The sequence below is a fragment of the Schistocerca gregaria genome, chromosome 11 (assembly GCF_023897955.1).
Source record: "Schistocerca gregaria isolate iqSchGreg1 chromosome 11, iqSchGreg1.2, whole genome shotgun sequence".
Lineage (NCBI taxonomy): Eukaryota > Metazoa > Arthropoda > Insecta > Orthoptera > Acrididae > Schistocerca > Schistocerca gregaria.
The window spans coordinates 61548350-61836707 of NC_064930.1; the positions used below are offsets into that span (position 1 = coordinate 61548350).

The following is a 288358-nucleotide window of genomic DNA, read 5'->3' on the forward strand; positions in this document are numbered from 1 at the left end:
AAGTTCGTCGCCCACCGAACCCGGACACTGAAGTTGAGTGATCAGTTAGCTTGTTACGAAACTTCAACTGCTGTGACATCTCTTCGTTCATTCCCGGTCGTTGCTTCCTGGGCCCTTCCCACAAGCAGCAATGTACGGTGTGTTGGAGTCAGTAAAATTTTGCTGCCGTCTTCCTGTACGGTGTTTAACTATTGAATTGGTTGTTACTTATTAGTGGAGTGCACCAGCAGTATTTTCTGCCTTGTGGCTGTTGATGTTCCAGTTGCCTGCCCTGGTCGTTAGTGTAGTCAACAGCCTCGGTGTTGTTTGTATTTTTGAGTGGTTATTGTGCCTCGACCGTATTTAGACGCCAATTTTCAAGATGTAGTGTTCGTGGTATCTTTGGCCTTGCTGATATTTTCCGTTGTTGTGCCGTCAGTCGGGCTTAAGGGAATTGATTAGCTTGTCGGTCGGTCCTTCAGCCGTCTCTGGGTGGGGTTGCTGTACAGTTACTTAGTCTTACTCTTGGCTCCCTGTCTCACCTAAACTTATGTTAGAGCTACCTCCTCAGGCCATCCCTTGTAACACTTCTGAGCACCATTGTTCTGTTGTCTTTATATTGTGATTTTATTTTAGTCTTAAGTACTGTGCAAGACCTTTTTAATTTAGTTTGTTTCAGTTTTAAAATAAGGCCTTCAGCCAACTTAAATTTAGGTTTCAACATTGATTTGTTTAAGACTTATTTTAAAGAAAGGAGATTTTGCTCTATTGGTAATCTTTGTTATTCAGGCCTTAAGCCTCCAGTTCTTCAATGTTCAATATGTGGCCTTCAGCTGAGTTTTTTTTGTGAGATATTTTTTAGATAAAGCCTTCAGCCATCTTCAATTAAAACCTTGAAGGTTCTTTCTTAAATTATTATTTATTTTTTTTTTAAAGGGGGGGAGGTGATTTTGCTCTTTGGAAATCCTTATCATCCAGGCCTTAAGCCATGAGTTGTTCTAAGTTCAGTATGTTGTCTTCAGCCGAGCTTTTATGTGAGATATTTTAAGATAAAGCCTTCAGCCGCTTCAAATTAAAATCTAAAAATTCACTTGTTTACAATCTTTTAAAAATTTTTCTCTATCTGAAATTGTTATTATCCAGGCCTTAAGCCGTGAGTTGTCCTATGTTAAGTGTGTGGCCTTCAGCTGAGTATTTATGTTTTTGTTAAGTGTGTGGCCTTCAGCTGAGGTTTTTTTTTTTTTTTTTTTTTTTTTTTTTTTTTTTTTTTTTTTTTTTTTTTTTTTTTAAAGTAAGGCCTTCAGCTGCATGTATTCCTTAAAGCAATTGTAATAACTTGTGTTCGGGCTTTCAGCAGTATTGTATTGAATCCTTTTAAGGGCATATGTGATTAAGTGTTTTTTTTAGGAAAATAAAGTTTATGTATTTTGTCCAACTGACTAACTCATTTTGGCCCCTTTCCACAACCATAACCTGATCTGCTCTGTCCTGCGAAACTAGATTTCATCTATTTTATCAAGCCAAAACATGGTTTTATTATTCTACTAGAAACACAACCATAGCCAGCAAAATTATTATGTTTAATAACCTGATGAATTTTCTGAGGGGCTGTAATTTTTAACTCAGTGTCTGATGGTGGTGTGTACTGTGTCTGCATCAGTAAGTGTAATGCATCTATATTTGGTTGTTTATTAGTGGGCGCAATGTTTGTTTCCAACCTGAAGGGCACAAGGAGGTAAGTTAACCCCAGATAGTATCCACCTCTGACGGATTAATGACAGTGGCTGGGGAAATGGCAAACCTTGATGTGGTTTTAAGCAGTTTACCATGTTTCAGCATGTAAATACGAGGATGGTCCACTGAGTCTGGTGAGTTTTTGTAAAAGTAGACCATTTTTGTTGTTCCTTCATGGTTGGTGCAATGAAACAGGCTGTATTGGGTCATGTGGAGTACCCCATACAGCAGGTTCCATAGTATGCAATACATGCTAAAACAGCTGTGGGTAGTGTCTAAGGACACTTAGTGAATAAGGTCACTTAGTGCAACTGTGTGAAATAGTTGTAACAAAATATTAATAGTTCAAAATGGTTTCATAAAATTACATAATTAATTAAATTACATAAAGATATTCAAGTATGTTCTGGACTGAATAATAAGGACTTAATTGTTAACTGTATGTATGTTTCAAAATTGCACTTGTGAAAGATTATTTATTTCGGAAATACGCATTATCATTGTACTCATTTTAATTTCTACTAAAACTCTATGATGTTTGTTTTTGCTGGATTAACTTATTGCAATTGTAACGTCACACATGAAATAACATAATAATGTCAAAGAACATAATTGCTAAAAATGTATAAATACACCTTGTCCAAAGCATTGGAGGGAGGGCAGTTGGCGTGTTCTGGTTCCTGTGAAGTTGGGACATTCGGCTGTTGCATACATATGTGAAAATAAAGAAGTGTTGTCAACAGATGATTGGTGTACATCTGGTAGTGACCCAAAACTTCCTACAGCAAAGTATTCACCTCCGAAAATGTAAAACATGGTATGATTAGCTGTACTGTGTTAAACCTGAATTGATGGGATTGCTATGTTAGATTTAGAGACTGGAGCTGGTATGATAAGTTATGTCGGATTTGACATTGGAGCTGGACTTTAGGACCTGGTTAAGTTTTATTGGTAAGCCTGATTATTCCAAGGATTGTATAAAGAATTCCAAGAATGTACAGCATAGAGTTCATCGTTGACAGCTGTCTGAATTGGTCAGTGTGTTGACTGTGATTGAAAATGGAGAAAACAAAGTTTTGTGCTGTTGTAAACATTTTTATATGAAAGGTTGAACTGCTGCACAATTCAAAAACAAAACTGGATGAAGTTTGTGTGGACTCTGCACCATCATTGTAGACCATATACTTTTGGATTAATGAATTTAAATGTGCTTGGTCTAGCAGCAAATGTGAAGCGCACTCCAGCCATCCAATTGAGGTCACTACAAAGGAAACCACTGACAAGATACATGATGTGGTAATGCAAGACCACCAAATAAAAATTTGTGAGATTGCTGACATTGTAGGCAACTCAACTGAGGGGGCGGGGAGGGGGGGCATGATTGCTCACAGTGGACCAAAAGTGCATCTGATCTGGCGGAACACTTCAGCTCAGTGACTTGCAATGTTTAATTGAAATCCGCAAGATTTTTCACACCATTTTGTGACTGTTGATGAAACCTTGATCCATCGTTACACACCAGAATCAAAATGGCAGAGGCGGGTGAAAATCCACTACAGAAAGGAAAGACCATTTGTCAGCTGGTAAGGTGATGGGCACCCTTTCTTTTGGAATTCTGAAGCAATAATTCTCATATATTACTTGTAAAAAGACAGAAACTTAACTGGACTCTATTATGCTTCATTTATTAATGGGTTGAAACTTCTGTTGGCTGAGAAAAGACTAAGGTTGGCCACATAAAAAAGTGCTCTTTCACCAGGATAATGCACCATCCCACACATCAATGATAACAATGGTCGAAAGTGCATGAACTGATCTTTGAATCATTCCTCATCCACCGTATTCACCATACTTAGCCCAAAGTGACTTCTTCCTGTTCCCTAACTTGAATCTTTGGCTTGCTGGAAAGAAATTTTCATCAAATGAGGAAGTGACAGTACTGCCAATGCATATTTTGCAGAGTTGGACAGAACCTTTCTTTCCGACGGCATGAAAAAGCTGGAGGATCCCTGGTCCAAGTGTATATCCCTCAAAGAAGACTGTGTCGAGAAGTAAGGTGAGTTGTTTATGAAATGAACATTTTTGTCTTGCTTCTTTCACACACTTATCATATGACCCTCACACCAGGCTGGATTCCTTGTACACCTCAGATATATGCTATGCAAACACTTAGAAAACATTCTCAAACTTCCACAAGAATAACACTAAGTGTAAACAGCTGTGGTACACAGATTCTTTCCCAGCAGAAGTCTTGGCATCAGGACGGGATCCAGTCACCAAAAACTCCATTAACACCACCCAAACCAATATACAAATGGCAGTCAAATGAAACACAAACACTTGCCACAACGGGACTGTGGAATGGTTCTGTTCAAATGTAATCACTACACATTTGACATTTATCCCACGGGGAGACAAGACCATAAATTTCTGTTTCATAGAACACAGTCGGCAGCTGACAGATCCACAACTGCATCCACTCCCTGTCCTACTGAAACCAACATGCACATCTTTCTTCAGTTCGTCAAAGATGTGAAAATGACCTGGTGGAAGATCCACGTTATACGGAGGATACTGCAGTATTTCCCATCCAAATTGCTGAAGTGTAAGGTTTGTCTGCTTGGCAGCGTGGGGGCAGGCATTACTGTTTGACAGAATGACTCCATATGACAGCCCTCATGGGCATTTTGACTTTATGGTCCGTCACAGTTTCTGCAAAATGTTTTCATAGCACTGCGTGTCGATTGTGCTTCCATGCTTGAGGAACTCAATGTGCAGAGGCCCCCTGCATTTTAAGAAGGAGGTCATCATTATATTACTCTAACTTGCACGAGCAGCTTTGGATTTTTTTTCCAGGAAAGATGTAGGCTGTTTCCACTGTCGGCTCTGCCATTTATCTCAGGCTCGAAAAAGTGTCACCACATTTCGTTCGTTATGACAATACAGAACAGAAACACACGCCCTTCCTCATGATACCACACCATATGACTTGGACTTGACCTTTTGTTCCTCTATCAGGTGATGCAGCACCCACTGCATGCAAATTTTGCAGTAATATGAGTGATCGTTGATGATGGCCTGCACAGAGCTGTGGCTTATGTCGACCTGAACACCGATTTCATCCTCCATGATATATCAATCTGCCCTGATAAGGCTGTCGATCCTGCCCATCACATCAGAGACAATGGATTGACGAGTGTATCGTGGGCCTATCATCTTGCAGTGACATGTGCTCTTCCCAGAATCTCCTCTGCTTCTTGTGCACACATATCAGAGAAATTCAGTGTTCACGGCGGTCATGCTATGGTGAATTTCTCATACTACAGCAACCTCAGCCGCCAAAAAGTCAACCGCAGTTCTCTGATCTTCTTTGCTTGCCTCCATGTCAACAGCTGGACAAGCACACTATGTGAGGAGAGGGTAAAATTTAGTATTACTTTAGTTGTTGTTAGTTAGTGTTTGTAGTTCACAGTCTTACTCACACAATACTGGCAACTATTTTTGTGGTCAGCCAGGAAGCGATGGAGAACATACTGACCATAGTTTCCAGTCTGCACATCCACGTTCTTGTCTAGCTCGCTGAAAGAAGTGTTTCTATACTCTTTCTGCTTAGCTTGACCAGGACTATGATTATAAATGAAGGTACAGAGTTCCAGTTCATACATATATTTAGTAAAGTATCTTGCGTACAACAATTTGAAAGTCATTATGTTCAATTGACAGTAAATCTTTCTATCCTAAACAGCACTATTTTCAGTTCAGAGGTGACCCTACTGTATGTTCCTACCAAATTGTCTTTCACCCTGACTACTAATACTCAAATAAATGTATGTCATAAATGGTCACCACAAAAAGTGGAAATAATAGTCAGCACTTGCCATGTAGATTTGAAGAATTCATGGACAGCACACTCACTAACAGATACTTAAGCAAAATCTAAGCAATGCAGGATGGTGTACAATCCTCATGAGTTCACTATTCGTTATTATAGAAAATACGCATTTTGTCACAGTCCGTCTCTGACATCATCCGAGGCAGAGCGCAATCCAGTGTTTGACAGACGCAGATCTCACAGTGGCTGAGTGTGAAGTGAACCTTCTTCCTGCATCTCAGGCTGTATTTACACTCCTGGAAATGGAAAAAAGAACACACTGACACCGGTGTGTCAGACCCACTATACTTGCTATGGACACTGCGAGAGGGCTGTACAAGCAATGATCACACGCACGGCACAGCGGACACACCAGGAACCGCGGTGTTGGCCATCGAATGGCGCTAGCTGCGCAGCATTTGTGCACCGCCGCCGTCAGTGTCAGCCAGTTTGCCGTGGCAAACGGAGCTCCATCGAAGTCTTTAACACTGGTAGCATGCCGCGACAGCGTGGACGTGAACCGTATGTGCAGTTGACGGACTTTGAGCGAGGGCGTATAGTGGGTATGCGGGAGGCCGGGTGGACGTACCGCCGAATTGCTCAACACGTGGGGCGTGAGGTCTCCACAGTACATCGATGTTGTCGCCAGTGGTCGGCGGAAGGTGCACGTGCCCGTCGACCTGGGACTGGACCGCAGCAACGCACGGATGCACGCCAAGACCGTAGGATCCTACACAGTGCCGTAGGGGACCGCACCGCCACTTCCCAGCAAATTAGGGACACTGTTGCTCCTGGGGTATTGGCGAGGACCATTCGCAATCGTCTCCATGAAGCTGGGCTACGGTCCCGCACACCGTTAGGCCGTCTTCTGCTCACACCCCAACATCGTGCAGCCCGCTTCCAGTGGTGTCACGACAGGTGTGAATGGAGAGATGAATGGAGACGTGTCATCTTCAGCGATGAGAGTCGCTTCTGCCTCGGTGCCAATGATGGTCATATGCGTGTTTGGTGCCGTGCAGGTGAACGCCACAATCAGGACTGCATACGACCGAGGCACACAGGCCCTACACCCGGCATCATGGTGTGGGGAGCGATCTTCTACACTGGCTGTACACCTCTGGTGATCGTCGAGGGGACACTGAATAGTCCACGGTACATCCAAACCGTCATCGAACCCATCGTTCTACCATTCCTAGACCGCCAAGGGAGCTTGCTGTTCCAACAGGACAATGCACGTCCGCACGTATCCCGTGCCACACAACGTGCTCTAGAAGGTGTAAGTCAACTACCCTGGCCAGCAAGATCTCCGGATCTGTCCCCCATTGAGCATGTTTGGGACTGGATGAAGCGTCGTCTCACGCGGTCTGCATGTCCAGCACGAACGCTGGTCCAACTGAGGCGCCAGGTGGAAATGGCATGGCAAACCGTTCCACAGGACTACATCCAGCATCTCTACGATCATCTCCATGGGAGAATAGCAGCCTGCATTGCTGCGAAAGGTGGGTATACACTGTACTAGTGCCGACATTGTGCATGCTCTGTTGCCTGTGTCTATGTGCCTGTGGTTCTGTCAGTGTGATCATGTGATGTATCTGACCCCAGGAATGTGTCAATAAAGTTTCCCCTTCCTGGGACAATGAATTCACGGTGTTCTTATTTCAATTTCCAGGAGTGTATATACGTGCTGCAGTGGACAACTAAGGGAACATTATCTCTCCTCTGTGTTATGTACACGGCAGCAGTCTCTGAACGACCACTTTCTCGGACACATAATCCTTAATAACAAAGTTATGAATTAATTTAGAATCTTCTTAATTTTTACCTGCATTCAGGTAAATTGGTTGAAATCACAGAACAAGTTTCAGCTCGCTTGAATAAAAACTTTGCCATCTAGAATTTGTAGAGTAGAACTGACGGTAGACTGTTACGTCTGAACTATAACTTTAAAAGACCTTGTATTGGTTGTTTTTAATGTTTCAATCCTAAAATTTGTTATAGCTCTACTACTTAATAAGTTTTCTCATGTGTGTAACCAAAATTTTCTAGCGTTAAAATTACAGGTACTTAATCTACTACAAATGGGTATGTTTCAGTTCAAATTTGGTTTCCTTAAATTACTCAAAAACTATTAGAGGTAGCTTAATGTGGCCTATTAGCTATTATTTTTAGGTTGCCCTGAAGCATCATAGAAATTTTTACATTCCTAAGTCCGATATTTAGTGCCTTTGATTTTCTTCAAAACGTGGATTCTGGATATAATTTTTATTCTATCCCTTTTGAAACTTGCAACATTTATTTCTGACATGCATCGGCACATTATGACCAAATTCTGGCTTTCTATCTTTATATTTAGCGCCACTTATTTTTTTCTTAAAACTGTATTTTCATGAAAACTAATGGTTTGATGACATTAAGACTTGACATTTAAAATGTTATTACGTTAAAGTATATGTTGACAAAGTTTGAATAAGAAAATTTGACTTTTAATTTTATACTAAAGTGTGGTGTAATACTTGTGCGCTACATGCAGACGCATTAAGGTGACGTGGCGCTACTAGCAGTGAACTGGGGTAAGTCCCGTCACACTCGCTTGCCTCTGTATCTCAAAAACGATACAGCACTTGTTTCACTTCAACTATACCAAGGTCATAAACCAACAGCTGCATGCACTTGTGATGTGGCCCTATGCTGTTCTCCTGCCCTAGCAGTGACAGCATCAAAACATATTACCAGTGGAGCCACCTGTTGCACAGACTGTGTATTAAGGCAACTGTTCAGTTTTCATTTGACTGCCCCTTGTTCGAAAATGCTGATGCTGTAGAGAAATAGGAAAGGGATAAATGAAAAAAAAAGAAAGCAATGTTTGTTGGCAGGGTGCAGTCTTGCAATTGGTGCTTGTACTTATGTATGTAATACGTGCAAGTGTGTACACCCTCATGCCTGATATTCTGAATACTCACAATTTCCTTAAATAATTTGATCACCATTTGCAGTAGTGGACTGGACCTACTACTCAGTTCAGTCTGCCATGCTAATCTTTCTTCTTCACCTGGCAGTTATGTATGGAGCTGTAAGAGTGGCCACTTTACAGCTAATGCCACCAAATCGACAAATATTTGGACAAAAGTTTAATTTATATATTTTTCAACATCGTAAACAACATTTCACATTAACATCTTGCAGAATATCAGATTAATATTACAATTTCCACAGTACACAATGTTCTCTGTGTGGTACGAGGGTTGAATGAAAAGTAATGACTCCACCTTTGTTAATTGGGTTTGGATGGGAATATTTTAATAAATCAAATGCAGAAATAATCCTTAGAATGTGATCTTTAATTACCAATATTTACTCTTCCACATAATCACCAGCAAATTGGATGCATTTCTGCCAATGATGAACAAGTTCTCTGAAGCCATCACGGAAGAATTTCTTTTTCCGGGGCGAGTCTTTGTGTCAATATTCCATAGACTGATGTTTCATCTCCAGGTCATAATGGTGTACCCACATTTTGTCTCATGTCACAGTTGAATGGAGAAACGCATCACCTTCATTCTTGTAATGCGAGAGGAGTTCCTGGCAAATTTCAAGTCTGTGCGCTTTCATTTCAGGAGTCAGCATCCAGCTTCATTTATATCAAAACGTTAGAAACAGTCAAAATCTAAATGCAGCAGCCCATTACAAACCGTATTGTAAGGTGCTTAAAAAGTTATTAGCAAGGCAAAAAGTATGTGGTATGCAGATAGAATAGCTAAGTCTCAGGATAAAATTAAAACCATATGGTCAGTCGTAAAGGAAGTCGCTGGTCTGCAGAGACAGGTCGAGGATGTAGAATCAGTGTGTAGTGGGAATGTCGGTGTTACTGATAAGTCGTATATATGTACAGTATTTAATCCCTTTCTGAATATCGCAGGTGATCTAAATAGAAACCTAGTCCCAAGAGGGAATCATATAGTGCTTGTAGAAAAAAGTGTTCCGAGACTGTTATCTGAAATGCTCCTTCATGATACTGACAAGAGGGAGATTGAGTTAATAATTAAATCACTAAAGACCAAGAACTCTCATGGATATGACGGGGTATCTAGCAGAATACTGAAGTATTGTTCTATGTATGTTAGCCCAGTACTTGGCCATATCTGTAACTTTTCCTTTAGGAGTGGTCGATTTCCTGACTGATTAAAGTACTCGGTAGTGAAGCCACTTTATAACAAGGGAGACAGGGATAATGTTGACAGCTGTAGACCTATTTCTATGCCATTGGTGTTTGCTAAAGTCATCGAGAGGGTTGTATATACAAGATTACAGGAGCATATAAATTAACATAATTTGCTGTCAAATGTACAGTTTGGTTTTAGAAATGGTTTAACAACTGAAAATGCTATATTCTCTTTTCTCTGTGAAGTTTTGGATGGATTAAATAAAAGGTTGTGAACGCTAGGTGTTTTCTTTGATTTAATAAAGGCTTTTGATTATGTTGACCACAAAATATTACTGCAGAAGTTGGACCATTATGGAGTAAGGGGAGTAGCTTACAATTGGTTCGCCTCTTACTTTAAGAACAGAAAGCAGAAGGTAATTCTCCGCAATATTGAGAGTGGTAGTGATGTTCAGTCCCAATGGGGCACTGTTACGTGGGGCGTTCCCCAAGGGTCGATGCTGGGGCCACTGCTGTTTCTTATTTATATAAATGATATGCCTTCTTGTAAAAAAGGTGATTAAAAAATATTACTGTTTGCTGATGACACCAGCTTGGTGGTGAAGGATCTTGTGTGTAATATTGAAGCAGTATCAAATAATGTAGTTCATGAAATAAGTTCATGGCTTATGGAAAATAATTTGATGCTAAATCACAGTAAGACTCAGTTTTTATAGTTTATAACTCACACTTCAACAAGAACCGATATTTTAATAAGACAGAATGGGCGTATTATAAGCAAGACAGAACAGTTCAAGTTCCTAGGTGTTCGAATAGATAGGAAGCTGTTGTGGAAAGCCCATGTTCAGGATCTTGTTCAGAAACTAAATGCTGCTTTATTTACCATTAGAACAGTATCTGAAATAAGTGACAGTTCAACTCGAAAAGTAGTCACTTCACATATTTTCATATGTCGTATGGTATTATTTTTTGGGGTAATTCGTCTGATTCAAAAAGGGTATTTTTGGCCCAAAAACGGGCTGTTCGAGCTATGTGTGGAGTAAGTTCGAGAACCTCTTGTCGACGCCTATTCAATAGTCTGGGAATTCTGACATTGCCCTCACAGTATATATTTTCTTTAATGTCATTTGTTGTTAGCAATATTAGCTTATTTCCAAGAGTTAGCAGCTTTCGCTCAGTTAATACTGGGCAGAAACCAAATCTGCATGTGGAATGCACTTCCTTGACCCTTGTGCAGAAAGGAGTGCAGTATTCTGCTGCTTCCATTTTCAATAAGCTACCATTAGAACTCAAAAATCTTAGTAGTAGCCCAAACACTTTTAAGTCTAAACTGAAGAGTTTCCTCATGGCTCACTCCTTCTATTCTGTTGAGGAGCTCCTGGAAGAGCTGAAAAATTATGCAAATTCCAGTGTTACATTGTTGATTTTCTTTATTTAAACTTACGAATTGTTGCCTAAATATGTTACTTATATTTCATTTTACCTGTTTCTACTATCGTGTTATAATTTCATGTATTGACTCATTCCATGACCATGGAGACTTCTCCTTAATTTGGTCCCACGGAACAATATATAAATAAATAAAAATAAAATAAAAACCCATCGTGCACAGATCTTCTGATAGCCAAGCAAAGCAATAATGTGACCCACACGTTCTTGTGAAATGCCGATTGTGCTTGCAGTTTCTCTCTGAGTGATATGACAATCATCCTGAATCAAAATGTCAACATTTTACTTGTGAAACTTGGTGGTTGCTGTCACAGGATGCCCAACTCTTTGTTTGTCATGCATGTCAGATGTTCCTGCCTCAACATCTTTAAATGTACTCTCCCAGTGATGCACAGTACTCGCATCAACACTATCTCCATAAACTGCTTTCATTCTCTGATGAATTTCCTTTGGGGTGACACATTCTGTTGTCAAGAATTCAACGACTGCACGTTGCTTAAATCGCATTGACTGACCATCTACACATGGTTCCATACTTTACACTGTAACAACACAACTGTTCAGTGCTAATGCTTCTTGCCAACTGGAGCGGTAGAAAAGAGGCTACAGAACAAGCCAGTACCTGTTACATACCAATGCTGCCAACTGTTGAAGAGCTATGAAGGTGGAAGCATTACTTTTCAGTCAACCCTCGTGGATCATCACCTAAGGTCCAAAATCTACGAATTTGACATCCCTCCACAGAGCTAAAGCCTGTTGTGCACTGTTTCAGGGCTCATCTCTGGCACAACACAAGCACCGAGTAAGGGGCTTCACATCACACCAGGCATCGATGTTTTAACACCACTCCCCAGACATATGGCTTCCATGGATTACTCTGCCTCTCCACAGAATGTCCTACACAGTGGGCTGTCTGGTCTTTTTGCCTAACTTATACATTAATAAACATTTTGATGTACTCCCTTTGTCAGAAAAGTTCCACCAAGCAGATTAAAAAAAAAAATGCAGTTACCAGTAGTGATCCTAGCTCCTATTGAAGTAGTCCCCTTGGCTATCTATACATAGATGCGAATGTTTCTGGAGGTCTTGAAAGTAACCAGGAGTATTTTCAACTGTGATGGTGGTAAGCTCTTTTGTCACAGCCTGTTGCATGTCAGATATACCTTGATGAAGCTTTGCTTTCAGCCACTTTTCACTCGTGGAAACAAAAAAAAATTGCAAGGCGAGAGGTCGGGCAAATATCGTGGACATGGGATGGCAATAACAGAATGTCTGGTCAGATACTTGGTAAGAGATAAAGCAGTACAAGGCATTGTAAAGATTTACACATTCCCTATGTAGCAAAAACTAGAAGTCAGAAACATGTTAGTCATTTAGGAATAAAGCTTTTAAATGCACTTCCATTTCAAATTAAAGAATTGAAAGGCAAAAATAATTTCAAGCGTGTAGTAAAAAATTACTTGATGGAAAAATGCTACTACAGTGTAAAAGAATACCTGTCTCAGAGTGTGGATTGAAACCTGTACTTACTTTTTAAAAAAAATCAAACTAATTTAATTATGTTTTCAATTTCCTAATTATGGTACTCAAGAAAAATCTGTTAAATATCTGTAATATGTTTTGAGTATGAGACGTAGTGAATGATCTATAATTGTTTATCATGAGCACGTACTTTGTTTTTGGGTAATAAGTTCTTGTACACTACTTACGTACTATGTGTATGTAATTTGTTTGCTGTTTGTATATTTTTGTCAATTTAGTATGTGTATGTGTTTTTATGTGTTACGTGTAATCAAATGACAAATCCTATATCACATGTGTGATCTATTGGATGCTAAATAAATAAATAAATAAAATAAATAAATAAAGTATGGGGTAAGAACCAATCCTGAGAATGCCACAAATTGGGGCAGCAATGTCAAATTGCTTGTCGCAACATACTCATAGTGAACTAATCCTTCACTATAAAAAAAAAAAAATGCAATCAACAATGTCTTTGTTCTCAAAGGTTGTTGTCTGACTTTTTTCAAGGCTGGTGATCCAGGACTCTGCAATTCAACACTTTGACACTTTGTGTGAGGGTCATACTGGTAGCACCAACTTCCTATCCTGGCAGTAATCTTTGAAAGAAATGTGGGGCCACATCTGGCTCTATACAGTAGTCCAGCAGAAATTCTGTTTGTCTGTTAGTGTGTGAGGGATGAATTTTGAATTAAGTTTCTGTTACCCTAAATCTTCAGGTTAAATCTTACGACACATCACGTCAGCCGCAGTGGCCGAGCAGTTCTAGGCACTTCAATCTACATCTACATCTACGTACATACTCTGCAATCCAACATACGGTGCATGGCAGAGGGTACCTCGTACCACAACTAGCAGCTTCTCTTCCTGTTCCACTCCCAAACAGAATGAGGGAAAAATGACTGACTATATGCCTCTGTACGAGCCCTAATCTCTCTTATCTTGTCTTTGTGGTCTTTTCCGCGAAATGTAAGTTGGTGGCAGTAAAATTGTACTGCAGTCAGCCTCAAATGCTGGTTCTCTAAATTTCCTCAGTATCGATTCATGAAAAGAATGCCTCCTTTCCTTTAGAGACTCCCACCCGAGTTCCTGAAGCATTTCCGTAACACTCGCATGATGATCAAACCTACCAGTAACAAATCTAGCAGACTGCCTCTGAATTGCTTCTATGCCCTCCCTCAATCCAACCTGATAGGGATCCCAAACTCTCGAGCAGTACTCAAGAATAGGTCATATTAGAGTTTTATAAGCAGTCTCTTTTACAGATGAACCACATCTTCCCAAAATTCTACCAATGAACTGAAGACGACTATCCGCCTTCCCCACAACTGCCATTACATGCTTGTCCCACTTCATATTGCTCTGCAATGCTACGCCCAAATATTTAATCAATGTAACTGTGTCAAGCGCTACACTACTAATGGAATATTCAAACATTATGGGATTATTTTTCCTATTCATCTGCATTCATTTACATTTATCTATATTTAGAGTTAGCTTCCATTCTTTACACCAATCACAAATCCTGTCTAAGTCATTCGTATCCTTCTACAGGCACTCAACGATGACACCTTCCCGTACACCACAGCATCATCAACAGTCACACATTGCTATCCACACTATCCAAAAGGTCATTTATGTAGATAGAAATCAACAGCGGACCTACCAAACTTCCCTGGGGCACTCCAGATGATACCCTCACGTATTTGGGAACCAACCCCATATGCTTGTACCTTAGTTAGGAGTCTGCAGTGGGGCACCAAGTCAAACGCTTTCCAGAAGTCAAGGAATACGGCATCCATCTTATACCCTTCATCCGCTGTTCGCAAGATATCATGTGAAAAAAGGGCGAGTTGCATTTCGCAGGAGTGATGCTTTCCAAAGCCGTGCTGATGCATGGACAGCAACTTCTCTGTCTCAAGGAAATTCATTATATTCGAACTGAGAATATCCTGAAATGCATGACTTCTATGGTCGCAGGTTTGAATCCTGCCTTGAGCACGGATGTGTGTGATGTCCTCAGGTTTAAGTAGTTCTAAGTCTAGGGGACTGATGACCTCAGATGTTAAGTCCCATAGTGTTCAGAGCCATTTGACACACATCACAACTCAAGTTAAGTTCCTCTGATATCACATGCGCAGTTACATGACAGCCTTACACTCTCCACATTTGCATCAGTATGTGCTGTAGAAGAGCATCCAGCTCTGGCATTGTCTTTCACTGAATCTGTGCCTTCACGAAACATTTTGTGCCACTTGAAAACATGTCTGCTCTTAAGTGTTTCACCTGCATATGCTTGCTTACTAACTGTCCATGTTTCACTACAGTTTTCCTGAATGTAAAGCAGAACTTAATGTTCACTCTTTGCCCACAATCAGCATTCATTATGTCACTGTAACTAATGTGCAAAGAACCCAAACAGTGTGTTGCTAAGCACAGCCCTGCCATCTAGTGAGTTTGTGCAGAAACAAGGTCGAGGACATTTCAAAGATGCACACACGCTAGGTCACATAAAAAAAAAAAAACATTTTTTCTTTTTCAGTATTGCAAACTCAGAAATAAATAAAAAAAACGGTCCATGAATTTTCCTGCCATAGGGAGTATTTTGGCAGCTAAGTTAAGTGTTGGGTTCGACTTGCTAATTCCTACAAAATAGCCTGTACATTACAAATGTGAGGAAGTAATCACTGAATTTTGTGGCAGAGGATAGGAAAGACACAGTTTTTGTGCCAGAGCTATTTTCTGGAGTCTCAGTTTGATGTGGGTCACCATTTTTATTTGTTTCTTGTTCAATAATACTCCAAAATGTTGCTTTATTCTTGGAGTTACTTTCTTAATGATGAAGAGGAGGATTTGACCACACTGATGGTAGTGGAGTTTCAAATCTTGACCACAGCCTGCTTTCTCAATTATGGAGAGCTCTTGCTTCCTAGAAGAATATACTTCAATTCCAGGAGTTATCCAACCCTTATCTTTGCTTCCGTTCAATTTTGCACTTATTTGTAGTAGGGAGAAGTAAAATTCAGAGAGTTGTGGGAATATGTACAACAAAGAGTTGATTTCCCTAAAACACTGTGTCTTTATAAATTGCCAGTGTTTTTCCTGTAACTTCTCTCTAAACATTAAGATAAAGTCATTGTTTGTGAGTCTGCAACACATTACTATCCTTCTACGATCTGTACCTAACTGATCAGTATATTTTATTGTCAACATAATGACTATTGTGGTCAGATAAGCCATTGGTTACTATTTTTACACGTAAATCACTGTAGGTTGTTGGGTCTAAAAACAAATTTTCACTATGGCAGCTGTTGCATGATTTCCTTCAATTCAAGTAGGAAATTTTACTGTGGAAAATAATCCAAAGCTAGGTACCCTCTGTCAGTATTTTTTAAAAGAATCAACATTACCTACATCTATACTCTGCAAACCACCATGAGGCATGGTAAATAGTACATCCCATAGTACCAGTTATTAGGGTTTCTTCCCATTCCATTCACAAATGGAGCACACAAAGAATGATTGTTTGAATGCCTCTGTGTGTGAGCTGTAATTATTCTAATCTTATCCTCACAGACTGTATGCGAGCAATATGTAGGGGTCTGTAGTTTATTTCTAGAGTCGTGATTCTTGAAATTTTGTCAATAGACTTTCTCAGGACAGTTTACATCTATCTTCAAGAGTTCCTTCAGTATCTCTGTGACAATCTCCCTTGGATCAAAGAAACCTGTGACCATTTGTGCTGGCCTTCTCTGTATACATTCAGTATTCCCTGTTAATCCTATTCCTTATGGGTCCCACACACTTGAACAATATTCTGGAATTGGTCACAAGAGCAATTTGTCAGCAATCTGGTTTATAGACTGATTGCACTTCCCCAATATTCTACCAATGAACCAAAGTCTACCTTTTGTTTTACCTACAACTCAGCCTAAGTGATCATTCCATTTCATATCCTTACAAAGTGTCACACCCAGGTATTTGTATGAGTTTGCTGATTCCAACTGTGACTCATTGCTTGATTCTCATAGGATACTATGTTTCTTCATTTTCTGATGTGTACGATTTTACATTTTTGAGCTTAAAGCAAGTTACCAATCTTTGAGCCACTTTGAAATCTTGTCAAGATCTGACTGAATATGGATGCAGCTTCTTTCAGATTCATTGTAGATCACAGCATCATCTGCAATAAGTCTGATATACCTATTGATATTGTCTGCAGGGTCATTACTATACAACACGAACAGCAAAGGTTACAACACACCTGGACTTACTCCTACATCCGACAATGACCTCCATCCAAGATAACATACTGTGTTCTCCCTACCAAAATGTTTTCAGTTCAGTCACAAATTTCACTTGATACCCTATATGGTCATACTTTTGACAATAAGTGTAGGTGTGGTACTGAGCCAAATGCTTTTTGGAAATCAAAAAATACTGCATCTACCTGACTGTCTTGATCCAAAGCTTTCAGTGTGTCACTTGAGAAAAGTGTGAGTTGGCCTTCACATGTTTGATGTTTCTGGAATCCCCTAATAAACCGAGCGAGGTGATGCAGTGGTTAGCATACTGGACTCACATTCAGGAGGACGACGGTTCAATCCTGCGTCCAGCCATCCGGATTTTGGTTTTCCGTGATTTCCCTAAATTGCTCTAGGCAAATGCTGGGATGGTTCCTTTGAAAGGGCATGGCTGACTTCCTTCCTCAGCCTTCCGTAATCCGATGAGACTCTCTTCCCCCAAACAAGCAACCAACTATCTCCTAATAACAATAATTCTGCTGTCAAGTGTACATAACCTTATTAAAGTTGTTTCTAGCTGCTTTAGGAAGCTGAAAATATTTCCTGACAGTGGTCCATAAACTGTCAGTACTACAAGCTTGAGTATTTCCTGACCCATTATTGTGGCACAGTATTCAAAAAGCCTTTCAACAAAACGATTGTTAACCTGAAGGGCCTGAGATTAACACTGTTTTTCTTGCATTTGTAGGCACACCCCTCACCATGAACCACATACTTTGCCAAGGTAGGGTGGCTTGGGAGTCTCAATGATACAGATAGCTATATGGCAACTTCAACAGAGCAGTATCAGTTGAGAGGCCAGCAAAGTATGTGGACCCTGGAGAGAGGCAGCAGGCTTTTCAGTAGTTGCAGGGGCAACAGTCCGGATGATAGACTGATCTGGCCTTGTAACATCAACCAAAGTGGTCTTGCTGTGTATATACTGCAAACAGTTGTAAAGCAAGGGGAAACTAAAGCCATAATTTTTTTTCCAAGGGCATGCAACTCTACCGTATTGTTAAAATAGTCCCTAATTTGATTGCCTGGGCAGGGACTACTTGGGGAGATGTCATCAGTACAAACAAAACCGATGCTCTACAGGTTTGTTTATGGGATGTTAGATCCCTTGATCAGACAGACAGGTTAGAGAATCTACATAGGCAAATGGATAGGTCAAGGTTACACAGCGGGAATTAGCGAAGTTTGGTGGCAGCAAGAACAGGACTTCTTGTAAGTCAAATACTGCATTATAAATACAAAACCACATAGGGATAATGCACAAGTAGGTCTAATAATGAATAAGAAAATAGGAATGCATGTAAAGTACAATGAATGGCATAGTGGACATATTAACATAGTCAAGATAGATATGAAGCCAACACCGGCCACAGTAGCACAATTTTATATTCCAACGAGCTACACAGATGATGAAGAGACTGAAAGAATGTATGATGAGATAAAAGAAATTATTCAGACAGTGAAGGGAGAGGAAAATTTAATTGTGGTGTGGAATTTGGTAGTAAGAAGAGCAAAATTAGAAGGTGAAAATAGACTGGGAGAAAGGAATAAAAGAGGAAGCCACTTGGTGGAATTTTGCAAAGAGCATAATTTAATCACCGCTAACACTTAGTTTAAGAATTATGGAAGGAGGTTGTCTATGTGGACGAGCCCTGAAGACACTGAAACGACTCAGATTGATTATTTAAGGGCAATAGAGAGATTTCTGAACCAGATAGTAAACTGTAAGACATTTCCAGAGCATATGTGGACTCTGACTGTAATATATTGGTTATGAACTGCACTTTGCAGGTGTAGATGATATACCTGATTTCATTATAAAGAAGTGTGTGGACTCTATTACTGAGCCCTTAACCCACCTATGTAACCTATCTTTTGCTACAGGAACTTTTCCTTCATGTTTGAAAATAGCAAAAGTAAAGCCATTATACAAAGATGATATTTACAACTAACAACCACTGGCACTTCTGTCTGTCTTCTCAAAAATATTAGAAAGGCTTTTCAATAAGAGGCTAACAGACTTCTAAGAGGATAATGGCATTCTCCCAGAATCTGAACATGGATTTAAAGCAAACTGTTCAACTGAACCAGCACCTCACTCCTTTCTATGAGAGGCACTGATAGCACTAGATAACAAAAAGCTTACCATGGGCATATTCTTAGATTTGTCAAATGCATTTGACACCATAAATCATGACAAATTGTTACACAAGCTAGAAAATCTTGGCATTAGGGGAACAGCTAACAACTGGTTCAGCTCTTATCTTAAGAACAGGGAAAAATATGTGGAAATAGATCAAGAAAGGGACAATGTCATTAGGAAACATAATTACAAGTTACTGACTGTTAAATATGGAGTGCTACAAGGCTCAGTAATGGGTGCTGTTCTGTTCTTACTCTATGTAAATGACCTAAACATAAGCAATGACAGCAGTAAAATATTTCAATTTGCTGATGATACGAGTGTTCTAATTACAGAAAATTCAGAAGACACTCTTGTAAAAAACATAAAAGAAGTCACTGACAGGCTAACATGTTAGTTTGATGACAATGACTTAATAATAAGCACTGAAAAAACTTTAGCTATCGATATACACACAGCACAAACAAAAAATCTGATATCACCCAATCTAGAGCTATATGGACAGACAATTGCCAAAACAGCCTGTACCAAATTTCTTGGACTTCATCTACAAGACAACTTGAAATGGAAAGCACATGTTGAGCAAATGAACAAAACATTAAGTACTTCTTGTTTTGTGTTACATAAATTAAAAAATTCCTTCAATGTTTATATTATGCAGTTGTACACTCTCACCTCTGGTATGGGATTACGTTCTGGGGAAATTCTGGAGATGCCATCAGAACATTCAAAATAAAAATAATAATAAGAATAATGGAAGGGGTAGATAATCACAAATCATGTAGACCATTGTTTCAAAAACGGATGATCCTGCCACTTCCTTGCATATATATACTTGAAAATATAATGTATTTAAAGCGAAACTTACATACAAAAAGACCACTCATCACTCAAAATCACACAATACACAGCTGTGATACAAGATGTATGTGTTCAAAGCACCAACACAAAGTTATTTCAAAATGGCCTTATCCTCCTAGTATTAAACTATACAATGCCTTACCAGATACCATTAAACACTTACAAAACATTGGTCACTTCAAATCTAAATTGAAGTCGTACTAGGATGGTCACTGCTTTTGCACAGTAAATGAATAACTACAAAACAAAATTTTTCTATGTTAACCCAATGTAGTCTCATTCAGAAGAACATTTGTATTTTATCTCTCTGTATATAGTGTAATAACATTTATTTAAGTATTCAGCATTAATTTATATGTTAATGTGTGTTATTATGTACAAAGGTATATTATATGTAGAACTATTAATATTAACATAAAAATCCAAATGTCTCTTGCACATTGTGCAGCTGCAAATGAAAATGGGTCAATAAATCAAATCAAAAAATTAAAACTGTAGAAACTACAAAAATAAAGGAAATTAAGGAGGTGGGAACTGAATAATTTGAAAGAACCAGAGGTTGTTGAGAGTTTCAGAGGGTGCATTAAGCAACAATTGACTGAAACCAGGGGAAAGAATACAGCAGAACATGAAAGGGTAGCTTTGAGAGATGAATAGTGAAGATAGCAGGGGATCAAATAGGTAAAAAGAAATAAGCTAGCAGAAATCCTTTGAGATCACAGGAGATACTGAATTTAAGAGAGGAAAGGAGAAAATATAAAAAGGAAAGGAAGCAGTGTCTGAGAAGTGAGTGAGACAGGTTGCAGTCTATTCCACATGTTACTCAGACTACACTTTGAGCAAGCAGTAAAGGAAATCAAAGAAAAAATTTGAAAAGGACTTAAAGTTCGAAGAGAAGAAATAAAAACTTTGAGGTTTGGTGCCAACATTGTTATTCCATCACAGACAGCAAAAGGGTTAGAAAAGCAGTTGAACAGGGTGGATGGTGCCTTGAAAGATAGATGTAAGAAGCTTCTGAAATGTGATGCTGCAGAAGAATGCTGAATATTTGATGGATAGATCAAGGGATAGATCGAGGAAGTACTGAATAGAAAAGGTGAGAAAACAAATTTATGGATAACTTTACTAAAGGAAGGGATTGGTTGATACGACATATTCGGAAACATGAAGGAATCATTGGTTTAGTATTGAAAGGAAGTGGGTGGAGGATGGGGGATAATTGTAGAGGGGAGATCAAGAAGTTAATGCAGTAAGCAGTTTCAAATACTTATTTGGAGATAAAGGGGCTTGCTCAGGATATAGCAGCATAAAACAGCTGCATCAAACTGGTCTTTGGATTGAAGACCACAACAGTGCAACCACCCCTCTTTCCCATGAGAACAAGGGTCCCATAAAGTGGTTTGTAGGGGTTGGGGTAAGACCTGGAGATATTCGGTATTTTTAATATTTTAAAAGATGATTGTTGTTGTTGTTATTGCTGTGGTCTTCAGTCCTGAAACTGGTTTGATACAGCTCTCCATGCTACTCTATCTTGTGCAAGCTTCTTCATCTCCCAGTACCTACTGCAACCTACATCCTTCTGAATCCGCTTAGTGTAGTCATCTCTTGGTCTCCCTCTACGATTTTTACCCTCCACGCTGCCCTCCAATACTAAATTGGTGAGCCCTTGATGCCTGAGAACATGTCCTACCAACCGATCCCTTCTTCTGGTCAAGTTGTGCCACAAACTTCTCTTCTCCCCAATCCGATTCAATACTTCCTCATTAGTTATGTGATCTACCCATCTAATCTTCAGCATTCTTCTGTAGCACCACATTTCGAAAGCTTCTATTCTCTTCTTGTCCAAACTATTTATCGTCCATGATTCACTTCCATACATGGCTACACTCCATACAAATACTTTCAGAAATTACTTCCTGACATTTAAATCTATACTTGATGTTAACAAACTTCTCTTCTTCAGAAACGTTTCCTTGCCATTGTCAGTCTACATTTTATATCCTCTCTACTTCGACCATCATCAGATATTTTGCTCCCCAAATGGCAAAACTCCTTCACTACTTTAAGTGTCTCACTTCCTAATCTAATTCCCTCAGCATCACCCGACTTAATTCAACTACATTCCATTATCCTCGTTTTGCTTTTGTTGATGGTCATCTTATATACTCCTTTCAAGACACTATCCATTCCTTTCAACTGTTCTTCCAAGTCCGTTGCTGTCTCTGACAGAATTACGATGTCATCGGCGAACCTCAAAGTTTTTATTTCTTCTCCATGGACTTTAATACCTACTTTGAATTTTTCTTTTGTTTCCTTCACTGCTTGCTCAATATACAGATTGAATAACATCGGGGATAGACTACAGCCCTGTGTCACTCCTTTCCCAGCCACTGCTTCCCTTTCATGTCCCTCGACTCTTATAACTGCCATCTGGTTTCTGTACAAATTGTAAATAGCCTTTCGCTCCCTGTATTTTACCCCTGCCACCTCCAGAATTTGAAAGAGGGTATTCCAGTCAACATTGTCAAAAGCTTTCTCTAAGTCTACAAATGCTAGAAACGTAGGTTTGCCCTTCCTTAATCTAGCTTCTAAGATAAGTCGTAGGGTCAGTATTGCCTCACGTGTTCCAGTGTTTCTACAGAATCCAAACTGATCTTCCCCGAGGTCGGCTTCTACTAGTTTTTCCATTCGTCTGTAAAGAACTTGCGTTAGTATTTTGCAGCTGTGACTTATTAAACTGATAGTTCGGTAATTTTCACATCTGTCAACACCTGATTTCTTTGGGATTGGAATTATTATATTCTTCTTGAAGTCTGAATGTATTTCACCTGTCTCATACATCTTGCTCACCAGATGGTAGAGTTTTGTAGGGACTGGCTCTCCCAAGGCCGTCAGTAGTTCCAATGGAATATTGTCTACTCCAGGGGCCTTGTTTCGACTCAGGTCTTTCAGTGCTCTGTCAAACTCTTCACGCAGTATCGTATCTCCCATTTCATCTTCATCTACATCCTCTTCCATTTCCATAACATTGTCCTCAAGTACATCGCCCTTGTATAGACCCTCTATATACTCCATCCACCTTTCTGCTTTCCCTTCTTTGGTTAGAACTGGGTTTCCATTTGAGCTCTTAATATTCATACAAGTGGTCCTCTTTTCTCCAAAGGTCTCTTTAATTTTCCTGTAGGCAGTATCTATCTTACCCCTAGTGAGATAAGCTTCTACATCCTTACATTTGTCCTCTAGCCATCCCTGGTTAGCCATTTTGCACTTCCTGTCGATGTCATTTTTGAGACATTTGTATTCCTTTTTGCCTGCTTCATTTACTGCATTTTTATATTTTCTCCTTTCATCAATTAAATTTAATATTTCTTCTGTTACCCAAGGATTTCTACTAGCCCTCATCTTTTTACCTACTTGATCCTCTGCTGCCTTCACTACTTCATCCCTCAAAGCTACTCATTCTTCTTCTATTGTATTTCTTTCCCCCATTCCTGTCTATTGCTCCCTTATGCTCTCCTTGAAACTCCGTACACCCTCTAGTTCTTTTAGTTTATCCAGGTCCCATCTTCTTAAATTCCCACCTTTTTGCAGTTTCTTCAGTTTTAGTCTACAGGTCATAACCAATAGATTGTGGTCAGAGTCCACATCTGCCCCTGGAAATGTCTTACAATTTAAAACCTGGTTCCTAAATCTCTGTCATACCATTATATAATCTATCTGAAACCTGTCAGTATCTCCAGGGTTCTTCCATGTATACAGCCTTCTTTTACGATTCTTGAACCAAGTGTTACCTATCATTAAGTTGTGCTCTGTGCAAAATTCTACCAGGCGGCTTCCTCTTTCATTCCTTTGCCCCAGTCCATATTCATCTACTACGTTTCCTTCTCTCCCTTTTCCTACTACCAAATTCCAGTCACCCATGACTATTAAATTTTCGTCACCCTTCACTATCTGAATAATTTCTTTTATTTGATCATACATTTCTTCAATTTCTTCATCATCTGCAGAACTAGTTGGCATATAAACTGGTACTACTGTAGTAGGTGTTGGCTTCGTATCTAGCTTGGCCACAATAATGCGTTCACTATGTTGTTTGTAGTAGCTTACCCGCATTCCTATTTTCCTATTGATTATTAAACCTACTCCTGCATTACCCCTATTTGATTTTGTGTTTATAACCCTGTAGTCACCTGACCAGAAGTCTTGTTCCTCCTGCCACCGAACTTCACTAATTCCCACTATATCTAACTTTAACCTATCCATTTCCCTTTTTAAATTTTCTAACCTTCCTGCCCGATTAAGGGATCTGACATTCCACGCTCCGATCCGAAGAACGCCAGTTTTCTTTCTCCTGATAACGACATCCTCTTGAGTAGTCCCCACCTGGAGTTCCGAATGGGGGACTATTTTACCTCCGGAATATTTTACCCAAGAGGATGCCATCATCATTTAATCATACAGTAAAGCTGCATGCCCTCGTGAAAAATTACGGCTGTCGTTTCCCCTTGCTTTTAGCCGTTCGCAGTACCAGCACAGCAAGGCTGTTTTGGTTATTGTTACAAGGCCAGATCAGTCAATCATCCAGATTGTTGCCCCTGCAACTACTGAAAAGGCTCCTGCCCCTTTTCGTCAATGAAAAACACCTGTCTACACTATATTTTTTCCTTTCTTTGAGAGGGAGGGGCGAGTGCTTGCTGTGCACTCCTCCCCCCCCCCCCCCCCCCTTTGCCACCTTGTGTAAGTAGCCTTGCATAAGAAATTTATGACTTGTGGTAACTTAGAACATGATCTCTATGTGTGACTCAATATTATTTTTAGTGTCAAAATGCAGATCCAGCAGCTTCTTTTTCATACTTTGTCCAGTGTCATAATTGCAGAAACTAAATTCTACATTTACATTTTTATCATGATTGACAGCTAATTTATTATCTTTAAAAATTATTTTATATCTAAAATGCTCTTTCTTCTATTCGTTTCTAGGGTGTATAAACAAATAAAAGAATCACCTGAGGTAGGCTATAGTAAATTCCTAACTATTACTATAATTTCCCAGAGCAGAATTTCAGTGACATTCACAATACATAGAAATCTTATTGCACCCCAGTTGACTTGAGTGGAGTGTCAGTGGTTACCCAGTTACTGAGAATTGAGTTACAGGCCAAAAACAAAATGCAGGTCCATAAACTGTACAGGAATTTGAGAGTGAACTCTATTTAGATCTTATTTCGATAACGCACACTGTGTGGGTTACATTTACTTCTGATGTACAATCAGGCAATGCCATCAGTTACTTTCCGCGCATGCGCGCGTTGAATTACGCGAACAGACGAGATAATAATCGCTGATATGTCAAATATATCAACCGGAACTTTCGTATACGATTCCACTGCCTATTTGGCGCCTTTCTTGTATATGCTTAGAAACCTCACGAAAATGTTCGTTATAGGTGTGTGTATGAAATTGTTAATTTCGTGTGCAGACATGGATGAGCTATCGATCATTAAGGCGTACTGCATTAATGCCGGTTAATGGTCGATCAAGCATTCATCATGTTACTACTGTTTCAAGTACAACTATGGCGCGGTATATTAAATCATGCTCAAAAATGACGCTCGTGTTTCCATTGACATCGCGCGATTTTCGAAATTAAAAGAATCGTATTAGCTGGGCTATTTCGTTACGAGTTATACTCGGAAGTTTAAATATGGCGGATAGCGGCTGAATTGTTTGCAGTGTGCAAATTACAATTTCGGCAAAATTGGTTGTGTTACTATCATGTACGAATATCCGACAGACAGTACAATTACGAGTTCATCGCAGGTAATAACGTATTTTCTGTGCATGCTTTATTTGAAATTACTGAGTAGGTCTTCGCATTTTATGCAGTGAATCATTAACAGTAATCCGCCCCTATAATAGCATAGCCCCTTCTTTGCTCCGCGTTACCGGTGAAATACTGGATCGAGAAGTTCGGCGAACAATGATAATAATGACTGAACAGTTTTGAAATTTCCGTTCTACATTTCTAATACGTGAAAACAGATCCTGGCAGTTTATGACACGTAAATTCTCCAGAAAATGAGGGTGTAGATTATAAATTGTAGGCATTCTTATTACTCTAAATAGTTTTGGGAAAAATGACTTAATACGTGTTATAATACTTGCTTCATTGGAATTTAAAGACGATTGTATTTGAATTATTTAAGTTGTTGCAGAAACTCGTGTCCTTACCCTATTTGAATATTGAAGTTCATGTTGATAACGGTTGATGTTTAAACTTAATTTAATTTTGCAGATGTACGATTAAATTTCGAAAAGCAGACCTCTAGATATTTTCGTCAAGAAACGCGACATTGTAGGGTCTGATTGGTGACTCCTGTGCTTGTCCTGGCAGATTTTGCGTGTCGTTGAATATATGTGCCCCGTGCCGGTTAATGCAATAATACCAGTAGTCGAAGGGAACATAAAGTAAAAATAATAGGTAATTCTATCAGATATTTGTGTTTTCTTTTCGATTGCACGGAGTTAAAATGGGGGACTCACCGCACAAAATATTTAACATACATGTGGTTTATTCATTTTTTGCATGACTATAAGGCACTTGTAACAATAGAAAATTTTGGTATTGGTAGCAAATAGGATCTTTTAGTTTTAACAGCAAATAAATGAAGATAAACATCAAAACTTCTGAACAAATTTTGTGCTAAAATTATTGGTGGCCATGAAATATAAAAATTACCAAAGCCCACAATAGCTGTCTTGACATACAAAGATGTAAACAACACATGATAGTACATTCACAGATTATAAGGCATATAAATGATTTAAATGTATGATATAAACTTACATAGTTGAAACATGGAATAAGGAAATAAATGTGTGACATGCCATTTATAGGCAAATGTCCATGTATTCACTCACTGAATAAAAACAACACTGTAGATAAAACTGTAAAGATGTTTAAGGGCTACATGGGGCAATAGCTTTTATTTTTCCAGGGAGTGTATGAAAAAGTTTGAACTGATGTGGAGTAGAAGTGCAGTTACAGTGTACCTTGCTCATCCGCTACTTCCAGCTATTGGCAGTTTGTTTCTGTCAGTTGCAACCAATTGGATGCTAACTAATGTGAATAGAAAAATCTGAAGGTGCTGGCAGACTGACCTGTAGCAAAGCCTGAGGCCCATTTTTCACTGGAATGTGACTATGCCATTGGAAGCCGGCAAAACGTGATGAATGATGGGAAGCAAACATGAAGGATCTTGTGTTGGCTATTGGCAGAAAATCAGGATAAAAGGTACATATTGGCCCCCTTGCATTTTTCAATATGTAGTCGACATAAACATTAGGCGGTGCTACCAGTCAGTTATTTACCACAGCCTTTATTTGGCTTTCACATTCTTTGGCTTGCCAACTCACAACCAAATTGTCACTTCTCAAGCTAAACTAGAACTCGGGCTGCACTACAGGATAGTCTGTCACAACAACCAAGATATCAAGGTGGGGGGGAGGGGGGCTAGAGGGTCCACCACCAATGTTCATTTTTAGTTTTCTATGGTTCATAAATAAAATTAGCTGATTTTTGTTCCATTAGGTTAGACTTTTATCACAGGTTGAATTTTTGGCGAAATCAGAAATCAGACGTACAAGTAGGTTGTTGCAATAATGTCTGTATATCTCGGGCTGTACTACACATCAATCAATTACAGCAATCATATTTTGTGTTAAGATGTATTAGCTTCAACAACTCACAGCAAAATTATCGCATTCCAACCTAATGTGGGCCTTGGGCTTCACTACAGATTAGTCTGTCAGTACAAGTAGTTTTCTTCTAAGCCACAACGAAATTTTTACAGTCCAGCCTAACATAATCCTCAGTCTGACAGGTCATCTAGATTTCTTCCTGCTCTCCACAACAAAAACAAATCAATTTGCATATTCTGCCGGAAGAAAACATTAGATCTAGTGCTTCTTCTTAGCTACTGTGTGCTCTCTCCCAGTTACTGATAACCAACGGAAACAAATTGCCAACATCAGCATGCAACATAAGAGCCTGATGCACCATAAGTGTACTGTAGCCCTATGTGGAATGGAACTTTCTGACACATTATGATATTGGTATGAAAGTTTTTTGTTGAATCTTGCGTTGTTGTTCCTCTGCAGATTTCTGTGGCTGTCTGCTGCATTTTTTTTTTTAACACAAAATAGTTTCATTTAAATGCATGGTAGTGGAAGTATTTAACTGCTGACACAGCATGTAATGAATCCATTATTTTTTCCAATTATTGTAAGGGCCTTTTTTATACTTTAAATATACTGAAGGCTGCTGTAGAGTTTCCCCAGACTTTTAGTGTAAGTGTGATTGAATATAAACATAGTAAACACTCTTGACCAGAAAGTGAATTAAATTTCAGGGAGGAGAAATAAAAACTTGGAGGTTTGCCGATTTCACTGCAATTGTGTAAGAGACAGCCGGGAGTGGTTGAGTGGAATGGGTTGAGTCTTGAAAAAAGGTTATAATATGAACACCAACAAAAGTAAAACTAGGGTAAGGTCAAATTACTGATAGAGCAATTTTCATATTCCATCTATTTTGGGTACTACCTCGCGAAACATTTCTGAAAGAGACGAATTTGTTGACATCAGATGTAAATATAAGTGTTAGGAAATCTTTCCTGAAGGTATTTGTATGGACCTTAGCCTTGTAATGGGGAAATACGGAAGCGTGCGATCCCGCCCGTCTGCTTTGACCCATGACATCACAAATATGGCGGAAACGACCATAAACCACAATTCCAATATGGCGCATATAAAGTCGTTACGTACACATTATGAGGACGAAAATACATCGAAAAACACACACACACATTCCACAAAGGGCCTAACGATACTAATGGGACAAGCGCAGGAAATAGGGGTTTTTTGGGTGGGGACAAACGAAATATAAACAAATTTAGACACCCACCCCCATACAAAACCACGCAAAACGACGAAAAACTCCCCAAATACCAGTAAACACAATATCATCTGGAATCGGACACCTCCCTTGACCTATATAGCTCAATAGCAGCTCCCGATCCCATAAATTAGGACCTAACAGTTCCCTTGGCATATATAGCTGAAAAACATCTCCTGATACCAATACCAACAGTCACAGCCACACACTGGGATCAAACACTTCCATTGACCTGTTATCCTTACGACATCTCCACGGCTCGAGACGCCGGAGCTTTAGGTAAGCCTCATTTCTTCACGACATACTGAACACTTCATGACTTCAGCCAAAACTCCGAATAGTTGAAGAAATTTTACTAGAGACAACGCACTGTCCCTCATCATATCAGACAACCGAAAACTGTTGACCCTGTCAGTCATATCCATAGCTACCAAAGACAAAAAAAGCAATTTACCAAAATTCACACATGATGCCACACTCACAAACTAAACCGAAAACATCACCTAACACACCACTAGAGAGCACCACCAATTGTTTCAAAACGACGCCTACAAACACCCACTCTCACAAACTAAATTCCGCCCCGAGGTGACGTCACACAGCACAACAGCCCTACGTCACGGGTCAAAGCCAACGGCTGGAACCGGACACTTCAGTCGACCCTGTACTGGAGTGAAACATGGACAGTTTTCAAACATGGTATTATAGAAGACCTCATCATCAGATGGGTTGATTAAATAATTAATGAGGTGATACTGAATGAAATTGGAGAAAAAAAAAGAAGTTGTTGCACAACATGGCAAAAATGATGATCAGCTGATAGAGGTCAGATCCTGAGGCATCAATCAAGGAATCAATTTGGCACACGGGGGGGAGTCAGAAACTGTTGAAGGAGACAGGATTGACTACAGTAAGCACTTTTCAAATGGATGTAGGCTGCAGTAGTTATGCAGAGGTGGAGATGCTGGTACAAGCTACAGTAGTACAGAGAGCTCTGTCAGACAAGTTTTCAGCAAAAAGACCAATATAACAAGCACTGTTAACAGTGTCCTTGTTGGTACATTACTTCAGGACATGAACCACATCATGCTCTGGACTTAATTTACCTTTAACGTGCTCAGTGTGCCATACACCTGGGAATTTTGTTTTTGGGCTACTGTGCATGACCATACATAAGGGTCTCCATACGAGTCGAAATTTTGGAATTTTCAATTATTTATTTATTTATTATTTTTGCACTGATCTTAATCTACAGAATTTCCCCTTTCCAATCTTGTATAATACATGTATATTATTGTCTTATTTTGGTTTATTGATTCGTTTAAACAAAACAAGGTGGGCATGACCACGTTCCAAGAATGTGGGCAGTTGAAGAAGGAAAGATACGTCAATTACTTTCGTGTTGGGGATTGAAAAGGTTTCAAAGCAGCTGAGGAAGAGAAGCCGTGTTAGAAAAATGTAACTAAAACTAAACTAGAGTGCTTGACCATACTGTTCACTCAGGCTGTGGCTTATCAAATGCCAGTGTGGTTGTCATACAGTCATACAAACATTGTGCAGCACTAGACTTGCACCTGGTGGCCAAAATTGGAAGTATTTTTTTTTCCCAGCATAAATTGGTTCCACATTTACATCTAAATGTATACTCTGAACCACCCATGAAGTGCATGGCAGAGGATATGTCCCATTGTACCTATTATTGGGGTATCTCCCTGTTCCATTCACATATGAAGTGCAGGAAGAATAATTGAATGCCTTTGTGTGTGCTGTAATTATTCTAATCTTGTCCTCACTATCCATATGTCAGTGCATGCATGGAGGGTTGTAGTATATTTCTAGAGTCATAGTTATAGCTTGTTCTTGAAACATTGTTAATAGACTTTCTTGCGATAGTTTACATCTAGCTTGTAGAGTCTTCTAGTTAAGTTCCTTCAGTATCTTAGTGACATTCTCCCTACGTTCCTTCAGTATCTTAGTTACATTCTCCCTGGGATCAAACAAACCTGTGACCATTTGTGCTGCCCATCTCAGTATACATTCAGTATCCCATCTTAGTCATATTTGGTACAGGTCCCACACACATGAGCAATACTCTAGAACTAGTTACAAGAGTGATTTGTAAACAATCTCCTTTGTAGAGTGGTTGCAATTCCTCAGTATCCTACCTGTAAACCGAAGTCTGCCACCAACTGCTTTACTTACGACTGTGTGTATGTGATCATTTCATATCATTACAAAGTGTTACTCCCTGGTTTTTGTATAAGTTAGCTGATTTCAGCAGTGGTTCATTGATCTTCTGCTATGCAGCATACCTACCAAGTTTCTCTGCCACACAATAATTACAGTCCACACTGGTCCATTGAGTAGGTGAGCTTCATTTATAACCAGCTGGTACAATTTTGTGCCCAGAGAGAAAATGCTGTTTTTAATTTTTTGTTTTTTGTTTTTCCGTGACAAATTTAAGTCCAAACTGGCTCTTGTCCTATGATTAGGTATAGTTTGTCCGTTGCAGCAAGAATACCCAGATTATTAAATAGTTCTTTATATTGTGCCTGCCTACTCCTTTGGTTATTTTCTTGAGATGTATGGTAGATGAACTCACTTGATGCAGTAAGGATACCCAGATTCTTAATAGTTCTTTACATTGAGCCTGCGTACTACTTTTTGTTATTTTCTTGCGGCCCTTTTCTGTGAATACAGTGACCTTGGTTTTGTGCCCTTGTTTGCCGGAAAAGAAATCTTAATATTTTGTTATCCTTTAGATTTAATATGCTGTTAAAACATCTCTATGGGCTATGTCCGCTGATTTTGTCTGTATGAATCCATGCTGAGGTCCAGATAAGTTATTATTCTTCTCTGTAAATAATATCAGTTTTTTACATAATTTCTTATAAAACCTGTGAAACTCTTGATGAAATGATGATCGCACTAGCTTTGTTCATGTTGTCTTCCCTCCCTCCCTTTTTCCCCCCAACCCCATCTAGTACATGTAAATGACTTTGGATGTTTTCAATGACCTAGGAAAAGTATTCGATTGGAGTGAGAGGAGTCACAAGTATGTCAGTGGTATTATTGCAATATACATACATTTCTTCAGAATTGTCACTTATATCATGAATTTCACCTAGATAATGGTTTTTCAGTTCTTTCATAGCTTTCATGGCCTTGTCCCTAGAGACAAGATTAATAAACATCATCCTATAAAATGTTACTGTTTATAATTTAGTAGCTGCAGCTTTACCTTAAAATGGTGATTTACCAAATCTTCCACAATACCTGTAGAGAATTTATTAAATAGGTTTATCACTGCTATATGTACATACATACTCCACAAGCCACCATATGATGGATGGTAGAGGGTACCTAACACCATTGCTCATCATCCTCTTTCCTGTTCTACTCACAAATGGAGATAGGAAAAACGACTGTCTCTATGCCTCCATATCAATCCTAATTTCTTGTACCGCATATTCGCAGTCCTTAAGCAAAATGTATGTTGGTGAGAGTAGAATGATTGTGCAGTCAGCTGCAGATGACGGTTCTCTAAATTTTCCCAATACTGTTTCACAAAAAGAACGTCTTCTTCACTCCAAGTGTTACCATTTGGGTTCTTGCAGATGTCTGTAATACTCGCGTGTTAATTGAACCTCCCAGCAACAAGTCTGGCAGCACATCTCTGAATTTCTGTCCCCATACCGATTAGGTTCCTTTCAGATTACGTTGATACAATAGCTCCCTACTTAGCAATCATATACAACCGCTCGCTCACAGTGATAAACCTATTTAATAAATTCTCTACAGGTATTGTGGAAGATTATGTTGATACAATAGCTCCCTACTTAGCAATCATATACAACCGCTCGCTCACCGATAGATCTGTACCTGCGGATTGGAAAATTGCACAGGTCATACCAGTGTTTAAGAAGGGTAGTAGCAGAAATCCATCGAACTATAGACTTACATAATTGACGTCGGTTTGCAGTAGGGTTTTGAAGCATATACTGTATTCAAACATTATGAATCACCACGAAGGGAACAATCTATTGATACGTACTCAGTATGATTTCAGAAAACATCATTCTTGTGCAACGCAGGCTAGCTCTTTATTCTCACGAAGTAATGGCCGCTATCGACAGGGGATCTCACGTTGTTTCCGTATTTATAGATTTCTGGAAAGCTTTTGACCCCGTTCTTCACAGGCGACTTCTAATCAAGCTGCGGGCCTATGGGGTATCGTCTCAGTTGTGCGACTGGATTCGTGACTGCCTGTCAGGAAGGTCACAGTTCATAGTAATAGATGGCAAATCATTTAGTAAAACTGAAGTGATATCAGGTGTTCCCTAGGGAAGTGTCCTGGGACCTCTGCTGTTCCTGATCTATATAAATGACCTGAGTGACAATCTGAGCAGTTTTCTCAGGTTGTTCGCAGATGATGCTGTAATTTACCGTCTAGTAAGGTCATCCGAAGACCAGTATCAGTTGCAAAGCGATTTAGAAAAGATTGCTGTATGGTGTGGCAGGTGGCAGTTGACGCTAAATAACGAAAAGTGTGAGGTGATCCACACAAGTTCCAAAAGAAATCCGTCGGAATTCGATTACTCGATAAATAGTACAATTCCCAAGGCTGTCAATTCAACTAAGTACCTGGGTGTTAAAATTACGAACAACTTCAGTTGGAAGGATCACATAGATAATATTGTGGGGAAGGCGAGCCAAAGGTTGCGTTTCATTGGCAGGAAACTTAGAAGATGCAACAAGTCCACTAAAGAGACAGCTTACACTACACTCGTTCATCCTCTGTTAGAATAATGCTGCGTGGTGTGGGATCCTTACGAGGTGGGATTGACGGAGGACATCGAAAGGGTGCAAAAAAGGGCAGCTCGTTTTGTATGATCACGTAATAGGGGAGAGAGTGTGGCAGATATGATACGCGAGTTGGGATGGAAGTAATTACAGCAAAGACGTTTTTTATCGTGGAGAGACCTTTTTACGAAATTTCAGTCACCAACTTTCTCTTCCGAATGTGAAAATATTTTGTTGAGCCCAACCTACATAGGTAGGAATGATCATCAAAATAAAATAAGAGAAATCAGAGCTCGAACAGAAAGGTTTAGGTGTTCGTTTTTCTCCGCGCGCTGTTTGGGAGTGGAAGGGTAGGGAGATAGTATGATTGTGGTTCGATGAACCCTCTGCCAAGCACTTAAATGTGAATTGCAGAGTAATCATGTAGATGTAGATCTTTCTTTATTCCCACTTGGTGGGGATTGCAAACACTCCAGCAGTAATCAAGAATGGGTCGCACAACTGGTCTGTCTTTATAAATGAGCAGCACTTTTCTAGAATCCTTCGATAAGCCAAAGTCAACCATCTGTCTTCCCTACAACTAACCTTATGTACTCATTTGCAACATTATGTTTAGATTTTTATCGACATTGCTGTGTCCAGTAATACACCGCTAATAGTGTATTCAAGTGAAGTAGGATTGTTTTTCCTACTTATCTGCATTAACTTATATGTTTCCACATTTGGAGCAAGCTGTCATTATAAGTCTAATAGAAGTTCTGTCCAAGATGCCCTGTATCCTCTTACAGTCACTCAGTGACAAGATATCCACATCTGTGAAGTGCGTGCCAGAGGGTATATCCCATTGTACCAGTTATTGGGGCTTATTCCCATTCCATGCATGTGTGGGGTATGGGAAAAATTATTGTTTACATCCCTCAGTGTGTTCTGTAATTAATTTAAGTTTGTCCTAACAATCCCTATGAGAGCGGTATGCAGAGGATTGAAGTATATTGCTAGAGTCATCATTTAAAGTTGGCTTGTGAAACTTTGTCAGTAGACTTTCTCAGGATAGTTTTCCTATCTTCAGGAGTCTCCCAGTTCAATTCCTTCAGTATCCCTAAAACACTTTCCTGCAGACCAAACAAACCTGTGAGCATTTGCACTACCCTGCTCTGTATATGTTCAATATCCCCTGTTAGTACTATTTGGCTTGGGTCCCGCATACTTGAGCAATATCCTAGAATGAGTCATACAAATGTTTTGTAAGCAATTTCCTTTGGAGACTGACTGCACTTCTCCAGTATTCTACCCATAAACTGGTCCGCCACCTGCTTTACCCACAACTGAGCCCAGGTATTACTATGAGTTGGCCGATTCCCACTGTGACTTATTGATGTTATAGTCATAGGATTATATGTTTCTTCATTTTGTGAAATGTACAGTTTTATATTTTTGAATGCCTAAAGCAAACTGGCAAACAGTGCATTGCTTTGAAATCTTGTCGAGGTCTGACTGAACATTTGTACAGCTTCATTGAGACTGTTCTTTGCTGTGGGTAACTGTATCATCTGTAAAAAGTCTGAGGTTACTATTAATGTTGTAGTTAAGATCATTAATGTACAGCATGAACAGTAAGTGGCCCAACACACTTCCCTGGGGCACACCTGATGAAGGATCTGTGATATATTACCGGTAGAAGAGGGGCTAACTCAGCCGCAAATTCAGTATAGAATCTAATGGAGATTACATCAGGCCGTGGAGCTTTGTTCGGTTTTAAAGATTTCAGCTGTTTCTCAACACCACTGCCACTATCTTATTGTACACTACAGTGTTGTCTGCAAACAGTGGCAGACCACTGCTCACCCTATCTATGAGATCCTTCATGTACACAGGGGGCCCCCTTTGTCTTCACAAGTTCAAATGAATTTTTGCCTGAAAACAAAATTTAAAAAAAATGAATAAGTGGCAATCAGTAAGTTATGCAACACAGCTCTTTTCTGGAAGCAGGTTGGTTTTATTTAGGATTCCAATACACCATATTATTCCCCACTCTTTTGGCTACAAAATCTTGTTTTTAAACATAATCTCCATTGGATGTGATGGCTTTGTGCCAACTTACTGGGAGGGCCTCTATGCCTCCACTCTACCACTCTACTGGTTTATGTCTGAGCCAATGTTTTCCTGCATCCATAACCTCTCCATCATCTATGTACTGCTTCTCATGAAGTGCATCCTTCATTGGACCAAACAGATGTAAGCCAGAAGATGAGAGATCTGGACTGTAGAGTGGTGATGAAGAATAGTGAACTTTTGTATGCTCCTCTCGGATGTGCAGTCCTTTGTGAGGCCTTGTGTTGTCATGGAGAGGAAGTAGTTCATGTGCATTTTTGTGATATATGTATTCTCGAATCAGAAACATACAAATTTACAGTAGCCAAACACACCAATAAATATGTACATATATATATACACAAATTTTATTTATATTACATGTGCCCAGTACTTTGCAACCTCCAAGGCATTTGGAGTGGCTTGCAGGAGATCAGTCTTCTTGCAGGATGTAGGACACAAAAGGCACTGGAGCATGTGGCTTGTGGTTTGTTCTTGTCCACAATCACAGGATGTATCTTCTGCTATGAAGCCCCATCTCTTCAGGTTGTCTCTGGATTGTCCAACTCCTGATCGTAATCTGTTTAATGATTTCCACACCGGCCAGCTCTTGTTGTGTCCAGGTGGTAGTTCTTCAGCTTCTGGCGTCTGCAGGTGAGGCATCGACTTCTTCCATAACTCCAGCCATGCCTTCTCTGGTGAAATGGTGAGCTCCTCGGATGTTCTTAGGAAGCTCTTTCACGATCTCAGCTGTTGCTGTGGTGGATTATGTCCGTGCAGTGGATGGACACTGTCCTGTTCCACTTTCAGTCCCTCCTTTTTGGCACCCACTGTTCTGCGTATCCATGATGACGAACACACATAAGTTGTTTCTTCAATTTCTGAGGGTAGCACAATATGCTTTAGAGTTGATAGTTGCACCGCAAGGGAGGACGTCAAGCAGAATAAACCCTTCACATCGCCATAAATTTACTGTCCGAGATTGTGGCTTTGAACTTCTTCTAATGGGTAGAGGTGGTGTGGCACCACTTTTTGAATTCCTGTTTTGTTTGCTGTTTGAAGTGATGAACCCATGTTTCATTGCCTGTGATGACATTCAACAAAAAATTGTCACGATCGGCCTCATAACACACAAGCAAATCTGCACAGATGGTGTTTCAATGCTCTTTGTGGTCTTCTGTTAATCGGTGAGGAACTGAGCGGCCCTCACCTGTGTATCCCAACTGGTGGTCAAGTGCGTTAGCACTACCAACAGAGATGTCCAGGTGTGTAGTGACGTGTTTGTGATCTGTCCACAAGTTCCAACATTGCAGGAGTCAGAGCTGTGTGCAACTGGCTGGTACGCGAGATGTATGACAAGTTTGTGCGACCTTGTTGCAATCACAACCTGCGCCTCACCTGAAAACTCATCTTGCTTTTGTTTACTGCCAGCTCTCCGGAGACATTCTTCAATATCTACAGTGCTCTGGTTTTCCACCAAAAAAGCCTCTATGACAGATCTCTGCTTTGAGCACACCTCTTTTACAGATGGCATTTTTAAGGCTGTGTATAGTGCCACCACCTATTGGAACAATAGGAGCTGAAGCAGGAATATTCCACTGATAACGAATTCTGCATTTTTTTGTAACTGATATTGGCTGAAAAAAAAATTGTTGCATTATTTATTGAACACCTCTTGTATCTTGAGCAAATGTTGTTTAATTACCTGGGGGACTTAAACAAGCATCATTACGTTTTTTAAAACTTCGTTCCTTATCATGATATGAATGGTGTCTTTTTTTTAAATAGCGTATTGTATTTTTTATTCAGTAATTCACTTGCTTTCCTCAAGACCTATTCAAAACCATATCACAGTTTACCATTCACGTAAACAGGACTTTTTAAAAACATAAGTTATAATTTACTTTGATTCTCCCACTCATCACAAAGAGCAGATACCCAGGATAATGTAAGTCACCCACTTGCTAGTGTTGCCAGTAAAGAGATGGAAACACAAGGAACATGCACAGTGGTTGTTCAGCCAACCATCTTCTGTTGTATTATTGTTTGAGTACAATGTACACCAACAAACAGAAGATAGAAACACTACATTGTGTTTAATAGTACTGCAGATACCTGTGTTGTAAATAAGAAAACATTATTGCAGTTACTGGTCTGCTAACTTATACTCCCTACGGATAAGTACCATTACTACCTTTCCTTGGTTGGTGTACATTGTACTCACACAAATCTTGAACTGAGTATGGTTGACTGGATGACCTCTGTGCATTTTCTGTACATTTGTATTTGCTTACTGTCTTTTACATCAAGTAAATGAGTTAAGTAACCTTTGGCATCTGCACTGTGTGCTAATAAACGAGAGCCAGTCAACTTTGTGTTATTTTTCTGGCGTCATGTTTACGTGAATGATACACTTCAGTATTGCCCGATTCAATTTGACTAAGGCAGCAGAGGATCAAACAGGTAACAGACAAGACCTAGCAGAAATCCTTGGATAAAACGGGAGAGATTGAATGTAACTGATGAAGGGGAGAAATAGAAAAATCACTGCAAATAAAGCAGGCAAAAGGGAAAAGAAATGTATAAAAAATGAAACTTTTTTTGTGTCACCAGTCTTCTGACTGGTTGGATGCAGCCCACCACGAATTCTTCTCCTGTGCCAGAGCAACACTTGCAACCTACATCCTCAATTATTTTCTGGATGTATTCCAATCTCTGTCTTCCTCTACAGTTTTTGCCCTCTGTAGCTGTCTGTAGGACCATGGAAGTCATTTCTTGCTGTCTTAACATATGTCCATTCGTCCTGTCCCTTCTCCTTGTAATTGTTTTCCACATATCCCTTTCCTCTCCGATTCTGTGCAGAACCTCCTTAATCAGACTTACCTGTCCACCTAATTTTCAGCATTTGTCTGTAGCACCACATCGCAAATGCTTCATTTCTATTTCGTTCCAGTTTTCACACAGTCCATGAAAGTCAAAGTAGGTATGTTATCCACTGGTATATAAATGATTTAACCACTGATGCTTCTAACAATGAAAGCTCCAAAACAAATGAATTGGAAATCATTCTGTCAGAATGTGCAAATACTAAAGTTGTTTGTTTAAATGAGCTCTGGTTTACTGAGGACACAGTTAAAATTCTAAACAGAATAGGGAACTTCAGATTAGCAAGTAGCTTTTGCGGAAGAAACAAGTCATGTGAAGGCTCATGTACTTCTACGTAGTGATATAAATTATGAGACCAGAAACTGTTTTAATTATTTGAATGAAGAATGTGTGTTCGAGAGTTGTTGTGTAGAAATAGTGGACTCACTAGCAAATGTTATAATAATCTCAGTATAAAGAATTTCAGGGATGTCAACAACAGAACTATTCTTATCCAAGCTTCAAATTATGCTTGAAGACCTTTGTAGAGAAAAAAAAAGAAGTTGTTATAGCTGCTGATTTTAATATTGATATCACATGTGATAGTAGCCATGCTTCAAGATTCACTGACTTAGTAAAGAAATATGGTTTCAAATTGAATTTCTTTTAAACTATTAGAGACAATGGGCAATCAGCAACATGCATTGACAATGTTTTAACTAATTATGTACATGAAGATATGTATAAATTTTGTCTGGATCTAGGTATTTCAGATCATCGTGTATTGTTCATTGAGCTGCCACAGACAGATGAACATTTAATGTCTGAGAACCCATATGAGCAGGAATTTTAGCAAAGAAAACTTGCTAAAATTTAATGAGAAGCTAAGAGAGAAAAAATGCCCTTTTGATTTTTGTAACTCAAGTGATGAAAACTTTGTGAAATTTCTAAATAGTTTTCTTGGAGACTTTAATGAAACATTTCCAACTAGACTCTGCAGCAAAAAAATAACAAATACACTAAAGTGGATTACCATGGAATAAAAATTTCAAGTGTAAGGAAAAGCCAACTGCACAGAGAACTGAAATATAATAAAAATATTGATTTCATTAAATATGTTAGACTGTATGAAAACACATTTAAAAGAGTTATCCAGGCAGCAAAACAACTGGCAAATAACAGGATAATATTAAATCATAAAAATAAGACAAAGCCTGTGTGGTCAGTCATTAAATCTGCGTTAGGTGTTAAAACCTGTAACCAATAAATTCCAAAAATTGACATTGAAGGAAACACTATTGTAAATCCAACTCAAATACCAGAGTACTTTAATGAATTCTTTATAAATGTAGCAAAGTCTGATGTAGACGTAACAGATTATCACAACAAAGTAAATCCCTTTGGCCTTGGCGAAAACTCTAAAAGCTTTACAAAAATCTCGAAAGTTTCTGTGGAGGATGTAGAAAATGCTATTCTAACATTAAGAAACAAAAATCTGCAGGTTGGGATGGAATACCCACCAAAGTTATCAAAGTGGTACACAATAGAATTGCAAACCCACTACCTCAGACAATACATCAATGTTTTGAAGAGGGCTGTTTCCCAGAGGTACTGAAATATGCTGAAGTCAAACCACTCTTCAAAAAGGGATCAAGGGAGATCATGGGGAATTATCATCCTATCTCGATTCTCCCAGTCCTATCAAAAATATTTGAAAAACTTGCTGTTGCACAAATCTAAAACTTCATTGCAAAATATTCTGTTATTTTAAACAATCAATTTGATTTTCAGGAGGGGAAATACCATTGATGTAGTTAACAATTTCATTGAGAAATATAGTACATCATTAGACAAGAAAATAAGGTGGCAGGAGTTTTCTGCGACCTCACAAAGGCGTTTGGTTCCGTAAACCATGTATTGCTTTTTTTTACAAACTTGAAAAGCATGGCATTAGCGGCAGTGCCCTACAATGGCTTAAATCCTACTTATCCAACAGAAAACAGAGAGTTAGCATTTCTTCAAATGGCACGTATTATTTTCTGACTGGAAAAAATTATCTCAGGGTGTTCCACAAGGCTCCATATTAGGTCCGGTCCTATTTCTCTTTTATGTTAATGACTTACCATTAAATATCAGCTCCCATCAGTTCTGTTTGCAGATGATAGTTTTGTCTTAGATGAAGATCAGGACTCGGAAAAAATTCCCAAATCTGTGATCAGTACTCTCAGTACCTTAGAAACTTGGTTTCAGCTAAATGGGTTGAATCTAAACATATCTAAGACTCACATGATGCAGTTCAAAACCAAACAGTCAAAATGTGAGCAGATTAAGATTGTACACAACAACCAAGGTATAGAAGAAGTTGACTCAGTCAAATTCTTAGGTTTAAAGTAAATAAAAATTTGAGCTGGCAGGCACTCATTGAAAACCTGGCAAACAAACTGAGGAGCTTTGCATTTGCAATGCAAATATTATCCACTGCAACTGACGTGGGCACATGAAAAGTAGCATATAAAAGCTACTTTGAATCCATTATTAGGTATGGTATAGTTTTTTGGGGTAACTCAACAAACATACTGCCGATACTAAAAATACAGAAAAAAATCATACGAAATATGTGCACTACAAATCGTAAAGAACCGTGTCGACTATTATTTAGAAAATTTAAAATATTAACTCTGCCATCCTTATACATGTATGAGATTATTATATTTTTGTACATCAGACTTGAATAATTTGAGGAAAAACATTTTGTCCATTCACATGATACCAGGAACAAAGAAAATTTTATGCTCCTCAGGCTGTATGCCCAGGGACCCCAATACATGGGAATTAAAATTTGTAATATATTAAAAAGGAACAAGTTGATGCAGATGAATTTAGGTTCACTTAAAAGAAAGCTATATGAGGTACTTACACTGAAGTGTTATTACTCAGTGGATGAACTCATGTGGGACAAACTGGAAATTTACACGTTCCAAGAAATATCCTTATAGTGTTGTTATTTATTATAGTGCTATTATTTATTAATGTAAAAATCATCTACATCTACATGACTACTCTGCAATTCACATTTAAGTGCTTGGCAGAGGGTTCATCGAACCACAATCATACTATTTCTCTACCCTTCCACTCCCAAACAGCGCGCAGGAAAAACGAACAGCTAAACCTTTCTGTTTGAGCTCTGATTTCTTTTATTTTATTTTGATGATCATTCCTACCTATGTAGGTTGGGCTCAACAAAATATTTTCGCATTCGGAAGAGAAAGTTGGTGACTGAAATTTCATAAAAAGGTCTTGCCGCGACGAAAAACGTCTTTGCTGTAATGACTTCCATCCCAACTCGCATACCATATCTGCCACACTCTCTCCCCTATTACATGATAATACAAAACGAGCTGCCCTTTTTTGCACCCTTTCGATGTCCTCCGTCAATCCCACCTGGTAAGGATCCCACACCATGCAGCAATATTCTTACAGAGGATGAACGAGTGTAGTGTAAGCTGTCTCTTTAGTGGACTTGTTGCACCTTCTAAGTGTCCTGCCAATGAAATGCAACCTTTGGCTCGCCTTCCCCACAATATTATCTATGTGGTCCTTCCAAATGAAGTTGTTCGTAATTGTAACACCCAGGTACTTAGTTGAATCGACAGCCTTGGGAATTGTACTATTTATCGAGTAATCGAATTCCAACGGATTTCTTTTGGAACTCGTGTGGATCACCTCACACTTTTCGTTATTTAGTGTCAACTGACACCTGCCACACCATACAGCAATCTTTTCTAAATCGCTTTGCAACTGATACTGGTCTTCAGATGACCTTACTAGACGGTAAATTACAGCATCATCTGCGAACAACCTAAGAGAACTGCTCAGATTGTCACCCAGGTCATTTATATAGATCAGGAACAGCAGAGGTCCCAGGACGCATCCCTGGGGAACACCTGATATCACTTCAGTTTTACTCGATGATTTGCCATCTGCGAATTTCCTGACAGGAAATCACGAATCCAGTCGCACAACTGAGATGATACCCCATAGGTCCGCAGCTTGATTAGAAGTCGCTTGTGAGGAACGGTGTCAAAAGCTTTCCGGAAATCTATAAATACGGAATCAACTTGAGATCCCCTGTCGATAGCGGCCATTACTTCTTGCGAATAAAGAGCTAATTGTTTTATAAATTTTTGACATGTCTCCTGTATGCAAACCAAATGGATTGCAAATGTACGCCATGCGATGAATAAAACACAATTCAACATAATTCAGTTCAACTACCATAGAATGCTGTGCTCCAAATGTACATTCTCAGAAATTCCTTCGTCAAATTAAGCCCTATATTTGATTCTTGTAGGCTTCTCTTGGCCAGGAATGCCCTTTTTCCAGTGCTAGTCTGCTTTTGATGTCCTCCTTGCTCTGTGTGTCATTGGTTATTTTGATGCCTATTCCTTAACTTCATCTCCTTCATGACCATCAGTCCTGATTTTAATTTTCTTGCTATTCTCATTTCTGCTACTTCTCATTACTTTCATCTTTCTTAAATTTACTCTTAGTCCATATTCTTTACTGTTCATTCCATTCAGCAGTTCATGTAATCCTCCTTCACTTTCACTCAGGACAGCAATGTCATCAGTGAATCTATCATTGATATCCTTTCACATTAGGTTTTAATTCCACTCTTGAACCTTTCGTCTCTTTCCATCGTTGCTTGTTCAATGTACAGAATGAACAGTGGAGATGAAATTTTATATCCCCATCTTACACTCTTTTTAATCAGAGTACTTCGTTCTTAGTTGTCTACTCTCATTATTCTCTCTTGGCTCTTATACATATTGTATATTACACGTCTCTCCCTACAGCTAAACCCTATTTTTCTGAGACTGTTAAATGTCTTGCACAATTTTACATTGTCAAACACTTTTTCCAGGTTGACAAATCCTACAAACTTGTCTTGATTTTTCTTTAGTCTTGCTTCAATTATCAATCGCAATGTCAGGATTGCCTCTCTGGTGCCTTTACCTTTCCTAAAGCTGAACTAATCATCATCTAACACATTCTCAGTTGTCTTTCCCATTCTTCTGTATAGAATTCCTGTCAGAAACTTGGATGCATGAGCTGGTCAGTTGGTTGTGCGATAATTCCTGTGCTTGTCATCTCTTGCAGGTTTCGGAATTGTGTGGATGATATTATTCTGAAAGTCAGATGGTATGTCACAGACTCATACGTTCTTCTCATCAACATGAATAGTCTTATTGTTACTATGTACCCCAAGGTTTTTAGAAATTCTGATGGAGTGTTATCTGTCCCTTCTGCCTTATTTGATCTTAAGTCTTCCTAAGCTCTTTTAAATTCCTATTATGGTACTGGATCCCCTATCTCATCTAAATTGGCTCTCATTTCTTATGCTATCACATCAGACAAATCTTCCTCCTCATAGAGGCCTTCAATGTACTCTTTCCACCTATCCACTCCCTTCTCTGCATTTAACAGCTTGGTTGTGTTGACTTTCCTATGTGCAGAGTCAGTCCTTCCGACAATCATTTCTTTTTTGATTTCTTCACATTTCCCATGCAGCCATTTCGTCTTACAAGGGAGGCCATGACATTGAGACACATATTTATTTCAAACTTTGTAGACCTTTAGTAGGCCATTAAAACAACATAACGTGCAAGTAATGAGGTGGGCTACTCCGGCAATTCCGAGAAAATTGCAAGAGAAGTCTTACATGTCTGTTATGTGGCTTATGTATCCGTGAGAAGATACTGGACGTAAGAGGTCATTGTGGTCAAGTGGTTAGCGTTCGTGCTGTGCAAGAAACATGGGGACAAAGCAACGGTTCAAATCCAGCAAACACTTTTTAATCTATATTGTTTTCATCACTGGTCCCTTTATTTAATGTATATGACATCTGGGAGGTAATGTAATTTAAAAAAACCACGTGCATTTTTATAAAGTTGTAGTGAATTTCATATGTCATTTGACTATTTAATATTTGTAATTAAATTTTCAAGAACAAGGGACAGTCTTGGAATACCCAAGTCAAACCGTGATAAATTATGATGCAAATGACATTATTTACAATCAGTATTATAGTATGTCACACAAGAGTAAAGTACAATTACTCCTCAGATGTGCTCTCGACATCACACGTTGAGGATGGTTTCTGTGGTACAGACTTGGAAAATGGAAACTGAAAGTTCGTGTATATAAACATGGCTTTTTGAATTGTGTTACCTCTTAAACGCCATGTAAATTAAATAATACAACCAATGGTGGAAAATAATTAAGTTTGAGCAGGCATCGAATCGTCGCCTGATAGACGTTCATTGTACGCAGCTCGAACACAAATGGCTTGACCACCATGAACTCTTAACTCCTGTCTCCTATGCACAGACACATAAACCGTGTAATAGATGTGTAAAACTTCTCTTGCGATTTTCTCGGAATTGCCAGAGTGCATCTTACTGCAACAGTACGTTGTTTTGGCCTACTAAAGGTGTACAAAGTTTGAAGTAAATCTGTGATCCCAATGCTGTGGCCTCACCTTGTTAGCTTCCCTGCACTTTCTATTTATTTCATTCCTCAGCGACTTTTATTTCTGTATTACTGAATTTCCCTGAACATTTTTGTGTATTGTTGTTTCATCAATCAAATGAAGTATTTCTTCTGTCACCCATGATTTCCTTGCAGTTACTTTCTTTGTACCTACGTCCATCTTCCCAACTTCTGTGATCGTTCTTTTTAGAGATGTCCATTGCGCTTCAACTGTACCCCATACTGAGCTATTCCTTATTGCTGTATCTATAGTTTAGAGAACTTCAAACGTATATCTTAGTTCCATTTGCTTCCGTATCCCACTTCTTTGCATATTGGTTCTTCCTGACTAATCTTTCAAACTTCAGCTTACTCTTCATCACTATTACATTGTGATATGAGTCTATATCTGCTCCTAGATATGCCTTACAATCCAGTATCTGATTTCAGACTCTCTGTCTGACCATACTTTCCTCCTCTCGTGATTCTTGAACAGAGTATTTGCTATTACTAACTGAAATTTATTACAGAACTCAATTAGTCTTTCTTCTCTCTCATTCCTTGCCCCAAGCCCATATTCTCCCGGCAATTCTTCTTCTACTCCTTCCCCTACAACTGCATTCCAGTCCCCCATGACTATAAGATTTTCATCTCCTTTTGCATACTGCATTACCTGTTCTTTGTCCTCCTATACTTTCTGCATCTCTTTATCTTCAGCTTGTGACATTGGCACATATACCTGAACTGTCATAGTCGGTGTCCTAGCACTGAATTGTTCACAGTAACACTCTCTCTTTCCTACCTTCCTATTTATTCATAATAAATCACACTCCCGTTGTACCATTTTCTGCTGCTGGTGATATTGCCTCATCCTCATCTGACCAGAAATCCTTGTCTTCATTCCATTTCTTTTCTCTGACCCCTACTACACCCAGATTGAGCCTTTGCATTTCCCTTTTCAGATTTTGTAGCTTCCCTACCACATTCAAGCTTCTGGCATTTCACGCCCTGACTCGTAGAACATTATTCTTTCATTGGTTATTCACCTTTTTCTCATGATCACCTCCACCTTGGCAGTCTCCTCCTGGAGGTCCAGATGGGGGACTATTCTGAAATCTTTTGCCAATGGAGAGATTGTCATGACACCTTTTCAATTACAGGCCACATGTCCTGTTAATACACGTTAGGTGTCTTTAATGCAGTGGTTTCCATTTCCTTCTGCATCCTCATTCCGTTGATCATTGCTGATTCTTATGCCTTAGGGCAAAATGGATAAGCAGGAGTGGCCAGAGAACAAATGTAAGGCTTTAGAAATGTATATCACTAGGGCAAAGATAGATAAAGCATACAAGATAATTAAAGAGGCTATGGAGAAAAGAGGAGTAGCTGAATGAATATCAAGAGCTAAGATGGAAAACTAGTCCTGAACAAAGAGGGGAAATCTGAAAGGTGGAAAGAATGTATAGAGCGACTATACAAGGGAAATGAAATTGGAGGCTATTTTGGAAATGGAAGATGTGAATATGATCACAGCAATTCAGTCAGTAACTCCTTCAGCGAACTTTATAATTCTGGTGCTCCAAAACATTCACTAAAGTGCAGCATAATTTTACTCTCAGATAGCCAGGGAAGAAACTAGATGAAATCCTAAATAACTTAAACGATCATCTTCAAGTGAGCAGTGTTGTGAAACCCGGTGTGAAAACAAAAAAACATCGTACGAGACACCAGCATGAAAGGTAAAATCCTGCATAGCAGTGATTTCATAGTTTGTGTAACTGCGAATGATGTGGGAAGCAAGAAAGCTGATGCTTACATTGAGGTTCTGAAGAATTTCCTTGTAGAAAATAAGCAGAAATACATGATTGTCACTGCTGCTCTGCATCTGTACGATCTGACCTACAACTCGTGCGTAAACAAGGAAAAACGGTTCTTTCATAAGTCAAAGTAATCCTACAGAAACTTTTTTAGAGTAAAATAGGCTTCACTGTGCATTTGTGAAGGCAAAGTACGTGACAACAACATCATAAATGACAATAAACTCAAAATAATATTACAAAACATCCAATATATCGGATGATCAAAAAGTCAGTATAAATTTGAAAACTTAATAAACCACGGAATAATGTACATAGAGAGGTAAAAATTGACACGCGTGCTTGGAATGACATGGGGTTTTATTAGAACCACCCCATATTGCTACACGCGTGATAGATCTCTTGCGCGCATCGTTTGGTGATGATCATGTGCTCAGCCGCCACTTTCATCATGCTTGGCCTCCCAGGTCCCCAGACCTCAGTCCGTGCGATTATTGGCTTTGGGGTTACCTGGAGTCGCAAGTGTATCGTGTACGACCGACATCTCTAGGGATGCTGAAAGACAACAACCGACACCAATGCCTCACCATAACTCCGGACATGCTTTACAGTGCTGTTCACATTATTCCTTGACTACAGCTATTGTTGCGGAATGATGGTGGACATATTGAGCATTTCCTGTCAAGAACATCATCTTTGCTTTGTCTTACTTTGTTGTGCTAATTATTGGTATTCTGATCAGATGAAGCACCACCTGTCGGACATTTTTTGAACTTTTGTATTTTTTTGGTTCTAATAAAACCCCATGTCATTCCAAGCATGTGTGTTGATTTGTACCTCTCTATCTACATTATTCCATGATTTATTCAGTTTTCAAATTTATACAGACTTTTTGGTCACCCGTTATTACCAACAAAATTGAACAAATTGGTGAATATCGAAGTGTTAGTAGTATATTTATTTTGTGAATGAACAAGGGTGCAAAACTGAAGAAATATGTAGCATTAATTTAAGTTATTATAAAACTGTTAGTGTCTATTGTAGGAAACAACATAAATATGGTGGTGTTGGTGTTTATTTAAAAAATAATGTCCTGAGTAAAAAAATTGATTGGGTTGATAAATCTGCATGTGAGATTGTTTTTGAAATAGCTGCAATAAGAACAAAGCTCAGAAATAAGCAGTTTAATGCTAGTTAGCTTGTACAGATCTCCTAACACTAACATGGAGGAATTATTTTGTCATTTAGATGAACTTGTTGATAAACTTTCACCTCATAAGAAACAGACTAGATTAGCGAGGTATGTGAACATTGACTCCTTAACTAATAGTATAAATTATCTTGAAATGTCACAGTCGTATAATTACACCCATGTGAATTCATCACCAACAAAAATGACTTGTGACTCTCAGACATTTATTGATTTTGTTACTACAAACTTAAGCAATGAAGACCTTGTAGTTAGAACTGTGGAGAACCACATTTCAGATCATATGCATTAGTCCTAGAGCTCCATACAGATGGAGAAATATTGTCTCATGGGGACCTATAAAAGAAAGATAAACTATCATACATTAAAGGAAGCCCTGGCACACATAAACTGGCATCAGGTAGGCCTGTATCAAACAGAAGATATTAATGGAAAAGGGACAAATTTCATACAGCATTGGTAAAGCATGCCCAGTGGTCAAAATACTAAGGTAAACTGACAGTTCTTAAAATCTTAAACTTCTGCCTAACATGATAAAATTAAAGGAAGATACGAAGGAGTTATATAATATTTCTTTTTAGAGACACCAAACTGCAGTATGTCCAATTTAAATCCAAAGCCTGTAGAAAAACCTGCAGGGAAGCAATTAAGACATTAAAAACACAGATGTATGCAGAACAGATGAGGCAATGTAGTACTGCTAGCAAAAACAGCATGGAGTATAGTAAATAAGGAAAGCTGGGGGAGTGACAATGCAGTGTGCAATAACATGATAATAAGAGGCAATGAAAAATAGCTGAGCGACCCAAAGGAAGTATTTGAGAGATTCATAGACCAGTTTAGTAAGATGAGTAGGGAGGATGTGATTGATCCACCACAAGTGTTAAATCCCATAATGTCAGTAATTAATTCGTCCTTGGGTGTGCTACACAATTGAAAATGCTGAAGATCATTTCCAATTTAAATACATCCAGTGGCTGGGATAACAACTCAGCCAAATTTCTGAAGGAATGCAATCATGAATTAATAAAGCCACTACAACATTTAGTAAAGAGGTGCTTCAGCTGGGGGTCATTTCCTGACTTGTTAAAAGTCACTGAAATCAAACTGGTTCAAAAAAGGGAATGACTATTGATATACAGAGTTATAGGCCTATTTGATGGACATCAATACTTAGTAAGTTGTTGGAAAGGCTACTTCTTGAACAACTTGAATTATTTCTCTGTAAGTACAATCTATTAAAAATCTCTCAATGTGGTTTCAGGGAAGTCTAAACATGATTGAGACAAAGTTATTGGCACCTTTTTAGACTTATCTGAGGTGTTTGACTCTGTAAATCATGCTATTCCTCTGCATAAATTAGAAACTTACGGAGTCAGAGGAATGCCATTAGATTTGTCTCACTGATAGGAGACATTGTGTTAAGCTGTATCATACAACTGGAGGACATATACAAAAAGTAAAATCATGGTATAGAAGTCTTAACTGTGGATTTCCCCAGGGAAGCATTATTGTGTCTTTTTTGTTCCTTGTGTACATCACTGATATAATAATTCCATGAAATTCAAACCTAGTAAAGTATGCTGACGGTACCTCCTTTGTAAGTTGGAGCCCTACAAACAGTTAGGAGTGCAAAGCAATACAGAGAATATTAGCTTCGTCACAGAGTATCTCATCAGAAACAAACTGACGCTGAGGACAAGACAATTCTGATGGGGTTTCTGCTAAATTATAAATTAAGACAAGTGGATATTGAGCTAGAGTTATCAGTTGAAACAATTGATAAACTTAAATTTCTGGGTATTATAGTAGATGAACATCTTACATGGAAGGAGCACAACAGCTACATGTGTAAAAAAAAATCTCGTACGATACCTACTGCTAAAACCCCTTTCTAGCGTAATAACACCACCTGTCTTAAGACAAATCTAGTTTGGAATTGTACACTCCCACCTACAATATCGTATCAAGATTTTGGGTGGGGCACCAATAGTATACATGGATACGGCTTTCAGAGCCCAGAAAAGAGCAATTAGAATAATAGCTAATATTAGCAAAGTCAGTCCTGTAGAAAATACTTCAGTTGATTGAATATAACATGCTAATAGTAATGGTGTGGGCCAGGTATATTCCCTGTGGGAGGGAATATTGTCGGAAATATTTCTTTGGCTCGGGAAGATTCTCAAAAATTGGGAATTTATGAAAATTTTTAAATTTTGAATGTTTTAACACTTATTAACATTTAAAGAACCTTAAAGCTAGGTTAACTAAGTAAATTCATAAGTTTTAATCCAAGATTTATCATTCCAAGCATTAATTTCTTTGCAAATTCCATGCAAAACATCATTTACTGCAAGTCTGGCGGAAAAGATAATTTAAAATACTCGCTAGGCCTATTATTTGTAGGCAAGTCGAAACCCCATATTTCTTTGAATGAAATCTAAACTTACAAAATATTTTTCTGGAGGTGTAATTCTCAACCGGCCGTCATCTGTAGCATTTTTTAATTTTTCTAAACGAATGACTAGAGGGGTTTCACTTTCAGAATTCAAAGACTCCTCATTTCCTGCAATAAATAATGATTTACAAATTTATCTTCCGAACTATCCCTATTACTTTCACTTTTAGAATTGTTAATTAATATGTCAATAAAATCACTTGTATTTTCGCATAAATCATGGTTTATTCACATAATTTTTCCCCAAAACGCTGTTTTCAATGACTAATGTTTACAAAATTTGCACAAGTTTAAAATAAACTTTATAGCCTAAAATATCTCTAACATTGACAGAAAACTTAACAGATTAAATAGACAAACTTCCCTGTGTATTTTAGTAACTTTAGTTATTCATTAGATGGCATGTCAGTAAAAAAAACTCAGATTTTGTAAATGTAATTAATTCGTCATTGGCAGTTCCAGGAAACGTAAGAGTCGTAAATTTCAATGTTTGGTTGTTTTAGGGCTAATTCTTTTGTATTTAAAACATTGAAAACCAAAAAATGTTATTTCTAACAACAACAGTAACATTTTACATTCTGCTTATTTTTCTGGTGTTTTTATTCAACTGCAATATTTTTTAAACACATAAGAGCATTTGTGTCTTTTTTGTTCAGTTACCACATTGACCTATTAATTTGAGCTATTTCATTTTTAAAATTATAAATTCCCAGGAATTTTATTTAATTATAATTTTATCTGAAATACATTGCAGTTTTTGAGTTTGATTTAACCATATAATTGCCACTTTTATCTATTAATCAACAATTTTTTGAGCTATATTGCTCCTTAATCATAAATTTCCACTGATTTATGAATTTTGGGAATATTGCCAGCACTGTTTCCTGAGGATATTTCTTTGATTTTAAATTCCCGGGACTTTTACAACTCTAACTGTGTATCCATTGTTTGTTTTCAGAACTATACTGTTTGTAAAAGAAAGTGTGGAGTGTATTATAATCAATAGTTAAATCCTCAATTGTAATACAACAAAATAGGGGATTACCACAAAAAATTTAGTAATAAAAGAGCAACAATCATAGTCCATTTTCTGCGGCAAGACATTTTTGTAACAGACTGCCAAATAACATAAAACTGTTAAGTGGAAACATATGTAAATCAAAATTAAAATTTCTAATGTTGTAATGTATAATGCATCTTTATTTCCAAACTCTTATTAATTTCATATGTTTATAAACAGACTATGTCCATGACTGTACAAATTATTATTATTATTATTGGGTGGGAAATACGATAATGCTTGAAGAATTTGACAGGACACCGAAAGACCCAAGTTGCAGCAAGGCCCCAGGAATAGACGACATTCCTTCAGAACTACTAATAACCTTGGGAGAGTCAGCCATGACAAAAACGTTCCACTAGTATGCAAGATGTATGAAACAGGCGAAATGCCCTCGGACTTCAAGAAGAATGTAGTAATTCCAGTACCAAAGAAATCAGTTGCTGACAGGTGTGAAGATTGCCAGTCAGTCAGTTTAATAAATCATGTTTGCAAAATACTAACAAGAATTCTTTACAGAAGAATGGAAAAACTGGTAGAAACAGACCACAGGGAAGATCAGTTTGGATTCTGGAGAAATGTGGGAACTCATGAGGCAATACTGACCCTACGGCTTATTGTAGAAGAGAGATTAAGGAAAGGCAAACCTACATTTATAGCATTTGAGGACTTAAAGAAAGCTTTTCACAATGTTGACTGGATAGTCTTTGAAATTTGGAAGGTAGCAGGGGTAAAATGGAAGGAGTGAAATGCTATTTACTACTTGCACAGATGGCAGTTACAAGAGTCAAAGGGCATGAAAGGGAAGCAGTGGTACAGAAGAGAATGACACAGGGTTGTAGCCTATCTCCAATGTTATACAATATGTACAAGGTGTGTTCAAAAAGTACAGTGACATATTTTTATGAAAAATATTTATTTATTCATCAATATTGATGTTGTGCCCTTCAGAGTATTCCACCTCAGATAAAATACACTTCTGCCAACGCTTCTTCCAATCCTCGAAGCACTTTTTGGTACAGCCTTGAGTACTTCCAGTGATGCAGTTTTTATTTCCTCAGTCGTTGAAAACCTTCATCCTTTCATTGGTCTCTTCAGTATTGGGAACAGGGCAATGTCACAGCGGGCCAAATCTGGTGAATAAGGTGGCTGAAGCATGATTGTAGTGTTGTCTTTGGCCAAAAAGTGTCTCACAAGCAATGATGAATGAGCAGGAGCATTGTCGTGATGGGAAAGCCATGAATTGTTTTTCCACAATTCCAGATGTTTTTTGTGTATGCTTTTCGCAAATGGCGCACAATGTCAAAGTAATACTCCTTATTGACCGTACGACTTTGAGGCAAAAATTCATGATACACTACGTCACGGCATTGGGGAGGGGGGGGGGGGGGGGGGTTAAGTGAACAAAACTTTGAAATATTTTTTTTCCCTTGGCTCTCTGGGATGCTTCCATTGGGACGATTGGGCTTTGGTTTTAACATCATAACCATAAACCCATGTTTTGAACGGATTAGGATCATCATTGGTATCATTCAAGAGCTCCTGGGCAATGCTCATGCGATGGTTCTTGTGATTAAAATTGAGAAGTTTTGGAACAAACTTCGCTGACACATATCTAATGCCCAAAAGTCTGAAAAAATTGCATTACATGAACCGACTGATATGCCAACATCCTCGGCAACTTCTCTTATGGTAATTCGATGATTTTCCAAAACAGTTTTCTTCACAGCTTCGACGTTGTTGATGTGCTGTGGCATCCAGAGTGAGGTTCGTCATTGGCGTCTTCTCAGCCATATTGGAAGAGCTTTTACCACTTGTAAACATTGGTTTTGCTTAGAGCAGACCATATGCCACTGTCAACATTTCAAGTGTCTTAGAGTGCTTGATTCCATTTTTCACACAATATTTTATGCAAATGCTTTGCTCCATTTTTTATAACAGTTGAAAATTGTTGAGCACACTGAAACACGTCTAACCTTTCTACCTGTCAAAAACAAAGTATGCTATACACTTGAAACTGTGAACATATGTTCGGGACATGTGTACCAACATAGCAGAAAAAAAAAAGATCGATAATATAATGTACGTTGCCTGCGCAATTTAAAAAGTCACCTTACTTTTTGAACAGCCCCCGTACATTGAAAAGGCAGTAAAGGAAACCAAACAAAAATTTGGAGTAGGAATTAACATTCAGGGAGAAGAAATTAAAAGTTTGAGGTCTGCAGATGACATTGTAATTTTGTCAGCGACTGCAAAGGACTTGGAAGACCAGTTGAATGGAATGGACAATGTCTTGAAAGATGGATATAACATGAACATCAACAAAAGCAAAACAAGGGTAATTGAATGTAGTTGAGTTAAATCAGTTGTTGCTGGGGGAATTAGATTGGAAAACGCAACACTGAAAGTCTTTTCTGAAAGTATTTGTATGAAATGTAGTCAGGTATTAACAATAACAGTTTAGGCTAGAAGAGAATAGAAACTCTTGAAATGTGATCTTACAGAAGAATGCTGAAGATTAGATGGGTAGATCACATAACTTTTGAGGAAGTACTGAACAGAACTAATGAGAAAAGAAATTTTGGTACAATCTGACTAGAAGAAGGGATGGATTGGTGGGAGATATTATGAGACACGTATTTAATACTGGTGGGAAGTGGGGGGGGGGGGGGGGGTAAAAATCATAGAGGGTGACCAAAAGATGAATGCAGTAAGCAGATTCAGAAGGATGTAGGTTGCTGTAGTTACTCGGAGGGGAAGAGACTTGCACAAGATAGAGTAGCATGGGGAGCTGCACCAAACCATTCTTTTTTACTGAGTACCACAACAATATTCCATTACTTTTGTTGATGTTCAATGTATAATCTTTTTTTCCCAGGACTGTGTCCACCTTGTAACTGCTCTTCCAGATTGTTTGCTATAGATTGAATATCAACCCTGCCTCGCTCCCTTCTCAATCACTGCTTCCCTTTCATGTCTAACAGATGGCAGTGTCTGGTTTCTGTACAAGTTGTAAATAGCCTTTTGCTCCCTGTATTTTAGCCGTGCTACATTTACAATTTCAAATGCATATTCCAGTCAGCATTATAAAAAGCTTTCGCGAAGTTTACAATAGCAGTAAACATAGGCTGGCCTTTCTGCAACCTATGTCCTAAGGCAAGTCATAGGTCAGTATTGCCTCATATGTTCCTGCATCCCTCAGGAACTGAAACTTGTCTTCCCTGAAGAACTCACACACACATGACCACAGTCTCTGGATGCTGAGGTCAGAGTTGCATTGTGTGTGTGTGTGTGTGTGTGTGTGTGTGTGTGTGTGTGTGTGTGTGTGTGTGTGTGGTCTCTTTCTGATGAAGGACTTTTTGGTCATAAGGTTACTTGCTGACAGCCTTTTTGTTGTGCCTATCTGTAACTCAGCATCTCCACTATAGGGTGAATAGCACTATTCTTTTCATAATATTGTTATAATATTATCCTCGCATTTGTTCCTCTTATAAGGACCTTCCAAATTTCAGCTTTGCACCGGCTTGCTATCTGAATTCTTGATATTTATACAGCAGCTTCTCTTTTCTCCAAAGGACTTTTTAATTTTCCTGTAGTCAACATCTTTCATTCCTCTAGTCATGCATGCTTCTGCAGCCTTGCATTTGCCCTCTAGCCATTCCTCTTCAATTTCATTGATGGAAATCCACAAAAGTGACCACCAGCCCATCCACATGTGGGCGATAACGTCTCATTCTTGCAGTGTTTGTCCAGCTTATTGGCTGGAAATATACAAGGGTCACTACAAAAGAAATGCACACTATTTTTGTAAAAATACAGTTGTCATTCCCCATGTGAAAGTTTTACAGTGTGTAGATACATCCTTCCCACTTGTTTTCAAACTTAGTTAGTTCAACCTGTTCCCGTGAGTGACGCCATCACAGCATGTCTTCAAGATGGCTGCTACACTTGACGTTCTTCAGAAGCAACATGCTGTCGTAGAATTCCTGTGCTGTGAAAACTAGACTGTGGGAAACATTCACAAGAGGTTGAAAAAGGTGTACGGAGATGCTGCTGTCGATCGCAGTACAGTTAGTCAGTGGGCAAGCAGGTTACGTGGCGAAAGCGGGCGCGGCAGTATTGAGGATTGTCCTCGCAGTGGCAGGCCTCGTACTGCACACACTCCAGAGAATGTGCAAAGAGTTAATGAATTATTGACTGCTGACAGACGCATCACAGTGAACGAATTGTCACACTACATTGGGATAGGGGAAGGAAGTATTTGCAGAATACTGAAAGTGTTGGTGTTAAAATAGGTTTGTGCCAGGTGGGTTCCCAGGATGTTGACAGTGGCTCACAAAGAAACAATAACAACAGTATGCAGCGAAATTTTGGAACAGTACGAGAATGGTGGAAATGAATTTCTTGGAAGAATTGTGACAGGTGATGAAACATGGCTCCACCATTTTTCACCAGTGTCGAAGAGGCAATCCATGTCAGTCAAAAAACTGTGGAAGCGATCACAAAACTCGGATGGACAACACTGAAACACCCGCCTTGCAGTCCTGACTTGGCTCCATGTGACAATAATCTCTTTGGGAAACTGGAAGACTCTTCGTGGAACAAGGTTTGAAGATGATGACTCCGTAGTGCACGCTGCCAAACAGTGGCTCCAACAGGCTGGTCCAGAATTTTACTGTGCAGGTATACAGGTGCTGGTTTCAAGATGGCGTAAGGCAGTTGAGAGGGATGTAAATTATGTGGAGAAATGAAAATATTGTTCCTAAAGGATGTATCTATACACTGTAAAACTTTCAAACATGTAGAATAAAAGATGGACTAAAAAACAAAAATAGTGTGCATTTCTTTTGGAGTGATTCTCGTAGATACAAATGCAGCTCAAATGTCAGGCTGGGACCGAATAGGGCCGATTGTTTGCCCGTTCCAAGCTATGAAGTCTAGGAAACAGAAAAACTTGTTCTTCAGTTCATTCTGGTAATTGAGAAGATGGTTTGGTGCTATATGTGTACTGATAAAGATCACAATTTCTTCAAGGAGGTCGAGTCTTATGCTGCTTGAAGAGGGTAAGGTGTATGGCAAAGCTGGATTTGTTCAGGTTGTTAAGACGGATGTATTAATGTGCTCTTTCAATGTGGTTGTGAAGCTTCTACCAATTTGTCCATTATAGAAGCTTGGACATGAGCTGCAAATGAATTTGTATGCACCTGACATTTGGTATTGTTGCATATTAGTTTGGGTATTGTTGTAGTTTTATTTTGTTTTTGTTCTTGTAGAAACTTGTTATTATGTCACGTGTTTATAGCATGATTGTATCCATTACTGGACATAACTGATTATATAAATTTCGTTTCTTTATACATTTCATTTGTATTAATTGAATTTTTATTTTTATTTTTTTTATAGGTGTTCAGTCAAGCAAATGGATCTCATTGCCAAATACCAAGTGACATCTTCATTAAGCAGGAGTATATTGTGAGTTGTGATGGAAAATAGTTTCTTGTTTTTCTTGCTTTCAATATTGTGTCTTGGTCTGTTTGTGAATTTGAGGTGCACACTTCAAATTCCGCTTTGTAAGCTTAAGATCTTTTTACATTTCAGTTAAATTTCAGAGAATGGACAACAACAGCATTGTAAAATTAATGTTCTTATGTTCAGAGAAAACAGAACACCTTGAACGACTAGCGATAGGATATTCATATTGACAGGACATGTGCATTAGTATGTTCTGCAGACATGATTAGCATTTGAATCGTGTCGGCCGCAAGATCGAGGTCAACATTGATATCGTGGCTCAACACCACCTACTGGTAAAATGTGCCTGCGGCTCTCGTTGTCGCTATAAACCGAGGGTAATGGATCAGTTTGACTCGACCAGATGTGCAGGATAACTCGCAGACATATGCGCGAACCGTACTGTCAAATGAATAAGTTTGATAGAGGGCACATTATTGACATGAGAGAATGCGATGCATTCATCCAGAAAATTGTTTGATATGTGGAACAAAGTGTTTTAGCATGCGATGGGTGTGTGCAGAATGGTTCTCGGAAGGCTATAGAACGCAACGAAATGGGTCAGGTTGCTGCACCCAGACCATCCCCTAGAGATGATCAACACCTCATCTGGATGGAATTTCAGGACAGATCTGTGTCCTCCTTGGCACTGGCCCAACAGTGGAACAATGTGACACATCATACATGGTCACAGGTGACAGTCGTTCACTATTTATTATGGCACGAGTTATGTGTGTGTCGTTCACTTCTCCCCCTACCTTTGACGAATATGCAGAAACGTGCTAGGCGGCAATGGTGTATGGAAGGATCGCAGTGGGGACAGGAATGGCACCAGATGCTGTTTTCGGACGATCCAGGTTCTGTTTGTTTGAAAGTGATGGCTACATTTTGATTTGTCACAGACAGGGGAAGTGGCATCACAGTGACTTGCATTCACACAAGACACAGTGCCAGCTCGAGGCCATATGCTGTGGGGTGCTGTTGGGTGCAACCACAAATCACAGTTGGTGCATGTCCACGACATTTTGACCAGTCTGACCTATGTGAATGACATCCTGTGACCCGTAGCCGTACTCTTTCTGCACAACAGCCCAGACACCATTTCTCAGCAAGACAATGCATGACCACATGCTACTGCACAAACAAGTGCCTTCTTGGTGTCTCAAGGTGTCAGCTTTTGTCCTGGCCCACCAGGTCGCTAGACTTCTCGCCAATCGCCAATCGAAAATGTTTGGGATATGGTGGAACGATGGGTGCAACGCTGTGACCCAATGCCGACCACCACAGATGAACTTTAGAACCGGGTGAATGCAGCACGGATGCCACAGAATGCCATTCCTGCCTTATACACGTCGATAGCATCTAGTTTATTTAGGTGCTCTGTTTTTTTCTGATCATGAGTGTACTTTTCATTTTGAATAAGTATGCAGGTGCATACAGAAAAATAATCGTTAACCATAGGTTGCTTGCTCATATTATTAATTTATTCTAACAAGGGAACCTCCCCATTGCGCCCCCCCCCCCCCCCCCCTCAGATTTAGTTATTAGTTGGCACAGTGAATAGGCATTGCAAAACTGAACACAGATCAATCGAGAAAACAGTAAGAAGTTGTGTGGAACTATGAAAAAAATAAGCAAAATATATAAACTGAGTAGTCCATGGGCAAGATAGGCAACATCAAGGGTGATGGGAGCTCAGGAGCGCCGTCATCCCTTGGTTAGTGTTAATAGCTGCGGAACGAGAGGTCGTTGGTTCAAGTCTTCCCTCGAGTGCCTTCTTTTGCTTTTGCAAAGTTATGATCTGTCCGTTCGTTCATTGACGTCTCTGTTCACTATAAGTTTAGTGTCTGTGTTTTGCAACTGCACCGCAAAACCGTGTGATTAGTAGACGAAAGGACGTGCCTCTCCAATGGGAACCGAAAATATTTGATTCCTTAGTCATAGGTCAACCAATTCCTCCACAGGAAAACACGTCTGATATATTCTATACGCCACTGGTGACGGCATGTGCGTCACATGACAGGAATATGTTGTCCACCCACCTAACTTGTACACTTGGTGATTGGGTAAAAAGATTCTTCTACCTTGCCCAATTTAGGTTTTCTTGTGGATGTGATAATCACTCCCAAAAAAGTGATGAAAACATAAGAGTTTGTCACATAAACTGCAACAAATGAATGCAACAGTTTCACAGTCGGACAGTTTTCCCTGTGCTCTGTCAAAACATACGTTTTTAACGTTTTCAAATTGTTCCTTGTGTAGACTGTCAAATCCTGCATATGTCCAAGCAAATCTGAACATGTCCTGGAATTTTGGAGAGCGAGGTTGTTTATGTGTGAGTGCCTGAACTTTGATAATTGTCTGAAAATAAAAATTTAAACTTTTCACTCGAGGGAAGACTTGAACCAGGGGCCTCTCATTCCGCAGCTGCTCACGCTAACCACAGGACCACGACACTCCTGAGCTCATATTATCCTTGATGTTGCCTATCTTGCACATAAACTACTCAGTTTGTATATTTTGCTTATTTTTTCATAGTTCCACACAACTTCTTCCTGTTTTCTCGATTGATCTGTGTTCAGTTTTTCAAGGCCAATCCACTGTGCCAACTTATAACTACATCTGAGGGGGGTGCGATGGGGAGGTTCCGTTGTTAGCAACATCCTCCACTGAGAAATAAAACTGCTTCAGCTGTAAAATCCTTTTATTCTTCGGCACTACTGGTTCCACAGCACTCACAGCTGCATTTTCAATCTGTATACAAGTGGAGAAATCAGTCACGTACAAAAATACATAATCCCAAACCTAAGATGGGGACGTAATGAGAAATGTACTCACTGGATTCAAGTCATGACCTACGTAACATATTGCAGGAAGACCCACCATTCGAAGTCAGTCCTGTGCAGTAGAATATCTGTAAAAGATGAATGTTTTAATGGTGATAAGATACAGTGGAGAATTCTCTCATAATACGTATAGATAAGGATAAAAACCAAAGAACAGGATTTTTGCTTACTATCTCAGTGGATAAGGGGAAATGTAAGAGGCAATCACTGCATATCAATGTGTAGAGGTGAAAAATCACCATCACATAATATCTAGGTGTCAGCCCACTGCCATAATAATAGTATGTCAAGGAAAATGGACTGCAGTGCAAGCGTTCCCATTAAAACCTAGATCTTTATCTCAGGCTTACTGTATTTAGCCGAGTCTAAGAGGACTCCAATTATAAGATAACCCTCTTCTTTACAAGAGGTTTCTTAAGAAAAAGTTATTTTTTTCATGTTCTGATTTATTAAAATTAAAAACTATTTTACTGACTTAAAGTATCTGCCTAAAATGTTAGCATTATGCCTGTACCAAATTTATGATGTTTATTGGTTGTCTGCATTTTGATAAAACCAGGAGAAATAAAATAAACAGAAAGAAATGGTTTACATTAATTTGTAGACCATTTCCTTTTCTACATTTTTCGTTTACCAACCCTGTTGTCTTTTGTGTCACCATTTTTAATTGTCGTCATCATATACATCTTCATTGTCACAAATATTTGGCTGTTTATTCCAAACGTATCAGCTGCCCACTGCTCTCTCATTGGCTGTGTAGAACTAGCAGTTGACACACCCTCTGTCATTCTTGTCGTAGGTCACAGTGAGTGTCAACAGCATTGCAACACAAAGCACCTAAGTGCGCCCCAGGCTCCCAACTAGACTTTTGTCTCCAGCAGAAATGACCGCTATTGTTGAGTATTTGTCAAATTTTAAAGTCACTTCAATTCCGACTATGGATGGGTTCAGGCAAACAGCAGTTTAAATGTGGTAGATGTTCCTAACAGCCAAAGTACACGGTGTAGATTCCCACAGTTGGTAATATGACGTAATTTGCTGCGCGGTCACTATTTCCCTCCCCACACTCATCTAGTTCTCAGCCAAGCTGATATCACTGTTGCCCCTACAACCCTTTCATGTTACTGTGCTTCAGCAGCTGTGAAACATGGACCACAATATCTTCCCCAGTGCAAGTCGTACGTAACAAGTCATATGTAACAACAGCAACGAATGCATAAATAAAAAATCACTGTCACAAGCACAGTTCTGTCCGATTCTTGAACTTTTACTCACCTTCAATCTACTGACCTCTGTTGGTACCATCTCCATGACAATTCTCGCTGCTGTAATTTATTCTCATAACAATAACAGTCAGTTTAATTTGAGTGATTTTGTTTGTTACACATTTCATTCTCGATTAACTTGTTTCATCTGAATGCCACCGTGTTGTAAAGCCGATTAAAAGCTGGCAACATATTTACCTGGTATTCTAATATGTGAACAGCTACAGTGTTTCTTATTTGCAACCAACTTAGTAAATCTTTACAGTCTCTTATAATCAAGTAAAATATTAATCGGGGTTTATAACCAAGTAATGTTTTTTGAAAAACAACAATTCCCCTTTTGAATGTTACTTTGACTTATAAAGCAAGTTGGTGTTTGTACAAGGTATCAATACAGGTGTGAGAACTTTTATTCCTAACCTTTCAAATACTACAAGAGTTTGTAAGACGATAGAATTTTATGCTGTTTCGCCCTGTGTTTCAGAACATTGTCAAATTTTAAGCAGAACGGTAGATCATTATTATGAGTAGTTCATAGTTTCTCGCATAGTCATTGCACTAGTGCCGCACGTGTCAAATGTCACATGATTGTTTGAGCAATGTCGATACTCTATCGAACGCTTCAGCGTATTGGGAAATCGTGAGCCTCTTCGAAGGTGCGTATCGTTTGCCCTTCCAAATTCTTCAATACATATATCTACCTGTGACCTCAATATCCAAGTCTGCATCTATCAATATACTCTATTAAACAATGTAAAAATGTTAACCTCAGCAGCAATAGTTTAATCTGCAAATATAAGATGACCCTGTATTTTTCAATGACAAATTTGGGAAAAATCTCGTCTTATAATCGGATAAATACGGTATGTATTTTTCTACATGATTTGTTTTTTCACTTGTATACAGATTTGTACCTGAAGATGCAGCTATAAGTGCTGCAAAACCAGTACTGCCTAAGAATAAAAGGATTTTACAGCTGAAGTGGTATTATTTCTCAGCACATATCATGGCTGTAGTGGTCAAGACTATAAAGTTTTTTTGCTTCTTCCACTGAGTTCTACATCATTTGCTGCAGAGTACCATGGACTATAAATGTAATGTTTGTTTTGTTTACCTATTTATTGGATTGGTGCGTAATTTCATAGGATTTTTCCATAAGTTTAATAAACACAACAGATACAGAAAACAGAGACTTTAGTCATGAGTTATATATTCTCCTTCACTGTTTACAACAGTCAGTCATTGGGCAGTGCTTGGGTAACTGTTCGATTCTGCGACTATAGAAATCATGTGATCTTAAGATGAAGAACTCGTCAAGCCATATTCAGAGCACATTTTCATCTGGAAAGGATGTTCGTTGAAGTTTGTTAGATAAAGAGCACAAAAGGTGAAAATCTGAGGGTGCGAGATCAGGTGAGTAAGGTGTGTGTAGAATGACTTCCCAACCTGACTCCTGCATAGCGTCTATTGTCAGTCCAGCAGAATGCGAGCAGTTGTTATCGTGGAGTAGCAGCACTTCAGGCGGTCTTCCTGGTCGTTGTCCTTGGACTGCATCTGCAAGAGGTCTCATTTGTTGACAGTTAATGTAAGCAGTGGTGGTTACACTGTGGGGAAGCATTTCATAGTACACCTCACCGTCGGTGTTCCACCTGACACTTAACATTATCTTTTGTGGTTGGATGCATGTCTCTTTAAGGGGAGTTGCTGCTTTGTTTGGGCTCATCCATTCTTTTCTTTTCCTCGTTTAAGAATAAAGACACCATTTGTAACCACCAGTAATGATACAGTATAGGAATGGTTGTTGTTGTTCATATTGTTCATGAGCCAGTTGATGACGATCAAGCAGAAATGCACATATGGCCATCCATGTGGTTTTGGCTTTGAACATGAAGTACCTATACACCCGATTTTTTGAACCATCCCCATTGCATGCAGATGCCACACAATGATGGAATGATCACAGTTCATCACATTTGCCGGCTCTTGAGTACACGGACCAAATTGTTCAGTTAACACATACTTAAAACAGATAAAATGGTGTGCATCTTCATATTTTTGCAGCACAATGGTTGTTCCATAAAATTTTGGGCATGCAGCCGTATAAGTTTCTCTTCTTCTTCTAATATTTTGGCTGTACTTCATCAAGTCATCTTCAGAGTGAGCCGGGATAGCAGACTGAAGTCTCAGCTCACTCTGAAGATGGCTCAACGGTATGCAGCCGAAATATTAGAAGAAGAAAAAGTGAAATGTATGCAGATCCATACCTGAAATTTTATGGAACAAATAAAATGGTGTTTGTAATAAGGTAATAGGAAAATGGAGTCTCTTATTAGCTTCTAAAAATATAGTCATGAGGCTCTTTTACCTGTTATAGTTAAAAGTCTTTTTTATGTTAAAATTTTCCACAAATATTAAGCTCTAGGGCAAAATTAGTACGCAGTGTCAGAAGATATACACACACAAATACTAGAATAAAAGGTTATGCATACTACCTGTACGTAAGCAATAATAAAGACATGTGATGTGCCCTTTAGATTTCATTACTAATAATGTTGCACCTCAACAGTACCCCATGTCAACACCGAAGTCTTTTGGTGATGCTATCTTTATGTAAATTGTTTGTGGTGTTTAGACTGTGTCAAATCAGAGTTAAAACCTGAGTTTTTGTAGATTAGCACCGTCTTTTTTGTCTCCTGATGGAGAAGATGGTGTTAATCTTCACAAAGAAATTTGTGTCTAATGCAATCTGCCACAATTAGGAATTTAAAGTTTGCCTAGCTTTGACTGTTCAGCTGAAGCAATTATCTCCAGCTAATTTAAATAGTGACAGTGCCATTTAGCATAACAGATATTAGCTGGGGCAAATCAGTTTTGCAGTGGTCGTCCACAATAAGACCTTTACAGAGGGATGGGAAGAAGTTTGTCAGGATGGCGTAGTTGCTCTCCCTCCCAGGCTTTGTGGGTTTGATAGGCTGTTGGAGGTACAGGAATCCCATGGAGACGGAAGTGGTTCCAGCAAGATAGACGGATTTCAGGAAAATACAGGGTGTGCATAAAGTCCGGAAACACTTCCAATTATTTATTGTACAAGAACAAAACATTGTACAGATGTCATACATAATGCATTTTAAAGACAAACTCTGAAAGTTTTATTGTTTACGAACATTAGATTTGTGAACCATGAGCGAGCTGGCAGACGTCAATACAGTAATCGAATTCTTGCCATATCCATCCCAGCATGGCATCGTCGATTGTGGTAGTTGCTTCCGGTATTCTCTCCACGAGCTCTGCTATATCACGTGGCAGAGACAGTACGTACACCAGTCCTTTAATGTGTCTCTACAGAAAAAAAGTCACACGGAGTGAGATCTGGTGATCGGGGAGGCCATTTCATGAAACAGCTGTCCCCTTCTGTTGCACGGCTCACTCCGCACCTGAGCTGGCCATGTTTGCAACTAGCGCTGACTATCTGCAAATTACCAAACTACGCTGTGGCAATATACATGAAAAAACTTTCAGGGTTTCTCTTGAAAATGACATATGTATGATATCTGTACAATGTTTGGTTCTTGTGCAATAACGGGGTGTCTACGACCCGGGACAACCGGGAGACCCGGGAAAAACCTGGGAATTTTTTCATCCGGGAGAAAACTGGGAAAAACCCAGGATTCTTTTTGAGTTCCAGGAATTTTTCATTGTTTTAGTTTTCAGTTAAATTTTTGTGATTTTGAGTGGTAAGAACCACTACTCTAACAAAAAAATTTACTGTATTCCACTTCTGCAGAATAATACTGCAGCCATAAAACATGAACGAGAGAAAAAAATGAAAATCAAACTTAAGTCGCAAAGAAAATGCGCCATATAGAACAACAAAACACAGTGCTCATACAAGCGTCTGCCAACACCAAAGTGTGTCAAAGGCTTTAGGAAGACTGTGCAGTGCTTCTTAACAACAAATTGCCTCCAATGAGCGTGACGTGACAGTTTTTTTACATTAGATTTGTTTTAATGGAAGATCTTTTTATGTTTCACACGTACGAACATGTGGGCTTCCTACATCATCGTAGCTGCGCAAGTGCAGTGATGCCTGTTATCTGGCGCTCTCTGGCAACTGCTGAAACGTACCTTTCTAATAGGTCACGGAAAAATATTGCGAATATTGCTTTGAAAAGTGTTACTTTCAAAGTAAATTTCCTTTTATCTATGATAAACTGTGAGAGAGTGTACAACGAATTTCTTAAATCACAGAGCGTTGGACTCTCATTTAAAAATCGACTCTTTGGAGACGACCATATGAAGAATTTCGAGACCAGAAGATCAGACATTTACATTGTTATTACAAAATTTTACTGGCACATTTATGTGATGTATGACGCGCAAAAAAGATCAACAATATATGTGGAAGCGTAGCTCCTCTTGCAGTTTATTAATCTTAGAGACCAATATTATATGTGATAGCTTTTCTTTTCTTGTAGCAAACAATTGTACATTAATTTAAGCCATTAATTTTTATTATTTGTGTGTTCGCACTACTTAAGAGTGATCTTGCTATTGGCTGACTACATCACGTGTCAAATGCTGTCGTCAGCTGACAAGATCAGGTGACATGAGCTGTGACTGGCTTACAAAAGCATGTCACAACCTCGATTTTACTGCTTCCGAAAGTAACATGTGGTGTTTGGTGGAATTCGAATTTATACCTTCGTAACACGGAAATATGCAGTGTGTATGTTGCTGCACATCGAAGATCTTTCCAGAACGTGTTTTTTTCCCCGAGTTTCATTTTCTAAAGTGCCGAGAAATTCTACATTGGTGTATAAAACCATAAACCATAAAAGGATTGAGAAGCGCCGAGATAAAGTATACTGTCACTTAATACGGAAAAGGTGTATTTTCACCCGGAAGAAAGTGTATTTTCAACCAAGAAATCTGGGAATTATTTTTTCTTGTCCATGTAGGCACCCTGAATAAGTAATCGAATGTGTTCCCAGACTTACATACACCCTGCACCTTGTTATTCATCGGGATAGAACAGATATAGGTGTACGACGTCACGTGGTGGCCGTAGTCTGCCAACGATCCGAGGCGTCTGTATTGGTGCAACAGATGTGGAACTGTGTGAAGGTCACACATACAGGGAGGGAATGTGTGCACACAACAATGAGTAGTGTCGAAGACGGCAGGCTGCAGCTGGCACAATGTTCTTGTGGGCCAGAGCAGCTGCACTTAGCAGAGCTGGCAGTGACTAGGTGGAGGCTTTACCAGATTCTGAGGGCAGGTGGATGGTGTCAAATCCTGGACCCTGAGGAGTGTGTCTGGCATCTGGCAAGAGGAGCCCTTCTAACCCGACACGTTGGTCCGCTGCACCCTTGCTCCGATGTACTTTGCTGTCAGGTACCGGTGGCACGTATGACCGATCGATGTAACGCTGCATTGATGCCTCGCTACCACAGTCTTGCAACACAGTGACATAACGTGTGTTGTGGTTTGCTTCTTGACTGTGTCTTCAGCTGTGTTGTTCTTTGAGGAACTGAAATCCTACATATAAAGCAGCTTAAAATGTTTAATTGCCTTATGAATTAGTGTGTTCAATATTTGATGTGAAACATGTAATCAAGAAAAAGTTTAGAAAGGTGTGAATTTAAGTCTGCTAATGCTCTCATTATCAAACACTGGATGAGTACTGTCTGGGTAATTTGTACTCCATTTTAAGCAAATGTTAGTTTTTCATGCATCCAAAAGTTTATGATGTCATATCTCCTGACCTGCCTGTTGTACAATGATATAATGTTGCAGGTACATTTAATGATATACAGGGTGTTCGGAAATTCCCAATACAAACTCCTATGAGCTATAGAGTGGAATTAGAGTGGAGTGTGTACATAATAAATTGAATAGAGATCCATGTTCAGAAACATCATCCACCAACGCTGTAGAATGTCAAAGTTATGTGTGTCGGCACCTGTAAATGTGTGTGTGTGTGTGTGTGTGTGTGTGTGTGTGTGTGTGTGTGTGTGTGTGTGTGTGTGTGTACATATCATCAGCCAGTTCTATCACTTAATGATCTCTTTGAGTCGCCGTGTAACAAAGCATTCCATTAAGATCTTCCATTTCTTCCGATCCTGAGCTTCCCATTGCCAGTTGAATCCCACTATCTTTCTTATATCTCTGTCCCATCTGTCTGCTGGTTTTCCTCTAGGTCTTTGCTGATAAATTGGGCTCCAGTGTAGGACTTGTTTAGACCATCTACCACCTTTTGTTTGAGCAACATGACCAGACCACAGCCATTTCCATGTATTAACTCTTTCCATTATTACAATGAAATAAAAACCCTTAGCTGCTTACAGGCATTGACATACGTCAATGGGGACAGATGAAAATGTGTGCCCCGATCGGGACTCGAACCCGGGATCTCCTGCTTTCATCGCAGACGCTCTATCCATCTGAACCACCGAGGTCACAGAGGATAGCGCGACTGCAGGAATTTATCTCTACCAGGCCCCCCGCGAAACCCACATTCTCAACATGTCCCGCATTACTAAGCAGGAGATCCCGGGTTCGAGTCCCGGTCGGGGCACACATTTTCATCTGTCCCCGTTGACGTATGTCAACGTCTGTAAGCAGCTAAGGGTGTTTATTTCATTGTAATTTCATTCTAACAAGCTGCATGGTCACCGATGGTATCTGTTCTTTCGGACATGTCCAAAAGGACAGATACCATCTTAGTATATCTTTCCATTATGTCGGTGACCTTCGTTGTTTGCCTTATTTCGGTTGATCTCTTTCTGTTCTTTTTTTGTGTAACCCAACATTGATCTTTCCATTCCTCTGTGGACTACTGTTAGCTTCCTAACAATGAACTCATTTAATGTCCATGTTTCGCAGCCATAAGTTATGGCTGGAAATATACATTACCCGAAAGTAGATTTCTTCAGCTCAGCCGACATCTTAGATATAATACAACACTGTACAATAATTAAATTTGGGTCTTAGCAGTCAGCAATTTCTTCGTTTCCCAAAACTTCTTCATTCGCTGTGATCTGCCTGCCCGTTTTTCTGCACATATGACATACTTCTTCCATTCTGATGGTTTCTATGTCAGGCGTGTGTATTTGTTCTTCAGAAGTAGTTTCTCTTCTCTGTATTGAATTTAGTGTGTGGTGATGTTCAGTTCATCCAGATCACTTTGTACTTCTTTAAACCAGATGTTTTTGGTTTTACTGTTCCAGTAGTAGTCAAAAAGTTAATTCAAGATTTTGGTATTTGGCAGGTGAGATATGTGGCCAAAAAATGCAATCCTTCTTTCCGCATTGTATCAATAATGGATTCACTTTCTTTATACACTACTGAATTGGGCAAAAGTCTCCACTGCCCATTAATTTGGTGTTTGTTGCTGATAGTTGTTCGGAGTATTCTTCTATCAACTTTCTGTAATTTGTCAATTGTTGCTTGAGTATTTAGTCTGAATAGTATTTCACTTGCATATGTTGGTTCCAGTTTAACGACGGAGGAGTAATGTTGAAATTAAGCATTTATTGAGAGAGATCATTTTTTGTGGGTTGGCCATGTGGTTCTCTGCGCTCGCTTAAGTTTTAATGTTCTACTATCTATTGATGCTCTTTCATTAACATTTCAAGTAATAATCTCACCAAGATATTTCAACTTTTTTGCTACTTTAATTTTTTGATCAATATGGTGTAGGATATGGGATGTGTCAACTCGGAAGCTGGGTATCATTACCGTTTTCTCAAACGAAATTTGGAATCTGACGTTTGTCGCTAATCATTCTAGTTGTTCTATCTGAACCTTTGCTTCATCAATATTGTTTGCTAACAGTGCCAAATCATCTGGAAATGCAAGGCAGTTGGGTTGAATCTTTCTTCCAATCTTGACAGATGGTGGGCGTATCTTGTTCCATTCACACATCTATTTCTCCAGCACACAATTGAACAATAATGGAGACAATACATCTCATTGTTGAAGCCCAGTATGAATCTCAAAAGGTTCAGAGAATTCATTTCTGAACCTTACTCTAGCTTTAGTGGTTGTGGGATTGAAGGGACCAGACTGCTACGGTCATCGGTCTAGCTTTAGTATTTCGAAGGGTGACTGCAGCGAGGTTGACAAGTTTCTGGTGTAAACCAAATTCTTTAATAATTAGCAGTAGAGATTCACGATGGATACTATCGTAGGCTTTTTTTTAAATCGACAAATGTGATTACTAGTTTCTTGTCCCTAAGCCTTTGATGTTTCAGTATCCATTTGAGACTAATAATTTGATCAGGACAGCTTCATCCTAAACAAAACCCTTCTCGATATTTGCCTAGTTCACCATTAAGCTGTTAATGAATCCTGAAATACAGAACCTTGGAAAATTTTTTATAAGTAATTTCCACAGGGATATACCCCTATAATTATTTGGATCCAATCTATCTCCTTTTTTGTGTAGTGAATGGATTATTGCAACATTCCATTCCTCTGGTAACTTCTCAATATTCCAAATGTCAGTAAGATGTTTGTGTAAGTTCAGAATAATTTGTACATTTGCTTATTTCCAAAGTTCTGCTTCTAGTTGGTTCTTCCCTGCTGCTTTATAATTCTGAAGTGAGTTAATTGCTGCTTGTACTTCATTTGGCTGTAGTGGTATTACTTTTTCTAAGTGCTTTTTGTTTCTTGGATAGGGGTCAAATTCCGAATGATGTTCAGGTAACTGTTTGGAATATTTAGGCAATATCATTGAATCATCATAATTGTTATGTGCTACTTTTCTGTTTGTATCCTACATCATAAGAGTACGTGGAGTGTATTTTGACTGGTACCGTTTGAATGTCTGATAGTAATCTCTTGTCTTGTGGCAATTGAAAGCATCCTCGATAGATTTTAGTGAGACCTCATGAAACTGCCTTTTGACCCTTCTAATTTCTTTGGTCGGTGATCATCTAGCATTTATTAATTCCTCCCTGGAGCTTTCAGCTCTCCTTTGTTGGTCATTTAACCAGGCCTTATGTCTACGTTGAATCGCTACATCGGATTCCTCATTCTACCAAGCATGTTTTTTTGTGTTTCCATATATGTGGAGCTGTTGAGATGCCCTACAGAAGATACCGTCGGCGTTCTAAATACACTGTCTACAAAACAATTCAAAACATCGAATTTGCTACAACAGCTGGAGACAAGAAGAATCGTATACCAGTGAAATCTGTCGCTGCTCAAGCGTTGGTAGACGGACCATCTGTTTTCTGTGGTTGTCGTCTTAATTTCAGTTTAGATATTAATGACACATTTGGACATGGAAACGGATGGTTTACTGTAGCTATTGTACGTGGGGGTACAGGAGTTCCAAATTTTCCTGGACTTGAAAGTTTTGTTGACAGAGACATTATTGCATTTCGTACTTACCATATGGCTGAACTAGCTAATAAGGATTTTGGTAAATCAGCATATTTGTCTACTGCTTTGTTTTGTATACACGTAATAGGAGGAAAATATCTGTAAATGAGTCTGTATTCATTTGGGTTAAAGGTAAAGGTGTATGTGAATATGTAAAGTTTGTTGGTGACTGTACTGTATATTTTCATAAATAAATTCTTTATATGCAAACGAATCTGTAGCGTAGCTGATAACCAGACAAGTGTACATCGAGAACCGGAGGCTCGAGGATGCAACAAATTTCCGTATTACATAAGCTGCCTCACGCGCTGAGTCAGTTGGCCGCCAGCCAAGTCGCTTATCGCTTATATATAGAAAGAAACTTCCACATGGGAAAAATATATTAAAAATGAAGATTCCAAGACTTACCAAGTGGGAAAGTGCCGGTAGACAGGCACAATAAAATAAAATAACACACAAAATTTCTAGCTTTCGCAACCAACGGTTGCTTCTTCAGGAAAGAGGGAAGGAGAGGGAAAGACGAAAGGATGTGGGTTTTAAGGGAGAGGGTAAGGAGTCATTCCAATCCCGGGAGCGGAAAGACTTACCTTAGGGGGAAAAAAAGGATAGGTATATACTCGCGTGCGCGCGCGCACACACACACACACACACACACACACACACACACACATCCATCCATACATATACAGACACAAGCAGACATATTTAAAGGCAAAGAGTTTGGGCAGAGATGTCAGTCGAGGCGGAAGTGCAGAGGCAAAGATGATGTTGAATGACAGGTGAGGTATGAATGGCGGCAACTTGAAATTAGCGGAGATTGAGGCCTGGTGGATAACGAGAAGAGAGGATATATTGAAGAGCAAGTTCCCATCTCCGGAGTTCGGATATCTTGGTGTTGGTGGGAAGTATCCAGATAACCCAGATGGTGTAACACTGTGCCAAGATGTGCTGGCCGTGCACCAAGGCATGTTTAGCCACAGGGTGATCCTTATTACCAACAAACACTGTCTGCCTGTGTCCATTCATGCGAATGGACAGTTTGTTGCTGTTCATTCCCACATAGAAACAGTCACAGTGTAGGCAGGTCAGTTGGTAAATCACGTGGGTGCTTTCACACGTGGCTCTGCCTTTGATCGTGTACACCTTCCGGGTTACAGGACTGGAGTAGGTGGTGGTGAGAGGGTGCGTAGGACAGGTTTTGCACCGGGGGCGGTTACAAGGGTAGGAGCCAGAGGGTAAGGAAGGTGGTTTGGGGATTTCATAGGGATGAACCAAGAGGTTACGAAGGTTAGGTGGATGGCGGAAAGACACTCTTGGTGGAGTGGGGAGGATTTCATGAAGAATGGATCTCATTTCGGGGCAGGATTTTAGGAAGTCGTATCCCTGCTGGAGAGCCACATTCAGAGTCTGATCCAGTCCCGGAAAGTATCCTGTCACAAGTGGGGCACTTTTGGGTTTCTTCTGTGAGAGGTTCTGGGTTTGAGGGGATGAGGAAGTGGCTCTGGTTATTCCAATCCCGGGAGCGGAAAGACTTACCTTAAGGGGAAAAAAAAGGACAGGTGTACACTCGTGCGCCCACACACACACACACACACACACACACTCACACACATCCGCACGTACACAGACTCAGACACAGTATAAAATGTCTGCTTGTGTCTGTGTATGTGCGGATGGATATGTGTGTGTGTGCGAGTGTATACCTCTCCTTTTTTCCCCTTGAGGTAAGTCTTTCCGCTTCCAGGATTGGAACGACTGCTTACCCTCTCCCTTACAACCCACATCCTTTCGTCTTTCCCTCTCCTTCCCTCCTTCCTGAAGAAGCAACCGTTGGTTGCGAAAACTTGAATTTTGTGTGTATGTTTGTGTTTGTTTGTGTGTCTATCAACCTGCCAGCGCTTATTTTTGGTAAGTCACATCACCTTTGTACATATATGGTGATTCTATGCTGTGCTAAAATTGTAGGGTAGGTAACTTCCAGAGGTGGTAGTACAGATAAAAAAAAAGAAAAAATCTCCAGTAAACATGGGCTCTAAAACGCATACCTGAGAAGCTATAAGCACTTGTTCATCATCGGTGGTGTGAAACATATCACTGTTATTGGACAAGTGCTCATGGATCTTAAGGCATGCATTTTAGAGTCCACGTTTACTGCACATTTTTCCTTTTTTTGGTACATACTACCAACTCTGAAAGTTGCCTGCCCTACAGTCTCAGCAGCAACAATTGCGGTACATGTATGCCACTGTCAGAGGTATCAGAATGGTGTTTGCATATAACTTTAGACTCGTTTGTTTCCAGTACAGGGATCCTTACCTCAAATTGACACATTTATCCTTCTCCATCATCCTTGAAAGTTTGTAACATCATCAGTTAATCACCTTATATATACATGCATTTACAGGCGCCAGCATCTTTTACTTTGATGCCCTGCATCGTCATTGGATGACTTTTTGGACATGGGTTCTTGTTCAAAATATTATGTACTCATTCCCCTCTGCAAATCCTAGAAATATGTAAAGGGAATTTCCAAACACCCTGTATGTAGGTACTGTCAGCAAACTGTGTTGTGAATAGAGTTAGTCGTAAAGAACTAACAGATTAATACTGATGCATTAATACTATACTGCATGATGCTACAGTTTTACTGCACAGATGTAATAAGTGATGAACTTTCTTCCTTCCATTGTTTTTTGAGGGGCATGTCAGCAAGCAAAAAGATTCCAAAATGTTTGAAATTATACGTAAATTTTGTTTAAGTTGCTAAGGACTCTCATTTTCAAATACTGGGTGAATATAGTCTGAGTAATTTGTGCACCATGAGTTACACTGCCGTAAGACATAAGGCTGTTTCTAACTGTAATACTTCACTTTTGTGTTAAACCTTTAATGTAAGATTATACATGTTTATGAGTGAATTATGACAGCATTTTAAATTTTTAAATTCAGTCAGTGATAGTATGAAATGCTGAAAACAAAATTTTTGTTGCCCCTGGGAGGAGTTAGATAGGTGGCCTGCAACTGGGATCGTACACTAGGAGCTGTGTTAGCCGTTATATAGGCAGAGCATTTGAAAAATTGATTGATTTGATGTACCTACACTGCTGTGAACTTATAATGTTCAACCTTGGACAAATTCAATCAGTTTAAGTGAAGCACAAAATTATGCTTGTTCATTGTATTGCATGGATTATCAAAGTACTTTTTCTAATTATAGAAATATGTTTGATTTTATGTAGTAAGCTACAAGCTGCTGAAAGTTCTCAATTTAAAGATTTAATTGTTTATTCAGAAAAAAACATGATAATGAAGCCTTCTTTAATCCTGCTGTAGAAAAATACAGTTTAATTAATTAATCTTTAAACAGACACTTGAGAATGCTGATTATGTCATTAAGAAAGACAATATTATTGTAAACTGTGTAAAATAAGCCTATTTAAATAATTTTCAAATTACTTGTATAAGTATAGTATTTTATGCCTCCTCAACAATTGTTGTTCTATGTAATGAAATCATAAGTAATCAATCATATAAAAGAATTTAATAATGTGATAGGTGTAACATTCTGAAGAAGGGCACTAAGTGCCCAAAACTGGTAAAGAAGTTAAATTTATTTTATGCATCTGGTTGCTTATTATTTCATTAAATTGTATAAGTATGTTCAGACTTGTAATTGATACTAAAACTGACATGTTGCATCTGCAAAAAAGCTATAATAATTCAAAAGTGTGGTTATGAGATGCCATAGACTTCAATATAAACTATTGATCTATAGACCATGTAAAATTACGTGATAGTTGACACTTTGTGTTGTAGGTGGTTTCCTCCAATCAGATTGCTAAATATCATGCCTGTACCAGTCGTCTTAGCCAAACTGGTACAAGTTCCCTTCCAATTCCTTGTCTGGTTTTCTTTCTTGATGTGTTTGGATACTGAATCCTGGGTCTCGACCTTTTATTTCTAATCTTATTTCGTCACACGTGATGATTGCACACACACACACACACACACACACACACACACACACACACACACACTCTGTGCGATGTACCACAGTGATCAGCACACTGAACACGGGACTCGAATTTGGGAGGATAACTGTTCAAACCCACGTCCAGCAGCCGAGATTTAGTTTTTTCGTGAGTTCCAAAAATTGCTCCAGGCAAATGCCCAGAGATTTGCTTTGAAAGGGGAAGGCCGATTTCCTTCTCTTTCCTTCCCTCGTAGGAGATTGTAGTCCGTCTCTAATGACCTCATTGTCGATGGGACATTCAAACACTAATCTCATCCTCTTGCTCCTCGCCCCCCCCCCCCTTCCTGCTCCCCTGCCCAGCCCCCCTCCACACACCGATGCTAATGAAATATGCATGCTTCATACACAGTACTAACCAAACAGTACTGGATGATTCCACGCAAGATTCAATTCAGCATTACTTATAGAGTTATTATAATCACAGAGATCGGCTTTCATTAAATATGCATCACACGACATAGCGTGAAACTGAATTTTTGAAGCCTGTCAGTTAATCATTATGACAGGGACACCATTGTCATAAATAACAACAGCCTTTTGGAGTGTAATGGCATTGTGTAGTGGCTAGCATGTAAAACTGACATCTGGAAGGTTGCAACTTCGATTCTCATCAAATGGAGCAAAATTATTTATTTTTCCAAAACTAATCAAAAGACATTGATTATCATTTTTATTCAGTAAATTGAGTGTTTTTTTTCCCTTCGCCACGCCATTTTTGTCATTGTAGTTACCTTTTTATTTGCTCATATTTTTCTTCTTATCATTCTTTTTTTCACTTGGAATCTGCCTGTGTCTCCTATAATCTGTAACCGAGTGCCTGGGCTGCTCATTGGTTGATAATGCGGCTCCCATGTAGCCAGTGTGAGATCATAGGTACAGGTGACCTGTGGCAGCAAGAAATTACAGTTTGTTTTGCTGTGGAAGATGCCTATGCAAACAAACATATTATGAAATTTTTCTGTCTCGAGTTTGCTCCATTAGGTAGACTTAAACATCGTGAACAAAGTGATTGTGATCTTATTACTGTTTTCTCGGATACAGTGCACATCATGCAGTTGTGGTTAGTTTAGGACACGAGTTAAAGTCAGAGCAACAACACCCGTTGTCAGCCAAAGTTTAGTCATTGGTCACTCAAAATCAGCTGTCCACAGAGCATCACACATTTCCTTCGTACTTTGCGGCAGCCACTTCCAACCTTGCTCTGCACACATTAACAGCATTCGTCAAGTGATCAACCGTGTTTGTATGGCGCCTATAACACAGCGGTAGTCAACAGGTGATGTGACAACACCGCAGTGACAACTGACAGACATCAACTATAAAGTAATTTTTATCAGACTATAGTTAGTAAATTTGAAATGTAAATTCTTCGATCAAGCCCCCAACTAATTGGTCACAAATTTCACCTGTGGCCTGCCTTGACAAGAAATACAGTATTGCTTCAGCCCATTACATGCTACAGTTTACTGTAAACTGGTAACTGTTAAGGGAGATGTTTCACATGTCATCGTAACATTCAAAGATACGAATTATCTACGATACTGTATGATTGTCTCTTAAATCTTGACAAGACCGTGCAGTTCGCTGCTCTAGTTCTTAGACAGTATCAGCTGTACATCTGACTGCTGAGACAGAAAAATCTAGAGTAGTGGTTCTCAAACTCTCCAATAATCTGAACCCCTGTTTAGTCGGAAAGCGATCTGTGGAGCCCCTTGCAGTGTTGTTTTAAATATACTAATTAGAGTTATCACTGATAAGAAAAAGATCAATAAAAATAATCCAATAAGTAACAACAATGTAAGAGAAGATAGATTGCTAGCTACCGCAGAGAATTGTGTGAGGTGTGCTTGCTTGCATTTATGAGTGGTGTGTGTTTCTCTTTTGCTGATGAAGGCTGTGGCTGAAAGCTTTGTGTAAGTGTCTTTCGATTATGCCTGTCTGCAACTTAACCTGTCATCATTATGGCAAAACACGCGATCTAGTGTCCTCTGTTGTTGATATTCGTATATGGAGTTTCCAGTGGATATTTTTGATAATTCCATTGAAATCTGGAATAAGTTGTGTCGCCATCAATCTTAGGTCCACCTCCACATGAAGACGATTTCGCTTTGAGGTTTAATACTGCAAAGAGCAGAAAAGGTCTGCTTACATAAGTAAGTAGTAGGGACATGCAAAAATGTTGCAATGCTCTTTTAGATAGCTCTTCATACACATAGCACACATGCAACCAAAAGCTACAAAGTTCATTTTTTAAGTTTTGCTGTGAAGTATGGCAGGATGTTTCCAATAGCTGTTCTTGTCCTGTGTCAGAGATATTCGTACTCTGTATGTCATCAATTTCTACATTATTGAAAGGATTTTTAGTCCAACAATTACCAGGTTGTGGGACAGGGAAATATCCTCGAAAACTTGTGAATAATGCTCTTAAGTGTCCTACAAGTGTTTCATAACAAATGTTGCTTGTCTAAAAATAGCAAACACACTTCATTATGCAGCTCAAAGAAGGGTGTCAGTATGTAAGAAAAGTTGAGTGTGTTCACTGCTAATTTCTTCACATTAAACTGTGAAAAGATAAGAAATAAGAGAATGTGATTCTATGAAATTAACGTGTTTTGTAACTTCATCCAGAAGACATTTCAAATCCTCAGGCATTTTTCTCACTGCCAAAGTTTCTCTGTTTATGATGCAATGAGTACACTTTACTCCTGGTGCTAACGGTTTCTCTCGAACCATTAGGCCTGTCAAAATACTGGAAAACTAGGAGATGAAATCCATGAAATTTTGAGACATTGTGCAGCTAATGTACAATGGTTTTTGAAAAAGTGCCCCAACAGAGAAGGTATTTCACTCACTTGAAGTAGTCCTAAGTAGCCCTGTACAGTGGAACGTCACTTAGCGATCACCTCCCATAACTCACAATTTGTGTAGCGAGCAAAACAAGTTGTAAAAAAAGACTTGCTTAATGAGAGGTGTTTTCTCATAACGAGTGACAACGATTTAGTGTGATATAGGGTTGTCCAAATTTGTTGCTAGCAAACCGGGAGGTTTCTCTAAAATTAACTAAAAATGACCATAATTTGTGTATCATAAACCGGGACATTTGTGGACACTTTTCTTAACGTTAAAAAAAGTGAAAAATTTGTGCAAATTACTGCTGTATTCAATTGATTTGTTAAAATAAATAAATAAATGAACACTTTATACTGTAATTAATTTAATAGTACTCAAGGGAGGGCATTCAAATGGTAATTACATTTTACAGTATTAATACTGGTAACACAAGAATTTTTATTTTGAAATATTAATATGAGATACTTAATTGTCTGCTGAAACACTGTATGTTGAAGTGCGAAGATCACAGAATTTGTTATCCTACACCTCATATTTATCTGAATTCTGAGCTTTGGAGAGATCTTTCTGCTGTATGATGTATTCATAAAACTTAGAGCAACTCATTTAATAATTAAAAACATTTAATTGTTGCTTCGACCATTGATACTTGTAATCTGTTTGTTCCTCAGCATATTGAACATTCATGAGAGAAAATACTCGTTCCACATTTGCATTAAGCCCTGGCATACTGAAGACGAATTCACATAGATTCAGCAACTCAGAATGCTGTTTTTCCAATCTGTCGCAAGAAAGAGATCCATTTATCCTGACATGATTTACTACCCCAATTATCGCTATTTTCGTTGATTTCTGATTCAGTGAGCTGCTTGAGTAAAGAAAACTGCTCAAACAATAAACTATCATCTACTGACAGTCCTGTACCTTGTACGAATGTTATTGTCCTTTCCACATTGCTCCACTCAGGTGCTGCGTCCAGCAATATCCATTTAAAAATGGAGAACTCCCTGAGATTTGTTGACCATTTTTCTAAATAAGCTGTACACATCTCATAAAACTATTCTACGTCAACATGAAATTTTTGAATTTCGCTAGTTCATGTAACCTCACTGTTTGCAAGAGAGATGTCACTTTACAATATTTTATGATTCTACTAGTATTTTCCAAAATCACAGCTAGTTCTGTAACACTGTTGTCTGTTTTTTCAAGAGTAAGTATTTGTCTCTGAATTGTGCTCAAATGACTAGCAGGAACATCAGACATGCCTCCATTAACAGGTTCTGAAATAGGGTTGTCAGAAATTTAAGTGCCTTTTCTCCTAAGAGGAAGAATGATTTAAGAGCATTATATAACTCCAGGACTCTCTCTACAGCAACAAACAAAGATAACCACCTTGTTTTTGTATGTAACAACAATGCGTGATACTCTATGTCCACAGACTCACAAAACTCCTTTAGCTGCTCCGTTTGTACTGTGTATATGCGGAAGTAATTGCAAAGTTTAATTATAAAGGTTTCGACATCAACACTCATCACATCAGCGGGTGTCTTAGCAGTGTCGTGTAGTATGTGAGTAGGGCAGACAACTCCAAAAAGATTTTCATTTACTTCACTTTGCAGCGTAGCAAATACATTGTTTGTACCTACTCGTTGCACTCCAAAATTGTTAGCATTGTCACCGCAAAATTTTGCTCTTATCAATTTTATTTTCTTCTACTGCAGTAATGCAGTACTTACTTATTGTGGAGGCGGTTTCACTTGGCAGCGAAACTAATGTAAGCAATTTCAGAATGCCATTCTGAGGTGTAAAATATTGAACAATTAATGGAAATATTTTTTCAGCCTTATGATTACTCGCATCTGTAGCTGTTGAATAATAGCTGGCCAGTGAAAGGTTGTCGCATATTTGTTTGATAGTGTCGGGTGCCAAAACTGCTTTCAAAAGTGCAGTTGTTTTGGTTCTGCCCAATGTCACACTCTTTGCTGCGACAGAATCGTGAAAAAGACTGGGCCTTAGCCTAGAAGCACAGTCTACAGATTTCAAAGACATGATGTTTAACGGTATGATAACTCATTGCTAATTCAGCTGCTGCTCTCTCTCTTTTAAGTGCTAGCAGAGTACAGAACATGTTTGATTTATGCCTTTGGCTGCCTACCTAAGTAATCTGTAATATCTACCCATCTACCCTTCCTCCATGTGAAATGGGAACATATGACTTACATATACCACATTCCACTTCATAGTCATGTCTTCCTCATTTGATGAAAGACTATTTGTCTTGAAAGGAAAACTTTCACTCTGCCATTTGGAGCTTACTTAACACACAAGCAAATGTGAACTAAGAATAATAAGCCTCGGACAGAGAACTGTGTAGCTGCAATGTCTTAATTGAACTGAATCCAAGGCAAGAGTTAATAATAGAAAGAAGCCATTGATAGATGCTGGCAGGTGCAACAGTGAAACACAAATCATCATTTTGCATAACAGTGACAACATACAAATCCATGCCAGAATTTGGGAAGAAATAGACAGTATGAGAGTATTTATTTGGCATCACAAAACCGGGGCTAAACTGGCATCCCGAAAGCAATTTATGGGATGCTCATTTTCTTAATTCAAAACTGGGACCCTAGTGGCATCACTAGTGTGTTGTCCCCAGCCATTTGCATGCAGGGGAAAACATTCAGCAATATGAATGCTTTTCATTGTTGGCAATGACATGAACAGTGTCTTTAGTATATGCTGCAGTCTGGGTTTAGCTCTGTTTCCGCTACCATCTTAGTGCATCTTATGATCACATATTTTTCCAAACTTCTGTTCACATAGTGTTTTTTTTTTTTTTTTTTTTTTTTTTTTTTTTTTTTTTTTTTTGCACAGATTTTAAAACCTTTGTGGAATTGTTCCTGAAGACAAAGCCAAAAGAAGACAACCATAAGAGAAAGATAATGACCTCTGAAATAAAACGTAAATTCATAGATAAATGCGAACGTGCTGTAAGCATTGCTGATTTAGCTTGCACATACAATCGGTTTACATCATCTATTTATGCTAGCCTAAAGAACGAGGACAAGATTAAGGAGATAGATGCTTCAAAGGAAGTGACAAGAGTATCTAAATAACAGTTTTGTATTCTGGATGATGCCAAAAGGTTGGTCCTTATAGGGATAAATGAAGGCAGTTGCAAGGTGACCCTGGTGACCCTATTAATGAGAACATTCTCCAGTCCTACCAGACCACTTCCTTGAAGAATTGCAATTCATCAACATCCTCTATTACTCCAGCCTATGGACCAGCAGATTATTTCTAACTTTAAGAAATTCTACACTAAAGCACTCTTAGGAATATTCCTTTGTGTTGACTGAAGCTACGAATCTCACTCTCAGAGTTTTGAAAATGTCACTTCAACATCATCGCCTGCGTCAAGATGATCGAAAAGGCTTGGGAGGGGTTTACCAAGAGAACTCTCACTTCTGCTTGGAAGAAGCTTCAGCCGGAGTTTGTTGTCGGATGTAACTCTGAGGCATTTGAGTCAGTACCTGCAGAGCCTGTAGTCAATGAGATTGTGTCTCTGATCGAGAGCATGGGTCTAGAAGTGGATAACAATGGTATTGAAGAACTTGTGGAAGACCAGAGACAAGAAATGACCACCAAAGAGCTTATGAAATTGCAGTGTGTTTTACAGCAGGAAGTTGTGGAGAGGAGCTCTTCAGAGGAGGAGGAGGAGGAGGTGACAACAAAGCAGCAATCTTCTGGCGCAATAAAAGAAGTGCTGAAAGCATGGAAATTGGTCGCATCGTACACTGAAAATCATCACCCCAATAAAGCAATGGCTATGCACACTACAAATGTATTTGAGACTAGTGTTGTGTTGCATTTTCTCCCTGTTGTAGGAAGCATTGGCAAAAAGAAATGACTATAGACAGCTTGCTAGTAAAAAAGAATTAGTTATGTATTGTGAGTAATAAAGTGTGTAATATAATTTTCTTTAAATAAATGGCATGAACAAGATAAAACTTAACTACTTTTTTTGCATGGAATGTATTACCGTGTTTTACATTAATTTATATGGGATAAACTGTTTCACGTAACGAGTGTTTTGCATTAAGAATAAGATTCTAAAATGAATTATGCTTGCAACGTGATGTTCCATTCCATAATGGTTAACTGGCTTCAGGGCAGAAATTTAGTAGACTCCCAGGAGGTTCACAGACCACACTTTGAGAAACACTGATCTAGGGGATTGAGGTCAGGTGATAGGTGATCTTTGAGGTGAAGATATGTGTCCTGCTGGATGTATCCATCTAGGCCTATCTTGGCCCATATTGGCACTGGCTTGTATTGTGGTGTTATGTGTCATCTCACAGCAGCAGAAAAATTTTACAGTTCCCCATCATGCATGGGCCATATTCCCCAGCTGCCGGTATGACTGAAATATTAGCCAAATTAATTTGTGGGGGGTGGAGGACTCAGTAGGCCTGTATAAGGAGAAATGTTTCAGAAAACATTTTACTTCAGATACATTTGTACTAAATAATTACAGTACACCCTGATGTGACTTTTCAGGCTTTCCTGACTATCTGTTGCAAATACACTTCTTGGGTTTGCCGCTGTATAATATTGTGCAAATCATTCACTATTTCATCGACAAGACTATTTGACATCTTCCCCCTCTGCTGGGGGCTGCAGGTCACGAGCTGCACAACACAGCAGTGTCTTACACTCTGGCGCATAGAATATATGTGGTCTCAGATGTCAGCAGTCTGCCTGGCAAACTATGCCACCAAAGAACTGTGTTCCAACAGAATGGCTACGAAGGTGGTTTGATAACACACTTAAATTTCCGTGAAAGAATGAAACATCTTTGTTGCACCTTCATGATTCTTAAGTCTGATTATTCCAAGGACTGTTTAGATTAGATTAGTACTTGCTCCATAGATCATGAATACGACACTTCGCAATGATGTAGAACATGTCAGGTTAATAGAAGGTGTCCATACAAGATATTACATTACACAAAATATTACATGACACTTAATATTTTTAATTTTTTTTCAGGGGGGGGGGGGATTGGGGAAATTACCCACTTATTATATACAAAAATTCATCTAATGAGTAGAAGGAATTGCCATTAAGAAATTCTTTTAATTTCCTTTTAAATGCTGTATGGCTACCTGTCAGACTATTGATGCTATTAGGTAAGTGACCAAAGACTTTCATTGCAGCATAATTTACCCCCCTTCTGAGCCAAAGTTAGATTTAACCTTTGAGTAGTGAAGATCATCCTTTCTCCTAGTGTTGTAGCCATGTACACTGCTATTACTTTTGAATTTGTTCGGATTGTTAATAACAAATTTCATAAGTGAATATATATATTGTGAGGCTACAGTGAAGATATCTAGTTCTTTAAATAAGTGTCTGCAGGATGATCTTGGATGAGCTCCAGCAATTATTCTGATTACACGCTTTTGTGCAGTGAACACTCTTTTACTCAATGAGGAGTTACCCCAGAATATGATGCCATAGGAAAGCAGAGAATGAAAATAGGCACGGTAAGCTAATTTACTCAGATGTATATCGCCAAAGTTTGCGATGACCCTAATAGCATAAGTAGCCGAACTCAAACGTTTCAGCAGATCCTCAGTGTGTTTTTTCCAGTTCAACCCTTCATCAATGCATACACCTAGAAATTTTGAATATTCTGATCAATGTCTATATTTATCAATGGTGTCATTTCATTTACTGCGTGAAACTGTACATACTGTGTTTTGACAAAGTTTAATGAGAGCCCATTTACACAGAACCATTTAATGATTTTCTGAAAACATTGTTTACAATTTCACCAGTTAATTCTTGTCTGTTGGGTGTGATAGCTATACTAGTATCATCGGCAGAAAGTACCAGCTTGGCACCTATCACCTGACCTCAATCCCCTAGATCAGTGTTTCTCAAAGTGTGGTCTGTGGACCCCATGGGAGTCTACTAATACAGAATGGCAAGTCATTAATTGTTGTTGTTGTTGTCTTCAGTCCTGGGACTGGTTTGATGCAGCTCTCCATGCTACTCTATCCTGTGCAAGCTGCTTCATCTCGCAGTACCTACTGCAACCTACATCCTTCTGAATCTGCTTAGTGTACTCATCTCTCGGTCTCCCTCTACGATTTTTACCCTCCACGCTGCCCACCAATGCTAAATTTGTGATCCCTTGATGCCTCAAAACATGTCCTACCAACCGATCCCTTCTTCTAGTCAAGTTGTGCCACAAACTTCTCTTCTCCCCAATCCTATTCAATACCTCCTCATTAGTTACGTGATCTATCCACCTTATCTTCAGTATTCTTCTGTAGCACCACATTTCGAAAGCTTCTATTCTCTTCTTGTCCAAACTAGTTATCGTCCATGTTTCACTTCCATACATGGCTACACTCCAAACAAATACTTTCAGAAACGACTTCCTGATACATAAATCTATATTCGATGTTAACAAATTTCTCTTCTTCAGAAACGCTTTCCTTGCCATTGCCAGTCTACATTTTATGTCCTCTCTACTTCGACCACCATCAGTTATTTTACTTCCTAAATAGCAAAACTCCTTTACTACTTTAAGTGTCTCATTTCCTAATCTAATTCCCTCAGCATCACCCGATTTAATTTGACTACATTCCATTATCCTCGTTTTGCTTTTGTTAATGTTCATCTTATATCCTCCTTTCAAGACACTGTCCATTCCGTTCAACTGCTCTTCCAAGTCCTTTGCCGTCTCTGACAGAATTACAATGTCATTGGCGAACCTCAAACTTTTTACTTCGTCTCCATGAATTTTAATACCTACTCCGAATTTTTCTTTTGTTTCCTTTACTGCTTGCTCAATATACAGATTGAATAACATCAGGGAGAGGCTACAACCCTGTCTCACTCCTTTCCCAACCACTGCTTCCCTTTCATGCCCCTCGACTCTTATTACTGCCATCTGGTTTCTGTACAAATTATAAATAGCCTTTCGCTCCCTGTATTTTACCCCTGCCACCTTTAGAATTTGAAAAAGAGTATTCCAGTCAACATTGTCAAAAGCTTTCTCTAAGTCTACAAATGCTAGAAACGTAGGTTTGCCTTTTCTTAATCTTTCTTCTAAGATAAGTCGTAAGGTCAGTATTGCCTCACGTGTTCCAACATTTCGACGGAATCCAAACTGATCCTCCCCGAGGTCTGCATCTACCAGTTTTTCCATTCGTCTGTAAAGAATTCGCGTTAGTATTTTGCAGCCGTGGCTTATTAAACTGATAGTTCGGTAATTTTCACATCTGTCAGCACCTGCTTTCTTTGGGATTGGAATTATTATATTCTTCTTGAAGTCTGAGGGTATTTCGCGTGTCTCATACATCTTGCTCACCAGCTGGTAGAGTTTTGTCATGACTGGCTCTCCCAAGGCTGTCAGTAGTTCTAATGGAATGTTGTCTACTCCGGGGGCCTTGTTTCGACTCAGGTCTTTCAGTGCTCTGTCAAACTCTTCACGCAGTATCGTATCTCCCACTTCGTCTTCATCTACATCCTCTTCTATTTCCATAATATTGTCCTCAAGTACATCGCCCTTGTATAAACCTTCTATATACTCCTTCCACCTTTCTGCCTTCCCTTCTTTGCTTAGAACTGGGCTGCCATCTGAGCTCTTGATATTCATACACGTGGTTCTCTTCTCTCCAAAGGTCTCTTTAATTTTCCTGTAGGCAGTATCTATCTTACCCCTAGTGAGATAAGCTTCTACATCCTTACATTTGTCCTCTAGCCATCCCTGTTTAGCCATTTTGCACTTCCTGTCGATCTTATTTTTGAGACGTTTGTATTCCTTTTTGCCTGCTTCATTTACTGCATTTTTATATTTTCTCCTTTCATCAATTAAATTCAATATTTCTTCTGTTACCCAAGGATTTCTAGCAGCCCTCGTCTTTGTACCTACTTTATCCTCTGCTGCCTTCACTACTACATCCCTCAGAGCTACCCATTCTTCTTCTACTGTATTTCTTTCCCCTATTCCTGTCAATTGTTCCCTTGTGCTCTCTCTGAAACTCTGTACAACCTCTGGTTCTTTCAGTTTATCCAGGTCCCATCTCCTTAATTTCCCACATTTTTGCAGTTTCTTCGGTTTTAATCTACAGGTCATAACCAATAGATTGTGGTCAGAGTCCACATCTGCCCCTGGAAATGTCTTACAACTTAATACCTGGTTCCTAAATCTCTGTCTTACCATTATATAATCTATCTGATACCTTTTAGTATCTCCAGGGTTCTTCCACGTATACAACCTTCTTTCATGATTCTTAAACCAAGTGTTAGCTATGATTAAGTTGTGCTCTGTGCAAAATTCTACTAGACGGCTTCCTCTTTCATTTCTTAGCCTCAATCCATATTCACCTACTATGTTTCCTTCTCTCCCTTTTCCTACACCCGAATTCCAGTCACCCATTACTATTAAATTTTCGTCTCCCTTCACTATCTGAATAATTTCTTTTATTTCATCGTACATTTCTTCAATTTCTTCATCATCTGCAGAGCTAGTTGGCATATAAACTTGTACTGCTGTAGTAGGTGTGGGCTTCGTATCTATCTTGGCCACAATAATGCGTTCACTATGCTGTTTGTAGTAGCTTACCCGCATTCCTATTTTCCTATTCATTATTAAACCTACTCCTGCATTACCCCTATTTGATTTTGTGTTTATAACCCTGTAGTCACCTGACCAGAAGTCTTGTTCCTCCTGCCACCGAACTTCACTAATTCCCACTATATCTAACTTTAACCTATCCATTTCCCTTTTTAAATTTTCTAACCTACCTGCCCGATTAAGTGATCTGACATTCCACGCCCCGATCCGTAGAGCGCCAGTTTTCTTTCTCCTGATAACGACATCCTCTTGAGTAGTCCCCGCCCACAGATCCGAATGGGGGACTATTTTACCTCCGGAATATATTACCCAAGAGGACGCCATCATCATTTAATCATACAGTAAAGCTGCATGCCATCTTAAAGGGTAACATGCTAAAAAAGAGCAAGCTTCAGGGTCAGTTTTTCGTACTTATTTTAGTTGTATCATAGATTACAAATTATGCCATAATGATGGCAGAAAGTATAATTGAATAGCTTATTTTAGAAGGGCCGTAAGTCAACTTTTATGACGCCAGTTTTCTTTCTCCTGATTAATATATATTAAGAATAGCAGAGGAACCAAGACCGAACCTTGCAGCACCCCAGTCTTGATTGTTCCCCAGTTTGAGAAATCACCAGTTTTTTGCATATTATGTGAACTGCTTATTTCAACTTTCTGCACTCTTCCAGTTAGGTATGATTTAAACCATTGGAGCACTGTCCCATTCATACCACAGTACTTGAGCTTATTTAGAAGTATTCCATGATTTACACAATCAAAAGCCTTTGATAGATAACAAAAAATCCCAACAGGTGACTTCCGGTTACTAGAGCATTTAATATTTCATTAGTGAAAGTATATATAGCATTTTCCGTTAAAAAACCCTTTTGGAAACCAAACTGACATTTTGTCAAAACTTTATTTTTACAAAGGTGTGAAGCTACTCTACAATACATTACTTTTTCAAAATTTTTGGATAAGGCAGTCAGGAGAGAGATTGGGCAGTATGTAGTTGTTGACATCAGACGTATCCCCTTTTTTATGCAGTGGTTTAACAATGGCATACTTCAGTCTGTCTGGGAACATACCCTGCTTCAGAGAGCTATTACATATGTGGCTAAGAATCCCACTTATTTCTTGGGAAAGAATTTCAACAATGTACAGTGCACAGTTCGTTGTTGACAACCATCTGAATTGATTGATGTGTTCACTGCGATTGAAAATGGAGAAAACCAAGTTGTATGTTGTCATTAAACATTTTCATTTTTGAAGAATTGGACTGCAGCATAAATCAAAACAGAATTGGATGAAGTTCACACAGATGCTGCATCATCATGGAAGACCATTTGCATTTGGATTAATGAATTTGAACATATTCAGACAAGCATCGAAGATGAAGCACACTCCGGGCTTCCACTTGAGGTCACCACGAAGGAAACCATTGACAAAATCTGTGATATGTCATGCAAGACCACTGAATAAAAATTTGTGAGCTCGCTAAGGCTGTAGGCGTCTGAGCTGACCAAGTGCGCAGTATCCTGCAAGGATAATTGGCTGTGAACAAGCTGTGTGCAAGGTAGGTGCTGATGTTGCTCACAGTTGACCAAAAGTGCATCTTGTACTACATTTCATCAGAATGTCCGGCATCATTTGATCACAATCTGAAGGATTTGTGGCTGTTGGTGGAACCTGGATCCATCATTACACACCAGATTCAAAACAGCAGGCAAAGCAATGGACAAAGGCTGGCAATGAAAGTACACAGACAGTTATCGGAAAACATGTATCCCCTGTAACGAATCCGAAGATGTCCCAATCGGTACTCTGTAGGTTAAGTTCACTGCTAAGTAGTGTTGCATGGTCTGGGTATTTTTGCGTTACTGAGCATAGACTTCCTTTGAATGACTCCAAAACTATCATGGCAGAATTGGGTGACTGGTAAAAAAATCCAGCAATTTACATGATTTCACCTATACCTCTTATATATGTCCAGATAACTTTACAGTCATACTCAAAATCGGGCCCCATAGAGACAGCCTTTTTGTTGTCCTCTACTCTTTCCTATGGTATCTGAACAATATTTTCAATATACATTTCATAGCCAGCACTGCTTCCAAGTGTAATATGAGCATGACAGATTTCCTTAAGGTAAGTAAATTTGGGATCTTTGATATGAATACTTAGACTTCAGCCCTCTTCCATAGCACCACTTTTCAAAAGCTTCTATTCTCTTCTTGTCTGAACCACTTATCGTCCGCATTTTGATTCTGTATAAGGCTATGCTCCAGACAGATACCTTCAGAAAAGATTGTCTATTACTCAGCAAGCAGAATTGGTTCGTTTTGCAGACAACAGTTGTAACATAATCAATCCAGGCATACACAATACATACAGCAACAGAAGAAATGGTAGGTAATTTCGTAAAAAATGTTATTACATGGTTTTCTGGAAATGGCGTCTCTCTCAATTTTGAAAAGATAACATATTTAGTTCTGCACATAGTGGGGTATTATACCAATGATAAATATAATGAGTGGTAAGCAAATGGTAATAATGTTTTGGGGTGAGTCATCTTTAACAAAGTAAGTTATTTTTGCTCAAATGTGCTGTAAGAATAACATGTGGTGTTCATGCAAGATCATCTTTAAGGAGTCGAGCATTCTGACTACTACTTTGCAGTATATTTATTCCCACATGAAATTTGTTGTAAGTAACACACTGTGTTCAAAAGGAAGAATACTGTATATAATTACAGTACAAGAAGAACAAATGCCATTCATTAATGCACATTAAGATTGTCTTTGGCACGAAAAGGGCTGCACAATGTTGCAACAAAAATGTTTGGTAACATTGCAGTGATATAAAATGTCTGACAGCAAAGTAAAATTTGAAAAGAAATTGAAAAAGTTTCTCCTCAACAACTCCTTGTATTCTGTGTAATAAAAGTGAAAATGACTCATTCCACATCAAAATGATAAAACATACATATAATCTGTGGAACATAAAACTAACTCACTCCTAATTCTCAAGACCTATGATCACCATTGCTACAATTTCATTTGTTACAGGACTATTCGTTCTGCGATGAATTCCTGCCGTATTGTGAGCCATCCAGTTTTGGAGAACGGCTGGTAAGTTCTCTCTGATTCAATTGATTCCTATTTTTTTTTTTTTCTGAGGGCAAGTTGTATATAGTTTGGTATACGATGTATCAATACAGATGTTACAGTTGCATAAATGGTTGGAAAAATAATGGTTTCAGCAGCTCCCACAATGAATAGATATAGAGGCTTATTTTTGTTGTTGTTATTGTTTGTTGTTTTGGTGTTCAGTCTGAAAACTGGTTTGCTACATCTCTCCATGCTAGTCTATTCTGTGCAATCCTCACCACCTCAGGATAACTGCTGCATGCTACCTCTACTTGAATCTTTCTGAGCCGCGTGCTGTGTGACAATGTAGTTGTGTATATTTTGTGCAGTTACTTATGTAAATAAAGAGTTGTATTATGTTTCTTATCTCTATAATTACAGGTTCCTGTAGAGAATACTTGTTAGTAACATCGAGATACTACTATAACTTGCTCAGCAGCATAGGTTGTTGTTGTTGTTGTTGCTGTTGCTGTTGTTACTGCTGTTGTGGTCTTCAGTCCTGAGACTGGTTTGATGCAGCCCTCCATACTACTCTATCCTGCGCAAGCTTCTTCATCTCCCCGTACCTACAGCAACCTACATCCTTTGGAATCTGCTTAGTGTATTCATCTCTTGATCTCCCTCTATGATTTTTACCCTCCACGCTCCGCACTCCATACATGGCTACACTCCATACAAATACTTTCAGAAACGACTTCCTGACACTTAAATCTATACTCAATGTTAACAAATTTCTCTTCTTCAGAAACGCTTTCCTTGCCATTGCCAGTCTAAATTTCATATCCTCTCTACTTCGACCATCATCAGTTATTTTGCTCCCCAAATAGCAAAAGTCCTTTACTACTTTAAGTGTCTCATTTCCTAATCTAATTCCCTCAGCATCACCCAATTTAATTTGACTACATTCCATTAGCCTCGTTTTGCTTTTGTTGATGTTCATCTTACATCCTCCTTTCAAGACACTGTCCGTTCCGTTCAACTGCTCTTCCAAGTCCTTTGCTGTCTCTGACAGAATTACTGTCATCGGTGAACCTCAAAGATTATATTTCTTCTCCATGGATTTTAATAACTACTCTAAATTTTTCTTTTGTTTCCTTTAGTGCTTGCTCAATATACAGAATTTTAACCCTGCCACCTTCAGAATTTGAAAGAGAGTATTCCAGTCAACACTGTCAGAAGCTTTCTCTAAGTCTACAAGTGCTAGAAACGTATGTTTGCCTTTCCTTAATCTTTCTTCTAAGATAAGTCATAAGGTCAGTATTGCCTCACGTGTTCCCACATTTCTATGAACTGATCTTCCCCGAGGTCGGCTTCTACCAGTTTTTCCATTCATCTGTAAAGAATTCGCGTTATTATTTAGGCAGCTGTGACTTATTAAACTGATTGGTCGGTAATTTTCACATCTGTCAACACCTGCTTTCTTTGGGATTGGAATTATTATATTCTTCTTGAAGTCTGAGGTTATTTCACCTGTCACATACATCTTGCTCACCAGATGGTAGAGTTTTGTCAGGACTGGCTCTCCCAAGGCTGTCAGTAGTTCTAATGGAATGTTTTCTACTCTGGGGGCCTTGTTTCAACTCATGTCTTTCATGTGATGAAAGGAGAAAATATAAAAATGCAATAAAAGAAGCAGCAAAAAGGAAGACAAATGTCTCAAAAATAAGAACGACAGGAAGTGCAAAATGACTAAGCAGGGTTGGCTAGAGGACAAAGGTAAGGATGTAGAGGCACATCTCTCTAGGGGTAAGATAGATACTGCCTACAGGAAAATAAAAGATACCTTTGGAGATAAGAGAACCACTTGTATGAACATCAAGAGCTCAGATGGAAACCCAGTTTTAAGCAAAGAAGGGAAAGCAGAAAGGTGGAAGGAGTATATAGAGGGTCTATACAAGGGCGATGTACTTGAGGACAATATTATGGAAATGGAAGAGGATGTAGATGAAGATGAAATGGGAGATACGATACTGCGTGAAGAGTTTGACAGAGCACTGAAAGACCTGAGTTGAAACAAGGCCCCGGGAGTAGACAACATTCCATTGGAACTACTGACGGCCTTGGGAGAGCCAGTCCTGACAAAACTCTACCATCTGGTGAACAAGATGTATGAAACGGGCGAAATACCCTCAGACTTCAAGAAGAATATAATAATTCCAATCCCAAAGAAAGCATTTGCAAAAACAGACATAATGTCTTATGGGATAACAGCAATCAGTAATTTTATAATGTTACTTAAAAACTGTGTTGATTGCAATTTTTTTATTCATATGAATAAAAAAAATTAAAAAAAGAACCATTGCAATCAAGACGGTTTTTAAGGAACATCACCAAAGAAAGCAGGTGTTGACAGATGTGAAAATTACCAAACTATCAGTTTAATAAGCCATAGCTGCAAAATACTAACACGAATTCTCTACAGACGAATGGAAAAACTAGTAGTAGCCGACTTCGGGGAAGATCAGTTTGGATTCCGTAGAAATACTGGAACACGTGAGGCAATACTGATCTTACGACTTATCTTAGAGGAAAGATTAAGGAAAGGCAAACCTACATTTCTAGCATTTGCAGACTTAGAGAAAGCTTTTGACAATGTTGACTGGAATACTCTCTTTCAAATTCTAAAGGTGGCAGGGGTAAAATACAGGGAGCGAAAGGCTATTTACAATTTGTACAGAAACCAGATGGCAGTTATAAGAGTCGAGGGACATGAAAGGGAAGCAGTGATTGGGAAGGGAGTAAGACAGGGTTGTAACCTCTCCCCGATGTTATTCAATCTGTATATTGAGCAAGCAGTAAAGGAAACAAAAGAAAAATTTGGAGTAGGTCTTAAAATCCATGGAGAAGAAATAAAAACTTTGAGGTTCGCCGATGACATTGTAATTCTGTCAGAGACAGCAAGGGACTTGGAAGAGCAGTTGAATGGAATACACAGTGTCTTGACAGGAGTATATAAGATGAACATCAACAAAAGCAAAACGAGGATAATGGAATGTAGTTGAATTAAGTCGGGTGATGCTGAGGGAATTAGATTATAAAATGAGACACTTAAAGTAGTAAAGGACTTTTGCTATTTGGGGAGCAAAATAACTGACGATGGTCGAAGTAGAGATTATATAAAATGTAGATTGGCAATGGCAAGGAAAGCGTTTCGGAAGAAGAGAAATTTGTTAACATTGAGTATAGTGTCAGGAAGTCATTTTTGAAAGTATTTGTATGGAGTGTAGCCATGTATGGAAGTGAAACATGGACGATAAATAGTTTGGACAAGAAGAGAATAGAAGCTTTCGAAATGTGGTGCTACAGAAGAATGCTGAAGATTAGATGGGTAGATCACATAACTAATGAGGAAGTATTGAATAGGATTGGAGAGAAGAGAAGTTTGTGGCACAACTTGACCAGAAGAAGGGATCGGTTGGTAAGACATGTTCTTAGGCATCAAGGGATCACCAATTTAATATTGGAGGGCAGCGTGGAGGGTAAAAATCGTAGAGGGAGATGAAGAGATGAATACACTAAGCAGATTCAGAAGGATGTAGGTTGCAGTAGGTACTGGGAGATGAAGAAGCTTGCACAGGATAGAGTAGCATGGAGAGCTTCATCAAACCAGTCTCGGGACTGAAGACCACAACAACAACAACCACCATATTCATCCAACTATAAGACAACCCCCAATTTTTCTTACATATTCTGACTAATCAGAAGTGCATACTGTTTTCTTGAAGTAATTTATCTACCTAAAAATCTTAACATTATACCCATTTTAAATCTATGCCATTTATTGATTGTTTACATTTTGATAACTCAAGGTGATATAAAATAAACAAAAAAAGGTTTGCATTAATTTTTATCTTCACTTCCTATTTGCCTAGTTATCTAAGTGAATACTTTCAAACAATGGAAAATCCAGGATGGAATGTAACAATGTAATGATATTGTGAGTATGGCCTCAGTTGCTTCAGGCTGCAGTCATGTGTGTGAGCTGCATTTGCGCGCGCACATGTGTGTGTGTGTGTGTGTGTGTGTGTGTGTGTGTGTGTGTTTGTGTGTGTGTGTGTGTGTGTGTGTGTGTGTGTGTGTGTGTGTGTGTGTGTGTCATCTAATTTTGATGAAGGCCTTTCTGGCCAAAAGCTATGTTTGTGACAGTCTTTTTGTTGTGCATATCTGCGACTCTGTTTCTCCGCTATATGGTGAGTAGCAAATTTCATTGTTAAGTGAGTACTTTGTGGTACTAGTATTTTTAATCATCGTCACCACCACTACCATGTGTATCATCATTTTCATTTGTAGGCTTATTGCCATTTCTTTCTTCCTGGCACTTCTCCCATATTAAACCTCATAGCATTTAGATACACACCACTTTTTGAATCCTTTCATTGTAGTATTAGTTAAGATTCTGCCCCTGTCAGTAAGGATCCACTGGCCCAGCTCAGGCACTGAGGGTTTGTTTAGCTCCACTCTTGGATTGAGGACATGGTCTCCTTAAAGGCCACTCACTGTAAAGCAGACACAGGTGAGTCTTAAACGGACTGTTCACTTTAAAAGTCATTTCAGTGTCAATAACAGTCACAGTAAAGCCTAATTTAAAAATGTTCACATTTAAAGGTCTGTTCACAACAAAATCCATTACTTGGAGTTGCGAGGGCATGTCACCAGACACAATTACCAGATCTGTATTGTTCTTTGATGGGATGGAATAGGAAGAAACCCTAATAACTGGTACAGTGAGATATACCCTCTGCCTTGCGCTTACTTGTGGTTTGCAGAGTGTAGCTGTAGATACAGATGTACCTGTTGACAGTCTAGCCAGTGGCCTTGCCGCAGTGGTAACACCGGTTCCCATCTGATCACCGAAGTTAAGCACTATCGGGCTGAGCTAGCACTCGGATGGATGACCATCCGGTCTGCCTAGTGCAGTTGGCAAGTGGGGTGCACTCAACCCTTGTGAGGCAAACTGAGGAGCTACTCGATTGAGAAGTAACGGCTCTGGTCTCGGAAACTGACCACATGCCCCTCCATATCCGCATCCAGTGACGCTTGTGGTCTGAGGATGGCATGGCGGCTGGTCAGTACTGTTGGGCCTTCGTGGCCTGTTCAGGAGGAATTTAGTTTTAGTTGACAGTCTAGTCCCTGCACCCTCTGCCAGACAGGGCTCCTCTCTCACCCTAACCCGTACCATGATATCCCTCCTTCTTCCCCACCCAACTCCAGTTTGCTGCTTCCATTCCACATCAAAGTGGCATTCTGGCCTGAGCTGTCCTGTGTGTGTGAGGTGTGCTTACTTGTGTATGTTTCCCTTTCTTTTTCTGATGAAGGCTCTGGTCGTAAGCTTTTAATTGTGCCCGTCTGCAACTTAATGTGTCATCTTTATGGCAAGCAGCAGTTTATCATTTCCTAAACTGTTGATACTCCAACCTAGAGATTCCATTGTTTATTTGTGTTTTGAGGTTGTCCTGGATTGTAATTACCAAGAATTTTGGCCAGTTTTTTGTTTTTACAATGCCATTATGTATGGATAACTTCACACAAAACTGTGTAAGTTTCTTGATGTTAAATTTCATTATTCCAGTCTTTATAGTAGATACATTTAGATTCTATTATATATTTAATGTATGTAGCTGGAGTACATGAAATTTTCAAATTCTGTACGTCACTGAATTTTATAACTCACTGCATGCTTTTCGGATGGCTTATTGTAACAATATAGTTACTTTTTAGGAAACATTTTCTTTGATAAATGTTCTAAATTTATGCTTCATTAATACAGTGTGCTCTTCAAAATTCAACCCCATTAAAAACTACTTGTTTTAGGATCGACATGCATTAATTGAAAAGCCCTCATTCTCCATGTTGAACCAAACATCTTACTTTTCCAAAAAGTTGTACTTGTTCAAAAATTATCGTGTTTCAGAACATTCAAACTTTAAAATGAGCTCCTGTCAATATTCTGTTCTCGTAGTTTTGCAACCCCGATTTTTCTGATTACAAAAATGCATGCTTTTAATGTAATGTAATTGGATAGGTGAAAGTCCATGGTCTCAACTTGAGCCACAACTGCTACCTCAAAATAATAATCCTTTACAAGCCTTCCAAGAATGCCTAACATTCATCATTGCTTCACAACCCTTCCACAGATATCTACAAAAGTCCAAGGTCCCAGCTTAATCCATGACCACTACCTCAAGAATGAGTAACATCCATCATTGCTTCACAAACCTTCCACAGGTCTCTACAACATGACCATAACCTGTCCTCTTCATTCCCTAGAAACTGGTATCATTATCCTTCCAGCAGACAAGGGGTGTAACACTCTGGTACTTGACTGACAGGGGTACGTAAGTGAGGGCCTACACCAGTTGTCTGACACCTCTATGTAGCATCTGCCTTTGAGATCCAATCCTTGTGATAAAAACTAACCTACAGTCCCTCCTTAAAACCTCAGGGCCCCTCACAAGGACTAACACACCAATCCATAGAAGTTTTTACCTCACCCCAAACCACCCTCCCCCACCTTTTACCTTCTTCCTGCGATCAACAAATCCAACCACCCCGTTCATCCAATAGTTGTTGGCTTCAGAGCACCCAACAAACTTATATCTGCCTTAGGTGATCAACACCTGCAACTTGTAGTACAAAGACTTCCCTCCTGTATTGAAGACACTAACCATTTCCTAGATCATCTGAAATCTGTGCCCACCCCCCTCCCTCCACACACCATACTTGTCACCATTGATGCCATCTCCCTCTATACCAACATCCCCCACATACACGGTCTGTCTGCTGCTGAACATTTCCTCAGTCAGTGTCCACCTGATCCTGAATGTATGATGTTCTTCCTGTTCATCTTTAACAACTTCATACTTCCTGACAAGTAGTTTACCTTTGAGGTCCAGACATACAAATAGATGAGGGGCATGGCCATGCCAACCAGGATCGCTCCTTCCTATGCCAACCTTTTTGTGGGATGCTTGGAGAGGGCTTTCCTGGGATGTATGGACTCATGACTAGGTGGGATGTATGAACTCATGACGAGGCTGACCTGTTAAAATTTTTGGAATCTCCAAAGACATTCTAACAATCAAATTTCACATACCGAATCCCAGCTACTTTCCTTGACATTGATCTCATCCTCACTGAAGGTCAGCTACACATTTTTGTTCACACTAAATCTACTAACAAACAACTGTACTTACATTTTGACAGTTGGCGTCCTTTCTATGTCAGATGTACCCCCCCATACAGCCTCGGCATTTCATTAATTAAACCTTCCGTGCCAGTGTTTTAATAACACCCAAGTCTCATCAGCTTATTTAATTACTGAAACAACCAAAGAAATTTTGTAAATGCCACAATAATTTAACAGAAAAGAAGAAGGCTTAAAGTTAGATAAGATGTGGTGGTCGACTTTGTAGCAACATTGTGACAGTCGATTACCTGTGATCGAGAGTAATGACGTCAGTCGGAGATAGTTTCACTGTCGACAGCATTTGATGAGTGGTGGCGCTCTCTATGCGGTCTATACAAATGGGACGCCACGGCCCAGCAGCCAGTCATTGACTCACCTCGAAAGTTGTTACCTGCAATTGGAAACAAAATGTCAGGAGGAAGAATGTCTTCTGTTTGACTGGCTGTGAAAGCCCACAGGCAAATATATTTGTTCAGATGCAGACTTTTTACAGCATTACATTGTCTACCTGCTTATCTGGGTGGTAACGTGCTTGCGTCCAATGCACTGCGCCTGGGTTCGATTCCCGGTCAGGTTGGAGACTTTCTCCACTCGGCAACTGAATTTTGTGTTGTCCTCCTCATCACTTCATCTTCATCATTGGCTGCAAGTTGCCCGATGTGGCGCTGACTGAAATAAGACTTGCACTTGGTGGCTGAACCCGACAGGGACAACCCGGCCAACAATGCCATATGATCATTTCATTTTTTCTCAGCATTACACTACCATTCTCACCTCAGCCTTCACTGGACGTAATTACCCCACCAGCATAGCTCGAAAGCAGATTCCCTGGGCCATCACATCCAATCCTGATACTACTGATCCCTCCAAAAAACAACATAGGGCTACCCTTCTTGTGCTGTCCAGGTCTTGGCTGTATTCATCAGCTACTTCAACAGTGCTGTGAATTTCTAAAAAATTTCCCTGAAATGAGATCCATTCTGCCCACCATACGTAGAATAGCTTTTCGTGGTCCACCCATACCATCCCTGCTGCAATACTTGCCCTATGCATCCTCCTACCCCACTTACATCAGGTCTATAACTGGAAAAATATATACTACCAAAGGGTCAGCCACCTGTGAAATGACATGTCATATACTAGCTGTTACGCAAACACTGTTTGGCCTTTTACATCGGCATTAGTACCACCATCTTACCAGTTAAGATGAATGAGCATAGGCAGAGAGTGTATACCGGCAACACACAATATCCTGTTGCAGAGCATGCTCTACAACACGACAGTCGTGACTCGGTGCTTGTTTCACCACAGTTGCCATCTGGATTCATCCCCCAGACACCAGTTTATCAGAACTACGCAGGTTGGAACTGGCATTACAGTATGTCCTCAATTCTCACCCTGCATGAACCAAGGACCTTGCCATTGGTGGGGTGGCTTGTGTGCCTCAGCGATACAGGCAACAGTACTTTATGTATAACCACAACCACAACAGAGGTATATCTGTTGTGAGGCCAGACAAACGTGTGATACCTGAAGAGGGGCATTTTCAGTAGTTGTAGGGGCAACGGTCTGGATGATTGATTGATCTGGCCTTGTAACATCAACCAAAACGGCCTTGCTGTGCTGGTACTGTAAACATCTGAAAGCAATGGGAAACTACAGCCGCAGTTTTTCGTGAGGACATGCAGCTCTACTTTGTGGTTAAATGAAGATGGCGTCGTCTTGAGTAAAATATTCAGGAGGTAAAATAAACCCCCATTCAGATCTTCAGGTGCCGACTACTCAGGATGTCATCGTCAAGAGAAGCAAAACTGATATTCTGTGGATCGGAGCATGGAATGTTAGATCTCTTAATTGAGCACGTAGGTTAGAAAATTTAAAAAGGGAGATGGGTAGGCTGAAGTTAGATATAGTGGGAATTAGTGAAGTTTGATAGCAGGAGCAACAGAACTTCTGGACAGGTGAACAAAGGGCTATAAATACCAAATCAAATAAAGGCAGTGCTGGAGTAGGTTTAATAATGAATAAGAAAATAGGAATGCAGGCAAGCTATTAATAGACATAAAGCCCACACCTACCACAGTACTACAAGTTTACTTGGCACCTAGCTCTGCAGATGATGAAGATTTTGAAGAAAGGTACGATGATATAAACGAAGTTATTCAGATAGTTAAAGGAGACTGGAATTCGATAGCAAGAAAAGAAGAGAAGGAAAGATAGTAGGTGCATATGGACTCGGGGAAAGGAATGAAAGAGCAAGCCACCTGTTAGAATTTTGCACAGAGCGTAATTTTAATCATGACTGACACTTTTTTTAAGAATGATAAAAGAAGTTTGTGTATGTGGAAGAGACCTGGAGACACTGGACAGATTTAGATTGAATATATAATGGTCAGGCAGAGATTTGGGAACAAGATTTTAAATTGTAGGACATTTCCAGCAGCAGATGTGGACTCTGACCACATTTTATTGGTTATGAACTGTAGATTAAAATTGAAAGAATTGGGAAAAGGTAGGAAATTAAGGAGATGGGACCTGGATAAGTTGAAAGAACCAGAGATTGTTGAGAGCTCCAGAGGGAGCATTATACAACAGTTGAGTGGAAGGGGGAAAGGAATACAGAAGATGACGAATGGATAGCCTTAAGAGATGAAATAGTGAAGGCAGCAGAGGATCAAGTAGGTAAAAAGACGAGGGCTAGTAGAAATTCTTGGATAACACTAGAGATATTGAACTTAATTGTCGAAAGGAGAAAATATAAAAATATAGCAAATAAACAGGTGAAAGGGAATACAAATGTTTAAAAAAATGAGATTGACAGGAAGAGCAAAATTGCTAAGTGGGGGAATGGATAGAGGACAAATGTAAGGATATTTCACTAGGGGAAAGATAGATACTGCGTACAGGAAAATTTAAGATGCCTTTGGGGAAAAGAGAAGCAGCTGATTGAATATCAATAGCTCAACTGGTAAACAAGTCCTAAGCAAAGAAGGGAAAGCTGAAACTTGGAAGGAGTATGTAGAGGGTCTATACAAGGGAGATGAACTTGAAAGCAATACCATAGAAAGAGAAGTGTAGATTGATGAAGATGAGATGGGAGATATGATACTGTGAGAAGAATTTGACACAGCTCTGAGAGACCTAAGTCGAAACAAGGTTTCGGGAGTAGATGATATTCTGTTAGAACAACTGACAGCCTTTGGAGAGCCATCCATGACAAAACTCTTCCATGTGGTGTGCAATATGTATGAGACAGGCGAAATACCCTCAGACTTCAAGAAGAATGTAGTAATTCCAGTTCCAAAGAAAGCAGTTGCTGAGAAGTGTGAAAATTACTGAAGTCACTTTAATAAATAATGGTTGCAAAATATTAACACGAATTCTCTACAGAAGAATGGAAAAACTGATAGAAACAGACCTTGGGGAAGATCAGTTCGAGTTCCAGAGAAACGTAGGAATACTATGCAATACTGCCCCTATGACTTGTCTTAGAAGATAGATTAAGGAAAGTCAAACCTACATTTACAGAATTTGTGGACTTACACAAAGCTTTTGACAATGTTGACTGGAATAGTCTCTTTGAAATTCAGAAGGTAACAGGGGTAAAACACAGGGAGCGAAACACTATTAGCAACTTGTATAGAAATGAGACAACAATTATAAGAGTTGAGCGGCATGAAAGAGCAGTGGTTCAGAAGGGAGTGACACAGGGAGTAGCGTATCCCATATGTATGTTGAAAAAGCAGTAAAGGAAACGAAAGAAAAATTTGGAGTAGGAATTAAGGTTCAGGGAGAAGAAGTAAAAACTTTGAGGTTTGCCAATGACATAGTCATTGTGTCAGCAACAGTGAAGGTCTTGGAAGAACAGTTGAATGGAATGGACAGTGTCTTGAAAGGAGATTATAAGATAACATCAAACAAAAGCAAAACAAAGATAATGGTATGTAGTCAATTAAATCAGGTGATGCTAAGGGAATTAGATTAGGAAACAAGACACTTTTTTAAAGTAGTAGATAAGTTTTGCTGTTTGGGCAGCAAAATAACTGATGATGGCTGAAGTAGAGAAGATATAAAATGTAGACTGGCGATAACAAGAAATTTGTTAACATCAAACATAGATTAAGAGTTAGGAAGTCTTTTCTGAAGATATTTGCTGGAGTGTAGCCATGGATGATAAACAGTTTAGATAAAAAGAGAATATAAGCTTTTGAAATGTGATGCTACAGGAGAATGCTGAAGATTAGACGACTTGGTCATGTTACTAATGAATGGGTCAATCATGGTACTAAAGTACTGAATAGAGTTGGGGAGACAAGGAATTTGTGGCTGAGCTTGACCAAAAGAAGGGATAGGTTGGTAGGACACATTCTGAGATGTCAAGGTATCACCAATTTAGTATTGGTGGGAAGTGTGGGGGGTAAAAATCGCAGAGGGGGACCAAGAGATGAATACAGTAAGCAGATTCAGAAGGATGTAGGTAGCTGTAGTTAATCGGAGATTAAGAGGCTTGCACAAGAGAGAGTAGCATGGAGAGGTGCATCAAACCGGTCTTCGGACATAAGATTGTAACAACAACAACAACAACTACTACTACTACTACTACTACTACTATATTCATTTCTTCACTGCCTTTCTTTTATTTTTTGATGTGTCTGTTTTTCCCTGGCCTCCCACCTCTACCACATAGAATATAGAATGCTTATAGCTTTCCACTCTTACTAACTTGTGCACAATGTTCAGTTGGTAATCTCTGTATTGAGTATTACCCATCTTCCTTTTTGAAGCTCTTAGGTTTTCAAATCTCATCCAGTGCAGTGCCCAACAATCAATCTTACCTACTCATCCTGTCTGGTAAGTCTCCCCTAACCTGGGATTCTTGGCAACTTTTCCAAATTCTTCCTAAACATAACCAGTCCTTTTCCTTCACCTCTTCCTTTCCCTTCAACACTTCTGTCAGAAGAAAGATGCACTGGCATGAAAAGCTTGCAAATTTCAATATCGTTATATGTGTGTTCCCCTGCTACCGCTCTGTGATTTTTGTATCTAGCTAGTTACATTATATTTTCAAAAATTGATTGTTTACTTTAAATAACATAATATTCAAGTTACGAAATTTAACATTCCAGAAAATACTAAGTAGGATTTGGAAATCACAGTGCACAGTAAGACTCCCAGTTCATAAAATAGTATTATCGTTTTGCCATTTTGGATTATTGGTTCACTGCCTATTGTGTTTTTGTATTTTCTTTACTTTTGCTAAAACATAATAGACTTGTACCTTTGTCAGTTTTTGTGACTGGAGCTGCTACTTCTCAATCAAGTAGATCCTCAGTTGGCCTCACAAGAGGTGAGTGCACTCCGTTTGCCAACAGCACTTAGCTGACCTATATGATCAGCCAATGAAGTGCTAACCAAACGCAACAGCACTTAACTTTGGTGATCTGACAGGAGCTGGTGTTACCACTGTGGCAAGGTCTTTGGCAAACTGTCACAAGGTGGCTGTGAAATGCTTGGTTACAAAGTTTCTGATTTCTGAGTTTTTTCTGCTGCCCAGTGGCAGAAATTTTGTTTATTTATTGTATCCGTTAAGTGGAAGTGGACCTCAAAAGAAGAAATCAATATAGTGTCAGGCACAATGTTCTGAAGAATTTCCTCACACACAGTTCTGAAAATTGCAAAAATCTCTCTCGCTTAATTCTTTGGTAGCCATCATTTTTTATGAGTGATGTGAAGGTGTCTATGGGAGATTCTTCTTACACTTCTATCAGACAGTCCTAGGGTGGCTGCACATTTAAGTGCGGAGCACTTTGGAGATTACTGGATGGGCACGCTCACACACACCACGTTTTCTGGCATTGTTACAGTTCAGGGTCGGCCAGCAGATCTTCTTCTCAGTGCAGAACCTGATACTCCAAAGCTCGATACCCAAACTCCAATAGTTTTTCTATCAGGAAGGGACTCATCTCAGCAAAGTTCAAACCGAACACAATAATCAAAGAACCATCAGTACGAATATACTCCTCCACGACAAATGTAGAACGCTCATCTACCTGAGCCATATGTCTACTGAAAATGGCACATATGCTGCTATCGATCGATACATCTCCCACATCAGCATCACCACCACAACTCACACAGTGGACTCTCCAAAAACAGGAAGTCTTTTTGCCAGACACTGTGCTTAACCTAAATGACATTGTAGTGTTGACAATGTGACAACAGTGTGCATTTACAGTCACAGGACAAGGATAAGGGAGAAGATACAAAGATAAGAACCCGAGATGGATGGGTGAACTCATGTTTAATTGTTAAACTATGTATCCATCTTGGATTTTTTCAATTATTCTTGTTTCTTGCATCTTTGGGGGGGGGGGGGGGGGCTATTCCGCTTTGCCCCCAGTATGGGTGTGCTTCTGTGTTTGTTCTAATTTGTTGCCACTTGTTAACTTGTGTGACACGACTTTTCTTCTGTGTAGCTTACCAGCCTGTGTTGTGAAATCTGTTGGGTGGTGCACAAGTTCATAGCATTTTCCATAAGTTTAACAAACGCAACAGATGCACATAACAGAGACTTGTCATCAAAAATATATTCTCCTTTGCTGTTTACACGGTCTGCCAACACTGGGATATCTTTTCAATCCTGCTATTGTAGAAATCATATGTTTTTGAGATGAAGAACTCGCCAAGCAATGTTTGGAGCGCATTTTTGTCCAGAAAGGATGTTCCTTAAAAGTTATTTGATAGAGAGCAGAAAAGGTAAAAATCTGAGGGCACAGGATCAAGTGAATAAGGTGGGTGCAAAACGACTTCCCAACTAACTCGTGTATAGTGTTTTTAGTCAGTATAGCAAAATGCGGTCGGGAGTTGTTATAAAGTAGCGTCACTTCACGCAGTCTTCCCGGTCGTTGGTCTCGGATTTTGTGTACAGGACGTCTCAGTTGTTGTCAATAAAGGTCAGCCATGGTGGTTACACCACGGAGAAGCAATTCATAGTATACCACACCATCAGTGTTCCACTAGACGCGTAACATTACCTTTTGTGTATGCATGCAGGTCTCTTTATGGGAAATTGCTGCTTTGTTTGTGTTCAGACATTCCTTTCTTTTCTTTATGTTAGCATAAAGAACCATTTCTTGTCAGCAGTAATGTTACAGGATAGGAATGTTCTGTGTTCACGAGCTAGTTGGTGACGAGCGAGAAGAGGTGCACATATGGCCACCCACTGATTTTTGTGGTTTTGGCTTAGAGCATATGGTGCCCAAACACCCAATTACTGAACCTTCTCCATTCCATGCAAATGTCGTGTGATGGTGGAATGATCACAGTTCATCACATTTGTCAGTTCTCGAGTACACAGATGAGGGTCATTGTGGATTAATGGATTTAGATTAACTTCATCAAACCCTGAAGGTCTTCCTGAATGTAGAGTGTCACTAATGTCAAAATGAACCTCCTTATAACAAGGAAATTGGGTAATTTGCACCCTAGTTTATCCAAAAGCTAGTTTTTCACACATCTCAATGTTTATGATGTTGCAGGTAGTTTTGGTGATATATCTAGATACTATATACAAAGTGTATTGCTAATACAGTTAGTAATTAAGAAGTAATAAATTAAAATGTCATGCCTGATGATGAAGTTTGATGTGGGGGGGGGGGGGGGGGGGGATTCTCAGTGGCAAAAAGTTTCAGAAAGGTGAAATTATCTACAAAGTTTGTTCAAACTATGGACTTTGTATGCTGACCTCGAAGGAAGACTGAAATGGATTATTCACAAAGATGTGCCTGAGTATCAAGAATTGAGAATAAAAAACTGTCAAAGTGAGAGCCAGAATGACGATAAATGAAACAGTGATAGAGGGGATATTAATCTTGTGTGCACATTTGTTGAGAATGCCTGATCATGGATGACCAGGGAAAATTGCTAAATGGAAACTGCCTGACAGATGGAGACGCAGCAGACCGTGACCTTCTTGGAAAGACTGTACTTCGAAATAATGGAGCGACATGATGTATGCAAGGAGCGGGCCCTGAATAGGGAGGTTTGTCATAAGATAATGGAAATGGAACAAAATGTTATCAGTTCATCTTTGTACTAATTAATCCTGCATATAAGAATAACAATAACAAAATAATTAACATAAGCGATGTGCTCAGTATTGTCAGGTATTACATAACTATGCTTCACTGATATCAGTTAATAAGCACACACAGAAAGTAGGTGTGGTGCATCAATGCTCCCTTCCACTTGCTCAGAAGTTATTTTAACCATGCTATAGAGATGTACAAAATTATATATATATGACAAAAATTATTTTCCACCTTACGTATTTGTGCGTCAGTTGAATTTATATGTTGTACTTGAAAGAGACAGAGATAAAGAATTGTGGGTGGAAGATAAATTTTTAGAATTGTGCTTTGTGTACATCATTACTTTAAAGGTTTTGATGGTATTTATAATAATAATATATAGTAGGATATGTACAAACGAATTTATATGTTTCGCATTATAAATGATTGTATTAACCTCAGTATTCCTTACATGTCCACATATGGTGAAATGGGTGTCCCCGTTGTATGTTGATACAGACAGATTGCAATATCATTTTGTCCTCTTGAGACATATTAATGCCTCACATTTAATTGCCCAGTGAATGTCCATGTTTTCTTTGTTCCAGAGTTCCGTAAATTCTAAGATGGGGTCCAATTTTAAACTGGAGAATGGAGACATAACGACCATCACAATACCAGAAGATGAACTTGTAAGTTTTCTAAATGGTAGTATAAAATTAAGGAAAATATTGTTTTTATATAAAAATGTCTGGTAGGTAGTACTTGTTTAGTGAGCAAAAAAATTTTGACCAAAAGGGAGGCAAAAGAATCTGAACTCTGTATATGTTAGCCATTTCGTTTCACACAGTTTTATTTATTTTAGTTTTTTTGTCAGAAAAGGAATCCTTTGTTTCAGAGATCCAAAGATTTGTTGCTTATTTCTTTTCTTACATGTGTGAAATATCAGAATAAAAATTCGAATTCAGTCATAATTCTTCAGTGTTTCGAACATACTTTCATTTTTATCACAAAAATTACCAATCAAAGAGACTGGAAGCACTAGAGACAGTAATGCTGACAAAACACTTGCAAGGAACAATCGTAACTCTCCTCAATGTAGCATTGAGGACATCCACTAGAATACAGCCCAACATAAATAAATAAAAATGTCCAACTGCAGTGAGTGGTTGTATAACTCCCCTTATTGTCTGTATTGTTAAAGGCTGAAGGAGTGAGTGTAGGCTTCCCAGGGCAAGCTAAATTTTTACATACTTGCGTGCTGGCCAGCATGGTGCATGGTATGGATTTTCAGTCATTTCTTTCAGTGCAACAAGTGGCATACAATATGACCTTCAGGCAGAATATTTAATAGAGACTAAATACTTACCAGCGTCTGAGGTTCTGTTGATTGGAATGAAAAACCTAATAAAAGTAACTCTTTTACGCAAGAATACTACTCAGATGAAAGTAAATTAAGATTTGCTAAAGGCATATGAAATGCCATATTGTTAAAGAATTATATACGTCAGTTATCTTATTAAAGCTCTAGAAATAAAAAAATTATTTTATTTTCTGTTTAATTTTTTTTCCATTTTTGTGCGCCCAATAATTGAAAATAAAATGTTATTTTCATTAAGAACTATGCTACAGTATTTTTAATTAATATTTCCATTTGGCAATAAATATAGAGTTTATAAATAAAAGCAAAAAATTGCTACTACAAGAAATGAACCAATAATCTCATAAATACACATTATGCATTCAGTTTCCACCGATTTTTTATAAACTGCAAATGTTTTGTACTTCATAGAGCTTGGAAATCTTCTGATTGTCAGAGTGAGGTTTTTGAGTTCTTTTTCTTGTTCCTCTTTTTTTTCAGAATTGTGTTGTACTGCTTTAGGAAATTGATATCTGGGAACTGACCTTCAAATTCTGTAAGTATGAAGGAAACTGAAGAGGGCCCATAGCAAAGTCCCAGTGTCAGTCACAATTATTCTGTCATCAAATGAAACTGTGTGAAACACATTGTAATAATAGTCCATCAGAGACGCTTTTTCATATACTTATCATTTTTTGCTACATGTTTTGAGCATGACTCATTTCCAAACGATACGCAATGAACTAGTAAATGCCAGTTTTTAAATGTGATGTTGTTATACAGGGTGATGTGATGTTGTTATACAGGGTGGTCCATTGATAGTGACTGGGCCAAGTATCTAATGAAATAAGCATTAAACAAAAAAACTACAAAGAACGAAACTCGTCTAGCTTGAAGGTGGAAACCAGATGGTGCTATGGTTGGCCCGCTAGATGGCACTGCCATAGGTTAAATGGGTATCAACTGCATTTTTAAAAATAGGAACCCCCATTTTTTATTACATATTTGTGTAGTGCATAAAGAAATATGAATGTTTTAATTGGACCACTTTTTTCGCTTTGTGATAGATGGCATTGTAATAGTCACAAACGTATAAGTACGTGGTATCACGTAACATTCTGCCAGTGCGGATGGTATTCGCTTTGTGATACATTACCCGTGTTAAAATGGACCGTTTACCAATTGCGGAAAAGGTAAGTATCGTGTTGATGTATGGCTATTGTGATCAAAATGACCAACGGGCGTGTGCTATGTATGCTGCTCCGTATCCTGGATGACATCATCCAAGTGTCCGGACCGTTCGCCCGATAGTTTCGTTATTTAAGGAAACAGGAAGCGTTCAGCCACATGTGAAATGTCAACCACGACCTGCAACAAATGATGATGCCCAAATAGGTGTTTTAGCTGCTGTCGCGGCTAATCCACACATCAGTAGCAGACAAATTGTGCAAAAATCGGGAATCTCAAAAATGTTGGTGTTGAAAATGCTAAATCAACACCGGTTGCACCCATACCATCTTTCTGTGCACCAGGAATTACATGGCGATGACTTTGGACATTGTGTACAGTTCTGCCACTGGGCGCAAGAGAAATGACGGGACGATGACAGATTTTTCCACACGTTATATTTAGGAACGAAGTGTCATTCACCAACAGCAGTAATGTAAACTGGCATAATATGCACTATTGGGCAATGGAAAATCCACAGTGGCTGCGACAAGTGGAACCTCAGTAACCTTGGCGGGTTAATGTATGGTGTGGCATTATGGCCGGAAGGGTAATTGGCCCCCATTTTATTGATGGCAATCTAAATGGTGGAATGTATGCTGATTTCCTACATAATGGTCTACTGATGCATGACAGAATGGCAATGTACTTGCAACATGATGGATGTCTGGCACATAGCTCGCCTGCGGTTGAAGCGGTATTGAATAGCATATTTCATTACAGGTGGATTGGTTGTCGAAGCACCATACCATGGCCCGCATGTTCACCGGATCTGATGTCCCCGATTCGTTGACGGATATTTGCTATTGTGAGGCACTGACAACACCTGACAACATGCATCAGCGCATTGTCAATGCATGTGCGAACATTACAAAAGGCAAGCTACTCGCTGTTTAGAGGAATGTCGTTACGTTGTTGTTGTTGCTGTTGTTGTTGTGGTCTTCAGTCCTGAGACTGGTTTGATGCAGCTCTCCAAGCTACTCTATCATGTGCAAGCTTGTTGATCTCCCAGTACCTACTACAGCCTACAACCTTCTGAATCTGCTTAGTGTATTCATCTCTTGGTCTCCCTCTACGATTTTTACCCTCCACGCTGCCCTCCAATACCAAATTGGTGATCCCTTGATGCCTCAGAATATGCCCTACCAACCGATCCCTTCTTCTAGTCAAGTTGTGCCACAAATTTCTCTTCTCTCCAATTCTATTCAATTCCTCCTCATTAGTTGTGTGATCTATCATCTAATCTTCAGCATTCTTCTGTAGCACCACATTTCGAAAGCTACTACTCTCTTCTTGTCTAAACTATTTATCGTCCACGTTTCACTTCCAACACAGTCGTTACGCGTATTGCCAAATGCATTGAGGTTGACTGAGATCAATTTGAACATTTATTGCATTAATGTGGTATTTACAGGTAATCACGCTGTAACAGCATGTGTTCTCAGAAATGATAAGTTCACAAAGGTGCATGTATCACATTGGAACAACTGAAATAAAGTGTTCAATCATACCTATATTCTGTATTTTAATTTAAAAAACGCACCTGTTACCAACTCTTCATCTAAAATTGTGAGCCATATGTTTACAGTGCCATCTATCATAAAGCGAAAAAGTGGTCCAACTAGTACATTCATATTTCTTTATGTACTACACGAATATGTAATAAAAAATGGTGGTTCCTTTTAAAAAAAACGCAGTTGATATCCGTTTGACCTATGGCAATGCCATCTAGCGGGCCAACCATAGCGCCATTTGGTTTCCCTCTTCAAGCTAGACGAGTTTCTTTCTTTGTATTTTTTTCGTTTGATGCTTATTTCGTGAGATATTTGGCCCGGTCGCGATCAATGGACCACCCTGTATAACAAATATTTGTCAGGGAGCAAGTAGCACTCACTCACTGAGGGTTCTGTACAAACTTAACTATGTATATAAACAGTTCATCCAATTTCAGGAATTGAGACTACTGGCAATTTTTACCTGTTATTGACATTGATGCTGGTGAGATATTGGTCCCAGGGATTCAAAGATTTTTGAGAATGTTTTAATTTCAAGTTTGACAACAGGTAACAAACGATAAAAGAATTTTTTTTCATGTGATATAATTACAAATCACCAATTTTTGATATTTTCATCTTTACTTGTACTTTGAAACCTTCTTGCCAAATTTCATGATTCCACGTCATTTGGAGGTATCCCATCAGTTTTAATGACAAGAGTTTTTGAGAATCAGAATTTATTACATAAATGGCTGATCTTATGATTGGATTCACCTTTTATATCACCAAAGGACCATAGACTTCAGTATGTGACACAAATTGCAACTTGATATGTCTGCCCTTTCCTGAGAGAACGGGGGCTTAACAGATGGATGAACGGACAGACATACAGATAACAAATGGCCTTTTTTCTTTCTTTTTTCCTTTGTTTTTCTTTTATGTGTGTTAAAATTACAAATCCACAATTTTCAGATTGTTTTTCCTTTCCCTGTATAGTGAAACCTTGTGTCCCACAAAAGTTAATGATTCTAAGCCAACAGGATATACAAGGGTGGTTTGAGAAGTTCTTGGAATTACCACGAGAGGTCAGCGCTAGTATAACGAGTTGTTCACGTGGTTTTCTTTGGACTGTTGTCTGTAAACACATGCCACTTCAGTGCCCTCGGAAGAGAGCTGTGGTGGTGACGTGGCTCTGTTGTTGTTCCACAGTAGCGATTTGCGAAGATGGAGAAAAATTGAGATTCAGGCAGTGATTAAGCACTTTGTAAAGAAAGATATGAAAGCAAAGGACATTCATGCCGATTTCCAGAATACACTGGGGAACTCTGCTCCTTCATATTCAACTGTAGCCAAGTGGACAAATGAATTTAAATTTGGTCGGGAGAGCTTAGATGATGATCCGTGCAGTGGTTGGCAAGATGTGTCACTACTCGAGAAATCATTGCAAAAGTGCACAAAATGGTCACGGAGAATTGCCAATTGAAAGTGCATGAAATTGCTCAACCTAGCCAGATATCATCTGAAAGAGTATACAACATTTTAACTAATCAGAAATTAAAACATTATCAGCAAGATGGGTACTGCGACTCTTGACACTGGATCAAAAACGCATGAGAATGGACATATCGGAACAGTGTTTGCCTATTTTAGGAGAAACAATCAAGATTTTTTGTGCTTGTTTGTGACCACAGGTGAAACTTGGGTGTACTCCTATACCCCAGAGACCAAACAACAGTAAAGCAGTAGAAACGTGCTGATTCTCTGCCACCAAAGAAAGCAAAGACAGTTCCTTCGGTGTGAAAGGTCATGGCATCTGTGTTCTGGGATATGAAGGGGATTCTGTTTGTAGATTATCTCCCTACTGGGTAAATAATTACTGGAGAATACCATGCTAACCTCCTGGACAAATAGCAACAAAAGATACGCGAAAAAGGCCAGGTTTAGGAAGGAAGAAAGTCATCTTCCATCAAGTGTGCGGCTGCATAAATGTGCCATCGCCATGGCAAAATTACACGAACTGCAGTATGAATTGTTGCCACACCCACCTTATTCACCTGATATGGCTCCGTCAGACTTCCATCTGTTCGCAAAACTGAAAATTTTTCTTGGTGGATGAAGATTCACTTAAAACGATGAATTGATAGCCGGAGTTGACAACAATTTTGCAGGCCTGGAGGAAACTCATTTTCGAGATGAGATCAAGGCACTGGAACATCGTTGGACCAAGTGCATTAATCTACAAGTAGGCTACATCGGAAAATAAAAAAGGATTCAGTGATGTAAGTACCTTTTTTCTGTAACACGCGATCTAGTGTTCAAACCACCCTCGTACCATGTAGATGTTTATGAGTGTGTTTGTAAGTATCAAAATATGTGACATAAATCACTGTATCTTTTGATTGCATTGGCTTATAAGCTTCACGTTTTTACATTGGCAAGGGACCATATACCTTAATAGATGAAATAAATTTCAATTTGATGCAGTACTTGTTCCTGAGAAAAAAGGTTTTTAACAGTTGGAGAGACAGTCAGACAGCCAGATGGACGACAAAGTGATACTTTAAGGGTTTCATTTTTACTGATAAGAGTTATGGAGGCCTAAAAACAGCTGAAAGTGATCCATGCTCGGAACTGGTAGCAGTAAATAAAAAAGATATATAAAAAAGCTGATCTAATTGATAATCATCACAACGCGTTACACACAGTTACTGCCTACAAAACAGCATACAAAAGAAATATTCAAAAACTGAAACTGTATTTTTGAAATAATACCAGTAGGAACTACCGTGTAACAGTAATGATATTAAACATATAAAGATGGGACTTCAGGGCTTAAACACAGTGTGCTTTTCAGAAAAACCCACAGTTTGTGACTAAAGGTAGATTTTCCCCTTTTGCATATTTTTCAAAATTTGGATGTTGAAATGTGCAAATTTTTGGGTTGTGGGGCACCTGTGTATTTTTTATTTGTAACCTGCAAATGCCCAGGGAAGTGTGTTGGCATCCTTGTTGTTCATGTTGTGTATTAATGACTTAGCAGACAATCTTTATGCAGATGATGCAGTTATCTATAATGAAAACAGGAGCTGCATAAATATTAAATCGGATCGTGATAAAATTTCAAAGTGTTGCAGAGGTTGGCAACTTGCTTAAAATCTTCAGAAATGTACAACTGTGCACTTCACAAAATGAAAAAAAAATGTAGTATCCTGTGACTATAATAACAGTGAATCACAGTGGAATTGGCCAACTGGGTGTAACACTTTGTAGGGATATGAAATGGAATGATCATGTAGGTTCAGTCTTGCATAAGGCAGGTGGTAGACTTCGGTTTATTGTTAAAATACTGGGGAAGTGCAACCAGTCTACAAAGGAGGTTGCTTAGAAATCGCTTCTGTGGCCCATTTTAGGATGTTGCTCAAGTGCGTGGGACCCATACGAGATATCAGTAATAGAATACTGAATGTGTACAACAAGGGGCAGCATGAATTGTCACAGGCTTGTTTTACCTGTGGGAGAGAGTTATTGTTGTACTGAAGAAACTAAACTGGCAGACTCTTGAAGATAGACATAAACTGTCCCGAGGAATTATACTAACAAAGTTTCGAGAACTGGGTTTAAATGATGACCTTAGGGGTATACTACAACCCCTGCTTACTGCTCACATAGGGATCGTGAGGAGAAGATTAGAATAATCACTGCATGCACAGAGGCATTCAAAGAATCATTCTTCCCATGCTCCATACATGAGTGGAATGGGAAGGAAACCCTAATATCTGCTACAATTGTACATACCCATTGCCATGTACTTCAGAGTGGTTTGCAGAGTATGGATGTAGATGTAAATGCTATCAAGATATATCTCCTTTGTAGCTTCCTGGCAAATTAAAACTGTGCGTCAAACCGAGACTCAAACTTGGGACCTTTACCTTTTGCAGGCAAGTGTTCTACCGACTGAGCTACCAGAGGACAACTCACGACCCATCCTCACAGCTTTACTTCTGCCAGTACCTCACCTCCTACCTTCGCAGGGTAGCTTCGGTGAAGTTTGGAAGGTAGGAGATGAGGTACTGGCAGAAGTAAAGCTGTGAGGACAGGTCGTGAGGTGTGCTCAGGTAGCTCAGTCGGTAGAGCACTTGCTCCAAGAGGTAAAGTTTCCGAGTTCGAGTCTCATTCCACCACACAGTTTTTATCTGCCAGGAAGTTTCATATCAGTGCACACTCCACTGCAAAGTGAAGTATTGATTCTGGAGCTATTTTTGTAGTTCGCATACCAAATGAGGTGCCATAAACTAACTGTCTGTTTCTGTTATCAGAATTCCGTGAACGCACAGCTAGATGCCATACTGGAAGCGGAGAGAGTGTGCTGTCCAGCACCCCTGCTGGTGCCTAAGAAGGAGCTGGTGAGTGAACAGGGGATCGGTCGACTTCCGCACTCCTCCATAGTTTATTTATGTATTTACTCTCTGTCCCAACTGCAGAGCACATTTGAACATATGTAGCACTTATTTTCCTCTCATTTCCATAATCAGGGTGTATATTGGCAAAGCTCTGGGAATTTTTTCATCTGGGAGAAATGTAGGAATTTAGTAGAATTCCAGGAATTTTTTATTCATTTAGTTTTCAGTTACATTTTTGTAAGGCCTGGTACTGTAACATAGAATTTTACTTAAGCGCGCTACTGCTGAATAGTACTGCAATAATAAAACATAAACGAGAAAATAACACGAAAATAAAACTTAAGTTGCAAAGAAAATGTACCATTTACAGCAACAAAGCACAGTGCACTCACAGGCATCTGTTGACAGCAAAATGTGTAAAAGGCATCAGGATGAGGACTTCATAACAACAAAATTGCCTTATAGGAATGTGACATCACACCATTGACATTTCTAACAGGTTGCAGCAAAATATAGTGAATGGTGGTTTGACAAGCGTTACTTTTAAAGTAAATTTTCTTTTACGCAAGATGAATTATGTTACATGAGATAATGTGCAATGAATCAAGGAACATTTGACTTCCATTCAAAACTTAACACATTAAGAACCAGCCACTTATAAAAATTTGGGGCCAAGAAGACCAGCCATTTATGGCATTATTTACAATTTCACAGGCACATTTGTGTTTGATATGTCTTAAAGTGTAAAACACGCTAAAAAGACCAAGCTTCAGGGTAGTATTCAATATTTATTTTAGTTCTTTTGTAGATTACAAATTATGCAAAACATTGGTAAAAGTTATGATTATCCTTTATTGAACCTTTTTCTTTTATGAACCTTTATTGATTATTAGAAAGTACAAGGTGAGTTCTTGAGCTATTTCACACTTAACTGGGTTTCTATGGAAAAGTCAAAGTGCTCAATAGAATATGTATTCAGCCAGGTAACACATGAAATATTCGGTGCACAGCAGTGAAATTTATAACTGTGCTTGTCAGAAATATTCAACTGCTGCAATTTAAGCTATGCTCTTAGGATCCTGTCTAACGGCACCCTCAGGGGAAAATAAATAAATAAATAAAAAGAAGAAAGTTTTAATGACCAATATTATATATGAAAGATTAGCTTTTCTTGTAGCTATACCATATGTATATTAATTTAAACCTTTAACTTTTCCTATTTGTGTGTTCAGTCTACTTAACAGTGGTGTTGCTATTGACTGACTATATCACATGTCCTATGCTCTGAGTAACTGCTGTCATTGGCTGGCACAACCACATGGCACGAGCTACGACTGGCTGACAAAATCTCGATTTTAGTTCTTTGGAAGCTACTGTGTTGGAATTCATGTTTATACGTTCGTAATATGAAAATATACATTGTAAATGTTGCCGTGCCTCTAAGGTCTTCCCAAAATTGATTGTTTTTTGCTGGGTTTCATTTCCTAAAGTGGCGGCAATTTCTATTCTGGTGTATAAAACCTTCAACATTCAAAGGATTGATAAGGTTTACTGCTCCAACATGGGAAAAAATGTGCCTTCACTGGGGTATAGTGCATTTTCACCCAGGAGAAAGTGTATTTTTAACCAGGAAATCCATGAGAATTTTTTTTCTTGTCTGCACACACATCCTGGTACTGCAAATAAGTTGAAGACCTAACTGGTCTCATTGCTACGTCTAAGATATGTATCCTGAAGAGTAGTTCCAGCTTTTCTTTTTTATGTGTGTATTTTTGTTTGTATGTGTGGTGGTGGGGCACATGGCTTCTGTAGTCACCAGTTGTCCTCCTGTGTACCCAGCTTGGGACTAGCGACAGCAGCTACTGTAGTATAACATATCACTTTTGTTAAAGCAAAGTATTACCCTACATCTACCTGGTGAAGAATGATGATCACCACAGTGACAGTATTTGTTATAATTAGTTTGTTTGGAATTGTGATCTGTTCGGAAGTTGTATCATTACTGCACGTACACTGGCCTTGTAAGATGACATGCGTCTCTGAGGTGGGATGAGGATGGAAGTTTTGCTACGCATTGTGTTACCTGCTAGTTGGGCAGTTATTCTGTGCTTTGACACCCCAACTCGAGAAGTGAGTTGTGCCGTCGACAAATGGACGTGCCGTGACAATCGTGGTTACGAGGGGTGGTCAGTTTGTTGCTCGAGATAGTTACCGTAATGTCTCGCACAACCACCACCACCTACTTTTATGGTGACCCTTTGTGGGTATGCGAGTCAAATTTCATGTCTCCAGCTTCGTTAGTTTTGCCACTAGAGTGTGTTGTATACCGTAATGTAAGCAAAACGGTGAATATCGAAAGAATCAAGAATCATGCTATGATTGAATATCTTCATTTGAAGGGAATGATGCCCAAGGAAGTTGGGGAAGACATGCAGGATACACTTGGGAGACAGTGGTTCGTCTTATGTGACAGTGAAAACTGGGTGTCTGACTTCAAACGTGGAAGAACGAGTGTGGAAGATGTGTCAAGGAGCAGAAGGCCTGTCACCTTTGCTACTGGTGAAACAGTGACAACAATTCACGATACGATTTTGTAGGATCATCAAACAGTATTGCAGCACATTGAAACTGCATTTTGAATCTCTCATGGGCATGCTCATGACATTGTTGTGGATATTTTGGGAACGCGCAAAGTTTCGTCTGTGGGTCCCAAAAGACTTGAATGCAAATCAGGGACAGGAGAGTGGAGAGTGTACAGTGTTATGAAGAAATTGTCTGTCAATTTGAATCAGATGAAGACTGCTTTCTTGCAAGGTATGTGACAATGGATGAAATGTTGGTTCACTACTTTAATCCTGAGACAAAACAACAGTCACAACAATGGAAACATCCTTCATCCCCTATCTCTAAAAAATTCTGGGTGCAAAAATCAGCTAGTAAGGTGATTGCATCGGTCTTCTGGGATGCAGAAGGAGTATTTATGGTGGATTACTTGCAAAAGGGCGTAACTATTAGTGCATCAGACTACTGCACCCTCCTGCTTCATTTGAGAGAAGAGGTAAAGAAAAAAAATGTGCAGATAATTGACGTGTGGAGTTCAGTTGTATCAGGACAACACATCTGCGGAGAAAGCCCTCACTACACTGAAAACTCTGCACGACTGTGAGCTTGAACTGTTACATCATCTACCATATTCTCCAGATTTGGCTTCATCAGACTTTTATCTTTTCCCAAACCTATTAGATGATGTCAAAGGATGACAATTTGACAACGATAATGCAGTGATTGATGCTGTGAACGCTTGGTTGGACTCGAAATCAAAGGTCTTTTATTTGAATGGTTTGCACAAGTTATCTGAGCATGCCCACAGGTGTGTTAATGTACACGGGTATTATATTGAAAAATAAATTGGTATTATGAAATTTCTGTCATTCTTTATTTGTTAGGCTAAAAGCTTTTCTACCCCCTTTGTATCTCAAGAAAGAAAAAAAGAAGTTTCATTCCATCATTGAGATTGGTGCAGAACTGTCATTAAGTACTGTCAACTTTGCATTCTGTCACCTTATAGTCACTTGTATCCCTCTGTAACATGCCATAAAAGCTGCAACTACCAATCCACCAAAAAAATTAAATATGTAGTGATTGAAGCTACTATTTTTATGAGGGACATTCAATAAGGAATGGAACACCTTTTTTATGTGAAAGCAGTTATATTACAGAATGAGATTTTCACTCTGCAGCGGAGTGTGCGCTGATATGAAACTTCCTGGCAGATTAAAACTGTGTGCCCGACCGAGACTCGAACTCGGGACCTTTGCCTTTCGCGGGCAAGTGCTCGACCATCTGAGCTACCGAAGCACGACTCACGGCCAGTACTCACAGCTTTACATCTGCCAGTATCCGTCTCCTGCCTTCCAAACTTCACAGAAGCTCTCCTGCGAACCTTGCAGAACTAGCACTCCTGAAAGAAAGGATATTGCGGAGACATGGCTTAGCCACAGCCTGGGGGATGTTTCCAGAATGAGATTTTCACTCTGCAGCGGAGTGTGCGCTGATATGAAACTTCCTAGAGCACTTGCCCGCGAAAGGCAAAGGTCCCGAGTTCGAGTCTCGGTCGGGCACACAGTTTTAATCTGCCAGGAAGTTTCATATCAGCGCACACTCCGCTGCAGAGTGAAAATCTCATTCTGGAAACATCCCCCAGGCTGTGGCTAAGCCATGTCTCCGCAATATCCTTTCTTTCAGGAGTGCTAGTTCTGCAAGGTTCGCAGGAGAGCTTCTGTAAAGTTTGGAAGGTAGGAGACGAGGTATTGGCTGAAGTAAAGCTGTGAGGACGGGACGTGAGAGCACTTGCCCACGAAAGGCAAAGGTCCCGTGTTCGAGTCTCAGTCCGGCACACAGTTTTAATCTGCCAGGAAGTTTCAGCGAGGTGTTTGATTTTGATCTGCAGATCACTTCGAATGAGGGTGTCTGCAAATTTCAACATTGCAGGAGTCACCGCTGTATGTGGCCAGCCAGCACGGGGAATATCGGACAGATTTGTGCGACCTCGTTGTGATGATGACAGACATCTATCTGAATGACTCACCGTGCTTTTTTTTGCTCACTCCCAGGTCTCCATAGAGATTCTGGAAGTACCTATGAATGTTGTGATGCTCTGGTTTTCTGCCAAAAGGAACCAGATGGCAGCTCTCTGCTTGGAATGCACATCCATTACAGACGTCATTTTGAAGTCTTCATATAGTGCTGCCAACTACTGGAACTTTGTGAAACTATACAAGCTGAAGAGGGAAAATTCCCTGATGTCGTTGTTGTTGTTGTGGTCTTCAATCCCGAGACTGGTTTGATGCAGCTCTCCATGCTACTCTATCCTGTGCAAGCTCCTTCATCTCCCAGTACCTACTGCAAACTACATCCTTCTGAATCTGCTCAGTGTATTCATCTCTTGGTCTCCCTCTACGATTTTTACCCTCCACGCTGCCCTCCAGTACTAAATTGGTGATCCCTTGATGCCAGAACGTGTCCTACCAACCGATCCCTTCTTCTAGTCAAGTTGTGCCACAAACTCCTCTTCTCCCCAATTCTATTCAGTACCTCCTCATTAGTTATGTGATCTACCCATCTAATCTTCAGCATTCTTCTGTAGCACCACATTTCGAAAGCTTCTATTCTCTTCTTGTCCAAAATGTATATCGTCCATGTTTCACTTCCATACATGGCTACACTCCATACAAATACTTTCAGAAATGACTTCCTGGCACTTAAATCTATACTCGATGTTAACAAATTTCTCTTCTTCAGAAACGCTTTCCTTGCCATTGCCTATCTACATTTTATATCCTCTCTACTTCGACCATCATCAGTTATTTTGCTCCCCAAATAGCAAAACTCCGTTACTACTTTAAGTGTCTCATTTCCTAATCTAATTCCCGCAGCATCACCCGACTTAATTCGAATACATTCCATTATCCTCATTTTGCTTTTGTTGATGTTCATCTTATATCCTTTCAAGACACTGTCCATTCCTTTCAACTGCTCTTCCAAGTCCTTTGCTGTCCCTGACAGAATTACAATGGCATCGGTGAACCTCCAAGTTTTTATTTCTTCTCCATGGATTTTAATTCCTACTCCAAATTTTTCTTTTGTTTCCTTTACTGCTTGCTCAATATACAGGTTGAATAACATCGGGGAGAGGCTACAACCCTGTCTCACTCCCTTCCCAACCATTGCTTCCCTTTCATGTCCCTCGACTCTTGTAACTGCCATCTGGTTTCTGTACAAATTGTAAATAGCCTGTATTTTACCCCTGCCACCTTTAGAATTTGAAAGAGAGTACTCCAGTCAACATTGTCAAAAGCTTTCTTTAAGTTTACAAATGCTAGAAATCTACAATTGCTAGAAACATAGGTTTGCCTTTCCTTAACCCCGATACCCTACAACAAATCGTGCATTTTTTCAACCAAAATTGGTCGAGAAAAAAAAAGTGTTTCATTACGTATACGTAGCAGCCTTCTTTCTAAAATGAGCACCATCTGGCTGCAGCTGTCAGTTGCTCGGTCACTCGTGCAGCAACATGATTGTAAATTATGTACTGCTGAGTCGAAACATTATGATCACTGCCACCCGAGATTGAATGTTGGCTGATTATGTAGTGGACATGTGACACACTGAGAAGAGTATATTACCAGAGCAGGGAAGAATGAGAATCATTTTGGATATTATACAGGCAAAAAGAGGGGAATTCTCTGATGTAAGCAACTTTGATCCTGGGCACATTGTTATGCCCAGTGCCTGGGAATGAGCATTCATAAACAATGAAGCTGGTTGGCTGTTCATGTGCTACTGTCCTGAGAATGTATAGGATGTGGTCAAAGGGTGGTGAAGCCACAGGTAGGTGACAGTGTCAAACATCAACACATCGTCACAGAATGCAGAGTTTGGAGGCTCGCCTTCCATATTTACTCGAATCTAAGCCACACTTTTTTTCCGGTTTTTGTAATCAAAAAAACTGCCTGCGGCTTAGAATCGAGTGCAAAGTTTATATTCGTATTATTCTTAAGTGTAATATTGATTCAGTCAGAAATGAAGCACGGCAATTGACTAGATTTTTCAATCTAAGATGACTAATTTCTGTGCAGAATGTAATGTACTAAAGAGGCATCTGCAAAGATTTTCAAACTGAGAAAAATTTTTGCTAAACTCTTGTTTTAATTGTAAGCGATGGTAGCATGCAGAAAGCAAGCCATGCCGCGAGCGGCGACAGCCCGTAAACACTCATCATCAGAATGCGACAAACGATGCCTGACACGGTACAGTAATGCATCTCAGCTTAGAGTGAAGTAAACACCTATAAGAAAGAGAACGGCACTTATCAGATCAAAGAAAATTAAGCAATCAATTCAAACCAGACGAAGCACATGGAAAAGGAAGGGTACCCCCATAAATACGGACAGAGCGCCTGACGCATAGCAATGGCTACCTGGTAAAGCTTAACCGCTAAGCTTTGACTCAAACCAAACTACTGTAGCTGTATCGTCATCCATTTGACCTAAATTGTGTCTCATATTAAAATGGACCAACTTTGTTTCGATTTGGAGGTCCGGCCTAAAACTTTTCTCTCCCCTTGAATTTCCAGTCTCAAATTTCAGGTGCAGCTTAGATTTGGGAAAATTTGTTTTCCTTGATTTCGAGCCTCATTTTTCAGATGCGACTTGGAATCGAGTGCAGCTTAGATTCAAGTAAATACGGTACTCTATAAAGCGGGATAGGCAGTGATGTGAGGCAGGTCTGGTGGCAGAGAACAAAAAAGGTGGTCCAGGCACAAGTGTTTGGAGCACACTGTCCAGCGCACATTAATGAATGTAGGACTCCACAGCAGACAATCCCTCTGTGTTCCAGTGTTATCCCAACATCATCAATTATGAGCACTTTAACTTTCAAAATAATGAAAGATAAATGATTTTTAGTTTATGTAGACATTTTATTAAACCACGAACTAATGAGTCCGTGACACAATTGATGCTTCTGCGTTAAAAGAGCAATCTAAATTGCAATTATATTTTATTAATGACCAGTTTCAACTTCACGTAGCAGTCTTCTTTCTAAAATGAGCTCCATCTGACTGCTGCTGTCAGCTGCTCGGTCACTCATGCAGCGACATGATCGTAAATTATGTATGAAGATGGACTCTGTTCTTTCGGACATGTGCGAAAGAACAGATTCCCTTGGTGATCTTGCAGCTCTAGAAGAATGAAATTGTAATGAAATCCAGACCTTTAGTTGCTTACAGGCGTTAACAAATATCAATGGGGACAGTTGAAAATGTGTGCCCCGACACGAATCCGGGATCTCCTGCTTACATGGCAGATGCTCTATCCAACTGGCACGCTCCCCGTGAGACCCACATTTCCAACGTATTGTCCACACACTAGATTTGTAATGCCCCTGCCCACTATACTCATTATTTGTGGCAGTCAATCTACCGATTCCCGTAACAGTTCGGGCATTGTGAGTGCATTCGTATTGAAGAAGATCATTGGCTGGTAAGCCTTATCTACAGGAAGATGGTATCTTTTCCTTCAAACATGTCATATAGAGGTAAGTCCCTGAAGTCACACTATCCTCTGTGCCCTCGATAGCTCAGTCAGATAGACAGGGTGTATACAACCCGGGAAATCCGGGAAAAACACGGGAATTTTTTCATCCCGGAGAAAACCGGAAAAAACCCAGGAATTTTTCGGAATTCCGGGAATTTTTCATTGTTTTAGCTTTCAGCTAAATTTTTGTAATTTTGACACCAGGATTGATTCTATAGCAAAAAAATGTTATTGTATCCTGCTACTGGAGAATGATACTGCAGCAATAAAATATAAAAGAGACGGAAAAAAATAAAATTTTAGTGGCAAAGAATATGTGCAATTTACAACAACAAAAAACAAGCGTCTGCAAGTAGCAAAAATATGTCAAAGGCCGTAGGGCACAGACAGTAATTCTTCGTAACAAAAAACTGCTTGCTATGAGCATGACGTCACAACTGTTCGTATTAGGTTCGTTTGACCAGTTGCCAGCGGTCTGTTGCACATGCGCATTTGACTCGCGTATAAGCAGTACCTTCTCCCGCTACTTGAAGACTGAAGTTTGGCTGTTAGCTGTATCGGTAGTAGCTGCAAGCAGCCAGATGCAAACGAGAAATTTTTTCTCGCGCACCCTAGCTGCCAGATTCACGCTTGCGCAGAGTTGTCTGAGTTGTATTGGGCAGGGGGCTAACCTCCCTATGACCCGTGACGTTAAGTGATTTCGCTGCTTCTCTTCATGTACAGCTCCCACGTCAAATGAAAACAAAGCGGATTTCTGTGGCAAAAATATATTATTTATTTCAGTTTTCTGATTTTATTTTATTTCCAAGTTAGTAGCAGTCAAGCATTAATCACCTTGCAGAACAATGAAGTTATTTTTGCAAGTTTGCTAAAGAAATTTGGCTTGATTAATCTTTCCGCTGAGGCGATTATTTTATTTGAAACGAAGTGTTTCATTCTACAGTATTTGCTAGTTCCAACTGTTCGCTGAATTTCAATTGCACGGTATCATCTTCTGCCATATATGGCGTTATGCCATAATAAAGAACCAAAAATGAGATCGTATAGAGTACTGGTTCTCCAAGAAAATTTACATCCCAAAAACCACACTGAAAAGCTTAAGATCAGATGGGACCTGCTTCATTGTGAATCTGGAAAAAGACAATTCGCACTTTAAGCCGAATTATGCATTTTAGTAGGGTTTACGAAATTCCGGTGCTCTTTGGAGTATCCTCTGATGCCCTGTTTCTTTTATGGTGGAATGTAAACTCTCTTAGTGCTTTATACACACGAACATGCGGGCTTTCTACACCACTGCAGTTGCACACGCACAATGCCTGTTTTCTGGCACTCTCTGGCAACTGGTAAATCGAACCTATTTCTAACAGTCTCCGGATAGTATTGCGAACGGTGGTTAGAAAAGCGTTACTTTCAAAATAAATTTCCTTATATGCAAGATGAATTATGTTACGTGTGAGAAAGTGGGATGGATATCTAAATAATAGGGCGTTCGAAACTGAACAGTTTGAGGACCAGCCACTTACAAAAATTTCGAACCGAGACATTTATGTCATAATTTTAAACTTACTGGCACATTTGTGTGATGTGTTTTAAAGTATAACACACGCGTAAAAAGATCAATATTGCTTGTGAAAGCTTAGCTTCTGTTGTAGCGTGTTAATCTTAGAGACTAATATTATATGTGAAAGCTTAACTTTTCTTGTAGATATACGATACTGTGTACATTAATGTAAACCGTTAACTTTTCCTCTTGCATGTTCGCGCTATGTAATCAGTGATCTTGCTATTGGCTGACTATAACACGTATCCTATGCTCTGAATAGCTGCTGTCATCGGCTGACGAGATCCCGTGGCTTGAGATATGACTCGCTTACAAAAGGACATCACAACCTTGGGTTCAATGCTACAGAAACTAACGCACTGTGTTTGGTGCAATGCGAATTCATACTTTCGTAATACGAAAATATGCAGCGTACATGTTGCTGCAAATCAAAGTTCTTTCCAAATCTTCTCTCCCCATTTTTTTTTTTTTTTTTTTTTTTTTTTTTTTTTTTTTTTTTTTTTTTTAGTTAAAAGCCTTTCCAAAACTTCTTTGCCCTGTCTTTTCTTTTTTTACCGGGAAGTTCTACGCGATTGTATAAAACGTTAACCATTCAAAGGATTGATAAGTTTTACAGTTCCGAGGGAAAATCTACAGAAAACCTACTGTCACTTAGCACAGAAAAAGTGTATTTTCGTCCGGGAAAAAGCATATTTTTTAAACGGGATATCCGGGAATAATCCGGGAAATTTTTTTCATTGTCCCCATATACACCATGGATTGAGCGTCTGCCGTGTCAGCGGCAGATCCAGAGTTTGAGCCACGGTCGGGGCACACATTTTCAACTGTCCCCGTCAATATTTATCAATGCCTGTAAGCAGCTAAAGGTCTGCATTTCATTGTAATTTCATTCGTGATCATAAATTGGTGCAGGCAGTGAGCAGTTTACGATCGTGTTGCTGCGCAAGTATCCGATGAGCCACCAGAAACAGCCATATGATACTTATTTTTGGAAGAAGACTTCTGCGTGAAGTCTAAACTGGTCATCAATGAAATATTACAGGGTGTAAACACCGAGACACAACTGGTAAAAGCCCAGGAGTTTTTTCATCTGGAAAAAACTGGGACTTTTTAGACTTCCAGAAATTTTTATCGTTTTAGTTTTCAGCCAAATTTTTGTTATTTGATTGGTAAGAACTGATACTCTAACAAAGAATTGTACTGTAGACCACTATTGCAGTACAATACTATAGCAGTAAAACATAAACAAGGGAGCAACACCAAAATAAAACTTTAGTTGCAACGAAAATGTGCCATTTATGGCAACAAAACACAGTGGACACAGAGGCACCTGCTGACAGCAAAGAGTGTCAAAGGCTTTAGGACTAAGTCTATGCAGTACTTTTTCACAACAAACTGCTTTCAATTATTGTGCCACCTTAACTGTTTAGATTTCTAATAGGTCACGGGAGTAAATTTCCTTTTACAAAAGTGGAATCGTGTTACGTGTGTGAATGTGCGATGAATTTCTTAACTTGCAGTGTGTCTGAGTCTCATTCAAAACTTAACACTTTGAGGTCCAGCCACTTAGAAAAATTTCGGGCCAAGAAGACCAGCCATTTTAGCCATTATTTACAATTTTAGTGGCATATTAGTGTTTGATATATCTTAAAGAGTAACACACATTACAAGGACCATGCTTCAAGCTTAGTTTTTGATATTTGTTTTAGTTCTGTCATAGCTTACGTATAATGCAGTAATGATGTTAAAAAATATAATTATCCTTCAGAAATCATGTGAGGTGAATTCTTCAGCTATTGCAAACACAACTGGCTTTCCTCTGGAAAAGTCAAAGTGCTTGATTGAGGATTTATTCAGCCAAGTAAAGCACAAAATGTTCCGTGAGCAGCAGTGGAATTTATAATTGTGCTTGTCAGTAATATTCAGCTGCTGCAATCTAAGCTGTGCTCTTAGGATCCTGCCTAACTGCGCCCACGGAAAAAACAGCAAAAAATTTATGATGACCAATATTGTATATGAAAGTTCATCTTTTATTGTAAGTACACTTTATGTATATTAATTAAAACAGTTAATTTTTTATTTGTGTGTTTGTGCTAATTAATAGTGATGTTGCCACCTGCTGACTACATCACATGTCCTACGATCTGAATATCTGCTGTCATTGGCTGACAAGGTCATGTGGCATGGGCTGTGATTGGCTGACAAAAGTGTATCACAATCTCTATTTCAGTGCATCAGAAGCTACCGTGCTGCATTTGGTGGAATTCGCATTTATACTTTCATGATACGAAAATATGCTGTGTACATGTTGCTGTGTATCAAATATATTTTCAAAACATGTTGTTTTTGCTGGGTGTCATTTTGTATAGTGCTGGGAAGTTCTACGCCAGTATCTAAAAACATTACCGTTCGAAGGGTTGATAAGTTTTACAGCTCCCATGGAAGCATATTGTCACTTAACATGGAAAGAATGTTCTTTCACCCAGGAAAAAGTGTATTTTCACCTGGGGAAAAAGTAAATTTTTAACTGTGAAATTGGGAAAATGTGGGAATTTTTTTTCCTTGCTCACATATACATTGTGCCTTATTTTGGTCTATACTGTTGTTTTAACCCTGATCGCTGTTACTACTCTGGTCCATATTGCCCAGATTTATGAACAAATGGTACAGCTTATTTCTAACAACCATTTTTTATGAAGCAGTTCTCAGTGCACTGTGATATGTACAATCCGTTTTCTAAAAAGAAAGCTAACTGTTCACTTTGCAGGCAGCCACTTGTTACAAAACATGACCCTTCTACGCCACTCTTCTCTCAAGTGACACTTGCTTCACCCAAATTTAAAATAAATCCACTTAAAGTACTTGTTCTGTGCTTAGTGTTTGTAACTCACTTGATTGCTGGACTCATTGCTTCCAAACTGGTAGAAACTAAAAGACTTTGTGGTCAGTTTTGTGTGTCTGACCACTGCCACTAACAATAATAGTAATTGCAATAACAATGATGATGGTGATGATGATGATGATATGAGGAACGTTTGTAAAATAAAGTCTCCGAGGTGCTGGATCCATGAGGAACACTTTTACACATCTTGACTTGGCAGCTGTTTGTGATGGAGCCCCCTTCACTTGCTGCGTGCCAGGTGCAAGTTGCGTGCAGTTACCCATTTTTGAGTGCCAAGGCGGTGTTAGACAAAGTCTATGGGTCGCTGTGTGTGGACATCAAGAACCTGTGAAAGTGGGTCAGAGAGTTCAAGAAGGGCATACAGATGTCTGTGATGAACAGTGTTCTGGCCATTCATCGGTTTCAGCTGAAAACATTGCAAAAGTGGAGAAAGAAATATGCAAAGATCGGTATGTGACGCTTTGCGAGCCTTGTAAATGGATTCCTGAAGTCAGTAGGAGTGCAGTTGTTAAGATTTTGACTGAACATTCGGACTATCACAAGGTGTGTGTGTGAGGTGGGTCCCCAAAATTTTCACCGAAGACCGTAATTGGCAGCGTGTCGAAGCAGTGCTGATATGGTTATCCCAAAACATCCTCTTCACCCTTGCTCTCTGATTCAGACGAATCAGAATCGTGAAGATTAGTTAGGAAAGGATCCATCATTGAGTCTCCTGTCAATTTCCTTTTCATAATCTTCTTCTTGCAGTGTTTCTGAATGCCCAGCACAATTTGCCCGTGCAGAGATAATTATGTTGTCCACTGTTTGACATGTGTTTTTCAACACCAGCAATCTGCAAGATGCTATTTCTCTTTGTGATATGGACTTTAATTTGCGCCCATACCAGGTCAGTAGAATTGTAGTGGCAGTGATATTGTGGTTACAAGATTACTCGGTGACCACGCTGTCATGCTGGTTCGTCTATGTCATACGTGCAGTATTTCTGCTTGTATGCATTTATTAGCATGGGTAACTCTGCCCTGGTCTGTGACGCAGTGTGGGGAATTCCTTTAAATGACACAATGAAATAATTTCATTGTTTCTCGTGTTTGAAGTAGGATCCTTATTCATTTGCATAGAGTGAACACTCGCATTGTCCATGACAATAGCAGAATTCTGCACCAGGTACGGACGTAGCTGTTGTACAGACCACTGTTTGTAGACAGCAAGACATTTAAGAGTGGTAGTCACTCAAATGCTTTGAGTTTGATTCTTTACATATTAATTTACTTACTAGTATGAACCCTGTCCCTGGAGAACGTGCATGAAGCACAGTAAAGGTGGATTCACACTTGACGGAATGTTGCCGTCACATCCATCACCTCAAAAGATTCTCCACTGTAGTTCAAATTGTGGCATTCACACATGCCGTTAACAGAGTGTTATCGACACGTCAAGTCATGTCGCGTCAAGGTTTCTGGGGAACACTGTTTCAGCAGGCCATTGACGGAGTCATGTGATATTTCCCTATTGCTGCCAGCAAGTAGCACCTCCATATTTGTTTTGTTTTGTTCAGCAAAATGGCCTTAGGCAAAAGTCAGCTTCTGCCATAGTGATACTGGATACCTGCCTCTTTAATTCTTATTCGTAATTTCTATTTGCATGTTGCATAACAGGTTAAAAAAAACCCTTTTCTGTAGACATTCTGAGGTATTCATAGTGACGACTCCTCTTCCAGCTCCTTGTAAAGAATGTGGAACTCTCCTTCACAGTCTCGAGTTTTTAACATTTTTCTAACATACTCTTTTTCCTCGCTGTTCCTTATCATCAAGTGCAACAGCAATCATTTCAAGCTGCTTTAAACTAAACTTCAGAATTTCAGTATGATCTACCGTGAACAACGAAATAGTGCCTCTGGTGGGTATTTCATGAACCAGCTGTAATGTCACAATGGTCTTTCAGTGTCGACATGCCATATAGTGTGATCTGTTCTCTTCAGCAGATGCGTTGGCTTCACTCGCAACCTGTCAAACAGTTCTCAACCTGATGCTGCATGCCTCAGCTGTTCGTTCTTGGCACTTGGCAACACCAGGAAACGCTTTGTGATCAGATGTGGATGTCGCTTCTGAATCCTGTCTAAAGAACTGATATATGTGCAACACTGTTTCTCTCACCTGCTTTTGTAATACTGGGTGAGATTTGCTTTTGCCACTCACATCGATCGGACTACCTCAAAATAACTTTCGAAAGAACGCTGTGAAAATGCTAAAACCAGTCAAACTCACTCCACACTATACAAAATGAACTCAAGCGCACACATTGGCTGACTGACTGCCATCGGTTGCCACATCACATGACACATCCGTGCTTCTGCGTATCTAGACATCACCTGTCACGTTATGTGGCATGCACTTTAGTAGCTGTGCGACCCCATACTTTACAACACTAGAGGTAGAACTGACAAGGCACTTAGCACAGAAGTAGAACCAAAAGTATCGTAACTGTGTTTGAATGTTAGGAGAAGAACTTAGGCACAGTGAAAAAATTGTGACAGATTTTGTTTTCCAATCACTATGGTGCAGAGTGCAGGCAGTGTATAGAGGAGAAAAGCATTGTGGGGAAACAGGCCCTGTTTCTCTCGGGTAGGTCAGCAGGCTACACCTGTGTTCTGCAAGAGCAGAAAACAACGTTGACACCTTGTCACAGGGATCACTGATCTCTTCTGGTGTTGTAAGGGCCATAATCAAAATCCATGATGGACCAGATTTAATCTCTTCACTCATTTCAGAATAATAAAAAGAAAACAACACCAAGCATTTGGGAACCATCACCACATAACTGCTTCTTGAGGCTGGCAGGGTATTGTTAATGAGGTAGTTCAGGCCCAACCGCTATTCGATGCAATCACCGTTAAAATCATCTGCCATCTAATTTGCCACATTAAGTGTGTGTATTATATCAACTTTTGAACTTTAGCTAATAAACAAATATAAGTGTAGACCAGATGTGACTTAAATTCAAAGAAATAGTATCAGCAGCAGTTGAGAGGTTTATACCAAATAAACTAACAAACGACGGAGCTGATCCTCCTTGGTACACAAAACGGGTTAGAAAACTGTTGCAGAAACAACTAAACAAACATGCCAAATTTAAACAGACGCAAAATCCCTAAGATTGGCGATCTTTTTCAAAAGCTCGAAATTTACTGTGGACGTCAATGTTAGATGCCTATAACACTTTCCACAACAAAACTTTGTCTCGAAACCTGGGAGAAAATCCAAAGAGATTCTGGCCATATGTGAAGTATGTTAGCGGCAAGAAACAATCAATGCCTTCTCTGCGCAATAGCAATGGAGATACTATCGAAGACAGTGCTGCCAAAGCAGCGTTACTAAACACAGCCTTCCGAAATGCCTTCACAAAAGAAGGCAAAGTAAATATTCCAGACTTCAAATCGAGAACAGCTGCTGACATGAGTAACGTAGACGTAAATATCCTCGGAGTAGTGAAGCAACTTAAATCACTTAATAAAAGCAAGTCTTCTGGTCCAGACTGTATACCAATTAGGTTCCTTCCGGAGTATGCTGATGCATTAGCTCCGTACTTAACAATCATATACAAGTGTTTGCTCGGTGAATGATCTGTACCCAAAGACTGGAAAGTTGCGCAGGTCACACCAATATTCGAGAAAGGTAGTAGAAGTAATCCACTAAATTACAGGCTCACATCGTTAACGTCGATATGCAGCAGGATTTTGGAACAAATATTGTGTTCAAACATTATGAATTACCTCGAAGAAAACTGTCTATTGACACACAGTCAACATGGGTTTAGAAAACATCGTTCCTGTGAAACACAAGTAGCTCTTTATTCACATGAAGTGTTGAGTGCTATTGACAAGGGATTCCAGATCGATTCTGTACTTATGGGTTTCTGGAAGGCTTTTGGCACTGTACCACACAAGTGGCTCGTAGCGAAATTGTGTGCTTATGGAATATCGTGTCAGTTATGTGACGTAGATTTGTGATTTCCTGTCAGAGAGGTCACAATTCGTAGTAACTGACAGAAAGTCATCAAGCAATACAGAAGTGATTTCTGGCGTTCCCCAAGGTAGTGTTATAGGCCCTTTGCTGTTCCTTACCTATATAAACGATTTGGGAGACAATCTGAGCAGCTGTCTTTGGTTGTTTGCATATGATGCTGTCATTTATCCACTAATAAAGTCATCAGAAAATCAAAACAAACTGTGAAACGATTTAGGAAAGATATCTGAATGGTGCAAAAAGTGGCATTTGACTCTAAATAACGAAAAGTGTGACATCATCCACGTGAATGGTAAAAGGAACGCGTTAAACTTCGGTTACACGATAAATCAATCCAATTTAAAACCTGGAAATTCAACTGAATACCTAGGTGTTATAATTACGAACTACGTAAATTGGAAGGAACACAGAAAATGTTGAGGGGAAGGCTAATCACAGACTGCGTTTTACTGGCAGGGCACTTAGAAAACGTAACAGACCTACTAAGGAGATTGCCTACACTATGCTTGTCCATCCTCTTTTAGAATACTGCTGCAGGGTGTGGGATCCTTACCAGATAGGATTGATAAAATATATCGAAAAAGTTCAAAGAAAGGCAGCACGTTCCGTATTATTGTGAAATATGGGAGAGAGTGTCACAGAAATGATACAGGATTTGGGCTGGACATCATTAAAAGGAAGGCATTTTCTGTTGCAACGAAATCTGATGAAATTCCAATCACCTCCGAATGCAAAAATATTATTGACACTGGCCTACATAAGGAGGAACGATCAGCATGATAAAATTAGGGAAATCAGAGCTTGTACAGAAAGATATAGGTGATCATTCTTTCCGCGCGCTATACAAGATTGGAATAATAGAGAAGTGTGAAGGGTGGTTCAATGAACCCTCTGCCAGGCACTTAAATGTGATTTGTAGAGTATCCATTTAGATGTAGATGTAGGTGTGCAGTTGTTATAAAATTCTAGATCCCACGGCTGAATACTATGTTGCATTATGTGGTGTGTATTCTCAGATAGCTTACTTAACTGCCCACAGTTGGCACAACACAAAAACATCAAGTGCGTTGATAGGTCATTCCATTTGTGCACTTTTTATTTTGTAAGCAGGTTCTGACACACATTATCTGTCCAAATTGGGCTTCACCAGATGCTGTACAGTACCAGGTACTGAAAACTGGTTACATTTTAGATATCAAAATGCTGAAAATAAAGCTCTTTCAAACTATTTCTGATAGAATAGTGCCTCTGGAAACTATTCGCTGGGAAATGTATTTAGGTAATTTCACATTTTCACATTTTGAGGCAGAATCCGCATCTATTTCACATTTATCACAAAATTCGAATTATTCTGGTCCATAGTAACTGGAGCTTAAGGCTTCACACTGTGAGGCAGTGGCAGTAGCTTGCTTTCAAGGATTATTGGAGTGTCATTTGCTGAGTCAGAGTGTTTGCTTTTTGTTTTGAGATATGTAGAATATGTTTTATGGTCAAGATTATATGCCACCAGTGTCTCCGAGTTCATTTAGCTTTATCCAGAGTGCATGTGTAGGTTTCTGCTATGGATGTGAAGTGTGGAGCATCAACACCCACCCAGCATTCATCTGCCTCTAGTCTTGTCTTCTCGATTGCCTAATATTCTTCCCCAGTTTGGCTAAATGGCCCACTCGACAAAAAAATGGACATCCAGCTAAGTAATGCCATGAGGATGCTTTTCAGTGTTATCAAATCAATTGGTACACAATGACTACCAGTACAGAGCCACATTCTGCCCTCTCAGCTGCAACACATAATGCTGTTACGAATGAGTAGGGCAGAAAGATCATTGATAGTAGAAATCTTCCAGATCGTTGAGATATTGATGGTGCAAACTACATTGCCTGACAAAAGAAGTGGAGCACGCAGAAGAGATGGCCAGATGTTACTCTGGGGCCAAAGAGTACATTGGCATTGTTTGTGTTTAGTATTAATAGCAGGTCTGTTAGTGTATGTAAGGAGCGTGGACAGCTACAACTGTTGAGTGGTCACTGTGAAGGGTATGAAGATGCTACATATGAGATATGTTTCAGAAGTTATTTTTCAATGTAATCAACCTTCATTTCAGTACACTTTTCACAGCTCTGAATTAACAGCTCTGTTGTTGTTGTGGTCTTCACTCCAGTGGCTGGTTTGATGCAGCTCTCCATGCTACTCTATCCTGTGCAAGCTTCTTTATCTCCCAGTACTTACTGCAACCTACATCCTTCTGAATCTGCTTAGTGTATTCATCTCTTGGTCTCCCTCTATGATTTTTACCCTCCACACTACCCTCCAATGCTAAATATGAAATCCCCTGATACATCAGAACATGTCCTACCAACCGATCCCTTCTTCTAGTCAAGTTGTGCCACAAGCTCTCCTTCTCTCCAATTCTACTCAATACCTCCTCATTAGTTATGTGATCTACCCATCTAATCTAAAGCATTCTTCTGTAGCACCACATTTTGAAAGCTTCTATTCTCTTCTTGCCTAAACTATTTATCGTCCTCGTTTCACTTCCATACATGGCTACACTCCATACAAATACGCTCAGAAACGACTTCCTGGAACTTAAATCTATACTCAATGTTAACAAATTTCTCTTCTTCAGAAATGCTTTCCTTGCCATTGCCAGTCTACATTTTATATCCTTTCTGCTTTGACCATCATCAGTTATTTTGCTCACCAAATAGCAAAACTCCTTTACTACTTTATGTGTCTCATTTCCTAATCTAATTCCCTCAGCATCACCTGACTTAATTCGACTACATTCCATTATCCTCGTTTTGCTTTTGTTGATGTTCATCTTATATCCTCCTTTCAAGATACTGTCCATTCCGTCAACTGCTCTTCCAAGTCCTTTGCTCTCTCTGATAGAATTACAGTGTCATCGGCGAACCTCAAAGTTTTTATTTCTTCTCCATGAATTTTAATACCTACTCCAAACTTTTCTTTTGTTTTCTTTACTGCTTGCTCAACATAGAGATTGAATAACATCGGGGAGAGGCTACAACCCTGCCTCACTTACTTCCCAACCACTGCTTCCCTTTCATGTCCCTCGACTCTTATAATTGCCATCTGGTTTCTGTACAAATTGTAAATAGCCTTTTGCTCCCTGTATTTTACCCCTCCCACTTTCAGAATTTGAAAGAGATGCCTTTCAAAAATAACCTGATTCTTTATCATCAAAATGTCCCATTACATCAGATTCACTTTATCATCAAATTTTCTTCCTCCATGATCTTTTTTCAATTTGGAGAAGAGATGGTAGTTACTTGGGTTGAGATCTGGACTGTAGGGTGGGTAGTCAGTCTCCTGGAAGCAACATTCCTTTTCTGCAGCCTTCGCAATTACCGCTGTGTGCACCGGCACATTGTCACGGAGAAGACGAACACATTGTGACAACCTCCCTCGCGTCTGTAGTTCGATGGAGTCGCGTAATTTGTGCAGATAGTGTTATGCATTCACAGTGGAATTTCTTTCTTTAAATTCAACCAAGAGAATTCCTCTGAAATTCCAGAACCAGAAGATTGTTGCAATGACCTTCTTTGTAGGCAGAGTGACCTTTGCCTTTCTCAGTGGAGCTTCACCTAGTTTATACCATTAGAGAGATTCTCTTTTGAACAGAGGATCATAATAAAGAATCATAGTTTCATCCCCTGTGACAATGTATTCTAGTACTTCTTTCTGGTTGGCACAGCACAGCTCCAAAAACTTGGTGCAAATAGTCATGCACTGCAGAGAGAAGTTTGAGCACCCGTCTTGCACTGACCTTTTTCGTGTGCAAATGATCGTGCATTATCTGGAAAATGGTTGTTTTAGACAACCATATTCTTGCTGAAGTTTTCTCGGAAACTGTTTAGACTATTCCTTCCCTGTAGAGTATGAGGGGAAAGCATCACCATAAACACCACCCATGTGGACTTTGAAAATGAACAAAACGGGGTGTACCACTATTCAAACAAGGCCTCCATATTATACAGGGTGTTACAAAAAGGTACGGCCAAACTTTCAGGAAACATCCCTCACACACAAATAAAGAAAAAATGTTATGTGGACATGTGTCCGGAAACGCTTAATTTCCAAGTTATAGCTCATTTTAGTTTCGTCATTCCAACGTGGTCAAATTGTAAATTTTCACAATCAACATGTGTGGGCTGACGAGAATCCGCATGCAATTGTGCAGTCACGTCATCAACACAGATTTTCTGTGTACGTTTGGGCAGGCATTGTTGGTGATGTCTCGATTGGGCCCCATGTTCTTCCACCTACGCTCAATGGAGCACGTTATCATGATTTCACACGGGATACTCTACCTGTGTACATGTGCTGCTAGAACATGTGCCTTTACAAGTACGACACAACATGTGGTTAATGCACGATGCAGCTCCTGCACATTTCAGTCGAAGTGTTCGTACGCTTCTCAACAACAGATTCGGTGACCGATGGATTGGTAGAGGCTGACCAATTCCATGGCCTCCACGCTCTCCTGACCTCAACCCTCTCGACTTTCATTTATGGGGGCATTTGAAAGTTCTCATCTACGGAACCCCGGTACCAAATGTAGAGACTCTTCATGTTCATATTGTGGACGGCTGTGATACAATATGCCATTCTCCAGGGCTTCAGGGATTCCGTGCGGCGGAGGGTCGATGCATGTATCGCCGCTAACGGAGGACATTTTGAACATTTTCTGTAACAAAGTGTTTGAAGTCACACTGGTACGTTCTGTTGCTGTGTGTTTCCATTCCATGATTAATGTAATTTGAAGAGAAGTAATAAAATGAGCTCTAACATGGAAAGTAAGCGTTTCCGGACACACGTCCACATAACATATTTTCTGTCTTTGTGTGTGAGGAATGTTTCCTGAAAGTTTGGCCATACCTTTTTGTAACACCCTGTATACCAAGCCCTTCTTTTGTCAGGAACTTAATCACTGCACGATATTCGATTTTACCCACTGCAGCACGAGTGTCACCATTCGACTAAGGCTAGAAGCGGGCTGCAATTCGTGTGCACATCTACTGACAGATGTCGCTAACTCCCCTCTGTGGCATTTTGAGCTTCACGCTTGTATTAGAGGTCAGGACACAAACTTCTGGAACCTATCCCGTGCTTGTTCAAGACAAAGTTATCAGTGTCTGAAAGACTGTAAAAGGCCATCACTGATGGACCCCTTTTGGCCAGCTGGTTGAACATGCAGAATCTAGTTTTGTGGGGTTTGTGACAATGTACAATGGTTGATCGGAAGATGTCTTGCTGGTGACATCGAAGTCAATAGAATATGTGCATACCCTAAATGTTCTTTTGCAACATTTTATGTGATATATATGAAGGCTTTAGTTCAATAGTGGTACAACTCCAATTATTTCATTTCAAGATACTGAGGCTTAGACGTAAATGAGTGATGGCAATAGAAAGAAATGGTAATCTCTTGCAACAAGTGATGGACTGCAATATTTAAGGTACATCATTCACAGAACTGTCATCACTATGAACAAAACTGGGTGTACGACTGTTCAAATAAGGCCTCTATATTATATACCAAATTCTTTTATTATGTATGTGGATAGATAAAAAAAAAAAGTCTATTCACCAAGGGGCACCGGGAGAACGCACACACAAAAAGGTTTTACTTTTACAAAATGTTGTAGCCAGTGGCTTCTTCTTCTGGCAGAAAAGTTGAAGGGGAAAGAAGAGGGGTGAAGAAAAATGACTAGTGAGGTATAGAGAAAGGGGTACCATTCAGAAAAGTTACGCAGAATGCCAGGTCAGGGGAGAGTTAACAGGTGGGACAAGGACACCTTTCCTTGGTGAGTAGATTCTTTATCTATCCATTTACATTGTATTGTCAGTAATTGCTTATTTTTGTTGTTACATACTTTTATTACTTCAATATATGTATTTTTTTAATGTTTCAAAAAGCGGTACAATATACAAGTAAATACTTCTTATTGCAGGTGTCTGTAGAGTGTGGAGTGCCAAACGACACGAAGCCGGAGACTGCAGGATTGGTTCCACTTATACCAAAGGAAGAACCAGTAAGTACCACCATTTTTGAGAAATCTGATTTGCACTGTGCTTCATATTTTGTCTGTATATTATATAACACCGAGTCAGGTGTATCTCCTAAGATTCACTTGGTGCATCTTCTCTCGTGTCAGGATCATTCAATAACTAAACATACAATTCTGACAATAACAACGGTTTATTACATCAGTACAATTTTATGTCTACTTTTCCACATAATCCCCACCAACTTTACAGACTTATACCATCCTCTTTGTGAAAGTCTTCTTATCCCTTCAGTGAATAATTCTTTACCTTGTCCTCAGAGCCAGTTTTGTACGTTTTTCTTTACCTCTCCCTAGCTGTTGAACCCATTGCCACACAAAGGTTCTTTCATTGAACCAAATGGGTAAAAATCCGAGGCAGAAAGATAGGGCTGTAGGGAGGATTGTGTAGGAGCTCCCAACCCACTCAGCCAATAGTTTCTAGTCTCAGTTGTGTCTTATGAAGGCAGACAAGTATTGTTTTGAAGGAAAAAATGGACAAGTGTGAATAGGACTCACACCCTGAGGCTTTTACACTAACTTAATTATGCATATAGATGATGATTATGATGATAATAATAATAATAATAATAATTAATAATAATAATTTTATGTGGCTCAGTGGTCTAGTGCAAGTCTTTCTATTGGGTGCCACTTCAGTGATTACTGAGTGATTAACCTACCCCATTTATCCATCCAAGGAGACATAACTTACAGTTTAACACGGAATCAGAACCACATGTTGTTTCTGGTGACTCTCAGTTGGAGTGGTGAAGGCGACTTTAAAATGAAGATTGAAACATATGTGGGAGACCAAGATTTGATCCTGGAACCTCTCTGTTACCAGGCACCCAGTTTACCACTAACCATTTGGGGGCCTAACAGGTATATAAATAGTTCATTTATATGTTTTTTCCATCCACATCTATACTCCGCAAGCCACTGGCAAATAGAACAAGGCAAAAACGACTGTATATGCCTCTGTACGAGCCATGCTTTCTCATGTCATATCATTGTGATCCGTACGCAAAATGTATGTTGGTGGCAGTAGAATCTTTCTGCAGCCAGTTTTATAAATTTTCCCAATATTGTTCCTCTCAAAAGAATATCATCTTCCCCCCCATGGATTGCTTTTTGAAGTTTCCGAAGCATCTCCATAATACCTGCATATAGTTTGAAACTGTTAGTAACAAATCCAGAACCCCCCTTCTCAATTGCTTTGATTTCTTTCTTTATTCAGACCCAGTGTAGATCCCAAATACTAGAGCAGTACTTGAGAGTAGGTCACATTAGCGTCCTATACACTATCTCCATTACAGGTGAACCACGCTTTCCCAAAATTTTCCCAATAAATTGATGTTGAACATTCGCCTTCCCTACCACAACCCTGTCATGTTCATTCCATTTCATATCACTGTGCAACATTACGCCCAGATATTTAAACAACATGACTGGATCAAATAGCACACTACTAATACTGTAACCGAACATTAAAGGTTTTTTTCTCATTTGCATTAATGTACCTTTTTCTACATTTAGAGCTAGCTGCCATTCATCAAAACAAATAGAAATTGTGTCTAAGTCATCTTATATCTTCCTACATTCACCTAACTGCAACACCTTCCTGTACACCTCAGCATCATCAGCCAAATAGCCACAGGCTGCCCACCATGTCCACCAGAAAATTTATGTATATTGAGAACACAGTGGTCCTATCATACTTCCCAGTGGCGCTCGTGGCGATACCCTTTTTCCTGGTGAACACTCGCCCTGGAGGACAATATACTGGGTTCCATAACTTAAGAAGTCTTCAAGCCAATCCCATATCTGGGAACCTGTTTCATATGTGCGTACCTTTATTAACAGTCTGCTGTGGGGCACCTTGTCGAATGCTTTTCGGAAATCTAAAAATATGGTATCTGCCTGTTGCGCTTCATTCAGAGTTCACAGTATATCATGTGAGAAAACGACAATCTGAGTTTCAGACACATGCTGCTTTCTAGAACCATGTTCATTTTTGGATGTAAGCTTCTCGGACTCAAGAAAATTTTATTACATTTGAACTTGGAATATATTCAAGAATCTGCAGCAAACTGGTTTTAAGGATATTGGTCAATAATTTTATGGGTCTATTCTTTTACATTTTATATTTATATATGAGTTTGTGCTCTTTTTCCAGTCATTTGTGACTTTGTGCAGCGTGAGAGAGATGTGATAAATGCCTGCTAAGTAAGGGGCCAATGGTGTAAAATTGAATTGGTGTTCCATCCAGACCTGGTGACTTATTTGTTTCGACTGTGTCAGTTGTTTCTCTACCCCAGTGATGCTTATTACTATGTTGCCCATTTGGAACTCTGCGCAATGGTATGTTCGTACGATTCTCCTGCATGAACGATCGCTTGAACGTGACATTTAAAACTTAAGCTTTCGTTTTCCTATCTTATACTGCTCAGCAGACAGAATAATGAGTGACTGGATAGAAGCCATAGACCCACTTAGCAATTTTACATAAGACAGAATATTCTGGGTTTCTCAGCAAGATATTATACAACATACAACAGTGGTAATTGTTATATGCTTCACTTATAGATCTTTTGACAGATGCCTGAATCTGTAGTAACCTTTGCTTTTGTCATTTGCACTATGCCTTTTGAACCATGAGTGCAAAAGCATTTGCTTCCTCAGCATCTTCCGAATTTTTTTCATAAACCACAGTGGGTCTTTTCTGCCCTTAACCCACTTCCTAGGGTCTTAATCTCTAGACTACAATTCGCAATCTGCTGAAGCTTTGCCCATAATTCCCCAACTCCATCATACTGGAACTAAATTATGTCTGTTCATTGTCTAACTGAGATGCCAACAACTTCTAATCTGCTCTTTCTAGCAGAAACATTCTCCTAGCCCTCTTGACTGATTTATTAACTTTCGTATCCAAAATTGCTACAATGATTTCGTGATGACTATTCCCTGTCTCTATACTGACATGATCGATAAGGTCCAGGGTCTAAGGTATCTCCAGTGTGAGTGGGCTGTCGAGCTAACTGCGCAAGACAGTTTTCAGAAAACATGTTCAAAAGTACTTTGCAACACTGCCTGTCTGTACCTCCTGCAATGAATCAATAGACATCTCAGTCTGCACTCAGTAGGGTAAAGTCCCCTCCAACCAATATTGCAAGATCTGGGTATTTATGCGCTACTGACTGTAGACTTTTTTTAAAATAATTCTAGAACTGTCACTGTGAAATCGGGTGGCCGGTAAAAACATCCAACAATTAACTTGGTTTCACTTCGGCCATATAACTTCACTATCACACTCAATTTCGACCTCAATGGAGACGTTGTTTCCCCCAAGAAGCGCTCAGCCTAAAACGACAGAAAAAGCAGCTTTACAGACAAATCAGACACAACGACAACACAGACCTGAAAAGGCAATGGAACAGACATAATGCGAGAACTAAGAGAATCATCTCTGAATACCGACAAAGGCAGTGGGAGATACATGCAGCCAATGGAATTACAGGCATGGAGGCGAGTTCTGGCACTGCTTTAAAGCACTAACAGGCCAATGACAGTCAACCAACACCACATTAATAGTGGATAATGAGCCAACAACAGACAAAGCATAGCAGTCCGAGGCATTCAGGCAAGTCCTACAGCAATCATACTCCTTCAGAATGAATTTTTACTCTGCAGTGGAGTGTGCACTGATGTGAAACTTCCTGACAGGTTAAAACTGTGTGTGGACCGAGACTCAAATTCGGGACCTTTGCCTTTCTTGAAAAAGTGCTCTACCAACTGAGCTACCAAAACACAACTCGTGACCCGTCCTCACAGCTTTGCTTCAGGCAGTACCTCATCTCCTCTCCTACCTTCCATACTTCACAGAAGCTCTCCTGCAAATCTTGCAAGACTAGCACTTTCGGAAGAAAGGATATTATGGACATATGGCTCAGCCATAGAGCAAGGAAATGTGTCCAGAATGAATTTTCATTCTGCAGCGGAGTGTGCACTGATGTGAAACTCCTCACAAGTTCAAACTCTGTGCTGGACTGAGACTCGAACTCGGGACCTTTGCTCAGCTGGTAGAGCACTTGCCCGTGAAAGGCAAAGGTCCCAAGATTGAGCCTCGGTCCGGCACACAGTTTTAATCTGCCAGGAAGTTTAACATCAGTACACACTCTGCTGCAGAGTGAAAATTCGTTCTGGAAACAAACTCCCAGGCTAAGCCATATCTCCGCAATATCTTTTCTTTCAGAAGCGATAGTCTCGCAAAGTTCGCATGAGAGCTTCTGTGAAGTTTGGAAAGTGGGAGATTAGGTACTGGTGGAAATAAAACTGTGAACACTGGTCATGAGTCACACTTGGTAGCTCAGTCGGTAGAGCACTTGTCCACAAAAGGCAAACATCCTGTGTTCCAGTCTCGGTTTAATCTGCCAGGAAGTTTCAAGTATACTTCTTTCCACAAAATGTTAAATTCGATGACAACTTCAGACAACATATAAAGGAACAATTAACCCCGACTTTAAATACCTCAGCAACAGAGACAGAAGACATAAAACACACTACTGAAGTAATGACCGAGAAAGAAATCATGAACGCAATTCATTCAGGATGCAATCCTCTCAAGACCAACACAGCCCCTGGAAGAATTACATAAAACACACAAATCTCCAGAAAGCTACAACCCACCTCATAGTACCGACTTCCTCCTTTGCCTACAACTACTGCCTCACTACCAAAACATTACCAACCAGATGGGAACCGAGCAAAACAATAATGATTCCAATGAAACCAAACACTGCCTCGTGATCCAACAGACCGATATCTCTACTCGACGTCCTAGGAAAAACATATGAACAATACTAACTGACCCCTGAAAAACAAATGTAGAATGTCAGGAAATCCTTCCCTTGACGCAAACAGGCTTCCGACAAAATGAGTCTATTGATCAGTGACCCATCTGACCGACAGAATAACAAAAGGATTCAGCAGAGGGCACTGCACAACTACAGTCTTCTTAGGCATAGAGTGCGCCTTCCAGTTCTGGCACACCTAACTACTATATATGCTAAACCAGTCGGGCATCCCAACTGAGGTTGTGTGAGTAATGCAGCTTTATACCACCAGCAGGAAGTGCGAGGTATATGTTGGGGGGGGGGGGGGGGGGGGGGAGAGTTCACACCTCAAGCAGGATTACCACAAAGGGGCATCTTCTCCCCACTACTGTACACACTTTTCATGGCTGACATACCAACAGCAACACCCCCTTCAGAAACAGTAGGGCTCGACACCGACGACACTGCCAGCTGGTGTCCAAAATTGAAGACAACAACTGTACAATGAAAGACAGAGACCTATCTGTGATGACTAGAAACGTGGATGGCTAAGTGGAGAATCCTGCCAAACCCATCAAAAACCCAAGTGGTTCTGTCCAGACAAAAACACGTGACTAAAAGACGCCAAAACAACAAGACAAAATACAACTGACACTCTGGGACACAACACTGAGGCCCAGTGATACCGCTATGTAACTAGATGTGTTCTTAGACAAATACCTAAACTGGAAAAGCACACCTAACTAAACTGCTAAATAAGACAAGAAAGAGATAAGTTTAATTAGACGAGTCCGAGGACCAATCCACAGATGTGACAACAAAATCGCAGTTCACACATACAAGATGTACATTAGTCCTGTGATAGAATATATGCTGACACTCTTAAGGGACACACATAAACCAGTAGTGGAATGATTTTACTTAACCAAAAGACGACTTTTACGTAGCATCTCCAGACTGCTGAGGCTAACACCCAGTGACGATGTATATGTGCACACACGTGTCAGTAGAATTAAGTTGGCCATAGAACCTAGCATAGATTAAAGGACAAAAATTTTGTAACTGGCCACTACTGCTCTTCCCCTATGATGACAGGAGGACATGATGTAGAAACAAGGGTAGCTTAAGCAAGCATAAAGTTTCTGGAATGAAATTTTCACTCTAAATCGGAGTGTGTGCTGATATATAACTTCCTGGCAGATAAAAACTGTGTGCCGGACTGAGACTCTAACTCGGGACCTTTGCCTTTCGCGGGCAAGTGCTTTACCAACTGAGCTACCCGAGTATGACTCATGCCTCGTCCTCACAGCCAGTATTCCCAAGTTCGAGTCTCGGTCCGGCATACAGTTTAAATCTGCCAGGAAGTTTCAGGCATAAAGTTGTCAATTGTAAGCTGCACCATAAACTCAGTGGTGTATTGTACTAAAATTAACCTCACCTCCCACCAATAAAGTGGCCTAATATTGTTAGCAAGTAGTCTTAAGTAATACCCTAAGAGAACACCACCAACACAGAGTCTCTAAACAAAGCGACACCACAGATTTACTCCAAAACACATACATAAATCACCTCAAAACAAAAGCCTTCATGACACTAAATTATTTGTAACATTCAAATATATTTTGTATAACAATTAAATATTCTTTTAAGTCATAAGTCTGTGATGACTGAAATATGGAGACGGCCTGTTTTAAACAGTGGAAAGTCCAGGTAGTAATATCAACAATGTACTTACCATAAAGAAGACACATTAAGTTGCAGACAGGCACAATTAAAAGAAAGTTACATAAAGCTTCCGGCTTCTGGCCTTCATCAGCAGAAGAGAAACACACACCATTCATTCACACAAGCAAGCACACCTCATGTACATGTGCTGCCAACTCTGGCAACTTGGGCTGGAGGCGCAACTATCATGTGGGATACAAGCCATAATCTGGAGGAGGGGGCAGGAATGGGGGAGGGATAGTAGTCTACAGGGGGGGGGGGGGGGGGGGGGAGATGATGCTGTCTGACAGAGTGTGTTGGGACTAGAATGTCAACAGGTGCAGCATCAGGAGGTTGTGGGGCAGGGAGGTGGGGGGAAAAAGGAGAGAGGCGGAGAAAGATGGGCGGATACATCGGCAGAGGGCGGCAGACAAAGTGGAGGATAGGGTGCGAGAATAGGCAGGTGAAGATAGGACAGAGGTGGTGGAAACTGTTGAGTGAGGTGTGGATACAGTATATTACAGTAGGTTTAGACAGGGTAATTATGGAAGTGTAGAATGTGTTGTAAGGATAACTCCCATCTGCGCAGTTTAGAAAAGCTGGTGGTGGAGTGAAGGATCCAGATGGCTCAGGTAGTGAAGCAGCCATTGAAATCAAGCATCAACAGATCAAAACAAAAATTTCTGTTGCGACACTGACAATGTCGAGTGTTTGTGGAAAAAGTTCAAGGCAATCGTAAAATGTGTTTTAGACAGGTACATGCCGAGTAAAACTGTGAGGGACAGGAAAAACCCACCATGGTTCAGCAACAAACCTAGGAAACTACTGCGAAAGCAAAGAGAGCTTCACTGCAAGTTTAAACCCAACCAAAACCTCTCAGACAAACAGAAGCTAAACGATGTCAAAGATAGCATAAGGGGGGCTATGGGTGAAGCGTTCAGTGAATTCGAAGGTAAAATTCTATGTACCTACTTGACAGAAAATCCTAGGAAGTTCTAGTCTTACGTTAAATCAGTAAGTGACTAGAAACAGCATATCCAGACACTCTGGGATGATGATGGCATTGAAACAGAGGATTACACCCGTAAAGCTGAAATACTAAACACCTTTTTCCAAAGCTGTTTCACAGAGGAAGACGGCACTGCAGTTCCTTCTCTAAATCCTCGCACGAACGAAAAAATGGCTGACATCGAAATAAGTGTCGAAGAAATAGAAAAGCAGCTGGAATCACTCAACAGAGGAAAGTCCACTGGACCTGACGGGATACCAATTCGATTCTACACAGAGTATGCGAAAAAACTTGCCCCCCTTCTAACAGCCGTGTACCGCAAGTCTCTAGAGGAACGGAAGGTTCCACATGATTGGAAAAGAGCACAGGTAGTCCCAGTCTTCAAGAAGGGTCGTCGAGCAGAGGTGCAAAACTATAGACCTATATCTCGGACGTCGATCTGTTGTAGAATTTTAGAACATGTTTTTTGCTCACGTATTGTGTCGTTTCTCGAAACCCAGAATCTAATCTGTAGGAATCAACATGGACTCCAGAAACAGCATCGTGTGAGACCCAACTCGCTTTATTTGTTCACGAGACCCAGAAAATGTTAGATACAGGCTTCCAGGTAGATGCTATTTTTCTCAACTTCCGGAAGGCGTTCGATACAGTTCCGCACTGTCGCCTGATAAACAAAGTAAGAGCCTACGGAATATCAGATGAACTGTGTGGCTGGATTTAAGAGTTTTTAGCAAACAGAACACAGCATGTTGTTATCAATGGAGAGACGTCTACAGACGTTAAAGTAACCTCTGGCGTGCCACAGGGGAGTGTTATGCGACCATTGCTTTTCACAATATATATAAATGACCTAGTAGATAGTGTCAGAAGTTCCATGCAGCGCGGATGATGCTGTAGTATACAGAGAAGTTACAGCATTAGAAAATTGTAGCAAAATGCAGGAAGATCTGCAGCGGATAGGCACTTGGCACAGGGAGTGACAACTGACCCTTAACATAGATAAATGTAACGTATTGCGAATACATTGAAAGAAGAATCCTTTATTGTATGATTATATGGTAGCAGAACAAACACTGGTGGCAGTTACTTCTGTAAAATATCTGGGAGTATGCGTGCGGAACAATTTGAAGTGGAATAATCATATAAAATTAATTGTTGGTAAGGCGGGTACCAGGTTGAGATTCATTGGGAAAGTCCTTAGAAAATGTAGTCCATCCACAAAGGAGGTGGTTTACAAAACACTCATTTGACCTATACTCGAGTATTGCTCATCAGTGTGTGATCCGCACCAGGTCAGGATGACGGAGGAGATAGAGAAGATCCAAAGAAGAGCGGCGCATTTCGTCACAGGGTTATTTGGTAACCGTGATAGCGTTGGCAAACTCAAGTGGCAGACTCTGCAAGAGAGACACTCTGCACCGCGGTGTAGCTCGCTGTCCAGATTTCGAGAGGATGCGCTTCTGGATGAGGTATCAAATATATTGCTTCTCCCTACTTATACCTCCTGAGCAGATCACGAATGTAAAATTAGAGATTCGAGAGCACATGGAGGCTTTCCGGCAGTCGTTCTTGCCGCGAACAGTAAGTGACTGGAACTGGAAAGGGAGGTAATGACAGTGGCACGTAAAGTGCCCTCCGCCACACACCGTTAGGTGGCTTGCGGAGTATAAATGTAGATGTGGATGTAGATGCAGATGGTATGTTCGGCTGCATGTCGTGCCATGGGATGGTCCACTTTGCTCTTGGCCACAGTTTGGCAGTGGCCATTCCTCCTGCTGGACAGAATGTTGGTGCTCATACCAATATAAAAAGCTGCACATTGATTGCAGAAGAGCTGGTAAATGATATAGCTGCTTTTGCAGGTGGCCCGCCCGGCCTCAGATAGCCTGTGGCATGACTGGAATAGGAAGTGCTGGGTGGTGGATTGGCCAGGTCTTGCACCTGGGTCTTTCAGAGGGATGCGATCCTTGTGGCAAGCGGTTGGGATTGGTAGTCAATGATTGTAATCATAGGGGAACTGAAAGATGGTATCAGCTGTGTAGTTGCCACTGTCGATATCTGGACTTTATGCTCAGTGTTTCTGGATATGCTTAGAGGTGTATTGATGTTCTATAAATCTTCTATAAATATATTTTTCACTATATTTTTCATTGTAAATATATTCTAAGTCCATTTCAGCTCTTCGTTTGTATAATTCATTGTATTTCCTTTATACTTACATGAGATACTTATGTCTGCAACTCCCTGCATAATTTCAATAATTGTTACGTTTCAACCGTGTCTATTCAGATTTTTGCATGTGTGTATGTAGATTCAGATAAAATTCTTAATGAACAAACTGACTTAAAACATAGAAATTACACTGACAACTTTATTGAAATTACAGAACACTATATCAGATGAAACAAATTTACAGGCAAAGACAGCACCAGTGAGCATTAACAAAGAATTTACTACTACCACACACAGTTCCACGTGAATAAACCAACTATGTAACTGTGTAACATAGCTGACTTAGCTGTCAACTGATGCTATCAAACTTACAGAAATATTAAATATGTGTTAGCGAAGTGATTTACGGCAATTCTGTTCGTGGGATCGTAATTACCGGCATCAGTCAGTTTACTTAGTGTACTTACTGATATACTTACATACCCTGAGGTGGTGGTGGGGGGAAGGAGGAGCAACACTGTCTGTAATCATTCATCTCTTGGCTTTACTTTTTCTGTGTGGTCTTCACATTTCAACCGTCCTCAGCGGTGGGATTGACTTTTTGAAACCTCCTGTATGGTGATGTCAGTTAAGGTCCAAGGTGGCACACCCTGCAGTCATTCACTCTGGTGGGCCATTGTTTGTGAATAATCTACAAAAAAAGAATTCCGAATTTTGCATTGTGCTATACAACTTTAAAAACAGAATTGTTAAACAAAATGGTTGCGTAGTGTAATGTGCAATAAAGTTTCTGAATGTACTGAGCCACAGTTGTACAGTATTTTTTTGAAAGAATATACCACCATTTTTCTCTTCTGTACAATTTAGATTTTGGCTTGTAAGCAATTATCGAGTATAATGTTCTTAGACTATTAATTTCATCTTGCTGTGTGCTGTTCAGGATGACAAATGCACAGTTCAACAAATTTGTTTCACATTGATATAAATGGTATAGAATTAATGTCTTGAAGGAATGCAGCACATTGTTGTACAAGCACATCATATCCAGTAAAGTCAGTCCAAATATCCATTTAAGATGTAACTCTTGAAGTGATGTCAAATTCCTGCACATTATTCAGGGAAATGACGTTAATGATCTAAGAACATTGTACGTGATAATGGTGTGAAATCTGAAACCTAGATTGTACAGAAGAAGAAATACTGTAATATACAGTCAAATGGCGGAGTGTTCTTTCAAAAAAATAATGTGCAAAAGTTTGTGGATTCGAATCTCGTGAGGAACTTTGAATTTTTTTATTTTTAAATCTTCATCGAAATGACTGTGATCTTTATTTTTATCCAAGTAATTTGTTTAAGTATAATTTTTCTCATTTCTATTCCTTCGTCATGTCATATTAATCAACGTATCACCTTTGTCATTTGCTCTGTTTTCTGTCCTCCCTTTTCCACTTGCAATCTTTGCTCATGTGATTTTAATTATTGTTATATATTAACTTCGATTTATGAGGATGGTTTGAAAAGTTCTCGAAACAGAATAGAAAAAAAATACTTAGATCACTGAAACTTTTTTCATTTTTCACTGTAGTCTCCTTATAGATTAGTGCATTTGGTCCTAATGCACTTGGTCCAACAATGTTCCAGTGCCTTGATCCCATCTCAAAAATGAGTTCCTTCAGAGTTTCCTCCAGGCCTGCAGAATAGTTGTCAACTCTGGCTATCAGTCCTTTGTTTGAAGTGAATCTTCATTCGCTAAGAAAAAATTTCAGATTTGGGAAGAGATGGAAGTCTGACAGAGCCATATCAGGCGAATAAGGCAAGTGTGGTAACAATTCATACCTTATTTCATGCAATTTTGCCATGGCGACAGAACATGTATGCGGGCATGCATTGTCTTAATGGAAGATGACTTTTTCCCGTGCTAAACCTGCCCTTTTTTGCGTATCTATTGTTGCAATTTTTCCAGGAGGTTAGCATAGTATTCTCCAGTAATTGTTTGCCCAGTGAGGAGATAATCTACAAACAGAATCTCATTCGCATCACAGAACACGATGCCACGACCTTTCCCGCTGACGGAATTGTCTTTGCTTTCTTTGGTGGCGGAGAATCAGCATGTTTCCACTGCTTTGACTGCTGCTTTGTCTCTGGGATATAATAGTGCACCCAACTTTCATCTGTGGTCACAAACCGATGCAAAAAACCTTGTTCGTTTCTACTAAAACAGGCCAAACATTGTTCCGGTATGTCCATTCTCAAGCGTTTTGATCCAGTGTTAAGAGTCACGCCACTTATCTTGCAGATAATTAATTCATTTCTAATGCTTCAGTTAAAATGTGATATACCCTTTCAGATGACATCTGGCAAGTGTGAGAAATTTCACACATTTTCAATTGGCAATCCTCCATGACCGTTTTGTGCACTGTTGCAATGATTTCTGGAGTAGTTGCACATCTTGGCCAACCCGTGCGTGGATAACCATCTAAGCTCTCCCAACCAAATTTAAATTCATTTGTCCACTTGGCAACAGTTGAATATGAAGGAGCAGAGTCTCCCATTGTATTCTGGAAATCGGCATGAATGTCCTCTGCTTTCATACCTTTCTTTACGAAGTGCTTAATCACTGCTCGAATCGCAATTTTTTTTCCATCTTTGCAAATCACTACACAGTAACAACAACAGAGCCACATCACCGCTACAGCCCTCTTCCAAGAACACTGACGTGGCACGTTTACAGCCAACAGTCCAATGAATATCACATGAAGAACTCATTGCGCAAGTTCTGACCTCTCCGAGAACTTCTCAAACCACCCATGAAATTTCTTCTGTTTTACATTTCTTATACAGAGTGTTCGGAAATTCCCATTTCAAACGTTAGTGCTTGTAGAGGGGAGTGAGTACTTAATATTTTGAATAGGAACCCATATCCAGAAACGTACATTTCAATTCAGATGGTTGACTCATCCGCTTTTGAGTGAGGAACTGAATTAGGCGTGACACGGTACAGTTATTAGCTAACAGTTCAAATGGAAACATAACGAAACATCCATTTATCATCCAAGCACATTGGTTGGAATTAACATTTAAACATTACAGGCTTAAATCATTCCACAACAAAAAAGAACACAGCATACGTACAGAACAGTACTGATGGGTTACACCAGTGGCTCAATGTGGTGACCACAGGTAGTGCAGCAGCCACAACTTGGGCGAGCAGTTCCTCCTCCGTCTCTACAGGAGTCTCGTGTATTAAAGTTCGCATACGACGCCACAAGTAGTAATCCATAGGAGTTAAATCTTTTCTACCCTATTATATACCAGGATGTGATACACATCTTAACTGAAACTGTGGTAGAATGGAAGTGGTACATTTTTGGACATGAGTTCCTATTCAAAATGTTGTGTACTCCCTCCTCTCTATGAGCCCTAGATGTTTGTAACAGGAATTTCTGAATGCAATGGATATTCATCCATGTATTGCCTTCACAATTTGTATTCCTCATTTCACTGGAAACCGAGCGAGGTGGCGCAGTGGTTAGCACACTGGACTCGCATTTGGGAGGACGACGGTTCAATCCCGTCTCCAGCCATCCTAATTTGGGTTTTGCGTGATTTCCCTAAATCATTTCAGACAAATGCCAGGATATTTCTTTTGAAAGGGCATTTGAAAGGGCATGGCCGATTTCCTTCCCAATCCTTCCCTAACCCAAGCTTGCGCTCCGTCTCTAATGACCTCGTTGTTGACGGGACTTAAACACTAACCACCACCACCACCACCATTTCATTGGGATTTATTTTTACTTATATTCTCTCCTTTCAATTAAATCTTAAACTGCACTATTTTCTACACAGCATGGTAACAGCTTGTTTTAAATCACCATTCAAAAAAATGTATGTTTTATAATGAAAAATACATTTTTGATGTCTTTGCACAGTCAGTATGAGGAGATTATTTTGTCTTTTGTTTTGTAGCTAGTTGCTGGGTTATTTAAAATGTTTAAATATTATATTAAAAACAAAGATTCCAAGATTTACCAAGCGGGAAAGCACAGGTAGATAGACACAATCAATAAAACACACAAACACACACACAGAATTTCTAGCTTTCGCAACCAACGGTTGCTTCTTCAGGAAAGAGGGAAGGAGAGGGAAAGACGAAAGGATGTGGATTTTAAGGGAGAGGGTAAGGAGTCATTCCAATCCCGGGAGCGGAAAGACTTACCTTAGGGGGGAAAAAGGACAGGTGAACACTCGCGCGCGCACACACACACACACACACACACACACACACACACATATCCATCCGCACATACACAGACACAAGCAGACATTTGTAAAGGCAAAGAGTTCGGGCAGAGATGTCAGTCGAGGCGGAAGTACAGAGGCAAAGAAGTTGTTGAAAGACAGGTGAGGTATGAGCGGCGGAAACTTGAAATTAGCGGAGATTGAGGCCTGGCGGATATCGAGAAGAGAGGATATACTGAAGGGCGAGTTCCCATCTTCGGAGTTCGGATAGGTTGGTGTTGGTGGGAAGTATCTAGATAACCCTGACGGTGTAACACTGTGCCAAGATGTGTTGGCCTTGCACCAAGGCATGTTTAGCCACAGGGTGATCCTCATTACCAACAAACACTGTCTGCCTGTGTCCATTCATGCGAATGGACAGTTTGTTGCTGGTCATTCCCACATAGAAAGCGTCACAGTGTAGGCAGGTCAGTTGGTAAATCACGTGGGTGCTTTCACACGTGGCTCTTCCTTTGATCGTGTACACCTTCCGGGTTACAGGACTGGAGTAGGTGGTGGTGGTGGGAGGGTGCATAGGACAGGTTTTACACCAGGGGCGGTTACAAGGGTAGGAGCCAGAGGGTAGGGAAGGTGGTTTGGGGATTTCATAGGGATGAACCAAGAGGTTACGAATGTTAGGTGGACGGCGGAAAGACACTCTTGGTGGAGTGGGGAGGATTTCATGAAGGATGGATCTCATTTTGGGGCAGGATTTTAGGAAGTCGTATCGCTGCTGGAGAGCCACATTCAGAGTCTGATCCAGTCCTGGGAAGTATCCTGTCACAAGTGGGGCACTTTTAGGGTTCTTCTGTGAGAGGTTCTGGGTTTGAGGGGATGAGGAAGTGGCTCTGGTTATTTGCTTCTGTACCAGGTCGGGAGGGTAGTTGCGGGATGCGAAAGCTGTTTTCAGGTTGTTGGTGTAATGGTTCAGGGATTCAGGACTGGAGCAGATTCGTTTGCCACGAAGGCCTAGGGTGTAGGGAAGGGACCGTTTGATATGGAATCTTTGTTTTTAATATATTTTTCCCATGTGGAAGTTTCTTTCTATTTTATTTACATCATGTTTAAATATTATGACAGATAAATAAAAAACTTAAATTCACATGCACGAAGATTTTGTGTAGAAGATGAATAATGGGAAGAAAAAAATGAGAGCAATTGAAACAGTTATTCTAATTTTTAAAATAACATACTAATGAAATAGAAGTAAAAAAGTAACCTACATTTAAATCAGTTAATTGAATAAAAATAACGATCAAATTCATTTTGATAAAGATTTAAAAACAAAAAATTTCAGAGCACCTGATGAGACTTGAATCCATAATGTTTTCCATGTGAGGACTGTATCTTAACCATCACACTACAAGAACAGACTGCTTAATGTTTCTGTTTTTAAAGCTGTACTGTGTCACGCAAAATTCTGAATTTTTTTCATCAATTTCTCCCAAATGCAGGGTGTGTGATAACTTGTATCTTACCCTACATCACTGTACAGTTGATTTCAAAAAAGTTGATCCCACTGCTGGGGATCTCACCTCGTTGGAGGCAAAAAGCTAAAGGGGGAGAACCATTTAATGTTAATGTCTTTTTGCCTCATCCTGTATAAAAGGTTGTGGCGCGACTGACTGACTATCATTGCCCAGCTGAAACCGCTAAGGATGGAAACTTGAAACAGGAGAGGGTGTTGATTTTATACTGTAGGCTTCATTAAGAATCAATTGTTTGAAATTCCACACCTAATGGAGTGAAATAGGATATGAAAGGTTTTTTTGAAACTATGTCACTATTAAGGTAGTTTTGAAGCTAGACCAACAAAAATTGGTATCTGGTTTCTTGGTCAGAAATAAAGAAATAATTGTTCCATTATTTTGGGAAATTTAACACCTATTGAGGTGAAATAGTGGGTGAAACTTTTTTTAAAAATAAATTATTTTTAAAAAGCTAGTAAAGTATTTTTAAGGATACAGCGCTGAAAATTGGTATTTGACTTGTTGGTTGGAAGTTAAAAAAAAAAATGCTTGTTTCAGTGTTTTTGGAAATTCAATCCCTAAGGGGGTGAAATAAGGGATGAAAATTTTTTGGAAATATTTTACTATGCAAGCATTTTTGAAGCTAAATCATTGAAAATTTGTGTTTGACTTGTCTGCTCGGGGCGAAAAAAAATTACGCATTTCACTTTATTCAGAAATTAAACTTCTAAGCGTGAAACGTCGTATGAAAATGTTTCTTTGCGAAAGAATTTCGAAAGCTAAATCTTTGAAAATTGGTGTTTGGCTTCTCATTTTGAAACAAAAAACCACGTATTCCACTATTTTTGGAAATTTAATACGTAAAAGGGACCAGACTGATTCACTGACCCGTCATCGTCCACCTCAAACCACTAAAGATAGAAACGTGAAATTTGGGGAGGATATGGATCTTATACTGTAAGCATCATTTAAGAAGGGATTGTGTGAAATTCCATTTCTAATACGGTGAAATAGGGGATGAAAGGCTTTTTGAAAATGTATTGCTATTAAGGCAATTTTGAAGCTAGAGCTAAAAAAACTGTTGTTTTGTTTTACAGTTAGAAATAAAAAAACCTGTTTCAGCCTTTTTATTTTTTTTTAACCGCTAAGGGAGTCAAATATTGGGTGAAAGTTTTTTTGAAAATGAATTATTATTATGAAAGCTAAAGCTATGAAAATTTGTATTTCACTTCTCAGGTCGATAAAAGAAATATGTGCCAGGGCATGAAAATTTCTATGGAAATATCTTCACAATAACAGAAAAGGCATGATTAACTAAAACCTTGGACACCAGGTAGCAGAATTGATTTTTGGTCAGATTTACATTCTGAAAATCATCTAGGGTGTTGATTGGCATGGAAAGTTCGGAAGGTTTTGTAAACTGTGAACAACATAAAAATTCTGTTATAGAAAACAAACAAAAATCTGTACAGACCATACAGTGTACAGGAGGGAAGCAGAGGCCACCAAGCTGGTAAACTCGTAGAACCAGGAGTACCGTCTTGCAAACTGAAAACTTATCTCTGTAACCAATGAAAATTAGACTATACACTCAGCACCTAAAATATTTTCTATTCCTCTTTAAATACCCCCTGTACATTCAGAATTATAACTCTAATTTTTACCTACTTTGCTTCTGTCATTCAGTTGGATAAAATACATTCAAACATACGTATTCTTACAAGAGACTATCCCTTATTTATTTCTTATGTGCATACATCACTTGCCAGTCATTTGTGAACTTCATTGCTGACACGGAGGGATTAGACAGTAACAACATAAAATAAGTAGCCGTTCATTGTAAGAATTGTCTGCACATCTTGTTTGTCTTTTCATTGGTGGCGCTTTCCATGTGCAGATCTTTGGTGATGCAAACCTGTGATGTGATATACAATTAACAGCTAACTTGTTACCCATCCTTTGTTTGCTTGGTGTCACCTCCTTGACAACCAGATCCCTCTGAAACACCATCAACATTTGTCTTCAAACAACAGCCACGGTCTCCATCATGTCGTCATATTATAAAATTGCAAACAGCAAGGCTGTTCACCTGTTACTGCTCTGAGCATCTGTGGAGAGAGGATGAGGGACGGTGAAATTGCGAATAAGCAACAAATCATCGGATGTTCACCCCTCACCACAGAACGTGAAGGTAAGAGCCTTGTCCTCTCCATAAAGGAGGATAGACTGCAATCTGTGGCAGATCTGAAGACAGGATATGATGTTGGTGCAGGCAGGGCACAACGTTCGGTGCACATTTTTGAACGGGGTTCTCTGCAACAAACATCCCCTACATTTTCCCATTTTGACTGTATGAAATCATCAGCTATGACTGCAGTGACTATGAGATAATTGAGATTGAATCTGGATCGTTCGATACGTGTCACCCAGTCGACGTTAATGTCCAGGTATGCCGTCATCTGTGCGAACAACTGCTTTGACATTTCACTAAACTGTGGATCTAAACCAGCGGGTACAGTGTTTATGTCACGTGGGACACTCGCCTGAGCTTTCTTGCAAACTGTGGTAGTAGTCAAAGACACAAGAGCAGTTGTGGACTTTATGAACGTTATTGCGGGCCAATTGCATCCCTTTGTCCACTGGGCAAGAGATTCACAAGCCAGGTAAGGGGCCAATGCATTAAAACCTGACTGGGTGCCCATCTGGACCTGACAACTTGCTTGTTTCCAACTCTTTCAGTTGTTTCTCTATGCAAGGGATGCTTATTATTACATGAGAGTGAAGCTATCTGGTCGCATTTAACAAGTCTAGGTGAAACTAAGTTAATTGTTGGATGTTTCTACTGGCCTTCCAATTCTGCTGTGACAGCTGTAGAGTCGTCCAAAGAAAGTCCATGGCCAGTAGCATGTAAATATCCGATTTTGCAACACTAGTTGGAGGTACTTCAACCTATCAAGTATAGACAGGGATGTCTATGGATTCATTGCGGGTCATCCAGACACAGTTGTGTGAAATACTTTTGAACATGTTTTCTGAATACTGTTTTGAGCAGCTAGTTCAGTAGCCCCACACAAGTGAAATATCTTACACTTTGTAGCTACAAATAGGCTGGACCTTATCGACAGTGTCAGTATAGAGAAGGGGATTAGTAATCGTGATATCGTTATAGCGACTGTGCTTACAAAAGTTAATAAATAAGTCAAGAAGTCTAGGAGACTGTCCATGCTAGAAAGAGCAGATAAGCAGTTGTTAGCATCTCACTTAGACAGTGAATTGATATAATTTAGTACAATAAGATGGACACAGAGGAATTATGGCCAAGGTTTAAACAGGTTATAAATAGTGGTCTGGAGAATTATGTACCTAGCAAGTGGATTAAGGATGGAAAAGGCTTACCGTGGTTTAACAACGAGATTCAGAAACTGCTGAGGAAGCAGAGGTTGCTGCACTCTTGGTTCAAAAGAGAACACACAAATGAAGGCAATCAAAGGTCAGTAGAGATTTGTGCGTGTGTGAAAAGCACACAACTACCACCGTCTTACCGTAGCAAAAGGTCTGGCAGAGAACCCAAGTAAATTCTGGTCCTATGTACAATCGCTAGGCGGGCATAAGACCTCCATACAGTCAGTCATTGACCAGTCTGGTGTGGCAGTTGGAGATAACAAAACGACAGCCAAAGTTTTAAATTTAACAGTGTAGAAAAAGATAGATTGCTATTTACCGTAAAGAAGGCACATTAAGTTGCAGACAGGCGTAATTAAAAGACACTTACTCATGAGCTTTTGGCCACAGCGTCCTTTGGAAAAAGAGAAACACACACCATTCATTCACACAAGCAAGCACACCTCACCAGTACATATGTGGCTGTCAAATCTGGCAGCTCGGGTCAGAATGCCTGAGCTGTCAGATTTGGCGGTCACGTGTGCACGAGTTGCGCGTGCTTGTGTGAATGAATGGTGTGTGTTCCTTCTTTCCCAATTATGGCTGCGGCCAAAAGCTTATGTGTAAGTGTCTTTTAATTATGCTCGTCTGCAACGTAATGTATCATCTTTATGATAAATAGCAATCTATCTTTTCCTACATTGTTGATACTCCTACCTGAAGTTCCCATTGTTTTAAAGTTTTAAATTTTGCATTTAAGAAATCGTTTATGCAGGGCATTGTACAAACATACCGTCATTTGACCAACAAACGGGCTCCTGCGTGGACGACGTAGTAATAAACATTGCTGCCATAGAGAAACAACTAAATAAGTTGAAAACAAATAAATTGCCAGCTCCAGATGGAATCCCGATTTGGTTTTGGCCCTCGGCGTGCATTTATCATGAATCTCCCACACCACGCAAAGTCCCCAGCGACTGGAAAAAAGCGCAGGCGACTCCTGTTTATACAACAGGTAAAAAACAGACCTGCAGAATTACAGACCAGTATCCCTAACATTGGTTTTCAGCAGAATCCATGGAACAGATTCTCAGTTCAAGAAGCTTATGTCCACTAATCAGCATAGTCCTAGAAAGCATTACTCATGCAAAACGCAGCTTCCCCTTTTCTCTTGTCATATACTGTGAACTATGGATTAAGGGCAACAGACAAATTTCTAGATTTCCAGAAAACATTTGACACGGTGGCCCATTGCAGACTGCTAACAAAGGCACAAGCATATGCAATAGGTTCCCAGATACGTGAGTGGCTTGAAGTCTCTTAAGTAATAGAACCCAGTCTGTTGTGGAATGTTTCCATGTCCTGTACTTCCTCCCTAATGGGAGTTTTAAGAATAGACCATTGAGAAACAGAATGAGATTTTCTCTCTGCAGCGGAGTGTGCACTGATATGAAACTTCCTGGCAGATTAAAACTGTGTGCCGGACCGAGACTCGAACTCGGGACCTTTGCCTTTCGTGGGCAAGTGCTCTACCACTGAATTACCCAAGCACAACTCACGCTCCATCCTCACAGCTTTTCTTCTGCCAGTATCTCGTCTCCTACCTTCCAAACTTTACAGAAGCTCTTCTGCGAACCATGCAGAGCTAGCACTCCTGAAAGAAAGGATATTGTGGAGACATGGCTTTGCCACAGATTGGGGGATGTTTCCAGAATGAGATTTTCACTCTGCAGCGGAGTGTGCGCTGATATGAAACTTCCTGGCAGATTAAAACTGTGTGCCCGACCGAGACTCGAACTCCAGACCTTTGCCTTTCGCGAGCAAGTGCTCTACCGACTGAGTTATCCAAGCACGACTCAAGCCCGGTCCTCACAGTTCTCGGTCGGGCACACAGTTTTAATCTGCCAGGAAGTTTCATATCAGCGCACACTCCACTGCAAAGTGAAAATCTCATTCTGGAATTCTACTGCCGCTAACATACGTTTCGCGTAAGGACCATAAATATAAAAGAAGAGAAATTAGGTCTCATACAGAGGCATGTTGTGTTTCCCTTGCTCTGTTTGCCAGTGGAACAGGAAAGGAAATGACAAGTAGTAGTACATAATACTCTTTACTACACACCAGACGATAGCTTACAGAGTACGTGTGTAGATGTAGATATAGATGTAGATGTAGAATGTCTTTGCCAACAACAGTGGTATTTTCCAGCAGTATAAGTGCCCATTTCGCAAGACCAGAGTGAGCTGCAGTGTTTTGAGAAACTTGTTAGTGAACTTACATTGAGGTCGTGGTCATTAAATTCACCTGTTCTGAACCTGATGCAGTATGCTATTGAGTGCCAGCTCTGCACCCACAAATTACCAGCTTGTCATTTACAGTGATTTTGTGACCTGTCTGTAGACACCTGGTGCCACATACCTCTGGAAATCCACCAAGCACTTACTGAACTTGTGTCACGCACAATCGCTGCTGTATTGCATTCCAAAAATGGACCAACAGGTGTTATGCAGATGGTCATAATGCTTTGGATCATCTGTGTACTACATACCTATATATTTTAGGTTTCCAGTGAGAAATAATCTACTATGGATCTGCATCACTTTTACTCTGAATAACCGGTTTTTCTTTCTTTCTGGGTTTGGTAACACAGTTTCTTTTAAATGTCACAGAAGATCACATTATTTGCACTGCGAGTGTATATCTGCTTGTCAGAGTGTGGGATACCGTAGTTTGGCTATATAACTGTTCTGAAGTGGACAAGCCCAATAATGTGTGCGCAAATAATGCACCACAAAAGATGCCTCAGTTGTAATTTGAACTTCGGACAATATATATTCCAACACATTAAATATTTTTGCAATTGCAAATATAGACGACCATCAGGCGCATAATTACGACATTGAAAATTTGTTCTAGATTGGGACTCGTGCTTGGATTTCCCACTTATTGCAAGTGGTTGCTTTACCGTTAGGTTATCAGAGCACCTCTCACAACCAGGCCCATACTTCCACATGTTGTCACCCACATGCCTGCAACAGCTGACGGTTGTCCGTATTTGCAGCTGCAGATATATTTCATGTATTTTGTATAACAGCTGTAGTCGCTGCAATGTGGATTTGGTTGTCAAAAATATTGTGCCAAAGCTCCAGCATAGTAGTGTAATTGCTGCTGAAGTGAGTTTGTCTTTAAGTCATCACCTGTTGCTCGCAGGTTTTCAAAACATTTGATTGCCGATTTTAGGTGTGCAGTCCATTTTTAATTTCATTGCTGTGCTCTGTCATTTTTTTTTTCTTCATTGCATTCCACAAATCCCATCAAACAGGGAAACGAGTCCCTAGTATTCAAAATAAACTATCACTATATTGATTAATACTATTGTTGCTAATCCCAGATAAATATAATCTAATAAATCAGCAAGAAAACTGCTAGCCTAACAAAAGCTATTTCTTCCCCAGTAGTACCAAATAGCTGCTGTTTCTGGTGTTTACTTGATTACATTGGAATTTTTCAAAGAAAATAGTTACCTACATCTGTAACAATAGTTTGCAATACACTATTTCTCATTGCAGATTTACTTGCCATGTACCTAATGGGACTGTTCAATCCTCGAATCTTGATAATCACTTAATTTGTGCAAGGGGTGGCTAATGAGGTATAATTTTTGAATTGATAATGATTCCCAGTTTCTTGATTTGTTTGATGGCAGATTGTTAAATATCTTCCCATCACGGTCTATAACTTTAATCTGAATCCTACAGAAGGAGATAAACACTGTATGAACATTATTTTGTTTATTGTTCTGTGAGTGTGCATAATGTTTGAGTGACGTAGGTGTAACAATGTGTGCGCATGTTGACAAGCTGTCTGCACCAGGCCTATCACTCGACTTACCCTCCAAATTTTACTACATCGAAACACCCGCCAGTGCCTCAGACGCAAACATCTCATCTCATCTAAACACTCATTACCATTGTTTCAGCAAGAAGATTCTGTCGGGGCAGCGTCAGACGGTTCGTGGTAAGACCCGTACTTATTCTCTCTGTAGGCTGCAGTTAGCTAGTGCCAGTAGGTGGTTTGTGGCTTGTGCTTGCCTGCCAGATGTAGCTCGTTGCCTTTGCGTACGTAAAAAAGTGGTATTGTATCGAGACCCGGGTGCTCGACTTATGGGAACTGGAATTTCATTTGTTGTCAAATATGATACATATATTGAATGCTTGTGAAGTATTAGGGTAGATTGGTACTCACCATATAGTGGAAACTTCGATTTGGGGACAGACACAACAAAAAGATTGCTAAACATGTAAGCTTTCGGCCAGAAAGGCGTTCATTGGAAGTAGACACACACACACACACACACACACACACACACACACACACACACACACACACACACACACACGGTCTTCAGTTGCCGAGGCCACAGAGTGGAAGCGGCATGTTGGGAGAAGCTAGAGGATGGTGGGAATAAGGAGTAGGCTGGGCTGCGGCCGGGGTGGGGGGAGGGGGGGGGGGGGTTCATCGAGAATGAGATTTTCACTCTGCAGCAGAGTGTGCACTGATATGAAACTTCCTGGCAGATTAAAACTGTGTGCAGCACCGAGACTCGAACTCGGGACCTTTGCCTGTTGCGGGTAAGTGCTCTACCACTGAGCTCCATCCTCGCAGCCCTACTTCTGCCAGTACCTCGTCTCCTACCTTCCAAACTTTACAGAAGCTCTCCTGCGAACGTTGCAGAACTAGCACTCCCGGAAGAAAGGATGTTGCAGAGACATGGCTTAGCCACAGCCTGGGGGTGTTTCCAGAATAAGATTTTTCACTCTGCAGCGGAGTGTGCGCTGATATGAAACTTCCTGGCAGATTAAAACTGTGTGCGAGACTGAGACTCGAACTCGGGAACTTTGCTTTTGCGGGCAATTTCTCTACCGTCTGAGTTACCCAAGCACGACTCACACCCTGTCCTCATAGCTTCACTTCTGCCAGTACCGCATTTCCTACCTTCCAAACTTCACAGAAGCTCTCCTGTGAAGCTGCAGAACTAGCACTCCAGGAAGGAAGGGTGTTGCGGAGGCATGACGTTGCCACAGCCTGGGGGATGTTTCCAGAATGAGATTTTCACTCTGCAGCGAAGTGGTAGAGCACTTGCCTGTGAAAGGCAAAGATCCCGAGTTCAAGTCTCAGTCTGGCACACAGTTTTAATATTCCAGGATGTTCCATATCGGTGCACACTCTGCTGCAAAGTGAAAATCTCATTCTGGAAACATCCCGGAGACTGTGGCTAAGCCATGTCTCAGCAATATCCTTTCTTCCAGGCGTGCTAGTTCTGCAGGGTTTGCAGAAGAGCTTCTGTGAAGTTTGGAAGGTAGGAGACGAGGTACTGGCAGAAGTGAAGCTGTGAGGATAGGGTGTGAGTCGTGCTTGGGTAGCTCAGACGGTAGAGCACTTGCCCACAAAAGGCAAAGGTCCCGAGTTCGAGTCTCGGTCGGGCACACAGTTTTAATCTGCCAGGAAGTTTTTGGTAAAGTGCTAAGTGCTGCTTGTGAGAGCATGCAGGGTTGAGGTGGAGAGAGGGTGGTTCAGCTAGGTTCAGTCTGGAGGTTGGACAGAGGGCCCAGAGGGGGGAGGGGGGGCAGTAGAAAAGGACAGAAGTGAAAAGACTGGGGGTAGACTTGCGGAATAGGAGGCTGTGGAGTGTGATATGTGAACAGGGAAAGGGGTAGGTGCACAACTCAGAAAAGCTACTGTCGATAGGAAGAAATTGCGCAGGTTGGAACCTCTGTACAACATATCCTATGTTCCCATAACCCTCCTGGCCTCAACCTCCGTTAGTCATCATCTGTCACCCACCTATCCCTTCCCTGTTCTCTCTCCAGCACTACACGGCCTTCTATTCCCAATACACTCACAGTCTGTTTACTTCTCAGCCCCTCTCCCTCTCCATCCCATCATTTAACATCGCGACTGCACCTCGCTTCCCTACCCTCTCATCACCTTGTCCCTTTACGCTCCCATAAGCAGCATGTTGCTGCACACATTCCTATCCTATTGCCCTGTCCACCCCAGTCTCCTCCTTACCCCCACCAACCCGACCACTTCTCCCATTGTGCACAGTTGCTCACAGTCTGGCGGCCTTGGCAGCCAGAGATAGTGGTTGTGTGTGTGAGTTGCGTTTGCATGAATGTGTATGTGTGTATATTGTCCATTTCAGGAGGCCTTGTGGCTGAAAGCCTACTTGTTTAGCAGTCTTTTTGTTGTGCCTGCCTGCAACCCAACATCTCCAGTAAATGGTGAGTGGCAATCTATCCTTTTCATAATATTGTCATTATTCCATCCTGGAATGTGTGTGGTCTTCGTTTCTTTCTCCCATTGCTAATAAATATATAAAAATTAGCAGAGAAACCTAGCATTTCTTAGGTGTTTCTTTATAGATGTGCTTCCATGCGGTACATTTACTACATAAACAGAGAAAAGTGATAAATGGTAAACATTTTTCCTTTCATCATTTTGTAAGGCATGTCAGCAAGAAAAAAGCTTTGTAAAGGTTTGAAATTATGTATGAAGTTTGCTGCAAGTTGCTAAATGCTCTCGTTTTGGGGTAGGAATTCATGTGTCGAGGTCTATGCTTCTTGTTCACCCAAATCTTGACCCGTTTTCTTAGGTAGATGGTCCTAATCCCCAAAAGATTGTCATCTGACAGTAAGAGATATTTGTACCAAATTTGGTTGAAATCAGTCCAGTAGTTTAGGAGATTTGTAAAAACACACAGATGTACAAAATCCATTTTTATGTGTGTGGATATAATTGATATAAAAGAAAATGAGTAAATATTAATACTATAAAGAGTTTATTAAAACTTTTACAAATATCCTCATCGAAAGATGAAGCAACCTTTTAAGCAGAACATAATTAAAATGTGCACATTTTACTTTTATATCAATTATATTTATATATTATTATTATTATTATTATTATCAGTGGGTGAAAGGAACATAGAGATAGCCCATGTTACCAAAACTGAAGAATAAGAAAAATATACAAGAAGCGACATCTTTGCCAACAAAATATGTGTCTCATATTTGAAAGCACGATTTGCCTCATTTATAATCATATGAGAATGTGTGAGAAAGAATATAAAATTAATAAAACATCTGAAAAGTTCTATGAAGGCTTAAAAGTAAACTGCAACTAAGTACTGAACAGTCCAACACAAAATACACGTTAATTGTAAACTCATCCAAGCTCAGATAATATAATTGTAGCCATATCACTTACATATTATTTTTATGCACCTTACATAGGGCCACTGATGATTAGCATGTGCTTCATTCTGGTCCTTGATGCTAGTCCAGTAAATTTAAAAAAAGAAAAAGAAAAAACCACCCTTGTCTTTACCTACACAAATAAAAATGTCTCTCATCAAATGGTGTGTGTGTGCCAGTCGATTGTACAGAATCAGTGCAGCAAGATGGTAGACACGGGGATGTGATAGAATGGCACGTAGGAAATATCACGTTTGACCACATTTTTAACAAAATTCCCCAATTTGCGGGCGTTGTGACACGGACTGACCAACTTGTTTACAAGAGACAGTGTAACACGGCATAAGAACGGTGGTTGTAAAAATATCCTAACTGACAATGACCAAAGACAAGTGGCACACCTTGCCAGTTATGATCAGCTTCAGGAACTGTTGCTGTCAGTGAATGCTGGTGCAGCTCAAAACATTGAACTGGATGTCTGGAATCTGGCACTTTTCAAAACACTGTCACTCACACCAGCAGTTAAAACTGCACGTCCTCAGTGGACCAAACAACACAGGAACTGGACAGTGTAGAGATACATAGTGTGATCTGATGGGTTGCCATTTTGTACCTTTTCGAATGAATCGAGGCATCGAGTGCACCGACAGTACGGTGATGTGTTTAACCTGCACTGTGTGGAACCTATTGTTCAGACTGGAAGGAATTCTGTGCCATTTTAGGGGTGGTTTTCATACTGTGACTTGAGACACAATCGTTCAGGTTATACACTACAGTAACTAAGATGTTTACTTTGACGTTCTCAGTAACCGAGCATATTCCCTTCCTCCGAATTTTTGCAATGAGTATGTTGTGGACATTCTGTCTATCCAAGTGGCGACGGCTGTGTTCACAGGGCCGCACCCATACATTCATCGTTTGACTAACACTCAAGCGCCCTTTCTTAATCCCACTGAAAACGTGTCTGTCTATTTGAAACACTAGCAGTCGACATCCGTGCAGTTTGTTAGTTCTACGGCATCCTATCGTGAGTGAGTGGCCTCCGATAGGAATGGCATATGTGAAGAAAACTCTCCCCCTCACCCGACTGAGGCCATAGTCATCAGAGGTGGCATAACACAGTATTAATGCAATGTCTCCTCGGGTTGGCATACTTATTCAGTGAGCTGTGTTATATGGCATGCCAAACTCACTACAAAAACTTACATCATCTCACAAACGTCTTACTAATGAACATACAAAGGACACTTAAAAAAAAGATCCTTCTGATACAAATCTTTTATTGTTTCTCAAATATTTGCCTTTGAAATTTATAGGCTTTTTCATGTGTTTGAACAAATTTGGGAAATATTTTTTCCACTCTAATGTCAGTATGTGAATTACATTGTTACCCAAGGACTCAACACCCGCCCCAGGTCACTTTTGTTGCGAGACACTAATAGTAATTGATGAGTTTTTAGTATTTGGGCAGCAAAATCACTGAAGACGGCTGAAGTGGAAAGGATCCAAAAACCGGTCTTGGAGGGGGGAGGGGGGGGGGGGGGGAAGCAGAGTACCAGAAATACATTTGATTGTATACATCTGAAAGAGCGACTGACATACTACTTTTCCACATAGTAACCAAACTCATTCAGGCACTTATCATTGTGGTGGACGAGCTTTGAAAGACCTTCATCATAAAATTGTGCTGCCTGAGACTTCAGTCAGTGAGTCACGCCCACCTGTAGCTCGTCATCATCAATGCGCTGCGTTGTAAGCCAGTTCTTCATCTTGGGAAACAAGTGGAAGTCACTTGGTGCAAGATCAGGGCTGTAGGGCAAATGAGGGAAAATTTCACATTTGAATGAATTAAGGAGTTCTTTAGTGTAGTTTGCCTTGTGAGGTCGGGCATTGTCGTGCAAAAACAAAATTTTGGACGTCAGCTTTCCTCGGAGTTTCTGTTGAACTGCTCTTCTAAGGCTGTGCTAAATTTGACAGTATTGGGCAGAATTTATGGTTGCTCCACGTTTAAGAAAATCAATAAGAAGCATACCATCCCTATCACAAAACACAGTCACCATCAACTTCCTTGCTGACATTGAAAACATTTTCTTGGTTTTTGGGGGGATCTTCTGTGCCCCCACTCCATGGACTGTAATTTTGTCTCGCAATTGACGTGTTTCACCCAATTCTTGTCACCGGTTATGATTCGATCCAGTAATGAATCACCATGTTTGTGGTAGGCCTCAACGGTGCCCCAATTCACTGTTCTTTATGGTGCTCTGTAAGCATTTTGGGCATCCATTGTGCAAAAAATTTGCTGTAGCTCAGCTTGTGAGTGGCAATTTCAAACAACAAAGTCCATGAAACTTGTGGAAAAGAAAGTGAAATCTGCGTTGTTGTGAAGCGACGGTTTTTACAAATCGTTTCATCAACTTTAGCGACAAGATCGTCAATCACAATGCTCGGGCGTCCACTCTTCTCTTCATCATGAGCATTGGATCGGCCATTTTTAAACCAAAAGCACCATTTCCGGACGGAACATTCACTCATTACGTTGTTTCCATACACTTCGCACAGTTCACGATAAATTTCTATAGGTTATAGGTTTTTTACCAACAAAAACCGTATCACAGACCGCACCTCACAACTGGTGGGATTTTCGATTGCAACACACATTTCAAATTTGAATATTGAAAAAACCAGACATGCAGTGATGTTCCCGCTGTGACGGATAGATGCTGTCTGAACTGCCAAGCACGCACATGCTAAAATATACGCAATCGCCGCGAGCCTTAAGGCGTCAAACGGAAATGTTCCCTACTTTCTGAATAGCCCTCATATATAAGCAGAGAAGAGACAAATGGGAAATTAGTATAGTGATCATAAAGGCAACAGAGAGGGAAATTCAGTGACGTAAGTGACTTTGACAATGGGCAGATTATGTAAGTGGTGTCTGATCTTTGAGACATGTCTGAAAGAACAGACACCACATAAGTAAATAATTAAGGCGAAGATGGCCAATGATCTCTTCAGTGTGGACGCACATTAGGTTCGAACTCGTACAGGAATTGCCAAAATGCTGCGAGGAAAGGGAATAACGGGTGAGGGGCACTGCAGTAATCTGTGCAGTATTGATTACCACTGTGTCTAGTTGGCTGCCTAGTAAGCAAGAGACCCGGGCTAAAATCCCGGTCTGGCACAAATTTCAACTTTCCCCATTGATTTAAATCGATGGCCACTCACAGCCAATGCATGTAATTCCTTTGTATCTTAAGGGGCAGATTGTTATGGCCCAGTGCGTGAAGATGAACATCTGGGAAATGGCTAAATTGTTCGCATGCTGCCATTGTGAGCATCCGTGGAAAATGGTCGAAGGATGGTAAAATCGTAAGTAGGCAAGAAGAATTCAGTGAATTTTTTTTTTTAAGTACTGTATCTGATAACGACCTTGAGCAGTTAAACATTGAACCGGCTCGTGGCAATAACATATTAGACCTTCTGGTGACAAACAGACCCAAACTATTTGAATCAGTTAATGCAGAACAGGGAATCAGCGATCATAAAGCGGTTAATGCATCGATGATTCCAGCCTTAAATAAAAATATTAAAAAAGGTAGGTTAGATTTTTCTGTTTAGCAAAAGTGACAAAAAGCAGATTTCAGAGTACTTGATGGCTCAACACAAAAGTTTTGTCTCAAGTACACACAGTGTTGAGGATCAGTGGACAAAGTTCAAAACCATTGTACAATATGCGTTAGATGAGTATGTGCCAAGCAAAATCGTAAGAGATGGAAATGAGCCACCGTGGTGCAACAACCGAGTTAGAAAACTGCTGCGGAAGCAAAGGGAACTTCACAGCAAACATAAACTTAGCCAAAGCCTTGCAGACAAACAAAAATTACGCGAAGCGAAATGTAGTGTGAGGAGGGCTATGCTAGAGGCGTTCAATGAATTCGAAAGTAAAGTTCTATGTACTGACTTGGCAGAAAATCCTAAGAAATTTTGGTCTTATGCCAAAGCAGTAGGGGGATCAAAACAAAATGTCCAGACACTCTGTGATCAAAACGGTACTGAAACAGAGGATGACAGACTAAAGGCCGAAATACTAAATGTCTTCTTCCAAAGCTGTTTCACAGAGTAAGACTGCACTGTGCTTCCTTCTCTAGATTGTCGGACAGTTGACAAAATGGTAGATATCGAAATAGACGACAGAGGGATAGAGAAACAATTAAAATCGCACAAAAGGGGAAAGGCCGCTGGACCTGATGGGATACCAGTTCGATTTTACACAGAGTACGCAAAGGAACTTCCCCCCTTCTTGCATCTGTGTGCCGTAGGTCTCTAGGACAGCGAAGCGTTCCAAAGGATTGGAAAAGGGCACAGCTCATCCCTGTTTTCAAGAAGGGACGTCGAACAGATGTGCAGGACTATAGATCTATATCTCTAACGTCGATCAGTTGTAGAATTTTGGAACACGTATTATGTTCGAGTGTCGTAGGACCATTGCTATTCACAATATACATAAATGACCTGTTGGATGACATTGGTTGGAAGTACACTGAGGCTTTTTGCAGATGATGCTGTTGTGTATCGAGAGGTTGTAACAATGGAAAATTGTACTGAAATGCAGGAGGATCTGCAGCAAATTGACGCATGGTGCAGGGAATGGCAATTGAATCTCAATGTAGACAAGTGTAATGTGCTGCTAATACATAGAAAGATAGATCCCTTATCATTTAGCTACAAAATAGCAGGTCAGCAACTGGAAGCAATTAATTCCATAAATTATCTGGGAGTACGCATTAGGAGTGATTTAAAATGGAATGATCATATAAAGTTGATCGTCGATAAACCAGATGCCAGACTGAGATTCATTGGAAGAATCCTAAGCAAATGCAATCCGAAAACAAAGGAAGTAGGTTACAGTACGCTTGTTCGCCCACTGCTTGAATACTGCTCAACAGTGTGGGATCTGTACCAGATAGGGTGATAGAAGAGATAGAGAAGATCCAACGGAGAGCAGTGTGCTTTGTTACAGGATCATTTAGTAATCGCGAAAGCGTTACGGAGACGATAGATAAACTCCAGTGGAAGACTCTGCAGGAGAGATGCTCAGTCGCTCGGTACGGGCTTTTGTTAAAGTTTCGAGAACATACCTTCACCGAAGAGTCAAGCAGTATATTGTTCCCTCCTACATATATCTCACGAAGATACCATGGGGATAAAATCAGAGAGATTAGAGCCCACACAGAAGCATACCAGTCCTTCTTCCCACTAACAATACGAGACTGGAATAGAAGGGAGAACCGATAGAGGTACTCAGGGTACCCTCCGTCACACACCATCAGGTGGCTTGCAGAGTATGGATGTAGATGTAAATGTAGATGTATTGGAAATCCACATCTCATTGCAGAACATGGAGTTCAGAGGGTTGCCTGCTCTGTAAAGTGGGATAGGTAGTAATCTGTGACAGATCTGACAGTGGCTGGCCGGAGTGGCCGAGTGGTTCTAGGCGCTACATCTGGAACCGCGCAACCCCTACGGCCGCAGGTTCGAATCCTGCCTCGGGCATGGATGTGTGTGATGTTCTTAGGTTAGTTAGGTTGAAGTAGTTCTAAGTTCTAGGGGACTGATGACCTCAGAAGTTAAGTTCCATAGTGCTCAGAGCCATTTGATTTGAAGATCTGACAGTGCCGGTGCAGGCACAGGTGTTTTCAAGCACACTGTTTAGCACACATCGTCGAATGTGGGCTTCCGCAGCAGACGACCCTTACATATTCATGTGGTGACCTGACAACACTGTCACTTACGATTGCAGTGGCCACAGGATCATCGAGATTGGACCGTGGTCAGTGGAAATGTACAAGCAAGTCAGTTTATTTATATGTTTTAAACAATGGAAAATCCATGATGGAATGTAACAATATTAGGAAAAGGATAGTTACTGCTCCGCATATTGCGGAGGTGCTGAGTTGCAGAAACGCATGACAAAAACACTGTCTGAATGTTAGCATTCGGCCAAGAAGGCCTTTGTTGAAAACACACAAGAAACACATGGCAATCGTCTGGCTTTTTCATTCAATCAGAAAAATATGTTCTGTCAAACTTTGCAAAATACTCATTGACTGCCACTATCACTTCCTCATTTGATGAAAATATCTTTCCAGCAAGCCGAAGTTTCAAGTTAGGGAACAGGAAGAAGTCACTTGGGGCTAAGTCTGGTAAACAGAGTGGATGAGGAATGATTCAAAGCCAAATTAATGCACTTTTGCCATTGTTACTGCAGATATGTCAGATGGTGCATTATCCTGGTGAAACAGCACCTTTTTTGCATGCCAACCTTGGTCCTTTTTCAGCCGATGCAAGTTTAAAATATGATTCTGTCTTTTTCCAATTAATCTGTGAGGTTTATTCCTTGCAGATCACAAAAAAAAAGAAAAAAAAAAAACAGTGGCCATCACCATGCCAGCTGACAAAATGGTCTTTGCCACCTTCATTGCGCTTTCACCATTGTTTGACAGCCGCTTTGACTCTGGTGTGCAATGATTTATGCAGGTTTCATCAGCAGTCGACAATTGGTGCAAAAATTCTCATGGATTGCATTTAAACCTCACCAAACATTGTGTTGATATGTTGTGCCAAAGGCACTTTCAGTCGACTGTGAGAAATTGCAGTATCCTGCTTGCACACAACTTCTTCACAGCCAATTCTCCGTGCAGGATATTATGCACTCACTCAGTTGAGGTGCCTGCAGTCTTGAGAATTTTTATTCGGCTGTCTTGCGTCGTCATATTGTGGACTTTGTCAATGGTTTCCTTTGTGTTGACCTCACTGGACAGCAGGAGAGCACTTCGTCTTCAGTGCATGTGTGACCACTTTTAAACTCAAATGGTTTTTCGGTTATGGTGCAGAGCCCATGTAAATTTCATCCAATTCTGTTTTGATTTTTGTGTGCAGTCCAACCCTTCAAATTAAAATGTTTAATAACAGCACAAAACTCAGTTTTCTTCATTTTCAATTGCTGTTGACACACTGATCAGTTCAGACATCTGTCTGCGATGAATGGCATGCCGTAAATTGCCAATATTCTTCATATGATCCTTGGAATAATCAACCGTACCAACCATGAAGGCACAACAAAAACATTCCATTCTTTCACGGAAATTTAGCATCTATATCAGAATACCCCCGTATTTTGACTGGACTCACACAGTAGTGAGACAAGATACGAAGGACACCATTCAACCGCAGATGTAAGTAGTGGTTACATGTAATACAGCATTTCCTCCTGGATAAGTTGTAAGTACCTGGACTGTTTCTGTGTGGGCTTGGGGATGTATCTGCCTAATGAAATAACAAGAGAGGTCTGATTCTGTGCTATTCACAAAATTAAATTATCATATAAATTTTTCAGTATTGATCTACACTCTTTGTTTTACCTGTGGCTTCCGTCTCCAGTGTAGAAGCGTATAATAATGAAATGAAATTGCAGTTGCATGGGTAATGGTTTGTGCCAGGTATTAGATAATTGTTTTCAGCTGCTTGCACATACGTGCACTGTGTTAAGTATGTACTAGCGTTACACGATTCACTTTTTGTCCACAAGCGAAAGAAATCATGTATCAGCCAACTGTTGTTTAGGTATCAGCCAGACATTAACCAGTGTGATTTCCTTTCTTGTAACTTTGTTCATTACAATAGTGTATACAGCAGCATGTCGTTTTTAAATAGCACCCTATATTTTTTATTCGGTATGCCACTTCCTCTCCTCAATACCTGTTGAAAAACATATTGCAATGAATCATTTGTCGAAACATGATTTTGTTAAAATGTTAGACAAAATTTACCATCTGAGGTAATGTAAACTGTCCACTTGGTGAAGTCCACAAAAAAACAAATGGAAAGACAATATGAATGTACACTGGTCATTCAATCAACCATCTTCAGTTGAAGGCTTGTGTGAGTACAACGTACAACAACCAAGAAAAGGTGGAAATGCTATTTATGGAGAATGTAACTTATCAGAACAGCAATTGCAATAATGTTTTCTTATGTACAGTATGGGTACATGTATTACAGCACTTTGAACGATTAGCAATAATTGTCTTGCTAACTTAATTCGCTAACTTACATTCTCAACAGTTATCGAAAGGATAGATTACTGCTCACTATGAAGATGACACGTTGAGCTGCAGACAGCAAGGCGTATACACTGTGGGACAACTGGAAGATTCAGGAAAAACACGGGATTTTTTTGCCCCCCCCCCCCCCCCCCCCCTCCACCATTTGGGAAAAATCCAGGAATTCTTTAGAATTCCAGCAATTTTTCATTGTTTTAGTTTTCAGTTATATTTCTGTAATTTTGACTGGCAAGAACTGATAGTCTGGCAAAGCGTGTTATTTTAGGCTGCTACTGCAGAATTATACTGGAACAATAAAACAAAAATGAGAAAATAACCACAAAATAATACTTCGGCTGCTAAGAATTGTGCCATTTACAACAGCAAATCACAATGCACATACAGGTACCTGCCAACAGCAAAATGTGTCAGAGACTCTGGGATGAAGACTATGCAACACTTCCTAAAAACAAACCGCTTTTGATGAGTGAGGTGTCACAGCTGTTTACATTTCTAACATATGGCGGGAAAATATTCCAAATCGTGGTTTGAGAAGCCTTACTGTAAAAGTAAATTTTCTTTTACGAAAAATGAATTACATTACGTGTGAGAATGTGTGATGAATTTCTTAAATCACAGAGCGTAATGATAATATGAAAAGGAAAATTGCTACTCACCATATAGCGGAGATGCCGAGTTGCAGATAGGCACAATAAAAATCGTGGAGCGACTGAATCCCATTCGAACATTTACACTTTGAGGACCAGCTATATAAGCCATTATTTAAAAATTTACTGGCACATTTGTGTTTGATGTATCTTACAGGGTTGTTGTTGTTGTGGTCTTCAGTCCTGAGACTGGTTTGATGCAGCTCTCCATGCTACCCTATCCTGTGCAAGCTTCTTCATCTCCCAGTACTTACTGCAACCCACATCCTTCTGAATCTGCGAAGTATTTTCATTTCTTGGCCTCCCTCTACGATTTTTACCCTCCACGCTGACCTCCAATACCAAATTAGTGATTCCTTGATGCCTCAGAACATGTCCTACCAACCGATCCCTTCTTCTAGTCAAGTTGTGCCACAAGCTCCTCTTCTCCCCAATTCTATTCACTACCTCCTCATTAGTTATGTGATCTACCCATCTAATCTTCAGCATTCTTCTGTAGCACCATATTTCGAAAGCTTCTATTCTCTTCCTGACCAAACTATTTAACGTCCATGTTTGACTTCCATACATGGCTACACTCCATACAAATACTTTCAGAAATGACTTCCTGACATTTAAATCTATACTCGATGTTAACAAATTTCTCTTCTTCAGAAAGGCTTTCCTTGCCATTCCCAATCTACATTTTATATCCTCTCTACTTCGGCCATCATCAGTTATTTTGTTCCCCAAATAGCAAAACTCCTTTACTACTTTAAGTGTCTCATTTCCTAATCCAATTCCCTCAGCATCACCCAACTTAATCCGACTACGTTATTCTTGTTTTGCCTTTGTTGATGTTCATCCTACATCCTCCTTTCAAGACACTGTCCATTCCGTTCAGCTGCTCTTCCAAGTCCTTTGCTGTCTCTGACAGAATTAAATGTCATCGGCGAACCTCAAAGTTTTTATTTCTTCTCCATGGATTTTAATACCTACTCCAAATTTTTCTTTTGTTTCCTTTACTGCTTGCTCAACATACAGATTGAATAACATCGGGGAGAGGCTACAACCCTGTTTCACTCCCTTCCCAACCACTGCTTCTCTTTCATGTCCCTCAACTCTTATAACTGCCATCTGGTTTCTGTACAAATTGTAAATAGCCTTTCGCTCCCTGTACTTTACCCCTGCCACCTTTAGAATTTGAAAGAGAGTATTCCAGTCAACATTGTCAAAAGCGTTCTCTAAGTCTACAAATGCTAGAAACATAGGTTTGCCTTTCCTTAATCTTTCTTCTAAGATAAGTAGTAAGGTCAGTATTGCCCCACGTGTTCCAGTATTTCTACGGAATCCAAACTGATCTTCCCCAAGGTCGGCTTCTACTAGTTTTTCCATTAGTCTGTAAACAATTCGTGTTAGTATTTTGCAGCTGTGGCTTATTAAACTGATTGGTCGGTAATTTTCACATCTGTCAACACCTGCTTTCTTTGGGATTGGAATTATTATATTCTTCTTGAAGTCTGAGGGTATTTCGCCTGTCTCATACATCTTGCTCACCAGATGGTAGAGTTTTGTCAGGACTGGCTCTCCCAAGGCCGTCAGTAGTTCCAATGGAATGTTGTCTACTCCGGGGGCCTTGTTTCGACTTAGGTCTTTCAGTGCTCTGTCAAACTCTTCACGTAGTATCATATCTCCCATTTCATCTTCATCTACATTGCCTTCCATTTCTATAATATTGTCCTCAAGTACATCGCCCTTGTATAGACCCTCTATATACTCCTTCCACCTTTCTGCTTTCCCATCTTTGCTTAGAACTGGGTTTCCATCTGAGCTCTTGATATTCATACAAGTGGTTCTCTTTTCTCCAAAGGTCTCTTTAATTTTCCTGTAGGCAGTATCTATCTTACCCCTAGTGAGATAAACCTCTACATCCTTACATTTGTCCTCTAGCCATCCCTGCTTAGCCATTTTGCACTTCCTGTCGATCTCATTTTTGAGACGTTTGTATTCCTTTTTGCCTGCTTCATTTACTGCATTTTTATATTTTCTCCTTTCATCAATTAAATTCAATATTTCTTCTGTTACCCAAGGATTTCTACTAGCCCTCGTCTTTTTACCTACTTGATCCTCTGCTGCCTTCACTACTTCATCCCTCAAAGCTACCCATTTTTTCTTCTACTGTATTTCTTTCCTCCATTCCTGTCAATTGTTCCCTTATGCTCTCCCTGAAACTCTGTACAACCTCTGGTTCTTTCAGTTTATCCAGGTCCCATCTTAAATTCCCACCTTTTTGCAGTTTCTTCAGTTTTAATCTACAGGTCATAACCAATAGATTGTGGTCAGAGTCCACACCTGCCCCTGGAAATGTCTTACAATTTAAAACCTGATTCCTAAATCTCTGTCTTACCATTATATAATCTATCTGATACCTTTTAGTATCTTCAGTGTTCTTCCATGTATACAGCCTTCTTTTATGATTCTTGAACCAAGTGTTAGCTATGATTAAGTTGTGCTCTGTGCAAAATTCTACCAGGCGGCTTCCTCTTTCATTTCTTAGCCCCAATCCATATTCATCTACTATGTATTCTTCTCTCCCTTTTCCTACTACCGATTTCCAGTCACCCATGACTATTAAATTTTCATCACCCTTCACTATCTGAATAATTTCTTTTATTTCATCATACATTTCTTCAATTTCTTCGTCATCTGCAGAGCTAGTTGGCATATAAACTTGCACTACTGTAGTAGGTGTGGGCTTCGTATCTGTCTTGGTCACAATAATGCATTCACTATGCTGTTTGTAGTAGCTTACCCGCATTCCTATTTTCCTATTCATTATTAAACCTACTCCTGCATTACCCCTATTTGACTTTGTGTTTATAACCCTGTAGTCACCTGACCAGAAGTCTATTTCCTCCTGCCACCGAACTTCACTAATTCCCACTATATCTAACTTTAACCTATCCATTTCCCTTTTTAAATTTTCTAACCTACCTGCCCGATTAAGTGATCTGACATTCCACGCCCCGATCTGTAGAGCGCCAGTTTTCTTTCTCCTGATAACGACATCCTCTTGAGTAGTCCCCGCCCACAGATCCGAATGGGGGACTATTTTACCTCCGGAATATATTACCCAAGAGGACGCCATCATCATTTAATCATACAGTAAAGCTGCATGCCATCTTAAAGGGTAACATGCTAAAAAAGAGCAAGCTTCAGGGTCAGTTTTTCATACTTATTTTAGTTGTATCATAGATTACAAATTATGCCATAATGATGGCAGAAAGTATAATTGAATAGCTTATTTTAGAAGGGCCGTAAGTCAACTTTTATGACATTTTTTGCTATGTTCTTTAGGGGTTGACTCATCATAGAGTGTGGAAAAGCCCTCCATGTTTTATCAAATAGCTGAAATATACAGAGGAGAAATTCTCATTGATTTCAAAAGAGCCCCACATCCACAACAGTTCTGAATAGCAACTCCATGTACTTTATTGAGATGGTGTGATTGTCCAAAAAGGCTGGAAAATCATATAAATAATGCATCTATGGTTTGTTTCAAAGTCATTCTTGTAGAGCAAACAGTAGGATGTGATATTTTGTCCTCATAGTATCTTATATTCTATCAATATGAGTGAATCTGATTGTGAAGCTAAACCTATCCATAAGAAAAAGAGGAGGAAAGGTGTATGTCAACCTGAGCTGTACGAACGAAATGTAATCAAAACTGCTAAACTGATTGTAGCATACCAATTACCGAGGTAAGCTAATACCGGCAAAATCTGCCGGACAACCTTGTACATGTAGTTATGAATGTTTTGAATCCATTAGTCAAGATGATCAGTTATCAGTTCTCACACATTTTCTGGATCTTAATAGTAAAGATGAACAAGATCCTTACCTTCAGAACCTAATACAGACAGAAAAAGTAAAACAGCATAGACCAAGGGAAGGAAAGAGAGCAAAGCAAATTCTTTCATATATCATTGTATGGTGGGAACAAATCATATCCATATTTGCAGACAAGCATTTGTACACTTATTTGCAGTCAGTGAAAAAGCGGTGAGAATAATAAGACAGCTGTTTTTGCTTGGAGAGAGCCCTATAGTTTAACAAAGAAATAGTGGTAATTCCTCAGAACTTGAAAATGCCAAAGTTCATGAGCACATATAGTTTCCAAGGAAAGAGTCACAATATGCTGGTAAAGCATACCTATACGTAAGTGCTGATTTGAATAGAAAGATCATGCAAGAACACGTCATGCAATTCTGTAATACTGTCAGTTAGTGGCCAAATGCTGCAGCAGTACTGGACACAGATGATGTATGATTTGTGGTTTCCAATATTGATAAACAGTTTGTTTTTGTGAACACATATTGTGAATTGTTTAAACATTGTCTTTAACATTTACTTACATGTTCATTAAACACTTTCTTGTGTGATATAAAGGTTTTAACATTTTTGTTTCTCACTTATTTCAGAAAAGCCCTATGCCCAAGAGAAATATTCAGTTCTGATCAATAAATACACATAATATTTGCGTATATAGTAAGTCAGATTATTTGTTCATAGTGGTATCTCTCACAAGGAGACTGCAAACAATTAAGAAAAGGCCTTGTAAAATATTAAAACAGTTCATTCCATTTTTCTCAAAACTGTCAGGTAGGCATATGTTGTTGTTGTGGTCTTCAGTCCTGAGACTGGTTTGATGCAGCTCTCCATGCTACTCTATCCTGTGCAAGCTTCTTCATCTCCCAGTACCTACTGCAGCCTACATCCTTCTGAATCTGCTTAGTGTATTCATCTCTTGTTCTCCCTCTACGATTTTTACTCTCCACACTGCCCTCCAATGCTAAATTTGTGATCCCTTGGTGCCTCATGACATGTCCTACCAACCGATCCCTTCTTCTGGTGCCACAAACTTCTCTTCTCCCCAATCCTATTCAATACCTCCTCATTAGTTACGTGATGTACCCACCTAATCTTTCACATTCTTCTGTAGCACCACATTTCGAAAGCTTCTATTCTCTTCTTTTCTAAACTATTTATTGGCCGTGTTTCACTTCCATACATCGCTACACTCCATACAAATACTTTCAGAAACAACTTTCTGACACTTAAATCTATACTCGATGTTAACAAATTTCTCTTCTTCAGAAACACTTTCCTTGCCATTGCATGGGTATATAATCCTTCTGAAATAAGCAATTCAATTATCCATAAAAAAAGGATGTGAGTTCTTTAGCAATTTCACACGTAATTGACTTTTCTACCGAAAATTTGAAGTGCTCGACCGAACGTATCTTCAGCCAGGTTACCCACAAAATGTTCGGTGCATAGCAGTGAAATTTGTTACTGTGTTTATCAGAAATATCCAGCTGCTGCAATTTTAGGTGTGCTCTTACGATCCTGCCTAACCACAACCTTGGAGAGAACAGCAAAATATTATTACGACCGATATTCGTGTTTGAAAGCTTAGCCTTTCTTGTAGCTAAACTGTATATATATTAATTAAAACCATTAATTTTTCCTATTTGTGTCTTCACGCTTCCTGACAGTGATGTTGCTATTGGTTGATTACATCACGTGTCCTGTGCTCTGATTTTCTGCTGCCATTGGCTGTCTAAATCACGTAACACAAGGTACAATTGACTGACAAAAGCACATCCTAGTAAGCCGGGGGGCCTCAGTTCAAGTTCCGGCCTTGGCAAATGTTTTAATTCATTACTGCAGCTTCTGATCATGTCGTATCAAAGACAGACAGTTATTTCTCCCAAACAAGGTGAACCAGGAATCCACCAACTAACTTCCAGAGGTGGTAGTGTGGACCAAAACAAGAAAAATGTCTGGTAAATGGGGACTCTAAAATGCACACCTTAAGAGCTCTGCATTTTAGCCCATGTTTATTGGACCTTTTTTTCATGTTTTGGTCTGTGCTAACGTCTCTCAAAATATGGAAACCAAGGAGTAAGATATAGTAAAGAAGCCCAAGTGGTCATAGTTCTTAAGGTATATATCTTAGGGCCCATGTTTACTAGACTTCCGTCTCTAGTTTTGATCCACACTACTATCTCTGAAATTTTGTCAGTGGAGTTACGGTTCACGCTGTTTCACTGTGTACATGAAGGAAAATTGTGTACACAGGAAGGTGGGTTTAGTTTTCTTCCTCACAGTCTAGTTTCAGAGAAAATATGGTGGTTGGAAATTTAATAGTGCCAACTATTTATTTACAGCTCATACAAAATAGATACATGTTCAAAAGTTTTACTGACGTACAAAGTAGTCACCAGCATTGTGTATAACCAGTTGCCAGCGATGTGGATTCGTAGGATACTCTTAGCAGTGATAGTTGTGTTGACAGTTCGAGCGGTGCGGTCTATTGCCCAATGAATTTGTAGCAGGTCTGAAGTGAATGCTGTGAAGTGTTTCCTTCAGTTTAGAAATCAAGCTGAACTTATGAGGGCTTAAGTCTGGGGAATGCAGTAGGTGGTATAGCACTTAGCAGCCCCATCAGTCGAACAAATCAGTAACAGCTTGCACTGTACGTGCTTGAGCATTGTCGTGCAAAACTGTCATCATTTCTGTCTTTATGACTTTCGTTTTTGGACACAACCTACGACCAGCTTAGAGACAAGTAATGACACTTTCTGGGGGATCTAACCATCATTTTGGAGAACAATGCTGAAGCACATACAGTGCAAGCTGTTACTGATTTGTTTGACTGTTGGGGCTGCGAAGTGCTATATCACCTACTGCACTCACCTGAATTAAGCCCTCGTGAGTTCAACTCGATTTCTAAACTGAAGGGAACACTTCACAGCATTCACTTCAGAAGTGATATTAATTCGTCGGGCAGCAGACAGTGCCGCTCCAACTGTCAACACAACTGGCGCTGTTAATAGTATCCTTCAACTTCCACATGCACATGCACAATGCTGGTGGCTACTTTGAAGGCCAGTAAAACTTTGAAATACATATCTATTTTGTACGAGCAGTAAATAAATAGTTGCCGCTATTAAAGTTCCAACCCTCATACGTAGCGTAGGAAATTGGTATTTACGACTTATCGGCTTACTGTCAGAATACCATAATCTAAATCATTCAAAACTTCATAATACTACCCATTGACAGCTTAAAAGTATGCAAAATACTCTCAGTGAATCTAATATCCTTACAGGTCCACCTGGAGAGGTCCCTCGTACGTTGATACCAATGATCCCGACCGATTTACCCAGCTAGTTTAAGCCAAACAAGGTTTGTTTGCAGTAATAGTAAAGAAGACACGAGGTCGGGCATTCGTATATGTCGAAACTGATTTACAATTGAAATGTTTTTTAGAGTAGCATGTGAAAATTTGAAGTAAAATGGTCAAGAACTTTCCGAGATTTTTGGTAGCAACTTTTCTCATTTCTGTACTAGTACAGACTATTTACTATAATTTCGAATTTCATACCTTCAAAGTGAGGTAAATCTTAACCAGGAACTAAAATTTTGCATTTCATGCCTGCATATTTATTTCTCAACATAGTCACCCTGGTGACGAACACATTTCTGCCAAAAGACTAGTTTGCTGATACCGTCACTGTAGAATGTTTGACTCTGTTGACAGAGCCACAACCTCCCCTACAATATCCTCACTTCAACATTATCAGAGTGAAGTCCTCGAAAGTGTTCTTTGGGGTTTGGAAACAGATGAAAATCGAATGGAGCCAAGGCGGGACTGTGTGGAGGATGACCCACGGCAGTGAACACGAGGTGTTCGATTGTTGCAGATGTCGCAGCACTCACGTATGGTCTGGCATTGTCCTGCTGAAGGTGTTTCATATCAGGAGTGAGCATTTGAGGTACCCTCTATTCACACAGTTTTCTACATCACAGCTCTTCAGTGATGGTCTGTACACACTCTCGTGATATGCAATACTTACCTTAGAGCTGTGTTTGTGTTATCCGACCAGTTTCTTTGACAATTTATCATCCCGATTCCAGTGAGTCACGCGAGTTGCCGTATGTGGTCATCCACTTGGAGATCTGTCACACGTGTTGAGGATAGCACAACCATTTCCTTCATTACGAGCACAAACGACCCAGAATCGTCCAGTGCTGATGTCGATACAATCGTCACCGTACACAGCTTTCATTCTTCTGTGCATTTCAATTAAATGCACGTTTTCTGCAGTTGAAACCTGATTACAGCACACTGTTTATCATGCAGTGACAGAGTTATGTTAAACACTGCCATGTTACATGCCGCAATTTGAAGTCGTCTAGTGACAGAGGATTGCATATTGCATCATCAAAGTGGGAAAGTCGACTGAGTGATATGGGTGACATGTAATATTTCCACTGATATTAAGAACGAGGTAAAAAGGTCGGAGCCATTACTTTTTAGCATGCCCTCATATATCCGATTGCCATTTGTTTGTAGCAATTGCAAAGCATTGCAAGGTTTGATAGTCTATTATAAATAGGACTCAATATTCCCCTTGACAAATGCCACTGTAACAAGTAATTATTAAGCTACTAATAGCAGGTAAGCAGCAGATGTACAGCAAAACTGACCTTTTGCAAAGTAGCAGCTTCCTTACTAATTTACTTGATTTAATTAATTCAAAGGTAAATCAATTATTATCTGCAAAGTAATTATAAAATTTTATTGTAATCAAATAGGAAACTCACAAGACCATCATTTTTTGACATAGTCTCCTTGCATTTCAACACACTAGATCCATCATTGTACAAGCTTCCTGATGCCCTCAAAAAAAAAGAAGGTTCTCGGTTGAGCTGTGAGCCAGGAATGCGTTGCTACTTTCACTGCATTGTCCGAGGCAAATCGACGGCACCTTACTCCCTGTTTGAGTGGACCAAACAAGTGACAGTCAGAAGGGGCAAGATCGAACTACACTCCTGGAAATTGAAATAAGAACACCGTGAATTCATTGTCCCAGGAAGGGGAAACTTTATTGACACATTCTTGGGGTCAGATACATCACATGATCACACTGACAGAACCACAGGCACATAGACACAGGCAACAGAGCATGCACAGTGTCGGCACTAGTACAGTGTATATCCACCTTTCGCCGCAATGCAGGCTGCTATTCTCCCATGGACACGATCGTAGAGATGCTGGATGTAGTCCTGTGGAACGGCTTGCCATGCCATTTCCACCTGGCGCCTCAGTTGGACCAGCGTTCGTGCTGGACGTGCAGACCGCTTGAGACGACGCTTCATACAGTCCCAAACATGCTCAATGGGGGACAGATCCGGAGATCTTGCTGGCCAGGGTAGTTGACTTACACCTTCTAGAGCACGTTGGGTGGCACGGGATACATGCGGACGTGCATTGTCCTGTTGGAACAGCAAGTTCCCTTGCCGGTCTAGGAATGGTAGAACGATGGGTTCGATGACGGTTTGGATGTACCGTGCACTATTCAGTGTCCCCTCGACGATCACCAGAGGTGTACGGCCAGTGTAGGAGATCGCTCCCCACACCATGATGCCGGGTGTTGGCCCTGTGTGCCTCGGTCGTATGCAGTCCTGATTGTAGCGCTCACCCGCACGGCGCCAAACACGCGTACGACCATCATTGGCACCGAGGCAGAAGCGACTCTCATCGCTGAAGACTACACGTCTCCATTCGTCCCTCCATTCACGCCTGTCGCGACACCACTGGAGGCGGGCTGCACGATGTTGGGGAGTGAGCAGAAGACGGCCTAACGGTGTGCGGGACCGTAGCCCAGCTTCATGGAGACGGTTGCGAATGGTCCTCGCCGATACCCCAGCAGCAACAGTGTCCCTAATTTGCTGGAAAGTGGCGGTGCGGTCCCCTACGGCACTGCGTGTAATCCTACGGTCTTGGCGAGCATCCGTGCGTCGCTGAGGTCCGGTCCCAGGTCGACGGGCACGTGCACCTTCTGCCGACCACTGGTGACAACATCGATGTACTGTGGAGACCTCACGCCCCACGTGTTGAGCAATTTGGCGGTACGTCCACCTGGCCTCCTGCATGCCCACTATACGCCCTCGCTCAAAGTCCGTCAACTGCACATACAGTTCACGTCCACGCTGTCGCGGCATGCTACCAGTGTTAAAGACTGCGATGGAGCTTCGTATGCCACGGCAAACTGGCTGACACTGACGGTGGTGGTGCACAAATGCTGTGCAGCTAGCGCCATTCGAAGGCCAACACCGCGGTTCCTGGTGTGTCCGCTGTGCCGTGCGTGTGATCATTGCTTGTACAGCCCTCTAGCAGTGTCCGGAGCAAGTATGGTGGGTCTGACACACCGGTGTCAATGTGTTCTTTTTTCCAATTCCAAGAGTGTATATGGAGGATGATCGAGTACTTCAAATTTGAGTTTCTGGAGTGTTTTAGCAGTGTGGGCTGCAGTATATGTACGGGCATTGTCGTGCAACAACACGATGTCTTTTGACAGCAATTCTCGGCATTTGCTTCGAATTGCAGGCTTTCGCCTGGCAGTAAGCATCTCATTGTAACATACACTGTTAATTGTTGTTCCCCTTTCCCCATGTTCCAGTACTGGACTTTGTGTCCCAAAAAACCGTAAAGATCAGTTTTTCTGCAGACGGTTTGGTCTGGAACCTTTTCTTGCACGGTGAATTTGTATGATTCCATTCTATACTCTGCCGTCTACTCTCCGGCTTATAATGATGGCTCCATGTTTCGTCACCAGTAATGATCCTGTCTAAGAAGTTGTCCCCTTCATTACCATAGCAATCCAAATATTTTTTGCAGATGTCACGTTGTTACGATAGTTTCATTATCGCTGGTGTGCTGTTAACCGTGGCTTGTTTTGGGACCCATCTTGCACAAACTTTATGAAACCCAAGTCAGTTGTGGATTGATTTCATAGGCAGAACCATGACTAATTTGGAGGCAATGTGCCGCTTTGTCAATAGTTAATCGTCTGTCTAAGAGAATCATTTCACATGAATGCTCAATGGTTTCTTCATTTGTGGCAGTAAACGGTCGTCCAGCTCTTTCATCGTTCGTAACACTTATGCGAACATTTCGGAATTTTGTGATCCATTCATAGAAACTCCGTTGTGGCAAAACACTGTTCCCGTACTGTACCAAACATCTTCGACCAATTTAGGCCCCTGACACGCCTTCCGACCACGAAAAATGCATCGCTGAACGTTGCTCTTCTTTGGTGCAAATAGACAACGAAGCAGCCACGGTTAACAGCACAGCAGCGATAATGAAACTATCGTAACAATGTGAAAATTGCAAAGATAGAACAACAAATAAACAAAGCATGCGTCATAAATGTAAAACGACAGTACTACCAAAATAAACAAAAATATAACTCAATTGCACATAATAATTGACTTACCCTCGTATGTCATCAGCATAAATAACATTAAGCAGTATAGTGATAGTTTATTGTTAATACTGGACATAGATTAAGTTTCTGTGTTTTTCTTGTCTTTTGTTAATGTATACCTTGACTCATCCCACATCCTTGAGAATCTTTCTGTTTGATGGGTTCTAATGAATGAAACTGGGCTGAAACTGTTTGGACTAGAGAGCTTCAAGATATTCAGTAATATGATACGTGTGGTGGAAAGCAGATCTCACATATCACACCGTTCCATCTAATTTAATTTCCTCTTCAGAAACACCTTTAAATGGAAGTTCTGTATATAACTGTAAAAAATATACAGCTCATTTTGGTGCAAAGATAGTGAGATACTGACACAGTGGGACTAGTTAATGAACTCTCTGTGATAATGCAGCATCTTGTGAATGCAATTTTCAGCTAATTTAAGATGACAGGAAGTAACATTTTGAGGTACCTTAAAAATACATTATTATATAAAGAAATTGCTGGCACAGGTAGCACGTGAAACTTGATACCGAAGCTAATAGTTGCCTTTGTCAAGAAAATTTAAATCGGATCCTTCTGTGGTGCTTTCATACAATCTCCACATTGTGTAACATAACAAGTCTGTAACAGTTGTGTGCCTTGCATACTTATGTCTAACATTTGAAGAAAAAAAAAAAGGGAGAGACTTTTGCAAATGGTAAACTTAAGGATGCATGGCGTACAACTATTACAGACATGTTGTTACGTTATGTGGAGAATATGACAGCAGTACAGCTTGGTGTTATCAGATTCAGGAAACAGTGCACTGGAATATCTGAGATCAGTCTCTAAAAATACCTCCAGTAAAATGTAAATTACACTCATTCTCCCAAAGAAGTAGCTTCCACCATAAAATCGAATTATTCTAGTGGTTATAATAACATATCAATGAAGTTAATCAAAGTGTGTTCATCTGTGTTGAGTTCTATCTTAAGTTATTTGTAAAGTCGATCTTTTATCAGTGGAACATTTCCAGACTGGCTAAAATATGCTGAAGTTAAGCCTCTTTACAAAGAGGAGGATCAAGAGATTCCGTCAAACTACTGACTAAAGTCGCTTTTGCTGGCTTTTCAAAAATATTTGAAAAGGCTGTGTTCAGGAGTCTTCTTAAACATCTGACTGCAAATAATATATTATCCAAGACACAGGTTGCATTCCGATATAGATGTACATGTGCAGTGAGAATGTCCTTACTTCATTAGATAACAAATTAGAGTCTACGTGGCATTTTCTGTGACCTGTCAAAAGCCTTTGACCATGGGAATCACAGTATTCCCCGAAGTAAATTAGAATATTGTGGTGTCGCTGGCACTGCTGCAAAATGGTTCGAGTCTTACCTAAGTAATTGGAAACAAATGATGTTGTTCCAAAATATGTGTGGAGTAAGCAGTCGGTCTTCATCTGATTGGGAATTAATTACATGTGGTGTTCCTCAAGGTTCCACCTTGGGTCACTTGATTTTTCATGTGTACATTAACAAACTTTCTTCTGTTACATTGCCAGATGCTAGTTTTGTTTTGTTTGGAGATGATACAAACTTGCAATAAATAGCAATTCATGTACAGATTTAGAAATGGCTGCTAGCCAAATTTTAACTGTCAATAATAAATGGTTTGAAGCTAATTCACTGTCATTAAACATTGAAAAGACCCACTATATGCAGTTCAGAACCTGTAAGAGAGTTCCTTCCAGCATGTGTGTAACATATGAAGACATGTAGATCGAAGAGGTTGACAGTGTTAAACTTGTGGCATTATAACCCGATAATAAATCAAGCAGGTAGGGTGTACTTGCTGAAGTACTAAACAAGTCTGTATTTACTATGCAAATGATATTCCAAAAAACAAAGATTCCAAGACTTACCAAGCGGGAAAGTGCCGATAGACAGACACAATAAAATAACACACAAACACACTCTCAAAATTTTTAGCTTTTGCAACCAGCGGTTGCTTCTTCAGGAAAGAGGGAAGGAGAGGGAAAGACGAAAGGATGTGGGTTTTAAGGGAGAGGGTAAGGAGTCATTCCAATCGCATTCGATTATATCATATGGGGGTCATATTTTGGGATAACTTATCAAACCGAGCAAAAGTTTTTAGAGAGCGAAAGTATTTAGTAAGACTCATTTATGGTGTAAATTCAAGTAAATCATGTAGAAAGCTGTTCACAGAACTGGGTATTCTAACCACTGCTTCTCAATATATTTATTCCTTAATGAAATTTGTTGTAAATAATATGTATCTGTTTCCAACCAATACCTCACTACACAGTATCAGTACTAGGAACAAGAACAATCTACTTAAAGGCCTAAAATCACTTACCTTGATCCAAAAAGGGGTCCAGTATTCAGGAACACACATTATCAATAACCTGCCAGCAACCATTTAAAACTCAGTTTCTGGCAAAGAACAGTTCAAACTGAGTTTGAAAGACTTTTTGGTAAGCAACCACTACTTTATATACAAATGTCTTAACAGGGACTATTAGATAAAGTTATGTGAAAATGTCAGTTTTGACAGCACATGGTCACAACATTCAAGGTTAGGTATATTGTGTGTGATAAATTTATTAAGAGTGTATAACTGTGTTTCATTCTGACAGTGTATTAATTCTGTAAACATTAGCAGCTTTCAATCTTCTGATAAATGTTCAGGGAATTGAGAATTATATTCAGATTTATTTTTTTTTATTTTTAGAACCATCTAATTTTTGGGCCTGTGGAACAAAACTTAAACTGATATAATTTAATCAGAGAGATTTTAAATAAATCGTCTTTAAACCTAGAATTGTTTTGAAGACTGGTGAAGGCTTATGGAGACACATCTATTTATAATCTTACTTCATATCTTCTTGATTATTATTATTAGTTGTAGTTAGTTCATAAATGTCATTTTCCTGTAACTACTATATTGTGAAATAAAATCATATATAAATGACACTTTTTTTCTGTCTGCCTCCTTTTAATACATGTATTCAGTTTTCTATGACACTTTCTGGTACCATGCTGCTACCATCAAGTGCTCATAATTTTGTTGAAATCACAAAGTAATATGTAATTTGTAAATAGGCATCTGGTGTGACAGCACATTGCTGAAATGCATCTTGCAAAACTAAACATTGTTGTGAAAGTTTTAACATTGTTAAAATATGAATGAAGCGGGAAAGGATGTCGGTCATAAAATTTGTCAGATAATTGATGACCTCCGCTAGTTTCTTACTGCAGTACTAAATTAAAGAAACACATATTTATACAATCAGTTTTAGGGAGCAAGTGAGGTAATGTGACAGCCTCGATAATAATGATAATAATAAAGTGAAGGTTCTCTGCTCCTCAATCTTATCTATTAGTTTTGAAGGTGAATGACACAACTTGTAATTTCACCATAGTTGTTTAATTCATGTGATGAAGTAGACCTATTTGCTTGCAGATTACATAGCTATTCCTCACTAGTTTACCAAAATTTGTACCGTAATGTAATGATCCACTCTCTGTGTACTGTTTTCATACAAGATTGTTCTATAATGGGGCTGTGACTCCATAACTAATAATGAAGAATGAAAAAAATACATGAAAAGAAACCATAAATGCAGTTGTGTAGTGTCTATTTCCCAGAAAAATGTCTTTTATTTTCTGGTCCTCACAGAAACACAGGTATAAGTTCCAAAAGGCCATCGACTTTCTAACCTCAAAGTGTGTGTTGGTAACACCTGCCATGAGTTGTCATGGGAAGTTATGATGGTAGATCAGCTAATTTGATGAGCCTGTGGTGTAATGCTATCATTTTGATTGAGGGAGTGCATGTAATGTATCAACAACCTTAACATACCAGGTGCTTGAGTACAATTGAACTGTATTTCTGGAGAGAAACACTTAGTTTGCAGGGGAAATACCCACAAACACAACCAAATAATTTAGTTAAAAATAATGGAAACCTATTGCTATGTTACAGATCAGTCTGCCACCAGAACCAGCCTCTCAGCTAGTCATCTACCAACCTAACCTAGACCTTCGGCTGTGCTAAAGATCATTCTATTGCTGTGAAATAGATTATTACAGCATTAAAAAATTATTACAGCATAACCTTGTTAACAAGAATCTGAAGGGAAGAAAAACCAAGAGTTTGTGTTAAGTGAAAAACACAGATTTTAATACATACATAAGTGGCGTTCAGACAGAAATGAGCTGGAGGCATAATTACAGAAACTAGTACACGTACGTTAAAAGTATTTACCCTGGCTGTTGAGACACTTGTCCCACTGTGGCACAACGCAGTAAATGGCTGTCTCATAAAATTCCCTGGGCTGTGGGATGTTAACCAATTCCACACGTACAGCTGGACGTCGCCGGCCACACGAGTGCAGGAAAGGTTATGCTGACGTTCTTATTTGATCAGGATGGCCCCCTTCTGATTCACTTCCTGCAGCATGGGACAACGGTGAATGCCCAGCATTACTCGCAAATCTTGACCACCCTTCCCCAAGCGATCAAATCAAAATTACCAGGCAACCTCATCCGTGGGGTCATTCTGCTCCACAACTGTGCTAAAACGCAGTCACAGCACTCCTGCAGAAATTCAAATGGGAGCTTCTCAGCCAACCTCCATACAGTCCGAAGCCCTCTTCCTATGATTACGCCATTTTTGGTCCCATTAAAAAGGCCCTGAGGGGCAAACAGTCCATCTGGGACAATGACGTCCAGCTGTATGTGCGCAACCGGTTAACATTGCAGCCGCGGGAATTTTATGAGACAGCCATTCACCACCTTGTGTCTCAGTGGGACAAGTGTCTCAACAACCGGGGTCAATACTTCTAACATACAAGTTCTAGTTTCTGTAATTATGCCTCCAGCTCGGTTCTTTTTGTATGTCCCTTACACATGTACAGTAGTACAGTAATGCATAATACAGTACAGTATCAATCACTTTACATTGCTGAAGGCTTATAACCTTATAAAGTGACTGTAAAGTACAAGACTCACAAATTACAGAATTTTCTTGGAACAAATTAAAGCATGGTTCAGTTATATTCATGGGAACAAAAACACCCTGTAATTTCAAAGTTTTAAACATGGCTCCTTGGTTCAGTGGCCATTTCTAAATTAGAATTGAAACAAATGAGCCCTTGGTCACAATTATTGAAGTCTTATTGACCAGTTTTCAACACTTCTAAGAGTGCCTTCATCTGAATTAAACAATTAAAATGGCCTAGAACCTAGTTACAAATTTATAGGAAAAGACATTAACTAACAATAAAAGACAGAGGCAGTAATTACGTGTCCATATAGAATGATTAACAGGCCAGAAGGGCTTTTGTCACAAAATATATAAAAAAACTATCTTATAGGACATTTTAATTGTTTAATTCTGTTGAAGGCACTCTTAGAAGTGTTGAAGGCTGGTCAATAAGACCTAAGTAATTGTGACCGAGGGCTCATTTGTTTCAATTCAAATCTTGTAATTTCACAACCAGTTGTAACTATAGCATCCGTAAACCCAGCAGTGATGTCAGATGTTGAAGCAGATGATTATAAACTGTCCAAGGCTGCAAACATCTCCTGACGGGTAGGTGGAATGGTATCTTTGTTTTCCTCCTCCTTACTTTCTTCTGGTGACCCTTCTTGCACTTTGTCGCAGCTTTTGGCACAGGAGCACATACGACAACACTGCCATCTGCACTAATGAATTCATCTATGCTCCCCAAGGTTTTCAATGTCTGCAGAACTGCCCATTTATCAGGTGAAGCGACATCATCTAACTTGTAGACATCTTCACTGTTGCTATGACTCCAGGCTCTGTGAGGAGAACACTTCTGTATATGATGTTGTGATATGGAGTTCCAGGCTGCTGCAGTGGCTTTTATTGTGTCAAGGAGATTCCAGTTTGGGGTTGCAGTATTGTTTTCAGCAGCATAAATTGCAGCTCTTACAAGTCAATTGTGATAAGCTCTCTTCGCGAGAGAAATGGTGCCCTTGCCCAAGGGCTGAAGGTGGCTTGTCACATTTGGTAGAAAAATCTGAACATTTATGTTGGTTAGGTTCAGATCCTGTACGTTATGGGCAGTGTGCCTATCCAATGCAAGAATAACTTGTCTGTTTTTAGCAACTATTTGACGGTTGAAATGAAGAAGTCCATCGATCCAAGCTTTTTCATATGGTTAGAATTTTTGCCAGGTAAAGTGTTTGTATTTATGTTTTTAAAACAACACGGTTTCTCGTACTTACACCGACAACCCAGAGGTGAAACTTCTCACTGCTGGCTACATTACATGTGAGGGCAATAGTTACGTGTTGTGTACTGCATGCTCAACAGTGATGCTTGTCACAGTTTATCCCCAGGGTGCAGATTGGAAAAAGTTTGTAGACAAGTCTAGCTTCATCCATATTGAACACATCACACGAGGCATATCCCATTGAATTCATGCCACTAGCTGTTCGCACTTTCTTCATCAACTTTATTTGCTTCACCACAAATTTATACAGATGAAATTGAATGTCTCCTTTGGAACTGATACAGCCAACCAGCAGAACAAGTGAAGTATTTGATGCCTATATCTTTGGCAATCTCATTTATTTTTTACTGAATCATAGGGGCACTTAAAGGTGTGTCAGATACACGCATATGATTGAACCATTCTAGCAGTAATGTCTCGATGTCTTCATACTTAGCACTACAAAGTCATTTAGATTTGATTCCAGAACCTTATGCAGCAGCATTAATGATTTTTTTTCTCAATGCTTAATTATTACAGATAAAGTAGATTTGGGAATTACAAACTGCTATGCAATTGCTGATTTCTTTGTACCATGGTCCACCTCATCTAGAATATTAAGCTTTAGTGTACATTTAAAGCTGTCTGTTTCCACTTTGCCATGTTTCGCATACTACCATTTGTAGATTTTTATTCATTATTCCAACTAGATTCGGGTATGACTAAAGAACACTTTCTATTGAATACGTTTCTAAATTTAATGCACACATTATTGAATTTATTTAATGTATCATATATGCTGATTGTTGAGGTGATAATCGTGACGGCCGACCTGTAGTACATTAGAAACAAATTTACAGTGGGGTGTTAGCTTTTCTTGAATACATTTTGTAAAAAAAATAACACTTAAAAGTAACGTAACATGGGATAAAAGTAATGTAACATGGGATGTTAGTGTTACAATGTAATTATATGGTGCTAGCGACTGAAAAATAGTTCGTAATTCACCTTAACCAAAATTCTTGTTAACCAATAAGACTTTCCGTAACAGCTAATGTATTCTGGCTGTGGGCAGTATTTTTTCCACATTAACTGCGAGTTTGTCTTATGCGAGTTTGTGCTAATGAGTGTATACTGTAATATGATTTTGACACAGACATTGCAAAAGTACTGAATATAGGTGTTCGGTAGAGGAGTAGTAATTATTTTAGGAAATAGTAGTATAGACTAGTTCGGATAAAACATTAAGTTCAAAGTCGATTTTCATAAATTCCACCTTCTACTCCAATAAACTTTCGAATTCTCTCGACAACACCACAGTAACTCTTCTGATGTCATCTTTGCCTTCTCCTACGAGGACAGCATCATTCATAATCTGAATAATCAGTTCATCTGTCGTGTTTATGTTTCTTTGTAGACGTCACCTTCCAACCATTGCCACAGGCTAAAATCTAAAGGGATGATGTGCGGGGACCTCGGTAACCATTTGTGATGCTCCATCTACTGAGGAATGGCAGGTTTAGAGGACGTTGTCGCCTGAGGAGTAGAGTGAGCAGGATGCTCATCGTGCTGGAAGAACACGCCCATTCCGGTAGCTAAAGGAGCCGCTTCCAGTAGTGGAATATGATTTTCAAATAAGTCTACATAGTAGGGACTTGTAAGATGACATGGCAAGATAACAGCCCAACAAGTCACAATCAGTTGAGAATAAGTTATGTAAACTCAACCACAACTTCACAACTTGGACTGCAATATAAAATTGACAGTTGATAAGCATCTGGTGCACCAACATGTGCAATCTCTAAGCAATAAAAATTGGTCACACATTATACAAAATTTTTACTCAAAGTAGTACATACTACCATCTCCAAAAAAATACACTCCTGGAAATTGAAATAAGAACACTGTGAATTCATTGTCCCAGGAAGGGGAAACTTTATTGACACATTCCTGGGGTCAGATACATCACATGATCACACTGACAGAACCACAGGCACATAGACACAAGCAACAGAGCATGCACAATGTCGGCACTAGTACAGTGTATATCCACCTTTCGCAGCAATGCAGGCTGCTATTCTCCCATGGACACGATCGTAGAGATGCTGGATGTAGTCCTGTGGAACGGCTTGCCATGCCATTTCCACCTGGCGCCTCAGTTGGACCAGCGTTCGTGCTGGACGTGCAGACCGCGTGAGACGACGCTTCATCGAGTCCCAAACATGCTCAATGGGGGACAGATCCGGAGATCTTGCTGGCCAGGGTAGTTGACTTACACCTTCTAGAGCACGTTGGGTGGCACGGGATACATGCGGACGTGCATTTTCCTGTTGGAACAGCAAGTTCCCTTGCCGGTCTAGGAATGGTAGAACGATGGGTTCGATGACGGTTTGGATGTACCGTGCACTATTCAGTGTCCCCTCGACGATCACCAGAGGTGTACGGCCAGTGTAGGAGATCGCTCCCCACATCATGATGCCGGGTGTTGGCCCTATGTGCCTCGGTCGTATGCAGTCCTGATTGTGGCGCTCACCTGCACGGCGCTAAACACGCATACAACCATCATTGGCACCGAGGTAGAAGCGACTCTCATCGCTGAAGACTACACGTCTCCATTCGTCCCTCCATTCACGCCTGTCGCGACACCACTGGAGGCGGGCTGCACAATGTTGGGGCGTGAGCAGAAGACGGCCTAACGGTGTGCGGGACTGTAGCCCAGCTTCATGGAGACGGTTGCGAATAGTCCTCGCCGATACCCCAGGAGCAACAGTGTCCCTAATTTGCTGGGAAGTGGCGGTGCGGTCCCCTACGGCATTGCGTAGGATCCTACGGTCTTGGCGTGCATCCGTGCGTCGCTGCGGTCCGGTCCCAGGTCGACGGGCACGTGCACCTTCCGCCGACCACTGGCGACAACATCGATGTACTGTGGAGACCTCATGCCCCACGTATTGAGCAATTCGGCGGTACGTCCACCCGGCCTCCCGCATACCCACTATACGCCCTCGCTCAAAGTCCGTCAACTGCACATACGGTTCACGTCCACGCTGTCGCGGCATGCTACCAGTGTTAAAGACTGCGATGGAGCTCCGTATGTCACGGCAAACTGGCTGACACTGACGGCGGCGGTGCACAAATGCTGTGCAGCTAGCGCCATTCGACGGCCAACACCGCGGTTCCTGGTGTGTCCGCTGTGCCGTGCGTGTGATCATTGCTTGTACAGCCCTCTCGCAGTGTGCGGAGCAAGTATGGTGGGTCTGACACACCGGTGTCAATGTGTTCTTTTTTCCATTTCCAGGAGTGTATGTATTATTCCTCTGAAGACACATACCATAAAAGAAGTATATGTCGATGCTAATGGAGGAAATAAAGAAAGCGCTATCCACATAGCAAATAATTTGAAAGCTGTCAGCACAACCAGTATTCCTAGGTTGTATGTAATCATTAATTGCATTTCAACAGGAAAGGTGCATATGTACTGTGTGTATATCAGTAACATTAATGTCGATATTTGGCTAAAAGCAGAGTGTGAAGAAAAAGCACGAATGCACCTCTATTTTGTCAGATCAGATTCCATTAGAACTTTTGTGCTGCACAATTGTGATGTAATTCAAAACAGCAAGTAATTCTGCAGTCACTCAGAGTTCGGTCTGTACTTTGTTGCAGATTCAACAACACAATAGCTATCATCAGCGCATTTGAAGTAAGCTGTGTATATTCGGCAGGCTTGTAACTTCTCATGTTATTAATGACCTTGCTGTGCACATATCTAGTTAATAGCTGTTCACTAGCTGCCACAAACAACATCTGGTAAAAAGTATCCAGACATACCTATAAAATATAGAGTGGGCCGCTAAATGTCATGACAGGCAAACCTGTCACTATAAAAGGAGGTGTTGTCAGAAGAAAAATGCAATGACAGAAGAATGGGTCAGTCAGGAGAGCTACACGATGTTGAACATGGACTAGTAATTGGATGTCACCTGAGCAACAAATCAACCATTCTAAAAGCTGCCCAAGTCAACTGTACGCAAAGAAATGACTACAGTTAAAACGAGATCAGGCAGACTTAATGTACTGACAGATGTTTTGAAGTGGAAACATGAAATAAAAGCCGTAGCTACACAGAGAGCAAGCACGAGGCAAACCTCGTGTACTGACGGATATTGTGAAGTGGAAACGTGAAGGAATAACCACACCTAGGCTGATATATAAAAATGCAGTAAATGAAGCAGGCAACAAGGAATACAAACGTCTCAAAAATGGGATCGACAGGAAGTGCAAAATGGCTAAGCAGGGATGGCTAGAGGACAAATGTAAGGATGTAGGGGCTTATCTCACTAGGGCTAAGATAGATACTGCCTACAGGAAAATTAAAGAGATCTTTGGAGAAAAGAGAGCCACTTGTATGAATATCAAGAGCTCAGATGGAAACCCAGTTCTAAGCAGAGAAGGGAAAACAAAGGTGGAAGGAGTATATAGAGGGTCTATACAAGGGCGATACACTTGAGGACAATATTATGGAAAAGGAAGAAGTTGTAGATTTCCGTTATTTTACATAACTGTTATTGGCCTTATCTAAATGTTTTGATATTAATATTTCTTACAAATGTATAACAATAATGGACATTTTGGAAAAAGTTATATATAAATAATGGACAAAAGACATAACGTTTTCTGAGTAATCGTCATTTAGTGGCAGCCATATTTATCAGAAGCATTCTGTACCCACACGTATGTGTGGTGGTGGTGGTGGTGGTGGTGGTGGTGGTGGTTGTGCTGTTGTCACCGTCGTCATTTACAGTCCGAAGAGTGGTTTGATGCAGATCTCAATGCTACTCTACCCTGCGCAACCCTCTCCTAGTAACTACTGCAACTTACATCCTTTTGAATCTGCTTATTTTATTTATCTCTTGGCCTCCCTGTCAATTTTTATCCCTCACACTTCCCTCCATTACTAAACAGGTGATCCCTTGATGTCTCAGAATATCTATCAACTGGTCCCCTCTTCTAGTCAGATTGTGCCATCAGTTCAATTTAGCACATTTTAATTACCTGTCTAATCTTCAGCATTCTTATGTAGCACCTGATTTCAAAAGCTTTTGTTTTCTTCGTCTCTGAACTGATTATCAACCAAGTTTCACTTCCACACAAGGCTGCACTCCAAATACCTTCAAAAAAGACTTACTTAAACTTAAATTAATTTGTACATTGACAAATTCTTCATTTTAGGAAACAGTTTTCTCCCTATTCCCCTTCTGTGTTTTACATTGTGTCTAGTTTAGCCATCATCAGTTTGCTATCAAAATGCCAAAACTCATTTACTTCTTTAATGTGTCCTCTGCATCTTCGTATTTAATTTGTCTACATTCCATTAGCCTTCTTTCACTTTTATTGATTTTTGTCTTATTATCACCTATCAAGATGGAATCCATTCTAGTCAACTTGTCTTCCAAGTTTTTGCCTTCGCTAATAGAGTTACAAAGTCATTGGCAAATGCTAAAGCTTTTATTACTTTTCCCTGAACTATAACTCCATTTCCAAATTTTTCCCTTGTTTCCTTGACTGCTTGCCCAATGCGCAAATTAAATGGCAAAGAGAAATTAACAATTAATCCTTAAGTAACAAGGGATGAAAATTTTGCCCTATGTATCTTGCATGTAACATTTGTGGTATGGTAAAGTAGTGTAGCAGATTATATATTAATTTGAGTGTAATACACTATACAGTTTCAATAGAAGAGGAAGTGGTGGCTGTGAACTGATCAGAATTGATTTTTTTTATTCACGTGTTACAGGTTTGTTCAGGACATCAGTGAAAACCGAAGTGGAATCCAGAACAGAGCCTCGAGTGGCAACCTAGCTGCTGGGCTGTTTCCTACCTCACTGCACCTCCCGGGACCGCAGGCCGACGGCCGACACCGCTGCGTCAGCTGCGAGGCGTCATTCGAGACGGCGGCGGCGCTCGAGGTGCACGCAAAGTCGCACGCGGGTGACCTGCGCTGTGGAGTGTGCGCGCGGCCCTTCCTCCGCGCAGACAAGTTGCGGGCGCACGCGCGTGTGCACACCGGTGAGCGGCCGTACCGCTGCGGTGTCTGCGGCAAGTGCTACAAGCAGTTCGACTACCTCAAGATCCACGCACGCGTGCACACGGGCGAGCGACCGTACGCGTGCGACTCCTGTCCCAAGACGTTCGCGCGTGCCGACAAGCTCAAAGTGCACCGCCGCGTGCACACGGGTGAGTGCCCGTACCGCTGCCAGGCGTGCGGGCGCGCCTTCAAGCGGCTCGACAACCTCAAGTCGCACTCTCGCGTACACACGGGCGAGCGGCCCTTCGGCTGCCGCACCTGCGGTAAGGCCTTCGCGTCCTACGAGAAGCTCAAAGTCCACTCTCGCACGCATACGGGCGAGCGACCGTACGCCTGCGAGGTATGCCAGAAGACGTTTGTCAGCTCGGGTAACCTGCACGAACACCGGCGGGTGCACACGGGTCGGAAGCGCTACTCGTGCGGTGTCTGCGGTGACTCGTTCGGCACGGCCGGCCGGTTGAGGGTGCATTCGCGCTCCCACGTCTACCTGGCCACAGCCGTAGTTGAAGCCGTGCAGGCCCTGGTGTGAGGGACACGGGTTCTTGACGATGACAGTGTGTTCTGTGCACCTCACAGTCCTACCGGTGCAGCTCGCCGAGTACGAAACCTCGTCGAACACCACACCACTTACTACGGTTAGTGACTCTGAGTCAATTCGCACATCGCTGAGCTCGTCGGAGTGCACGTAAAATAACTTGGTCCGTACCTGCATGAATGGCACTGAGAGATTTGATTAGGGCAAACAACCCTTGCACTTTGGGGATTTGCAGTTTGACCTACAAATGCGCACGTCACATAATCTGTAAGATACTGTCAGTGAACAATGGTATTAACAGGTTGTGTTGGTGTCGTTGTGGTCTTCAGTTGGAAACTGGTTTAGTGCAGCTCTCCACATCTATCCTGTGTAAACCTCATCTCCGCATATCTACTGCACCCTAAATCTAGTTGAACATGCCGACTGTAGTCCAGCAGTCACATTTCCTTCCATTACCAAATTGACAATTCCTTGATGCCTCATGATGAGCCTTTGTAACTGATTCCTTGTTTTAGCCAAATAGTGAGACAAATGTTATTCTCTGATATGATTCAGTGCCTCCTCATTAGTTATTTGATATATCCACATAATCATCAACATTGTTCTGTAGCTACTGTTCACATCTTGTGTGAACTGCTTATCGTCCATGTTTCACTTTCATCCAAGGCCACAATGCAGACAAATAGCTTCAGAAAAGACTTCCTAGTACACAAATTTATTTTCAACGTTAATAGTACGTCTCTTTCACAGATACCAGTCATCTCTACTTCCGCCATCACCAGTTATTATACTTCCCAAATAGCAAAACCCATCTACTACTTTAGTGCATGATCTTTAGACCAATATTATCAGTATCGCCTATATTCGATTAACCTTGTTTCACTTTTGTTGATGTTTATTTTATAACCTATTTTCAAGACATTGGCCATTCTGTTTAACTCTTCTTCCAAGTCCTTTGCTGTCACTGACAGAATTACACCAACTTTACCACTTGCTCAATATGCAGATTGAATAAATTTGGGGACGGGCTACAACCCTATCCTACTCCCGTCTATACCACTACTTCTCATTCATTTCCTTTGGCTCTTATAACAGCAGTCTGGTGAGACAAACAATTTGATAAATGTACACATTTAGAGTTAGTAGTTTCTCACTAGATCACCAGAAAAGAAATAGTTGTGTAAACAGAGGGTTGACCAAAGCGGCACAAGTGCACTGCCAGAAGAAAATATCATACAACAAAAAGTGTTTTAAAAGTTACTGTATTATATCATATCCCTTATTATGATACAGATATAAAATGAAGGACATGTTTCACATGGAAATTGTGTGAGTCTCCTGACAATCTGGTCAACACTATTAAGTAAATATAAAAACTTTCCTCTCATTGTTTGCAGTTTTTCCTGCAGAAGTGTAGCCTTGGAAAGCTTTCTCTCCCTCCCCCGTTTCCTTTACTTTTTTATCATGCAGTTGGAATACCTAGCAGTTCCAGCAACCCTCTCAAACTCATTTTTTAACCCTTAGAGTCCTAAAAATATGAAAAAAGTGTAAAATTTTAAAATTTTTCACATAATAAATCTTTGTTATCATAATAAGCAACGAATACCAGAAAAAGTTGGTAAAAAGTGAACAATAAATTATTTTAAAGAGGTGATTTAGACAGAGTCCCACAACTCAAACCTTCCATGAACTCATAATGCCTAAAACAAGTTGTAGTCCTAGATAACAAGCAAAAATGGACCTAAAATTTGACAAATTTTAAGCTACTTGTTAACTGTTGCTCTAAATACTATTAGTGAATGCTGCAGTGCACTGCACTCCTAAAGTACCTCAGTGTAGCATTACATTGTGTCTTGTCTTGCAACAGCATTGGTGGTTTCATGCTAAAAGTAAACAATTTTTTTTAAAAAATGGTGGTTTCAGTCAAAAACCACTGGTACTTAAAGGGTTAACGAGGTGTTTGCTTGCTTTCTTTCTTTCCTTTTGTGACAAAAATTTATTAACATTGCATAAAATCACATGTGGTCAATTACAAAGAAGTTTTCACACAGCTGTGGAGCACGAATACTGTGGTGCAATGCTGCATAATAAATAGATAGCAAAGAGAACGCTCAGAGTGTGCAGTCTGGCAGGTGACAGACTTTTGAGGTGGCTGCCCATTTGTTACAGAGCGTGGAATCGTCCAGCGCTCAGGACGAGAATGTGTTTCTGTGGCAGGGCCAAGTTATTCTGTGTGGACTCTACAGGACGTGTCAAGGTACTAGTAGTGTAAAGCTCAGTGAAAAGCTGGAATTATCATTGCCAGTAGTTCTCCAGGATAGTTAAATGACAGGTAGTTAAGAGAAGTCGGAATTGTCAGTTGTGTATCAAAGTAGACAGTTCTGAAGAATGAGGGGAGTTCATCGAGTACCCAGGTTACAAAGGAAGGTGACTTTTCTTTTTCTGAAAAAGTTAGTGCCACAGTCAAATGGTAAAGCACATACCTCAAAACTGAAAGTTCTCGGGAATCGAATTCCAGTCAGACCGTGGGATAATTTGGTGTGCCCTTAATCAAATTAGTATTATTATTGCGAAAACTAATTACTTATTGGTTGCTGCTGGGCAAAGTTTATTAAATAAAAAAAAATTTAAGTGAAAAGATTTTTATGCTTGAACCACAATTTTCCTGCCACGGTTGGAGTATGATAGCTAGTTTCGGTTGCTGTCTGCAACCATCTTTAGATCTGTAACATGTGGAGGAGACATAGCCTAAGAAAATTATGTATGATTGAGTAGAATATATGAGCAAAAGCTTATGACTTGCAATAAGAATTATTGTGAGAACAATATATGCAACAGTTACAAAGATTGTCAGCTGTTCTGTAGCCTGGCTTACACAAGAATGATGCTGCATGGTATATGAAGTAGTCTACTTAATGTGTACACGTTAAAGGATAGTAGGAAAATGCGCAGGCCCACCATCCTGGTGAGACAAGCCTAAACAAACATTTTCTCTTATTACCGTCATCCTGCGAGATGACCTGACAATCACAGTGATGTTTTTAAACTACAAACTGTTATTGTAATGGTCTTTACTAATGCATGTTATTGCATTACTACCACTAATGATAGTTTTGAGTGCTCATTCACCACCTTTACATAGTCTGAACGGTATGTTATCTTCTAAGCATTAAAATATCTTGTCAGCGGCCGCTGATACTCATATCCAAGTTTTCATTTTCCTCCTGCATTTTCATTGTTGCATGGCAGTTCAAGTGTGGAGATGTGTATGATGGCTTAAGAGACAAATCCTGGCGTGAAACATGCTACCACATACATTACACGTAATAGAGTGTAGAGGGTATGGTGAATTTTGCATCTCTGATGTTTTTCATTTTCCTGCCTCCAACATCCCTCCTCAGAATGTAACACAGTAGCTGAACTTCTGCTGCAGCACACCAATTACTTTGGTTAGTGTTTAGACTTTTTGGGTTCGTCTCGAATTGGTCCTTATAGCACTTCAGAGGAGCACCACAGGGCCTTCTACCTGTGCTAAATTCACTACCAAAAGTTTGTCGAGGAAGTTTATTGTTCTCATCTGCTGGATATGCCCAATCCATCTGAGTTGGTGACCAATAATGGTGGCTTATATACTATACATCTTTGCCTTCTCGAGGAATGTAGTGTTTGATACGAAGGCATCCCATTTGATGTTCATAGTGTATCTAAGCTTGTGTTAGCTGAAGCGTTCTAGCTTCTTAAGATCACAGTGATACAGTGTCCAAGTTTAGAAACCATAGAACAGGCTAAAAACTACAACTGCTCAATAAACTATCTGTCTGATGCATAGTATCAGATCTTTATTCAGAAAGACTCGATGTAGGAGACGTCTAAAAGAAACGTGTGGCATGCATCCTGTTCTTCGCATCCTTTTCTGACAAGCAATTAGTTCATAATATACCTCCTAGATAGAGGAAGTGATCTACGTACTCCAAAGGTCTTCTGTAAATAGAGATATTGAGATCGGGAATTGCAGTTCCAGGAGATAGTTGTGCTAGTACTTTTGTTCTTTGGATGTTGATGGTCAGGCCAAATGGGTTATATGCATTACGGGAACAGTTGACACAAAGTTGTAGCTATGCGTGTGGTGAGCTGGTGAAGCATTGTTGCCAGCGTACTGTGGTTCATTTACCCGAGTGAGACTCATGAATCTTTTAGAGTGCAGTGTGGACTGGATTAAAAAGCCCTCCATCGAATCTGTATTCGAGTTCTACTCCTTCATTGTTTACAGACGATGTCTTATAAAGCATGGCTGCTAGGTACAGAGCAATCAAGGTTGGCGCTATAACACATCCCGTGTTTGAGCCTTTTAGCAGTATGGAATTTGTCAGATGTTTTACTCTGGTGTGGTAACACTTGCCCAGATGTGTTATCATGGAAAGCTTGGATCAGTCTTAACAAAGTGTTCAGGGCAGCCAAAACGTTTTAAGACCTTCCACGTAACTTCTCTGGGCACTGTCTTAAAGGCGTTTTTTAGGTCATAGAACAAAAATAGTAAAGGTTTATGTTGTTCTCAGCACTTCTCTTGCCATTGTGCATAGAAGATCATACCAATAGTTCCTCTGGAGGTGGCTAAAATGTACTCTGAGATTCAGGAAGTACAGTCGCAGAAAGAGTCTGGAGGCAATTCAACAGTGTCCTAGCAAAAATTTTACAAGCCACAGAGAGCAACAATATGCCATGGTAGTTACCACGTATGTTTTTGTCCACCTTTTTTAAAGATGGTGACAATTGTGTTCTTAATGTCAGCTGATACCTTACAGGTTTCCCACGTTAGAAGAAACAGGGAGAAGAGTCTGGTTTTTAGAGGAAAGCCACCACTATGAATGATCTCGAGAGGGATGCTGTCAGTTTGGATGCCTTTCTTGGTTTGATCCTATGTAGAGCTTAGCTGAATTCGTGAAATGTCGGTGGGACTGCCATACTAGGTTGTGTGGGATGTTGTGGGACATGTTCAAGAAACTTTTCTGCAGCAGTAGAACTACATTTTAAGAGTGAGCTGAAATGGTATTTCCAATTATTCAAGATGTCCTGACTGTCAGAATGGTCGTGCTGGTGGCTTTCAGGGTTCCTGATGGGGAATGAACAGGCCCATGTATTCCTTTTATTCCAGCATAAAAACTCCACACGTCCCAGGCATCTGATAGATTTTGGAGTTACTTGGATTTTTATTGAGATTTTTGCTTGAGCTCTTGAAAGTGTGATTTCTTTTCCACAAAGGATGGATCTTGAGCAAGAGAAAGGTAAGCATCCCACTTGACACTCTTATGATCTTAATCACTTCATTGTTGTCATCAAACCATTCATTTTTCTTCTTTGCATCAAAAACATTTACCTCCTCTGCAGTCTTCTTGATTGTGTTTCTTAAACTGGACCATTCCTGTTCAACATCTGTTGTGTTAGCTGAGGCACTGTGAAGTCGATCCAAAAGTGTATCTTGCACCAGATCGTGAATAGTTTCGTTCTGCAGGCCATTGATGTTGAATTATCTCCTGAAATGGTTTGAGAAGCAGGATCATGGTTTACAATGGACAAGGATCCTCGGATGGCTGGTTACCAGTTTACGATGAGTCCACGAATCACGACGTTTTGAGCTGAGCGACCGAAACTAGTTATCATACTTTATAGTGATAGGAAAATTGTGGTCCAGGCAATAAAAAATTTTTAATTAAAAAAATTAATAAACCAAATTAAGACTACCATCTTCTCCCTGCTAATGTCAGGATTCATGAGGTGGTAAAGTGTCCAACTATTGATGCGAACATCTCACAGTCGACTCACTGTCAGTCATAGGATTTTAATCACTCGGTGATCATTTGTTTGAGCTTTAGTAATGTTTGTTAATGTGCAAAATGTCAGGTTGTACCATTGTTCAGAGACCACATTAAACTGTAGGTTCCAATATTATAATAGGCTGGGTAAGTTCAGCCATTTCAGGCGTGGGAGCAAAGCAAAGCAAGTGCATACAACTGCCATTTGGACCGTGCCTCCTAGATAAAGCACTGCAGTGTTCAAAACAACCTTCCTGTTGAAGACAAAAAATGGTTCAAATGGCTCTGAGCACTATGGGACTTAACATCTCAGGTCATCAGTCCACTAGAACTTAGAACTACTTAAACCTAACTAACCTAAGGACACCACACACATCCATGCCCGAGGCAAGATTCGAACCTGCAACCGTAGTGGTCGCACAGTTCCAGACTGAAGCACCTAGAACCACTCGGCCACAGCGGCTGGCTGTTTGGTGACAACTTTACCCTTTGTAGTCCCTTTTACAAGGATATACACTTTCCCCAACATTTCAGTCAACTTTTAACCCCCCCCCCCCCCCCCCCCCCCAAAAAAAAGCAAAAATTGTCAACCTCTCTATATTGAGTCTTGCAATAGGTGCAGTTTCCTATGTGTGAGCTATTTCTTATCATTAGCAAATGAGAAGCAATTGCAGAATCTGAACTATTTTAAGTGAATACGGCAAGACATGGCAGATTTTGCGCAATTTTGTGGCGACAATTGTTGATGGAGGAACTATTGTGTTGTCACCATGAAATGGCCTTTCTTCTTTGCGTAATAGAACTGTATTCCCTACAGCTTAGTATTGAGAAGGTACCATATCCCACAGCAATATTACCCAGTGAAGTATACAAGTATGACATCCTTTGCATCGCAGAAAACAATCAACCATTACTTTTTCAGCTACTGGGACCAATTTTCCTTCTTTAGAACAGACCCACTGGAAAGCAACACTTTGTTTCAGTATTTCCTGGTCTCATTGATGACTAAACTCAAAAGATCCTTTGGATCTCACTTTGACTGCTCCATAAACAGCTTCAAAGTTCAGAGTCCCACCCACTTTTGGTTCACAATCAGCAAGCATGACATCCGTCTAGCATGTAATTTTTTTGGTACTAACTTGTCACATAAAATTTTAAAAACTGCCATTCCGATAGACACACTACAGCCTCTGCTTTTTTGTGCACTTTAATTTGAGAGTGCGAATTGTATCATTGACCATTCCTTTCCAGTTCTTTTGATAACATGTGCCAGGTGTCCTGGTTAAGTCTTGTTTAAGTTTGTTGATTCGATGTCTTACTGTTACCATTTGTATTGTAAGGTGTGTTCAGTTTCACCTTTATATTGTCTGACATTTTCCCATCCCAAAAGTAGAATCCACTTTTCCATCTCAGTGGAAACCACGTAACACAACTTAGTGAAATGGCTGAAAAATCCAAAGCAATGCGTGGAACTGTGTTATTTTTGTTTTAGCATAGCTCATGACAGTAACACCATCTTGCGTTAGCAGTGACAGCTTTCTTTAAACGTGGGTACTTATTGAACCGTCTCCTTACAGAAGATCAGCAAAATTATATATTTAGGCTATTGTAATGTAATAATCGTAGCTGGAAAAACATATTTGTATAACCTAAATGATGCTCAGATTCAGAGATATGCAAAAGTGGTACACAGTAAATTTCTCTCAGGAACTCGGAAGCTAAGCTGTCGCCCACGAGTACCCGAATCGTGGTTCTGATGGGTGCACTTTTCTGCTTACTGGTCAGCTGATCCGTCTGTCCATTTGTGTGGACTTGTTAGGAAAGTGCCTAAGATTCCACAGCTTTTATGGGTGAAAAAATTCCTTTTCACACATTTAATCTAGATTCTCCACATTTTTTTCTTACAGTGTTCATGTTTCCTTATTTTAGAAGCTTTACTGTATTTGTACTTCTTGTTTCAAAAATTTTTGAACTCCTTTTTATGAAAATAATTTATTCCACATATACTTTTAATAATACACACTGTTTTAAGTTATAACGAACCTGTAGCGACCACCATCCTGCAAACACAAAAATAGAGGTCCTGTGTTTTTCACAGTGGTGTCCATGTACAAAACTTTCCCACTGGCCAGGTTGCACCACTTTTGAATTAAGACTCGAGCCACTTACACACTGACAGTCTGTGCCGCTAATGGTGGGGTGACATCACTTGGAGCAGGGGATATTCTGTATGAGAGATACACACAGCTGTTGACAGTCGGTCAGCTCCCTATAAGGGGGAAGTGAATATCTTTGAAAGCTCGTGTTTTAACTCAAACTTGATGCAGCTTCTTCACCAAGAAAATTTTATGTACAAAAGTGGTAGTTTTTGCATTGTGTGTTGCCTGTAGATAGGCAACATGAAAATATTTGTGGCAACCAAGTGGGTTTCCCTTGGTCCACAATTTACTTGAAAGCTGCTAGGAAATTATGTATTTATTTAAATCTGGCATAGACTTGCTGTCTGGAATGAACGATAATGTCCAGCAAGCAGTATTGTGGTGGACTCGGTGCTGGTGTAGCAGCCAGACTATAAATGTTGATTAATTGTGGATTGCAAGTAATGAAACTGTGTACCATTTGAAAATTAAATGCAGTATTTGGCTTATAGAAATGTGTAAATTTATTGTTTTTCCCTGTGTGCATTGATGTTTGAGTTCTGAAACCAGTGACTCACTTGTCAAGACTAGATGTTTATGCCTCATGAGTCACATGCGGAACCTGAAATACATGCAGTTAAAATTGTTCCTTCCTGCTTCTGAAGGTAAGTTAACTATAAAGAGGCCCAACTAGCACGTGGCATTTTTACCACACACATACTTAAAAAAACAATAGATTTGTAGGTACCGCCACTATATGTAGACTTAAGTAATTTAAAGAGTGCCAACCATGTCTTCTGTAATGTTTGCAATATGCAGTGGGTAAGTGCTGCTGGATTCCAATTAGGGATCAGAGGTGTTCACATCCTCTTCAACCATACAGGTTAAGGTTTCTAATGGCTTCCATAAGTTTCTTGTTTAGTTACCAGAGTGAATTTTTACTCTGCAGCTGAGTGGCCACCGATTTAAAATGCACTGTCATTTTAAAACTGTGTGCCGAACATGCGACTTTTACCTTTTGTGGGGCTGTGTTAATCCAGCAGATCTATCTGAGTGCAGCTCACAACCCATCCTCACCGCCTTACTGCCACCAGTACCTCTTCCCCGGCCTTATAAATTTCACAGAAGTTCTCTGACTTTGGTAGTTACCTGGACATCTGCAGATGCTTTTACATAAATGTATTTTCCAAGAAACAAATCTGAGATTGTTACAATGCTTTCAACCCCTTATGAGTCTTCTCAAATGCAAATGCAAATCGCATACGTCACATTGATTCACACTTGAGCAAAAATTTTAGCACACAGTTCAACAAAGAAATCGGCGAATACAGAAGAAAAATATGGAAGGAAAAAATATTTCAATACATCAATAGAATGATAAACCCACTCGAAATCATAAATTTCTCGAGAAAATTCATAAATTCACTAAACATTCCCAGTGTGCCCTCACAAAGAAGCTTCTAAACCTCATAGTTAAAGTGTTAACCGGAAAAGAAAAAGCAAGTCAGTATTCAAACAACAAATACCATTCGTTTCAGCTAATGTACTGTTCAGCTTTAAAACATTCCCATGTTGGACAGTGAATTTTTAAAGAATCTCATTTTTAACATGGATTGGGTGTTTAACAACCACAGAATTTATTCGTATTTGTAATACCGAATGTATAAGGTGCACTCAAATGAAAAGGTCAGTTTCCACATGCAGACTTTATTACTGAATAGAGCTATATATAATGACCATTGCTGTTTAGGCACTTATCCCGTCTTGGCTTGAGATGAATGCTCTGGAAGAGCAGGCCCTTGGGTTGAGTGTGGAACCACACTGTCACAGCTTGCTGCATTTCTTCATCCAATCCATAGAGGTGCCCCCAGAGCACAGAGGCTCAAGTCAGCTCTTCATTTGAGGTGTTCTAGCATTCCCACTTCCACAATGCCAAAAGATACTGTGTTCGATTGGCAACATGAGACCAGACACTGTCGTGCAATAAGACGATGCTTCAATTGAGGTTAGCCCGGTGTTTATTCTTGGTTGCTAGCCACAGCTGGCATTTATTGTTTCTCTTTTGGAGAGGAATTCCACTAGCAAAGGCCCCTGATCATCAAAGAACACAGTCACCATAACCTTAGGAGCTCATATTGTGGAACAGATTTTCTTTGGTTTAGATGACCCAGCAAGCTTCCACTGCATACTCCCACATTTGGATGCTGGTTGAAACAGTGAGCATATGGATTCATCTCTGGCAGTGATCTTGGAAAGGCCTCATTCTGATATCGCGCCAAATGTTTCAGTGATATTCCCACTCTGTTTTGTTGCTGTTCCTCAGACAAACATTTGGGGACTCACTGAGCACAAACCTTCCGGTAACCACGTGTATTGCACACTGTGGCATGCACACTGCCATCGGACACTTGTACTCGAGCACTAACGGCATCCGAGGTGACCCGTCTGTAACTCTGAAAGCAATTGTCAATAGCAATTCTGATATTTCTCAATTCTATGAAACAATTTGGGATGCTTAATCAAAACACAGCAAACATGCCATAAGGCAATGAACCATTTTCCTCCAGACATTGTTAATCCTGGTCCTGGTCCTCAAATTCGACTCCAGGCGTGTGTGACCATATTGTCTACACCCTGACTCCAGGTGTCTGTGACCATATTGTCTACACCCTTGATATGCCTTCAGGATGTATACAATCCGGGAAAACCCCGGGAATTTTTTTGTCCGGAAGAAAACCGGGAAAAATCCGGGAATTTCTCATTGTTTTAGATATCAGTTATATTTTTGAGATTTTGAGTGGTAAGAACCAATACTCTAACAAAGGATATTACTGTATCCTGCTTCTGTAGAATAATACTGCAACAACAAAACATGAACGAATAAGTCGCAAAGGAATTGCACTATATACAACAACAAAACACAGTGCTCATACAAGTGTCTACCAACAGCAAAGTGTGTCAAAGGCTTTAGGAAGAATACATAATGCTTCCGAGCAACAAATTACCTCCGATGAGCGTGACGTGACAGCTGTTGTAAATAGATTCATTTGAGCAGTTGTGAGCGGGCTCATGCGCAGTTGAGTCACGTATGAGCAGTACCTTCTCCCGCTTCTGGCTAACAGATGTGTGGCCAGAGGCCACTGCTTGGTATCGCCCCGGATCGGAAATATGGTAGATCCAGGGCTGATGCACAGAGCAGTCTAAGTTGTGGTTGGGAGGTGGGTAGTCTCCACGTGACCTGTGTTTACGTTTAGTGATTGTGCTGTTTCCTCTCTGTTTATTGCTCTCACGTCAAATGAAAACAAAACGGATTTCTGTGGCTGGGAGCTATCAAGTGAATTAAAAGACATTCACATAATTACAGAAGGCTAAAATATGTTATTAGTTTCAGATTTTATATTCTTTCCACTTTTCTGACAGTCAAGGATTAATCGCCTTGCAGAGCAATGAAGTTATTTTTGTTGGTTTACTGAAGAAATTTGGCTTTTATTAATCTTATCCACAGAGGCCGTTAGTATATTTGAAACGAAGTGTTTTATTTCACACTGTTGGCTAGTTTCAACTGTTCACTGCATTTCAAGTGCATGTTTTCCATCTTCTAGCTCGTATGGAATTATGCCATAAAAAAAGGAACCAAACGCGAGATAATACAGTACTGGTACTCAAGAAAACTTACATCCGAATCTGGGCAAACGAATGTGCACTAAATAAGCCGAATTATGCATTTTAGTATGGTTCACTAAAATCCCAGGCTCTTGAAGTATCCTCTGATGTCTTGTTCCTTTCATGACAATTCAAGATCTTTTAATGTTATACACGTACGAACATACAGGCTTCCTGCGTCATCATAGCCACACAAGTGCAGTGATGCCTGTTATCCGGCGCTCTGTGGCAACTGTTGAAACGGACCAATTTCTAACAGGTCATGGGAAAAATATTGCGAATGGTGGTTTGAAAAGCGTTGCTTTCAAAGTAAATTTCCTTTTACGCAAGATGAACTATGTGCAAAAATGTACGATGAATTTCTTAAATCACAGAGCCTTTGACCCTCACTTAAAAATCAACTCTTTGAGGATGACCATCTAGAAGAATTTTGAGCGCAGAAGATCAGACATTTACGTCATTATTGAAAATTTTTGGCACATTTGTATGATGTATCTTACAGTGTAACACGCACAAAAAGATCAACATTATATGTGGAAGCTTAGCTTGTCTTGCAGCTTATTAATCTAAGAGACCAATATTATATGTGAAAGCTTTGTTTTCCTTGTAGCAACACCATTAACTTCTCTTATTTGTATGTTCACTCTACTTAAGACTGTTCTTGCTATTGGTTGACTACATCACATGTCCTACGGGTCATCAGCTGGTGAGATCACCTGATATGAGCTATGACTGGCTTACAAAAGCACGTCGCAATCTCGATTTCAATGCTTCAGAAAGTAACATGCGATACCGAGCGAGGTGGCGCAGTGGTTAGCACACTTGACTCGCATTCGGGAGGACAACGGTTCAATCCCGCGTCCGGCCATCCTGATTTAGGTTTTCCGTGATTTCCCTAAATCGCTCCAAGCAAATGCCAAAAGGGTTCCTTTGAAAGGGCACGGCCGTCTTCCTTCTCCATCTTTCCCTAATCCGATGAGACCGATGACCTCGCTGTTTGGTCTCTTCCCCCAAAACAACCGCCCAACATGCTATGTTTGGTGGAATTTGAATTTATATATTCGTAGCACAAAAAAATGCAGCGTATATATTGCTGCACTTCAAAGTTCTTTCCAAAACGTGTTTTTCCCCCTTGAATTTAGTTTTGCTAAAGTGCCAGAAAATTCTACATCGATGTAGAAAACCATAAAGATTCTAAGGAGTGATAAGTTTTACAGTGCTGAGGAAACGTATACTGTCACTTAACATGGTAAAAGTGTATTTTCACCCGGGAGAAAGTGTATTTTCAACCAGGAAATCTGTTCATTTTTTTTCCTTATCCATGTATACACCCTGGCCTTATCCTAAACTAAGGGCTTGATTGTCGGTCTCAAGTTCAAACATCTGGTGCTCTAAATGTATCTTAAACTTTTCCATAACAAATATTGCCGAAGGTTCAAGAGTACCGTTGCTCCATGTGACTACGGGAACGCAAAGCAAAGGCAACTGGATGATTCTCTTCCTCGTCTTCTTGTAGGAGGATGGCTCCTCCAGCTGTCAGTTACGCATATGTCTGTCTGTACAATAAATGTCTTATCAAAATCTGGCAATGTTGATACTCGGCACTGCCACCAAGGCTTCTTTAAGAGTGAGAAAGGCAGCTTCTTGAGACTCGCCTCACTAAAATTTCTCTCCCTTTTTCTGCAGTGCATTCAAGGGGCCTGCCTTCTGAGCAAACCCAGGAATAAACTACCTAAAAAACTGACCAAACATATAAATTTTGCTTTGCAGCACCGGGGGGGGGGGGAGGGGGGGGCCTTAATCCTTTCGTTGTCTATAGTTAGGTCCAAGAAACTAGCGACGTGCAAGCAAACTTAACCTGGTCAGGATTCGACGTAAGACTCGCCTTAGGTAACCTCTCAAAAACTATCTCAAGATGTCGCAGCTGCTCTTGCTTAGATACACAATATACTACCACATCATTCAAATAATGGTAAAGAAATTCAAACTTATCCCCTCTTGAACACTCTAACCAGAAGTTGAGATAATACAGCGACACTGGCTAAAAGTCCAAACTCATATAAATTCCAGTTTGTGCTAAATGCAGTCATCGTAGACTACTCTTCAAGGGGTATTTGATAATAGGCCTGGTTTAAGTCTAGGATGATGAAAATTTTAGCTTCCCTAAACAATGCAAAACAAGTGGAAGTCCGGCAGAGGTACAGAATACAAAACTATTTTCTTATTCAATTCCTGGTACAGGACGAATTCCTCCTTGCAGTTTCTTGTCTGTAAATATAGGACAAGAGTAAGGCAAAGAGGATCGTTGAATAACCCCCTGTTGTAACATTTTCTCTACATGCAATGAGGTGACAATGTATAAGGCTGTCACCGAACGGGCACCTCGTCACTTACCTCAGTTATATATTTCATCAAATGGGTAAGCACTAATCTATGAGTTAGATCATCAATGAACTTAACACACAATGTTTTTGTCTTAGTCTTCATCTTCATCTGACAAATGGTGGAATTGACCTATCATTTCACACAACTGTACCCCTGGTTCCACCCACCATTTCCTCCCCCATACCTTTTCTTGGTCACCCGCACTCTGATGATGACAAAATGTAAATTTCTTTTCTTTGGAAAACTTAAACTGAAACTACCAGTCAGTCCAGTTATGCACAAGACAGGCTTTCGCAATAAAATCACATACTAACATCAGACTTGTCATAAGGTTGTCCACGACCCTAATCCATATTCTCCACGTGAAATTATGAATTTACAATTTGACTTAAACAGTACCTTCAATCACAAACTGTGACTTTTTGGCAGAAACTTACAATTGTTGGCTCTTTTCCAACCAACAACGATCAGTAGCCATGAAGGTGCTTCCAGAATCCAATAATCTGCAGATGAGTTCCTTATTAATTAAAAAACAAACAAATGGGAGCATCCCTATCCTCAGTTGCAATATTCCAGCTATACAGTATATGTTTTCGACTGCCATCCTCTCCTTAATTGTAATTTCTCTCTTCTGCCCCTACTCTGATCACAAAACCTATGAATGTAGCCATTCGTTCTGCACTTAAAACATTTAACCTGACCTTTGTCACAATTACCTTGCTTTATCCCAACCTCCTGAATGTGGCTGATCTTAAGATTAGCTTGCCTTTTTTGGTCAGCATACGTTACTCCCTGAACCTGGTACGACAGCTCCTTTAAATGCTGAATCCTGATAATTCTGCGGTACTTGACACATTAATGCTCTTTGTCTATACACAAGTCTTAGTCTGTTAATAACATTATGTTCGGTATAACCCAACCCAAGAGCCTTAACACTACATTTTACTCTACATATTTCGTACCTGCTCTCTATTATAATGTACATAAACCATTCGTGGAGGGCGTGCTTGGGTATCATCTCCGACACAATTTGACTTCAGTGTTGGCTCAGTCCCATCATTGTGATCTATAGCTGTTTGTACATTAAAACTAACAATTCAGTACCTGCAGCCCCAAATAATCTACCTCTCGTCTAGATCAACTAAATTATATAAGAACTTAACCATGTTATCAACAGAACTGTCTCACATCATACCATTATCACTCGTAAAATTTTGCAAGGTATGGGAAAGTTTACCAAATACTTTTATCCCCCTATTTCCACAACTCATCAACAATGGGTTGCACTGACCCTGCTCTTCTCCCCTTTTGTCCACACCATCACCACTTCTCAGCTCTCCAACTCCACACACAGCAATAATTTGCTCAAATCATGGTGCAATTACCCCAACTGCCTATGCATTTTCTCTTCTTCCTTAATTTGTTGAGCATCCTTCCTCTTGGTTGGTTGTGTCCTATCTTTGTCTTCGACTTTTGTTGCTGAAACAGCGACAGCTTACCGACAACAAAAAATTCTCGGCACTGCACGCATCCGAGTAGTTGCTTTTTTAATAGGCAATAGCATATCACTCACTGTTTCACTGCCACAACATGAAACAGAAAAAGGTACCTCCCCCAACTTCCTGAATGTTCTAAGTAGCTCCTGTACTGTAACTTTGTCCTGGCCTTCTCCAATGTGGACATTGTATTTTATTTCACCTTGCCTTAGGAGATGTGGGTCACTTACAGCACATACACTCATACTGAAACAGTCACAAAATATTCACTAACAAATCAATTAACACAGTTCAGCCTCAACTTCCACCCCCATCAACCATGCTCTGAACTAACAGCCTTGCACTTAATTTTGATGGAAGTGGAGGACTGAGTATTAACAGTTGAAGCTGAATTGAATGAAATGAAATCCCTTTGTTTCCTTTAACAGTACCAGAAAACAAAATAATCAAGCTCTCCAGGATGGCCGGCACTTGCTGGATGATGGGAAGATGGAAGGCACCCTCTTGCTCCTGCTGATGGAATTCTCCACCTCAGTCGAATCTCAGGGAGGTATCCCCACAGAACCAGCTGTGAGACATGACCCAAGCATAACTGCAACACATTGTAATAGAACCCTTGAAGCTACCACCTCAGTTACTACTTTCATCCTGCAAGTGACATAGGATAGACTAAATTTCCAGTGCAAAACATGGCGACAACAAGAAGAAAACTTAAAATTCTTTTAATACAATATAAACATGTTGTTGTTGTTGTTGTTGTCTTCAGTCCTGAGACTGGTTTGATGCAGCTTTCCATGCTACTGTTACCTGTGAAAGCTTCTTCATCTCCCTGTACCTACTGCAGCCTACATCCTTCTGAATCTGCTTAGTGTATTCATCTCTTGGTCTCCCTCTACGATTTTTACCCTCCACACTGCCCTCCAATACTAAATTGGTGATCCCTTGATGCCTCAACACATGTCCTACCAACCGATCCCTTCTTCTAGTCAAGTTGTGCCACAAACTTCTCTTCTCCCCAATTCTGTTCAATACCTCCTCATTAGTTATGTGATCCACCCATCTAATCTTCAGCATTCTTCTGTAGCACCACATTTTGAAAGCTTCTATTCTGTTCTTGTCTAAACTATTTATCGTCCATGTTTCACTTCCATACATGGCTACACTCCATACAAATACTTTCAGAAACAACTTCCTGACACTTAAATCTATACTCAATGTTAACAAATTTCTCTTCTTCAGAAACTCTTTCCTTGCCATTGCCAGTCTACATTTTATATCCTCTCTACTTCAACCATCATCAGTTATTTTGCTCCCCAAATAGCAAAACTCCTTTACTACTTAAAGTGTCTCATTTTATAAGCTAATTCCCTCAGCATCACATGACTTAATTCGACTACATTGCATTACCTCATTTTGCTTATATTGAAGGGCAAGTTCCCATCTCCGGAGTTCAGATAGGTTGGTGTTGGTGGGAAGTATCCAGATAACTCGGACGGTGTAACACTGTGCCAAGATGTGCTGGCCGTGCACCAAGGCATGTTTAGCCACAGGGTGATCCTCATTACCAACAAACACTGTCTGCCTGTGTCCATTCATGCGAATGGGCAGTTTGTTGCTGGTCATTCCCACATAGAAAGCGTCACAGTGTAGGCAGGTCAGTTGGTAAATCACGTGGGTGCTTTCACACGTGGCTCTGCCTTTGATCGTATACACCTTCCGGGTTACAGGACTGGAGTAGGTGGTGGTGGGAGGGCGAATAGGACAGGTTTTACACCAGGGGGCGGTTGCAAGGGTAGGAGCCAGAGGGTAGGGAAGGTGGTTTGGGAATTTCATAGGGATGAACCAAGAGATGGATGTGTGTTGTGTGTGTGTGTGTGTGTGTGTGTGTGTGTGTGTGTGTGTGTGTGTGTGAGAGCGCGCGCGCGCGAGTATATACCTATCCTTTTTTTTTTCCCCCCTAAGGTAAGTCTTTCCGCTCCCGGGATTGGAATGACTCCTTACCCTCTCCCTTAAAACCCACATCCTTTCAACTTTCCCTCTCCTTCCCTCTTTCCTGAAGAAGAAACCGTTGGTTGCGAAAGCTAGAAATTTTGTGTGTGTGTGTGTGTGTGTGTGTGTGTGTGTGTGTGTTTTGTTCATTGTGCCTGTCTGCCGGCACTTTCCCACTTGGTAAGTCTTGGAATCTTTGTTTTTAATATATATATATATATATATATATATATATATATATATAGGCTTAAAATTCAGTAAACATAAATATTATTCAAGCTGCCCTTCTGTAATTAGTATGAGTGTATCCCTTAAGCCGCTGGTGTGCTATGCCAAGAGCAGGAACCCCACTACTCAATATCACTACATGTGCATGTATTACAAACCTCAAGGGTGCAGACAACTTAAAAATGAGGGCTTAATTTTATCAATCAAACAGCTTAAATTACAGGAGAAGCAGAGCTAAAACTTTAGCAAAAAAACTTTTAAAACTTAATATACTTTAAAAAGGATTAGGGCTGGCCAAGCTCATAACTACCATGCTCAAATACAATTAAGTTACTGCCATACAGGCTGGTAAGTACACCCACAGAATTACAAAATCAGCTACAGATGCCAATAAACTTAACCATAACTGGCCATTGTCTTGCAAAGGGGAAACACGAGACAGGCTTTAGCACTGCTGAACTTAGGGCACTGTGCAGAACAAATCAAATAAGACAGTGTGACCGCACCCAGATCAGTGCTTATGATCAAGCACCGTTAATTGAAGTACCTAACTACTGTGGTGCGCCACAGTTCTACATGAGTGAAGCACCCTACTTCATACAGACATGCCTCGCAATAATAACTGCCACAAAAGGCAAAAGAGCAACAGTATAAAAATCTTTAAAATGCACAAAATCAATACCAATGACCAACAAGAAAACTGATCTCACAATGCCCTTCATTATTGGGAACAGTCTGACTGTGTAACAGCACACCGTAAGGACATTCTAAGTTACCCTGTCTCGGAAACCGTACTGAGGCGGCAGCCCACCAGTTCTTCCCTTTCTGATCATTCTGATGACAACAATAACAAAGATAAAATCAATGCATATCATTCTTGAGAGGTGACCACTAACACAGGAAGTCATTCTCATCACTTTACGATGGTAGGTACGTGTTATAACAATCCTTCGCAAATAATACACACTTGAACTTTTTCGAGTCGTCTTTCACCGCCTTAAGGTACCATTAACCACCATGCTGACAGCAGTGAAGCAACATACAACAGACAGTTAATGACCAAGGAGTAACCACCACTTTCGGGTACAAATTACACGAGTCTGTACCTTGACTGGAGCTGATGCTATAACCCAAAACAGTGGGCAACAACATTAGAACTCTGCATATGATGATGTGCTTAGTAAAACCAGACGACAGAGTTCATCATCAGACTGCAGTCAAGCTATCAAAACCCACAATTGTGGCCAACACAACTCCGCCTCTTTGCCATATTGCCCCTATCTTCCAATGGGCTCGTAAAAACGGGCCGTTTGAAACTGAGAGCCAACCCGAGCGTGCACCACATACTGTGGCCACCACGGACACCGCTGTCACCACTGCATCGCAGCATGCGCACATATGATATCGATCACTACGTGGAATACAGAGGAACTACACAAAGTTTTGTTATGGTGCAAATACCAAATTGCCAGGGGAGGAGATGAACTGGCACCATAGCTATCAGTCCTCCTCCTCCCTCGGATCCCCCCTCTCACCCCAGCGTTGCACAGACAGTACTAAGTATATGTAGCTGAACGACCTGTCTGGTGTAGTGGTAATAAATTGTATATAAAAACATAAATTATACACAAATTTTTTTTCGTGAAACAGACTATCTATTAGTGAAAACCATTAAAAAATCCCTACAGTAGTTCCAGAGGTTATCCTGAATAAGCAGACAGTAAAAACACAGTGGGGACTTTAACTTATAATTTGTAGTGACAGAAGGGATTTATAGAGCCTGGTAAAGCTTCACTGCTCTCTGGAGTTGCGGCAGCTGTTTACTGCTTTTTCCACCACGTACTAACCACTACCTCTGCGGCTGACCGACTCGTATCTCCCGTCATTGCTACGACATTTCACCCCAAATACCAATTAAATATGAAACAGATAATAATATGTATATTACAGACTCATCCTTACTATAATAATAAATTCTATACAAAAACCTTCCTTATCTGTTAGTGAAAGCTAACAAAATTCCTGTAGTAGTTCCGGAGATTAGTCTCCAGATGCTGACAGAAATAAACAGTCAGGAACTTTATTATAGTGTAGTGATAGCGGAAAATTGTCTTGCTGCATAGTGCCGCTTGCCAAAGAAGTTTTTGAGATGTCATGTAGCCACAGTGTTGTTTATTCTTTGTTTCTACTGTTGGTCACTATGTGTAATGCATTGTCTCTGTAGTTGTGCTTTGTAAACGTTGAAATTAATCTTGTCAGATACCCAACATTTAGTGGTGACTCTGACACGGTCGCACTGCCTAACGAGTTAAATGACCGCGTCAGCTACAGCGTGTGCATAAACCTACCGTGCCACATGTACACACATGACGATCGCACCGCGTACTTCTCGTGCAACGTACAGAGGAGCCTAGCCTATACTCATGTCAGAACCAGCAGCCACAGGCAAGATGCCAATGATCCCGCCAGTTAGCCGCATATCAGTGAAACAAAGCCCACTGCCTTGGTTTGCTCTATTGGAGAGACAGTTTGTATTGGCTCGTGTCACCGTCAACTAAATGAACAGATGTCTGGCAAAGTACAGGATATCCTAGCTGTACCCCCAGCCGTGGAATGGTACGCAACAATTAAAAGTGCACTAATCAAGTGCCTGTCACGGTCAGGGACGAAGAGATTGGCGAACTTGCTGCACACAGAAGAGCTCGGTGATTGCACACAGTTGCAATTATTACATCATCTGCACACTTTGGCAAATAGTGCAATCAGTGATGACATACTGAGGAGCATATGGCTGTCATGCCTGCCCACGGATGCACAAAGATAGTTAAAGTGTGTGCAGGAGATTTAGATGCCCCCACACAGGTGTCTGACTGTGTAGTGGAAATTTATCAATGTGCACGTGTGGCAGCTATCATACCACAACCAGAGAGATCTGCCACAGCAACATTTACATCGCTACAGCCTCAACTAGCAGAGCTTAAAGCACAGGTTGTGGCTCTGCGTGCAAGTACCGACCGACATTGGCACCATCGCTCAACACGTGGTCGTAGCCGCCCTTCGTCAACCACGATGGTATGTTGGTACCACAGGTGATCGGTACGGAGGCTGACAAGTGTAACCCGTCATGTGAAATGGGAAGCAATGACGAGGGCTCAGTGGTGAAGACAACTGACTCAACAGATAACAGCCATTGCCTTTTCATCACTGAGCAGTACACAAAACAGTTGTTCTTGGTAGACACCAGAGCAGATGTGACTGTTTGCCCAGCTAAATGCCTACCTTACTGTAGTTATAATTGTGACCTGTTTGCCACCAATGGCTCCAGAATTGAAACACATGGATGAATGACATTAGCACTCAACCTGGGTCTCCAGCATCAGTTTGAATGGCAATTCATAGTTCCCAATGTAGTGCATCTGATATTAGGAGCAGACTTTTTGTCATAATTTGGACTACTTCCAGACCACAGACACTGCCATCTTTTGGATGTGACAACCAACCTAAGTAGCTAGTGTCAATTTCATCACAGTTACTGTGCTGGAATACGAACGGAAATGGGTGGTTAGATTGGCACATCAGTTTGTAGCATTTTTGTTTTGCATGTTGGTATTCGGGCAGCTTTGGGTTTATTTATCAGTTGTCATTTTTTTATTTGTAGTTCACTGTTGCTATTTGACTTTACATATTGTTGATTTGTCATTTGAAAATAGTGAGTGGAGCTTCGGATACTTGACATAGTCCACTTCAATAGAGGGGTGACAGCAGTGGAAACAGCCACAAACATTTATGCTGTGTAAAGGGATAATGCCATTGGGCAGAGCACAGCAAGAAAATAGAGTTCTTGTTTTAAGGAGAATCATTTTGACATTAGTGATTCTCCACGTTCAGCAAGAGCTTTAAGGTTTGATGAAGATCGTATAAGTGCATTAATCCACAGAGATCCACCTGAGTGGACTCGAGAACTGGCAGATGTAATGAACTGTGGTCATTCTACCACTGTGTGACATTTGCATGCGGTGGGGAAGGTTAAAAAATCGGGTGTATGGGTACAGAGCGCTCTAAGCCAAAATTACTAAAATCAGCAAGTGGCCATATGTGCATCTCTGCTTTCTCATCATCAACTGGCTTGTGAATAACACTGGCCAATCAAATCTTGTATCATTACTGGTGACGAGAAATGGTGTCTTTATGCTAACGGAAGGAAAAGAAATGAATGGCTGAGTCAAAGAAAGCGATAATTCCCCGTGCAAAGATCTGCATTCATCGACAAAAGATAATGTTAGGTGTCTGGTGGGATCGCGACTGTATGGTGTACTATGAATTGCTTCCCTGATGTGTAACCATCACTGCTGAGATGTTTTGCATATGCAATCCAGTGATAATGACCAGATAGATTATAGCTCCACAATAACACTTGCCTGCATTCTGTTAGATTGACAAAAAACACTATACAAGAGTTAGGTTGGAAAGTCATTCTGCACCCACCGTATTCACCTGATCGTGCATCTCAGATTTTCAACTTTTCCACTTGCTATGAAACAACCTTTAAGAAACTTCTTCCTTTACAGATGAAAATGCTGTCCAAACACGACTCGATGATTTCTTCACCTAAACCATGTGATTTATACAGCACAGAATCGAAAAGATACCCCAGCATTGGCAGGATGTTGTAAAAAGTAAATGAGACTGTATTATTGCTGGCTAAAGTCTCTGTTATGTGTATCTATTGCGTTTATTAAACTTATGGGAAAATGCTACAAACTTTTGCACCAACCTTATATAAATTAAGAAATTACTCTTTTTCAAAAATGCTTTTCTTGCTATACACAGTGCCCAAATAACAAAACTAATCTAGTACTTTTTGTGTCTCAAATCATAATCTCATTCTCCGAGTGTCACCCAATTTTACGAGAATACATTTAATTACCCTCAGTTTAATTTTCTTGGTGTTCATCTTATAACCTCTTTTCAAGACGATATCCATTCCGCTTAGCTGTTATTCCAAGTCTATGTGTTGGCAAATTGACGATCTGTGTAATAATACAAATATTAGAATTTCTGGGGTGGAACACGTTTAATATACATTTGTTTTTGTGTTAGTGGCATACACGTGTGTCCTACCCACCCAACCTCTTTGAAATTTTATTCTAGCCCAGCCTACCTCATTACTTTCAACCTCTCTCCTCAGGTTGCCCTTTTGCATCTAAACTAGCATGTTAAATGCATATTTGTCCATGGTGTGTGTACAACAGTTGTAATGTGAGGTGTGCAATGACAATTGGAGGTTAATGTGTTAAAAATACATGTCTTTCAATTGATTTTCATAAAACACATTAATGTTTACTAACTGTTGTACAAGTGTATACATGTCAACCTGACTGATTACTAAATTACGTTGATATAATGTTGAAATAAAAATGGTTGAAGTTATCCAGTTACATATATACAGGGCGGAGAAAAATTGTGTCACAAAATTTTAACCCTGGAGAGGTGTTGCCAGTAGGAACCAAAATTACTAATGTTGTGTAGGTTGACAATGCACAGTTTTTAAACTATGGAAACTTGGTGGTCCACACACTCCAATTGGCCGCGGGGTTTCCCTGCTGCCGGATGCTCTGGACAATGCATGACACGCTTGGTGGTAGCACAACAGCCTTCCACTCTGAGGACGAATCCACCGGGGTCCCAACACATCCATTGTAGTGTCATGATAAGACGTATCGTGAACAAACCCGTCAACAGCTGTTAGTTCATGTACAGAAGGTCCTTTACAAATTATGTCGGTCCTGAAAAGGGCCTTTTTTGTAGCTAGGACATTGTTTACTTAAAGCAGGCGCTTGAACTGGCGATCCTCTGATGCAACGCAAACTTGGTAACATTGAATGGTGTTTTGCCACACTCTTTCAAAGATTCCTGTTATTGTCCTGATTGGCAGCATGTTGAATGCGATCCATTAATTCCTCTTCGTTTCTAGGTGGAAGAATCACCACCAGAAAAAGTCCGGCGACGTGAGGTCTGGTGGTCACGGGGGCCACGTCCTACGAGCACCTATGCAACAGGTCAATCACATGTCCAATCGGAGCGCGTGGCGCCAAGTTTCTGTAGTTTAAAAACAATGGCGCATTGTCGACCTACGCAACATTAGTAATCTACTGACTGGTTTGATGCGGCCCGCCACGAATTCCTCTCCTGTGCTAACCTCTTCATCTCAGAGTAGCACTTGCAACCTACGTCCTCAATTATTTGCTTGACGTATTCCAATCTCTGTCTTCCTCTACAGTTTTTGCCTTCTACAGCTCCCTCTAGTAACATGGAAGTCATTCCCTCATGTCTTAGCAGATGTCTTGTCATCCTGTCCCTTCTCCTTATCAGTGTTTTCAACATATTCCTTTCCTCTCCGATTCCGCGTAGAACCTCCTCATTCCTTACCTTATCAGTCCACCTAATTTTCAACATTCGTCTATAGCACCACATCTCAAATGCTTCGATTCTCTTCTGTTCCAGTTTCCCCACAGTCCATGTTTCACTACCATACAATGCTGTACTCCAGACGTACATCCTCAGAAATTTCTTCCTCAAATTAAGGCCGATGTTTGATATTAGTAGACTTCTCTTGTCCAGAAATGCCTTTTTCGCCATAGCGAGTCTGCTTTTGATGTCCTCCTTGCTCCGTCCGTCATTGGTTATTTTACTGCCTAGGTAGCAGAATTCCTTAACTTCATTGATTTCGTGACCATCAATCCTGATGTTGAGTTTCTCGCTGTTCTCATTTCTACTACTTCTCATTACCTTCGTCTTTCTCCGATTTACTCTCAAACCATACTGTGTACTCATTAGACTGTTCATTCCGTTCAGCAGATCATTTAATTCTTCTTCACTTTCACTCAGGATAGCAATGTCATCAGCAAATTGTATCATTGATATCCTTTCACCTTGTATTTTAATTCCACTCCTGAACCTTTCTTTTATTTCCGTCATTGCTTCCTCGATGTACAGATTGAAGAGTAGGGGCGAAAGGCTACAGCCTTGTCTTACACCCTTCTTAATACGAGCACTTCGTTCTTGATCGTCCACTCTTATTATTCCCTCTTGGTTGTTGTACATATTGTATATAACCCGTCTCTCCCTATTGCTTACCCCTACTTTTTTTCAGAATCTCGAACAGCTTGCACCAATTTATATTGTCGAACACTTTTTCCAGGTCGACAAACTCTATGAACTTGTCTTCATTTTTCTTGAGCCTTGCTTCCATTATTAGCCGTAACGTCAGAATTGCCTCTCTCATCCCTTTACTTTTCCTAAAGCCAGACTGATCGTCACCTAGCGCATCCAAGGTTAAAATTTCGTGACCCAATTTTTATTCACCCTGTATAGTAGTAGTAACCTCAGACTTCTTGTAGCTGATGCAAATATCTGTAATGAAGTACTATCTGAAAGAAGCTGCACAAATAATCAGTCAGATCTCGATAATATTTCAAAGTGGTACAAAGGTTGACAGCTTATTTGAAATGTTCAGAAATGTAAAAATGTTCACTTCACAAAACAAAACAAAAAAACTAAAATCCTATGACAATAATATCAATGCGTCACAGCTGGAATCGGCCAACTCACATAAATACCTGGATATAACACTTTGTAGGAATTTGAAATGGAGTGATCACATAGGCTCAGTTGTGGGTAAGGTCAGGTAGGAGGATTATTGGTAGAATACTGGGGAAATGCAATCAATCTACAAAGGAGATGCTTACAAATCACTTGTGCAACCCCTTGTAGAATATTGCTCAAGTGTGTGGGATCCACACCAAATAGGACTAGCAGGGGATATTGAACGTATCCAGAGAAGGACAGCAGGAATTGTCGCAGGTTTATCTGACTGTGGGAGTGTGTCACAGAGATACTGAAGAAACTGAACTTGCAGACTGGAAGAGAAATGTAAACTATCCGTAGAAAGTCTCCTAAGAAAGATTCAAGGACTGGCTTTAAATGGCGACGCTAGGAATTTACTACAATCCCATACATATTACTCATATAGGGATCGCGAGAATAAGGTTAGAATTGTTACTGCACACGCAAAGACTTTGAAACAATCATGCTTCCCACACTCCGTGCATGAATGGAATGGGAAGAAATCCTAATAATTGGTACAATGGGACACACCCTCTGCCAAGCAGCTCATTGTTATTTGCAGAGTATAGATGTAGAAATACCAGTATCTGCAGAAAGCAAAGCAGTGGGTGAACTTGTTGTATATATACTTAACTTGAGTAATCTGTGTCAAAAAAATGATCTGCTGCTGTTTCTGTAGAAAATGAAAGTCCAAATCTGGGTGTAACAGTAACTGACCAGAGTGAGCAATTTGCCCACATTAATTTGTGCCACACATGTCTATGAATTCTGAATAATTCATTTCCATCTTGAAGTCATCCAGCTAATGAGCAAGCAACAGTACAACTGAGCTAAATTGGCACAGTGTGTGCCTTGAAGAATCACTACATATTTACAAATCAGACCAGCACAGTGGCCAGCTTTAAAGTTTTTGCAAAACTGACCTACGAAAGTTGTCCCGCATGAGCCTTATATATATTTTTGCTACAATTTCAGTGATTGTTAAAAACAGAAAATTTATAAGACAATGGAATTTTACACGTATCTCAACAGAAAATGCCGTATTATGAATCATATACTAAAATGTCGCCAGGCAGTAAATGAATCTTGTTACAGAACAGTCTCATTCAGAGTGAAAATAATCAATCAGATATGTAACTATAACAATACGAGGTCTGTTAGAAAAGTATCCGACCTTTGGCTGGGGGAAAAAAAAACATTTGCTTACCCGGAGCTTCGGACCATAATCACCCTCTTAGTACTTCTATTTGGAATCCACACACTTCTCCCAGCAGTGCCATTGCTGTGAGCATGCCGAAAAAGCCTCTTTTGGAATTGAGTTTAGCTCAGCAGTCCTCTCCTGTCTGAAATTGTGTTCCTTTCAATAGTGTCTTGAATTTGGGGAACAGCCAGAAGTGCCAGGGAGGCATATCAGGAGAGAGAGAGAGAGCACAGGAATCCACCAAAAAAGTCAGAATCAAGTGTGAGGAATGTGCTGGAGCATTGTCGTGGTGGAGGCGTCAACGTCCTGTTGACCGAAAGTATGGTCTCTTGCACCGCACAGTATAACATAGGCAACGGAGGACATCCCGGTCATTTCGGCACGTTGATGACAGTTTGGTGACTGACCCTGTGATGTGTACTCTTGGTGTACCACACCGCAGTCAGCATCACTTTGACATTGCTGCACACTTGATGGGCCTTCTTTTGTTTCAGTGATGATGAATGCTTCCACTGTGACAGCTGGGATTTGGCTTCGAGCTTGTACCCATACACCCATGACCTGTCATTAGTAATCATAGTGTTCATGAAGTCAGGATCACTGTTTGTGGAGTTCAGTATGTCCTGTGAGACTTCAGCATGAAGTTGTTGCTTTTGCTGCACCGTCAGCAGCTTCAGCAAGAATTTTGCCGATACTCTCTTTGTAGGCAAATCTTCGGCCACAATGAAATGTGCCGAAAAAGTGCTGATGCCGACCTCTTCCCTAATTTCTATAATAGCCACACGACGATCCCGCATCACCACAGCATTCACTTTGGCAACAACCCGGTCATTTCGGCGTGGCTCGCTCTCCCGCTCCCCACCAATGTGCAACCATCTTGAAACCAGTTGTATCACTCCTTAATGTGTGTGATGGCTGTAGCATCATCAGTAAAACCTGTCTGAATCTCCTGAAAGATTTCCAACTGGCTGTCACCCAGTTTCTGGCAAAATTTGATGAAGTGGTGCTCCATTCATTCAGTCATTTCCTTTGCAATGAATAACTGATGCGAGCACTACACAGTACCTCACTCAACTGCTGTGTGTCAGCAACAGACGCTATCGATAGTCAGGAAAAAATCTATGCATCGGACCTCGTACATACTGCATTTTAGAGGTTTGCATAAAAAATATCGAAGATAATTTCTTCCTATCTTGCTATCATCAGTAAAAATGTACTCAATTGCAGTAATAACAGCCTCAAAAAATGGCCTGGAAGTTCCTTAAATTAGTTTTTTTTTATGTATTGTAATTAGTGTTTTTGTTAGTAACACGGTAATTACATTTCACACAGACAGGAAAATGCATTGCAATTAGGTAGTAAGGCTCTAATTTTAGTTTAATGTGTTTTTTTTTTAGGTACTGATACCATCGAATTTAAAATTAGTCTCACAGACAATGGTCGTAACCATATTTTTGGTGCTCTTAAGCAAATAGCATGATGTCAAACATTCCTATCAATGACAGTGTCTACTTGAGGCATAAGGAATACATTCTACAGATTTATTTCATTATAACAGTTCCCAAAGTGTAGCATTGCCTGTATGGCCCATATTTGTCTGTGCTAAGGATTGAATAGTACCAAAAATAAATAACAATGTATTCATCTATGCCAAGGACTGAATAGCACTGAAAATAAATGACAATGTACATTAAATGTTTTCTGTCTCAGAAATTGTTTGGAACAACTCATATGTCCATATGAAGTTCTTTGCTTTAAATAAGCATTTTAGTCATTTCCCTGAAAGTTAACCATTCCTCTTGGGTAACCCTGGATTACATTACTATTCAGTCTTTTCCCCTTTATTCGCTTAGGTATGGAGCACAACAGTGAAAGCTTCAGTATCTTGTCACACTACACAGGTCATCTTAATTGACAGAGGAGACAATCGTTACATAATCTAACTGAAACCAATCAGTTTCTCCAAACTGAATGTTTGCAATCATTAAACAATGCCTGATGCATAATTCTACCAGACAGCTTCCTTTTTCATTCTTTTTTCCCCGAGTCCTTGTCCTCCTACTATTTCTGATTCTCTTTCATTGCCCATTATCGAATCTCCTTCCATCGGAACTCCCTTAACTGTCTGAGTAATTTCTATTACATCATGATATGTCATCATCTACTGAGCAACAAGGCATTAAAACTTGTACTGCTGTTGCAGGTGTTGCCTTTCTATGTACATTGGCCATGATAATATGTTTACTAGGCTGGCCGTATTGCCTTAGCTGCACTCGTTTTTCATTACATTATTTCAGGGCCTGCCAGATTTCGGCAGGCATAGGCCAGCCCTGTCATTTGGCTTTGTTCGGTACTTCTCTAAAGTTTACAGAACAGCGCGACATTTCATTTAGCATCGCAGTGCGGCATTTTTGGTTGGCGCAACTTGCGGCAGAATCATGTCGTCAGCACTTTCTAACCAATGTTATTTGTTCGTGGTATGAGGGACATTCACAGGTTTGATGGCCGTTTGCACAAAAAGAGGCAGCCAGCAATCTATCATCACAGTCCTTTAAAATGAATGAGAAATACAGACGAGGGATAAGATTTGTCAACTGCATAAATAACAGGTACTACATATATGCTTTGAAACATTACATACCATGCAGAAAGAATTTAAAGATGAATAATAATGAAAGAGCAAAAAATTACAACAACCGGCAATTGAGATTCATTGCTCTGTACATCAAAATGCACTTTGTGCTAATTTGCAAGCCTGGTGCATTGAAGAAGTCGGTGGCACAGATAGTAAAATTTCTGAAGTCACATGCATTATTCCGTTGTCAGCTGCAAACAGATTTCAGTAGAACTGAATGCAGAGTTTGCAGACTCAATATATTATTGCAAAGTACACTTGTTAAATCAAGGGGCATGCGTGGAACCATTTTTAAATTTCAAACTCGCTATTGTTGAATGCAGGAACGCATATTAGGACATCTGGAATGGAATGCAGACTGCATTTTAATTGGACTTGACTGCACACTGCCCACAGTAAGATATTGCAAGGTAACTTCTTTCTAATTTGATTGGAATGAATTTAAAAATAAAATCGTGTTGTAGAAGGCACACATTATGACAAAGACAGTCCAGTTCCCTATGCTCACTGATGTTAAAGAAAATTCATTGTGGCCTTGAAAGAATTATAAGGATAGTTTTATAAACATTGTAAGGACACTTTCACTCTTACATCTGTTTTTAAGCTGTTTTCGAAACCACCATTTCAGTTGAAAGCATATCTATGCAAGTGCAGATGTAACAGACTGACCTGCAAGGTAATGTGAGTTTTAATGACAAATCTTTTTACATTAAAACTGTACAAAACATCCTACCCGAGGTATTTCACCCCTCCTAAAATGGTGTTCCATCACCCATTCAACCCCAACAACGTCCTAGTCCATCCCTATACCACCCCCAATCCAATCCCTTACCATATCCCTGTGGAAGACCCAGGTGCAAAACCTGCCCAATCCACCCACCAAGCACTTCCTATTCCAGTCCTGCCACAGGTTTATCCAAACCCATCAGGGGCTAGGCCACCTGTCAAAGCAGCCGTGTCATTTACCAACTCTGCCGCAATCACTGCACGGCTTTTTATATTGTTATGACTACCAGCCAGCTGTCCACCATTATGAATGGCCACTGTCAAACTGTGGCCAAGAGCAAAGTAGATCACCCTGTGGCACAATATGCAGTTAAACATAATACACTTGATTTCAGTGGCTGCTTCACTACCTGAGCCATCTGGATCCTTCCCTCCACCACCACTGCGCAGATGAGAGTCATCCTTCCAACTGTAGGCACCCCGGTGGTCCCGGTCGCCTACGGTGGACTGGATGGCCGAGCAGTGACCTCTCCAGTTGTCAGGATGCTAGGAAATGGCTCTAGAAGCGTCAGAAATGCCAAAGGAACATTGTTAATTCATAACACCTTTATTCCTGCCGAGTACAATGTGGCTTGGTGATATCAACGACCTTCCCCAAGTCCTCGCTGACTAGTAGCGATGACACCAGATCCGGGCCGCGCAGTCATGCTAGCGCAGCGCCGCGTGCTGTGACGTAGCGGAGGAATGTCCTTACTTCGGCAGCGCGTGGCTGGCGGCGCCCGACTGACCGGCTGGCTCGCGGAGGACAGCAGGCTGCTGCGCATGGAGGCTCCGGGTTGGAGTCCCGGCACGAGAGATGTTCTCGTCGTGCGGAGTGTACTCTACCCCACCCCGCCTTCTTCCCTGCTCCTCCTGGTGGCTCGCCCGTGGTGGACGGGCGGAACAGGCTGCAGTCCCCCAGCGTCAGCGGCGGCGGCGGCGGTTCACCCGGTTGTGATAGCGGATGCACAGGGCCTAGGCCCCCGCACGATCTCGACGACGGCTCACTGATGTGGTCAGCATGGGCGGCGAGCGAGTCTGCCGCAATGTCTGCTAATCCTGGGTTGATGATTGACAGCGGCAGCAGAGAGGAGCAGAGCTGGTACTGCCCCCTCACGTCTGCTGCTGGATGGGCCACCCTTACTGCAACATCTCCTTAATAAAGATTAACATGTCGATCACCAAGCTGAGCGCTACGCAGCAACCCAGTACACATCTAATTGCAAGTGTAATTGCGAGTGCGTTGTTGCCACCAAATATGGCGTATTTAAAGGAAGCACAAGCGACTTCCTGACCTTATGCTCGTCTGTAATCAATGCATTCGTTCCACTTATACTGCTGATTCATCTGTCGTACTCGCCCCTTACGTGTTCTTGCGACAGAGTTACGTGTTGTTACGACAGACTTACGCGAAGTTGTGAAATGCAGTACAGCTGACCCTTATACCTCTTTCTTGCACTCTACAAAAGTCTCCGTGTCACACAAACCCGCGTGCTAAGCAATTCCCTCTCGCCTGCTGTGTGTAACCAGGCCATTGCCCCCTGCGTGATGACACATTCCGTACATGTGCAATCGTCTTACCTCTTGCCTCACCTACTGCCTCTGGCTCTCGGCGTAGGCAACAAAACTTTGACAATATTCCACGTTTCTAACACTTTACTATTCTGCGACACTACACAACACATTCTCCACTTCCGTAATCATTCCAGCCTCAACCTATGGTAACATACTGTCCCCACACCCTCCACCCAACAGTTGCCATCCATTCTGACCTACCATTTCCTCCCCATTCTCGTCTTCCACCCTGTTTATCTGGAGCCCTGTGTCAATGCGTCTGCCTGTCTGTCCCCGCTTCTCTCCTTTATTGTTCCTTTTTCTCCCATTTCCCTGTCCCACAACCTCCAGAAGCTGCGACTGTCAGCAGTCTCTGCACACTCACCAGACAGCATTCATCTGCCTCCCCACCCGTACCCTACTATCACTTTCCCTTCGTCTTCCCTGCCCCCTACAGATTACTGGTTGCATCCCACGTGATGTTGTATCCTGGCCCGAGATGCTGGAGTTGGTGATTGTGTGTGAGTGAGGTGTGCTTGCTTTGTGTGTGTGTGTGTGTGTGTGCGTGTGTGTGTGTGTGTCCTCTTTCTGAGGAAGGCCATGGCTGAAAGCTATAAGTGAGTGTCTTTTAATCGTGTGCCTCTGGAACGTGACATGTCTTTTTTACGGTAAGTAGCAATCTATCTTTTCCTACATCATTAACTTTTTTGGCAGAAACCTGAAAACACCAATGATAGGGATCAAATAAGAACAGACCTGAGGGAAATGGAAATAACTGAGAGACAAGTAGGCGAAAGAGGAAAGTTGAGAGCAAAACTAAAAAGTTTCCAGGAGATAACAATTGAAAAGACAGGTGCAGCATAGACAGAAGAAAGAAAAGGAAAACATACAGAAAGAATGAAAACCTATTTAAAAAAAAAAAGGAGAAAAGATATAAGACATAAATTAGTTCATGTCGACCTTATTAGGCCAAGCCACTAAAAAAGATACTGAATACACTAGATCTTCTGTGTGCATATTATGTACTAAAGATCTAATACTGTTTAATAAAATAACCTTTTAACCAAGTACTTGAAAATGGTCTAACAGCAATCCCAAATCTGTACAGTAGCATGGGGAAAAAGTCAGATTAATAGTTGCATGCACCATGTGTTTATTCATAAAATCATAGCAGGTGTAAACCCAGTGTCAAAGAAAGTCATCGCAACAGTTCCCATTGGACTTCATCAGAACAGTGAGTGACAGATACAGAAACGAAAGAAGTGCCGGTAAAAGGAATTCCATACTAGAAAAACTACTCGGGCACTTCTACAGCAACTCTATTTAATTATTTATTCACCTTTACATATCCGAGGATGATCTCACAATGATAAAGGACTTGTCAAGATAATACAATGCAAATTAGTAGGCAAAAATATACAGTGCACAGCATATGCAACACAGTTTATAAGGATAGGACAGTTAGCCTACGGGGATAGTACAGCTGTTCAGTTGAGGCCTCTATTAAGAAACTATCCCAACATTTGTGTTAGCAATCCAGGAAAACCACAGAAAACCCAAATCAGGATGGCCAGACCGACCAACTCAACCTTCCAGGTATTAGGCCAGTGTCTTAAAAGCTGCACTGCCTCATTTGGTAAGTCACTATCGTATAATGTTCCTCAATTTACACAAAATTTGTTTCTGGTAACATGCAGTATAGAACATAGTTTACCTCTTCATTGCCATACATACTGAGGACATCCACTGATGGCTCCTAGCCTATTCTGGTTACCTGGAATTAAAACACAGTTCCCCTCCTCACGGGCGCAAACACTAAGACGGCCACATCTTTAACTGGAAAAACAAAAAATGTTAATAGAACGTATTCTAACAACCTTTCTTTGGCTGATGTCATTGTGCTATTTCTCTCTAGTGCATATGTACCTGGACAGTTGAGGTAAGGACCTAAAATGGTAAGTTTAGAAACAGGACTGAAATTCAATGTTTGCAGAGGTGCTCTGCATCGCGATGTAGCTTGTTGTCCGGGTTTCGAGAGGGTGCGTTTCTGGAAGAGGTATCGTATATATTGGTTCCCCCTACTTATACCTACCGAGGAGATCACGAATACAAAATTAGAGAGATTTTGGAGCCCACAGAGGCTTTCCGGCAGTCGTTCTTCCCGCTAACCATATGCGACTGGAACAGAAAGGGGAGGTAATGACAGTGGCACGTAAAGTGCCCTTCGCCACACGTCATTAGGTGGCTTGCGGAGTATAAATTTAAATTAGATGTAGATGAAAATAATGTACAGAGTGAGGCAAATAACAGTGGCCTGGGGACCAGTGTTCCAGAGTACATATAAACACAACAGAAGAAAGGAAATACAGTAATAACCTGAAAGCAGATGTTGAAAGTGACCCCCATTCATCTCTTGGCACTTTAGGGCCCTCGTCAACAAGCTGTTGAAAGCAGATTAAAGGTGGACTGCTGGAATTGCTGCAGTCTCATCTGAAATGTTCTGCTGCAGTTCTTGAAGACTACGAGGATTGTTGTGATACACCTTAGATTTGAGGACTCCCCGCACAAAGTAATCACACACTGACAGAGCAGGTGACATGGATGGCCAGCTAGGGCCGCAAACGGACTAACCTGTGCTAGTAACTCTGCCATTGTTTAAATGTGGTCCTAGATTTGGCTGGTTGTATGGGCAGTTGCTCCATCCTGTTGGGAATAACTGTGCATTTTTCCTCCTTTGTTAATGTTGCCACAAGTGGTTTCAAAATGTTGGCAATGTAATGTGCCAAAGTCAGAGGTGGGACTAATAATGCTATGTGCAGACACTGCACATCAAACCCCACCCAACCTTCTGATTGTGAAGTGGTGTGTCATGGAAATTACATAGATTCTCCATTGCCCCGAACATGTGATTCTGTGAGTTGACATAAACACGCAAGTGAATCTAGGCTTCATCGTACATAAAGAACAGATTCATGTCCGAGCCATTCATTGTTATCTCTGTGAAAAGCCACTCACAAAACTGGATGTACTGAGGAGCATCCGCTGATTTTAATGCACGAACAACGGACACTTGGTAAGGATGCATGTGCAAATCCAGAAGGAGTATTCGTTCACACGAAGTGATATGCCGATCTCTTGCAGCAGGTGTCGAGTTGCTTTGGTAGGATTCTGAAGCATTTACTGGTGAATTGTAGCCACATGTTCTGGAGTATGAGCATGTTTTGGAATGTTTTTTGACTTGTTAAAAACAGATCCTGTCTGGCGCCATTTTTGGACTAAGCATTGTATGGCACTCTTTGTTGGCACTTTGACACCATTAAACTTCTCAGCAAACAACTGGCCACACCGTTTCAATGACTTTGTGGTCATATACCTTTCCACAACAAACACCCCCTGCTCCATTGTGAGTACCATAACTTCCTTTTCCACCCCAGTGGCTAGCATTGCTACCTCTGGATCACACGGTCCCGGGTTCGATTCCCGGCCGGGTTGGGGATTTTCTCTGCTCTGAGATGGGGTGTTTGTATTATCCTCATCATTTCATCATCATCCTCACCATTCATGACAGTGGCTAGATTGGACTGTAAAAAAGAAAACTGGACTGTGAAAAAATTGGGACTTTGTATGGGCACTGTTGACTGTGCAGTTGAGCGCCCTACAAACCAAACATCATCATCATCATCATCATCATCATCATCATCATCATCATCATCATCATCCTTCTCCATTGATCCACACAGCCTGCACTACGCTCTGAACTGGTGTGGCTCACATGGTGGGCATATATGTTGTCTGCACATCATCGAGTACAGCTATATGCATACATTCTTGTCCAATTGTATCCACTCGTCCAGTCACTTTTATTTGTCCCACCGTGTACAAACACTTGATGATAATGATTTGATGGACAGGGAAAGTAACAAACAGAAGAGTAGAAATGATGTAGGTTGCTTTGCTGTAAACTCAGAAGGGTTTCCAATTTCATAAATCCTGCAATTACATTTTGACTTTTAGCAATGACACATGCCGGTAAACTCAAAATGTGAGAACTATTCAAAAGCTGAGGGTAGGTTTGAGAGTAATGTATAGACACATTTTGGGAATCACTGGGAGAGACAGGAAATACATCAGTGAGTTAGGGAGCAAACCAGAGTGGAAGACACAATTACATCTATAATGGAACTGTGAGTGGGAAATGAAGCGAGGCTTTTGGGCTACAGATCAACTGACGAGGCTCTCGCCAGCGTTCAAAGAAATAAGAAAAAAAGGGAAAAGTATGAACACAGCAACATTTCATTGCTGTAACAAACATCGTGTCCACCATGGTAACTGCCATATACTGGCACAACTCACATTCCAGTTAAACTTTGTATACATAACTTTTTTCTATAAAAAAAATAAATAAATAAAAAACCATTCCCTTTCCTGAAGGAGAAGGGTGGAGTCGTCTGTTTAGGAATTATTTTTCTCTTTACTTCTTCTTTTTTAATATATTAGGTAAACATAACTTGTCTAGTGTTAACAGTAGCTTCATTTTTAAAAAAGAAAATTATGTGTTTAAAAAATACTTTTTTGGCATAAGTAGAGATTAAACACTGTTACAGTTATGGAAAGGTACATATAGTGTTAAAATATATTAAGATCAAAGAAAGAAAATTAAATTGTTTGTAGGGGAAGATAAAAAACCTAATCATCACACAAAGATGAAACATGACACACACACACACACACCTATTTTTGTTTTACATGGTATGTACATGATTTAACTTAAATTTGGTTTACATTGCTTCTTTTATTTTTATTTGTTTATTTATTTTATTAGTATACTTTGACATTAGACTGGTGTCAATGGTGCAATAATGCATGCAGTCATCTGTTAAAAACTATCAACACTATCACCACTTTCATGGTGAGGACCTAGGTGTTGTGGCAGTGGCACACCTTCCGTCAGAGTAAGCTGTTCTTCTGAGGTGTCACCGGACTCGGTGCTGGTGTTATGTGCTATGATTGTTGGTGGATTGAAGTATTTGTGTCTGGACTTGGCTGTGTGTCTAGGTCACTGTGTCTGGATGTCACTCATGTCTCGTCTGCTCTGTAGAATGTGTCTTCTGAACCTGGCGTGAAGGGTTGAGAGTCTTGTCTGCAGTGGGACAGCTTTGGCTACAGTGTGGGTGTCATCAGCTGGGGTGCACCACAGTAGGTGGAGGATGCATCACAGCTGGTGTTGTTTGGTGGTGTACAGCTGTTCTGTTGTTGGTCATACCTGCCACGGGAGGGGCTATACAGGGTGGTCCATTCATCCTGACAGGGCCAAATATCTCACGAAATAAGCGTCAAACGAAGAAACTACAAAGAACGAAACTCGTGTAGCTTTAAGGGGGAAACCAGATGGTGCTATGGCTGGCCCGCTAGATGGTGCTGCCATAGATCAAACGGATATCAACTGCGCTTTTTAAAATAGGAACCCCCATTTTTAATTACGTATCCATGTAGTGCGTAAAGAAATATGAATGTTTTAGTTGGACCGCTTTTTTTGCTTTGTGATAGATGGCACTGTAATAGTCACAAACATATGGCTCACAATTTTAGATGAACAGTTGGTAACAGGTAGGTTTTTTAAATTAAAGTACAGAATGTAGGTACATGTGAAAATTTTATTTCAGTTGTTCCAAATGTGATACATGTACCTTTGTGAACTTATCATTTCTGAGAATGCATGCTGTTACAGAGTGATTAGCTGTAAATACCACATTAACGCAATAAATGCTCAAAATGATGTCCATCCACCTCAATGCATTTGGCAATACATGTAGCGACATTCCTCTCAACAGCGAGTGATTCGCCTTCCGTAATTTTCGCACATGCATTGACAATGCGCTGACGCATATTGTCAGACGTTGTCGGTGAATCATGATAGCAAATATCCTTCAACTTTCCCCACAGAAAGAAATCCACGGATGTCAGATCCAACGTGCGGCCCATGCTATGGTGCTTCGACTACCAATCCACCTGTCATGAAATATGCTATTCAATACCGCTTCAACCGCACGCGAGCTATGTGCCGGACATCCATCATGTTGTGGAAATACATCGCCATTCTGTCATGCAGTGAAACATCTTGTAGTAACATCTGTAGAACATTATTTAGGAAATCAGCATACGTTGCACCATTTAGATTGCCTTCGATAAAATGAGGGCCAATTATCCTTCCTCCCACAATGCTGCACCATACATTAACTCGCCAAGGTCGCTGATGTTCCACTTGTTGCAGCCATTGTGGATTTTCCGTGCATATTATGCCAGTTTACATTACCGCTGTTGGTGAATGACGCTTTGTCGCTAAATAGAACGTGTGCAAAAAATCTGTCATCGTCCTGTAATTTCTCTTGTGCCCAGTGGCAGAGCTGTACGCAACGTTCAAAGTCATCGCTATGCAATTCCTGGTGCATAGAAATATGGTACGGGTGCAATCGATGTTGATGTAGCATTCTCAGCACTGACGTTTTTGAGATTCTTGATTCTCGTACAATTTGTCTGCTACTGATGTGCGGATTAGCTGTGACAGCAGCTAAAACACCTACTTGGGCATCATCATTTGTTGCAGGTCGTGGTTGACATTTCACATGTGGCTGAACACTTCCTGTTTCTTTAAATAATGTAACTATCTGGCGAACGCTCCGGACATTTGGATGATGTCGTCCAGGATACCGAGGAGCATACACAGCACACGCCCGTTGAGCATTTTGATCACAATAGCCATACATCAATACGATATCGACCTTTTCCGCAATTGGTAAATGGTCCATTTTAACACGGGTAATGTATCACGAAGGAAATACCGTATGCACTGGCGGAATGCTATGTGATACTACGCACTTATACGTTTGTGATTATTACAGCGCCATCTATCACAAAGCAGAAGAAGTGGACCAACTAAAACATTCATATTAATTCACGTACTACATGAATATGTAGTAAAAAATGGGGGTCCCTATTTTAAAAAACGCAGTTGATATCCGTTTGACCTATGACAGCACCATCTAGCAGTCCAACCATAGTGCCATCTGGTTTCTCACTTCAAGCTAGACAAGTTTCGTTATTTGTAGTTTTTTCGTTTGATGCTTATTTCGTGAGATATTTGGCCCAGTCACTATCAATGGACCACCATGTATAATTCAACACTGTTCTTATATAGCCAGCTGGAGTGGCCATGCGGTTCTAGGCGTTACAGTCTGGAGCCGAGTGACCGCTATGGTCGCAGGTTTGAATCCTGCCTCTGGCTTAGGTTTAATTAGTTCTAAGTTCTAGGCAACTGATGACCTCAGAAGTTAAGTCGCATAGTGCTCAGAGCCATTTTTGTTCTTACATATGATTTATAAGTGCTAGTGGGACTTCATCCATGGAATTGTCTTTGTACAAGTCATATTAGTTTTTGTCTTTTGCATACTCTGACACTGGTCTTTTTTTAGTGTGTCGTTAAATTTAAATATTTGTGTAGATGTTTGCCTAGGTAATTTGTATTGTTGATAGTGTCAGTGGGACATTCCATAGGTGTAGTCATGAGAGCCTCACATCTTGTCACCTTTTCTGAGACAGGGCACAATGTCAAAACAGTATTGTCTGGGTCTTATTGGCACTACTCTGCAAGTCGTAGACAACTTCTGCTATCTTGGATTTACTATAGAATCAAACATGTCTGTTGACAAGGAAATTGATGCTCACATTGGAAGAGCTGCAGCAACTTCTGGCAAACTCTCTACATGTGTTTGGAAAAACAACAAACTCTCTTTGACCACCAAAATTCTTGTATATCAAACCTGTGTCCTGAGCATCCTTTTGTATGCATCGGAAACATGGACTACCTGTGCCAAACAAGAACTTTGCCTTAATGCTTTCCACATGCATTGCCTGAGATCCATCCTTGGAGTAATGTGGAAGGACCGAATGACCAACGAAGCAGTGCTATCTAAAACTAACTGCAACAGTATTTCAGCTATCTTGATGCAGAAACGACTCTGCTGGCTGGGACACGTCCACCGTATGGATCCTTACAGATTACCACGTGAGGTGATGCTTGGAGAGATCTCCATAGCCAAAAGACCTGTAGGACGTCCTGTACTGAGTTTCAAGGACTCCTATAAACGAAATATGGAGAGCTTTGGGATCGACACAAACAGATGGGAGGCACGGACTAGCATGAGACCAGAGTGGCATGATGGTATATCATCTAGAAGGTCGAAACATGATGAAGGCTTGTTAGACAGATTAAGGCAGAAAAAGCTGCTCCCACCTGAGCAGCCAGATACACTTGTGACAATTGCGGCAAGAAATGCCGTGCTGCCACTGACTTGACAAGTCATATGAAAAAATGCAGCCCATAAACACACAGACACTGCAACAATCATCTACCAAGATGTTGTGGCCAATATATATTGGCGTTTGGCTTTATTTGCCACTTTCTCATCTGTGTCTGGAGTGTGTCTATGTACTGATGTGTCTGCCTCTGTTGTATATGGATGGAGCAACAATAAACAGTGTCATCTGCTTGCAAGGCTAGTTTCTCATTATCCCTAGTGGTTTCTGGAACGTCAGTAGTGTACGAAGTGTGGAGCCTTGTGCTACACCTCCTTGTGGTGTGAAGTCATCTGAGGTGGCATCATTGACATGTTCTCTGCATAATTCGTCTCAGAGTAGCATTCGTGTGAGTCTTACTGTTTTGGTCGGTGTTCCTATTGTCAGTTTGTACGGCAAGCCTTCACGACAGATTTTGTCAAAAGCACAGTCGGTGTGGAAGATAACCGGTGTGCTGTGTCCGGCACTGCTAGATTTTGTCGCATCTTAGTAGAGGGTCATTCATTGATATTTGTTTCCTGAAGCCAGCTTGTGTGTCTGGAAACACGTGTTTTCATCATAGAACTTTGTCAGTTGGCCAGTACGTATTCTTCACATGTTAGAAATGAGATAGGTCTGTAAGATGTTGGCTCTGTCAGTGGCTTGTCTGCTATTGTGATCAGTATGACCTTGATCCTTCTCCATATCAGTGGTATAATTTCATTTATAAAGCAGTAGTTAACCAGTATGGTTAGTGTAGGGAGTATTATTGTCAGCAGGCACTTTCATATACAGGGTGTTACGAAAAGGTACGGCCAAACTTTCCTCACACACAAAGAAAGAAAATATGTTATGTGGACATGTGTCCGGAAACGCTTACTTTTCGTGTTAGAGCTCATTTTATTACTTCTCTTCAAATCACATTAATCATGGAATGGAAACACACAGCAACAGAACGTACCAGCATGACTTCAAACACTCTGTTACAGGAAATGTTCAAAAAGTCCTCTGTTAGCGAGGATAAGTGCATCCACCCTCCGTCGCATGGAATCCCTGATGCAGCCATGGAGAATGGCGTATTGTATCACAGCCGTCCACAATACGAGCACGAAGAGTCTCTATATTTGGTACCGGGGATATGTAGACGAGAGCTTTCAAATGCCCCTATAAATAAAAGTCAAGAGGGTTGAGGTCAGGAGAGCGTGGAGGCCACGGAATGTACCAATCTGCCTGTTATTGAGAAGTGTACAAACACTTCAACTGAAATGTGCAAGAGCTCCATCGTACATGAACCACATGTTGTGTCGCGCTTGTAAAAGCACATGTTCTAGCAGCACAGGTAGAGTATCCCGTATGAAATCATGATAACATGCTAAATTGAGCATAGGTGGAAGAAACTAAAATGATCTCTAACATGGAAATTAAGCGTTTCCGGACACATGTCCACATAACATCTTTTCTTTATTTGTGTGTGAGGAATGTTTCCTGAAAGTTTGGCTGTACCTTTTTGTAACACCCTGTACATAGTCCACTTATGCCATCTTCACCTGGGGCAGAATTACCTCCAGCTTATGTGGCACTAATTAGCTCATCCTCTGTTACATCACATTTCAGTGTATCATCTTCATCAGTCATTACCATGAGTGTCATTAATAGTTCTTGTATCTTTCTGGAGATGGACTGTTTGAAATTGTTATCAAAGCGAATGTCTTTGGGGGAAAAAAGTATACTTCTTCCAGTATGTTTTTAAAGGCTTCAGCTTTCTCTCTGTCATTGGTAATGGGTTTTGCCTCTAAGAGAAGGTAGGAGCTGTGGTTGATTGCTTGTCCTCTAAGAGTTTTAAATTTCTTCCAGAACTTGCCACCATCACGAAAGTCTAGCTATCTACAGGTTTCTCCCACTGCCTCTATAGATGGTCTTTTTATTTTGCACTTTATTTGAGCATTCATTCTATTCCATAGATGTTTGAATCTGGGTTATTTGTCCTTTTAATTTCTCTGTAAATTCTGTGTTTTTCTTGTATCAGTCTAACATCTTGAGAATAATTGGTCTTTAGTTTCTAATTGTCTTTTGTTGCAGGCTTCCCCCAATGAGTGGAGTTGGCTGTTCGAGATACAGTCAATTTAGGGTCCAATTAAGACAATCTGACAGTGGGGCAAATTGGGGATCCCAATTAGGAGTAAATGGTAGAGAATTACCAGTTCTTATACACACCTTACAAGCTAGGGGAACATCCTGAAAACCTTGGTCAGAACATAGTTGATTTATCTCTGGGACATTGTCCTTTACAGAGGACACCATCACAATCAAAAACTATAATGTTGTGTATGTATAAGGTGCATCATCTTTCTGTGCTAAAGACAACCTTAACGTGGAGTAACGTATGTCATTTTTTGTTCTGGTATTCTAATTATGTAAATCATTGTTCCTTTTGAACTGTACTGGATTATTTACAATAAACTTCATGAGTTAATAAATACACTGTGAAACAGTAGTCAGAATGTCCAACTCCTTTAACAGATGTCTACAAGATGATGAAGATGATTGGTTTGTAGGGCGCACAACTGCGCAGTCATCAGCTCCCATTTGAAGTCTCAATTTCTTCACAGTCCATTTTTTTTCACAGTCCAATCTAGCCACTGTCACAAATGATGAGGATGATAATGAAATGATGAGGACAACACAAACACCCAGTCCCCGGGCAGAGAAAAAATCCCCATCCCAGCCAGGAATCGAACCCGGGACCCCGTCATCCGGAGGTAGCAATGCTAGCCACAAGAGCATGAGCTGTGGACCAAGATGATCATGGGTGAGCACCACATACTGTTCTTATGGCTCATTTTTGAGCAATGGAGGCTTTTTTTCTGGAAGATGAGTTATCCCAGAGCATTGTTCTACATGACATTATTGAATGAAAATCTGCATAATATGTCTACTTACTGATTTGTCTCTCCCCAAGATTTGCAATCATTCTAAGTGTAACTGGGCTAAACTAAATTGTTTTATGTGTTCCAAAATGTGCTTTTTTCCAGTTCAAATTCTAATAAATATGTGGAGTTTAACTTCTCTTAAATACAGAGACCTAAGCATTTTGATGTTTCTATCTTATCTATTATTTCCTCACCACGTGTTACACTTCTCATTGCTAGAGCCCCTAGTTGTGCAGAACTGAATATGCTGTCTTTTTAAAGTGGAGTGTGATACCACTTTCAGAAAAAACAATCAATAATACTTTTAAAAACATTATTTACCATTTCTTCTGTTTTTGTATGTATGCATGGGTTGCTTACAAGATTATTTACATTTATGAGGAACAATAGCGGACCTAAGATTGAGCCTTGGGGAACACCATACATGACACCACCCCCCCTCCCTGTTTTTTCTCCCCAGTCAGAATTACGTCCCTGGACTATATTGGTCGAATTACTAAATACAATTTTCTGCTTTCTTTTGGTTGGATATGACATTATCCATTGATTGGCTATACCACACAGTCCATAAAACTCCAATTTATGTAGGAGAATACTATCACTCACACAGTCATGTACCTCAGATAGGTTTCAGAAAATACCAGCTGGCCCTATTTTATTATTTAATGTTTGTAAAATTTGGCGAGTGAATATGTATGTGAGATTCTCAGTAGAGCAATTCTTCTGAAACCTAAAGTGTGATTTGCTGAGGATATTATTGTTGCTAAGATGAGACTGTTCTACAATACATCACCTTCTCAAAAATTTTGGAAAATGCAAAGTGCAACAGGTCAGTAGTTATTGCCAACTCTCTTATCACCTTCTTTAAAGAGAGCTTTATCAATAGCATATTTCAGCCTTTCTGGAAAGTTGCATTGAGTTAGTAATGCATTACGTAAGTCATTTAATTAAGTCAGGCATTATTATATGTGAATAAATCTTATGTTTTCTATTGGAAACACCATCAAAACCAGATGAGACTTTTTTAGAGAGAGAGAGAGAGAGAGAGAGAGAGAGAGAGAGAGAAATGTGTTATTTTCTTAATTCCAAAAGGAGAATTTGGTGATACATCCATATGATTGATTTTTATGAGAGTTACTTTCCCAACATACTGTTTAAAATTTTCACGTGAGCTATTTGTCCATATGCTTTATGCTATATTTAAGAAATGATTCTTAAATATATTTGCTACCTGTGATTCAGTATTTACAGTCATTACATTGAATTTGATAGTGATGTTATCCTGTTCTGTAGCTGATTGTCCTATCTCTTTTTTCACTACATTCCATATAGCTTTAATGCTGTTGTCAGAATTACTGATTTCTGACATTATGTGCACATTTCTTGACTTTTAAACAACTTCATAATTTTGAGCAGTTTTGTAGTGTGTAACTACTGCAGTATCTCTTGTTGTTCTTCCCAACAGATACATTTCCCTTTTCCTTTCCAAAATGCTTTAAATCCTCTAGTGGTACATGTATTTTTACATAGCTGTTTAATGTCCTTCTTGATTAGCTTATACAGAAAGCAATTTTGAAATAATGATATTAATTTATCGTGGAATAGATTAAATTTTACATTAGCATTTGGTTCGTTATAAATTTCATCCCTTGTCATCTCCTGTGAACTGTTCTTAAACACATTTGCCCTGGACTCATTAATTATTGTATCTGACGAGTATCTGTACTGGATGCACTAAGCTTATTTATCCTAACTAACTGTGCATCATGATCAGACAGAGCAATTTTTGCTGGGTTACTTTCTTACTTTGAGCTTCACCAAAGTAAACATTATCAGTTAGAATCCTACTGTCTTTATCCATCAGTGTTGGCAAATTAATTACTGAGCTCCAATGGTAGGATCTGAATTACTGTGCTCAAATTCTAGGATCCTAATAAGGTTTTCAGATCAGTTTTCCCCCTTTAAGTCGCCACAGACTATTGACTGCTTGCTCCTGTCTGACAGATAACACAGTATAATGTAACTGGATGTATAAAAATACTTACTCACCAATCAGCAGCAACAGAGCAAACATATAAAAAAACTTTGAAAGGAATCCAGATATCTCATAAACAATTTAAAAGTTCCCAGACGGGACCTATACATAGTTACAATTAAAAGTGAACTATTTTTCAATATTAATACACAACTAGGTATTTGTATGTACTAATCACTAGAAAATCTATCAGTCTTGATGTTTTTGAACTTTTGTTCTTTTAAGACATGCAAAAACTTCTCCTTTTCCGACATTAGCTCTGTATTAGAAAGCTTGAAGGGTGTAATCTTTCATATATATTTTTTCTAACTCTGTGGTTATGTGGTGCTCGGGCAGGCACAGGATGTTTATTTTCCAAACAGACAAAAAGCCCTTCTACTTTATTACTGAGTATTTTCGTAACTTTCGTTTGAATAATGCTACAGCACTGTGCGTTGTTCTACACTTTCCACGCTCGAAGGGAAGAAATTTTCTGAAGGGACAGATGCATTAAGAAGGAGAATCTGGCTGGTAAAAATTTGTAGAGTAAACTGGCAGTCTACGAGAATACCTCGAAGTCTATGCAGTAGGCAGAATTCAGGCATTAACGTAAATTATAAGATTCGCAGAAGAGCCTGCCACGTAACAAATACCCTGAGTGTTAGTACTGTAAAACTTTTGAGATTAAATACTCGTCGTAGAGCACCGATGCTTTTTTTAAATGTTAAAGCCCTGATATATCGTTGCTTTTATTTGCCGACAGTTGCCAGTAACGTATAAATTATGACATAAAACTGAGCCAACAAAACAAATTATCGTTTTGATTTGTAGTGTGCAATTCCTTGGACATGATTTTCCCACTTCTCGATTTGCATTTAGAAACAAGGATCTGAAACAAGAGAACAAAAACACAAGAGAAGAAGAAATGTAATGGAAACGGTATACTCGATTTTTTAAATTTCTCAGCCTTTTATAGCCGTTACTTTATTACAATGCCTGTGTAGGTGGTACGGCAAAGTGTAATTTTTATTACTGCCTTCTTTACATCGAAGATTACCAGCGACCTTGTGCAATACGTTTACACGAACAAGTAAAATTTCATTGTGGAGCATACATTCATTGTCTGTCTGATTGCGTACATTTTGGCGCTTGTAACTATAATAAAATATCGGTGTAATTTAGTGTATTGTACTGCAAAATAGAACGCATTCTAGCAGAATTTCCTCTAAAGCGTTTGGCAACACTGACATCCGAAAATCAATAGCCTTACAGTAGGAGCTAGGAGGGCGGGTTGCGTTGTCTGTGAGGCCTTGTTGTATTTGTGTAATTCGTACGATTCAGAACTGAATAGTCGATGTATTTCTTGATGTACACTGTTTGTCATTCTTTGTAATCACGAATGGAAAGTTCGCTGTTATAGGGAAGCCTTTCTTTCACCAAACTTTGCCTGCAAAGTAAGTGTCTGTCAAGTTGGCTTTGTGTATGAAAAAACAAATTGTTAAATGTAGAGTTTGTGTGGTTAAATGAAACTTTACGTGTTCCACTTTTTCCATGCACGATGATTCGTTATTGGGTTGAATGTGTCCTTGTACAGGGTCTAATCAATACGAGTTGTCGTCCAGTGACGTAATGTTAATGGCTGCTGTCACCTTTCGGTGCACACATTAACATTATCGTTGTTAGTTGGCGAAGCCAACGAAGTTGGAAAAAAAAATTTTTAGGTAGCTTATCCGAAGGACTGGGTTAGGTTGGAAGGTGACAGTTTGGTTGTGAGATGACGAAACCAATGAATGTGAAACTAAATAAATCTGGTTTGATGACAGACTAATCTGTAGCTGTGCGCGAGGTGTAGATTAGGTTGGAAGAAGAAAGTTCGTTAGTTGGCGAAGCTAACTAATATGGTGCTATAGAAATAAAACACTTTTGTGGAGACAGACTGCTTTGTAGCTTAGCCATTTTCAAATAATCAATAACATGACGTTACAGTCGCCATATTGTGTTCGGCGGGTGTCGCGTATTACTTAAGTCATTTGTCACAGCAGACGACGCGAATCTAACATTCCTCTGTATCCTCTCCCCAGTCAGTCATTTTTCTAATGACAGCGCCCAAATGCTGAATGTTTATATATATCTAGTGATAAAAGTACATAGTGGGCACACACTCCAGATTTATTTTTGTGGTATTAAAATGCTCATCGACGCCTAATCATTGAACGTATCTGTTTCGAATTTAACCAGCAGTTTTCTTTAGGATCAGAACTGTGGTAATTGTTGCAAAGTGCGTTTACACATGGCGCTAACTTGAAAGTTAGGCTACTACAGGCCTGCTTACAGCGAAAAGCTTCGACTTTCAATGTCGCTGCCTTCGCCAACTGGGGCAAGTTACCTACCTTTAGTCTAACTGGCATCTCGGGATATGCTAAGAGATCAGCCCATTTCTGTTGGGGGGGGGGGGGCAAATATGGTAAATTTTTTATATATCGATATCGGACTTCCTGGCACTGTAGCACAAGAAATCCAGGAGAAAAGGACCTCACTTCGTTAGGTCTTTTATGAGCTGCAGCATTCAAACTGCATATTTACGTAATACGCAAATATCAATACGAAACCCACCAAATACGGCACGGTAGCTTCGGAAACTGTGAAATCGGGAGTGCGCTGTGCTTTTGTGAAACAATAGGTTCGTTCGAGTAAGGCTATCAGAACAAAGTGCTACCGTCTTCAAACTGTCTGTAGCCTTGCGATAGCTCCGACCGTCAGACCCCTTAGCGTTTACTCGAACGCAAAATTTCGCGAGTTTCGTTTTCTGACCACCTATAGCGCTAGTTGACGTTTCTGCCGTCTTCACGTTGCTCAAGTGTTTCTCATTTAATTACCTTGATTTAAGTAATGAAATAATGCACCGGGTACGTATTTTCTTCGTGCTTAGCACTACGCGTTTTGAGAATTTATTCTCAAAGTCAAGTGAAAATATTTACGTAAGTCTGTTGTGGGCTGTTTGTGTGTTGTGCCCCTCTAACACTGTACTGTCGTCTTTTTGAGGTAAAGATGCAGTACTGTGCCGCCCACACACACACACACACACACACACACACACACACACACACACAGAGTGTGAGAGAGAGAAATTTCACAAACAGTATGAATGATGGTTTGCGTGGGTCTTTCAGTATAATGTAATAGGCACAGTATCTTCTGATCATGACGATGAGAAAATCTCGAAATGCGTCGTGTGTGTGTGTGGGGGGGGGGGGGGGGGGGGGGGGGAGTATCAAGCTTTGTTATGAAACTGAGTGAGACGTTTCTTTCTCCCACGTGTGGTCGGCACTTCTTTGAGAGCCAGTGATACAAAATGTGAATTGATGTTCGTAATTATTCCTGATACCACTTTCCTCATCAACTCCCTGTTCTTTTTTATGCATGAAAAAAAATTGATTGGCTTGCCTCATTGATTTTGGTAACACTAATATTGTTGCGGGTTGCCTTTACATTGCAGATAATTGGTACCAATGTGAATAAACAAATCTAGAAAACGCCCAGACGTTACCATAAATTGTTTTGAAGAAAAATTATCGTTACTATTATTATTATTTTGAGCTTTTCCTCATTACAGAGGTTTATCTCCAACATAATAATTTACTTGGAAATTACAATATAAACAATAACTGTTCTTAAACTATATTCTCAAAATATTTCTCCAGGTGTTTCGATCTTGTGTGTCTTCTTCCTTTGCACCCATTCTCCTCATTGTGTGCTGTACATTTTGGATCCAGGTGGTCATAGGGCGTCCTTCTTCTTCTTCTTCTTCTTCTTCTTCTTCTTCTTCTCCCCCCCTCCGGTTCCCACTCCAGTATCAATTTTGGTATTCTGGTTTTCTCCATCCGTCGTACATGCCCGTACCACTGTAATTTCTTCCTATCCATTATGTCATATATTCTTTTTCATTTCCACTCTCCTTATTACTTCGGTGTTTCTTATCTTTTCTACCCTGGAGATTCTTGCCGATCTTCTCCAAAAGTCCATCTCTAGAGCTTGTAATTTTTTAATGTGCTTCATGTTAATTGCCCAGGTCACTGTTCCATACAGAACCACACTCTCTAATATGGATTTGTATATTAATTTTTTAGTTCTGCTCATTACATTCCTGCTCCATAAGACTGAGTTAAGCATCCCAATGACCCTCCATCCGCTACTAATTCTTTTATTGATTTCTGATTTTCCCCTGATTTCTAAAATGGATCCCAAATAACAAAAAATGTTTATCTTTTTGATTTTCATTCCTTCAATGTATAGCTCATCTGAATCATTAGTCAAGTATTCTGTTTTTGGTAATTAATCTTCAAACCCCAAGTTTTGTATGCTACTGCTAGTTGATTGCACATATAGTTAGCATCCTCGCCATCTTGTGCTAAGACTACTTGATCATCAGCAAATAATAAATGACGTAGGTAAACTCCATCTCTTATTTCTAATCCCATACTATTACATTTACGAGACCATGTTCTAAGGCTAATATCTATATAGATTTTAAATAATGATGGTGACATGGGACAGCCCTGTAAAAGACCTTTGCTTGTTCTAAATTTCTGTGAAAGTTTATTACCAACTTTCACTTGGCAAATGTTATCTTTATACATCTGTTGTATTATTTTAATCAAGGAAGGGTTTATGTTTGCCATACGTAGTGCTCTCCAAAGTAATTTTCTTGGAACAGTATCATACGCTTTTTCTAGATCTATGAAAATTAATCCTATATTTTTTGATTTTTCCCTATGTTTCTCCAAAATCTGTCGTAATGTGAAAATATGGTCTACACATGATCTCCGAGCCGTGAATCCACATTGTTCTTCTTGGGTTCTAAAATCTTTTTCCAGTTTGTTTTTAATTACTTTCGCAAAAATTCTCATTAATGTGTTTGTAACACAAATTCCTCGATAGTTTGAACAAATTTTGTGATCCCCTTTCTTAAATACTGTATTAATGTAACCTAGCTTCATCTCGTTGGGTATTGACTCTCCATGTATCATTTTGTTGAAGAGCTGTGTTTCACAATTTTGTCACCACCATATTTCAGACACTTCAGATTGATATTGCCTGGTCCCGGTGATTTATCATTCTTTCCTGTTCTCAACGCCTGAAGTACTTCACTTTCTAAAATCTGGATCTCATCGTCTTCATGTCCTTAATCTTCCCCTGTTCCTTCTTGTAGATATTCTTCTCTGTCCTCATTTAATAATTTTCGGAAATACTCTTCCCATTCCTTTTGTGTTATCAGTTGGAGATTAGTTTTGCTTTTTGTATCCTGTCGAAGCCCTTTCAATACTGACCATGCTTCTTTTGCTCTCCCAAATCCTAATTTGCTATTCACCTTGGCACATGTTCTTTCCCATGCTTCATTTTTTGCCATCCTTATTTTTTTCATCACTTCATTCTTCTTTTCCTTGTATATTGATCTTGTTTCTTCTGATTTATCATTCAACCACTGAAGGAACAAATTTCTTTTTTTTTCTCTAACGAGGACCTCCAGTTCCTCTGACCACCACTCTGCTGCACGGTCGTGGTTGCTATCTTTTTTACCCAACACCTCTGTTGCTATGATTTTCACATTAGCTTTTATATAGTCATGTATTTCCTCTGTACTTCCTTCAAATGATTCAACCAGTTTCCTTTCCATCCTGGCCGCAAAGAGTGTTTTGATACTTTCGTCTTGTACGTTGTCAATATTAAAAGGCAAATTTTCATTTTTCTCAGTCTGGTTCGTTTTATTTATGTTACTTGTACCACTCCTTGCATTCTTCCATGGCCAGAAAGACTTCATTTTAATTAGATAGTGGTCTGATCCACACTGGGCTCCTCTATAAGATCTGACGTCTACTGCTTTGAAACTACTTGTTTGCCTGATGATAATATAATCTATTATAGAATGAAGTTCTTTGGTGTTCTTTTGCCAAGTATATTTATGAATGTCCTTATGTTTGAAAAATGTGTTGGTAATTTTTAGATCAAACTGTTCACAAATTGCAATCAATCGTTCCCCATTGTCATTATATTCGTCCTCTCCATGTTTTCCTACTACTCTACAAGATTCTCTAATTCCTACCCTTCCATTCAGATCTCCCATTATAATCAGTTCCTTTCTTCTTGGGATTTTTTCAATAGTCTCCCTGAGGGTGTCCCAAAATGTATCCTTCTCCTTATCTTTTGTGTCGTTCGTGGATGCATATACGCCAATAATCACAACTTCCCTAGCAAATAATGTCATTTCAACAGTTATAATACGTTGATTGATGAATGTCCAATTTGTGATTCTTCCTTTCCATGATTTCTTTATCATAATGGAGACTCCTGCTTTGGCTCTTACTGCTTTTGATACCCCACTCCAGATATGTACATAATTATCCAGTTCTTCTTCTCCTTGGCCTTTCTTCTTTGTTTCAGAGAGTACGACCACATCCATGTTGAATATGTCAAGTTCTGCAGGTAGCAAAATTTATTTTAGTGGAAATACCTTGCACATTACAGCATCCAAACGTAATTTTCCATTTCTCATCACCAGTTCGTCTTCGAAAGTTCCAATTTTTCCGAGGCATATTATTAGGTTTTTTAGGGTTTTTATGTGAGTGAGGAGCTGGCCCACTGCACAACCCCCAACCCGGAGGACCAGGTAATTTTTACTCAAGGTTTTCTTCCTTTAGCCTTTGATAAGCCAATATCATACTGCAAGGCAGCAGTTGCTAGTTTTGGTCCACCCCGGGTATTTTATTTCCCCGGTACCCACCATATCTGGTGAGCATTCCCCTATCCGCCACCTGGGGAGGCGCCCGATGGGAGACCAGCAAACTCCACACGGGGGGGGGGGGGGGGGGATCGTTCGTTTAGTTATTAGGGAGTGGCCACAGTGTGCCCACTTTTAAGAAACTGATAGCCAGTTTAATTTCACTAGTAAATGTGTGCTTATTTCTAGCTATGCAACCTCCCCTCTAAAATGAGCCACGTGAATGATTGCATGACATTTATAGCAATGACTGTAGTATGTGGCCCCCAACTACCGGCTCTTGTGATCGGGTCCTTGTATGGGAGAGAAAAAATATTTATTCATTTTGAAAGTAACGTTGAAGGAAGGTAGTGAGATCCTTTTGCTTTTGAAAACCCAGGCTTCATATATGTAACAGATTTCCACAGAAAAATCCCTAAAGAAAATAAAATTATACCAAGATGTATTAAATTTTCAGAAGGTTGAAATACAGTGGTCCTTCAAAAGACTAACCTAGTACGAGAATAAACACACAGTTTTGCGCAGGCGTGCGTTAATATCATTGGATCAGTCTTACGGAAGTCTTAGGAGCCAGTCAGAACGATTTCCTCTGATAATTCGAAACCAGTTGCAACCATCCATCAGCCGCAACTCGAACAGATAAAACCTTTTTGCGGTGACAGGCTGCTCTGTAGCTTAGCCAGTTTCAAAAAATCAATAACATAAAGTTAGTCACCATATTGTAATCGGCGGTTGTCGCCATTTTCATATGTCATTGGTCAAAGCAGACGACGCGAATCGAACATTCCTCTATATACCCTACATCATTTTTCCAATGACTGCACCCAGATGCTGGATGTTTATATAGATCTAGTGGTAAAGGTACATAGTGGGCACACACTTCAGATTTATTTTTTACGGTGTTAAAATACTCATCGACGAATAATCATTTAACGTATGTGTTTTGAATTTAACCAGCTATCAAACAGTCACAAACCAGCAGGAACTGGGAGAATGCATGCGTTGAACGCATTCACATGTTTGCAACTGTATAGCAAACGAACTTAATCTGAGCAAAGGCTACGTGATCTAGTTAGCCAATTACAGCGACATAGCAGACGTGATCTATTCAACCGATGGCTAAGTGGCTGTTTCGTCGCGCTCGTACACACACATTAATATACAAGCAGTATAGAAATAGAGCTGTGGCTGCGTAAGTAATTTTGCTCGTCAGAAAGAGTGGGTGTTTTTTTCTGTAGATGTGGTTAGACAGGAATGTAAGACGAAATATTAAGTGAATGTAAATGAAGCCATGATATTGCTGTTCTTATGTGCAAGAAATATATGGCTCTTATATTCTGAATATGTCGTGGTTTCCTTATCTCGATTTCCGTGGGTATAGTACGGCTCGGACGTAACAACAGAACTTAATCCTAGACTGTTAAAGGGAGAGAGACTGTGAAATTGTTAATAAACTATCTCGTAAATTTTAACTTAGTAGTTCATTCGAAGGAAGCCACAGGTTATACACTATAGTCGAATTCTTTTATCTTGGCGGCTCACGCTTGCCCGCCCATACGTGGGAGATTGCTGCGTTGCCAGTTGCAAACGACGCATGCGCCAAGAGAAGCAACGCCGCAGAATAGTATAGTTCGCAAACTTACGTTTAGGGGGGAGTGCGCAGTTTATGAAGTAAAGCCACCACGGCTGCATTAACCCTTTCGCTGCTACAGAGACGTATTCCTCGCTGTGCGCGATTTTGTCATCGCTAGCCTGTGCTGACACGTGGTGTTCCGACCGCTTTGACACACTTATCATTCGATTTCACAAAAACTGTTTGGCCCAAAAATTAGATTTTTACACATCTTCTTGACCGGTACCTTCCCCCCATAAATGACTTAATTTTGTTTCGATGTTTAACGCAGTTATTGTGCAGCATTAAATGTAGTAGACCATTGCATGAAATTTTGAAGAGTTTGCAGAGGTAAAAGTCCATAGCGCATGCTTTCCATATGGTCGATTTTGGTTGCCATAATGCTGAGAATGAAATGTGGACAATATACCTAAATTTCATATAAAATTTACTGTATAACAATGTGTCATATAATTTAAGTACCAGATTATGAGTATAATGAAGAGACAAAGAACTAGAAATTTCAAAAAATTAAATTCAAACTAATAAAATTCATGAAGTAAGACACTACGATATTGTTTTTAAATAAAGAAAGTATTATGCACCAAACAAAGTTTCAACTCGGAACCTTTTGCTTAGCAGTCAAACATCTTAACCATCACGCTAACGCAGTTCATCATTCATTGACATTCCTGAAGGACTTTAAAACATCATGCAAAATGCCGACAAACGGTGTTGGTATGACTATGAATTATTCACGTTTCATCAAAGTACTATAGGAAATAAACAATTACCGCTGTTCTTTATTGTGAGAATGATACAAACACCTTCCTTGCAATCGCCTGAATTAGGAGTCTAATTTCTTGTTTGGTTTAATTATTTAATAGAATATGAAGCAATTGGTACAAAGAATGCTTTTTCCAAACTTTTTATAAAAGAAAGTCTGCTATCAAGACATTGCTTTTGTCCAATTACTTTATTTATGACTGAACGTTTGTAAAACTGAAGCAACTCGTCCGTGGTGTGCACTGCAGTCAAGCTCTGGTAACGTTGTTCTCTGTTCATTGGGTGCCTGTGCTTTATGACGTCAGATGCGCAGAACGAACCTAAACTCGACCGCCGTCGTAAGTGACGTGCACTTTAGTTGATTACAATTATGAGGTCGTCAGTGCTATGTCACATACAAAATAAGAGCAAAATGCCGTTTCGCACTATATACTGACCATTGTACTGCCCAAATTATTGACGGGAATGTCGAATTGGGACAAAGTGCAATCGTGAATTTTTTTTTTTTTTTTGAGATTTTTTTTTTTTTTTTTTTTTTTGGGAGGGGGGTTAGATATCTAAGGTTAAACTGCTGAGAGTGAAGTGGAGACTTCTACATTAACCGATGTTGCAAATATTTGGCATTTTTAAGAATAGGTCGTGATCTTTACGATTGTGGTTCAAATGTTCTCCGCTGTATTTTCCGAATATCTCAAGATTTCCGTTGGTGTGGTTAGGCTGGGACATAAGAGCATAGCTTTAATTGGCAGAAAAAATCTGATTGTGGGTTTCACTGATCTGTAGCGTAGCCAGATGTAGAGATTATGCTCGAAGAGCTGTTGATTTGTTAGTGGGAGAAACCACCAAATGTCAAAGCAAAAAAAAAAAAAAAAACCGCGAATGTTGTGAAAGAGTTACCTTGTGACACGACAGTGAAATGTACAACTTATGTCATGAATAATAGACTATTTCCGTGAATGTATCGAGATTTCCATAGCTTGAGTAGGCAGGAAAGTAAGAGCATAACTTCAGTTTATGAACGGAACTCATCACTAAAACTTAAACTACAAATATTTCACGAAAGTGTCGATTTTTGACCAGAGATGATGTGATAACTTCCAAGTACAAATCTGGCGGTCGCTCAGGGCCAGTGAAACATCACATTATCCTGCGAGCAGTGTATGGAGTACTGTGACATATTACGAAATTTGGTCTCATTCGAAGCCCTCTGAGTTGCCATGTCGTATTTCAGGCAAGATGGCGTGTGAAAGCTGCCTTTTTTTTTTTTTTTTTTTTTTTAATCACCTCATACAAGGGGGGGCTGGCAGCAGCATATTACGCTGCTCTTCAGCCTTGAATGGTACAATAATATGACATATAGGTGTCACAGACAATACAATAAAAACGGTGGGCAAAAAATGTAGATACAAAAAACAATAAACATGAAGCCGTACACGCTGGACGAGAAAAAACACTGACACAGCGCACATAGCACGGATGACTGCGACGGCACACGTGAACAGTGGTGGCGTGACGACAAAAGAACACTAAACACAAAACGAAGGCACACACACGAGACACTGATGGCGATTATCTCCGGCGCGCGAATGTACATTGAGCGTGTGCGAGTCCGGGGACCTACCAAGGGAGGGGGAGGAGGAAGGGGAGAGGGGTGGAGGAAGGGGATGGGGAAAAGGAAAGAGAAAGGAGGGAGAGTGCCAAGAGGAGAGGACACGGGAGTGGGGGTGGGGAGGATCAAAGTTGATAGGAGGGGTAGATGGAGGGGAGGAGGACATCATCAGGGATGGGGAGCTGGCGGAATCCACCTTGGGAGAGGGTAAGGAGGGTGGAGAGATGGAGACCGGGTGTGATGTGGGAAAACAGGCGCGGCAGCGGGTGGGGGTGGGAGAGGGAGAGGATGGACGAGACAAGCGGGTCAAGTTTGCGGGAGGTGTACAGGATCCGTATCCTTTCAAGGAAACGGAAGAGGTGGGGAAAAGGAATGAGATCGTACAGGATCCGTGTGGGGGAGGCGAGGCGGAGAGCATGGCGTTCAAGGATTTGAAGGGATGTATAAAAGGTAGGGGGGGGGCGGAGATCCAGGCCGGATGGGCGTAGCAGAGGATAGGGTGGATGAGGGATTTATAGGTGTGGAGGATGGTGGAGGGGTCCAGACCCCACGTACGGCCCAAAAGGAGCTTGAGGAGACGGAGTCGGGAGTGTGCCATGGCTTGGATTGTCCGGAGATGGGGGGTCCAGGAGAGGCGGCGGTCGAGGGTGACGCCAAGGTACTTGAGGGTGGGAATGAGGGCGATAGGACGGCCATAGACGGTGACGTAGAAATCAAGGAGGCGGAAGGAAGGGGTGGTTTTGCCTTCAATGATCGCCTGGGTTTTGGAGGGATTGACCTTGAGCAACCACTGGTTGCACCAAGCGGTGAACCGGTCAAGATGGGATTGGAGAAGGTGTTGGGAGCGCTGCAGGGTGGGGGCAAGGGCAAGGAAGGCACTGTCATCGGCAAACTGGAGAAGGTGGACGGGGGGTGTCCGGCGTATACAAAAGGTACAGAAGGGGGGAGAGGACGGAGCCTTGGGGCACACCGGCGGAGGGAAAAAAGGTGTAGGAATCTGTGTTATGAATGGTGACGTAGGAAGGATGGCGGGAGAGAAAGGAGTCAATCAGACGGACGTAGTTAATGGGAAGGGCGAAGGTTTGGAGCTTGAAGAGGAGACCAGAATGCCATATGCGGTCATAAGCTTGTTCGAGGTCCAAGGAGAGGAAGATAGCAGAGCGACGGGAATTAAGCTGGTCGGAAAGGAGCTGAGTGAGGTTGAAGGAGAAGGTCGTCGGAAGAGAAGGACGGCCGAAAGCCACACTGGGTAACCGGAAGGAGGCGGTGCTGGTGGAGATGCTGGTGGATGCGGCGGGAGAGGATGGATTCCAGGACCTTGCTGAAGACCGAGGTAAGGCTGATGGGACGGTAGGAGGAGACGGCGGATTGCCAGGTTTAAGGAACATGACGATATGTGAGGTTTTCCACAGGTCGGGGTAGTAACCGGTGGACAGGACTACATTGTAGAGCCTGGCCAAGGTGGAGAGGAAAGAGGCAGGAGCTTCACGAAGGTGACGATAGGTGACACGATCGTGACCAGGAGCGGTGTTGCGTTTTGTGCGGAGTGTAGCAATGAGATCCTGTGTAGTGATTGGGGCATTGAGTTCCGTGTGTGTAATGTTGTCCAAGTACTGGAAACAGGTGCGAGGGGAGGGACAGAGGTGTCAGTTTGATCGTGGACATCCGGGAAGAGGGAGTAATTGAACTGGGGATCGTCGGGGATGGAAAAGACATCAGAGAGGTAGGAGGCAAAGTGATTGGCCTTACTAGGGGTGTCAGGGAAGGGGTGATCGTCATGGAGAAGAGGATAGGAGGGGGAGGGTTTAGTTCCGGTAAGGCGACAGAAGGCAGACCAGAACTTGGATGTGTTGATAGGTAGGGTAGCATTTAAACGGGTGCATGTCTGTCGCCAGTCCCGGCGTTTCTTGGCCGCGAGCAAATTACGAATGTGTCGCCGGAGTTGCCAGTGGCATCGTCGTGTGTCTGGGTCACGCGTGTGAAGGAAGGCACGGTAGAGACGACAGGATTCATGGAGGAGGAGGACGGCCTGTGGGGGTAAGGTAGGATGGTTGGGGTGGATGGCGACAGTAGGGACGTGGGCCTCCACGGCCTCAGACAAGGTCTGCTGGAGAAAGGAGGCGGCATGGGCTACATCGTCAGGGTGACGGTAGGTGAGGGGGTGGCTATCGACCTGGGTGGAGAGGGTATCCCGGTAGGCATTCTAGTTGGCACAGGTATAGTCTTTGACATACTTAGGGGGAGGGTCACGACGAGGGTCGGGTTGGGGGTGACGACCGTCTGAAACTGTGACGAGGACAGGGAGATGGTCGCTACCAATAGGCTCCAGGACATCCACGGTTATGCGGCCAAGGAGGTTGGTGGAGGAAAGGATAACATCGGGAGTGCAGTTGGATTCGGGACGGGTGTGCTGGGGGATAGGGATGAGGTCCCCTTGAAGGGAGGAGAGGAACCGATGCCACCGCCGTAATTGGGCGGCGGAACGACTGTGGATGTTGAGGTCGGCAGCGATCACGTAGGAGGAGAAGGTACGGTCAGTGTGGGAGAGGAAGTCGAAGGGAATAGGGACGTTAGGGCGGACATAGATGGTGGGGCAGGTAACGGTAAGCCCGGGGAAGAAGAGACTAAGGAGCAGGTGTTCGGTGGGGTCGGGAAGGAGAGGTTGGAGCCGAACAGGGATCTGGCGGTGGTGACCAATGCCGCCTTGTCGGTGAGGCTGCATTTTATAGAATAAGTAAAGGTAAACCATGACCGTGGTCATAGAGTAAATATCTCTGAAGTGAGCATTCACATGCGCAGAACAGGTTTTGTGTTGTCAACATTCATTGCCGGCCTGGTCACGTGATCTCGGGGCGTGGTGTGTTTGTCCGTATAGCGCCCTGTATGTTTCGAATGTCACTACGTCCCTAGTACAGACGGATTCTTTTCGTACGTGTTGTGGATTATTTGTATATGTTGTGCAGGCATTTTTACAGTATCCATTTGATACCGGGAATAAACCAGCTACATAACTTTTAAGGGCAGGTGATATTGCATTCTGCTTTTTTGCGACAGGTGTCAATTCAGATGACTCAATTTTTGGTAGTTTTCGGTATGGTTCGGCACTTTATAGTATTATAGAGCCTGACGCACTTTTTTGCAGTGATAATCTTGCAAAACGACTTGACAGTACGCTAGTACTTTTGCAAGTGTCCGAAAAACACACATTAGTGATTATATCCCTGCTAATTCGTTCTTTTTCTGCTATTTCTGCGTATTTTTTCTCGTCTTTGCGACCTAAAGAACAATTTTTGTTGCTGGGGACATTTCGAAGTGTTTATTTAATGCATTTTACGTACTTGCTCCCAGTTTAGTAAATAAATAGTAGACTGAGTAAGAAGGGGATAAAAAAGTAGATTGAAGAATAAATGTACTGTAAAGCAAATACAGTTGGTCATGTAACAGTCAGCCCATATAACACCATTAAGGGAAGTGGAAAGTGACACAAATGAAAGAGTTTGAGGACATGTTTACTAGTATTTTATGCTTCTTAATCAAATGGCGAAGAAAATAAATTGAACGCAAAATACAGGAAAGAAGATGAATGTGTACTTTGATTAGCTACACTGTTGTGTTTTTTATTTGATTTGTGCAGAAAATGTATTTAAGCTGAATGCAGAAATTGGTAGTAGGTGCTGTCTGCTGTGGAAAATTAAAAATAGTTGGTATAGCATCTATCTTCAGCCACAAAAAAAAAAAAATGGTTCAAACAGATCTGAGCACTATGGGACTTAACATCTATGGTCATCAGTCCCCTAGAACTTAGAACTTCTCAAACCTAACTAACCTAAGGACAGGACACAACACCCAGCCATCACGAGGCAGAGAAAATCCCTGACCCCGCCGGGGAATCGAACCCGGGCATGTCAGCCACACACATCCAAACTTTCCTCTGTCGAAACATTGCTCTTCAAAGTGTTTTGAACATACTTTTGAATATTTTGTGCGGACAAAATTACTCTTCCTTATTTTCTGGAGCCACATATTTACTCGTTTTTCATCCTTCAGGAAACTAAAATATAAATCACACATAATCATTCTCCATGTCCCAGACACACTTAACATGGTCTCCTACTGTAACTTTGTAGTAAACAAAAAGGTTTAGACACACATTATACGAAGACAATTACAGACTCCCATTCTATTGCATTTATCTGTCTCCCGTCTTTCAAATCTATATACGTAATCGACAAGTCACTGAAAAACGCGTGGAGGATAGTATTTGCTCAAACAACTAACCATTCTGTTTTTTGTTCCACTAACAAATTTACGAGAGGAAGCGATTGTTTGTAGAAAAATAGGTCTACAGAATCAAACCTCAATTATAATGTGTCTTGAAATTTTTAAACATAGTACCCATGAAAAGTTTCTGTCCCTCCTTTCACATATTTTTCTTTGCATCCGTAGCAACAACACTAATTCACCATCGCTATTAAACTACCAATAGAGGGTGAAAACACAACAAAACTCTTGATATTATAAACTTCAAACTCTGCGGAAAGCACACACGCTCAATGAAGTCCCGAAAACATGTGACAATCCTGGTTTACTGTTGACAACATGTGCAGAACGCAATGCTCTCTCCAGAGAGGTTTACTCTATGATCGTGGTTAGTCTCTCATAATGTGCTTCCACACCCTAAATGCAAGGTCCTTTCGAATTTCTTATTCAATGAGGATTCGTTTCGTTGCTGGCGCCGAAGGGTAGTCGCATGCTCCATGTGTGTCCGAAGACGGTGAAACTTGCCACAAATTTCGGCATGTATGCGTACGGCGACAGACTGGGATTTCTTCTGTCATGTAGCGGTTATCGAGTGGGCAGTAAACACTTAACAGTTGGGAACAACAAGTGTAGTCGTTAAAATGGACGAGGCGAAATTTGGGAGAAGGAAACACAACAATAGACGTGAAATTGTAGGAAATTCAGTATTCGACGGAATTCAGTGAGGGCAAAAATAAATAAATAAATAAAAATAAAACAAATGTAGCCACGATATTGCAGAAAGATTAATAAACATTTTGTGGTTAACTAGCGGAGTACATTTTCCCTCGAGCAGATCGCCAGATAAAAAAAAATTAAAAAAGCACTATAACCTAGTTAGTGGGACCTCGCATGAGATGAACTCGCAGTTAACGCGATAAAAAATATTGGTCCCACCAGGAATACATTAGTTCTTATGGTATGTTTTATCGGTTAACATGAATTTCGGTTAAGGCAAATTCCTAGCGTAATTAAGTTTCTCTGTAACACAAACTTCCGACCTTAGTGTGTTCTAAAGCGTAATTTTTTTCCGAAATGAATGTAGAAAATTTAGCTACAAAGCTAATTATACTTATTGCCGACTCGTTTTTAACGTATTGTCGGTAGCCGCGATTATTACCTCAACAATCGGCGCATGCTGTACATTGTAAGACATTCAATAATGTGTGCGGCAGCATTTAGTAACGTACTCAGTGCCAGATTTGACAGGTGTTCTGTTAGTCGTAGCCGTATCGAGTTGGAATACTGAATAAAAACTACAGTTACAACCAGTACCGTAGCACGCGAAAATGGCAAAGAGGAAACGGACAGCTCTAAATGTACAGTTAAAGCTTAAGACTCTAGATGAAGTGGACCGAGGTACCAAGAAAACAGCAATTGCAGAGCAGTTTGGAATACCCAAATCTACTTTATCTGCGATTATTAAGAATTGGGAAACAAATCTAAACGACTTCGTACCGCTAAGTATGAAGACATCGAGATGTTATTGCTAGAATGGTTCAATCATATGCGTGCATCTAACATACCTTTAACTGGCTCTGTGATTCAGTCAGAAGCAAATGATATTGCTAAAGATATGGGCATCGAAGACTTTCGTTGTTCTGCTGGTTGGTTGTATCGGTTCCAAAAGAGACATTAAATTTCATCTGTACAAATTTGTGGTGAAGCAAATAAAGTTGATTAAGAAAGTGCGAACAGCTGGTTGCATGAACTCAACTGATTGAGGGGAAAAGTATGCCTCGTGTGATGTGCTTAACGTGGATGAAACTGGATTTGTCTACAATTTTTTTCCAAATTACACCCTGGGGATAAAAGGTGATTAGTGTCACAGTGGAGCACGAAGCAAACAACGTGTGACTGTTGTACTGTGCTGTAATGCTGACGGCAGTGAGAAGTTTCGTCTTTGGGTTATCGGTAAATCCGAGAAACCACGTTGTTTTAAAACACATAAATATGGACACTTTACTTTGCATCTACTGTCACCACAAGAAAGCTTGGATCGATGATACATCATTTCGCAAGTGGCTTCTTCGTTTCAACAGTCGAATGGTTGCTCAAAATAGACATGTGGTTCTTACATTGGACAAATGTACTGCCCATAACGTTCATGATCTGAACCTATCCGACATAAAGGTCCGCCGGCCGGAGTGGCCGTGCGGTTCTAGGCGCTGCAGTCTGGAGCCGCGTGACCGCTACGGTCGCAGGTTCGAATCCTGCCTCGGGCATGGATGTGTGTGATGTCCTTAGGTTAAGTTAGGTTTAAGTAGTGCTAAGTTCTAGGGGACTGATGACCACAGCAGCTAAGTCCCATAGTGCTCAGAGCCATTTGAACCATAAAGGTCCAGTTTTTTCCACCCAATGCCACAAACCACCTTCAGCCTTTGGACCAAGACATAATCTCTCTCATAAAGAGAGCTTATCGCAAGCGACTTGTAAGAGTTGCAATTTGTGCTGCCGAAAACAATAGTGCAACCCGAAATTGGAATCTGCTTGACGCAATAAAAGCCATCGCAGCAGCCTGGAACTCAGTATCAGCACATCATAAAGGGAAGTGCTTCAACAGAGGTTGGAGACATAGCAACACTGAAGATGTCCACGAGTTAGAAGTTGCCACTTCATCTGATGAATGGACAGGACGTTGTGAATCCCGGGATTAGTTTCAAGGAATTCATTAGTATAGGCGACGATGTTGCCGTATGTGCTTCCGTGGAGTCGGATGTGCCAAAAGCTGTGAACGAGCTGCAAGAAGGGCCATCAGAAGAAAGTGAAGAGGAAGAGAATACAGATACCATTCAACCTACCTGTCAGGAGATGTTTACAGCGTTGGACTGTTTAGAACAGTTCGCTTCAACATCCGACGTCACTTCTGGGTTTACGGATGCTATTGTTACAATTGGTTGTGAAATTACAAAATATTATCGTTCTCATGGACGTCAACGAGCCATGACCGAATTTTTTTCCAAGAAAGTAACGTATGTAATTTGTGAGTAATTGTAATTTTACAATCACTTTATAGTGTTATACGTCTACAATAACGTGACTCATAGTGTAGTGTATTACACATTAGTGTACTGCTGTACATGTATACTTATTAAAGTCTGTGTATTTCACTTAACACGATTTTTTTAACACGAACTCCTGATTTTTCGGTCCCTTCGGATTCGTGTTAACGAAGTTTTACTGTAAATCACTTTTTTTGCTGAAGCGGGTAAACTTAACCTGCCCGGTTGAACTGTGATGAAATAATTCTTTTGAAAAATGTTGCAAGCATGACTGGCAACAAAAATTACGTGCCTTTCGGCGAAACCTATATTCCCAATTTCCTCAAAACTAAATTTATGTTACAGCATCGCTTTGCTTGGTACTGCATATATTCTACTTTACTTTGCTGTGTCTGTTCAAGTTTCATGCTTAAAATTTGGTCTCGTTTGTGTGTTCGCGGCTTGAATATGTGATTGGCTGTTTACACATCATGTAATGTTCTATGTTCTCTGTTCTGTGTTCTGATTGGCTAAGGATGTCACGTGCCCTGCACTTAGGCTGTGTAACAAAAGCACACCCACTGCACTCTCGATTTCCTGTTTTCGAAGCTTTCGTTCCATACAGATTAATACATATGATGTTATGTCTGAAAGATCCACTGTTGACATCCCAGATAAACTAGAAAATAACAGAGTAAGCATTCGATGGGAATTAGTATTTTGTAAAAAAAGATATGCAGTCTTCATTTATATAATTACTTTCACAAATAAAAATATCGAAGAAGAAAACCCATTAAAAACCAAAGCGTGCTACAGAATACTATGTCAATTGCCATTCCATTCTTGTAAGGTGACTGCGAAGTCTTTGTGGTCTAGTCTATGATTTGCTGTTGGCAGCAAACTCCCAAAGGAGCCGACTGGATAAAATTTGAATATGGACATCCCGGGCCAAGGGAAGTGTTAGATTCCAATTTTCATTTTCTAGTGCTTTTTTGCTTTAGTAGGATTAAGTGCAGCGGTGGTGAAATTTTTGAGATTTATAGTGTAGTATCGGTTGTTTCTGTTGACCTTTATAGGTCAAGGGAAATGATCGATTCCAGTGGATTTTGTGTGTCATGGAATTTGGGAAGGTTGTGGGTCTTGTTATTTTAGTGCTTTTTGCCGTTTGGTGTAGTGGCGTGTGTTTATATTTAGTTTGTCTGCACCCAAAAACCCCTAATTTCACCCACTTGTCCCGCTAGTTTCATGATATATTTGGAGGAAATTTTTTTTGGTGGTTTTTCGATCTATTCTCATGTTTGTTGTCATGTTTATATGATAACGTCATAGGAGTGGTACGGGAGTTGATGTGGATCGCCGTTTTCGCCATATTTGTGGCGTCATTGGTCAAAGCAGACAATCGGACACTTCCCTTATAGCGACATCCCATACTATCATTATTATTCTCGCGCTGTGTGTGTGTGTGTGTGTGTGTGTGTGTGTGTGTGTGTGTGTGTGTGTGTGTGTGTGTGTGTGTGTGTGAGAGTGAGAGAGAGAGAGAGAGAGAGAGAGAGAGAGAGAGAGAGAGAGAGAGATTCTTTCTTCATAATGAAGTAATATGCTAAAAGGCGTTAGTAATCAAAAATCTTAAATTGAATGAACTTAAGGATGTTTGGAGATTTAAACTCTGTTAATATTTTATTGCTCAATATTTTTAATTTCCAGTTAGAGCTTTTTTGTGCACACTCGATCAATATGTAAACGTGATGTTATTTATTCATTTCCTCCATGTATAACTGTTAGTAGGATACTGCACTGTCTGCAGATATGACTGTGGCATTTAGTCACTACCAACTCACAGAGAGCGCGTTAATAATTTCAGGGAAATTGTTAATCACACTTTTGATGCCACCACACCTACATCTGGACTCAGAGGTGACACAAGCATATAATGTCTCAGGTCTGTCCGATTTGCACTGACTAATCTCTCCTGCTGTGTTCACTTGTAGATGTCCGTATTCCACTCAATGCTGTCCTATTGCATAATCTTTCGGATACTGTAGGTAAGATTCCCCCCCACCCCCCATGAACCACGGACCTTGCTGTTGATGGGGAGTCTTACGTGCCTCAGCAATACAGATGGCCGTACCGTAGGTGCAACCACAACGGAGGGGTATCTGTTGAGAGGCCAGACAAACGTGTGGTTCCTGAAGAGAGGCAGCAGCCTTTTCAGTAGTCGCAGGGGCAACAGTCTGGATGATTGACTGATCTGGCCTTGTAACACTAACCATAATGGCCTTGCTGTGCTGGTACTGCGAACAGCTGAAAGCAAGGAGAAACTTTACTGTATGATTAAATGATGATGGCGTCCTCTTGGGTAAAATATTCCGGAGGTAAAATAGTCCCCCAATTGGATCTCCGGGCAGGGACTACTCAGGAGGACGTCGTTATCAGGAGAAAGAAAACTGGCGTTCTACGGATCAGAGCATGGAATGTCAGATCCCTTAATCCGGCAGGTAGGTTAGAAAATTTAAAAAGGGAAATGAATAGGTTAAAGTTAGATAGGGGTAATGCAGGAGTAAGTTTAATAATGAATAAAAAAATATGAGTGTGGGTAGGCTACTACAAACATCATAGTGAACACATTATTGTGGCCAAGATAGACAAGAAGCCCAAGCCTACTACAATAGTAAAAGTTTATAGGCCAACTAGCTCTGCAGATGATGAAGAAATTGATGAAATGTATGATGAGATAAACTAAATTATACCGGTAGTGAAAGGAGACAAAAATTTAATAGTCATGACCGAGCGAGGTGGTGCAGTGGTTAGACACTGGACTCTCATTCGGGAGGACGACAGTTCAATCCCGCGTCCGGCCATCCTGATTTAGGTTTTCCGTGATTTCCCTAAATCACTCCAGACAAATGCAGGGATGGTCCCTCTGAAAGGTCACGGCCGACTTCCTTCCCCGTCCTTCCCTAATCCGATGAGACCGATGACCATGCTGTCTGGCCTCCTTCCCCAAACAACCAACCAAACTTTATAGTCATGGGTGGCTGGAATTTGAGAGTAGCAAAAGGGAGAGAACAAAACATAGTAGGTGAATAGGGATTGTGAGTTAGAAATGAAAGGAAGGTGCCTGGTAGAATTTTACACAGAGTATAACTTAATCATAGCTAACACTTGGTTCAAGAATCGTAAAAGAAGGATGTATACCTGGAGGAATCCTGGAGATACTAGAATGTATCAGATAGACTATATAATGGTAAGAGAGACATTTAGGAACCAGGTTTTAAATTGTAAGACATTTCCAGGGGCAGATGTGGACTCTTGACCACAGTCTATTGGTTATGAACTGTAGATTAAAACTGAAGAAACTGCAAAAAGGTATCAATTTAAGGAGATGTGACCTGGATAAACTGACTAAACCAGAGTTTCAGGGAGAGCATATAGGAACAATTGACAGGAAAGGGGGAAAGAAATACAGTAGAAGAAGAATGGGTAGCTTTGAGGGATGGAATAGTGAAGGCAGCAGAGGATCAAGTAGGTAAAAAATCGAGGGCTAATAGAAATCCTTGGGTAACAGAAGAAACATTGAATTCAATTGATGACAGGAGAAAATATAAAAATGCCGTAAATGAAGCAGGCATAAAGGAATACAAATGGCTAAAAATGAGATCGACAGGAAGTGCAAAATGGCTAAGCAGGGATGGCTAGAGGACAAATGTGAGGATCTAGAAGCTTCTCTCACTAGGGGTAAGATAGATACTACCTACAGGAAAATTGAAGAGGCCTTTGGAGAAAAGAACCACTTGTATGAATATCAAAAGCTCAGGTGGAAACCTATTTCTAAGCAAAGAAGGGAAGGAACAAAGGTGGAAGGAGTATATAGAGGGTCTATACAGGGGCGATGTACTTGAGGAAAATATTATGGAAATGGAAGAGGATGTAGATGAAGATGAAATAGGAGATATGATACTGCGAGAAGAGTTTGATAGAGCACTGAAAGATCTGAGTCAAAACAAGGCTCCGGGAGTAGACAACATTCCATTAGAAGTACTGACGGCCTTGAGAGAGCCAGTCCTGACAAAAAAAATCTACCACCTGGTGAGCAAGATGTATGAGACAGGCGAAATACCCTCAGATTTCAAGAAGAATATAACAACTCCGATCCCAAAGAAAGCAGGTGTTGACAGATGTGAAGATTACCGAACTATCAGTTTAATAAGTCACAGCTGCAAAATACTAACGCAAATTCTTTACAGATGATTCGAAAAACTGGTAGAAGTCAGCCTCAGGGAAGATCAGTTTGGATTCCATAGAAATATTGAAACACGTGAGACAATACTGACCCTACGACTTATCTTAGAAGAAAGATTAAGGAAAGGCAAACCTACGTTCCTAGCAAATGTAGATTTAGAGAAAGCTTTTGACAATGTTGACTGGAATACTCTTTCAAATTCTGAAGGTGGCGGGGTAAAATACAGGGAGCAAAAGGCTATTTACAATTTGTACAGAAACCAGATGGCAATTATAAGAGTCGAGGGACATGAAAGGGAAGCAGTGGTTGGGAAGGGAGTGAGACAGGGTTGTAGCCTCTCCCCGATGTTATTCAATCTGCATATTGAGCAAGCAGTAAAGGAGACAGAAGAAAAATCCGGTGTAGGTATTAAAATCCACGGAGAAGAAATAAATACTTTGAGGTTCGCCAATGACAGTATAATTCTGTCAGAGACAGCAAAGGACTTGGAAGAGCAGCTGAACGGAATGGACAGTGTCTTGAAAGGAGGATGTAAGATGAACATTAACAAAAGCAAAACGAGGATAATGGATGTAGTCGAATTAAGTCGGGTGATGCTGAGGGAATTAGATTAGGAAATGAGACACTTAAAGTAATAAAGGATTTTTGCTATTTGGGGAGCAAAATAACTGATGATGGTTGAAGTAGAGAGGATATAAAATGTAGACTACCAATGGCAAGGAAAGCATTTCTGAAGAAGAGAAGTTTGTTAACGTCGAATGCACAAACAGTGCCCGAACTCTTACGGGAATTGGCAACGCGCCATGAGTAATGAGTATAATGGACGGGGCACTACGAATGTAGTGCGGGAGAGTACGTTGAGAATGTGGGTTTCGCGGGAGGCGTGCCAGAGATGTCCCTGCAGGTGCACTATCCTCTGTGTCCTCGGTGGCTCAGAGGGATAGAGCGTCTGCCGTGTAAGCAGGAGATCCCGGGTTCGAGTCCTGGTCGGGGCACACATTTTCATCTGCCCAGTTGACGTATGTCAACACCTGTAAGCAGCTATGGGTGTTCATTTCATTGTAGTAAAATAGTAGTGTTCAGGTTTTGAAACCACATATCACACTGAGTTCATTTGTCACTATTCTTAGGTTCTGCATAAAGTGCCTCCTCATTATAAAATTCAGTAAATTTTGTAGATGTTGGTTCTGTAAAACTTTGTGCAACTTCTTCCACTTTTCTTTCTACATACTGTTGTGTTCTTGTGCTTCTTATCTTACGTGGACACTTAAAAGGTGACCTATTAGATTGCTAAATCAGATATGCTAACATTCAACACATCAACTACTTCACACCCAGGAATATAAACATCTGCATTGTCTTCCTCAGATCACATTCCAGGGATGATGATTATTCAGGTAGCCTACAACAAGAAGCTCAGTGAAATTTCTTGTTCTAGGGAGTATAACCATTCCTGCACAACGGATGTGATGGTAACACAGTTAGTTCAGGACCGAGGCATTTCTGCAACACCTCTGACAGATTTCCAACAATTGGGAAGTGTTTTCACTCTCTCAAACACCGTCTTCTTGTCTTTCTTCATCTTCCGCACACATCCGTCTTTCATTCCTGTGTTTCCTCACTGACATCGTAATTAACAAAAAGTTCAAACAAAAACAAAACTCTGTGCAGAACAATTCGTGTGCAAGTTCTCATTCGTTTGTTATAAATGGAAGAAAGATGGAATCAGTGTTGTCAATATGCATGTTCTACATTAGAAATTCAGTGATGTGAAATATGCAGAATGTTGAAAAATTTCTGACACTTTACACAGAAAAAATATTGCCCACTTTGATTGCAGTAACTACTAAGACATTAAGCAAAGAATATATTGCACAGTTTTTATGGGTTTAAAATGAAAATATTTTATTTATTAACAATGGTGATACAGAGTGCTGACGTATATTTTTTCCACAGAAATTCACGATCGAGTTAACGTGGCTCGTATAATTTGACATGAAATTGCCCTGCCTGACATTCTCATACATACCTTAAATAAAAGTGACACACACGAAATCTTCAGCAATACTTATTCTGAAGAATAACTGTTAACGTTCTGTCCACAGAAATGGAATCGCCAACACTCGCCTGCAACCCGCCAGACGATGTACTGTTTTGCGTCTTTGCCTATCTGCCCATCCCTGAGTTGGTCCGATGTGCTACTGTGTGCAAGCAGTGGTACAAAATTGTGACGGGATTCACCCACCTGTGGAAAGGGAAAAGGTACGTCAGCAATAGAAGTCCGAGAGAATCTGCCGAGACGTGCGCCGTATTGTCCATCGTACCACTGTTGCAGGAAATCGAAATCAAGGTGGCCAAAATGTTCGAGGTGAAAATTTACTACCCACAGTTGTTTTTGTCAGTGACCAACATGTCTGACATACGAGCTGTGCAGGACTGTCAGAGACTAGGGTGTACGCACGTGACAACTGATCTCAGCATTGCAGATATCGTCTTCTCTTCTCGTTCGCCTATCTGTTTTACGGCGCTCCGGAGGCTGAAGATCGTCAGAGGGAACCCGACACTGACACTCTTCAAGCCGGGCACTAGGGCGGAATGTGCCATCATCTCTGCCCTGGAGCTGTGCCCGTTTCTCACAGAGCTGAGCCTCGACGTAGAGTCCCTGTCAGCGAACTACTTGGAGTCTCTGGAAGGGCTCGGCCGGCTGGAGGTTCTGAGAATCCACTGCCGCAGTCTGAATGATCTGACGTTCCTACGGCACTGCTCGGATAAATTGGAGGAACTGGAACTGGAAAGTTGCGACGACTTGCCGTCGTCCGCATACGCGGAGCTCCGCCACCTCGGGAAACTGCAGATGCTGCGGCTGTGCGACTGCCGTGTGGGGGGAGCGGATATGGAGGTGGCCGCCGCAGGTCTGAGGTCTCTTGTGAAGCTGCAGTTGGATCGTTGCGGAATGCTCTCGGACCTGTCCTTCTTGCGGTTCTGTAGCCAGCTGCAGGAGCTCCGTGTCGAGGCCGACAATGTAGTGCTGACGGGTCTGAAGCACCTGCCCACCGGTCTCCGCTCACTCTGCCTCGTCAACAACGCTCTGACCGGCGACGAACTCTTTGAGGTGCTCCCGTTCCTGCGGCTGCTCGAGGAACTGAACCTCTGCAACACGGAGCTGGTCCAGCTGGGCTTCCTCCGCTACTGTCGCAGGCTGCGCCGCCTCTGCCTCAAGAACTCCACCTGGCCCGACACGTCGGAACTGTCGAGCCCGTGCAATCTGACGCAGCTCGAGACGTTGGTCCGAGAAGGTGCGGGTACAATGTGGACGTACTCTCCGGAACGGTGTCGTCACTGCCGCGACTGGACACTCTGTCGCTGGCCTACGTACAGGACGCCGCCGGGTGGTCCCTCAGCCAGTGGCCGCAACGTCGCACTTTGTTGCTTCTCTGAGTTCACGGGGTGGAGGTGGATGCCTGTTCGGAATTTGAACACCTGAATAATTTGAACCTTTTTCCTTGTCTGTCACCACTTAGTGTGCAACTTTAACAGTGAAGTCATCCGACTGAGTCTGCCCCAAGTAAAAATCTGTTGCTCAGATTGCTTTGTATAAACTTCTGTTACACGAGCTTTTGTAAGTAGAGGAGTCAACATCTGTATAGATTGATGTATATTTATTTGGCACGTATGTTCATTTGCTCAATAAATGTATCCCTGTGTAGTAGTGTGTGCACCTTTTTCTATCTTACTGGCAGATTAAAACTGTGTGCCGTGTCAGGATACAAACTCGAACCTCATTCGTAAGTTCTCCAGTCACGTTCCACAATATCCCACACAACTTCACTTCTGCCAGTACCACTTCTCCTACCATCCAAACTTAAAAAGAGCTTCCCTGCATACTTTACTGGCCTAGCACACCTAAGAGAAAAGATGTCGAGGGAAACCATTTACAAAATGGACCTCTACTGCTGAGTGAACACTTAACTCTGGAAACTACACCTTGGCTTTGGCTAACCTGTTTCTCAAAAGTCTCACTTCTTCCAGTAGTTGCTAGTCCTGTGAGATATGCAGAAGAATATCTGTGATATTTGGATGGTAGTACAAGAGGAGAAAGAGTCGTGACTACAAAACTGAATAAGTAAGAGTATTGCCTGTGATGGCAAGGTTTTGGCCTCAAGTTCCAGTACATCATACAGTTTTAATCTGCCAAGAATGTTTTCTACAAGTGATATTTCTCATTGAATATATGACCCTTTCCCTAATTTAATCTCTCATTTATAGTTACAGTGTAAAATATTAAAAACAAAGATTCAAGACTTACCAAGGGGGAAAGCAGCGGTAGACAGGCACAATAAAATAACACACAAACACACACACAAAATTTCTAGCAGACAGTATGCTGTATGTCTGCTTGTGTCTGTGTATGTATGGATGGATATGTGTGTGTGCGCGCGAGTATATACCTATCCTTTTTTCCCCCTAAGGTAAGTCTTTCTGCTCCTGGGATTGGAATGACTCCTTACCCTCTCCCTTAAAACCCACATCCTTTCATCTTTCCTTTTCCTGACGAAGCAGCCGCCGGTTGCGAAAGCTCGAAATTTTGTGTTTGTGTGTTATTTTATGGTGCCTGTCTACCGGCGCTTTCCTGCTTGGTAAGTCTTGGAATCTTTGTTTTTAATATATTTTTCCCATGTGGAAGTTTCTTTCTATTTTATTTACATCATTAATTTGAACCCAACAATTAAGTTTGTTATTGTCTCTGTTGCATTTTGAAATCTTTTCTATCATCTTACTTTCTCTTTTTGTTTGTACAAGTAGTTTCACTTTGCATTCATCTTCCCTTTTTCTGTAATCCACCACATTTTAGCCTGCCTAATTATAATAATACGTAATTTACTTCCAAACCATAACCTAAAAACTTTAACGCTTTCAACATTACTGCTGCTATAAAATCCACTGTTCCAAGTTTACAAACATTTCGTGTAAACTCGTGAATACTATTTCACAGCTTCAGTTCCTTTCACCCATTAAACAACCATCTCAGCTATTTCCAACAACTTTAGTTTTATTTCCATTCCCGTTTTTCCCACATAAACGATAATTTTTTAGCAGCTTCCCACAGGTTTAAACGTTATTATTTCTTCGTCAAACAATTGTTAGCCTCATTTTCATAACATGCCGGTACATAACCAGTCCTTTGAATACATTTACACGCATTTTCTTCGAAATTTTCCTGAATTTCCCCACCCTTTAACGTGTTTTGGAGACAACACAACTAGCTTACCTTTGCACCCATTGTTGTTCGCCAACCTAAGTTCAGCACAGGATCAACATAGCTCATCTCAAACCAACACTTTTTCGACTTTTTTCACACCATTGTCTCTCCCTATATATATATATATATATATATATATATATATATATATATATATATATATATATAATGATGTAAATAAAACAGAAAGAAACTTCCACATGGGAAAAATATATTAAAAACAAAGATTCCAAGACTTACCAAGCGGGAAAGCGCCGGCAGACAGGCACATGAACAAAACACACAAACACACACACAGAATTACGAGCTTTCGCAACTGGCAGTTGCTTCGTCAGGAAGGAAGGAAGGAGAGGGAAAAATGAAAGGATGTGGGTTTTAAGGGAGAGGGTAAGGAGTCATTCCAATCCCGGGAGCGGAAAGACTTCCCTTAGGGGAAAAAAAGGACAGGTGTACACTCGCGCACACACACACACACACACACACACACACATATCCATCTGCACATACACATGTGTGTGTATTTTCACTCTAACCTTATGTTACCCTTTCCACCTTCTAATAGCATGTCAACCTCACAACATCCCTACGACGACTCCATTAAATTTTATTTACATTCTCTCCGCAAACATGCCTTCACCGTAGCCAGATTACGCTCCCGTATTTTATTTACTCAGGCTTGTCTGACATTTTGCATTACCCCCAAAGGCCTCTTACTTAAAGTTCCCATCTCTGTCTGCAATCCTTCTTTCCATCAGTCCTTATACCAGTTCCAAACAGCACAATCCATAGCCCTCACCCGCCTAATCCTTCACCTATACATCGACTCGGCCAATGAACACACCCGTCAACTCCTATCCGAAATGAAAGTCCTCAATCTTTCATCTCCCACATCCACACCCACTGTTCATAGCATCCTCCTACAGGCCAACCACAAACTACAACAGGATGCCACCCTCCACCTCAAAAAACTATCCAATCTCCTGGTTTCCCACCTCCGGAAAGGCAACTCACTCACCCTCCACAACCTTTCCAACAAACCTCAACCGCCTCTCATTGCACACAGACCCAGTCTCTCCCATCTACTCAATCTCCCACTTCCAGCTCCACTCCCCCCAACACCTCAAAATTCTAGTCAACACGATCTGGAACCACAACACCCCAATTCAGTAGTTAGACTTTCCTCCAAACCTCTCTCCCAATCCGAAACCTCTGTCCCATCCAAAGGCCTCACCTTCAGCCCCACTCCCAGGTTCAACCAAACTGCCCTTGTCAAGGATTTACTGTTCTACACTCGTAGTCTCTGCTGGAAATATCACATTGCCACGAAGAAAAATAATCCTGATCCCACTCCTAATGATCCAACTCCCCAAGACACTATCCAAATTGAACCCTGCCTGGAACAGTTCCGTCCTCCATCACAGCGGGACCCACCTCCTCTTCCTCAAAATCGCCCTCTCCAAACCTTCCAGGAATTTCTCACTTCCAGCCTTGGCTCTCAATCTTTCTTGAAAAACCTTAATCCTACTCCCAACATCACCACAGCCGAAGCCCAGGCTATCCGTGTTCTGAAAGCTGACCGATCCATCATCATTCTCCCGGCTGACAAGGGTTCCACGACTGTGGTACTTGATCGTCGGGAGTATGTGGCTGAGGGACTGCGTCAGCTTTCAGACAACTGTACAAACAAAGTTTGCCAAGGTAATCCCATTCCTGACGTCCAGGCGGAGCTTCAAGGAATCCTCAGAACTTCGGGCCCCCTACAAAACCTTTCACCTGACTCCATCAAACTCCTGACCCCACCGACACCTCGCACTCCTACCTTCTACCTACTTCCTAAAATTCACAAACTCAAACATCCCGGCAGCGCCATTGTAGCTGGTTACCAAGTCCCCACAGAACGTATCTCTGCCTACGTAGATCAACACCTTCAACTCATTACATGCAGTCTCCCATCCTTCATCAAAGACACCAACCACTTTCTCGAACGCCTGGAATCCTTACCCAGTCTGTTACCCCCGGAAACCATCCTTGTAACCATTGATGCCACTTCCCTATACACAAATATCCCGCACGTCCAGGGCCTCGCTGCAATGGAGCACTTCCTTTCACGCCGATCACCTGCCACCCTACCTAAAACGTCTTTCCTCATTACCTTCATCCTGACCCACAACTTCTTCACTTTCGAAGGCCAGACATATCAACAATTAAAGGGAGCAGCCATGGGTACCAGGATGGCCCCCTCGTATGCCAACCTATTTATGGGTCGCTTAGAGGAAGGCTTCTTGGTTACCCAAGCTTGCCAACCCAAAGTTTGGTACAGATTTATTGATGACATCTTCACAGTGAAGAACAACTCTAGAATTTCCTCTCCAACCTCAACTCCTTTGGTTCCATCAGATTCACCTGGTCCTACTCCAAAACCCATGCCACTTTTCTTGATGTTGACCTCCATCTGTCCAATGGCCAGCTTCACACATCCGTCCACATCAAACCCACCAACAAGCAACAGTACCTCCATTATGACAACTGCCACCCATTCCATATCAAACGGTCCCTTCCCTACAGCCTAGGCCTTCGTGGCAAACGAATCTGCTCCAGTCCTGAATCCGTGGACCATTACACCAACAACCTGAAAACACCTTTCGCATCCCGCAACTACCCTCCCGACCTGGTACAGAAGCAAATAACGAGAGCCACTTCCTCATCCCCTCAAACCCAGAACCTCTCACAGAACCACCCCAAAAGTGCCCCACTTGTGACAGGATACTTCCCGGGACTGGATCAGACTCTGAATGTGGCTTTCCAGCAGGGATACGACTTCCTAAAAACCTGCCCCGAAATGAGATCCATCCTTCATGAAATCCTCCCCACTCCACCAAGAGTGTCTTTCCGCTGTCCACCTAACCTTCGTAACCTCTTAGTTCATCCCAATGAAATCCCCAAACCACCTTCCCTACCCTCTGGCTCCTACCCTTGTAACTGCCCACGGTGTAAAACCTGTCCTATGCACCCTCCCACCACCACCTACTCCAGTCCTGTAACCCGGAAGGTGTACACGATCAAAGGCAGAGCCACGTGTGAAAGTACCCACGTAATTTACCAACTGACCTGCCTACACTGTGACGCTTTCTATGTGGGAATGACCAGCAACAAACTGTCAATTCGCATGAATGGACACAGGCAGACAGTGTTTGTTGTTAATGAGGATCACCCTGTGGCTAAACATGCCTTGGTGCACGGCCAGCACATCTTGGCACAGTGTTACACCGTGCGGGTTATCTGGGTACTTCCCACCAAACACCAACCTATCCGAACTCCGGAGATGGGAACTTGCCCTTCAGTATATCCTCTCTTCCTGTTACCCACCAGGCCTCAATCTCCGCTAATTTCAAGTTGCCACCACTCGTACCTCACCTGTCATTCAACATCATCTTTGCCTCCAAACTTCCGCCTCAACTAAAAAAGATGTCTGCTTGTGTCTGTGTATGTATGGATGGATATGTGTGTGTGCGCGAGTATATAGCTATCCTTTTTTCCCCCTAAGGTAAGTCTTTCTGCTCCCGGGATTGGAATGACTCCTTACCCTCTTCCTTAAACCCCACATCCTTTCATCTTTCCTTTTCCTTCCCTCTTTCCTGACGAAGCAGCCGCCGGTTGCGAAAGCTCGAAATGTTGTGTGTGTGTGTGTGTGTGTGTGTGTGTGTGTGTGTGTGTGTGTGTGTGTGTGTCTACCGGCGGTTTCCCGCTTGGTAAGTCTTGGGATCTTTGTTTTTAATATATTTGTCCCATGTGGAAGTTTCTTGTTTAAAAATTGCAGGCATCATTTGTTACATTAAAATATCAAGGCATAACATATCATCTTACGCTGTAGAGATCTGTTACACTTAATAGTTCCTCACTGAGATGGATGATGCTATGTCAGTCGTAGCTCCTTCAGTATTGTGTTCCAAACATATAATTATAATTCATAACACCTTACTTTGCAGTGAAGTAGTCTCTATATTTTAAATGATCTTCAACCCATCTTAGCTTTGTTTCAAACTGTTAAGTGTACATGGGCTTAAAGTAGTCCGTGGATTTAACTTTCAATCCAGTCAGAAGAATTCTATTTTCACACTAATCTTCTTCATACCATCTTGTACTCTTATAAATTTATTAACAGGAATATGTGTAAAACACACATTCCATGTTCAACTAATTACTGCTAATCGTTGTTATTCATGAAACAGGTAAGTCATTCTTCAGCATAGAAAATTAATCCACGTTGGTTGAAGCCATTAGGCCAGAGAAATTGCAGAGAGACTAATTACATCAAAGTAAAGACCTTCCCATAAGAACATTTACAAACCAAACCATGTAGTTCAGCACTCGCATAAAAATGTTCGAAACCGCGATTACTAACAATTAATTTAGCTTATGAATACCTGCTAAGCCTGGATACATGCATTTCATCATGCAGAAGGTTATCTATAAATGTGTGCCCTTCTTCTAGATTTTATAGCATCTAACAAGTACTCTTGATTATGGTAAAGTTGTAAGCAAGCTAGTTTTATGTACATGACACTACTTATATAATTGTAAATTGTTTCAGTGTGGAGTTGAAGACCAAGAGGGACTTTTAATTCTTTGTTGCTCCTTACTTGATACTTGTGTTCTCTATGTCTTATGTAGACAACAAAACTCAGGTTTGCACTCTGTTTCTCATTCATTTCGCCAAATATGTAACTTGAAGGAGCTGCACTATCCAGGTAAATTCTTGTGCATTACTATCTCAGTGTGTCTCTTCAAATAATGGCATCTTACCATTGTAAAACAGTTGAACACACTAAATCATGCAGAAAAATACTAACACCACAATTCTAAATTGTTACAGCGATATTGTCCCTCTATCTGGTTTTACTTCTATTATGGTATAGGTCCTACCTCGATGGCATGTTGTTGTGGTCTTTAGTCCAGAGATTGGTTTGATGCAGCTCTCCGTGCTACTCTATCCTGTGCTCGCTTCTTCATTTCCAAGTAACTACTGTACCCTACATCCTTCTGAATCTGCTTAGTGTATTCATCTCTTGGTCTCCCTCTACGATTTTTACCCTCCACGCTGCCCTCCAGTACTAAATTTGAGATCCCTTGATGCCCTGGAACATGTCCTACCAACTGATCCCTTCTTCTAGACAAGTTGTGCCACAAATTCCTCTTCTCCACAATTCTATTCAGTACCTCCTCATTAGTTATGTGATCTACCCATCTAATGTTCAGCATTCTTCTGTAGCACCACATTTCGAAAGCTTCTATACTCTTTTTCTCCATGTTTCACTTCCATACATGGCTACACTCCATACAAATACTTTCAGAAACGACTTCCCGACACTTAAATCTATACTTGATGTTAACAAGTTTCTCTTCTTCAGAAACCCTTTCCTTGCCATTGCCAGTCTACATTTTATATCCTCTCTACTTCGACCATCATCAGTTATTTTGCTCCCCAAATAGCAAAACTCCTTTACTACTTTAAGTGTCTCATTTCCTAATCTAATTCCCTCAGCATCACCCGACTTACTTCGACTACATTCCATTATCCTCGTTTTGCTTTTGTTGATGTTCATCTTATATCCTCTTCTCAAGACACTGTCCATTCCGTTCAACTGTTCTTCAGAGTCCTTTGCTGTCACTGACAGAATTATATTGTCATTGGCAAACCTCAAAGTTTTTATTTCTTCTCCGTGGATTTTAATACCTACTTCGAATTTTTCTTTTGTTTCCTTTGCTGCTTGCTCAATATACAGATTGAATAACATCGGGGAGAGGCTACAACCACTGCTTGCTACACTCCTTACAAATACTTTCAGAAACGACTTTGTGACACTTAAATCTATACTCGATGTTAACGCCGTTGGATAAGCAGCTGCAGCAGCAAGTTGTATACTCCTAGCTAACTCATTTGTTACATACTTTAATTCTTAATTTCTTTGCGTGTTTTTGGTACTTGCATTGTTTAATTCATAAATTTCGGGCGTATTATAGTATCTGAGAGTTGTGTAAGTAGGCTGTTTACATTTTCTTATTGGTAAAGCCACGTAGCGCTCTGTATGAAAAATCACTGGCTTTGCCGTGTGCAGTCTGTGGCTAGTTTGCATTGTTGTAATACTCGCCATTGTAGTGTCGGGCATCGGCAGCTGGATACTAACAGCGCGTAGCGTTGCGCAGTTGGAGGTGAGCCGCCAGCAGTGGTGGACGTGGGGAGAGAGATGGCGGAGTTTTGAAATTTGTAAGAATTGGTGTCATGAACTAATATATATATTATGACTACAAAGGTAAATACATTGTTTGTTCTCTATTAAAATCTTTCATTTGCTAACTGTGCCTATCAGTAGTTAGTGACTTCCGTAGTTTGAATCTTTTAGTTAGCTGGCAGTAGTGGCGCTCGCTGTATTGCAGTTTTTTGAGTAACGAAGATTTTTGTGAGGTAAGTGATTTGTGAAACATATAGGTTAATGTTAGTCAGGGCCATTTTCTTGTAGGGATTATTGAAAGTCAGATTGCGTTGCACTAAAAACTATTGTGTGTCAGTTTAAGCACAGTCGAGTATAAATTTTTCTAAGGGGACGTTTCAGTTGTAGCATCACGTTTTAGTACCTGAATAGTGTAAATTCGCGTAGTCTCCTTCCGCCGCTGAGCAGTGTGTCAGCAGTGCGCAAGTAGCAGCATTACTGCATTTACTAGGCAGTCTTGTATTTTAATAACCGTTTAAAATTTGTGTTGATTTGTTTGCACTCTGTAGATTAGTTCAGACGTTCTTTGCACAACACTTTTTAGCATGGATAGGGACTGCAACTGCTGTGTTTGGATGCAGGCTTGCAGGCTGAGTTGGCATCCCTTCGCTCCCAGCTTCAGGCAGTGTTGGCTTCGGTCACACAGCTTGAGGCTGTTGCCAATGGACATCACTGTGGGGGGTCCGGATGGGGGTTTGTCGGGGACGACGACTGTGGCTGCCCGGGATACTGCCCACATTGAGGCTGATCCCTCACCTGTGGTAGAGTGGGAGGTCGTCTGAAGGTGTGGCCAGGGTGCGAAAGACATTCCGGAGGGCTGAACAGAAGGCCTCTCCAGTTTGTCTGACGAACCGGTTTCAGGCTCTGTCTCAGGCTGATACTTATCTTCGGCCGGACATGGCTGCTTGTCCTGTTTCAGAGGTTGCCCCTCAGTCTGCAATATCCGGGCGGTCGCAGAGGGTGGGCTTAGTGGTAGTTGGGAGCTCCAACGTCAGGTGCGTAATGGGGCCCCTTAGGGATATGTCAGCAAGAGAGAGGAAGAAAACCAATGTGCACTCCGTGTGCATACCGGGGGGAGTCATTCCAGATGTGGAAAGGGTCCTTCCAGATGCCATGAAGCGTGCACCCATCTGCAGGTGGTCGCTCATGTCGGCACCCATGATGTGTGTCGCTATGGATTGGAGGAAATCTTCTCTGGCTTCCGGCGGCTATCTGATTTGGTGAAGACTGCCAGTCTCGCTAGCGGGATGAAAGCAGAGCTCACCATCTGCAACATCGTCGACAGGACTGTCTGCGGACCTTTGGTACAGAGCCGAGTGGAGGGTCTGAATCAGAGGCTGAGACGGTTCTGCGACCGTGTGGGCTGCAGATTCCTCAACTTGCGCCGTAGGGTGGTTGGGTTTCGGGTTCCGCTGGATAGGTCAGGAGTCCACTGCACGCAACAAGCGGCTACACGGGTAGCAGAGGCTGTGTGGCGTGGACTGGGCGGTTTTTTCAGTTAGATGGTCTCGGGCAAGTACAGAAAGGGCAACAGCCTCAACGGGTGCGGGGCAAAGTCAGGACATGTGGGGAACAAGCAGCAATCGGTATTGTAATTGTAAACTGTCGAAGTTGCATTGGTAAAGTACTGGAACTTCAAGCACTGATAGAAAGCACCGAAGCTGAAATTGTTATAGGTACAGAAAGCTAGCTGAAGCCAGAGATAAATTCTGACAAAATTTTTACAAAGGTGCAGACGGTGTTTAGAAAGGATAGATTGCATGCAACCGGTGGTGGAGTGTTTGTCACTGTTAGTAGTAGTTTATTCTGTAGTGAAGTAGAAGTGGATGTTTCTTGTGAATTATTACAGGTGGAGGTTACACTCAACAACCGAGCTAGATTAATTATTGGCTCCTTTTACCGACCTCCTGACTCAGCAGCATTAGTGGCAGAAAATCTGGAATACATTTCACATAAATTTTCTCAGCATGTTATAGTCGTAGGTGGACATTTCAATTTACCAGTTATAGACTGGGACACTCAGATGTTTAGGACAGGTGGTAGGGACAGAGCATCGAGTGACATTATACTGAGTGCACTATCCGAAAATTACCTCGAGCAATTAAACAGAGAGCCGACTCATGGAGATAACATCTTGGACCTACTGACAACAAACAGACCCGAACTTTAACTCTGTATGTCCAGAACAGGGAATCAGTGATCATAAGGCCGTTGCAGCATCCCTGAATACGGGAGTTAATAGGAATATAAAAAAAGGGAGGAAGGTTTATCTGTTTAGCAAGAGTAATAGAAGGCAGATTTCAGACTACCCATCAGATCAAAACGAAAATTTCTGTTCCGACACTTACAATGTTGAGTGTTTATGGAAAAAGTTCAAAGCAATCGTAAAATGCGATTTAGACAGGTACGTGTCGAGTAAAACTGTGAGGGACGGGAAAAACCCACTGTGGTACAACAACAAAGTTAGGAAACTACTGCAAAAGCAAAGAGAGCTTCACTGCAAGTTTAAACGCAGCCGAAACCTCTCAGACAAACAGAAGCTAAACGATGTCAAAGTTAGCGTAAGGAGGGCTATGCGTGAAGCGTTCAGTGAATTCGAAAGTAAAATTCTATCTACTGACTTGACAGAAATTTCTAGAAAGTTCTGGTCTTACGTTAAATCAGTAAGTGGCTCGAAACAGCATATCCAGACACTCCCGGACGATGATGGCATTGAAACAGAGGATGATACACGTAAAGCTGAAATACTAAACACCTTTTTCCAAAGCTGTTTCACAGAGGAAGACTGCACTGCCGTTCCTTCTCTAAATCCTCGCACAAACGAAAAAATGGCTGACATCGAAATAAGTGTCCAAGGAATAGGAAACTCCACTGGACCTGAGGGGATACCAATTCGATTTTACACAGAGTACGCGAAAGAACTTCCCCATTCAAAGAATTTTCCCCCATTCTAACAGCCGTGTACTGCAAGTCTCTAGAGGAACGGAAGGTTCCAAATGATTGGAAAAGAGCACAGGTAGTCCCAGTCTTCAAGAAGGGTCGTCGAGCAGATGCGCAAAACTATAGACCTATATCTCTGACGTCGATCTGTTATAGAATTTTAGAACATGGTTTTTGCTCGCATATCATGTCATTTCTGAAATCCCAGAACCTACTCTGTAGGAATCAACATGGATTCCGGAAACAGCGATCGTGTGAGACCCAACTCGCTTAATTTGTTCATGAGACCCATAAAATATTAGATATAGGCTCATACAGTTCCGCACTGTCGTTTGATAAACAAAGTAAGAGCCTACGGAATAGCAGACCAGCTGTGTGGCTGGATTGAAGAGTTTTTAGCAAACAGAACACAGCATGTTGTTCTCAATGGAGAGACGTCTACAAACGTTAAAGTAACCTCTGGGATACTACAGGGTAGTGTTATGGGACCATTGCTTTTCACAATATATATATAAATGACCTAGTAGATAGTGTCGGAAGTTCCATGCGGCTTTTCGCGGATGATGCTGTAGTATACAGAGAAGTTGCAGCATTAGAAAATTGTAGAGAAATGCAGGAAGATCTGCAGCGGATAGGCACTTGGTGTAGGGAGTGGCAACTGATCCTTAACATAGACAAATGTAATGTATGGCGAATACATAGAAAGAAGGATCCTTTATTGTATGATTATATGATAGCGGAACAAACACTGGTAGCAGTTACTTCTGTAAAATATCTGGGAGTATGCGTGTGGTACGATTTGAAGTAGAATGATCATATAAAATTAATTGTTGGTAAGGTGGATACCAGGTCGTCATTCATTGGGAGAGTCGTTAGAAAATGTAGTCCAGCAACAAAGGAGGTGGCTTACAAAACACTCGTGCGACCTCTACCTGAGTATTGCTCATCAGTGTGGGATCCGTACCAGATCGGGTTGACGGAGGAGATAGAGAAGATCGAAAGAAGAGCAGCGTGTTTCATCACAGGGTTATTTGGAACCGTGATAGCGTTACGGAGATGTTTAACAAACTCAAGTGGCAGACTCTGCAAGAGAGGCGCTCTGCATCGCGGTGTAGCTTGCTCGCCAGGTTTCGAGAGGGTGCATTTCTGGATGAGGTATCGAATACATTGCTTCCCCCTGCTTATACCTTCCGAGGAGATCATGAATGTAAAATCAGAGAGATTAGAGTGTGCATGGAGGCTTTCAGACAGTCGTTCTTCCCGCGAACCATACGCGACTGGAACAGGAAAGGGAGGTAATGACAGTGGTATGTAAAGTGCCCTCCGCCACACACCGTTGGGTGGCTTGCGGAGTATAAATGTAGATGTAGATGTCCCTCGACTCTTATAACTGCCATCTGGTTTCTGTACAAATTGTAAATAGCCTTTTGCTCCCTGTATTTGATGCCTGCCATCTTTAGAATTTGAAAGAGAGTATTCCAGTCAACATTGTCAAAAGTTTTCTCTAAGTCTACAAATGCTAGAAACGTAGATTTGCCTTTTCTTAATCTAGCTTCTAAAATAAGATGTAGGGTCAGTATTGCCTCACGTGTTCCAGTATTTCTACGGAATCCAAACTGATCTTGCCCGAGGTCGGCTTCCACCAGTTTTTCCATTCGTCTGTAAAGAATTCGCGTTAGTATTTTGCAGCCGTGACTTATTAAACTGATAGTTCGGTAATTTTCACGTCTGTCAACACCTGCTTTCTTTGCGATTGGAATTATTATTTTCTTCTTGAAGTCTGAGGGTATTTCGCCTGTCTCATACATTTTGTTCGCCAGATGGTAGAGTTTTGTCAGGCCTTGCTCTACTAAGGCTGTCAGTCGTTCTAATGGAATGTTGTCTACTCCCGGGGCCTTGTGCTGTATTGTTTTTTAAAAATTGTAGTCTAAGGTAGTTAAAGAAACTAAAGTTCAATGAGACAGGTCTTCCTAGGCATTTAGTCTTAATGTGCGTATGTCTTATCAATTCTGCATTGTACAAACCTTTTTTTGTGGGCTGTTTAGGGACCCACATGAAATACAGCTTTGGGATCAGAATACCTGCTATCTTATTAGGGCCAAATATCGCCAGGAGAATTTAATTTCTTTGATATCTTTATGCAAAGATCAGAAATATAATCTCGATTCGGCTTTTGATTACATTGTGTGTGATTACACTGTACTGATACAGTGTGTCAACACACTGCCCTTGTCATATGTGCACTCTCTTCCATTCTACTGTGCTTTGACCACTTCATAAAAAGTAGATGCTAGCTTGGTAGGACACATCCTTAGGAATCAAGGAACAGCTAGTTAGATAACAGAATGAAGTGTGATGCTAAAAACTGTAGAGGGAGACAAATGCCAGACTGAAGTAAGCATGATAGAGTGGATGCAGGCTGCAGTAGTTGTGTAGAAATGAAGGCGCTTGCACATGATGGACTAGCACGGTGAGCTGTATAAAGCCAGTTTTCGGTCTGATGCTGAAGACATCTGGATACTATTAAATGATTAACTTAAAGAATACCCTTCTTTATTTTTCTTCAAATTGAATACCTTCTATGTGGCTGTCACATACGAACCAGACATAGTTATTTGATTGTGGGTGTGTGGACACCTGCGCCATTTGCCTCATGTCAACATCTTTGTAAGTGATATATAATGATTACTTCTCCATTTACTAGTTATGCAGAAATAAGTCAATGATTTCCTTAGAATTTCTGAATCTTATTTGAGGCTACAGACAGATCTGCGGCATATTCCAAGGTCTGGGGTTGGGTCGGAAAGTGGTCTGGTTGTCAGTTGGTGAAACTTTATATATATAAAAAAAATCGCATTAGTGTTGTTGGTCCTCCCCCCTCCTTACATCTTTTCATAAATTCACTCACTCACATGTTGCTAACAACTAATTGACTCAGACTGATAGTTATGAGGATTACCTCAAGACATGTGTTAGCCCCCCACCCCCCTATAAACCTCACATCTTTGTTTGAGGTGTCAAGGGGTTTACTAGGATTGCTGTAGGACAGGGCTTCCCAATCTTTTCAGCTGGTGGACCCCTTCTTCAGTCGAAAATCCATGGCAGATCCCTTAGTCTGTTCCCAATGACGTCCACCATCCCCCCCCCCCCCCTCCCCCGAAGTATCAATAGTCGTTGGTTTAGAAATGAATGAAAACAACTTGAAGGTCAAAAATCGACCTTATGAAATAGGTAGTGCTCTGACAAAGCAAGTTTAACATTTAATGATGCCTGGGGCCACATACGTGTCAGCGAGTGCTGTAATTGGTTAACAAAGCTCGCTCCGCGCATACGTAATAGGTTTCAGCACATCTACCGCCGTGACCCGGCGCACTAACGACCCCCGTATTGTTGCGAAACAGTCGATCAGAAATGCCGCATTCCCTGGCACTAAACTCTGTATGCGTTCTCACTTAGGAACCGCAAAGGCTGCATGGGAGTACGACCTGAAGTAAAAGTACACTTTTTTTCCACACAAAAAAAGGGATGAATTTGAATTTCACATTTTTATTCAATAATTTTACTCATTATTTTACACGATTTCATGAAGGGTGGCCATGGAACCCCTAGAAACAGCCGGCAGACCCCTAACGGGTCTGTGGACCACACGTTGGGAAGCCCTGTTGTAGCAAATTCAACAATACAGTTTTTAACTTTTTTTGTCGTATGTTATGGGAACAGCTTTTTCTAGGTGAACATAACAATTGCAGTAAATTTAACAAGTTACAAGTACAGGGGCCTAAAGGATGAAAATACACAACGCAGTCAACGATCTTGTATTTGCAAGATCTCTGTTGGTGCTCATCACTCTTGTCAATGCCATTCAGTGGTCCAGTGCCTTTAGCAGTGATAGAAGGAAGAAGATTCTGGAAGTAGTGGTGGTGAACAGGTGGAAACAAGGGCAAAAGTTCAGCCGCATTTCCCCCCCCCCCCCCCTTCTTCTTTTGATTATAGCCTGTGGTCCTGTGTACAGCTTTTATTGAAGTATAACAATGAAATTTTTCAATTTTGGACAGAGTAACTGAGAGACCTATTTCAGACTTCAGCTCGAAGTAAAATTCCACATGCAGTCAAAGAGTTTCCTCGAAGACGAGTGTGAATGGATTACGCTTTTGATACTGAATCCACCACATCTTTGGCCACCACACTAGTTAATGTTCAGTGTCAGTCTTCTTTTTGCTGACAGAATTCAAGTTTTTCACAGACAAGGATGTCTGGCAACAATACTGTATCAGTCAATGTGACAAAACGCTGTAGTTTTGTATTGAAGCAAAAATCACCTAGAGAGGGGAGATAGGAATGACCACTTGTGATGAACTTTTTAGTATAAGATTTTGATGTTATTTTTCTCACGTAAAAACTGTCAATGTCCCCTCTGTTTTCTAATTCCTGTTCTGTCCGACAATTATCACTGTAAACGAGAACACGCTTTATGGTCGGTGCTCTCGTATTGACGTGTTTGGCTGAATGGGCGCCAGTTTCTGAGGAGCTTCAAGATTGTCACTTTGTCACAGCAGTACCTGAATACTAATTTCAGGTAAGAGGAATACCAATGAGGTAGGAAAAGATAGTCTCTTACTGTAAAGATAACACATTAAGCTGCAGACTCACAATTAAGACACACGTACTGAATTTACTCGAATCTAAGCCGCACCTGAAACATGAGGCTCGAAATCAAGGAAAACAAATTTTCCCAAATCTAAGCTGCACCTGAAATTTGAGACTGGAAATTCAAGGGGAGAGAAAAGTTTTAGGCCGCACTTCCAAATCGAAACAAAGTTGGTCCATTGTAATATGAGACACAATTTAGGTCGAATGAATGATGATACAGCTACAGTAGTTTGGTTCGAGTCGTAAGCTCAGCAGTTAAGCTCTACCAGGTAGCCATTGCTATGCAGCAGGCACTCCGTCCGTATTTATACGGGTAGCCTTCGTTTTTCACGTGCATCGTCTGGTTCGAATTGATTGCTCATTTTTCTTTGACCTGATAAGTGTCGTTCTCTTTGTTTTGGTGTTTACGTCACTCTAAGCTAAAAATGCATTACTGTACTGTGTCATGCATTGTTTGTCACATTCTGATAGTGCGTGTTTACGGCCTGTCGCCGCTCGCAGCATGGCTTGCTTTTGTGCACGCTATCGCCGCTTACAATTTTAAAAAAAAAATTAAAAAAAGAGAGGAATCGTCTCATTAGCGAAACAATGGCAAGAGACTGCTATTTGTTGTTACTTACACTGCTGCTTTCTTTCATAATAATCAACAAGAACCAAATAATAGACTGCATATGGTAGATGATGTACTGAATGAGAGTTTAGCAAAAATTTTTCTCGGTTTGAAAATCTTTGCAGACACCTCTTTAGTACATTACATTCTTCACAGAAATTAGTCATCTTAGATTTAAAAATCTAGTCAATTACCGTGCTTCATTTCTGACTGTATCACTATTAGGCATAACAATAATACGAATATAAACATGACACGATATCTATATTCTTCTGCGTTTGCTGTTGTGTCATTCTAGTTTCGTAGTTTACTAGGCAGACAGGATTTAAATGAGATAGGAGCAAACACAAAAGAATACATGGCAAAATGTTTATATTTGTATTATTCTTATGGTGAAGAGAATACTGCATGTGATTCATAATTCATAAAACTTCCTATTAGCAACCATCTCTTCTCACAGGTAAGAAAAAATTCAGAACGTAGAGTTGGCCATATTGACAAACATCCCAAACAGCCTTGCCAGTTGGATTTTTGTACTACATGGAAATGCTGCTACATTCGAAGATGAACAATAGGGAATTTGTATTTACTTCGTTGGATAATGTATGAAAATGCAGTGGTCAAAACTCGGGGTGGAGAAAAAAATCTCGTCTTTCACCTCTATTTTTTTTGTTTTTATTTCTTTACTGACACAGTGGTTTTGCTGCCAGTATTTATCTTCATGCCTGCAAAGCATGCCTGTGTAGTGCTACATCTATTCGACGGCAGAAGTTAGTTGTGGCGGCACCTACCAACATTTTTCAGAACTTCCGGTTACTTTGCACTCGATTCTAAGCCGCAGGTGGTTTTTAGGATTACAAAAACCAGAAAAAAAGTGCGGCTTGGATTCGAGTAAATACGGTATGCTTTCGACCACAGCCTTTGTTGGAAAAAGAGAAGCATTCACCATTCACTCACATAAGGGGAGCACACAAGATGGCCATCTCCAGCAGCTCAGGCCAGAGTGGAACTATCACATGGTACGGTTGCAGCCATCTCAAGGGGGGTGGGGAAGAGCAAGGAATGCCATTGGACAGTGTGTGGAGGTACTATAGTGCTAGCAGGTGCAGCATCAGGAGTTTGTGGGGCAAGGAGTTAGAGAAGAAAGGAGATGAGCAGGGAAGATGGGCACATGTGTTGGGAGAGGGTGGCAAACAGAATTTAGGAGACGGGAATGGGGAGGAGGTGATAAGGACTGAGGGAGTAGAAACTTTTTGGTAAATGGTGTGGGGACAGAATGTTACTGCAGCCTGAGGCTGGGATAATTACAGGAGTGGAGAATGTGTTGTAAGGATAATGCCCATCTGCACAGTTCAGAAAATCTGATTGTGGAGGCGAGGGTACAGACAACACCGACTCCAAGGAAGGCCTCGCCGCTTGTTGGTGACGTCACATCAGCTAGGCGCGACGAACGCCAGGTCTGTTGCAGGCATACTCATAATGGTGGTGTCTCCTTCTCTGACACAGGAAAATGTGAAACTATTGGCGGTAGTTGACCAACACACATTGTTCTGAGAGATTTCTGCTATCAATTAATTGTGCAATTCATTATACTTCTTAACAAATAGTGTACTCCTGAACTTAAATTTCCACCTGTTTTAAGGACTGACGTACAAAAACAACTTCATGGTCCAGTAGCAACAGAATTCGTGCTTCTTTACCTTATTTGTAAATCTGAGGAAGTTACGTTTGTACTGGGTTGCTTTTACAAGAAACTGTGAACATATTGGTGCTCTTCTTTAGGTATCTTGGTTGACTATGGGGTGAGGAGCTCTGAATGTTAATGAAATATCTTGTGATTGTACGCGTTTGGGGGAGGAGGTGGGGGACAGAAGAAGAGGCAGAGAGAGATACTTGTTTGATCAAACAACATTTTTTTATCTTATAAAGTTTCTCCTTTCAGTTGCAATAGGGGAATATTTATCTTTTCTAATGTTCATGTTTAAAAAAGTTTATGCTCAGTAGTATTTTCGATGTATGAAGCTATTTTGTTTCCTGTTTAGAGTTCCTTTCGTTGAAAATGACTGTATTATAATGACTGGCAACAGGTGGACATTTACACATGTAAATTAGTTCACATTTCCAGTGATGATGTCAAACGAAAATAAATAAAAGAAACGGGTTAATTGTAGGGGGGTTGGGGTAAGTTTCAGTAACAAAACGGATCAAGTAAATATAGTTACTTGAATGTAAAATTTCTGAAGCTAGCGATGGGGCAAAGCATCTACTCATATTGATCTAAGTTTGTTTCGACAGGATGCAGTAATACAGAATTATGATCTTCATTTGTAGCTTTACGATAGTAAGAAAATCTTTCATCTAAATACAACTGCAGAATACAAAACAATACCAAACATTTTGTCCAAAATGTTGCCTGCAACAGACCTGGCGTTCGCCGTGCCTAGCTGACGTGACATTACCAACAAGCGCTGAGGCCTTCCTTTGAGTTGGTGTTGGTACAGGTGTCTCGGGTAGTGAAGAAGCCATTGAAATCTGGCATGTAATGTTTAGGGGCATGGTGTGCCACACGGTGGTCTACTTGGCTCTCGCCACAGTTTGTTGGTGCCTGTTAATCATGGTGGATAGCAGGTTGGTGGATATGAACCCTGTAGCGAGGGGTTGGAATTGGAAGGGTTGTAGGGATGGACTGGGTAAGGACTGGAATAGGAAGTGCTGGGAGGGTGGATTGGGCACGTCTTGCTCCTGGACCTTTCGCAGGGCATAGGGTTGTCCCTTAACTGCAATGTTGTTGTTGTGGTCTTCAGTCCTGAGACTGGTTTGATGCAGATCTCCATGCTACTCTATCCTGTGCAAACCTCTTCATCTCCCAGTATCTACTGCAACCTACATCCTTCTGAATCTGCTTAGTGTATTCATCTCTTGGTCTCCCTCTACGATTTTTTACCCAACATGCTGCCCTCCAATGCTAAATTGATGATCCCTTGATGCCTCAGAACATGTCCTACCAACCGGTCCCTTCTTCTAGTCAAGTTCTGCCACAAACTTCTCTTCTCCCCTATCCTATTCAACACCTCCTCATTAGTTATGTGATGTACCCATCTAATCTTCAGCATTCTTCTGTAGCACCACATTTCGAAAGCTTCTATTCTCTTCTTGTCCAAACTGTTTATCGTCCATGTTTCACTTCCATACATGGCTACACTCCATACAAATACTTTCAGAAACAACTTCCTGACATTTAAATCTATACTCAATGTTAACAAATTTCTCTTCTTCAGAAACTCTTTCCTTGCCATTGCCAGTCTACATTTTATATCCTCTCTACTTCAACCATCATCAGCTATTTTGTTCCCCAAATAGCAAAACTCCTTTACTACTTTAAGTGTCTCATTTCCTAATCTAGTACTCTCAACATCATTCGACTTAATTTGACTACATTCCATTTATCCTCGTTTTGTTTTGTTGATGTTCATCTTATATCCTACATTCAAGACACTATCCATTCCGTTCAACTGCTCTTCCAAGTCCGTTGCTGTCTCTGACAGAATTACAATGTCATCGGTGAACCTCAAAGTTTTTATTTCTTCTCAATGGATTTTAATACCTACTCCGAGTTTTTCTTTTATTTCCCTTACTGCTTGCTCAATATACAGATTGAATAGCATCGAAGAGAGGCTACAACCCTGTCTCACTCCCTTCCCAACCACTGCTTCCCTTTCATGTCCCTCGACTCTTATAACTGCCATCTGGTTTCTGTACAAATCGTAAATAGCCTTTCGCTCCCTGTATTTTACCCCTGCCACCTTTAGAATTTGAAAGAGAGTATTCCAGTCAACATTGTCAAAAGCTTTCTCTAAGTCTACAAATGCTAGAAACATAGGTTTGCTTTTCCTTAATCTAGCTTCTAAGATAAGCCATAGGGTCAGTATTGCCTCACGTGTTCCAATATTTCTACGGAATCCAAACTGATCTTCCCCAAGGTCAGCTTCTACTAGTTTTTCCATTCATCTGTAAAGAATTTTCGTTAGTATTTTGCAGCCGTGACTTATTAAACTGATAGTTCATTGAGTTTCACATCTGTCGACACCTGATTTCTTTGGGATTGGAATTATTATATTCTTCTTGAAGTCTGGGGGTATTTCGCCTGTCTAATACATCTTGCTCACCAGATGGTACAGTTTTGTCAGGACTGGCTCTCCCAAGGCCGTCAGTAGTTCTAATGGAATGTTGTCTATTCCCGGGGCCTTGTTTCGACTCTGGTCTTTCAGTGCTCTGTCAAACTCTTCACGCAGTATCGTATCTTCCATTTCATCTTCATCTACATTCTCTTCCCTTTCTATAACATTGCCCTCAAGTACATCGCCCTTGTATAGACCCTCTATATAATCCTTCCACCTTTCTGCTTTCCCTTCTTTGCTTAGAACTGGGTTTCCATCTAAGCTTTTGATATTCTCCAAAGGTCTCTTTAATTTTCCTTAACTGCAATAAACTTTTGAATTTTATTTGATCCTGAAGGATTACATGGTGTACAGTGCACATACATGTAATATAGAAAATTCAAAAATGCAAAAACTTTCACCTACACATACTTCGTTACTATACTATCTATACTTGCCCCACTCAAGGTTAACTACCTTCGAAAGTCGACCATGGAAAGGTCATTTAGGAAAAAATTTCCACTGTCCTGTCCAAGAAGGCTACACTGGATTCGGTGGTAGCCACCTAGAAGGCATCAATGAGTCGGAGCATTGGCAATCGCCCAATCTTATGCCACCTCATAAGAACAGAATCAAACAAGATCAGATCAACAACATTGCAACTCATAATATTAATTCCCTACTTAAAGCACGAAAACTAAAGAATTTGACAGATGAATTAGATAAACAGATAATTTTAGTAGCGGGACTCCAGGAAATGAGAAATACTACAGATGAACCATTCGAATCGCAAGGCTACAGAATTTACAATGGGAAACCTGGATAAGAGTTATGAAAGAATGTTCCCAATTTGGAGCTAGGTTTATAGTCGATGTGAAAATAATAGATTCAGTTATTGATTTTCAAACCATCTCCCCTAGAATTGCAACTTTGAGGTTAAAAGCATCCAACAAAATTTAAAAAAGTCTAGGAAAAAAGTGGAAACGTTTTGGGATCTCATTGACCAAACAATAAACCAAGTAAATATTAAGAATGTCAAGATACCGTCAGGGGAATTAAATGCCCAACTTGAAAGAGAAAATAAGTACCAGGATATCATTGGAAAATGGGCTCTACATAAACAAACAAATAAGAATGGTCAAAGACTTGTTGAACTCTGTAGTGAACACAAACTGATCTCAAAGTCCACATACTTCAAAAGAAGGCCAAACAAACTTAAAACTTGGAAACATTCTGATTTGAGAAAAGTAGAATGGCAACTGGATCATGTATTTATGGACAAAATCTTCCACAGAGAAATCTACAATATGAAAGTATTAAGAGGGGTAGATAAAGTTTCGGATCATTACACTGTCAAAATCAAAATTAAGTTCACACCACTAAAAAAGAAACCAAAATGCAATAAATGAAAGAGGAACTTCGATCCCCACCAATAATTAGAAATGATAAATATAGAGAAGACACACAAAATATAAAACTGACAGATAATTTAGAAGAACTGATTCAGACTCGGGCAACAAGCAGAAAATTTAGCCCCATTGAACCCACGTAAAGACATGTCTCGTGGAGCTCAGAATGTGACAAAATTCATGAAGAAAGACATCAAGCATGGATAAAATTTCAAACACAAAAAACAGAAGAAAGTGCAGCCGAGCTAAAAAATATCAGGAAAAAATTCACACAGATTATCAGGCAAACCAAGAGTCAATCACAGAAAGATCTAATCGACTCCATAGAAGAAAATTACCATAAAACCAATTCCAGAGAATTTTACAAAATGTTTGGAAGACCATTACAAAAATTTGCCCCTCTCATGTTAATGCTGTAAGGGGGAAACAGCACTTGGGGAGATGAAAAATTATAAAGCATGTGGAGAACACCAAATTTTTTGCAGAAATGCGACAATGATATAGTTCGAACATCGTTACATATAGCTCTAACAAAAATCTGAATAACAGAAAAGTTTCCCAAACATTGGACCACAGCCATAATCCAGACAATTACAGAGGTATCTCTGTCTTAGACTGCACATACAAGAGGATCAAAGAGCAACTAGAGGAGGAATTAGGTGAATACCAAGGAGGCTTTAGACCTTGGAGAAGCTGTGCAGAACAGATAATCACTTTAAAATTAGACGTAGCATATTACAAGAAATGAAATAAACCCTTTGTAAAAACCTTAGTGGACTTTAAAAAAGCATATGACTGTATTCATAGACCGTCAGTGTTAAAAATCTTAAGAAATTTTGGGCACCGTTCAAAATTAACCAAATTGACAGAACTCACCCTAACCAACACTGTATCGAAAGTCAAGTTCAGGGGGGGAAACATTCTGTGCTGTTCATCATAAAAACAGGTTTAAGACAAGGAGATTGCTTGGCACACCTGCTGTTCAACTGTGCTTTAGAATACATCATGAGGGAATGGTACAAGATTAATATAAAGCACATCCAAATTGAAAGAC

The 288358-nt window shown here is 40.5% G+C and overlaps 2 protein-coding genes across 2 annotated transcripts; both read left to right on the forward strand.

Moving 5' to 3' along the window:
• Window positions 1-25362: 25362 nt before the first annotated feature.
• LOC126295160 (zinc finger protein 664-like) lies at window positions 25363-201302 on the forward strand. The gene is made up of 8 exons (XM_049987456.1): window positions 25363-25838; window positions 57210-57278; window positions 89408-89470; window positions 105352-105435; window positions 113143-113229; window positions 135786-135866; window positions 158706-158743; window positions 194117-201302. Exons 1-8 carry the CDS (start codon window positions 25794-25796, stop codon window positions 194934-194936), a joined length of 1287 nt encoding a protein of 428 aa, XP_049843413.1. The 5' UTR covers window positions 25363-25793; the 3' UTR covers window positions 194937-201302.
• Window positions 201303-240934: 39632 nt separating this feature from the next.
• Window positions 240935-265715, forward strand: LOC126295161 (F-box/LRR-repeat protein 7-like). Its single transcript, XM_049987457.1, has 2 exons — window positions 240935-241161; window positions 264115-265715. Exon 2 carries the CDS (start codon window positions 264117-264119, stop codon window positions 265491-265493), a length of 1377 nt encoding a protein of 458 aa, XP_049843414.1. The 5' UTR covers window positions 240935-241161; window positions 264115-264116; the 3' UTR covers window positions 265494-265715.
• Window positions 265716-288358: the final 22643 nt, after the last annotated feature.

Coding starts and splice junctions, on each gene's coding strand:
- LOC126295160 (XM_049987456.1), top strand. CDS start 25,794: ATGTACGAATATCCGACAGACAGTACAATTACGAGTTCATCGCAG. Junction 89,471..105,351: donor CCAGTTTTGGAGAACGGCTG/GTAAGTTCTCTC, acceptor TCTTTGTTCCAG/AGTTCCGTAAATTCTAAGAT. Junction 158,744..194,116: donor GCAGCGTCAGACGGTTCGTG/GTAAGACCCGTA, acceptor CACGTGTTACAG/GTTTGTTCAGGACATCAGTG.
- LOC126295161 (XM_049987457.1), top strand. CDS start 264,117: ATGGAATCGCCAACACTCGCCTGCAACCCGCCAGACGATGTACTGTTT.